Here is a 279,135-nt window from a genome sequence, read left to right on the forward strand (position 1 = left end):
TGGCTGTCGTGGACACCTGGGGAGTAAACCAGCTGATGGAAGATCTCTCTGGCTGTCTGTCTGTCTGTCTCTCTCTCTCTCTCTTTGCCTTTCAAATAAAATAAATAAATTTTATTTAAGATTTGTCCGTTTGTTTGAAAGACAGAGCTACAGAAAGGGAGAGGTAGAGGCAGAAAGAGAGAAGTCTTGCATTTGCTGGTTCACTCCCCAAATGACTGCAATGGCTGGAGTGGGGCCCATCCAAAGCCAGGAGCCAGGAGCTTCCTCCGGGTCTCCCACGTGGGTGCAGGGACCCAAGCACTTGGGGCATCCTCTACTGTTTTCCCAGGCCACAGCAAAGAGCTGGATCGGAAGTGGACTCCAACCAGTGCCCTTATGGGATGTCCGCACTGCAGACAGTGGCTTTACTTGCTATGCCACAGCCCCAGCCCTACAGCTTTTTTATAATATGCATTTTCCACAAACACTTTGAAGATTCCTCTTATAGTGTGATGGTGGACAGTGTATACTCAAGAGTCATTAACAGCCAAGCCTTGGGGACTGGCCAAGGCCTCTGGCTTGATTGGCATATGCCTAGAGAGTGCAATTCTTCCCCCCAGGTAGGGGTGGGAGCCTCTGGTTGCTGGGATGTATAAGGCCGATGAAATCACTGTGTCTGGCCCTGACAATACAGCTGCAGGTGGGCTGGAAATTCAACACATCTATAGCTGGCTAAATTGTAAGTTGATCACTTAGTATGGCCGGTGAATGATGCTACAAACTCCAGTGGCCCTTGGCAGAATATAGGTTCTCCACTCCTAGGCCTTTCTGACCCCTGGCCAGCAATGGAACCTTGGTGGGGACATGGAGGGGCATCAGAGAGTGACACCTTGTGGTGACAAAGAGCAATGGCAGAAACAGCCGCAGTCCTGTGCTGGGGACACCTGGGCTTTTCTCCTGTCGGTGAGTCCTGGGACACCTCTGTGCATCGCACAAACCCCACACTCCCGGGCAGTCCTGGAGAACGGGCAGCTCCAAGAAGGAGGTAAGTGGCGAGTTCAGGAGGGAAAGGCCAGAGCCGATACTTTCACTCATTTGGGAAACATTTTGAAATGTATTTATTTAGCGGAGAGGCAGAGAAGCAGAGATAAAGACAGAGAGAGCCCCCCATCCACTGGTTCACTACCCAGATGCCCAAGCCAGGAATGCAATCCAGGTCTCCCTCGGGAGGGGCAGGAACCAGGTCCCCTGAGCCGTCACTGCTGCCTCCCGGGGACTGCGTGAACAGGAGATGAGGCCGGCGCTGTGGCTGGGCTGGAGCCCAGGCTCCCCCACGGGGGAGGGACCTGGGCGTCCTAACTCGCACTGTAGCTGCCGGGCGAACTGCCTGCCCCTATTCTGGAAACATTTTAAAGGGGTCCTGATTATTGGGGTCCAGCTCATCCTGGCACCAAACAGGGAATGACAGGAGATGCACCACAGTGCTAACAGGGTTTCTCTCTGGGTACTGAGAGATCTATGATGTACGATCTTTTAAAACGTTCTGTAGGGGACGGTGCCGTGGTGGAGTAGGTTAATCCTCCGCCTGCGTCATCGGCATCCCATATGGGCGCCGGTTCTAATACCGGCTGCTCCTCTTCCAGTCCAGCTCTCTGCTGTGGCCCGGGAAAGCAGTGGGCCCTGCACCCACATGGGAGACCAGGAAGAAGCACCTGGCTCCTGGCTTCAGATTGGCGCAGCTCCGGCCATTGCGGCCATTTGGGGAGTAAACCAACGGAAGGAAGACCTTTCTCTCTGTCTCTCCCTCTCACTGTCTATAACTCTACCTCTCAAATAAATAAAATAAAATCTTTTTTTAAAAAGTTTCTGTAGTTTTCAAAAATTCGACAAAACATTATCACTTGGCTTTTTTTAAGACAGTTTTAAAAAAAAAAATAGATTTATTGATTTGAAAGGCAGAGTTAGAGAGATGGAGGGAGAAACAGAGAGACAGAGAGCGAGTGAGAGCGCTTCCGTCTACATGGCTCACTCCCCAGATAGCCACCGTGGCCTGAGCTGGGCTAGGCTGAGGTCAGGAGCCTGGAACTCCACCCCGGTCTCCTACATGAGTGGCGGGGACCCAAGTGCTTAGACCATCCTCTGCTGCTTTCCCAAGAGTAGCAGAGAGCTAGGCCACAATGTCAGCCACGAGACAAAAACTGTTAAGAAGACATGATGCAAAATTTCTCAGCTCTGTTGTTTTTATGGTCAAAAAACAAAATAAGTTAATGAATGTGATGAAATGAAGTAAAACAGCTCTTTCTTCTGTTTTCCAGTCTCTCTAGAAAACAATCACTATTTACACTCTTACACATGGAATATTTTATTAGCTATCTCAGAATAGATATTAAATATCTCTTAAATTTTACTTTTATTTGTTTTCATTTTCTATTTGAAAGGTAGAGACCCAGAGAGGAGACCCTCCATTTGCCAGTTCACTCCAAGTGTCCACAACAGCCAGGACCAGGAGCTCCGTCCGGTCTCCCGCGTGGGTGGCAGGGACCCGAGTGCTTGAGCCGTCACCTGCTGCCTCCCATTAGCAGGCAGCTGGACCCAGAGTGGAGTCCGAACCCACCCCCTGGGCACGCTGATGTGGAAGATGGACATCCGAAGAAACACCTTAACCAATGTACCGAATGCTCACCACCTAAATGCTTCTTTGCTTTGCTTTTTTTTCACAAAATCTATGTCGCTACACCATGGTTCGCGTCTTGCTGCTAAGCCCACCATCTGCAGATCCTTCTATAGTGGCCTATTTCTGGAAACCAGCTTCAGTTTTGTAGAATAACTGAATCGAATTCTGAGGTATAGATGTTCTGTATTTTTTAAATCTAGCCTTCTGTCTATAAACATTTAAATTATTTCTATTTCTTGTGATAAATATCCCTATGATAAATGTTCCTTTTTTTTCTAAAGATTTATTTATTAATTTGGAAGGCATAGCTGTAGAGAGACAGAGAAAAAGAGAGATCTTTCATCTGCTGGTTCACTCCCCAAATGTCTGAAACGGACAGAGCTAGGCTGATCTGAAGCCAGGAGCCAGGAGCTTCCTCCGGGTCTCCCACATGGGTACAGGGGCCCAAGCACTTGGGCCATCCTCTACTGCTTTCCCATAGCATAGCAGAGTGGGCTTGGAAGTGGAGCATCCAGGACTCAAACCGGCGCTGATATGGGATGCCAGCACTGCAGACAGTGGCTTTACCCATTACGCCACAGCACTGACCCTGATAAACATTCATGGACCTATGTCAGCATGCTTTAACGATTATATCTGTATGACATATTCCTGGTGGCAGAATTGCTGGGTTGCTCTCCAAACTGTTTGCACCGATTGGTGCCATGACCATTGTGAGAGGGAACTACCCTCCGATCAACAGGACCGGGTGAGATCACACTTTAACATTTTCGCCCACACCAGATAGTCTAGGAGAAACACAGTTTTGATTTTCATTTCAAAAAATTATTAATGAGGTTGAGCTTTCTCTCTCTCTCTCTCTCTCTCTCTGCTCAGTTTTCTATTGAGCTGTGGCTCTCTTCCAGGCTCATGTATATAAGCTCATAGGAAAAGAAGAATAGAGCCTTTGTCCCATGTACATATTTTCCCCATTTGATCATTTGACTTTTTTTAAGATTTGTTTATTAATTTTTTGAAAGGCAGAGTAACAGAGAGAGAGAAGAGAGAAGAGAGAGAGAGAGAGAGAGAGAGAGAGAGAGAGAGAGAGATCTTTAATCCTCTGGTTTACTTCCCAAATGGCCGCAACAGCCAGGGTTGGGCCAGGCTGAAGCCAGGAGCCAGAAACCCCACTGGGGCCTCCCACATGAGTGGGCCATCCTCTGCTGCCTTCTCACGTGCATCAGCAGGGAGCTGGCTTAGAAGCAGAGCAGCCAGGGCTTAAACTGGCGTTCGGATACCGGATGTCGTTATTACAGGCGGCAGCTTAACCCACTGTGCCACAGCGCCAGCTCTGGTCATTTTTTTTAGGTTCGAATTTACTTTTATTTTTCTTCCTGATTTTTCATTGCACTAGTTTTAAAGTATAAAGCAATTCAGGTTGCTAGTGTGTGTGTGTGTGTGTACAGTAGTAGAGCCATAACAGTGTTTAGCACCAAACTATTCCCTGAGGTCGCTGCAGCACCCCTGGGCCGTGTGCTCTGTGTATCTCGCAGTTCGTGGCTTCGGTATTTGAAATAGGAGTAGCTTACGCTGTCCCCATGGTTTAACAAGCTAGTTAAGGGAACTTGTCTTGAAGTCACTTTTTGTTTAAGATTTATTTTATTTATTTGAAAGACAGAGTTACAGAGAGAGGTAGAGACACAGAGAGAGAGAGGTCTTCCATCCGCTGTTCACTCCCCAGATGGTCGCAACAGCTGGAGCTGAGCCGATCTGAAGCCAGGCACCAGGAGCTTCTTCCAGGTCTCCCACGTGGGTGCAGGGGCCCAAGGACTTGGCCATCTTCTACTGCTTTCCCAAGACGCAGCAGAGAGCTGAATTGGAAGAGGAACAGCTGGGTCCCGAACCGCCGCCCAAATGGGATGCCAGCACTGCAGGCCAGGGTGTTAACCTGCTGCGCCACAGCGCCGGCCCCTTGAAGTCACTTTCACTTGCCAAGTGCTCTGCTTTTACGGAAGCCTGCAGGATCCTCCCCTGGCGCCCCTCTTGCCTTGGTGTCTTAGCCGGGCGTACCCCACCCTGGGGCCGCCTCCAAGTCTGGCTGTGCAGTCAGAGCACCCTGTGTCTTCCCACGATGCACTTGAATAGAGCCGTTCAGAGCAGAGCATGGGAACCGGCTGGTGGCTGAGAGCCAGTCTCCTCCCTCCTCTGGGCATGAAGCGCTGGAACAGGGCCTGGGGTGTCCAGTCCCGGAGAAGCCCAGGCCAGCACAGGACAAGCCAGAGAAAAGCCAGCAGCTCCCTCTCCCTGCCCTGACCTGGGGGCAGCACAAGATCCACAGCCCTCCGTCTGTCACAGCAAATACAAACTACTAATAAGAAGCAGAGAAAGACGCTAGCATGGAGAGACAAAAAAAAATTTCCTTTCATATATATATATATATATATATATTAAAAAAGCACTGCTCTAACAATTCTCCTGACAAGGTCATGGGTCACCTGAGGCTTAATTTCACAATTCTTCAGTGACTCCTCCCTCGGCTGAATTTTGCTATGCTTCCCTGCACCACCGTCCACTTACCTGCACTTTTCCCAATCAGGTTCAGTGACCCACACCTAGGGACAGCCAGAGGAGCCTCCCCCCATCCGCTCCCCTCTGGCCGCACGGATTGTGCCCAGGTACTGTAAGGAGAGCTCAGAGCCAGCTCCAGGCACCTCTCACTCTGCGCATCACGAGGTGAGCACGCGCGGCAGGCAGGGAGACAGGGGTTCCCGGGGACTCGCCCTGTCCTCTACTGCCTCCAAGTCTGATTCCCCAGCTCCTGTCTGCCCTGTGAGTGCCCTGGCCATTTGTCCATGACTGCTTTTGGCCTCAGTCAGCCAGAGAAGTTTTCTGAGAAAGGGAGGAGTGGGTGGAGCCCTGCTGGACTTGGCTGGTTCCAGCCTCGCCTCCCTGTCCGGGACCGGGGTGGCATGAATTGATCTTTAATGTGACTTGCCCTCTGTCTCACGTTGGCATTGGCCAGGACTGGTATCCCGGAGAATCAGGCACCGCGGGCAGAGGCGGCTGGCTCTGGGGAGCGCCTGTGACAGGCTAGGACCCATCCTGGTGGTCAAGGTTGACTGGGATTAGAGCAGAGGAGAGAGGACTCTTGGCTGTTGGGAAGTTTCCGCCCTGCCGTACCTCTCGGCCCTGCATTCTTCTCCTTTTTGTATAAATGTCCATTTCTGCAGAGGAAGGACCAGTGGAGAAGCAAGCATCTGAAAATACGAGGTCCTCCCCACAAATCAGCACCCTCAGTCACCCTGCACAACTCCCTGTCTTAGGTGGGGGCTTGGAGTGCTGTGTCCGGGCGCTTAGTGCACACTTCCCAGGACGGCCTGGAGGTGGCGCTGTTGAGCTAACAAATTCACACGCTATCACTTGTTAGCCAAATCTGATGTCACTTTGTCAATTTATTCTTGGATTAAAGAGGTTAATTAATGAGAAACAGGTGAATTTCAAATAATCTTTCGAGTACTAGAGAGGACTTTCTGGCACAAATTTCAGAAGCCATAACAAGATTAGCAAATTTGATCACATAAAAATGTCAAATTTAGGGGCCAGTATTATGGCACAGCGGTGTTAAGCTGTCATCAGAGTGCTGATCTGAGGCCTGGCTGCTCTGCTACCAAGCCAGCTTCCTGCTAATGAGACTGAGAGGGCAGTGGGAGATGGCCCAAGTGCTTGGGCCCCTGCCGCCTATGTGGGAGACCTGGCTTTGGCCTGGCCCAGACCCAGCTGTTGTGGTTTTTTGAGGACTGAATCGGTGGATTGAAGATCACTCAATCTCTCTCTCTCTCTCTCTCTCTCTCTCTCTCTCTCTCTCTCTCTCTCCCTGCCTTTTCCTTCTCTTTCTGTCTCTGTTCCTTTTAAGTAAATAAATAAATCTTTTTTTTTAAATGTCAAATGTCTGTGATTTAATAAGCCAGTAGATGGAAAACAACCGAGGGAAATAATAGCAAATGCTGTGACAAAGGGATAGTTCTTTCTTCATTTAAAAATTTTTTAAAAAATGTATTACTTGAAAGGCAGAGTGACAGAGGGAGAGAGAGCTCTTCCATTTGCTGGTTCCTGCTGAAATGCCTGCAACAGCTGAGGCTGGGCCAGGCTGAAGCCAGGAGTCAGGAACTTCGTCCTGGTCTCCCATGTGGGTGCAGGGGGCCAAGCACTTGGGCCATCAATGGCGGCCTTCCCAGGTGCATTAGCAGGAAGCGGGACTCGAACCGGAGCTGTGAGAGGATGCTTAACTCGCTTAGCCCCACTGTGCCACAACGCATGCCTCAGGATAGTTTTCTTAATGTTCAATGGATCCTTAAAAATAAATTTGATTTAAAAATGAAGAAAGGGGCCTGTGGCGCAAGGGCTAAGCCGCTGCCTTCGGTGCCTGCATCCCATATGGGCACCGGTTCAAGTCCCGGCTGCTCCACTTCCAATCCAGCTCCCTGCTAATGCGCCTGGGAAAGCAGTAGAAGATGGCTCAAGTGCTTGGGTCCCTGCCCCCCATGCGTGAGACCAGGACTAAATTCCTGGATCCTGGCTTTGCCCAGGCGCAGCCCTGCTGTCGTTGGGGCCCAACCAAGGGATGGTAGATCTCTGTCTCTGTCTTTCAAGTAAATCAAATAAGTATGACAACTCACAATTGTGTGTGCATCCAATCGCTGCATACAAGCACCCGGTTGCTCTGTCTCAGACCATAAAGGGCGCCTTGCTCGCTGCCTTCTTCGATTTCCTGGGCACTTGGGTTTTGTAAACCGTGTCTCAGCTGTTCCCACGCAGAGCTGGGGCCTCAAACGTGGGGACACAAGCTAGGAGCCAATCTCCAGCTCCCTGCACCTGCCACCCCAGGGCTGAGACGGACGAGGCGGCACTGCGGCGGCTAGCGCTGTTACGGGGACGTAGAACAGGTGTGCCGGGTGGGGTTTCTCAGGGAGGTAGAGAACAGGAGGAGAAGGGAGGGGCCCGCGAGCCTGGGGGTGTCCCCGGCTCCAACTCATTTCCTTTCAAGGGCCCTCGGAATAGTAGCCACGGGACCCTCAAGTCCGCCTGTCCAACTTTTACTTTTTATAGACAGATACACTGAGGGCTTAGAGACGTCAAGTGCCCTGTCTCGGCTCCGACCAAGCCCGAAGGCCTCACGCTCAGCCCCCGGATTCCCCTGTCTCTGCCCCTCGCGCGCTGTCCAGGCTACCCAGAGCGTCCACTCTGCCCCTCAGGACAGTGCGCGGGTTCGGCTCCGGGTGGACTACACTTCCCACAATGCCGCGGGCCCAGCCCCCCTCCCGCCGCCTGTTTGGCACTGTCTCCGCCAGTAGAAAGGCAGAGTTTCTAGGGGCCGTTCGCAGCAGCCAATGAGCGCGGCGGTGGGCGGGCCTCTCCCGTCCATTGTTCTCGGTGCCCCACGGGCTTGAGCTGAGGTGACTCCGGAGGGGCCGGACCGAGCCCGGAGGCGCTTTTGCGCGCGGAGCCGCGGCCGGAGCGGGACTCGGTCTCCGGAGAGGTGAGGCGCAGAGGCCGGCCTGGAGCTGCGCGGGCCCGGAGAGCCGCCCGCGGCAAGGGAGGGACGGGCCTGGAGCCAGCGCCGCTGGGGGAGGGGTCCCTGCCGCCCCCACGGAGGCGCGCGGCCGCGCGCGGCGAAGCGACCCGCACCGCGGCTTCTCCCGGCCGGGAACCCCTTGGCGGATGCCAGCGGGCGGCGCGGGGTTTGCCCTGGAGGGAACCTCCGACGACACCCGCGCAGCCGGCCGTGTTGCCGACGGAGAAACTGAGGCTGGGGGCGTGTCCTCCCCCGCTGGGACCCGCGCAGTGCTCTGCCCCCGCGTGCTCTGGGCACTGGGGTTGAACGCACTTTGAGGGCTTTGCTTCCTCACTAGGATTTTGTTTCTGCCTTGCTATTTTATCCATTGTTTTCATGTCAGGAGGATGAACTTAAATCATTGATGATTGATAACCTCTGTCAGTGTAATTTAAAAAGTATTTAAAAATACGCACAGCCGAGTGCGCTGATCTTAAATGTCACGTGGGGGGGGGGGCAAGTGTAGCCCTGGGAATCCAGACGGAGAGCCTTCCCAGCCCCCAGAAGTCTCCTCGGAGCCCCTTCCCGGTCAGTGTTCCCTCCCCCGCGGAAGGCAGCCACTGTTGTGTTTGCATGCTATTGAAATACATTTTACTGTGTGGGTGTGCTACAGCTTTATTTATTAAGATTTATTTATTTATTTGCAGAGAGAGAGAGGTCTTCCATCCACTGGTTCACTCCCCAAATGGCTGCAATGGCCAGAGCTGCATTGACCTGAAGCCAGGAGCCAGGAGCTTCTTCCTGGTCTCCCACGTGGGTGCAGGGGCCCAAGGACTTGGGCCATCTTCCACTGCTTTCCCAGGCCACAGCAGAGAGCTGGATCGGAAGTGGAGCAGCTAGGACTCGAACCGGTGCCCATATGGGTTGCCGGCCTTGCAGGCAGTGGCTTTACCCACTACAATGCCGGCCTTAAACATTTATTTATATTCATTTTATATTCATTTTGTTTGAAAGGGAGAGCTGAGAGAGATCAATCTCCTGTTTGCTGGTTTACTCCCTAAATTCCTAAAATGGCCATGGCTGGGCCAGGCCAAAGGGAGAAGCCTAGAAGTTCTAAAGATGTTGATTTACGTGGGTGTGGTAGAACACAGCCCCCCCCACCCCACCCAGGTGTCCAGGGAAGACTACTTGGAAATGTGGTGGCAATGATGCAGTGAGATAGTGGCTTCCTTCCAGTGAAGCCTGAGTGCCCTGACATGACATCCGATCCTTTGCTAATCCTTAAGATGTCCCCTGAGATAAGGAGGACGAATGTCATTATCTCTACTCATTAGGTGTCACTGAGGTTGAGTGGCTAAGTTGTGTCTTAGTCAAAGTCACTTGCCCTGCAGGAAGTCTGGAGTGACTTAGGGCAGACTGACCCTGCCTGGCCTCTTTGGAAGGCTTTGTATTTCCTCCCCTCCCTTCCCCTCGCCTCCTTTTCCTTCTTTTTTGATTGATTTATTTTTATTTGAAAGGCAGAGTGACCAAGAGAGGGAGAGACACAGAGAGAGAATCTTGCATCTGCTGGTTCACTCCCCAAATGGCTGCAACGGCCAGGGAGAGCAGACCAAAACCAGGAGCCTGGAACTCCATCCGGGTGTCCCACGTGGGTGGCAGGGGCCCAAGCACTTGGGCCGACCTTCGCTGCTTTCCCAGGTGCACTAGCAGGGAGCTGGACTGGAAGTGGAGCAGCCAGGGCACGGACTGTGTCTCAGGATGTCTTGGTGGGCGGAGCTGGGCTGCCGTGAGTCAGATCACTCGGGGACAGTCTGCTTACTGGTTCCTGTCCTGTCTTGTTTCTCAGCAGGTCTGCCTGCCTGTGGAGAGTTGGGGAGGGCCGTGTCTTCTCAGAGAGTGTGGCTGGAGAAGCCTCGAAGCCCCCAGCGCGTGGATGATGGCTGCGGAGGTGCCGAGCGTGACTGCTCCCCTGAGCCCCGTGGGCCAGGTGCCCCAAGAGGAGGACGAGCAGGAGGAGGCGGAGGTCACCACCATGATGCTGGAGGACGACGCCTGGGTGCAGGAAGCTGTGCTGCAGGAGGAGGGCCCTGAGCCTGAGCCCCTCGCGCAGGGCAAGGGCAGCCCCCAGGAGGAGGCAGCGGCCGGGGGGCCGCAGGGCGCGCTCGGCCGCCTCCGAGAGCTGTGTCGGCGCTGGCTGAGGCCAGAGGTGCACACCAAGGAGCAGATGTTGACTGTGCTGCCGCGGGAGATTCAGGCCTGGCTGCGAGAGCATCGGCCCGAGAACGGCGAGGAGGCCGTGGCCCTGGTGGAAGACTTGACCCAGACCCTGCGGGACCGAGGTGAGATGCAGAAGCTCGTTGGCAGAGGGCGGGGGAGGGGTGTGCTGTTTAGGGAGGAGGAGAAGGAGGTGGCCAGGACAGGGTGCACCCTGTCCAAAGGCAGTTGAGCACGTTCATCACCCTCTCATGCCCTATCCCGTGCAGTGGTGGCTCCAGAACTTCGGTCCAGGTAGGGCATAGGGCGCTGTTCTTGGAGCAAAGCGAGCACAGATTTTGCTTGAGTGTTTATTCGCTGTGACTGGGGAGTCGATGGAGGCTATGGGGAGGGAAGCTGAAGACCTACAGACCAGCCCTTGGCACTTCACTGGGCTCGGCAGTGAACACCAGGATGCTTCCAGCAGGGCCGGCACCGTGGCCCAGCGGGCTAGGCCACTGCTTGGGCCGCTTCGTCCCCTCCAGAGTGGTGGTTTGAGTCCCAGCTGCTCTGCTTGCAATCCAGCTCCTCAGTAACGCGCCTGGGAAGTACGGAGGACGGCCAAGTATTCGAGTCCCTGCCCCACAAGGGACTCCTGCGCGGAGTTCTGGCTCTGGCCTGGCCCCGCCCCAGCTGTTGTAGGAATTTGGTGTGTGAACCAGAGAATGAAAATCTCTCTCTTTCACTCTCGCTGTCACTCTGCCTCTCAAATAAATAAATGTTTAAAAAACAAAAAATTCCAGCAATTTAAAAAAATCTGATTTTTTTTTTCAAAGTGACTATGAAACCAATGACCAAACAAAATAGCTAATAACTAGGGACTTGCTGGGTTATAAGGCCATCCTGGGCTCTTAAAAAAATAATTCCAACTTGAGCTCTTTACCGCGGTTACCGCCTGGGTCTCCCGGGTTGCTGCTGAGTTCCTGGCTTGCCACTTAACTCCTGCCTCTCCACCGTGGTAGTCAGTTGTAAACTGGAGGTCACAGCAGGGAACGAGGAGGGGAGAGGAGGTGCATGGAGGATGCCGGGTGGAGTGGCCTTGGAAAGGCACAGGTGGGGGCTGGCACACTTCCCTAGAGGAGCTGTGTGGCTTTTCCTGGGTGACAGGGGTGGGGTGGGGTGGGGGGTCTGGCCGCTGGAGTGGCAAGTGTGCTTTGAGGAAGGATGGGTGGCAGCTGGGACCGAATGCTGTTGGTTCTTGAGCGAGGGCCCAGGGGGCATGGGAGGAAGCTGAGTCTGGCAACAGGATGTTGGTTTGATGCAGCGGGGGAGAGGCCGGAGAGTGGAGGGCAGCCAAGGAGCCGCCTGTCATGGCTGTGCAGGGATGGGGGCAGGCCGAGGCAGGGCCAGCAGGCACCGAGGAGGAACTGGACACGTGAGAAGGAGCTAACACTGTGAGTGGCTAGCGTTTCCCCAGCTCTTTCTGTGGGCCTGGCAGATCATAGGCAAGACTTTGGTCAGCGTCACTCCCTGGGGAAACAGGGGGTTATCTTTGCCAGTGAAGTTAGAGGAAGCTTGCAGGATCCGGAGCACCATTCAGACTGCGGCGTGCAAGGACACAGGCACCATGTGTGAGCATGTCACCACACGGACAGCACTGCACGGCCTTCCTGGTGTGTGTGCGAGGGAGGGGTGCAGGTGAGGACAAGGACAAAGCAGAGCGCTTTGGGCTGTGTGGTCTGGAAGGTTTAGGAGACAGGACAGGGACATATAAAGAGGAGAGGGCAGGTGACCGGGGCAGAGGCTGTGGCCACTGCCAGGAACCGGAAGTCCCAGGTGGGATGCTCATGTTACAGACAGGAAGTGGAGGTTCAGTGTGGAGCCAGGATTCCGACTCAGGCCTGTTGCCTTCCATGCGGGTTTGGTAGAGCCTAGGGTTTATTTGAAGCAAAGTGATTTTCTTTGGGCTTGAGAAATAATTTTATTCTTCCTATTAAAAAAAAAAAAAACTAGACACTTCACATCCTGTTTCATAACTTGGATGACTTGTCTCCTGATGGATGTGACAGGTTTGCCGTAAACTCCGGGATCTTCAGTCAGGAGCTGAGGGATCGCTGTCTCGCTGGGGCCATCACAGAGCAGCCGGGTCTCAGCAGGCATCGGGGCGACAGCAGCCCTGCCCCCTGCCCCGGCCCATGTGGGGGGCTCCGTGCCCTTTCTCTCCACGGAAGTGAGTGGCTTTGTCAGACCTCTGACTTCTGCCTTTTATTTCTTTTTACATTTAAAAAAATATTTGAAAAGCAGAGAGAGAGAGAGAGAGAGAGAGACTGGGGATGAGAAGCAGAAGGTTGGAAGCCCTGGCCCTTTGCGACCTGGCCCAGACCCCCCTGCAGCCTGGCCCCTCCTTAGTGCCCTTGTTCCGTTGAGGGCAGACCTTGCTGGTTCCTGAAGGTAACTGTGTTAGGAATGTTGTGCCTGAGTCTTGGGGTTGGAATGGCCTGGCCTCGTCTCTGGATAAAATCCTGGTGTCCTGTGAGTGCTCACCTCTGCCGGCCCTCGCCCTGAAGCCATCCTCAGCCCCAGTCACCGTCCTGTCCTGTCCCTGGTTGCACCATGTGGGAGCCCCTCTGTCACCTCTACTGCAGGTCCCCTCCCCCGGAAGGTCTGAGTTCTCCTTTCCTGCTGGCTTTTTGTCCTCGCCCATCCTGTTTCTATTTCTGTGATTCCGTTTCTTCTAGGAATTTGTAAGGCCCCAAAAGGCAAGAACTCTCTTTTTTCTCCTTCCTCTCCCTTCTGCCCCCCAAATCCACCCCTCACAGTGCCACACACAGAATGGGAAGCCAGTGAGTATGGTGGGGTGAGTGCAGGAATCCTTCCCACCTCTGGATGGGGAGGGGCTTGTCTGCTTGGTCCAGGAAGGAGGCACATCTACCTCGTTTGCAAAAACAAAGAGTCTGACATCAGGTTGGGCTTTGTATTTTAAAATGTTACTTGAGGCCGGTGCTGCGGCTCATTAGGCTAATCCTCTGCCTGCGGCGCCGGCACCCCAGGATCTAGTCCCAGTTGGGGTGCCAGATTCTGTCCCGGTTGCTCCTCTTCCAGGCCAGCTCTCTGCTGTGGCCCAGGAGTGCAGTGGAGGATGGCCCAAGTGCTTGGGCCCTGCACCTGCATGGGAGACCAGGAGAAGCACCTGGCTCCTGGCTTCTGATTGGCACAGTGCCTGCCATAGCAGCCATTTGGGGGGGTGAACCAATGGAAGGAAGACCTTTCTCTCTGTCTCTCTCTCACTGTCTAACTCTGCCTGTCCAAAAAAAAAAAAAAAAAAAAAAAAAAGTTACTTGAGGGGCTGGCACTGTGGTGTAGCAGGGTAAGCTGCCGCCTGCAACACCAGCGTCCTGTGTAAGAGTCCCTTGCTGCTTTGCTTCCAGTACAGCTCCCTGCTCATGTGTCTGGGATAGCAATGGAAAATGGCCCAAGTGTTCGGGCCCCTGCCACCCATGTAGGAGACCCAGAGTTCCCAATTCCTGGATTCAGCCTGGACCAGCCCCAGCCATTGCAGTAATTTGGGGAATAAACTAGCAGATGGAAGATCTCTTTCTGTTTCTCCTCTCTCTCTCACTCTGCCTTTCAAATAAATAAAATAAATCTTAAAAAAAAATTGAGAAGCAGAGAGAACGCCAGTCTGTTGGTTCACACCCCAACTGCCCACAAGGCCAGGGCTAGGCTGGGACCAGAGCCACGGGCCGAGACTCAACCTGGGTCTCCCGGGTGGGTGGCCGGAACTGTCATTTGAGCTGACCGCTGCCTCCTGTGGGCTGCATTGGCAGGAAGCTGGAGGCAGGAGTTGGAGAAAGAATAGAATCCAAGCACTCCAATATGACAAGCAGGCATGTCCAAGTGAGCGCCAACCTCAGTGTGGCAAAACATAGCTGGGGGAGGCGCCATTGTGTCGTAGCTGCTGAAGCTGCTTGCTGCCTGCGACCCCTGCATCCCACAGGGGCTCCGGTTTGCATCCCAGCTGCTCTTCTTTTTCTTCTTTGTCCTCCTCTTTTTTTTTTTTTTTTTAAGATTTATTTATGTATTTGAAGGGCAGAGTTACAGAAAGGCAGAGGGAGAGACAGACAGACAGACAGAGACAGAGAGGTCTTCCATCCTCTGGTTCACTCCCCAAATGGCCACAACAGCGAGAGCTGAGCTGATCTGAAGCCTGGAGCTTTTTCGTGGTTTCCCATGTTGGAGACAGGGGCCCAAACACATGGGCCATCCTCCACTGCTTTCCCAGGCCATAGCATAGAGCTGGATCAGAAGTGGAGCAGCCGGGACTTGAATTGGCACCCATATGGGATGCCAGCACTGCAGGCAGTGGCTTTTACCCTCTACACCACAGTGCTGGCCCCGGCTGCTCCACTTCTGATCCAGCTCCCTGCTAATGGCCTGGGAAAAGCAGCAGAAGATGTCCCACGTATTTGGGCCCTGTCACCGACATGGAGACCTGATAGAAGCTCCTGGCTTCAGCCTGGCCCAGACTAGCTGTTGAGGCCATTTGGAGGAGTGAACCAATGGATGCAAGACCTCTCTGTGTCTCTCCTTCTCTAACTCCAACTTTCAAAATAAATAAATCTTAAAAACAATAGCAAAATCCTGGCCAGGGATATTTCTGAATCGGGCAAGCCTGCAACCTAGATCTGGGGAAATTCTCAGGCTCGTGGGTGAGTCAGGCCCGTTCAGTCCCACAGAGGGCACTTATTCTTGGCCTGCCGATTTCCATTCTGAGGAGCTATCGATGAATCCTGTATCAACATTCAGCATGCCCGGTGAGTACTCTCATTTATGCTGGTACTAAAAGCAGTTTGCAGAGTAACTCATCTCTGAGTATGGAGGTGTGTGTTCCCACTCCTCGGACCACAGAGGCCCAGGGAGCCCTCCCCGCTGGCCTGAGTGTGAACCAGCAGCGGGCGACCCTTCTCCGTCATCCGTCCCAGCCGCGGGCAGAATGCCTGGACTGCCTGCATTTTCTTGAATAGGTCAAGTTTTTAATGTTCACTTAATTATTATCATCTGCTTGAAAGGCAGAGTGTCAGAGAGACAGAGAAATCTTCAAGTGCTGGTTTATGCCCCGAAATGGTCACAACAGCTGGAGCTGGGCCAGGCTGAGGCCAGGAGCCCGGAGCTCCATCCAGTCTCCCACGGTGGGGGGCGGGGGCCCAAGCACTTGGTCCATCCTCAGCTGCCTCCCTGGCTGCGCCAGCAGGAAGTCAGATGGGATCCAGAGGCGGAACTTGATCGCAGGCACTCCCATTCTCAGGCACTCCATTATGGGGTGCGGCTGTCCTGGGCAGTGGTTTAACCCGTAGTACCACAGTGCCCGTCCAGGACAGATGTCTGGTGGGCAGCACATTTGCCTGGATGTTAGCGTCTCCTGACAGACAGACAGACTGAAGCTGTCAGGGGCTGGACTCGCTAGCCTGAGGAGGTCACCACTGCTCCCGTGGAAGCCGCCCTTCCAGACTCGGCCTTTCGGTCTAGAGGGATTGACGGTCCCTTGCAGCACGCCTGGCACCTGTGTTTTCCATCTGCTCCAGGCCTGTTGAGTTATCCCAGCTGCTGCCAGACTACCTCTGACCTCTGAGCCGGGGACCGGAAGTCATTTATCAAGTTGTATGGCCCCTTTGGGCTCAGAAACTGTAGTCCCCAGGGGTGGGTGTGTGGCACAGTGTCCCATGTTGGAGTCCCTCTTCCTACTCCAGCTTCTCGATGGCATCCTGAGAGGCAGCAGTGATGGCTCAAGTAGTGGGCCCTGCCACCCACGTGGGAGACCTGGATGGAGTTCCTGGCTCCTGGCTTCAGCCTGGCCCAGCTCTGACTGTTGCTGGCATTTGGGGAGTGAACCAGTGGATGGAAGATCTCTTTCTCTCTCTTTCAAATGAATAAAAAGATGTAAATTTTAAAAACAACCACCTTCAACTTATATTAAAAAAAGAAAATGTAGCCCTTATAGAACTGGGACATGTGCCTGAACAGCTCTGAAGTTGCTTTATGTGGGTTCACCCAGGTTTCTGGGAGGTAAGCTGAAGAATACCCTTAGGGACAGGGAGACCATGAACTCGTGCCCCGGTGGAATCCCCTACATGGCCCCAGGCCCGAGTGACGGCTTCTCTCCTAACAGACACTTTGCTCTCACTTTTTGCCCATTATCCACAAAGAAACTGCTGACCCCGAGGGAGCTCAGGAAATTCCAGGGTCAAGAGTGGTGATCTGCTGCTGCAGAAATCTGCCCACCATCAGGACCAAGGGTGGGGGAGGGGCCTAGACCAGCTGTGTCAGCGCCATCTGCAGGCCTGTCGAGAATGCACACTCCTGGGCCCCACCCCAGAACTGCTGAATCAGAAACTGGAGTTTAACAAGCTCCCCGGGTGATCTTGATTCAGCCTGGAGTTTGAGAACCATTGCATCCGACTCGGCCACACGCTGGAATCTGCTGGAGACCCAGAGCCCTCACCTGGGGGTTCTTGTTTCCTGACTTTATTGGTCACTGTGGATCAGGTAACGGATTCTTGAGAGCTCCCCAGGTGGTTCTTCTGTGCAGCAGGCCAGGCTGAAGCCGGGAGCCTGGAACTCAATCCAGGTCTCCTGTGTGGGTGGCAGAGACCCACTTGAGTGTATCACCTGCCGGGCACGTACTACCTAGAAGTACTTGAGCTAACACCTTCTGCCTCCCAGTGTGCACATTAGCGAGGAGAGGAATCCAAAACCGGGGGGCCAGGACTTGAAGCAGGTAATCAAGGGGTGTCTTTAACCTCTGCACCCGACACCTGCCCCGCCATGAACATCCTGAAACAGCACCGTCATGCCACAGGGCAGGGAGAGGGGATGTTAGAACTGTAAGTGTGTGGCAGTCTCTCATTGATGCTGACCAGAGTTCATTGTCGTTTTTGTCAGTGGTCGCTCTTTTTCCAAGCCGCGGAGTTCAGGTGGACAAGACCCCCAGTCCCTCGGGCTAGCCGGGCAGCACTCCAAAGGGGAGAGCCCATGTTCAAATGGGGGAGAGCCAAGTTCGGGCAAAATTGGTACTGGATCCACTTTCGTAGCTGAGGCCCGTGGCTCCAAGCAGTGCTGCCACACAGTGTGGGCACAGGCAGGCAGGCAGGCAGGGCTTTGGAGGAACTTTGAGTCGGACACACTAACACAGCAGAGTTGGTGATCACTGTATTGTTATAAATTCAAATTCATCCCCAAATTGACAGCAGTTTCCTCACACATTCTGGTAAGCTTTCTAGCGTAGGAGAGGAGGAGGAGGAGGCCCACGGTCAGGTAAGGGCCCGGGGAGCAGCCACGGAACCTGCTGTGCCTGAGTCCCAGAGCCTGTGTCACAGGAGCCATTGGCTTCTACCCAGCTACGATTGTGGCTTTTGCCTGCTTGCCAGTAAGGGGAGAGGGTGGTTTTTGGACAGGGGTCCCTTCGTTTTGAAGGCTGAGTCTCTACAACTCAGACCCCTGCTCCACGGCTTACACAAACGGGAATTCTGGAATTCCAGATCTACGCAGGGTCTCCAGTGATGAGGGAGGCAACGTTGTCACGACCTTGGGATGGGGAAGGACTTCATAAGCCCATGAGACTAACAGGTAAGAGCTATAGATATTAGGCAATTTAGAAATCAAGAAATCCAGGGAGTCCCTGGCGCCTGGCTTCAGCCTGGCCCAGCCTGAGATGCCGTGGGCATCTAGGGAGTGAATCAGTGCACGGAGGATTTCTCTGCCACTCTGCCTGTCAAAGAAATCAGTCTTTTTTTTATTATTATTATTTTTAAAAAATTACGTTTGCTAAGTATTCATTCCCAATCCTTCTGTGCTAGTTTTCTTGGTTGACTGAAGTTGAAAGTCATTTCCTGGTTGTTTCTCCAGAAGAGCTCATGGGAACAGCAGTCTGCGCGTGTTCAAAGCTGTTCGCCTACAGACGTCACACTTGAAAGGCAGTTCTGCAGAACACAAAACCTGCGACCCACATTGTCTCGCCTCTCTGGTGTCGCTGTTGCTCCCCTGACTGCCGGCCTTGGATGTGACTGGAGAGAATTCTAGAGAATTCAAAGGGCTTTGCTCCTGTGCCTGTGGCCCGCCTGCCTGGCTATTGAAAACCGCCCTTGGCTGGGTTGGTTTTCCTTGGCGGGCAGTATTCCTTTGGAGGGAGCGGCTTTGCAGTTTCTGCTCCTTTGGTTTTTTCTTCTTTGGGAGCTCTGGTTACATAGTCGTTCTCCTTTTACCTCACTCTGTTCATGCCACCCTCTAATCCCTGAAACTCGTGTCCAGCGCGTGTAATTGCCATTCTCCCTTTCCTCCTCTGCGCCTTCCCGGGGTGGGGGGTGGGGTGCCGGGATCCCTTGTGGGCCTTCCCAGGTTGGCCGCATTTCCCCGGGGTGGGTTTCTTCCCCCCAGCTTGAGTTTCCTCTCCTCCTGTTCCTCACGTTCCGCCCCAGGTCTTGCTTCAGACAGGTGCTTTATTCTCGAACCTGTTTCTGTGGGTGGAGGACGGTGCCTTTTCTCAGTAATAGTGAAGTCCCCTGACTGTTGGGTGCGAGTCTCGGGCTCTCCTCTTCTCTGCTGTGCAGGGCTCACCTGTGCCATTCTGCCTGTCGCCTCAGCTTCCAGGAACCACAGGAGCCAGTACTGCTCACCCGCTTCCCAACACACTGTCATGCTGGAGGGTGACGCCCGCCTCCCCCGCCCCATCACTTTCCATGTTGGCCTCTCCCCTTCCGTTCTCAGCCTTTCCACCCAGTCCTGCTGTTCTGTGAAGACCTGACGTGTATTTTGGTGTCTGCAACAGCATCTTGCTTTTAATTTCACTGAAAATGAAGTTTTGGCTTTTTGTTTTATTTTTATTTACTAGGAAGGCAGAGCGATGCAGAGCTATAGGTATCTTTCATCCTCTGGTTCGCTCCCCAAATGCCCGTAACAGCCTGTGTCTGGTTCAGACCCAGGGTAGGAGCCTGGAATCCACCCAGGTCTCCCACGTGGGTGGAAGGGGCCCAGGTATTTGAGCCATCATTGCTGCTCTTGTATGTGCATTAACGGGAAGGTGGATTGAAGCAGGAGCAGAATTCAGTCCAAGGCACCCTAATATGCAAGTGTCCCAGGTGGCGACTTAAGTGGCTGCATCAGCACACCCTCCCTGAAGTGTGGACTTGTACTGCTTTCACTGTTGCTTCTGAGTTCATACCAGAACTTAACCAGATTTTTTTTTTAAGATTTATTTTATTTATTTGAAAGACTTACAGAAAGAAGTAGAGACGGGGGGGGGGGGGGGGATCTTCTGTCTGCTGGTTCACTCCGCCAAATAGCCACAACAGGCAGGCAGAGTTGAGCCAGTCCAAAGCCAGGAGTGAGGAGATTCTTCTGGGTCTCCGATGTGGGTGCAGAGGCCCAAGGCCATCCTCCGCTGCTTTCCCAGGTGCATTAGCAGGGAGAAGGATTGGAAGTGGAACAGTCGGGACTTGAACCAGCTCTCACATGGGATGCCGGTGCTTCAGGCCGGGGCTTTAACCCACTGTACCACAGTGCCAGCCCTAGAACTTAACCAGTTCTAAATGTAAAACAGTAAAAGTCCTTACTAGCTGATGTCACCTGTTCAGAAGAGAACAGTTACTAAAGTCACTCCCAAAATGCTTTTGGTCATGTTAGCTTGCTAAAAATAAATAGAATCTTCAGCCCAGAAGTCCCACAGAAGAGATACACAGAGCTCCGTGTTCAGAACTTGCAAGAAGGCCTGTCTTGGGAGCTGAGGAAACAGAATTCCAGGCTCTGGCCGGGATGGGGTTGGGGGAGGTGGGGGAGGGCATTGTGCCCTCCTGCCTGTTGGCTGTGGCGTCTGCAGGCTATCAGCGTGTGTGTGTGTGTGTGTGTGTGTGTGTGTATGTTCATTTAATAAGGTCTGTTTACAAGTCTGAGTGTGAGCTCGTGCTGAGCCCGGGTCCTGCCTGACAAGACGCATGTCAGATTTTACCATGCTGACATATGGAAATTGACGTTAATTTTCAGAAACTAGTAATTGCTGAAGTGAACACCTAACCCTGAACAGTGAGTTCACTCTAACAGTGGAGTGTTCACTAGGACTGTGTGTGATTATTTTACTAATTGCCCTCCTGCTTTCTCAGAAGCTCTGATTTTTGGGGTCTGAGGAATAATCAGGCTGTGACATAAAGTTGTTAATTCATTTCTACACACTCTACAAAAGGGGGAGAGACACAAAAATAGAGCACAAGGGAATTGCAGTAAACAGGGAAGAGTGGGAGGAAGAACCTGAAATCATAACATACGAAATGCATGCTATAAACACGTTCAGTATTCTTGGTGTAAGCTTTTGGCTCTGAGCTTCCCGGCAGGCGTGGTGAAAGGAGCAACAACCATGAGCATGAGGTGGACACAAACTGGTCACCCAGAAGAATGGCGCTTTTTGGTATAGAGCTCAAGAGGGAGACTTCTCCAGGCTCGTCAAGAGCACGTCCTGGGTATAAACAGTACTGTCAGCGGCTTCCTGGCACCATCAGTGTTGCGACAGCCATCAGTTTCTAGTGACACTTCCTGGAGCATATGTCTCTGTTAGCCAGGGCTGTTAAACCAACACACAGTCCAGGAAACACAGTTACCCGGGGCAGAGGCGTATCCAGGTGCCAGCCCTCTGCCTGTCTGGCTGCACCTAGGGCAGATTTCAGAGCCTCTCATCTATTTCTTCTGGAAATCCTACTGGGGTCTTTGTATATCCTTTTCTTTCTTTTTAAATGTTTGTTTATTTTCATCCATTTGGAAGGCAGGACAACAGAGAGAAAGAGAGATCTCCATCCACTGGTTCACTCCCTAAATGCCTGCAATCACCAAGGAAGGGCCAGGCTGAAGCCAGGATGCAGGAACCTCATTCGGTTCGTCCATGTGGGTGGCAGGGGCCCAAGCACGTGAGCCATCACCCACTTCCTCCCAGGATTGTTTTACCAGGAAGCTGGATTAGAAGCAGAGGAGCTGGGACTCGAACCAGCCATTCTAAGAGGACGTAGGCGTCACAAGCAGCAGTTTAACCAGCTCCATCACAACACCTGCCCCTGGCTTTAATTTATTTTCATTTTATTTGAAAGGCAGAGAGAAAGAAAACCAGAGGTGGGGGGGGGGGGGACCTTCCATCTGCTGGTTCACTCCCCAAATGCCTGCAACAGCCAGGGCTGGGCCAGGCTGAAGTCAGAAGCCAGGAGCTCTATCCAGGTCTCCCATGTGGGCAGCAGAGACCCACGTCCTTGAGCCATCACCTGCTCCCTCACAAGGGTGTGCATCAGCAGGAAACTGGATTGGAAGTGGAAGATCCAGGACTCGAGCCGGGCACTGCATTATGGGAAACAGGCGTCGCACATGGCAACTTAACCACGACACCGAATGCCCACCTTCCCCTCCTCCCAATAAGTTTTTTTCACCCACATGTTTGCTAAGTGTTGAGCAGGAGGGGGTTTGATGAGTTCATAGAAGCTGGATATTTTGTATTACCAATTTAAAAAGTCCATGGTGGGGGGGTGATACAGCTGGTTAAGCTGCACTTGTAATGCCCATATCCCATATCAGAGTGCTGGGTCAAGTCCTGGCTGCTCCACTTCCTATCCAGTTCCAGGTGAATGTGCCTGGGAAAGCAGCAAAAGATGGCCCAGGCGCTTGGGTCCCTATACTCACCTGGGAGACCTGGATGGAGTTTCTGACTTCTGGCTTCAGCTGGCCCAGCCCTGACTGTCGTGGACATTTGGGAGTAAACCAGGGACGGAAGATTCCATCTCTGTCCTCCTGTCATTATAACTGCGTAAGTTTTTAAAAAACAAAACGCTCGTCCGTAGGCTCAATGTGTAAGCGAGTTTGAGGGCTCCTTGAACTGCCCACTTGTTTGATTTGTGTAGACAAATGGTCCGAGGGTCCTTGCTGTCATCTTGTCCTGTGTTACATGCCAAGTAGTAAGACACTGGGCACATTGTAATGCAAGAGGTCATTGTATAAGTTCCTTTGGCAAGGAGACTGAGTTTTAGGGAAACTTCTCTGGTACCAGTTTAAAAAAAAAAAAAAAGAAACCAGTTAAGTTATTCATCAGATTTATTTATTGCTTTATTTTTTAAAAATATTTATTTATTATTTGAAAGGCAGAGTTACAGAAGCAAAGAGATAGAGGGAGAGAGGTCTTCCATCCACTGGTTCACTCCCTAAATGGCTGCAATGGCCAGAGCTGGGCCGATCCAAAGCCAGGAGCCAGGAGCCTCTTCCAGGCCTCCTATGTGGGGGCCCAAGGACTTGGGCCATCTTCTGCTGCTTTCCTAGGCCACAGCAGAGAGCTAGATCAGAAGTGGAGCAGCCAGGACTTGAACCTGTGCCCATATGGGATGCTGGTGCTGCAGGTCAGGGCTTTAACCTGCTGCACCACAGCGCCAGCCCTGTGCTTTATTTTTTTAATTATTTGTTTGAAAAACAGAGATACAGGCAGACACAGATCTCCCATGCGCTGGTTCACTCCCGAATGCCGCCGCAGCCAGGGCTGGGCCAGGCCGGAGTCAGGAGCTCAGAACATAATCCACAGGGACTCCGCTGCTCCAGCCATCACCTGCTGCCTCCCAGGGCCTCACTGCAGGATGCTGGTGTTGAGTGGAGCTGAGACCGGAAGCCAGGCACTCCACTGTGGCGCGTGGGCGTCCCAGGCCCACCGCGCCACACACCTGCCCCAACACCAGACTGGGCACCTACAGAGAACGGGCACCAGGGCGGTGTAGAGGTCATTGTGTACCCGTTGCTGCCCTCTAATTAGGATTTTCAAATTCCCACCTGACCTTGTGTCCCAGGGGAGAGACAGGTAAGCCCCGTGGGACCTTTAAGACTCTCAGCTCCAGGCCGTGGCCACAGTGTGCGCGGCCTGACACGCACGTGCGCCATTGGAAGGAAACAACCCTTCAGGGTGTCGGTTCCCTCCCAGCCTCTCCGTTTCCACTAGAAGTTTAGTTGGCAGACGTGTCCCTTTGGTTTCCTTGTCCGCTCAGGACAGGAATCGAGTCGGCACAGTGTGTTTTTCGTTGTTACAGATTTTGACACACACAGCGACAACGGGGAGAGTGACTCCGAGACAGGCCGTGCGTCCCGGGCCCGCGGGGAGGTGCCGCCCCAGGGCAGGGACGAGGGCCAGCTCATAGGCCTGCAGGGCACCTACCTGGGTGAGAAGCCCTACGAGTGCCCGCAGTGCGGGAAGACCTTCAGCCGGAAGTCCCACCTCATCACGCACGAGCGCACGCACACGGGCGAGAAGTACTACAAGTGCGACGAGTGCGGGAAGAGCTTCAGCGACGGCTCCAACTTCAGCCGGCACCAGACCACCCACACGGGGGAGAAGCCCTACAAGTGCCGGGACTGCGGGAAGAGCTTCAGCCGCAGCGCCAACCTCATCACGCACCAGCGCGTCCACACGGGCGAGAAGCCCTTCCAGTGCGCTGAGTGCGGCAAGAGCTTCAGCAGGAGCCCCAATCTCATCGCCCACCAGCGCACCCACACCGGGGAGAAGCCCTACTCGTGCCCCGAGTGCGGCAAGAGCTTCGGCAACCGCTCCAGCCTCAACACGCACCAGGGCATCCACACCGGCGAGAAGCCCTACGCGTGCAAGGAGTGCGGCGAGAGCTTCAGCTACAACTCCAACCTCATCCGGCACCAGAGGATCCACACCGGCGAGAAGCCCTACGCGTGCAGCGAGTGCGGCCAGAGGTTCAGCCAGAGCTCGGCGCTCATCACGCACCGGCGCACGCACACGGGCGAGAAGCCCTACCAGTGCGCCGAGTGCGGCAAGAGCTTCAGCCGCAGCTCCAACCTGGCCACGCACCGCCGCACGCACCTGGTGGAGAAGCCCTACAAGTGCGGGGCGTGCGGGAAGAGCTTCAGCCAGAGCTCCAGCCTGATCGCGCACCAGGGCGTGCACACCGGCGAGAAGCCCTACGAGTGCCGGGCGTGCGGCGAGAGCTTCAGCTGGAGCTCCAACCTGGTCAAGCACCAGCGCGTGCACACCGGCGAGCGGCCGCACAAGTGCGGCGAGTGCGGGAAGGGCTTCAGCCAGCGCTCGCAGCTCGTGGTGCACCAGCGCGTGCACACCGGCGAGCGGCCCTACCAGTGCCTCCTGTGCGGCAAGAGCTTCAGCCGCGGCTCCATCCTCGTCATGCACCAGCGGGCACACCTGGGCGACAAGCCCTACCGCTGCCCCGAGTGCGGCAAGGGCTTCAGCTGGAACTCGGTCCTCATCATCCACCAGCGCATCCACACCGGGGAGAAGCCCTACCGGTGCCCCGAGTGCGGCAAGGGCTTCAGCAACAGCTCCAACTTCATCACCCACCAGCGGACCCACGTGAAGGGGAAGCTGTGCTGACGCTGCGGGGGGAGGGGGACCAACTTCACCACCCACCAGCGGACCCACGTGGAGGGGAAGCTGTGCTGCCGCTGCGGGGGGGATGGGGACCAACTTCACCACCCAGCAGCGGACCCACGTGAAGGGGAAGCTGTGCTGCCGCTGCGGGGGGAGGGGGACCAACTTCACCACCCAGCAGCGGACCCACGTGGAGGAGGAGCTGTGCTGACGCTGCGGGGGGAGGGGGAGCCGGCCCCCTGGACCATCCCTGGGGTTTCCTCTGCTGCAGTCTTGCCCGGCTCTCATTCCTAGGGCACTGGGCAGAGGCCAGCCTCACCACGTTCGAGAACAGAAACTGGGTCTCATGTTTCACCGCTTGGTTGGGCTTCTCCCTGATTCTTCTGTGCCTCAGTTTCCTCCTTGGCCTGGGGGGAGGGGGAAATGTGTCTCTGTGTGAGACGGAAGACAAAGAAATACCAGACATGTGTGTGTGTGTGTGTGGTTGTTTTGCTGCCACTGTTGGGCCAAGGTGCCTTCACCCCAAGCCGCCAGCCTCCCGGGCCCCTGCCCACAGCAGAACCTGCTTCTCCCGTCTGCGCCGTCTTGGGCTTCGGTATCAGCTCAGGATGGAGGGGCCTCTGCAGCTCCGAGACACGCACGTGAAGGTCAAGCCCTTTCTATTTCCGTAAAGTGTCCAGAACCAACACGCTGCAGCCTGGAACGCAGGCCCCAGCGCCCCTTCCACTGGTCGGAGGCCAGGGCCTGTCGGGAGAGGTCTGCACAGAGGGCACCACGTGGTCTGCTCACTGCCCTGTGTTAAGTCGGCTGTCAGGGGAACACACTTGACCCTGGGCCTCGTGTTTGCAGCGTGACGTTGGACCCCAGGACACCTGCCGTCCGGGGTGCCGGTTTGTCTCATCAAGGGCCAACAGTCCTGCAACCTGCAGACTCCCACGCCCAGACTCCTGAGTTAACTCCGTCTATGCATTCGTGATCTCCCTGTTAACGTTTTCACTTTCTCTGCAGAGCTAGCACTCTGTCCGCTTTTCTGTACTGAGAACACCGTTAAGGGTTGATTGAGGACATCAGCGCTTCTGGGGAGACTGGGGCTGGGGGCCGGAGCTTGTCCTCCTCCTGTCACCGCTGACCTGGGGATGCTGGCAGTGGAGACGGGAATGCGAGCAGATGAGGGGGTTGCTAAAAGGAAGGGGGGCGGGCAGGTGTTTCCCAGAAATGGGAGGTCGCCACCTGCTGCTGCCTGTGGAATCTGCTCAGAATCAGCCTGGATTCCCAGGGGACAGACGTGGCACGCCGCCGAATAAAGTGGAGTCCCGTTCTGAGTCTGGTTTTTTTTTAAAAGATTTATTTATTCAAAAGGCAGAGTGAGAGAGCGCTTCTATCCACTGGTTCACTCACCAAAGGGCCACAACAGCCAGGGCTGGGCCAGGCGAAGGCCAGAAGCCTAGAACTGGATCTGGTCTCCCTCACGGACTGCAGGGGCCCAGGGACTTGGGCCACCTTCCTCTGCATTCCCAGGAGCATTAGCAGGGAGCTGGATGGGAACTGGGGCATCCTAGACTCGAACGTGCACTCTGACGTGGGCTGCCAGCTTCACAGGTGGCACCTCAACCCAGTCCACCACCATGCCAGTATCTGTTCTTTTTAAGGCGTGCTAAGAAGCTGAACTTGCCAGTTAGCAAGCCAGCGCTTCACTTCCCTGTCCCACCTCCCCACAGCCACTTCTCCAGGCTGAAAGGGGCCAAGATCTTCGCGAGGAGATGTCAGCTGCTTCACCGACGTTACATTAACGAACCCGGACTCTGCTGCTCTACGTCCAGGACTTGCAGCAGAAGCCTTGGCTTAGGATCCAGGCGGCTCCCGAGTCCTCGCTGGGAGTCCTGTGTACCCCGGATCAGCCGAGTGACCCAGGGAGTTTCAGGCTGTCACAGCTGCTAAACCAATCTAGCAGGCCGTGGAGTTGCCACCGCTCACTCCATCCCTGCGTCTGTCTGCCAGAGACGCTCACCAAGGACTCTGCCGTGACAGCTGGTGCCGGGCGGGGGGATGTGGACAGTCCCAGTGCCTGTCAGCAGAGGAGGCGTCTCCTCCATCTGGGAAGACAGAGAGCGGGCCTGCCAGGGAGACTCCACAGGGCGGTCTCCTGAGGAAAATGAGTTCCGGGACTCGATTACGGGACTCTAGTAGAAGAGGGCACTAGATGTGTAAGTGTCAACTTGAGAGAAGAGTTCATGGTACGCACTTGAAACCTTGAACTCCTCCCCATCTAGCAGGAAGACAGCATCTGGGGGTGGGGGTGGGGGTGGGAGCAGCGTAGCTGGAACTGCAGCCTTAGGCCGCAATAGGCGGGGGAAGGACAAATGGTGGGTCCCGAAAGGTCGCCAGGCCATCACGTCATGGCCTGCGTCCTCCAGGCAGGCCCACAGAGGCGATGAGGGGTGGGCGTGCACTGTGTCCCGTGGCTCCGTGCTGGGAGGAAAGACACGGTCCTCTTCCCCGAAGGAATTCCGGGAGCCCTGATGCCCTGGGCAGGTGCCCCTCCGCCCCAGCTCAGGTACCACCTGTGTCTGCTCTTTCCCCACACGGGTCCCTATGTTTAGGGACGGAGCTCCAGTCACCAGCTGACCTCCAGGACCACGGCATTCACCTTGGGACGATCAGAAATCTACACTAAAAGCAGCAACAACAAGACAATTGTCTCCATCTCGCTGGGAAGGGCCCCTCCGCAGGACTTCAGTGACTCTGGCCACTTCCCTCTCCCACTCCCCACACTCTTGGGGCAGTTCTCAGAGGCAGCCCCCAGGCTCAGCTCACATCCTCAGAGACCCTGGAACCCGCCAGGTGTGCGCTGCGCCTCCCCCCCCAGACCACAAACCTCAGCTGGCCTCCAGGCGCAGCCCAGAGACCTGGTTGGCTGTTTCCTCTGGGGTCCGGGCTCTCCGGCTTGCTCCTGCAGCCTGCACCCCCGCTGGCGCTGTTCCTAGAGCCGCACTCTCCGCCCGTCCAGAACTCGCCTCCCTGCCTGCCCGCCCCTGTACTTCCCTTGGGGAAGCACCCGGCCTCCCGCACCCGCAGCCCGGCACGCGGCCAAGTTTTCCTCCCTCACCTCGCTCACAGCCTCCCGAAGCCCCTGGCGTAGCTCCGATCACGGCCTGACACCTGTCCGGGCTCCCTAAGCTCCCCACCGGTGAAGCGGAGCTGCCCCGGGCCGGGCCTCGGCTCTCCCTAGCGGGTCCCCGGGGCCGGAAGCTGCCCCGTTAGTGCTCTCAGCGCTCCCCGGGGACCCCTCCCCGACCCTCGGACGTTTCACCTGTGAAGCAGGAGAGACTCGGGGATTCCGCCAAGTGAGGGCCGAGCGGAACGGCTGCCCTCCCGGGCTCTCCCAGCCGCCGCCTCTGAACGCTCGACCCATTAGCACTTACCGCACCGCGCGGGAACGCGCACCCTCTGCCACCCCGCACAGCGCGCGGCCCCGCGGTCGGCGGTGGCGTGAGCGAGCGCTCCCCCGGGAAACGAGATGTGTGTGCAGGGGCGGGGAAGTGGGGACGCACTGTCGTCGCCGGCGCAGCCCCGCCACAGCGAGGCGCTTCAACCCGCAGGACATCTGGGGTCCCAGCTGCACACTGACAGAGACTCGGGCCAAGCCGCCAGGGCAAGGGGGTAAGCAGGAGCAACGGCCGCTCTGGGCCGTCGACGAATACGTTCCCAAGCTCTGCAGCCCGGGGGTCCCCTCACCCGCCGCCCGACGCGCGCGCTGGCACTGGCCTGCCCACCCTGGGAAACTAACGGGCGCCGGAGAGGCCCTCGTTACCTCATTGGTCAGCACTGCTGTCTGTCTGCGAGCAGGGACCTCTGGGAAACGTAGTAGTTTCCGGTACCTTTCTGGAGCTCCACTTCCGCTTCCGGTGGTTAGGGTGCCCGCCACATTCCCGCGCTCGGGTCGCGGCTCCGGGTCACGGGGTTTCGTGGGAGTTTGTGCGGTCACGGAGGCGGTGCCGTGGGGCGGATAGTCGGAGGTCACAGGCACTGGGCTGACGGTCCCTTCTCTCCGGGGCCGGCCCCGGGTGGGCGCGGCCAGGCGCAGAGCCAGCATCCGGCCTCGCGGACCCCGATCGGCGCACGCCCTTGGTGTCGCCATCCGCCGGGCCCGATCGGCTTTTTTTTTTTTTTTTTTAAGTATCCTTGTTCTTTTTGTTGTCCTTGTTATTAATCCCTGTTAACGAGGGCACAGTCTCCTCATTTGAGAAGCCTGGGCAATGCAAAACAGGGCTCCCGAGGCTGAGAAACCAGCCAGAGACGAGGGAAGTGTAGCAGTTTATTTCATTTGGTAAGACTGATTTTATTTATTTGAAAAGCAGAGTTACAGAGAGGGAGACACAAAGAGATTTCCATCCACTGGTTCACTCCCCAGATGGCTGCAGCAGCCAGAACTTGGCCAGGCTGAAGTCAGGAGCTTCCTGGTCTCATCAGGGCGCAGGGGCCAAGCCCAAGATTTGGGCCATCATCCTCTGCGTTCCCAGGACAGTAGCAGGGAGCTGGGTCGGAAATGGAGCCGTATCCTGATTACTCCGCTTTTGATCCACACATACCGGCGCCTATATGGGCTGCTGCCATCACAGGTGGTGGCTTTACCCGTTACACTGCAGTGCCGGCCCAGGCAGGCCCCGCCAAGGGCACTTTAGTTTAGCGGCTGGAGCCTTAGATTCTCTGAAACTGGAGCCAGCTTTTTCGGGTGCTGCTCTCCAAGGTGCTGCTGCCTTGTGCAAGGGCTCCGCTTTGTCCTGGGCTTCGGCTTTGCACTACTGTTTCCTGGAGGCCACCAGTGCTGGGGAGGGCAAATGCCTCATTGTGTCGTAGGTGGTGTCCATCAGCCCACGCTCATTCTTCAGCCTTGTAAACCGCTGTAGTAGACACAACGTCATGCTCCCCTACTTCCAGCAGATACCAGCCTGACTCCTGTGTGTGTGTGTGTGTGTTTCTGACTCCTGTTAAACCTCTGAAACTGGGGCCAGAGCTGTGGATAGTAGTTAAGTCTCCGCCAGCATCCCTTACAGGCGTTGGTTTGAGTCCCGGCTGCACCACTTGGATCCAGCTCCTGGCTAACGGCCTGGGAAAACACTGGAGGACGGCCAACATGCTTGGGAGACCTGGAAGAAGCTCCTGACTCCTGGTTTCTGATTGGTCCAGCTCCGGCCGTTACAGCCAAATGGGGAGTGGACCAGCGGATAGAAGATCTCTCTCTCTCTCTGCCTCCCCTTCTCTGTAGCTCTGCCTCTCAAATATATATATATATATATATATATATATATATGTATTTTATTTGACAGGTAGAGTTATATTCAGTGAGAGAGAGAGACAGAGAGAAAGGTCTTCCTTCCATTGGTTCACCCCCAAAATGGCCGCTACGGCCGGCGCTGCGCCAATCCGAAGCCAGGACCCAGGTGCTTCCTTCTGGTCTCCCATGGGGTGCAGGGCCCAAGCACCTGGGCCATCCTCCACTGCACTCCCAGGCCACAGCAGAGAGCTGGACTGGAAGAGGGGCAACCGGGACTAGAACCTGGTGCCCATATGGGATGCCGGCGCCTCAGGCAGAGGATTAACAAAGTGAGCCACGGCCCCGGCCCCACAGCCTCTCAAATATTTTTTTTTAAATGAGAACTGGAGGGCCAGCGCAGTGGCATAGCGGGTAAAGCCACTGCCTAGCAGTGTCAGCATCCCATGTGGGTGCTGGTTTGAGTCTGGCTGCTCCACTTCTGATCCAGCTCTCTGCTGTGGCCTGGGAAAGCAGCGGAAGATGGCCCAGGGGCTTGGGCCCCTGCACCCGTGTGGGAGACCCGGAAGAAGCTTCTGGCTCCTGGCTTCAGATCGGTGCAGCTCCAGCCGTTGCAGCCAACTGGGGAGTGAACCAGCAGATGGGAGACCTCTCTGTCTCCCTCTACCTCTCTTTCTTTCTCTGTGTAACTCTGACTTTCAAATAAATAAATAAATAAATCTGAAAAAAAAAAAAAAAGAACTGGGTCATCTCCATTTATAAAGACACAGACCAAGATGACCTATGAGTTATGAGTTCCATCCATTCAGAAGGAAAAACAGCTCACCAAGTCAAAAAACAGACAGCCATAGAGATAATGCTGTGTTATCAATTTGCTTATTTATTTATTTATTTATGATTTTAAAATTTATTTGAAAGGCAGAGTTACAGAGAGGCAGAGGGAAAGAGAGAGGTGTTCCCTCCACTGGTTCACTCCCTAAATGGCCATAGCTGCCAGAGCTGCGCCAATCCAAAGCCAGGAGCCAGGAGCTTCTTCCAGGTCTCCCATGTGGGTGCAGGGCCCAAGGACTTGGGCCATCTTCCACTGCTCTCCAAGGCTATAGCAGAGAGCTGGATAGAAGGGGAGCAGCCGGGACTTGAACCAGCGCCCATATGGGATGCTGGCACTGTAGGTGGTGGCTTTACCTGCTTTGCCACAGCACTGGCCCCTTAAATTAATTTTATTTAAAAATTTATTTTCAAGGCCGGTGCCACGGCTCAATAGGCTAATCCTCTGCCTTGCAGCGCCGGCACACCAGGTTCTAGTCTCGGTCGGGACACTGGATTCTGTCCCGGTTGCCCCTCTTCCAGGCCAGCTCTCTGCTATGGCCCGGGAGTGCAGTGGAGGATGGCCCAAGTGCTTGGGCCCTGCACCCCATGGGAGACCAGGAGAAGCACCTGGCTCCTGCCTTCGGATCAGCGTGGTGCGCCGGCCGCAGTGCGCCGGCCGCGGCGGCCATTGGAGGGTGAACCAATGGCAAAGGAAGACCTTTCTCTCTGTCTCTCTCACTGTCCACTCTGCCTGTCAAAAAAATAAAAATAAAAAATAAAATAAAAATTTATTTTCAGGCTGATGCCGCAGCTCAGTAGGCTAATCCTCTGCCTTGCGGATCCAGCACACTGAGTTCTAGTCCTGGTCGGGGCACCAGGTTCTGTTCCAGTTGCTCCTCTTCCAGGCCAGCTCTCTGCTGTGGCCCTGGAGTGCAGTGGAGGATGGCCCAGGTCCTTGGGCTCTGCACCCATACAGGAGACGAGGAGAAGACCTTGCTCCTGGCTTCGGATCAGTGCGGTGTGCTGGCCGCTGCAGCCATTGGAGGGTGAACCAACGGCAAAGGAAGACCTTTCTCTCTGTCTCTCTCTCTCTCACTGTCCACTCTGCCTGTCAAAAAAAATTTATTTTCATCTACTTGAAAGGCACATTAACAGAGAGAGTTCTTCCACCCACTGGTTTATTCCCCAAATGGCTACAACAGCCAGGGCCAGGCTAGGCCAAAGCTGTGAGCCTGGAACTCCATCCGGGTCTTCCATGTGGGTAATGGTCCCAAGCACTTGAGGCATCTTCTGCTGCTTCCCAGGATGCATCAGTAGGAAGCTGAATCAAAAGTGGAGTAGCCGAGACTCAAACCAGCATTCCAGAGTAATGTGTGGGTATCCCAAGTGTCAGTGTAATCTGTTGTACCATGTCTGCCCCATCAAAAAGTTTTTAAGATTGATTGATTGATTGATTGATTGATTGATTTGAAAAGCAGAGTGAGAGAGGGAAAGACCTTTCATCCACTGATTCACTTCCCAAATGGCCTGAATGACCAGGGCTGATCCACACCGGAGCTGGGAGTCCAGAACTCCATTTGGGTCTCATATATGGGTGGCAGGAGCCCAAGCATTTGGGCCATCATCCGCTGCTTTCCCAGGCGCATTAGCAAGGAGCTGAATCAGCAGTGGAGCAGCCGAGACTCAAAACAGCGCTCTGACAGGGATGCCGGTGTTGCAGCAGCCACTTAACCTGCTGTGCTACAGTCCTGGTCTTCCCTCAAACTTCTGCAGGGGCTGGCATTGTGGCTTAGCCAGTGAAGTCTATGACAGTGGCATCCCACATGGTGCCAGCTCAAGTTCTGGCTGTTCTTTTTCTGATCCAGCTCCCTGTTAATGGCCTGGGAAAAGCAGCAAAGACCCAGACAAAGCTTACCCTAGCCCAGCCTGGGCTGTTGTAGCCATCTGGGGAGTGAACCAACTGATGGAAGATTTCTCTGTCCCTCCCTGTCTCTCTGGAACTTTCAAATAAATAAATCATCTTTTTTTTTTTTTAAATTGCAGCAAGCTATTTTAATTTCATTTCCCATGAACTTGATTAATTAATTAACTAATTATTTTATTTATTTATTTATTTTTGACAGGCAGAGTGGACAGTGAGAGAGACAGAGAGAAAGGTCTTCCTTTGCCGTTGGTTCACCCTCCAATGGCCGCCGCGGCCGGCGCGCTGCGGCCAGCACACCGCGCTGATCCGATGGCAGGAGCCAGGAGCCAGGTGCTTTTCCTGGTCTCCCATGGGGTGCAGGGCCCAAGCACCTGGGCCATCCTCCACTGCACTCCCTAGCCACAGCAGAAGGCTGGCCTGGAAGAGGGGCAACCGGGACAGAATCCGGCGCCCCGACTGGGACTAGAACCCGGTGTGCCGGCGCTGCAAGGCGGAGGATTAGCCTAGTGAGCCGCGGCGCCGGCCAACTAATTACTTTATTTGAGAGGCGGAGAGTTCACATCCTTTGGTTCCCTCCTGAAATGCTGGCAATAGCCAGGGCTGGTCCAAGGCTATAGCCTGGAGCAGGGAAGTCAATCCAGGTTTCCCTTATTGGTTAGTAGGATCCCAACTGTTTGAGCCATCGCCACTGCCTCTCCAGGTCTGCATTAGCAGGAAGCTGGAGTTAGGAGCAGAGCTGGGCACTGAACCCAAATACTCTGGTGTGAGACATAGACAATTTTTTTTTTTTTTTGACAGGCAGAGTTAGTGAGAGAGAGAGAGAGAGAGACAGAGAGAAAGGTCTTCCTTTTTCCATTGGTTCACCCCCCAAATGGCTGTTACGGCTGGCGCGCTGCGCCTATCCAAAGCCAGGAGCCAGGTGCCTCCTCCTGGTCTCCCATGCAGGTGCAGGACCCAAGGACTTGGGCCACCCTTCTCTGCCTTCCCGAGCCACAGCAGAGAGCTGGACTGAAAGAGGAGCAACCGGAACAGAATCTGGCACCCCAACCGGGACTAGAACCCAGGGTGCCGGTGCCACAGGTGGAGGATTAGCCAAGTGAGCCGTGGTGCCAGCCAATTTTTTTCTTTAAGATTTATTTATGCAGCCAACGCTGTGATGTAGCAGGTAAAGCCGCCGCCTGCAGTGCCAACATCCCATATGGGCGCCACTTCTCCAGCCTCCAGTATGGCTGCCAGTTTGATTCCTGGCTGCTCCACTTCCAGTCCAGCTCTCTGCTGTGGCCTGGGAAAGCCGTGGAGGATGACCCAAGCACTTGAGCCCCTGCACCCATGTGGAAGACCTGGAGGAAGAAGCTCCTGGCTCCTGGCTTCGGATTGGCGCAGCTCTGGCCCCTGCGGCCAATTGGGGAGTGAATCAACGGATGGAAGACGTCTCTCTCTCTCTCTCTCTTTCTGTTTCTCTTTCTGCCTCTCCTTCTTTGTGTAACTCTGACTTTCAAATAAATAAATATTTTTAAAAATTTATTTACTTAAAAGAGTTACAGAGAGAGAGAGAAAGAGAGGGAAAGACAGGAGAGGCCTTCCATCTGCTGGTTCATTCCCCCAAATGGCCACAACTACTGGGACTGGGCCAGCCAGGAGCCAGGCACTTCCTCCAGGTTTCCCACATGGGTGCAGGGGCCCAAACACTTGGACCATCCTCCACTGCTTTCCCAAGCCATTAGCAGGGAGCTGGATCAGAAGTGGAACAGCTGGGAATCAAACTGGTGCCCATATTGGAAGCTGGAGTTATGGGAGTCGGCTTAACCCGCTGTGCCACAGTGCCGGCCCCGTCTGTGAAGTCTTTTTTTTTTTTTTTTTTTTTTTTTTTTTTGACAGGCAGAGTGGACAGTGAGAGAGAGAGAGACAGAGAGAAAGGTCTTCCTTTTCCATTGGTTCACCCTCCAACGGCTGCAGCGGCTGGCACGCTGCAGCCAGCGCACCGCGCTGATCCGATGGCAGGAGCCAGGTACTTCTCCTGGTCTCCCATGGGGTGCAGGGCCCAAGCACTTGGGCCATCCTCCACTGCACTCCCTGGCCACAGCAGAGAGCTGGCCTGGAAGAGGGGCAACCGGGACAGAATCCAGCGCCCCGACCGGGACTAGAACCTGGTGTGCCGGCGCTGCAAGGTGGAGGATTAGCCTAGTGAGCCATGGCACCAGCCCTGTGAAGTCTTGAACAGGCCCCTCCAGAGGGAGGAGGGACATCAGGGGGAATATTTTGTCAAACAACATAGTGGGGGCCTGTGTCCCCCTTGCTCATGTGAGTGACAGATGACTGGTCCCCGTCAGCTATGGGCAGGGGCAGATTCGGCCTGGTAGGTGATCCTTAATACAAGGAGGGTCCCTGGGCCAACTCCGGTGATGCAGAAGCATCACCAAAAATGGAAAACAATCCAAACCTGGCCGGCAGTACCTCGGTAGGTGTCCAGAACCAGGAAGGGTATCTGGAACTTTCATCCGAGACCATGTTGGTTCTCACTGACCCTCCCTGGATAGGCAAAGCAGACACTGTGAGAGGGGGAGCTGAGACCCCCACCTGTGAGCTCCAACAGCTCCTGCCTCTGCGTGAAGCCCCGCAGAGCAGGGTGGTGGTGCCCGGGGGCGAGTGCAGCCCGCAAGTGAGCCACACTTCCTCCGGCGTCTCCTCCTCCTGCAGTGGGGCGCTCTGCAGCCAGCCCTCACTCCTCTCCAAAATCCCCAAAGAACTTGACCCTGCAGAGAGGCCCAAGGACTCCGATCAGGCTTCTGCATTTTATCAGCCTGAAGATAGCTGCCCAAGTCTCCTTACTTCTATCGGCAGGGCCACGGCTGGGGCAGTGAGAAGCTGTATTAAAATCGGTCTTTTGGCTGGAAGACCTTCAGCGTTGCCCCGGCGGAGCGGGGACAGCCCTTGGCTCGAAGAGACGTGTAACACACGGTGACCCAGCAAAGGCTGCCAAGGACGTCTTCCACAAAGGACGTGGGGTTGGCATGGTCAGAATAGACCTGAGAACCAAGTCTTGTGGTGGCGTGGACTTTTCTACTTCTGGTCATGCTTACGCTGATACAGGGAAAGCGGCAGGCAGCCTAGAGACCGCATGTAAGGTCTGTAACTTGGACTCCCAGGAAATACTCTGGGGACAGAAATCTCTCTGGAGAGTAAGTTGCTGAAGGTTGAAACTGGCTCTCTCTCTCTCTCTCTCAAGATTTATTTATTTGAAAGGCAGAGAGTTAGAGAGAGAGAGGTCTTCCATCTGCTGGTTCACTCCCCAAATGGCCGCAACAGCCAGAGCTGAGCTGATCCAAAGACAGGAGCCAGGAGCTTCTTCCAGGTCTCCCACGTGGGTGCAGGTACCCGAGCACTTGGGCCATCCTCCATTGCTTTCCCAGGCCATAGCGGAAGTGGAGCAGCTGGGACTCAAACCGGCACCCATAAGGGATGCTGGCACTGCAGGTGGAGGCTTTACCCGCTACGCCACAGCGCCGGCCCCCGAAATTGACCCTTGATACCGTATTTGTACTGAACACAGGAAAAAAGAGTGGGAAACTGATGGCCTCCTATAAACGGGATTGTTTCAATCTTGGAAGTAATGTTGATATAGATTTTTCTGGACCAACCATCTATGGGCCAAATTGGCTTTTGAAGGTTGGCTTGCTGGCTCTCAGATGAGTTTTGACATAACCAAATCCAAACTGTCACAGGATAATCTGGCCCTGGGTCACAAGGTTGCAGACTTCCAGCTGCACACCCACGTAAAGGATGGCCCTGAATTCGGAGCTTCCATCTACCAGAAGGCCAACGAGAAGACTGAAACCGGTGTGGACGCCTGGCAGTAACACCACGTGTTTTGGCATCGTAGTAAATCCAAGCTGGATTGTAGGACTTCTCTGTCTGCTAAAGTAAATCACACCAGCCTGGTTGGACCCTCTGACCAGGAGTCAAACTGACCCTCGCCGCTTTGATCGACGGGAAGACCTTCAACGCAGGAGGCCACGAGGCTGGGCTGAGATTTGAACTTGAAGCTTAACGTGGTTTTGAGTAAAGCATCACATTGGTCCCTGGCAGCGAAGAGAAATGAACCCCCTGTGTGAACCTTCAGAAGTGTGAACTTTTAAATTCTCCAAAGAATTGTGATGCTCCCGGCACGGAAGCCTGGCGATTCAGGTGCGCCCAGAGGCAGGCTCTGGGAGGCGTGCCTGGACGTTGTGTGTGTGTGCCGCGCTCCTGTTCAGTTCCCGGGGGGGAACCTTCACGTTAACCTGGGCAGCAGCGTGCTGTCACAGCCTGCACGTCCCCCCCCCCCCCCCCATGCCTCCATGACCTTTTAATATGATTCCTCTCCGTGCTGTAGCGCGATCTTTGGTTCTGCATCAGCGTAACTAAAATAAACCCATCACATTTGGAACACTGAAAAAAAAAAATCAGCCTCTTCCCAATCTGCTTGTGTGCCCAAAGGTGCGGCTGACTCCGTGGTTCTCTGGCTGGATCTCGCGCGTGCAGCGGTGGTGGTGTGTAGTGGGGAAAGCCGCAGGGTCAGACGGGCCCGTGTGCGGATCCCAGCTGTCCCTGCACTACACGTGCCCCTCTGAGTCGCTAGGAAAAGCGGAAGTGATAGGAGAGTTAGCTCGTTGCTTTTTTTTTTTTTTTTTTTAAATCCCCTTCTGTCCTTTTGATTGCATTTTAGGGCCAAAAAGGGCTCTCTCTCTTTAGTCTCTCCTATTTTGTTGCTTGGCCTTGGGCCCAGGTATTGGAGGCATTATGTATCCCGTTCCCCCAGGAGCTGCTGGCCTTTGGCGTTGTGACCTTGCTGTCTCCTGAGAGGCACCGAGGCAACCGGAACCCGGATGGAGAACCACCCAGAAGTAACCTGGGAGAAGGCTCCAATTCAGGGCCTCCCTACCTACAAATGCCTTTTCCTTTCAAGGTGGAGTCAGCAGTGGGGTTCCCACCTAGTGAGACCCCACTTGCAGACCTTTTTTAGGTTGAATGTTTCAAATCCATTCCTTCCTTCAATCTTTAAACGAAGCTTAGAAATCCAGTGCTGGGGCCGGCACTGTGGTATAGCGGATAAAGCCACTGCCTGCAGTGCCGCCATCCCATATGGGCGCCTGTTAAGAGTCCTGGCTGTGGCCGGCGCTGTGGCTCACTAGGCTAATCCTCTGCCTGTGGCGCTGGCACACCAGGTTCTAGTCCCGGTCGGGGTGCTGGTTCTGTCCTGGTTGCCCGTCTTCCAGGCCAGCTCTCTGCTGTGGCCAGGGAGTGCAGTGGAGGATGGCCCAGGTGCTTGGACCCTGCACCCCATGGGAGACCAGGAGAAGCTCCTGGCTTCGGATTGGCGCAGTGCGCCGGCCACTGGGGAATTAAGCAACAGAAAAAGAAGACCTTTCTCTCTGTCTCTCACACTGTCCACTCTGCCTGTCAAAAAAAAAAGAGTCCTGGCTGCTCCACTTCCGACTCAACTCCCTGCTATGGCCTGGGAAAGCAGCAGAAGATGGCCCAAGCCCCTGCACCCATGTGGGAGACCTGGAAGACGCTCCTGACTCTTGGCTTCCACCTGACCCAGCCCTGATCGCTGCCACCATTTGGGGAGTGAGCCAAGTGAGCTAGTGGATGGAAGAACCTCTGTCTCTCCTTCTCAGTAACTCATTCAAATAGATAAATAAATCAAAAAAAAATTTTCCACTGGGAGTGATTTTCTTGAGTCCAGAAAGGACACGAGATTGAGGGCCCGAGCTGTCTGTAACCACGTGGATGAACCTGGGTGTGCAGGTAGAGATTCGGCCAGGATTTGTTGTTCCCTCCTAGTCCTTGATATTATTTTCACTGGGCCTTCTCAAGAATCTGCTTTGACTTTTTTTCCTCACAAATTTTTATCTCCTTTCCCTGGCGAATCAAATGATGGGGGAGGGGGCAGCATTGTGGCACAGCAGGTTAAGCCTGCACTTGTGATACCAGCCCTATCAGTGCCGGTTCAAATCTTGGCTGCTCTGCCTCCAGTCCAGCTTCCTGCGGATGCCTCTAGGAAGGCAGTGGGAGATGGCCCCAAATGTTGGGGTCTCTGCTACCCATGCGGAGACCTGGATGGAGTTCCTGGCTCCCGGCTTTGCCTGGCCTGTACCTGGCTGCCTCTGGCAGCCATTTGGGGAGTGAACCAGTAGATGGAAGGCCTCTCTATTACTGTCTTTGTTTGTCCCTCTCTCTGTCCCTCTGCCTTTCAAATAAATAAGTACATCTTTTTTAAAAATAAGATGATCGGAGTTTAATTCACCAAACCGTAGGTCTTCTGTTTATCTCCCTGCAAACAGATGTCCCAGCTCACAGTGGGAGCTCCGACAGGGAGCAGGACCAAGACCTGCAGAGCCCAGGCCCTCAGCACTCCCAGGAGGAGCGTGTGGGAGGCTGCCCAGGCCCTGCCAGGCTTCAGGAAAGCCACGCCCCGGAAGTGTGCGGCTGGCAGGGCCTGCAGGATGAGGTGGCCGGAGTGCACTGGGGCTCCGAGGAAACCACGGATTTATTGGGAATTCCCAGTGAGTCCTGGATCCCTGAGGCGCTCCGCACCCGCCACCAGAACCGCCGGGTGTACCAGATCACGGCCGGGTGGCTGCGGGAGTGTGGCTTCCTGCGGGCCCTGAAGCAGTGTCGCTACCGCTTCAAAGCCCTGCAGACGACCCACCGCAAGGCCAGGAGCGCCCCACGCCGGGAACCTGGGCCTTCTCCGACGAGAAGGACGCCCTGATGCGCCCCGCAGGCAGCCACCCCCACTGCAGAGGGGCTGGGGCTTTGCTTGGACAGCGTGAGGAACTGCGCAGAGGGTGCTGGGGGCAGGAGGCCGTGCCGGCGGAGCCCGTGTCGGAAGGGCCGCAGGGCAGAACCCGGTGTGTACGGCAGTGCCTTGGAAAGAAGGGCATTCAGGAGCGGCGGCAGAGGATCCTGCAGGGTAGCCCCCCGACTGGTACGGCGGGAGGAGGGTCCTGGTTGCTTTTTTTATTGATTGATTGAGCTATTTGTTCATGTGAATGGCAGAGCTACAGAGAGGCAGAGACAGAGACACACACACACACACACACACACACACAGAGGTCTTCCATCTGCTGGTTCACTCCTCAAATGGCTGCAATGGCCAGAGCTGCGCTGATCCAAAGCCAGGAGCAGGGAGGCTCCTCAGGGTCTCCCACGCGGGTGCAGGTGCCCAAGGCCTTGGGCCATCTTCCACTGCTTTCCCAGGCCACAGCAGAGAGCCAGATCAGAAGTGGAGCAGCCGGGACTCGAACCAGCACCCACATGGGATGCCAGCACTGCAGGCGGGGGCCCCACCTGCTGTCACAGCACTGGCCCCTACTTATTTATTTTAAAGATTTATTTATCTATTTGAAAGGCAGAGTTATAGAGAGGGATAGGCAGAGGCAGAGAGAGGTCTTCCATCTCTGGTTCACTCCCCAAATGGCTGCAACAGCCGGGGCTGGGCCAGATCAAAGCCAGGAGCTGAGTTTCTTCCAGGTCTCCTACGTGGGTGCAGGGGCCCAAGCACTTGGACCATCTTCCACTGCTTTCCCAGGCCACAGCAGGGAGCTGGATCGAAGTGGAGCAGCCGGAACAAACCAGCAGCCACACGGATGCCGGCATTGCAGATGGCAGCTTCACCCGCTTCGTCGCAGCACTGGCCCTGGTGTTAGGATTTTATCCCCGTCATATAATGTGTTGTGAGCTTTCCAGATTTTTACAAAAGATTTGTTTGTTGAAGCTACCACACTATGAAAATTCACTGTTCTTTTGAGAAACTTATCTCCAAACTGTCATCCCCACATTTTTCTTCACATTATGCCTGAACGAGCTTGGGCCATCCCTGTCTACTCCCCGCTCTCACTGTCCCCTTTCCTCGATCTGAGCGGAGTGCCAACAGTCACTGTCCACTCGTCCTCAGGTCCATCCAAGCTGGCTCCTGCTCAGCTCACTTCCCAGAATGCTTTGCACAGAGCTCCAACAGGGCTAGGCCAGGGGCACTGGCAGGATCTCCGAGGGTGGGATAACCTGAGGGCGCTCTCCCCTCTCTGTACCTGGGGTAGTTCCAGCACTGCTGGGAGCCCCAGCTGCACAGCCCCAGTGCTAGCCAGCAGGCAGCGGCCCCATCCCCACGGGAGACCCCCTGTGGCAGCTCCTGTCCTCCCACCCCCCCACCCCACTTCCTCTTTCAGTTGCTGCCTCCTGAGCTGCCCGCCACTCATTTCCTCCCGCTGGGGCTGGGGGAGGGACAGTGGCTCAGTCTTCCGGGCCAGACACTGACTGAGACATGGTTTATCAATATTTTCCAGCAAAGCAGCTTTCAAAGTCAGGAATCAGTTGTCCTCCTTTTAAAGGCTCACTTGTGCTTCTCCTTGGGGAACCGGGAGTGTCAGCGGCAGGCTGGCCTAGCTCCAGGCTGGGGAGCCCTGCTTTGCAGCATTTGGCAATTTTTTTTTTTTAAGATTTTTATTTATTTATTTGATAGGTAGAGTTACAGACAGTGAGAGAGAGAGACAGAGAGAAAGGTCTTCCTTCTGTTGGTTCACTCCCCTAATGGCCGCCACAGCCGGCGCTGCGCTGATCCGAAGCCAGGAGCCAGGTGCTTCCTCCCGGTCTCCCATGGGGTGCAGGGCCCAAGCACTTGGGCCATCCTCCACTGCTTCCCTGGCCACAGCAGAGAGCTGGCCTGGAAGAGGAGCAACCAGGACTAGAACCTGGCGCCCATATGGGATGCCGGCGCCACAGGCAGAGGATTAACCAAGTGAGCCACAGCACCGGCCTCAATTTTTTCTATCTAAGAGTCATTTAAAATAAGCAGAGAGAGACAGAGAGACTCTTCCATCCATTGGCTCATTCCCCAGATGACTGCAATAGCCAGGGCAGGGCCAAGCTGACGCCAAGAACCAGGAACTCCATCCACGTCTCCCACGCGGGTGGCAGGCGCCCAAGCACTCGGCCCTCTATCTGCTGCCTTCCCGGGCACATTAGCAAGAAGCTGAATGGGAAGCAGAGTCGTCAGGCACTCCAGTATCGGATGTAGGGGTCCCAGGCAGCAGCTTAACCCACCATGCCACAAAGTCCACCCCTTGCCAATTTCTTTCCCACTGTGGCTGGTTTCAAGGCAGCGATGTGACACCACGACGCAGAATTGAGAAGGATCTACAGAACCTGCTGTCATCAAAGTGGAGTCAAGTGGAGCAGTGACTGAAAAGAAGACTCCCAGGGGCTGGCATGGCTCAGTGAATTAAGCCACCACCTACAATGCTGGCATCCCATATGGGCGCCAGTTCAAGTCCCGGCTGCTCCACTTCCGATCCAGCTCCCTGCTAATGCGCCTGGGAAAGTGGTGGAAGATGACCCAAGGCCCCGCACCTACATGGGAGACCAGTCTCCTGGCTTCGGCCTGGCCCAATCCTGGCCATTGCGACCATCTGGGGAGTGAACCAGCAGATGGAAGATGCCCACACCCTCCTGTAATGCTGCCTTTCAAATAAATAAATCTTAAAAAAAAAAAAAAAAAAAAAAAAAAAAAAGTGAAAGTGGTCATATCTTGAACGGCGAACTTTAAATATTTTTAAAATAAAAACATTCTATCAACCTATTGTTAAGTATTCAAAGAATTTACCTCAGTTTTTTTTTTTTTTTTTTTGACAGGCAGAGTGGACAGTGAGAGAGAGAGACAGAGAGAAAGGTCTTCCTTTGCCGTTGGTTCACCCTCCAATGGCCGCCGTGGCCGGCGTACTGAGGCTGGCGCACGCGCTGATCGGAAGCCAGGAGCCAGGTGCTTCTCCTTGTCTCCCATGGGATGCAGGGCCCAAGCACCTGGGCCATCCTCCACTGCACTCCCTGGCCACAGCAGAGAGCTGGCCTGGAAGAGGGGCAACCAGGACAGAATCTGGTGCCCGGACCGGGACTAGAACCCGGTGTGCCGGCGCCGCAAGGCGGAGGATTAGCCTATTGAGCCACGGCACCGGCTTTTTTTTTATTTTTTATTTATTTATTTTTTTTGACAGGCAGAGTGGACAGTGAGAGAGAGAGACAGAGTACCTCAGTTTCAAATGTTAGGTTTTCCTCACTTCAAAATAATTCCCAAGAGCTAAGGGCTGAATCAAATCTACACGGTGAAGCCCCCATTCCCAATGTGACTGTTTGGAGACGGCCTAGAAGGGAATTAGGTTTAAATGAGGCTGTAAGCATGAGGCCCTAATCTGATAGATCCAGTGTCCTTCCAGGAAGAAGAGGGTGGGCATCCAGCCCAGCACTGAAGGATCCAGGTCAAATGCCTGTGTCCCACCTCAGGGTAGCAGAGTCTGCTACCCGGCCCGCTCCCAGCCCCAGCTCCCTGCTAATGCACCCACTGGGAGGCCCCAGCTGAGGGTTCAAGTCGTTGGGTCCCTGCCACTCACACGGGTGACCCTGATTTTAGTCCCCAGCTCCCGACTCTGGCCTGGCCCAGTCATTCAATTTTTTAAAACATTTATGTGGGGGCTGGTGGAGTGTGTAAAGCTACCACCTGCAGTGCCGGCATCCCACATGGGCACTGGTTCAAGTCCCGGCTGCTCCACTTCTGATCCAGCTCTCTGCTATGGCCCAGGAAAGCAGTAGAAGATGGCCCAAGTGCTTGGGCCCCTGCACCCACGAGAGAGACCCGGAAGAAGCTCCTGGCTCCTGGCTTTGGATGGGCCCAGCTCCAACCATTGCTGCCATTTGGGGAGTAAACCAGCAGATGGAAGACCTCCCTCTCTCTCTTCTCTGCTTTTCAAATAAATAAATAGACCTTTCAAAAAAATTTTATTTGAAAGCCAGAATGACACAGAGGGGAAGGGCCTCCACGGCCAGGCCAAAGCCAGCAACTGTTTTTTTTTTTTTTTTTGACAGGCAGAGTGGACAGTGAGAGAGACAGAGAGAAAGGTCTTCCTTTGCCGTTGGTTCACCCTCCAATGGCCGCCGTGGCCGGCGCGCACTGTGCTGATCCGAAGACAGGAGCCAGGTGCTTCTCCTGGTTTCCCATGCGGGTGCAGGGCCCAAGCACTTGGGCCATCCTCCACTGCACTCCCGGGCCACAGCAGAGAGCTGACCTGGAAGAGGGGCAACCGGGACAGAATCTGGTGCCCCGACCAGGACTAGAACCTGGTGTGCCGGCGCCGCAAGGCGGAGGATTAGCCAAGTAAGCCGCAGCACCGGCCAGGAACTGTTTTTAAAAAATGGGATATGAATTAAATCTCAGTGGAGGTATTTTTAAACAAATCAAAGTGCAAAATGTGATAAGTAATCAAATAATTTTAAAGCAAAATCGCTAAAATCCTTCAGTAAATGCTAGTGAGAAATTCTATTTAATGGGGACACGCTTGAGACTTTCCTGCTCGCTACAGGCCCCGATAAGGGACTGTCCCAGGGCCCACGCTACTGTGGGGACAGGTGTGGGGCAGCCCCGCCCTGGGGAAGGCCGAGAGGCAGTGTCAGTGGCGGTGAGGACTGCCAAGAGAGGGTGACAGAACTCCAGGGCCGCAGGTGGTGCCGGGTCACGGGGCCGAGTTCCCCATATTGTGGCTGTTACCATTTCAGAAACGATTGTCCCCAGGCGTTAGAGTGTGCAGGGTCTCAACCTCGCAGATAAGAAGCTTCAACCTGAAGCTGTAAACGCTGACTTCACGGATCAGACCGGCCAAGGTCAAAGCGTCAGCAAACAGACTTTGTTGGAGGGGAGGCAGACGACAGCGGCCCCACCTCTGTTGGCAGGGGCCAAAAGCGGCTCCTTGACAGTACTTACACAGCCTGCAAACGCACGAGTCTATTCTATTCTTGGAATCGCCAGGCAGGCGTCCTGCTCACGGGTACGAAAGCTATTCATCGCACTATTTATAACAGCAAAAGCCGAGAAAACTTTCATTGTCATCCAACAGGGGACTGGACACACACAGGCAAACCATGGTTCAGCTGAACAACGGGCCTTACCCAGCCGGGCAGGAACCAGGCCGCCTTTGGACCTGCGGCCCCGTGGAGCCACGGCTCAAAGTGGTCCTGTTGTAGCATCGGCTGTTCACCCGGCAGGAACGGCGTGACTTGTTTCCACTGCCGTTCCCAGAATGCCCCCAGCTGCCTCTGGGCCCTGCGTCGTTTTCTTCACAGGACACGTTGCACTCGTGAGCTCTTCCCGCTATCACCATCCTCACGGCTCACGGAGGCCACCCGGCTGGCAGGGGGACCTGCAGCCACCAGTCTGCACCAGCAGCCACTGCAACAGCCCCTCCTCCCTGCTGAGAAGCCGGCGTCAGCAGGAGGCCTCCGGCGCCACCCAGTCCCACACGTGCAGAGAGGCGTCGCTGGCTGCTGACAGCAAGGTCCTCGGCTTGCAGGGGTGCCAGGTGTGGGTGGTGACCAGCGGAGCAGGCCCCGCCCCGTTTCCGTCCAGGAAGAGGTGGCCGCTGTGCGTGAAGTGCGGCTCCACTTGGTTCCCTGCTGCAGCCCAGGCGGTGATGTCATGGACCTGAACCGTCCCGTCGAAGCCTGAGCAAGGGCACAGAAGAGGTCAGACGGCGAGGCCCTGGAATGCTTTCATCCTTTGTTCCAGGCACCAGACAGGCCACTGGGTGGGGACACAGACAGCGAGGCACTCAGGCCTGGGCTGGGTTCTCTCCTGCTCTTTCTGGATCCCGACACTGCCGGTCCCCCTCTCCTGCTCCCTCGACTGTCCTTTCAAGCCCACCCCCCAACAACAGCTGCCTCCCGCTGGCTCTCTCACCAGCCCACTGCTGCAAGATTCCCCTGGGCCTGACCCAGGAGTGCTGACCCAGAAAGGCGCCCCTATGAGCCCACTACCCCTCACTGCTGCCTGCTGCGGCACCCTGGCTCTCCCAGCACCGGGCCAGCTCATCTGCAGGCCTCTTGGCTGGCCTGAGGCCTGGGTTCTGGCCAGGCTGGGAGAGCCGGCTGCCAAGCTGTGGCAGTGTGGTGGCCGGGGTCGGGGAGGGCCTGCCCTGGGGGAGCCTGGCACGTCGGCGTGCAGCTTCTCTCTGCGCGCTGCAACTTCTGGAGGGCAGCTTCCTAAGGGGCCGCAGACTCCTTCCTGAGCACCCGACCCACCAACCCCGAGACGGGGAGAGAGAGAGAACGAGCGAGCCAGAGCGAGAGCAAGGGAGAGACAGAGGGGGAGAGGGAGAGAGAGCGAGAGCGAGAAAGTCACACACACAGGGGCTGGCTCCGCAGTACCTGAAATGGCCAGGCAGTTATGGAGACCCGGGGCCCAAGTCACTCGCAGCAGCTCCGGGTCAGGACTAGGCGTGGGAACTGGGCACTGGACTGAGCTCACAGGGCGGCTCAGGTCCCGGGGGTCGAGAAGGCGGAGCTGCCCATTGGAGCCAAGACTGGCAATGCTGGGCCCAGGCGCCTGGCCTCTGCCCCCCACGTCTGCACACCAGCTCTGTCCACTGAAGCTGGGGCCAGGGCGGAGACTCTCTGACGGCGCCCACTTCTGGCGGGCGTCAACGAGCCCCAGGCGGCCCGAGGTGCAGCAGAAAGCAAAGGTGTCTCCATCCAGGACCTGCAGGCTACTCAGCTCCTCGCGGTCACTGACACCTGGGGGCCGAAGGCACAGGAGAGAAGGTGCTGGAGTCGGCTGCGGCTGGCACGCGGGCATCCACTGACCACGAGTCCCCGCCTACCAATGCGGGCAGCGCGGGTCCTGTCTCGCCACCCACTCCTCTCGCCACAGTCGACTCAGCCAGGTGGGCCGGTCCCCGGGACTGCTTCTCCCCACCCCCCAAGGAGAGCCTCTGGGGCCCGGCCTTGTCTCAGTGACCGCGCTCTCCCCGCTCTCCCGCACCTGGCCGCAGGGCTGACCAGGCGGACAGGGAGGCGGCGGCAGTACCTGAGGCGTACGTGGTCTTCTGCGACTCCAGATCCACGATCTGCAGGTCACTGAGCCTCCTGCCGTGGAGGATCCCGGGAGCCGTGGAGGCGAAGATGGCCACCCGAGGCCAGAGGCTCCCCTCTGCCTCCTGCACAGCAACGGTGCTAACAACCTGGATGACATCTGGGGGAACAGGAAGAGGCCGAAATGCAGAACATTCAGGCCACACGGTGTGGAGAGGACGCTGGGACGGAAACACTTGGGGTTACATTTACATTTCTGAATCTGCCAGAAGCACTCCGTTTCTTTAAAATGTTCTCATGAATAGTTTCTACAGATGGGGGGAATGAGTCACCACAGCCCCTGAAACCCCAGAAGCGGAGCTGGTCTAGTTTGCTAGAGAACCCCGGAGGGGAGACGCAGAGCACGCAGACCATGAACTCAACGGCTTCTCCAAACACACGTTCTGTGACCTCAAGCATTTGCCGCAGGCCAGCAAGTCAAAGGGTGTGGATTCTGTCCTCTCCCAACGGGGGACGGGGCCAGAGGGGCGGGGCAGCAGGTTGGGGGGGGGGCAGTGGGGCGGGGCAGCAGGTTGAGCCACTGCGTGGGACAAGCCCCTCCCACATCGGAGCACCAGCTTGCATCCTGGCTGCTCCACTTCCAAACCAGCTTCCTGCTAATTCACCTGGGAAACCAGCAGGGGATGGCCCAAGGGCTTAGTCCTCTGCCACCTAGATGTCACAGCCCTGGATGGAGGCCTGGCTCAGCCCTGGCTGTTGTCATTTGGGAGGGAACCAGCAGATGGAAGATCTCTTTATCTCTACCTCTATCTCTTTCTGATGCTCTGCTCTGCCTTTCAAATAAATAAAATCTTAAGTAAAAACAGAGGTACGGGTTGAGGTGGAAGCGCATAGCCCAGTGGGTTAAGCCCCCTCACCCCCCATCAGGGTGCCAGTTAGAGACCTAACTATTTCCCTCAGATCCGTTTCCCTGCTGATGCACCTGCGAAGCAGCAAATGATGGCTCAAATACTTCGGTCTCTGCCACCCACGCGGGAGACCAGACAGAGTTCCCAGCTCCTGGCTTTGGCCTGGCCCAGCCCTGTCTACTGCAGCCATTTGCCAGCAGATGAAAAGACTGATCTCTCTCTCCCCCCTCCCTCTGACACCCTGCCTTTCCAATAAAAAATACAAATGGAAATTGGACCACACTGCGTTGGCCTCAAGTAGAATCAAGTGTGAGTTGGTTTGTCTCAACCTGCTGCGCTAGCGGGCGGGTTCTCACATCCGTGCTTGACACTGGCGGCTTCTCTCAACAGTCGCAGCCCAAGTCATTCGTAAGGGGAACTCCTTTCCATCTGTCCCCTGCTCTAGGGGGCCCATTATCTGGTTCACCCGCTCTCAGATGCAGATGAAGATCTGGGTACGTTTTCAGTTCAGCAGGAGAGGAAGGTCAGCGGGAAGGAGGAGGGAGAGGTGGAGAAGGGCTCGGGGTGGGCAACAGCGGTGCCCGCCGAGGCCGGGCTGCAGCACTGCGCCAGGCCACACGGCTCTCTGGGCGCTCCGCTGGGACCTGCCGAGCTCCGCGCTCCCACCGCAGGAGCTGGAGGTCCTGAGCAGACCCAGCAGCGGGCTCCTGGGGCAGGTCTGTCTCTAGGGACGACGCAGTGAGGTGCAACCCAGGCCTGTGGGCCACCCTGGAGGGGGCCTCTTTCTTCCCTTCCCTCAGAGCCTGAGGAGCAAGGCCGGGCTCCCCCGGGACGTGCAGCTCTGAGCCAGGGGATGGCTCAGATGTGACTCGGCCCCTCCTGGGAGGAAGGAGAAAACCAGAAAACAAAGACCTGAGACCCCCTACCTGGACAGCTGCTCTCTAATCACAGCAGCAGAGATCAGCCGGTGGCAAATGTGCCCCACCCCGCCACGGGAAACCCACCATCGCACCAGCCCAGCTGCAATCTGAGATAAATGACCACAGAGCAAAGTGAAGGCACTTCCGGAACCTGGACACAAGCAAAGGTGGTCTTTGAAAACTAGACCACCACGGAATGATCAGAGCAGGCCGAGGCCCTGTGGAGCAGCCCGGCCCCGGCCCTGCCGCGCTGACACCCGCAGGGCCTCGGCTGAAGGAGGGCGGCGGCCACCGCGGGCCTGTCTGGCACAGGGCAGCCCCGGAGGGTGGGGTGCTTCAGGTCCGAGTGCCATTCGAATCGAGTCCCTCGGACCCGGCATTCACCCAGCTCGGCGGTTTCCGCAGCCTAGGGCCAGGCCACGCCCAGGGCCCGGGCAGCAGGGCCTTCCCAAGCTGCCCCCTGCCCCAAAGAGCTCCTAACAGAGCCAGCTGGAGGCCCTGGAGCCGACTGCTCTTGTGCTGGTTCCCTTTACCCTGCAGCCTTTGACCCAGCCACATCTTCCAGAGGCAAGGAACATGCTAGACGTGAGGCCCAGGAACATCCTACTGTGTTTTATTATAAACTAAAGGTTGATATAGCAGTTCTGTGAGCTGCTGAGTATGTCTGCCCCATAAACAGATGGGACTGGTTCCAGGTGTGCTGACAAAATCAGGTGCTTTAGACACCAAGGCTGGGGGTCAATACCGGGACTGTGGAAAATTCACCAAGACGATGCTATGCTTTCAGGCTTCTAGGGAAGAACTGGTAGTTCCCCTCAACCTGGAACGTTCTATATTAACAGACAGAGGAAAACAACTCCATGGTGATGGTCTACACCCGTGTGAGTACCACAACAAGCCCCCTGGGGCCACTAGCTCCCCCCAGGCCTGTTCTGTGCCAGGGACCCAGGCACCGTCAGGACAAAAGGCACCTCCTGGTGGTCTCAAGAATCTTCTCCCATCTTGAAACCGCTGCCGCCCCACCCAGTCTGTTTCTGGGTGAAAATAAAAACATCCCACATTAATGATGTAAGGACAGACATACTCTTCAAGACCAGTGGACAGGAACTGGAGTTCAGGAAGACATCTTTGTGTCTATCTGCACTTTGAACAAAGGCGCCAGGGCACAGGACACATGGATGGGGACGCCTGGACATTCATATGCAGAAAGACAAACTCCAACTCTTCCCTCCCCCCACACATCAAAATCAACTCCAGACGGATCAGAGATCCAAATGCTGGAACCAGGGGGAAAAAAAAAAAAACCAGAGATAACCTACAATGTCGCTCCCCCTCTTCGTGGAGGAACGACACAGGACCCTGCGCTGTTCTTTCGTCTGCTCGGCCCTCCCCGGGTTTGCTGCTGGTTCTTCCCGGGTTGGCTACTATCCCTTCCACCTCCGTGGAAGGGCAGTTCCCCCTGGCCGCATTCCCCACTTCCGCAGGGGAGCGGCACACCGCCGGCCGGCTTTCTCGGGGGCTGCACGGGTTCCCTTAGATGTTCCCCATAGATGTTCCCGGTGCATGCCGTCTCTCTCCTCCTTTATAGTCCTCCTCCGCCAATCCCAACTCGGCTGCCCACACGCCGAGTACGCTGCTCTCCTCCAATCAGGAGCAAGTCCTACAGTTTATTAGTTGAACTGGAGGCAGCTGTGCGGAAGCTGTTTACTTCTCTCCCAGCGCCATATTGTGGGAGAGCAGATGCATAGAATAAGTCTTAATTTCAGTAACTTAGTCCAGTCCGGATTGCTCCCCACACTACAAGTTAAAGATTTCTTAACTATGTCAACAAAAACATAATCTCTAAGAGGAAAACTGGACAAACTGGCCCTCATGAACACCTGTATGCTTCACAGGACACTGTTACGATGGAAACACAGGCGACAGACTGGGAGAAAGCATTCACAAGATGCCTGTCCTGCCTGTCCAAGAGGGACGGAGCTTCTGCAACACTGGAAAGACAAACAGCCTGATCCAAAATGTGCACAACACCTCTGTGGGCATCTCACCAGGTGTGTGGACAGCCAGTGAGCACAGGGAAAGACACGCAGGATCACTGTCATTTGGGACATGCAGAATGGGTTTCATGAAAAGACAAAAACATGTGGGGGACAACACAGAATAAGGAGACCACCCATGGGGCACAGTGGGTTAAGCCACCACTTGTTACACCAGTACCCCATACACCAATATCCATATCCCATACCAGTTCCAGTCACAACTGCTGTGCTTCCGATCCAACCGCCTGCTAATGTGCCTGGAGGCAGCAGGGGCCCAAGTACTTGGGTCCCTGCCACCACCCAGGTGGGAGACCCAGAAGGAGATCCTGGCTCCTGCCTTCAGCCTGGCCCAGCTTCGGCTGTTGTAGCCATTTGTGGTGAATGAACCAGGAGGTGGAAGATCTCTCTCTCTCTGTGTCATTCAGCCTTTCAAATAAATAAAATCTTTTTAAAAAAGATTTATTTTTATTTATTTGAAAGACAGAGTAGGGGCCGGCGCTGTGGCATAGCAGGTAAAGCCACCACCTGCAGTGCTGGCATCCCATATGGGCACTGGTTCGAGTCCTGGCTGCTCCACTTCTGATCCAGCTCTCTGCTATGGCTTAGGAAAGCAGTGGGAGATGGCCCAAGGGCTTGAGCCCCTGCACCTGCACGGGGGACCTGGAGGAAGCTCCTAGCTCCTGGCTTCGGATCGGCACAGCTCCAGCCATTGCAGCCAAGTGGGGAGTGACCCAGCAGATGGAAGACCTCTCTCTCTGCCTCTCCTTCTCTCTCTGTGTAACTCTTTCAAATAAATAAATAAATCTTAAAAAAAAAAAAGAAAGACAGAGTTACAGAGAGAGGTGGAGACGGGGGAGGGGTCTTCCATTGTTGGTTCACTCCCCAAATGGCTGCAATGGCCAGAGCTGAGCTGATCCCAAGCTAGGAGCCAGGAGCTTCTTTCAGGTCTCTCACACAGGTGCAGTAGTTCAAGGACTTGGCCCATCCTCCACTGCTTTCCGAGGTGCATTAGCAGGGAGCTGGATCAAAAGCAGAGCAGGTGGGGCCAGCACCGTGGCTCAGTGGGTTAACGGCCTGGCCTGAAGCGCTGGCATCCCATATGGGTGCCGGTTCTAGTCCCGGCTGCTCCTCTTCCAATCCAGCTCTCTGCTGTGGCCAGGGAAAGCAGTGGAAGATGGCCCAAGTCCTTGGGCCCCTGCACCTGCATGGGAAATGCAGAAGAAGCTCCTGGCTCCTGGCTTCTCCAGCCATTGCAGCCATCTGGAGTGTGAACCAGCAGATGGGAGACCTCTCTCACTCTCTCTGCCTCTGTCTCTCTGTAACTCTGTCTTTCAAATAAATAAATAAACCTAAAAAAAAAAAAAAAGAAGAAGAAGTGGAGCAGCCGGGACTCAAACCAGCGCCTATATGAGATGTTGTGCTGCAGACTGGGGCTTTAACCCGCTGCGCCACAGTGCCAGCCCCAATAAATAAAATCTTAATAAAAGAAAAATGAGAGCCATTATACATAGGTGGTAGGAATGCAAATGAAGACATTTTGGAAAAGTCTGAAAGGTCCCTTAAAAAAATCAAATTTACTATCAACCCAGCAAGAGAAATGAAAACATATCGACACGAACATTTATGCATCCATGTTCTTAGCACCACTGTTCATATTAGCAAATAACAGATTTATCAACTGGTGCTTGGCCAGACTGCGGCTTGTTCACACAGCGGAAAGCTATTTAGCCACGAAAGGAACACACCACTGACACAGGCCCTGATGCAGAGGGACCCAAGCATTATGCCGAGCGAGGGGCGCCAGGTGCAGGAGACCACACCCGGCCTGACTCCACCAATGCGGAATGGCCGAGAGGACAGGTCTACAATATGGACAGAGAGCAGACTCGCCGTTGCCTGGACAGGGGGTAGGAACGGGAATGAACAGAAAATGGCATAGTGGATGATTATTTTTGTTCTTTCTTTCTTTGAAACACAGAGTGACGAAGAGAGGGAGAGAGAGCTCCATTTGCTGGCTTACTCCCCAGATGGCCAGAACAGCAGGTCTCTCATCTGGGCGGCAGAGGCCAGGCACTTGTGCCATCGCCCACTGCCCTCCCAGGTGCACTGGCAGGGAGCTGGGTCAGAAGCAGAGCAGCCGGGACTTGAACTGCTGCTCTGACACGGGCTGCGCGTGCCCCAGGGGGCAGCTCAGCTTGCCAAGCCGTAACAGCAGCCCAGCAGAGTGGGTCTCATCGGGGTAACAAAATTGTTCTAAAACTCATTCATAGTGAGGGCTGGAAAACCTGTAAAATTTACTAAAAAAGTAACTGAAAGCACGCTTGAAATGGCTGAATTATATGCTATGTAGAACATACCTCAAACTGTTAAAAACCAAGGGACGATTAACTGTAAGTAAGGGACACAAACAGCTGGAAGCCCCAGCGGACAAGTGCCAGGGCAACACAGGGGAAGCGCACGGGGGCAGTGAGAGCCGAGGAGCACAGGAGCTGAGCGAAGCTCCCGAGTGAGGCAGGAAGGGGCTGGGGCGGAGGGCTGCACAGCCAAAGGGCAGTTTCAAGAACAGTGGCTCACGCCTCCGAGGCACTGGCGAGCGGGCCTACAAAACTCTAACCAAGGAGGATGGAAGGACTGGACCAGGCCAGAGGGCGACAGCTCTGTGCCTGCCTCACCGCATTCCTTGCGGCAAAGTGGAACAGTTCTGGAGTGGGAGACCGGCCAGCCAAACCTCGTGCTCGCTCACTGTTTCCCTCCCCAGGGACGAGCAAGCGCCCCTGCGCAGAGACCAGCCCCTCACTGCCTTCTCCTTGGCCAAAGGTGAGCTCTCCAGAGTGGCCTAGCTCTGCCCTGGCCCAGCGAACTGGCCTTACCTGGTATATACGGGCTGGGGAATGCACCTCCTGGAGCAAGTCACAGGAAGCCCTGTTTGGGAGCCATAAGCTGCGGTGTGGCTGCTAATTCACCTCGCCTACATTAAAGCAGATACTGCCTGCTCACTCCCCAGGCGCCGAGTCTACTTCTTAACGGGGGGGGAGCGGGGGGTGTGAGAGTCACCACACCTCCCTAGAACCCAACCCTCACCAAGTCAAGTTCACTCACCACTGTCCTCTGAGACTTGCCACACCTCCAGGTAACAGCCCGGAAGGCCACTGGTCACCAGCAACCTATTCAGGACAGACAGGAGATCTGGGTCCAGACAGTGGGTGCTCACCCACATCCCCTCCTTCCCTGCCCGCCCCTCAGCATGGGCTCCCTCCACCCTCCGTTTCCTAAGAAACTGCAGGCTCATCCAGACCACCCAGGCTCACGAGGGGAGGAAGACGCTTACTCCACTTGAGGGACAGGGACACAGCTCACGGGAGTCACGGGGCTAAGTCCAGCCGTCCGCATGTCCTCAAGTCACCTCGAGAGGACACTAGTGGGGAACCTGAACACCCGCCCTGGCCCAGGGCCCCTCAGCGCCCCATCAGCGCTCTCAGAGATGAAGGGCACCCTCTGGCCCGATCCCACACCCGTGCTGGGTACGTCAGTGAGAGCAGCAGGGGCGCGTGGGAAGCCACAGGCGTGGTTCTTTGTATTTTAGATCTGTGTGCACACACGTGCAGAAGGGCAGGGGTGGTGATGACAAGGCAGGATCCCCGGGACTGAATGGAAGCTCCGGACCACAGAACTGGCCTTACCTGGTATCTGGCACGTGCTTTAGAGCAAAAACACACCTGTCTGAAAACCCTCCATGGCACACTTTAAAGTCTCTTTCCGGGAATAAGCCCTGAAACGCAAAACGGGCCAATGAGAGCTGGCCACTCAGCCTCAGCCTCCCGAGGGCCCTGGTGTGCTATCTATGGGTGTCGGTCGCAGGTGCTCTCCCCCTTCTCTGCCACCCAAAGCCCTGCCCCTCGTTTCGCCAGGCCCTTCCACTCCAGCACCCACGACACTCCAGCCCTCTCAGGGGAGTCCAGGGGGTCGGCAGCTTCACCAGGGCAAGAGGGATCCAGGAGCGATGAACACACGCCCACTTCTCCCCATCCCTCCCCTGGACACCAGGGGTTCTTGCAGCTACACAGGCGTTAACACCGGCTGCGTAACACGTGCTCGCTCTGCCGGGCCCTGTGTTTGGGGCTTTATCACATTTACGTCTTACACTACCCTGTGGCGCAGCTACCAGAGCTGGCACTGTTCTGAACATGACAACCCTAAGGCACAGGGAGCTTAGGCAACTTCTCTAAGGTCACAGAGGAGTTAAATTGCAGGGGCTGGCATTGTGGCGCGATGGGTTATCCGACTGGTAGCCTCGCCCCTCCTGTCTCCTGACGATCACCAAGCCCTGGAGTCCCCTCTCTTGTCACCCTGTACCCCTGGAGGCAGAATCGTGTCCAGGGCGCTGCTCCCTCCCTCCCTCCCTCTCTCCCGCACATCCTCTCCTCCTTCAGGGCTTTCTTCCCCACGGCTTGTCACTCTGCTCGGGCCCTGCTTGGGGACACTCTCCCTGGAATCTGTGTCCCAGACAGGGGCAGGGGCTGGTTTCTTCCCTCCCGGCACTTCCCGATGGCATGGCCTCCTTCCTCTCAATATTTGCCCTCACCAAAAACACTGCAGCCGACGTCACCGCGAACTTCCCAAATGCCAGTCTCCTGAGCGAACCCAGCCACTCCCCAGCATCCGAGGGCAGTCACCAACTCTCTTCTCCTGGCCAGGGGTTCTTCTCTTGGCTCCTGAAACACTGGCCTTTTTCCGACTCCTCCTATCTCAGAGACCCTGAGCGTTCACGGTACCAGTGTGCTCTGGGAGGTTCTATCCTTAGCTGTCATCTCTGATTCCTTACCCACCACACACTAATCCTAGGCCAGTGGAACCATCCCATCCCCTGACGGTTTCCGAAACCATTTAGTTTTGATAAACTAAAATCAGCTTCTCGCTCCAGTAGCCCCACATAAACCACGTTAGCATTCAACTCTAAGCATTTACCTCCCTCTATTACACTGAAGGACTGGCACAGTGCTTCTCTCTCTCTCTCTCTCTCTCTCATCCAGGGCATTACCTGATAGACAATACAACCTCCACAAATGCTTCATAAATAAAAGTCAACACACGCATATTTCAAGTTACCTGGTTTTCCTTTACAGAAAGTCGGTGAGGCAATACGAGATGAAGAATCTCGTTTTTTTTCAGGCTTTCATAGCCAGCAACAAAGACTCCTGGAGAAAGGCAGAAGCAGCGTGAGACCGTGAGACTGCAGACCACCGCGGAGTTCACAAACTCCCGCCAAGTCTTCCCCATGCTGGCACGCAACCCCAGACGATGGGCGAGCTGAGTAAGGGGATTATACAAGGGAGCACGGACGGGCGCCCCAGTGCTGCCAGGGGCGGAGTCCCTGAGACAGTGCGACTCCACCTGCTTGGGGGACAGATCACCTTTGTTCCCAATCCATTCAAGGACTCGAGTGGCTCCCGACAGGTCGAATGCATGGAAATCCTGGTACCTGCACAATGAAGGACACACAAACCACTCGGTGCCCCAGAACTCACAGATGGGGCCCAGGCTCTGGCGTCAGCAGGCGTGGGGCCGAGTCTCGTCGGGCGTTCGCTCCGTGTCTGGCCCAGCCAGCGGCGTAACGTCCCTACGCCTCGGTCCTGAGTAACTCCCAGGCCAGCCAGATTCCCCAGGCTGATGTGGGGCATCAATGAGACATCTGGGTCCAGGACTAACCTCCGAGGCTAGAGCGAACGCGCCGGCCACACGCGCCGCTCCCACGAGCACCTCACACAAGCCACAGGCGCGCGGAGGGGCCATGTGCAGGCGTCGCGGCCGGGCGGAGTCCTCCGCATCGCCCCAGCCTCCCCCAGCCTTCGCTGCGCTCCTCCACCCGCACCCATCCGCCCATCCCTCCAGCTCCAGGCCCAGAGCCCGACCCACAGCCCCGCGCGACTCACAAACGCAAGGACTCCACCAGCCAGTCCTCCGCGGACTCCATGGCAACGGCCGCTGCCGACACCCCACTTCCGCTGCCGAGCGGAAGGACAGCCGCCGCGCTCTCGCGAGACCTGGGCGTGGCCTCCCGCCCGGGGGCGGGGCCGAAGGGATCGGACCGCGGATCCCCACGCGTCGCTTTTGGGACTGGGAGTGTCCGGGGTTCTCCGGGCGGCAGCCCCGGGGAAAGTGACGTAAAATCGGGGATTCCCCGATGCCGGAGGGCCCAAATACTCGCCGGCCGTGTGTGGCAGCCCAGCCCCCTGTACTAACACCGGAGCGCCCGTCTGAACTGGGATTCTGCAGCCTCCCTGCTGAATGCCAGCGAGGAGGGTAGGGGGGCGCCCGCCCTCTCAAAGCCTGGCGTGGGGAAGAAATGAGAGGGGCAAGCCCGGCAGTGCCGCGCAGGCAGGGACACGGGAGACCAGGCGTACCGCAGGCGTAGCTTGATTGAGCAGGAGTCAGTGCCAGGCTGGGCCATGGCGCCAAGTGCTCCAGCCCCGTCTGTCTCCCGGCCCCTCTCCCGCCCTCCCTCAAACCTAGCTGGAAGGAGAGGACCACGCATTCTGTGTGAAGAGCAGGGTTTTTATTCACAGCTTCAACAGGGGAGCAACCGATACAGCAGGGATATAACCTCGTGTGCGTCCCGCCAGCTCTGGCGACCCCGTCAGGAATCCCAGCCGTGCAGAGACGGACTGGCGCCCAGCATTTACATCCAGGCGGCACTGCCACCTCCCCCGGGCCGGCACAGTCTAAGGTGAGCTGCTGCTGGCATCACTTCTGCAGTATTTGCACCGGAAGCCTCCTGTACTGAATGAAAACACAGAAGAGTTGATCTGGCAAGGCGGGGTGGGGGCGCGGCGCCGCCCACGAATGGAGCCTCCTGCCACTCCTAAGTGCCAGGCACCTGCAGAGGTGGGCAGGGCAGGACCCCTAGCACGGCTCTCCCTGAAGGGCCCGGGAAGGAGTCACCGGCCGTGGTGTCCTGAGAGTTATAGCCCCAACCTCACAGCACAGTCGCCACACTCTAAGGGGGAATGTGAAGTCAGATCCCAGTGCTTGGCACCACCCAGTGTCAGTGTCCTGACCCTCCCGTCCCCAGCTCCGGCCCAGGCCCCACTGATGTCCCACCTGCTCCCGGCCAGGTGTGCTGCCCCTGAGATTCTCGTGCTGCAAGCCCTGCGGGTGACACGGTTCCCCTTCAGACCCTTAGCCGTCACATCTGAGGAGGGCTGGGGGCCTTCAGTGTTTCAGGAGTCAGGGGTGTTGGCTGGGGCTGAGGTTGAACCTTCCCCAGGGAATGCCATTCCCTCTTTCCATAATGTACACACCCTATGCAAGGCACAGTGAGGATGCGAAGGGGACAGCAGCAGGCACTGCCCGGAGCTCCCAGACGGCTAACAGCCCCCACTTACCCAGGGCTGTCTACATACTAGCATCGCGCTGGGCGCATGACATAAATGGTCTCACTCAGTGAGAGATGGGCCCATTACCCTCTCCACTTACGGATGAGGGGGAGGAGGCTGAGATTTCTGAGGTCACACAGCTACTAAGCAGCTGGGTCAGGAGGGCTCACCTGGCCAGAGCCCACCTTCTGCACACAGCCACGAGCCCGGGGCACCGTAGTGCACAGTGGGACAGCACCAGGAGCAGGGAGCAGAGAAGCTGCTCAACCAGACCAGACACTGTGGCTGGCTTGGCTTTAGTTTGGGACTGAACTGCATAGGTCAGTGGATTATAACCGAGAATGATTAGGGCACCTTCCTCCCTCCCCCCACCCCCGAGGACATCTGGTGACAGGCTGGGGGCCTGTCCGCCTGTCACAATCTGGGGTGGGGGGTTCTGCTAGCATGTGTCGGGTGGTGATCAGCGACGGACACTGCCGTGCACGGCCCAAGCCCTGCCGCTGGCTACAGAAGCAGGCACTCAGGGTCCCAGCTCCAGCCACAGCACATGCAGGGCGCAGTAAGGATGGATGTGGCCAAAAGAGCAGGGGCCGATGGAGTGGGACAAGGCTGTTGGGCCTGGGGGACAGGTCCTGCTGCTAGTGGCTGTCTGCTCCTTGTCTGACCTTGGACTGGGTGATGAGTGGGGGGGCTTGTGCCATGGGGTCTGCAGGGAGGGTCAGCTTCCCTTGGCCAGTGCCCTGCTCTTTGAGCCCTGGGATAGAGGGATAACCCGGCATTCCTTCTTCCCGGCTCTCCACACCCACCTCGCCCTGGCCAGGCCATGATACCCCATGGCAATGACAGCTCCTCCATGCTGGACCAAGGGGCGGGCCCTGGCTGAGCTCTCCTGGTCCTGGCTGGGGTGGGGCCTGGCTCACCTGGGTCTGGGCTGCTGGGCCGCTGAGGCTCAGGCCCAGAGCTTTCTTTAGCAGGAGGATCCGGAGCAGATCATGACTCAGCTGCAGTCTCTGGGCCCTCACGGCGGTGGGGGGAGTGGTCCCCAGTGGGAATGGGCTGGGGGGCTCCAGACTCTTCTTGCCCATGAAGTGACCTGGAAAGGAGGTGTCGAGGCCCAAGGAAGCCAGGGAGTGAGGATTCTACCCCAGCGGGGAAGTTCCCCATCACTCCCATAGTTGGCTCTCGCAGCAGGAAGACACCACCTTCCCCCTCCTCACCAAGACCCACCGAGGTGTCTGGGTGTGGCAAGGCCCAGCACCTCGGCTCTTCCAGAACCAGTGCAGAAGGGGGCCCAGCAACTGGGGAAAACTGTCCGTCCTGCCGCCTGCATGGCCGAGCACAGGGAGGGGAGGGCAGGGAAGGAGATACGCCAGAGCCTGGAGGATGCACAAATCCAAGCCCGAGGGAAGGAGCAGCACTTGGCAGGCAGATCTGGGCCCCAGGCCAGCCCTGCCCCTGCGCGCTCACCTGTGTGCGTGTCAAGTTCCCCTCTACTGAACGGGAGGAGCCCAAGGGGCCCAGCTGCTCCCTGCAGTCCCCAGGACGAGGGGCTGCAGGGGGAATCAGAGCAGGGTGAGGGGCGCCCGCTGCCCCGAAGACTCACCGGTGGCCCAGAGGTTGCCCCGCGGGTGCACTCGGATCTTGGCAGCTCTGCCGCGGGGCTCCGGGAGATCCCAGCTGAGCGGGGCCACGCCGGCAGCGAGCAGGGCGAGCAGCAGGAGGCCGCCCAGCGGCTGAGCGCCCCCCGGCCGCCGGCCCATGGCTGTGCGGCGGCGGCGGCTGGCTCCGGCGCTCCTCGCCTTCCCGGCTTTAAACCCGCGCCTCCGGAGGCGGAGCCTGCCCCCGCGGAGCCCGAGCCCGCCCCGCCGCCGCCGCCGCCGCCGCCACCGCCGCCGCCCGCAGGACCCTTCAGGCGGCGGTCCAGAGTGAACTGCCCGAGCCCACGCCCTCACGCTGAGGTCCCGGCACGCGGAGAGCAGGGGTCGGGAAGCCCAGAGGAACTCCCGGGACCCCGTGGCCGCTCCACCGGCTTTCAGAGCCGCGCCTGGGCGACTCAGGCACTTCAACAGTCCTGGTTAGCATTGCCAGGCACCAGATGAGCTCCATCACCCCTTCCCTCTCGGGGCACTGGACCTGTGTCCCCGGGTGCTTTACCAAGGTTCTGTGCTGGGATGTGGAGTTGGGCAGGAGGCAGAGCAGGTCGGAGTGGAGAGAGCACTGGATCATAAGTCCATATGAAAGGACGTTGGTAATAACTGCACTGCCCTATTTGTAATAATTCTACACTTGGCAGCACACCTATCTTGTGCCAGCCAGCAGCAGCCTCCCAGGAGCTGCCCTCCCCAGCAGCCCTGTGGTCCTCCAAGGCGCTGCCGGCCTTGCCGGGCAAAGAACTGCAGCAGTGCACGGCTTCGGGAGCGGGGGAAGGCGTGGTGCTCCAGGAGAGCGCCGCTGATTTCTGCTAAGTGCTGGCTGAGCACTGTGCTAGGCCCAGGAGGGGGAGACGAAGCTCTCTGTGGGGCACGGTGCACAGAGCGGATGATGGAGAGGCTGTGGCCCAGCCATGGGAGACCCACTGAGAGTGAATGATGCAGAGGCTGTGGCTCAGCCACGGGAGACCCGCTGAGAGCGAAGGATGCAGAGGCTGTGGCCCAGCCACAGGGACCCGTCCCTGGAACGATGCACAGGCGGCTGTGCCAGAACCTGCTCCTGGCTGGCTCAGCAACCGCACCGCTCTTACTACTTTTGCCTGTATGCAGCTCAGATCCGTCCCTGAGAGAGCCGTTTGCCCAAGGAGCTGGGCGTCGGGCTCAGCTTCCAGGAGCGTGTGACACACGGTATGGGGACACTCCATTTCCGGCCTGGCTTTCTGCCCTGTCTTCCTGCTTCTCACCCCCACTCTGGCAGTTGCACCTCTCTGCTTTCTTGTCACAGCTTAGCCATGCTGTACAGATATAGCTCTCCTCACCTTCCCATAATAACCATTCCCTCTGCGACCCCTCCCTTTCCTCTGCATCCCTCTCGCCCCCATCCTGTGGTCTCTGGTCTACAACACACAGGAGCTGGTATTTGGTGAGTGCTGCCTCACTTACATGCTCCAAGCAATCTTTGGTAAGTTTTGCTTTCTCACGTTTAGGTAGAAGCAGGCTCAGAGGGGTTGGCACTCGGCCTGGAATCAGACTTCAGGGCAGGCACCGACTTCCCTAAAGCACACCGCCTCCGCCCCACTGCAACAGCCAGTCAGGTTCAGACCTCCGTGGCGTGGGCGAGTGGGCGCCGCATTTTAGGTTTCACTCCTGCAGCTGAGCCCTGGACCTTTGGTTCTACTTCAACCGAGCCTCCCTTGACCCAGCTGAGCTCCCAGCTCCCAGCACGGCTCCACAACTGGCCACAGAAGCCCGAGAACAAGGCGGCCTGTGAGGAGCCTGCAGCCGCAGCCAGCTACAGAACGTCCATGGACAGAGCAGCTCTGGCTTGCCTGGGGGGTGGGAGGGCGGGGACTGGCAGGCAGAGCCGAGGGTGGCTTGCCCGGGGCAGTGCTGGGCAGGGTTTAGCAGGAGGCCCAGCACTGTCTGCCAAAAGCCTACTCCCTCCGTCCACTCTGATGGCAGAAGCCCAAAGGCCTGCTTCCCACAGGGAAAGAAAGGGTGACTATGAACAGGATGGATGTGGACCTGCGTGCAGAAGCTCTTCATTCTAGAACAACACAGAAAATGCGGAGAGGGCCCACAGGCCAGTCCCAAGGGTGATTAACGACACTTGGGAAATCCGATGATTACCAACACCAACAAGACATCAAGCTGCACCATGACTGTAAATCAGAAATAGTTTGAGATGAAGCACATGTGTGTTAATGTTTTGTTATATTTTCATTAAACTGGAATCGATTACAAGTAACACCTTTTCCTGACTTGGCTTTTCTCTGGTCTCCCAGATGTGTGTCCTCAGCACTGCTGGACACAGCAAGGACCAGTGCTGTACCCATTTTCTGGATGAGTATACTCAAGTAGGACAGACAAACTAAACAAAGGGAGAAAACCAGAGTGTGGACTCAGATACACGGAACAATGGAGAAAGGGAGATGGAGAAATTTAACTTAGACATAAACAAGCCCCATGAGAGGGAAGCACAGGCCAAGTGCTACTCCTGACAGACAGCAGGGGGTAAAATCTGCACCCTCGGGGGCCGGTGCCGTGGCTCACTTGGTTAATCTTCCGCCTGCGGCGCCGGCATCCCATGTGGGTGCCAGGTTCTAGTCCCGGTTGCTCCTCTTCCAGTCTAGCTCTCTCCTGTGGCCCAGGAAGGCAGTGGAAGATGGCCCAAGTCCTTGGGCCCTGCACTTGCATCAGAGACCAGGAAGAAGCACCTGGCTCCTGACTTGGATCAGCGCAGTGCCAGCCATGGCATTGACGCTATCTGTCAAAAAAAAAAAAAAAAAAAAACCTCCACCCTGCAAACTCCAGACCCGCCTCCACCCATGGGGACCAGGACGGGGACAGCAGAGGCACAGGGAGCTTGGGACAGTGCAGATCCTACTGCTGAGTTTCAGAACAGCACAATCTTGGAGGGAGGAGAAGAGAATCTGGGACGTGTGATACAATTTGCCAAAGTCAATGAGAACTCAAAGGGGCTCTCACATCAGAACACACCAGTAAGAAGGAGATCTTGCAGAAACTAAACCACCAAAAGGCAGCTTTCCGAAGAGAAACCAGCTGCACCTAGGAGAATGTGAGGGATCCCAAAGGTGGCTAAGAGGCTACTGCTGGGGCCCGTGTGGTGGCGCACTAGGTTGATCCTCTGCCTGCAGCGTCAGCATCCCATATGGGCGCCGGGTTCTAGTCCTGGTTGCTCCTCTTCCAGTCCAGCTCCCAGTGCCTGGGAAAGCAGTGAAGGATGGCCAAGGTGCTTGGGCCCTTGCACTGGCATGGGAGACCCGGAGGAAGCACCTGGCTCCGGATCAGCGCAGCTCAGGCCATTGCAGCCACCTGGGGAGTGAACCAACGGAGAGAGGACCTTTCTCTCTGTCTTTCTCTCTCACTGTCTATAATTCTTCCTGTCAAATAAATAAATAAAAAAATATGTTTTTAAAAAAGAGGCTACTGCTGAGCTAACTGGTGCAAGTGAGCAGGAAAGCTCTGGAAACCCAGGAAAGGGAGAGGCCACAGGCCCAGTGTTTGGCACAACTGGAGTGTAGTAGTCATGTATTTCAGGGCACACTCTGTAACTGAAATAACTACTCCTAGGGCTGGTGTTGTGGCACAGTGGGTTAAGCGGCCACCTGCCACGCCAGCGTCCCATATGAACGTGGGTTCAGGTCCTGGCAGCTCCACTTTCAATCCAGCTCCCTGCTAATGCCCCTGGGAAAGTAGTGGAAGATCGCCTAAGTGCTTGGGCCCCTACTCCCACGTGGGAGACCTGGATGAAGCTCCTGGATTCAGCCTGACCCAGCCCTGGGTATGGCAGCCATTTGGGGAATGAACCCGTGGATAGAAGAACTGTCTCTCCCTCTCTCTGTAACTCTGCCTTTCAAATGAATAAAAATAAATCTTTTTAAAAAATAAAAAAGGGTTAGCCGGCGCCGTGGCTCACTAGGCTAATCCTCCACCTAGCGGCGCTGGCACACCGGGTTCTAGTCCCGGTTGGGGCGCCGGATTCTGTCCTGGTTGCCCCTCTTCAAGGCCAGCTCTCTGCTGTGGCCAGGGAGTGCAGTGGAGGATGGCCCAGGTGCTTGGGCCCTGCACCCCATGGGAGACCAGGAAAAGCACCTGGCTCCTGGCTCCTGCCATCGGATCAGCGCGGTGCACCAGCCGCAGCGCGCCGGCCGCAGCGGCCATTGGAGGGTGAACCAACGGCAAAGGAAGACCTTTCTCTCTGTCTCTCTCTCTCACTGTCCACTCTGCCTGTCAAAATAAATAAATAAATAAATAAAAATAAAAATAAAAATAAAAAAGGGCGGGCCGGCGCCGTGGCTCAATAGGCTAATCCTCCACCTTGCGGCGCCGGCACACCGGGTTCTAGTCCCGGTTGGGGCGCCGGATTCTGTCCCGGTTGCCCCTCTTCCAGGCCAGCTCTCTGCTATGGCCAGGGAGTGCAGTGGAGGATGGCCCAGGTGCTTGGGCCCTGCACCCCATGGGAGACCAGGAAAAGCACCTGGCTCCTGGCTCCTGCCAGGATCAGCGCGGTGCGCCGGCTGCAGCGGCGGCCATTGGAGGGTGAACCAGCGGCAAAAGGAAGACCTTTCTCTCTCTGTCTCTCTCACTGTCCACTCTGCCTGTCAAAAAAAAAAAAATAAAAAAAAAAAAAAATAAAAATAAAAAAAATAAAAAAAATAAAAAAGGGAAATAACTATTCTTTCCACTCTAATCTGCCAGAGAATCTACTTCTAAGAGATTTACAGAACAAATCAGAGGAAGGAAAACCTAGTGCCGCTAAAGAATTCCCAAGGGGTTATAATCTCGGGGTTTACTGCAAATAAGTCCCATTCAACTTTGCAAGGATAGAAGGACTGGGTTATGGTGTCCAGCATGGCCAGACTTTCAAGTCTGGCTCTGCCGTGCGTGGGTCAAAGGACCCTGCGCAAATCCCTTCAATTTCTCCTGGGTTCTCTTGTAGAACAGAGGTCATTTTGAGGCTTTTTAAATGCGAGAAAGTCAAAGTTTGCTATAAACGATAAAGCCCCCTAGCACCTGGCATATTCTAAGTACTCATGTTATTAACTGGGTCCTGGGAAAAGCAAAGCCTGCTTAAAATCTGGAGCCCTCAATAGCAGCTAAGGCCGTGGCACTGACACCACAGTGCCCAGCCCTGGCAAAATGCCTATTACACTCCAAGCTGTTGGATAAACTTAAATACCAGCACATCCACTTCAACTCTTGACTAATTCCGAGAAAAGAACTCTATACCATATTCTCTCTTTTTTAGCTTAATGTGGGATGTCAGGCTAAGAGCTCTGATGAAAGCCTGATGCCAGCCGAGTTACTAACTTACCAGACATAAATCCTAAGCATAAAATCTTCTAACTATACTCTTTGAACTCAAGCTGGAATCCAGCTTACCAAGCTAAAAGATGAGCCATTGAAAGCAATGGCTGTAGAGAAATGACCCTTAAATCAGAGTAGGTAGCATTCCAGAAACTCTGAAGGTTGGTAAAACAAGGATATGATATATGAGTATAATGTGAAAGTCATATTTGGTATAATATAAACTGTATCTGGGAAGACAGTAACTGTTGCTTCTGTAATATAACTTAGGGAAAAGCAAGACAAAATATTCTTGGCTATAAAGGATAAGAGGTTGGTTACAGACTGGAGGGAGGAAGGCTTATAAGAAAAAAGAGCAGGAACGAAAATTCTGTTTCCTAAAAGAGGCCATAAGTTTTAAAAAAATCACCGAACACTGCTCACAGGACAGACGAAGATTCCTGGCTGGCCTTGCAGGAGACGGCTTCTCGCAGAAGTTGCCAGTCCACACTGATACTGCGGAGCATCCTCTGAAGTAGCTCTATGGGCCGGCATTGTGGCATAAAGGGTTAAGCTGCCGCCCGCACTGCCAGCATCCCATATGGTTCTCGGGTTCTGGCGGCTCCATGTTCTTTTTCTTTTTTTAAAGATTTTATTTATTTGTTTATTTGAGAGGTAGAGTTACAGACAGAGGGAGAGACAGAGAGAAAGGTCTTCTGTCTGCTGGTTCACTACCCAAATGGCTGCGACAGCTGGAGCTGGGCTGATTTGAAGCCAGGAGCTAGGAGCCTCTCTGGGTCTCCCACACGGGTGCAGGGGCCCAAGGCCTTGGGCCATCTTCTGCTGCTTTCCCAGGCCATAGCAGAGAGCAGGATCGGAAGAGGAGCAGTCAGGACTGGAACCAGTGCCCATAAGGGATGCTGGCGCCACATGTGGAAGCTTAGCTTACTATGCCACAGCGTTGGCACCTGCTCCTTTTTCGATCCAGCTCCCTGCTAACGCAACTGGGAAAGCAACAGAAAATGGCCAAGTACTTAGGCCCCTGCACCCACATGGGAGACACAGATGAAGTTCCTGGCTTCAGTCTGGCCCAGTCCTGGTGGTTGCAGCCATTTGGGGAGTGAACCACCGCATGGAAGACCTTTCTCTTTATCTCTTCCTCTTTCTGTAACAACGCTTTTCAAATAAAATTTTAAAAAAGTCTTAAAAAAAGAGAAATAGCTCTATGAAAATCATTAGGCTAGTTATGTCTTGTTTCCTAAAGACATGTCTTGCTGACTGGCGGGAGATGGACACACACAGCCACTCTGTGGCAATGCTGATAAGGAGGGTCAAGAACCAAGTACAGCCTGAGCAGGAAGTGCACACTCCAGAGCTCAGTCAAGAACAGGAAACTGGGGCCAACGCTGTGGTGAGTGGGTAAAGCCGCTGCCTGCAATGCTGGCTTCCCATATGGGCACTGGTTTGAGTCCCAGCTTTCCACTTCAGATCCAGCTCCTTGCTAATGTACCTGGGAAAGCAGCAGAAGATGGCCAAGTGCTTGGGCCCCTGCACCCATGTGTAAGACTCAGAAGAAGTTCCTGGCTCCTGGTTTTGGATCAGCGCAGCTCCAGCCATTGTGGCCATTTGGGGAGTGAGCCAGCAGACAGAGATTTCTCTCCCTCTCTGTCTCTTCTTCTAACTCTGCCTTTCAAATAAAAAAGAACAGGAAATTCCCCCTGCTGGGGCCCTCTGTGCATGTCCCGATTGCTGTAGTTGGGATGCTGGGTGGAAAAATTTGCCTAGGGAAGGCATCACAGCCTTGGCAGGGCAGGAGATCTTGCCTCACTCGTCTTTGCATCCCCCGGCCTAGCCCAACACGTGTACAGCGTAGATGCTCAAGAAAGCACACTGAGTGAATGAGAAAGCTTTCAGCAGGTGGTGTGACTGGCTCAAGAGGAGATGAAACATCTGTGCAGTAAGGCCAAGGCCAGGTGCAAGAACGTGCAGTCTGGGGAGGGCTGTGGCTGGGAAAATCCTGAGGGCCCAGAATAGCACCTGGAAGGCAAGGTTTTCAGCATTTTTTGGTAAGCCCTGCACATTCTAGTTTCTATACCACTTCTTGGTTACACAGCATTCTTTCATGTCCAGACCCACCACAGTTGTATGTGAGGGTTCATATTTGTTGCTTTAATTCTGAAAACTCACCTGGTATTGCTGATGACTCTACCAAGGGCTGGAAGTAATGAGGAAGACACACCTGGCCAGGCAACAGCCAGAACAGGCCATGGCGATGTGCAAGAGCACCAGCTAGAATCAGCGGGATCATCTCTGAGGCTGTACACTGATAAAGGTCATAAGGGGGTAGGGGCGTGAGCAGATGCTAAAATGCCTCCTACCATGTTCTGAGAGGGAAGCTGAACTTGATCAAACACTTATGCAAATACCAAGAAAATATGCAAATATACACTTATGTAAATACCAAGGAAAACACACAAGAAAGCCCAGGGCTGAGAAACCTGTGACTCCCTAGGAAAAGTGACAAATGTCAGTACTTCGTCCATCTAGAAAGAAGACACACAGAGTCCAGGAACACAGACAGAAAAGGAGAGCATGATTAACACTAAAAAGTTGGAAAGAGAACCATGAAGAGATGAAGTTTTCAGATTCAAGTCTGGTAAGACCAAGAGAATATACTTACTACACAACAGGAAAGTACAAATCACTTAAATGATTCATGTTCTCTGCCCAGAACAATAGCTCAACAACAATGTTAACCTAAGTTAGTGCTTGCAGCTCCAAAGCACGATCATGCTGAATAGTTCATCCACTTTGCTTTATGATACCAGGGAAACAAGTAGTAGAGGGTCCGTATGATGGGGCTTCTGCACTGGAGGAGCTTACGATGTAGAAGGGCAAGCACAACACTTCTGGTTTTAACAAGAGCACACCGGGCCAGCATTGTGGCACACTAGGTTAAGCCACTGCCTGCAATGTGAGATTCTGTATCAGATCTTTGGTCGAATCTCGCTGCTCTGCTTCTGACCTAGCTCCCTGCTAATGCACTTGGGAGGCGGTCCAAGTCCTTGGGTCCCTGCCACCCATGTGGAAGAACTGGATGGAATTCCAGGCTCTGGTCTTCGGCCTGGCCTGACCCTGACTACTGCAGTCATTTGGGGAGTGAACCAGGAGATGGAAGATCCTTTTCTCTGTCTCTCCCCTCTCTCTATTATTCTGCCTTTCAAATAAAGAAAAAAACACTCTTAAAAAAAAAAGTCACTTTTGAAAGTAAAATACACCTTAAAACTAATTAACAGGTGGTAATCTACTATAACAGGCAAAGAGTGACACGCTGGGGGAATGTATGTTTCTGGATTTGGGGGACAGCAATGAGGGTGAATGCCAGACTTAGGAAGAGGCTGGAACTACAGTTGGCATGCCCACGTCCCACACTGGACTGCTTTGGTTCAAGTCTCAGCTGTGCTCCCAACTCAGCTTCCTGCTAACGTGCACCTCAAGGAGTTGGGTCCCTTCTATCCATACGGGAGGCCTTCATCGAGTTCCTGGCTCCCAGCTTTGGCAGGGCACAGCCCTGGCCATTGTAGGCATCTGGGGAGTGAACTAGCAAAGGGGACAAGATCTGTCTAATAAATACATTTTAAAAATTAAAATGACTGGACATGGTAGGAAGATGAAAAGTCTATGTGAATACTCCTTCACAGAAAATGTGAAATTTGGAGAGGAAGATCAGAGGAAACATTGAGCTTGAACAAGAACAATCAAGGGCAAGTATCCAGTGGCAACAGAGACACAGGGCAGGGCTAAGGGCGGAAGCTTGGAAATGACATGAAGACATTAGCTGAAGTTATGAGAAAGGATGAGTAACAGCCAAGAGGCAATCCCATTATCAAATTCTCATGTCAAGTTTTTTCAATTCTCATAATAGGTAAGCCCTCCTAACTTCCTACTTGCCCTGTCATCTCTCTCTCTCTTTTAAAGTATTTATTTATTTGAAAGAGTGACAAAGAGAGGGAGAGACAGAGAGAGAAAGAGATCTTTCATCCACTGGTTCACTCCCCAAATAGCCACATCAGCTGGGGCAGGGGCCAGACAGAAGCTAGGCGGCAAGAACTTCATCCAGGTCTTCCTTGTGGGTCTTCCAAGTGCAGGGGCCCAAGCACCTGGACCATCTTCTGCTGCTCTTCTAGGCACACCCGCAGCGAGCTGGATCTAAAGTGGAGCAGCTGGAACTGAACTGGGGTCCAGGTGGGTCTGGCGTGGGTGGCGGAGGCCCAACCAGCTGAGCCAAAACACCAGCCTGAGATTTCCTCCCATTCCACATAGAGGCTGTTTCAGAACCCCAAATGGCTCCTAAGAAAATTTAGTACTATATAAGCCTTACAGCCAGGCTCCAAAAGCATTTGGTAGCGGTGACTTGCCAAGTGTCTTACTCTATTGAGATCATTAAGATCCCACATCCAAGGTATGAAGGCTAAAGCCTCGTTAATGGATGTAGGGTGGCACTGGTCTCTACAGAGGAGGCTTCATTCCATTAACATTATAGCATGGGCTGAACAAATAACAGAAACCGTTCACGGAGCCCAACACAGAAAGCTTGCTTACTTTGCAATTTCACAGTAACACAAGAGAACAGATAGAATCACAGGCATTTCGTGCTCACTCTACTATTTGCTCTTTCCCTGCCTGCCTGCCATGAGCTGGGCTCTGCACTGCCTACTTTCAACTCTGCCTTCTTCGAGTCTACCTTAGAGGAGAGCCATGCCAGACACTTAAAAGACAACACGGTCAGGCCAATCAAAATGTAAAGGCAACAGGAGAGGGTCAAGCCGCCGCCTGCCACACTGATATCCCACATGGGTACCGGCTGGAGACCCCGCTGCTCCACTTCTGATCCTGCTCCCTGCTAATGTGCCTGGAAAGGCAGCAGGAAGAGACCCACAGGTTTGGGCCCTGCCGCCCACATGGGAGACCTGGAAGAGGCTCCTGGCTTCAGTCTGGCCCAGCCCTGGCTGTTGCAGTGATTTGGCGAGTAAAGCAGCAGACGAAAGCCAGATCTCTCTCCCTCCTACCTGTAATTCTGCTTTCAAATAAATAAATACATCTTCAAAAACCAAAGACAACAGGAGAACGCCTGCTCTCCAGCACCCCTCCCCCAGCTCCTGCAGCCGCTAGCGCCCACTGCCATCACGGAGAGCTGAAGGTGTCTCCAGTTCAGAAAGGCTGTGAGCTTTTACAGCCAAGTCAGGTTTTCTGAACCTCTCAGCAACACTGTCTGGGCTTATAACACATCTGAGTCACGCCCTGGTGAAGAATCAATTTTATGACTAAGAGACTTCCTATGAACGTCAATAGCTACTTTTGCTTCACAAAAACAAAATCTAAACAAAGAAGAAACTCTTGTTCCTAGTAGGGCCACCTTCTTTTCTGGGGGACTGTTCACACCAAAGCCGTTACATCTCCTACAGGGTCCTAAGCACCAGCCACGGAAGGCAATTTTCAGGAGCTCTCCCGATAAACACAATTCAGGGATAAGGGGTTCAATGTGCAAAGTCTTTTATTTAAAATTCTGCAAAGTTAAGACTGACGACCTCCTGAGCACGTGCCACCCCCTGGCAGGAGGAAGGACGGCCGCGAGCTCGTGGCAGCTGCATTGCGTCTGCAGAGCTCTGTAGGCACTTCAGAAGTGAAGCCTGGCTTCAGATACAAACACTGGGGGCTTTGGCTCAACCTTTTAATATAAAAAATTCACTGATGTACAAAAATGCCAAAGTGTGACAATGACAACATAGGAAATCCTGTGATTGAAAGTCCCCTCGAGTGCACCCTGCGATGCACACGCGCCCGCCCACACATACTCTGGCGTGGAAACATGAACTAATGCAAACCAGTGCTACCAAGAAGCGCCAACACGTGTGTTCTCCACTCCACCAATCAGAGACCAGAATCTACTCCAAGCATTCGGTAACAGAAAGTACGGCATCTTCCCAGAGGCGGCAAGGCAGGCTTCTTACTCGCGATGAACCAGCACAAACAAGCCCAGCAGAAAGAGCACGGCGTACTGGAAGACAAACACGACCACGCGTCAGAGAAGCGGCTCCACACCCACAAGGCTGCAGTCAACAAGCTGGCCTTCAGGGCCAGGACACATTTCTGAATTAACTGGCTCTTTCTTCATTTTTTAAACTGCAATCCATTTAACGGTTTCAAAATTAAGTGAAAGATTATGTTTTAATGAAACATATAGCAGACATTCTTACCTTAAATTTAGGATAATCATTCATGAGAATTGTCACAATTCCAATATAAGGAACAAACCTGAAACAAACAAACCAAAACCCAATCACCACAGGACTTTTTAAGTGAAGCAGCTGTTACCATTAACCGACTGATTTTCCGCTCACAAGGCCCAGGAGTGGTGTATCCTGTTCTACGGGGGAGTTAGGAATATCACCATTTTATAGATGAGGAAACAGATGATCAGGCCCAGGACCTGCCCTGGTGACTGACGGCTGCGTGCTAATTCAGCACCAGTGTGGGTTTCTGGTCCCAACCCTTAGGGAGCTGCCAATCTAGTGGGGAGGGGGAGGGGGGCGGCCAGGCAAGGCAAACACACCAGAACATCACAAGGTATTTCACGTTAATTGGCCACAGTGTAAGTCTGAGAGCTCTCACAGCACTCAGGGTTTCACCACTCTCTCACTTTTTAATCTGTAATTTGGATTTGGCTCTCAATCCTCAAACTTTTCTCGGACCATTTTAATCACCACAGGCAGTAAACCAGCCTCATCGTCCTTCACAGCCCTCACATCTCCACGGCAACCACAACCTTGCCCTTGAAGTCTCTCCGTGGTTTCTGTAATGCACCATGAATCTGGCTGTGACACCTTTGATTTTTCCCTGGTTCCCTTCCTTCTCACTCTAAAAGTTTGTTCTCTTAAGCAAAACAGGGTCATGAGTTTTTACAGCAAAATTATCTGATAAATAATCTTACAGTGCCTGACATTTCCCTGAGGTCTGTGTCATAACTTTAATGAAGTAGTTATTCAAGCAGCTGTTTGCCAACCCTGTCCCCTCTGATCCCCCAGGCCAGCACAGTGCCCCGCACACAGTCAGGAAATACTATCTGACTGACCGTGTGGATTGTCTCCGCCTCTTACTTTTTGCTCCCCTCTGGGGAAAACTCATCTTCTCCAAGGGCTTCAACACCCTCCCTCCCTCCCGAAGCAAAAGACACCTCAGCCCCGAGCATCACAAGAATTCAGGGCAGAAGAGAAAACGCAGGCACCACGGGTACGGGAGGACACGTCCAACTCCCTTACCCTGTGTCTTCCATGACACGACTCACGAATGACACCCTCGCAGGCTAGAGCCTGCCGCAGAGAAGGGAAGCTGGGCTGCAGGGGAGGCTGACCTTGGCACGGCATTAAACAGCCCAGATACTTTTGCGTAGGGCACCTTTGCACCATGCCAAGGGCAGCACAAATACAAAGTCCCTTCTTTCCAACATCTCCACCTTCAAAGCCTCAGGCAACCTTGAACAGACATCTTTTCTTCGATACATTTCACTTCCGTTTAATAACTCCCCTCCCCTCCTATCTCCTGCCCCTCTCCCTATGGCAGCACATGGCCTGTCTCTCCCCCTCCCCCAACTCTGAAAGGCACAGGGAAGTTCAAGCAGCACAGTTCTCGTGTGAGGTCTGTGACAGATACGTCAGGGCCAGGAACACCCCTTGTAGAGCCTACACTTCAGTCTCAAACCCTGAGACCTTTAAGAGCTGAAAAATGGGCCGGCGCCGCGGCTCACTAGGCTAATCCTCCGCCTGCGGCGCCGGCACACCGGGTTCTAGTCCTGGTCGGGGTGCCAGATTCTGTCCCGGTTGCCACTCTTCCAGGCCAGCTCTCTGCTGTGGCCAGGGAGTGCAGTGGAGGATGGCCCAAGTGCTTGGGCCCTGCACCCCATGGGAGACCAGGAGAAGCACCTGGCTCCTGCCATCGGATCAGCGCGGTACACCGGCTGCAGCGCGCCAGCTGTAGCGGCCATTGGAGGGTGAACCAACGGTAAAGGAAGACCTCTCTCCCTGTCTCTCCTCTCTCTGACCACTCTGCCTGTAAAAAAAATAAAAAATAAAAAAAATAAAAAAGGCTGAAAAATGACAGTCACACGGGGCTGGCACTGTGGCATAGCGGGTAAAGTCACCGCCTGCAGTGTCGACATCCCATACGGGCAATGGTTCAACTCCTGGCTACTCCAATTCCAATCCAGTTTCCTGCTAATGTGCCTGGGAAAGCAGTGGAAGATGGCCTAAGTCCTTGTGACCCTGCACCCACGTGGGAGACCTGGAAGAAGCTCCTGACTCCTGGTTTTGGATGGGTCCAGCTCCGGCCGTTGCAGCCTTTTGGAGAGTGAATCAGTGGATGGCAGACCTCTCCCTCTCTCTCTCTGCCGCTCTGCCTTTCAAATAAATAAATAAATAAATAAATCTAGCTAGCTAGCTAGCTATCTTTAAAAGAAAAAAAATGACAATCACCACAAAATGGCCCTGCTAAGCTCCAGGAGGTAGATGGAAGTCTTCCATAGTTTGTAGAACATTTTTCCTCTTTAATGCAATACTTGTTTCTTTAAATGCAATCACTTTAGTGAAGGTGAGAAATTTAAGAACATACATAAAGGCAAATGCCTCCATAAAATGCAGAACAGGAGCTCTAAGCCTCTGTGACTCCTGGAAAACACCCAGCTGCTAATTCTCTCGCGATGGAAAAGCGGCAGCCATTCCCACACAAGATCTCCTCTGTCACCTCCACGGAGAATATCTATGCCTGAAATCCACAACTCGGTTCCCAACAACCACACATTCTGTTTACGAGTAGTCCAGGGAAGCATCCTGCTGTCTAAAGGCTAGCTTTCCTTCAGAGAAATATAAGGGAAACGTGGGCTGCCAGAATATGACAGGGCAGTCCAAAGTCAAACAAAAGGTTTAATTATCTGTACCACCGCTTCCCTCCCTGGACAGAGATGGCAAAGAGCTGATAATCAAGTTCACAATGCCATTACCATCAGTCATCTGAAATTCAAATCAGCTGCACTTTCTTCCCATTCTGTTCAGATAAACACATATGCTAAAGCAGAGTTGCTAACACAAAGACTGAGGTCTAAAATAAGCAAAACAAATGCCATCCTCAACACCTGCCTATGACAAGTTAGCATTTGGAAGGTGGAGTGCAGTCAAATCCCTTGTCCCTGGGGGTTCTTGGGATCGCAGGTGCTGCTGAGGAAGTAGCCTCTGCAGAAACAACTGTCCATTGCCAACATTTGGGGAGAAAATGAAAACCGACTGTTTTGCAAAAGGCCACGCAGACACTCAAGAAAAATGCCATAGAAAACAACAACAGGGGTTGGCGTTGCAGTCTATCAGGTTAAGCACCACCTACGACCAAGCATTCCATGTGAGCACAGGTCAGGTCCTGGCTGCTCCACTTCCAATCCAGCTCCCTGTTAATGCACCTGGGAAAGCAGCATATGACAGCCCAAGTGCTTGGGCCCTGCCACCAATATGGGAGACTCAAATGGAGTTCCAAGCTCCTGGCTTTAGCCTGGACCAGCCCTGGCCATTGTGGCCATTTGGGGAGTGAATCGGCAGTTGCAAGGTGTCTCTCTATCACTCTGCCTTTCAAATAAAAATGAATCTTGAAAAAGAAAAAATGAACACGTGACCCAGCACAATTTTGTCAGATAACAAAAGGAGTCTGTATCTGAGAAGTTTGACCCCCAAGAGCCAAGAGAATACACAATGACCAAAATAGGACCGACCACGTTGCTTCTAGAATGACATGTTTCCAGTTCATCAAAAAAGTAAACTTGAAAAGCCTTGTCCATGAAACCGATTTCAGTCAACACAGCTCTGCTTTCCTGGATTTTCCTTTTTCTTTCCGTTTTCAATGTTTCTACTCCCTGATCTCCCACCAGAAATCCATCCTATTGCTCTCTGCTCCTAATAGATCCTCTCGTGTTTTTCAATTTCCTGGATTTAGAAAGAATGACCTCCATTTAATACTTCATCAGCCAGTATGAATTTCACTTTTCTAAAACTGGTTTTCTCACATGGAAACATTAGGCTAGGTGAAAGAAGCCAGACAGAAAGGTCCACAAAGTGTAATGGAATCTCATTTGTGTGAAGGACCCGGGACAGGCAGTCGTAGACAGAGAGTGGGTTAGCGCTGTCAGGGGAAGCAGGAAGGATGGCGTGAGGAACGATGCTTATGAGAACAGTTTTATTTTAATTGTGGTCATGGTTGCACAACCTTGTGAATAGGCTAAAACTCACTCAATTGTTCACTTCAAAGTGTGAATTTTATATCCAAATATATGTGAATTCTGTCTCAATAACATTTTTTAAAAATAATTATCACTTTGGGCCCCAAGCCCATGTGTAAAACTTTCTATATGTTGTTTAAAAATAAAGCAAAACAAGCATTTTAAAACACGCATGAAGACATTTGCACCACAGGCACAGATTTCTCTGCGGAAAAGCTCTATTCTCAAGGTTTGGGTACAGCCTGACTTTGCAATATCAGCTTAGTGTTTTATAAACACAATTTCCACAAAGGAAGGTGATGTGTTCCATTATGTGTCAAGGTAAATGGTGATACAATCAACGGAAAGTGAGTTTGTGTAGGTAAGATTCTGGGCTCCTGCTGTTCATGCCTCAAGTCTTACTTCAGAGAGTTCTAGACTATTACATTATTATTATTTTTATTAAAAGCTACAAGAAGTCTATATTTTCAATGCTGGGATTTAAAAAAAAAAAGATTTATTTACTATTTGTTTGAAAGGCAGAGCAACAGAGAAAGAGGGAGAGAAAGAGAGAAAGATGGAGAGAGACTGAAATCTTCCACCCACGGGCTTACCCCCCAAAAGGCTGCATGTAACATCCAGGGCTGGGCCAGGTCAAAACCAGAAGCCAGGAACTGCACCCAAGTCTCCCACACAGGTGCCAGGGACTCAGGTACTCGGGCCATCATCTGCTGTCTTTGCAGGCACATTAGCAGGAAGCTGGATTGGAAGTTGAACAGCCACGACTCAAACTGGCACTCAGATACGGGATGCCAGCGTGTGAGTGGTAACTTAACCTGCTGAGTCACAGTGCCGGCCCCAACACTGGGTTTTAGAAACAGCAGCATATATATTTTTAGATTTGCCAAAATTTCCTCAGGAAGACAAATTACTGGAGTGAAAGCCTGGTTCCCCAACCTGTCATAGGAAGATCATCTTTTACCCAACAAACGGCCAGAGAGCAGAAACAGTGGAAACAAACACTTCAGAATCAAGACCCAGGTCAAAGGACACGGTTGCGCTGATACAGTCTAAATAAAATAGTATGGCAAAATTTGTCAAAAGCCTTAAAATATGCATGTTTCGTGACTGGTGCTGTGGCATAACAGGTAAAATCGCCGCCTGCAGTGCCGGCATGCCATATGGGCACCAGTTCGAGTCTCAGCTTCTCCACTTCTGATCCAGCTCTCTGTTATGGCTTGGGAAAGCAGTGGAAAATGGCCCAAGTCCTTGGGCCCCTGCACCCATGTGGGAAGACCTGGAAGAAGCTCCTGGCTTCGGATCAGTGCAGCTCCAGCCGTTGCGGCCAGCTGGGGAGTAAACCAGCAGATGGAAAATCTCTCTCTCTCTCTCTCTCTCTCTGCCTCTCCTTCTCTCTCTGTGTAACTCTGACTTTCAAGTAAATAAATAAATCTTTTAAAAAATGCATGTTTCATTCTGTAATTTCACTTCTGGGAATTTACTGTGAAGAATGAACGGACAGAGGCACCAGCATTTATGTAACGAGGATGTTCGTCATCACACTGTTCACAACAAAGAGCCTGAAGCCAGGCCCGCGTTTGGCTCAGCAGTTCAGCCAGCTCTTAGGATGCCCGCATCCCACCTCGGCGTGCCTACTTTGAGTCTCGGCTGCCTTTGCTTCCAATCCAGCTTCCTGCTAATGCACATCCTGGGAAACAGTGGATGACGGCTCATGTGTTTGGGTCTCTGCCATCCACATGGAAGACCCAGACTGAGTTCCGGGCTTTTGGCTTTGGCCTGGCCCAGACCTGATCTGTTGCAGCCATTTGGGGAGTGAACCGGTAGATGGAAGATTTCTGTCTACGTTTAAATTTAAAAAATTAAAATAAATCAACTAAAAAATGTGAAGCCTGGGAACAATCAAGAGCATCTAACAGGAGACTTCTAACTGAAAGTATGACCTAGCCTAGAGTGAGAGAGCACACAGCTTTGAAAGGGACGATCTGGAGATAACTTATTGCTAGGTAAATATGCTTGTAATTTTTTGGGTGAAAAAAGGGTTATAAAATGGTGCGGCTATTCTTCTCCCACATACAAAATGTATTCACGTATATATGAATGCACGTATGTTAACATCTGCACCTTGGGGGCTGGCATTATGGCACAGTGAGTGAAGCTGCTGCCTACAATGCCAGCATCCCATACTGGAGCACTGGTTCGAGTCCCAGATGCTCCACCTCTGATCCAGTTCCCTGTTAATGTACTTGAGAAAGCAGCAGAGGGTAGCAGTAGTCCAAGTACGTGCATCCCTGCCACTCATGTGAGAAACCAGGATGGAGTTCCAGGTTCTTGGCTTCAGCCCTGGTTTTGTGACCATTTACAGAGTGAAGCAGTGAATACAAGATCTCTTTCTCCCTCTATCACCCTGCCTTTCAGATAAATAAATAGATCTTTTTTAAAAATTCTGCCTCTTTTTTTTTTTTTTTTTTGACAGGCAGAGTGGATAGTGAGAGAGACAGAGAGAAAGGTCTTCCTTTGCCGTTGGTTCACCCTCCAATGGCCGCCACGGCCGGTGCGCTGCGGCCGGCGCACCGCGCTGATCCAAAGGCAGGAGCCAGGTGCTTCTCCTGGTCTCCCATGGGGTGCAGGGCCCAAGCACTTGGGCCATCCTCCACTGCACTCCCTGGCCACAGCAGAGAGCTGGCCTGGAAGAGGGGCAACCGGGAAAGAATCCGGCACCCCGACCGGGACTAGAACCCAGTGTGCCAGCGCCGCAAGACGGAAGATTAGCCTAGTGAGCCGCGGCGCCGGCCTAAATTCTGCCTCTTTACCTCTATACATAAAGGGTAAAAGAACATAAATCAGAAAGTGGACAGTGAGAGGGAGAGCAGAAAGGAGCTATCACCCACCCTTCTGACGGCTGGTATTCCCTTTTGTTTCTACATGAACCTGTGTATTCACAATGAGAGGAAAACAAAAAAATTCAAAGAAGTTTCTGGCTGAATAAACACACTGGGAACATCTTGGGAACCTGGGGAGAAGGGTACTATTATGTCTCAGAAGCACTGATAACCTGATTTGGACGCAAACGGTATTTTTAGCTCTATCATAGGAAAGAAGTTCCCCTGAAGAGAGGGCACGCACAAAAAACAACTCTGCAGGGACAAAACACAGTGGTGCTTCTTCTAAACCAATCTCTGTGGCCCCAAACTGAACACCTCTGGTGCCGAAACTGGGACAACTTTCACTCAGAAACGTGACTTCCTTCTTTGCAGGAACAGGGTTCTCAGCATGCAGGCCTGTGTCCAGCCTTGGTCAGAAGCAGCCGAGGTTCTGATATTGGCAAGAATGCCCTGGGCATCTTAAAGCGAGAGCCAGAAACCGCCCCTTTCAGAAATGCTGTGTGCACAACTGGAGGCAGGTGCTGGAGTCAGCCCACCACCACCGTCACTGTGATCCCAGCTAAATGAGCTTCTCTGTTTGTGTTTCCTCATCTGTAGAATGGGAATGTTAGAATTGTTCTGAGGTTAAAATAGGTAATAGTTGTAAAACACTTAGAATGAGTGTCTGGTACATAGTAGCCCTAATAAAGGTAAGTTATTGTTAATACTATTAATAATATCGAGGTAGTAACAATTCCATACTTCCTTACACCAGGAACTTACAAGTCCTGTCCTCCACTGATCTGTTCTCCTGATAAAATCTGAAATAAACAGGCTTTATATAATTTTTAAATTTCAAGACTAGAAATAAAACAGTATGGGATAAACTAATACAAAATAATTAACTCAGCTGAACACTTTAAATCGCTGATTCAGTACATTCTTAAGAAACGTGTTTCATGCAGCAGGATTAACACTGGTCTGCAACCCAGTGCCCAGCCCAGCCGCGACATCAGAGCACATGCAAGTGCCAATACCATTTCTTCAGTGAGCTGCATAAACAAACGGATTTTTAAATGCTTACATCCATTCACCGTCACCAGCAATGCTCTGTTCCTGGACTGCACCCGTGCCTCTCTCTGTAGCAACATGCCTCAGGTGAAAGATGCAGTTTAAGAAGCACACTTTCCAAAAAGGACACCAAGGTCATCGGATGGGTTCCATGGCGTGGGATCCAACAGCACCACTGTGAGCGCCACATTTCAGAAGACATGAAAAAGCTCTGTGCCCCCTCCCCCCACACTTACCCCCGGGCTCTGCCCACCACGTCTTTTTTCTCTAGCCAATGTTGTCCTTGTTTGTAGAGGCCTCGGTCATCAACTGCATTATTATCTCCTTTGGTCAAAAACTTAATATGCCCATTTTGCCTTAAAAGAGAAAGAGAAACCCAAGTCATCCAACAGCTTGATGGCATCTGAAAGCACAAGATTTATTCTTGTTAACCAAAAACTCCTGTGGCACTGTGGTATTTCATCACCATTCCTAGTATCAAAATAATTATTTAGCTAAAAGAATGTTTGTAGCAGTGTTGTTATCATAAGGACTAAAAACATCTAAAAATCCAACATACATTGCAAGCATTAAGAACAATGTTGTAGAAGAATATTTAATGACTCTAGGAAGGCATACAAATTTATTAGGTAAAAAAATTATAAAAAGTATAAACAATATAATCTCATTTTTGCGGTAAAATATACATAAGCTACCCATTTTTTGAAAATACAAGGAACACAGAACACATCAGACTCCCCCACAGGAGGTGATGGGCAAAACGCAGACTATGAGAAACCACAAAACAACCCTGCTTCTTCACCTACGAGGGCAAGACACAAAGAACGTTAGCAAGGGAACCCACAGACTACATAAGAGACCACAAAGCCTATCAACCAACTTCAGGCCAAGGACGTTAACTGAATCCAAATTCAGATAAAGCATTTTTTAAAAACTTAAGATACAGTAAGAATTTGAACAAGAAACCAGAATCTTAATCAGACAAAGGAATTCTTTTTAGTATAACCATGCTAATTTTCATTATGTTTTATAAAAGCCCAGTGATCATGTTTTAGAAAGAGTTATTGAAACCTTTACAGATGACATGATATGATATCCAGGATTTGATTCAAAATAACAGACGGGAAGAGCGGGAAGTGCAGAGTTGAGAGCTGGCCACGTTCTGATTGCGACTAGGACTGGACAGCAGGTACCAGGGCGTCATTACACTCTCGTATGCGTGTTGGAAACTCTTCACATTAGAAGAAGAAAAGGAGAGGAAAAAAAGGCACTAAACAAGGTCTAAAATAACACAGATGAAGGTATAAAAAATGGCCAGCGCTGTTGTGGCGCAGTGGGTTAAGCCACAGCTTGCGACACTGCTATCCATCCTGCAGCACCAGTTCCAGTCCTGGCTGCTCCATTTCCAATCCAGCTCCTTGCCAGTGCACCTGGGAAGGCAGCCGAATATGGTCCAAGTACCCTGCCGCCCACATGGGAGACCAGGACAGTGGTCCTGGCTTGCGGCTTCAGCCTGGCCCAAACCTGGTCATTGCAGCCATTTGGGGAGTGAACCAGCGGATGGAAGACACACAGCTTTGTCTGTCCCTCTCTCTCTTACCTCTCTAACTCTACCTTTCAAATAAATAATCTTAAAAAAATTAAAAATAAATAAACAGTGGCTATCTCTAGTTTTCTTTAGTGTATCTTTACTTTTCTGTAATAAATGTTACTTGTAAGCCGGCGCCGCGGCTCACTAGGCTAATCCTCCGCCTTGCGGCGCCGGCACACCGGGTTCTAGTCCTGGTCAGGGCGCCGGATTCTGTCCCGGTTGCCCCTCTTCCAGGCCAGCTCTCTGCTGTGGCCAGGGAGTGCAGTGGAGGATGGCCGAAGTCCTTGGGCCCTGCACCCCATGGGAGACCAGTATAAGTACCTGGCTCCTGCCATCGGATCAGCGCCATGCGCCGGCCGCAGCGCGCCGGCCGTGGCGGCCATTGGAGGGTGAAGCAACAGCAAAAGGAAGACCTTTCTCTCTGTCTTTCTCTCACTGTTCACTCTGCCTATCAAAAAAAATAAATAAATAAAAAAATAAATGTTACTTGTATATTATGGGAAAAGATTAGTTTTAAAAGGAAAAACCTTTCAATTCTTCAGACATACAACAGTTTATATGAACAGCATCTTGCTTACTCAAAAAAATTAGTAGTTTAAGGGTCGGCGTTGTGGTATACTTGATTAAGCCGCCACTGAAAACACTGGCATCCCATTTGGGTACCAATTTGTGTCCCAGCTGCTCTACTTCCAACCCAACTCCCTGCAAACACACCTGGGAAAGCACTGGAAGATGGCCCAAAGTACTTGGGCCCTAGCACCCACATGGAAGACCTGGAAGAAGCTCTGGCTTTGGCCTGGCCTTTGCAACCATTTGGGGAGTGAATGAACTGATTCTCTGTAACTTGCACTCTCAAATAAATATATAAATCTTCTTTAAAAAATTTAAAGTTTAAGTCTACCAAAGAACCTTGACGTTTTCAGTGATTTTAAAATTTAACTGAGGGGTGGTTGTTTCGCCTGGCAGTCAAGAAGCTGGTTAACACACTCAGGTGCTTGGCTTGTCTGTCTTCATTGGTTCCTGACTCCAGCTTACTGGTTCCTGCCACCCCATGGTAAACCTGGATTGAGTTCCTGGCTCCCAGCATGGGCCTCCCCCAGCTCTGGCTGTTGTGGGCACTTGGGGAGTGAATCAATGGTTCGTAGAAGCTCTATGCCTCTCAAATAAATAAATTTAAAATATTTTTTAATTGAACAAAAAGTGTATTTTATAGTTAATAATGATAAGCTTAAAATTACTTCAGATGATTTTGGGTTAATCATTGTACTAGAAAGAAGAAAATTACCTTCAGACTTCTAAAACCCAGTTAGATTCTGGGTCAGAAACTGGCTCACCAGACACTAAATCTGCAGATGAAACTAAATCGAGAGGTGCTGCAAACACCAAAGACAGTTAAGTGCAAACAGTCACATTACAAATGAGATTCCAGTTAGAACAAATGCAAATATATACGGAGAAAAGGAACCTGTGGCTGACACTCCAGTAAGTGAAAGAATATCTGAAAACTCCTAGAAGGTCAAAGAGGACAGGTGCTAGCGCAGGCTGGCTCCAGCGGGGAGTCAGGGGTCGCAGGTAGAGTCTGTTCCTCCAGGAAAACAACACTGACCCCAAAGAGCAGAAAAGTAAAACCAGAGATAAGAAGGGAAGACCTGGGCCAGCGATGTGGTGCAGCGGGTTAAGCCAAGGCCTGCAGTGCTGGCATCTCATAAGGGCGCCGGTGCAAGTCCCAGCTGATCCACTTCCAATCCAGCTCCTTGCTAATGTGCCTGGGAAAGCTACGGAAGATGACCCAAGTACTTGGGCCCTCCACCCACATGGGAGCCCTGGAAGAAACTCCTGTTTCTGGCTTCGTCCTGGTCCAGCCCCATCCACTGCAGCCATTTGGGGAGTGAACAAGTGGGTGGAAGATCTCTCTCTCTCCTTCTCTGTCTCTAACTTTGCCTCTCAAATAAATAAATAAATCTTAGAAGAAGAAGAAAAAAACCTAGACAGTGGGATAATCACAAGGAAACGGATGTGACACATGATCCGGGCTGCTCCCAAAGACCTGATTTCAGCAAAGCACACACACGCGCCCCTCCTGGGTACTACCAGGAGAGAACACCAGCTTTTTAAAAAGGCACAGATCCCCAACAACTTAATGGCGGAACAAATATCCTAAGGTGACAACCAGATCTATTCCAGCACTTCACAACTCATAAGTTCAAAATACTCAAGGAACATTATTACAGCAGTTCTCCCTTGCTAGCAAGGGACCAAATATTTAATATTATCTACTTCTAAAGAGCTCAGAGTGTTCAGAATGTCATCCATCCATCACAGTACTGTGACACCAGGAATGAGGAAATAATCACTTTACCGATGAGAAAAAAGAAGACCCCAAAGACCAGTGGGTATAGAGTTCACTAGCTGTATATCTGCCTGCTGGGGGAAAAGCTAAGCTATGGTCTGGGTCACGCCAAGGGTGGAATTTCTTCTTTCACATACTTGATCATGTGCCAGTGTTCATCATCATCAAATTATAATACCTCCAAGGGCTGAATTTACTAAAATACATGCAGTTTTGTCATTTGGCTCATATTTAAAAATTTAAGGAATCTGTAATTAACATATTATCTGCAATGAATCTGCCTTGAAACAAAAGGAACTGCTTCAAAGTCAAGTCTATAGAACTCACTCAATTTCAAAGGATCCTAGATAAACGTGGAGAAATTCTGCTCTAGTCAAAGCAAGGCCTGGGCTTCATCTGACTCCTGCTGGTAATTTCAGGGGAAAATTGGTTCTGTTTTACTCACAACAGCAATGCTAAGAATGATAGCATGGATCTATGGGAATCTGGAAACACTACCTGTGCTGAATAAACCTTTACAGTTTCTTCCCACTCAGTGACAAGGTATCATTTAAAATTTTCATTTATTTGAAAGGCAGAGGCAGAGGCAGACTGACAGAGAGAGAAAGAGAGAGCTCTTCCACCCACTGGTTCACTCCCCAAATGCTTACATTAGCCAAGGCTCAGCCAGGATGCCAGAACACAAGCTATGTCTCCCCTCAAGCTGCATCTCCATTGTGGGTAGGAGGCACCCGACTACTTGAGCCACCATCTGCTGTCTCCCAGAGTGCACATTAGAAGGAAGCTGGAAGCAGAAGCAGAGCTGGGACTCAAACCCACACACTCAGTAAGTGGCATCTTAACCTCTGTGCTAAACACCCCCCACCCAGAATGTCATTCTAAATTATCAGCTTCCAAAATATATACTAAATCCTGATTAAAAAAAAAAGAGAGAGAAATCACATCTTTATTTCATCAATGAAGAAAGAACTCTTCTCAACTAGAAAGATTAAGGGATTTAAATAAAAAACAATGGCTGAGAGTTCCCTTTTCTTTAACTGAAGAAGACAAAATACAGGGCAGTGAGGATAGATAATACTTATTTAGGGCTTCCTCATATTCAAGAACCCTAAATCCAGGGGCTGGTGCCGTGGCTCACTTGGTTAATCCTCTGCCTGTGGTGCCGGCATCCCATAAGGGCCATAAGGGTGCCGGGTTCTAGTCCCAGTTGCTCCTCTTCCAGTCCAGCTCTCTGCTGTGGCCTGGGAAGGCAGTGGAGGATGGCCCAGGTGCTTGGGCCCTGCACCCGCATGGGAGACCAGGAGGAAGCACCTGATTCCTGTCTTCGGATCAGCGCAGCACGCCGGCCATACCAGCCATCTGGGGGGTGAACCAATGGAAGGAAGACTTTTCTCTTTGTCTAACTCTGCCTTTTTTTTTTTTTTTTTTAAAAAAAGACTCCCATCCCCTCAACACACAGACACAGAGAATTTCTCTTCTTCTTTGTGAGTCCTCATGGCTCATGGGCATCTCCCTTTCATTTTCTTTCTTTCTTTCCTTCCCTCCTGGGAGTTTTCCTTAACTAGAAATAGTACACAATCTAAGGGAAGGTTGTGGAATATGTATCTGGACAGGGATCAGAGTCAGACTCAGAGATCTTTTAATTGATCTTCCTGAGCCTCTTTATGTTACCAGTAGGAAACTGAGACCCAGAGCGGTGAAATACTCCACTCACTGCCATACCCACATCTGCCCCAAGGAGATCCTAAAGACTGTATACACGTCCTTTCCCATTCCAAAACACAAAACTCTGTATTTAAAAGGATAACTAACATTTATTTTCCTTTGAAATTTTAAAATGTTCTTAAATTTGTTCTCCTTTGAAATGTCTGTTAAACTGCCTTAAAGGTTTTTTGAAAGGCTAGGCCTCCTTCATTCCCTTAACATCAGAAGACCGTAGTTCAGATCCATTTCGTGTCGTGGTTTTTGCAGTTATAGTCAGGGTTACTAACTGGTTGGGAAGTAACAGAGAACCAAGAAAAATCTCTGGGAAGAGCCTCAGTAAATAAGTGACTTAATAAATAAATATTTACAGCTTCCTAAATATTTACCACACATATAAATGAACTGGAAGAAGAGCCAAGGGCTTCCTCACGCTCAAAGCGATCAAAATTAAATCCTGCAAATACAAAAACAAAAATACATAGACATGAAGAAATGTATTTGCACATACTTTTCATGGATCTTCAAGACTCGATGAACTATAGGAATCTCTCTTCCTTCTATCCTAAAAACAACAATTTCTCCCACTCGTATGGGATCTTCAACCCGATTTGTTAGGAACAGAAGATCTCCTCTATGAAATGCAGGCTCCATGCTGCCACTGGGAGGGGGAGAAGAACAGCATAAAGAACATGTGAGGTTACATTTACTTTCAAAATTAGATATTCAACAAAATAACTGCAAGTATCACCTAGAGTATACCTGACACCTCAACAACTGTACTGACATAATGCATATTATTCTCAAAATATGGTTTCTCCAGACTAATGATATACAATACAGGGTTCTTTAATTAGCTTTCAGTAACTAGTTCCATTTCAGGCATTACTATTCATAAAAGCTTAAATCTTTTTTTAAAATATTTATTGTATTTATTTGAAAGGCAGAATTAGAGAGAGGCAGAGAGAGGGAGAGAAGAGAGAGAGACAGAGAAGTCTTCCATCCGATGGTTTACTCCCCAGATAGGCATAACGGCCGGAGCTGTGCTGATCCAAAGCCAGGAACCAGGAGCTTCTTCCGGGTCTCCCATGCGGGTGCAGGGGCAAGGACTTGGGCCATTTTCTACTGCTTCCCAGGCCACAGCAGAGAACTAGATTGGAAGTGGGGCAGCTGGGACTTGAACCGGCGCCCATATGGAATACTGGCACTGTAGGTGACAGCTTTACCACTATGCCACAGCGTTGGCCCCAAGAAGCTTAAATCTTGAAAAGGGCAGTGTTACCAATTCCTTAACCTTTTAAAATTTCAAATGACAAACAGAATATAAAAGAATGAACTTTCAGAAAACACTGCCCTTATTCTCACTTTATCTGAACACACTAAACATATTCAAATATTCAAATGAGAACTGGATCATCTTCTGCCATTTATAAAGATACAGACCAAGATGACCTTATGAGTTCCATCCATTCAGAAGGAAAAACAGCTCACCAAGTCAAAGAACAGACAGCCATAGAGATAATGCTTGTGTTATCAATCTGCTTATTTATTTTTAAAAGAGAAACAAGAAAGAAAACCAAGGACTCAAGCAGAGATTTCTGCCTAACAATTTCAGAAACCAGAAAAAGATTTAGTCTTATGGTAATAAGTGAGATAAAGTCCTTACAGTGTCTTCTTACCTTTCACTTACTCTATACCAGTTTTAAGAAAATTCTAACATATTTACAGTGATTAGGAATCTCTTTTTTCCTTTTTTTAAAAAGATTTATTTTATTTATTTGAAATACAGACTTGGGGGGGGGGGGAGAGAAAGAGGTCTTCCATCCACCGATTCACTCCCCAAATGGTCACAACAGCCAGAGCTGGGCCGATCCAAAGCCAGGAGCCAGAAGCTTCTTCCCAGTCTCCCACATGGGTGCAGGGGCCCAAGGATTTGAGCCATCCTCTGCTGCTTTCCCAGGCCACAGCAGAGAGCTGGATCGGAAGCAGAACAGGGGGGACTTGAGCTGGTGTTCCAATATGAAATAGAGGTGTCCTAAGCAGCAGCCTAACCTGCTGCATCACAGGGCCTGCCCTGTACTTTCATTTTTTCAAATCAGTGACACTCTCTGTTCAAATGAAACCTTACCTGACAAGTACATAAATTAAACAGATAAGAGTTGAGTTGCTTTGGTGAATGACTCATTTTTACTGAGTACTGATATATGCAAAGTGCTATTCTGAGTATTTTTTCAAATAATCTTCAAAACAAGTCTATGATAGAGGTACTATTATTACTCCAACTAAGAGACAAGGAGACTAAAGTTCAGAAAGGCCTGAAGTTTATATCAATAAATCGATAAAGATGAGATCTGGACCCAGAGTGTCCAGCAGAATCCGCTCTCGTGGTGTCAAGGTGCCTCCAGGCCGCCTTGGAATCTCAAGGAGAGAACGCCATCCTCACATCTGCACTAATGGAAGATGGCTTCCGAAGACATGGAGGACAGAGACAACACTGACACACACTGCATCCACGGGTAAACTGAGAAAGAGGAGGGGGTGGATTGGGAGACCAGCTGGCCAGGTTATAACTGATCACTTGGCAACTACTGAAAGTGTTATAGAAAAGAGACAGACAAATGATATGGAGAGAAAAAAGATACACATAAAATATTAACTCAATTATGTAAAAAAAATACATGACAAGAGACTAAAATGTTAATGGCGATTGTATCTAGTAGTACGGGTGACCCAGTTTCATCTTGTTTTCTGGGTGTGTTTTCATCATTTCATATAATGAAAACCTACCAACTTTTTTATTTAATAAAAGCATTTCTTTAAAGGTCACTACAACAGGCCAGGCAGGAAAAGGTGAGGGCTTGAAATAGAATAGCAGGGAGAGCACTATAAAGGGACTGAACAGAGAAAGGGAAAATAACAAATTTGGTGGCAACTGGAGATGACAGAAGGGGAAATCAAGGATGACTCCTAGGTTTTTAACACTGGCGACTGAGCAGATGGTGGAGGCAGCCACAGAAATGGGCAAGAGAGGTTTTCAGAACAGGAGTTGGATTGCATGGTTATTATGCTGAGGCGGAGGATTAGCCTAGTGAGCCACGGCGCTGGCGACTTCAGTTTTATAAAGGAAAAAATACCAGAATGTTGCCTGAAGTGTCAGTTAATAAAATAAATAATATGAAAGTCCCAAAAGTGGGTTCTCAATTGGCCTGCATCCTCTGAGGCATATGCAGTTCCAGGTAAAAGCTGTATTCCTTGGAGTTACACAAAACCCTGTCCATGCAAAACCTATCCAATCACCCCACCACTTAAGGGGCCTTTCTCTAATGACCGCTCCTTCTGATCCTGACTAGATTCCCCTCTAACACAACCTGGCCTCTTTTCTTTATTCCACATGGCGACCAGAGAAGCTCAGGCTATAAATCGCCTAGCCACCAAACAATTCAGGGCAAACACCTCTTTTAAGTACCACCGATAGCACAGATTTCCTAGCTACAGAGGGCAGGACACTCTCAGCACCACCAGTGTTTTCAGTAGGTCCCCTGGTCTAAGCCGCACTTTAGAGGCCGGATATTCGTAAACATCTCTACTGTAGGAACTAAATCTGAAATAATCCCAGAACAATCTCCAAAAGCAGCCTCCCTAGGCCCCTCTTCTACACCTTCCACGCAGAGTGCCAATCATTGGCTTCTCCTCCTGTTAGTGTTTGAACGTGTCACAAATCGAAGCTCTGCACCAAATTCCAGACCATCTGGGATCACAGGGCCACACACTCTTAGAACTGCATCAGTCCTCTGATGACACCTAGTCTAGCTTTCATTTTATGGATGAGGAAACTATGGTTCAGTAAATAAATGACTTGCTCAAGGCTGTAGTTGGACAATGAAAGAAATAGAGATCCAAGTCTATATTCTCACAGTAGTATTAAAGCAATGTTAAATTACACCATCAAATGCTTTCCCAGTAGTAAAATCCACACATTTCTTTAGGTTCTAGAACTATAGCTGTGTTTGTTAATAAAAATAGAATTAAGGGACAGGTGTTGCAATGCAGTGGGTTAAGCTACCACTTGTAAAGCTGGCATCCCATATATGAGTAACAGTTTAAGTCCCAGCTACTCTGCTTCTAATTCAGCTTCCTGCTAACGTGGCTAGGAAGGCAGCAGAAGGTAGCCCGAGTAGTTGGGCCCTTGCCACCCAGTTGGGAGACCAAGATGGAGGTACTGAATCCTGCTTTCAGCCTGGCCCAGACCTGGTAATTGTAGCCATTTGGGCAGTGAACCAGTAGATGGAAGATCTTGACCTTTCTTTCCTTCTTGCTCTGTTGTTCTGCCTTTCAAATAAAATAAACCAATCTTTAAACAGACAAACAAAAACAAATAGAATTAAGATACAAGCATAAGTAAGAGTATAGGTCAGGTATAAATAAGAACTAGAGGGGCCGGTGCCGTGGCTCACTTGGTTAATCCTCCACCTGTGGCGCCGGCATCCCATATGGGCGCCGGGTTCTAATCCTGGTTGCTCCTCTTCCAGTCCAACTCTGCTGTGGCCCGGGAGGGCAGGTGGAGGATGGCCCAGGTGCTTGGGCCCCTGTACCCGCATGGGAGACCAGGAGAAGCACCTGGCTCCTGGCTTCAGATTGGCGCAGTGCCTACCATTGCGGCCATTTGGGGAGTGAACCAACGGAAGGAAAACCTTTCTCTCTGTCTCTCTCTCACTGTCTAACTCTATCTGTCAAATAAATAAATAAATAAATAAAACTAGAGCCCCAATACCTCTGACCACTTGCCCAAAGTACATCAGAATGTGACAATGAAAGAATCAAATTCTTTTTTTCTTTTTCTTTTTTTTTTTTTTTACAGGCAGAGTGGACAGTGAGAGAGAGAGACAGAGAGAAAGGTCTTCCTTTTTGCCATTGGTCCACCCTCCAATGGCCGCCACGGCTGGCCCGCTGCGGCCGGCGCACCGCGCTGATCCGAAGGAAGAGGGGCAACTGGGAAAGAATCCGGTGCCCCGACCGGGACTAGAACCCAGTGTGCCGGCGCCACTAGGTGGAGGATTAGCCTATTGAGCCGCGATGCTGGCAGAAAGAATCAAATTCATCTTGTTAAGACAAATATTAAGTGTTACCACCAAACTAAGTACATGAAGAGGGAGGGAGGAAACTTTGGAAGGCACCAATTGTGTCACAGGTGTATATTCATCTCCAAACTCATCAAGTTGCCTACATTAGTTTTTTGTGTTAATGACACCTCAATAAAGTAGTTAAGAAACACACATAATATACTACTATCTGGATCTAGATAACATTAATGATTCAATTCATACTATCTTTGTACTTTATTATCTCCACAAAGAATTTGAGATGGTTACAAAAATAAGCCTAAAATAAGACAGAACAATTTCAATTAAAACAGCAAGTGGTAACTCTCAAAAAAGGAGTTTCAAAATGAGATTCTAAAACCACTGAAAGGTATGAATGCAAAGACAGAGAAGGAATGTAGAAAAAAAAAATCAGTACTATTTGTCACATTAAGAGATGGCACTGGGGGCTGGTGCTGTTGTGCAGCAGGTTAAAGCCCTGGCCTAGCAATGCTGGCATCCCGTATGGGCACTGGTTCAAGTCCCAGCTGCTCCACTTCTGATCCAGCTCTGTTATGGCCTGGGAAAACAGTGGAGGTTGGCTCAAGTCCTTGGGCCCCTGCACCCACATGGGAGACCCAGAAGAAGGTCCTGGCCCCTGGCTTTGGATCAGCTCAGCTCCAGCTGTTGCGGCCATTCGGGAAGTAAACCAAGGGATGGAAGACCTCTCTCTGTCTCTACCTCTCTAACTCTTTCAAATAAATAAGATAAATCTTAAAAAAAAAAAAAAAAAGAGAGAGAGAGAGAGAGAGAGAGAGAGAGAGAGATGGCATTAAGGGGCCGGCACGGCCAGTGCTATGGCATACTGGGCTAAGCCACTGCCTGCAGTGCCAGCACCCAATATGGACACTGGTTCAAGTCCCAGCTGCTCCTCTTCCAACCATGCTCCCTGCTGTGGCCTGGGAAAGCAGTAGAAGGTGGCTCAAGTCCTTGGGCCCCTGCACCTGCGTGGGAGATCTAGAAGAAGCTCCTGGCTCCTGGCTTCAGATCAGCCCAGCTCCGGCCACTGTGGCTATTTGGGGAATGAACCAGGGGATAAAAGACCTCGCTCTCTCTGCCTCTGCCTCTCTGCCTGTAACTCTACTTCTCAAATAAATGAATAAATCCTAAAAAAAAAAAAAAAAAAAGAGAGAGAGAGAGAGAGAGAGAGAGAGAGAGAGAGAGATGGCATTAGCAACTTCAAAATTCCTGAGGCCTAGTTTAGAAGTGATGTTTGAGGGTCAGCGGAAAACATGGACGTAATCAGTGATGCTCTGCACTGACACTGAGAACACGGAAGTTCTATAAAAATCTAAGGAACAAATGGCAAAACATCAGGCCTGACCCACTGAGCGAAGAAGCTAAGAGGACAAAAGAATTTCAGGGAACTAACGCCCACTGAGTAGTAGCCAGTTCACGGAAAGGTCCCAGGCGCTTCGTGGTTCTGAGTGGTAATCATGACAAGTGAGAATTTCTTACAGCTGAGATACAGTCACTAATTTTCTTCCAGGCTCTTCAGGGGAAGGGTAGTTTCTAAGAGACTGATAACCAGTTTTCAATATCTCAATTCTTCTCCCAGATAATGCCATGCAATTCCATGCCTTGAAAAGAAAAATTAACTGTTACCTGAGCACCACTACAATCGGACTTTCACTTCCAGTTATTACCATCAACCCCTTCCAGATCATTAGTGCCGAGGAGACAATCATTCCAAAATTTAGGACTTGGTAATAGAGCTGTAAGAACAAGAGAGAAGAGATCAGACCCACCGTGCTCTCCACTGAGGGAAGCAACGGAGTAAACCCAGAAGCTTCAAGCAGTCCTACCAGGGCAGCTGAAGTTCTGGGCACTCTCTAAAATCCCGCAATAACTACACCGCCGGTGACCCCAAACAGGCCCCCACTCCTGTTTGTTAAAACACCAGTTACATTTGCCTACTAACATCATATTGCCAGAATCTTTGCACAATTTATTTCATTTCATAGCTATTCAGTTTAGGTTCAATCACATTCCAGTCACATACCAGCCAAGGCTAATATCCCTCTGCTTCTTATTTCCTAGGCATTTATCCCTTGACAACCACGGCAGAGTCAAGAACACTTAACTCTCTCCCCTCATTTTACAGTGTGAGGGAACCAAGAAGAGACTTTGCCAAACTGTCACAGCCTGTCAGTCACACAGTCAGGACCTGAAGGTCAGCCTTCTGTCTTACTAAATTTCCACTAGTCCACAAACTCTAACATCCCATGACTCGAATTAAGCAGATACAACACTATGAAGGCGTTTCAAGCAAGGGAAATAATGTGAGCTAACTGTGCTGGGCCGTGGCTTTTTGGAAACTGGGTAAAACAGAGGATGACCAGACACCAAGACAAACAGTTCAAAGAATGAACTGGCCAGTGCCGCGGCTCAATAGGCTAATCCTCCGCCTTGCGGCGCCAGCATACTGGGTTCAAGTCCTGGTCGGGGCGCTGGATTCTGTCCCGGTTGCTCCTCTTCCAGGCCAGCTCTCTGCTGTGGCCCGGGAGTGCAGTGGAGGATGGCCCAAGTGCTTAGGCCCTGCACCCACATGGGAGATGAGGAGAAGCACCTGGCTCCTGCCTTTGGCCACAGCGGCCATTGGAGGGTGAACCAACGGCAAAGGAAGACCTTTTTCTCTATCTCTCTCTCTCACTGTCCACTCTGCCTGTCAAAAACAAACAAACAAACAAGAAAGAGAATAAAGAGACAATGCTGCACAGTACTGGGAAAAATCTGAATAAGCATTTTAGGTCAAATTATCAATAATTCTAAATGTAGGACTGAAAATACGAGCTTGAAAAATTCATAATACACATTAAAGTACAAAAACAAAAGTTTCAAAAATATGCATAAACAGCTGGCGTTGTAGTATGGCAGGTAAAGCCACTGCTTGCAACACCAGCATCCCATTAGGGCGCTGGGTGAGTCCTAGCTACCTCCACTTCCAATTCAGCTCCTCGCTAATGGCCTGGAAAAGCAGAGGAAGACGGCCCAAGTGGTTGAGCTCCTGCACCCGCATGTTAGACCCAGATGAAGCTCCTAGCTCCTGGCTTTGGCCTGGACCAGCCCAGGCTCTTGTGGCCATCTGGACAGTGAACCAGCAGATGGGAAGATTCTCTTTGACTCTCCCTCCCTCTCTTTAACTCTTTCAAATAAATAAATAAATCCTTTTTTTTAAATGCACAACTTAAGTTCATATTTATTTTAATTTTTCATTTTGTTTGAAAGGTGGTGACAGTGTGAGCGAGAGAAACAGAGAAACAGATCTTCCATCTGCTGGTTCACTCCCCAAATGCCTGCAGCAAGCTGGGGCTGGGCCAGAAAAAAGCTAGGAGCCTCTCGGAACTTCATCTGGGTCACCCACACCAGTGGCAAGGACCTGAATACTTGAGCCGTCACCTGCTGCCTCCCGGCCGTGCATTAGCACAAAGCTGGATCAGACACAGAGGGACCAAGATTCAAAGCAGGCACTCCAATATGGGATGTGGGAGTCCCAAGCAGAGATTTAACTACTGTACCAAAAATCCATGTCCCACTTTTGTTACTTTAAAAAAAATAAACATGCAGAGGACATTCTACAAGACAACTGTTTTAGTCTTCAAAAATTCAATGTCATGGAAGACTGTACTAGGTTAAAAAGAACTAAAGACACATACAGGAATCAAATGTAATACATACACTCAATTGAATATTTGTTAAAAAAAACATATTGAAAAATACCAACCAAAAGACATTTTGAGGTCAACTGGGGAGTTCCAAATATGACTTGAATATAAATGATACTAGAAAATCAATGCAAATTTTCTTAGGTGTGATAAAGGTATGTACAGCGGTAATGTAGGCACCATACTCTATTTCAATAGTTAGCTAGAGTTGTAGTCAGGAGTGAATTGTTGTATTTCAGATTTCAGAGTATTTCAGAATACAGGTTTTTGGATTTTTTTTTTTAAAGATTTATTTATTTATTTGAAAGTCAGAGTTACAGAGAGAGAGGAGAGGCAGAGAGAGAGAGAGAGAAAGAGAGAGATCTTCCATCCAATGGCCCACTCCCCAATTGACCACAAAGACTGGAGCTGCGGTGATTCGAAGCCAGGAGCCAACAGCCTCCTCCTGGTCTCCCATGCGGGTGCAGGGGCCCAAGCACTTGGGCCATCTTCCACTGGTTTCCCAGGCCATAGCAGAGAGCTGGATCACAAGAGGAGCAGCCGGGACTCGAACCGGCGCCCACATGGGATGCCAGCACTTCAGGCCAGGGCGCCAACCCACTTCGCCACAGCGCAGGCCCCTAGGTTTTTGGATTTGAGATATTTAACTTCTGCTATCCATTTTCAAATGATTAAAAAATTATACATATATATGCATATACAAAAAATCTACAGAACAAATATGGCAACATGTTAATTAACAGTTTAAATCTGTGTAGCAGTTGATAGGTGTGCTCATTGTACTACTTTTACAATTTTTTTTAAAGATTAATTTATTTGAAAAGCAGAGATACAGAGAGAGAAGGAAAGAGAGAGAATGAGAGACTGAGACCTTCCATCTGTTGGTTCACTTCCTAAATGGCCACAACAGCCAGGGCTGGCTAGGCTGATGCCAGGAGGCAGGGGCTTCATCCAGGTCTCCCATGTGCGGGCAACAGCCCATGGACTTTGGCCATCTTTCACTGCTTTCCCAGGAGCATTAGCAGGGAGCTGGGTCATTAGTGGAGCAGCCAGGACTCCAACTGGTACCCATATAGGATGCTGGCACTGCAGGTAGAGGCTTAACCTCCGCCACAGTGCTGGCCCCTCAATTTTTCTTAAATATTGAAAAAATGTACAGTAAAATGGAAGGAACTAAATATGTTGGTAGTTACATCTTGGGATATAATATTAAGAAATTTTATTAACTTTTTATCCTTATTTTTAACATTTTTCCTCTTTAAATCAATGTTTATTTCTATCAAGATATTATACTCATATATATACAAGAGATATATAATAAAAAACAGCAATATTCTAGCCATAGCATACCATCTACAGCAAATGTCTTTATATATTTTATGGCTTCTGGTATCTACATTCCTCCTTCTAATTGTGGGGTGGGTGTTTAAGCTTAATGGTTAATATGCCAATGGGGACTCCTGCATCCCATAAAGTGCCTGGGTTCGAGTCCCAGCTACACTCCTGACTCCAGCTTCCTGCTAAGGCATACCTTGGCTCAGCCCTAGCCACTGCAAGAATTTGGGGAGTGAACCGCTGGATGGGAGCCCTCTTGTCTCTCTACCTCGCCAACAACTTTTTGAAAACCAATTGTTTCTCGTTTTATAGTAGGTAGTTAACAGACGATGTTTAGCATTTATGAGGAATTCAGCTCTCTTATGCCATTTTCTGTTTTTTCTCTAGAACTATCTATTTTTCCTGCCTAGTGGAAAATTTCAAGATTTATCTTCTTACAAACTCATGGTTAATTTCTGGCAGGGTACATAACAAACTGGAGACAGCCTCTTGAGGAGGAAAGAGATGGTGGGGGAGAAGGAAAATACTTTACAATATATACACGCTTTCTATTTTTTAAGCTTTTGCTATACACAAGCAACATCTTTTTTTTTTTTTTTTTTTTTCAAACTGTCTCAGCTTATTTTCCAAAGTCTATGCTAGCGGCCAGAAAACTATTTTTCTGGCATTCCAGTGAAACATCATGTACTGTACCAAGGTTAAGTGTCCTCTACAAGGGGAAAACTTTCTAGGAGGCACTTGGAAACATCTGCTGTCCTTTGGAGTAACAGTAACATGAGGACATGGGTAATCTGAAACATTCCCATTTACAGGTGAGGAAAGGGAGGCTAAAATATGTGTTTATGTTTATTTCCTTATTGTCATTTGATTTCAGAGAGACAGGAAGACAGAAATCTTCCATCTGCTGGTTCATTTCTCTGAGTTTGTGCAAAAGCCTGCGCTGGGCCAGGATGAAGCCAGGAGCCCAGAATGCCATCTGGGTCTCCCATGTGCATGGCAAGGACCCAAGCACTGGAGTCACTCATTACTTGCTGCCTCCCAAGGTATGCATTAGCAGGAAGTTGGATTGGAAAGAGATGCTGGCACTCAGAATACATGATGTGAGCGTCCCAAGCAGCAACTTACACTTGCTGTAACTTAAGCCGCTGTGCCAAATGCTTGCCCCAAGATGACCGCTTAAAAAACAAAACAAAAAACTTTATTCAATGTAAAGGCAGGATTACAGAGAATCACTCATACATACACACACACACACACACACAGAGGTATCTTCAGTCTGCTGATTAACTCCCCAAATGTCCACAATGCCAAAGTTGGGCCAAGCCAAAGCCAGGGGCCCAGAACTCCATCCGGGTCTCCCACGAGGGTGGCAGGGGCCCAAGTATTTGGATCATCTTTCGCTGTTTTCCCGGGAGCCATCAGCAGGGAGCTGGATTGGAAGTGAAGAAACCAGTGCTCACTCATGGAATTCTAGCGTTGCAAGAGGCTGCCTAACTCAATACTGGCCCCAGTGGTAGCTTTTTTTTTTTTTTTTTTTTTTTTTACTTTTATTCAAGATTTTATTTATTTGAGAGATAAAGTTACAGACAGAGAGAGGGAGAGAGAGAGAAAGGTTTTCCATCCATTGGTTTACTCCTCAAATGGCTGCAATGGCCAGAGCTGAGCCACTCTGAAGCCAGGAGCTTCTTCAGGGTCTCCCATGCAACTGCAAAGGACCAAGCACTTGGGCCATCTTCCATTGCTTTCTCAGGCCAACAGAGAGCTGGATCAGAAGAGAAGCATCCAGGACAAGAACCGGTGCCCATATGGGATGCTGCTGCTGCAGGCGGAAGCTTAGCCTGCTAGCCACAGCGCTGGCACCCAATGGTAGCTTTTTAAAAGACAAAAATGGGGGGAAGGGCCGGAATATGGTGTAGCAGGTTAAGTCACCATCTGCAACATAGGCATCCCGTATGAGTGCCAGTTCAAGTCCAGGCTGCTTCACTTCAGATCCAGCCCCCTAGTCATGTGCCTGGGAAAGCAGTGGAAAACGGCCCAAGAGCTTGGGCCCCTACACCCCTGTGAGACCCAGATGAAGCTCCCAGTTCTGGCCCAGCCCTGGCCATTGCAGCCATGTGGGGAGTCAATCAGAGAAAGTCAGATCACTCTCTGTGTAATTCTGATGTTCAAATAAAAAAATTAATCTTCAAAACAAAAAGACAAACATGGTCATTTTATTCAGACGACTAAGTTGAGGAAGTAAACCAGGGGATGACAAAGCAGGACAACTAGCTTTAAAGAAGTGATCAGGGTCAGTGTTGTGGCACACGAGGTGAAGCAGCCCCTGTAACACTGGCATCCCAGATCACAGTGTCAGTTCCAGTCCTGGCTGCCCTGCTTCCAGTTTAGCTTCCTGCTAATGCCAAGTGGGAGGGCAGCAGATGACAGCCCAAGTACTTGGGCTCCTGTCACCCATGTGGGAGGTCTGGAGGGAGTCTTGGGATCCTGGCTTTGGCCTGGCACAGACCTAGCTGTTGTGTTCATCTGGGGAATGAACTAGCAGACGAAAGATGTCTTTGTCTTTCCCTCTCTCTGTGCTACTTTGCCTTTCAAATAAATAAATAACTCTTTTAAAAAATAACAACAACAACAAAAAAAGACAAAACAAAACAAAAACACCTACAGTACTGGTTAGGTCAATGGACTATAGGCCTCAATCCAGAATCTGAGGGAGAGGCTGCTGGATTCCACAAAAATTAGTTTCACCATCTCTTCTCTAAAACCCCTGGGGAGGGAGTCGGATGTGTTTCAGAACTCAGAACTGGCCAGATTTTGAAAAGGTAGTATCTGCACGTACCATCTGCACAAAATGCAGAGTCTACAACAAGATTTCACAAATGTATCAAGATTTACACAGTAAAATGTAAAAATTCACACTGAAACAAATAACTAAAAGTAGCAACATACCAATCAGTTCAAGCTTGTTTTTGCTAAGGAAAAATCCTCCATTTTCAGAAGGGCTAAGACTGTCAGAACAAGCACCTAACATGATATCTAATAAGATAATTTCCCTTTGAAAGAAAAATAAGCAACTTGGAACCTGATCTCCTCCACCTCTGCAAGGCCACTCCTCTCCCTCACACAACAGCACCTTCACCTCAGAGCCACACTGTGAAAGCTGCCTCACCATCAAGATCCTGCTCTTTGTTTTTATGAGAAAGAGGGTCAAAGTCCCTGAGAGTGTGTGTGCCTGGTATGTGCCCCCTGCACGGGAGCGCCAAGTCAGTGTGCAGGCCAAAACTCAGACAGAGGCAAACGATTTGCTGAAGGAAACACCCGACCCAGGTAAGTTTCCAAGCTGTCGCTCTCCTCCCTTTGTTCTCTCCCCTCTTTTTGCTGCCACCAACCTTTACTCAAAAGTCAAACACGTGGCTCCACAGGCCCTGCTTTCCTCACCACTGCACTTGAACGCGCTCCCTTCCTAGTACCGGCAGAAACCAAGTGGCAGTGACCTAACCTTCTCATGCCACTTGGAAACATCAAGCTAATTATTAATAAGACATTGTGACATATGTAGAATAATAACCACAGAACTGAATGCCCTATTATTTTTTTCTAATAAGTGACCAGAACAGCTTATTGCTCAATGCTCTAGGTGAAACTAGAAAAGAATGCTATTAAAATCAACAAAAGTGCTATATAATACCTCTAAATAGGTATTGTGTGGAGATCTGAATACTAGCTGTGCGGTTTTCATTTTTAGGAAATAATGTGTGGAACCCTCCCGCAAAAGTCCTGTGACTAGAACAGTCTACAGGACAGCTGATAGTTCACTCTAATATATACATACACTCTTTTTTTTTTTTTTTTTTTTTTTTGATAGGCAGAGTTACAGACAGTGAGACACAGAGAGAGAGACAGAGAGAAAGGTCTTCCTTCCATTGGTTCACTCCCCACATGGCTGCCATGGCCAGCGCTGCACCGATCCGAAGCCAGGAGGCAAGCGCTTCCTCCTGGTCTCCCATGGGTTGCAGGGCCCAAGCACTTGGGGCCATCCTCCACTGCACTCCCGGGCCACAGCAGAGAGCTGGCCTGGAAGAGGGGCAACCGGGACAGAATCCGGCGCCCATATAGGATGCCGGCACCACAGGCGGAGGATTAACCAAGTGAGCCATGGCGCCGGCCCACATACACTCTAATATATACATACACAAAGACGTGCGTGTGTGTATATGTGTATAAAAGAAATTCATACAAATATATAAAAGAAATTAAGAAAAAGGCTGGGACATAAAATTCACCAAAGTAAAAGCTGATACTTCAGTAACTTTAAATACAGTAATTTAACATGCTACAATCTAGAGGCTATACCCTGGCAATACCTATTACAGTTGTCAACTATTGTTTCTTACTCTTGTTTGTTTCCAGTTTTTACAAGACATATTCAATGGTCTACACATGATATTTCATAGCAATCAGACTGCCACCAATTTTAAGCAAAGACGGTAGTGACCACGGAAGAGAAACTGTGTTATAAAGCCACAAAACAGCAGCTGGCCTAAATCTTAAATTCCATTTATCTGAAGACTTATCAGCCCATAACCACAGTTCCCTCCCTTTCTAACTCCGGGGAGGAGGAGGGGCAGTGAGAGGCTGGTATCAGACCAGCTAGAAGTAAAGCTGGGCTGGATGTCTGGCACTGAGGCAGGCGTCTGGTGCGGCAGTCAGGGCCCCTGCATACCACACCAGATCGCCTGCGCTCAATCCTGGCTCTGCCTCTGCCTGCAGCTTCCTGCTGGTGGGTACCCTGGGAGGCAGCGGTACAAGTACTTGGGTCCCTGCCACCCACATGGGAGGCGCAGAATGAGTTCTGAGCTCCTGGCTTCGGCGTTGCTGAGCCCCGGCTGTTGCAGGCATTTGCAGGGCGAACAGCAGGGAGAAGACCTTTTTGGTGTATCAATCTATGTCTCTCTCTTTTCCAAATAGCTAATAGATAAAAAAAAAAAAAAACCTGATGACACTGGAAAAACTGAACTACATTCAGAATAGATACTTTTACTGTGGCCCAATAAAGTCAGTGAAGGCTCCAGTATGAATCTTAAATGGTAAGACAAAATTCTTAACAGTCTAAATGGGCATAATATCAGTAATAAACAAATTTCATTTTAAAACATCTGTTCAACCTTTTAAAAGTCTGACTAATGGGACCAGTGTTGTGGAGCAGGGGGTTAGGCCACGGCCTGCAATGCCAGCATCCTAAATGGGCACCAGTTCAAGCCCTGGATGGTCCTCTTCCGATTCCGCTCTCTACTAACACACCTGGGAAAACAGCAGCAGATGGCCCAGGTCCTTCGGCCCCATTCCCATGTGGGAGACCCAGATGAAGCTCCTGGCTCCTGGCTCCAGCTTGGCCCAGCCACAGTTGTTGTGGCCATTTGGGGAGTGAACCAGCAGATGAAAAGATCCCCAAACCTCTGTAAATCTGCCTTTCAAAAAATAAATCTTTAAAAACATATATATATATATATTTTTTTTAAAGGACCAAATTGCTTCCAAGTAACTTGTCTGCATCCCGGAATATTCCTACAAATACAAAAATAACCAGCACCCAGAAAGGTAAAACTTACCAAGTCTGGTAGTCAATAAAAATTTACCATACATGAAAAGAGGCAAAACAGTATGACATAATGAGAAAAATCAATAAACAGAAACAGATTCAGAAATGTTAGAGATGACAAGATTAGCAGACAAAGAAACAGAATAATACATTAAAGAAGAGACATGTTCAGCCTAGAGACTGATATCTGTGTTCCATAAATGGAGTACCTGGGTTCAATTCCCAGTTTTGGCTCTGGCTCCTGACTTCAGCTTCTTGCTAATGCAAAAAATGGTGATGGCTCAAGTAACTGGGACCCTGCCATCCACGCAGGAGGCTTGCTGAGTAAAGCAGCAGATAGAAGTGCATGCTCGCTTGTTCACTCTGTATGTGTGTGTGTGTATGCCTCTCAAATAATTTTTTAATCAGAAAAAATAAATAAGGGGCCAGTGTTGTGGCATAGAGTTAAGATGACAATATTGGCATTCTGTATGGGTACCCATTCAAATCCTGGCTGCTTCATTTCCAATCCAGTTCCCTGCTAATGTAACTGGGAAAGCAGTGGAAGATGGCCCGAGTATTTGGGCCCCTACACCCACATGGGAAACTGGATGGAGTTCTTTCTAGGCTCCTGGCTTGAGCCTGGTCCAGTCCCAGTCTTTTGTGGCCATCTGGGGAGTGAACCAGTAGATGCAAGATCTCTCTCTCTGTTTCTTCCTCTCTCTTTGTAACTCTGCCTCTCAAACAAATAAATCTTTGGTTTTTTTTTTCCAGGAGAAAAAAGTGAACAATAAAAAAAAAATCAAATCAATGAAACCAAAATTGGTTAAGAAGATCAACAGCCAGACTAACCAGGTGGAAAAAAAGAGAAAAAATATGAATTATCAGTATCAACAAAGGACTGGGAGAACTGACATCACTAAATAGTCTACAAAGATTATGAGTAATAAACAAGTATCATAAATACCTTTAAATCTAATGTTACAGAAATGAAGAGATACAAACTACCAAAATTCATTCAAAAAGAAAGACAACTTGAACAGATCTACAACTATTAAATACATTTCTTTTTGAAGTGTGTGTTTATTTGAAATGCAGAGCAGAGAGAGAGAAATCCTTCCATTCACTGGTTTACCACCCAAATGCCCACACTGGCTGGGTTAGGTCAAAGTCAGGAACTACATTCAGGTCTCTCAGGTGGGCCACATGACCAGCTGCCTTCAAAAGTGCACATTAACAGGAACCAGACTGGAAGTGGAGACAGGACTCTGTCTCAGGCCCTCTGATACGGGATGTGGGCACCCCAAGTGGAAGCCTTACCTTCTGCATCACAACACTTGCCCCATATTACATAAATTGAATTTATGGTTTAAAAATCTTTCTACAGGGGCCAGCACTGTGGCACAGCGGGTTAACGCCCTGGCCTGAAGCACCAGCATCCCATATGGGTGCCGGTTCTAGTCCCGGCTGCTCCTCTTCTGATTCAGCTCTCTGCTATGGCTTAGGAAAGCAGCAGAAGATGGCCCAAGTCCTTGGGCCCCTGCACCCAGGTGGCAGACCCAGAAGAAGCTCCTGGCTCCTGGCTTCAGATCGGTGCAGCTCTGGCCATTGCAGCCATCTGGGGAGTGAACCAGCAGATGGAAGACCTCTCTCTCTGTCTCTACCTTTCTCTGTAACTCTTTCAAATAAATATAATAAATCTTAAAAAAAAAATCTTTCTACAAGGAAAACTCCAGGTTCCGATGGCATTCACTGATAACTTCTACCAGGCATTTAAGAAAAAAGTCATAATAATTCTATACTAATTCTTCCAGAAAACTGCATAAAAGGAAATAGTTGCCAACTTATTCTATTTATGTAAACCAATTTTCAGCCAGTTTTGATTAGGCCTCCACACCTAGTGAAAACTGTTTATCACTGGGCCACATGATCCACAAGTTTTCATGGTGGCTGACTTGTCTGACAGACAGGAATGTCCCCAGTACCTGTCGTTGTTCCCTAAAGGTGAATGCCAGCAGAGACTTCTGGGATCTGGGGCAAAGCTGTGCTGTCCTTTGGAGAAGTGTTCCCCTCTTGAGTAACAGCATCTAGCTTGCTTCTGAGTTCTAACAGAGATCAATCACTTGACCCCGGGCCCCCAAGCTACCATGCGATCTCAACTTCCCGGAATGAAGTGGACACTGTTAGATCCATGGATTCATGACCTCGGCACGCACAGTAAGTCCTCCACCCACAGGGAGAGGTGGTACGTGCGAGACTGAGCTCGAGCACATCCTGCAGACGAGTGTGAGCAAGTGACTCACAGCTCCTCATCCTGCAGTCACGGCCTCATGAGGAGCTCCCTACGAACCAGCTCACCAACAAAGGCTTTGGGCCTGGTTTTTAAAGGGTCCTCCATCAACCATCAAGCTAAGCAGTCTGGATGCCAGAGACTTGGATGCAGCTCTCCAAACAGGTATACAGAACGTGACGACGACTGTGCCCAACGCAAATGCTCACCAAGGGTAGATAAAATGACCTCTTCTGTGGATGCCTGTCAGCCTCCTTCCGGAGCCTCCTGTCTTGCCCCACAGACACATGAGCACAGGGGTTGGTAGCAGCCAAGGTGAGGTTAGCAACATGGACTTCCCCTCACCCAGATCAATTAGGTTCCAGCCGACGCTAATCCTAACCTGCCAACAGGAGAAAACCGACACTGTGTCATGCCCCACAGCAGGCCGATGATGCTGGATCACTTCCAACACGGAAGCAGTACTAACTCCTTCCTGCCAGACTAGACCCTGGATGCGGAGCAATCTTCCTCAGCCTTCCCATGGCCTTACAGATGCCTTATTGAGTATCACAGTATCCCACACAAATTGCTTCTGTCTAGAGAATGTATTTTATGGCAACCAAAATATAACAAAATTCCCTGCTCTTACTGCATCCCCCATCACTCAGAAGTAGCTGGCCTGAGAGAACGTGGAATGTTAGAGCAGTTATCAATTTGTCTCAACTCTAAATCCACCCTCTTTTGTGTTACTGAGGCCTATAAATACTTCTCCTTGGCCGGCAGGCTTAATGACGTTAGGTTTTCTTAAAGAAGGGTGCTGAAGGGACACTGCCAAGAGACAACAGGAGGGGCTTCTGATTCCAACATGCTGTGTTCCACACAGGAGTCGGCATGCAGCAGGCCGCGCAGTGCTCACCTCCATAACCATCGCAGACTGGCTCCAGCCTACACCCTCCCTCTGGCCAAGTCCTCAGCCTTCCAATGGGCCATTACTACTCTGGCAAACAACACCGTATCAACAGGCGCCAACCACGTGGCAGTCACTCCCTCTCCACGGTGACTCTCAGGCAGTGTTGTGCAGTTGGCAGGAGGTGCAGTCCTTGTCACACTCATCTGGGAAGTGGCAGTTATCTTCTGGACCCTCTTCAGGGTGCTCTTTTACCTCTCTTAGTAGTTAAGTGTCTTTTGCTTATTCACTCTCCAAAGGTCCACAATGGCCCATGGCCGGGACTAAACCTGGGAGGCAGGTAATCAAGCCAGGTCTCCCACATGAGTACCAGGAACCCAATCTCTTGGGCTTCCAAAGATCTGCACTAGCAAGAAGTTGGAGCCAGAGCCAGAACTATGAATTAAATCCAAGCACCATAATGGTGGGATGTGAGTGTTTTAACCACTAGTCCAAAAACCTGCCCATTAACGATTCTTTAAATTTTTCCTATACAATTATTGATGTAGTTTCTGTCTTCTGAGTGACATAAATCACCTTTTGATGACACAGTATAGCATCATCTGATGGAAACCCTGTGGGGCTCTGAATCAGCTGCTTTTTCTACAGCTAGGATTCACTAGCCCGGGACTTAAAGTGTAGAATGAGATTGACTCTCTTACTATGACCTATGACCCCTAATGATCTGCAGTGAAATGTATGCTTCCCATGCTCCCAACTTTGGATTCTGCTGTTTAGAGATTTTAATTCCCAAAGGAGATATCCACCCACCAGGAACACAACGGTTCCATTAAACTTGAAGTTGACTGCTACCTGGGCACTTTGTGTTCCTCATGCCAGTGAACCAAACTAATCCTGATCAGACAAAAACCAGACTGTTACTACACAACAAGGACAGTGAGTAGAACTGGAATACGGGCCGGCGCCGCGGCTCACTAGGCTAATCCTCCGCCTAGCGGTGCCAGCACACCGGGTTCTAGTCCCGGTCGGGGCGCCGGATTCTGTCCCGGTTGCCCCTCTTCCAGGCCAGCCCTCTGCTGTGGCCAGGGAGTGCAGTGGAGGATGGCCCAGGTGCTTGGGCCCTGCACCCCATGGGAGACCAGGAAAAGCACCTGGCTCCTGGCTCCTGCCATCGGATCAGCGCGGTGCGCCGGCCACAGCGCGCCGGCCGCGGTGGCCATTGCAGGGTGAACCAACGGCAAAGGAAGACCTTTCTCTCTGTCTCTCTCTCTCACTGTCCACTCCGCCTGTCAAAAAAAAAAAAAAAAAAAAAAAAAGAACTGGAATACGGAAGATCCTCCAAGCCCTCTCTCAGCACTCCATGTAAAAGTTAGGGAAAACAATCCAACTGAACCAGGACTATGTTCATTACTCAAATTTTTATTTTTAAAATTTTATTTATTTATTTATTTGAAAGGTGGAATTACAGAGAGGGAGGGAAAGATAGAGATTTTCCATCTGCTGGTTCACTCCCTAAATGGCACAATGACTGGGGCTGGGTGGGCTGAAGCCAGGAACCTGGAACTCCATCTGGGTCTCCCATGTGGGTGGCAGGGGCCCGAACACGTGGGTCATCTTCCTCTGCCTTCCCAGGCACATTAGCAGAAACTGGAACAGAAGTGGAGCAGCCAGAACTCAAACCAGCACTTGTACTACTAAGCTTTTTGTTACCACGAGAAAATATCTGAGGCAACCAACTTTAGAAAGAGAAAGTTTATTCAGCTTACAGTTCTGGAGTTCAAGTGCAAGAATGTGAAGCACACTGGCTGGCCTCTGATGAGGAACAGTGGCACACGCGTGGAGGTTCACGTGGTGAGCCAGGTAGCTCAGAGAGACAGAACTCGGGGCCCCACTCACACTTTAGAGCCAACCTTCTCTGGAGAACTACCTTCCAGGGCACAACGGACGACAAGGATTTCCCTTGCATGCTCCTCCTCAACACTGTAACTGGATTCCTTCCCACCCCGCAGTAACACATGACTCCGGGCTGAAACATCCACGTGAGTTTGGGAGCCACATCATATTCAAACCACAGCAGACGTGAGTCCTTCGGTAATGCCCCACCAGGCAAGAGGTTGTGATGAATTTAGGTTTTTGCTGGGGGCAGAGACAAAGAAAACTGCTGTAGCCACAGGACCAGCTACAGAAATAAAGGTGATGGCGTATTAGATAGAAACATAACCTTGCTTTTATGTTTATTTGAAAGCTAAGTATGACTAAAACAGGTCTGTACAGATGTCACGCTGACAAAGACTACAGCAGCTTCTGACTTTGTCACCTTGCATAAGCTAGAACTAGATTTCCCCCAATCCCCTTCCCTATATAGATCTGGATTAAAGTCGGCCAAAAAAGAGAAATTTGCCCAAGTTTTGGAAGGTGAAAGTGAAGCAGCTATGACTGCGCTGAAGGTCGCTGGTTAGAGGTGGTGAGACAGACACTGAAGGGCTGGCAGAACCTATTCTGTCCTCCTTCCAACGCTCCACAGCCAGCTCAGACTGGATATAGAAGCAGCTGCTTTTCCCAGGCTTGCCAAATGCTCTTTGTGGTCCAATCCGGTAGCAGGACATGGAGTTCTGCCCCGTATGTCACGGCAAGATGTCCACCCACACCAGTGCTTCAGAAGAGCTGGTTGGGGGCCAGCCCTGCGGTCCAGCAGATTAAGACACCAGCACCCCATTCTAGAGGGCAGTTCAAGTGCCAGCTCCTCCACTTCTGACCCACTTTGCTGCTAATGCACCAGGGAGAGCAGCGAATGATGGCTCAAGTAGCTGTGTCCCTGCCACCCACGTGGGAGACCCAGCTGGGAGTTCCTGGCTTGTGGCTTCAGACTTATCTGTTGCAGGCATTTAGGGAGTGAAGCAGCACACAGAAGATCTCTTTCTCTGTCTCTCTCTGTCACTCTGCCTTTCAAATAAATAGTCGTTTTTTTAAAAAAGAGCTCCTTAGTGACATTTATGATTCTTTTTTTTTTTTTTTTTTTTTTTTTTTTTTTTTTTTTTTTTTTTTTTTTTTTTTTTTTTTTTTTTTTTGACAGGCAGAGTGGACAGTGAGAGAGAGAGACAGAGAGAAAGGTCTTCCTTTGCCGTTGGTTCACCCTCCAATGGCCGCCGCGGCCGGCGCGCTGCGGCCGGCGCACCGCGCTGATCCGATGGCAGGAGCCAGGAGCCAGGTGCTTTTCCTGGTCTCCCATGGGGTGCAGGGCCCAAGCACCTGGGCCATCCTCCACTGCACTCCCTGGCCACAGCAGAGGGCTGGCCTGGAAGAGGGGCAACCGGGACAGAATCCGGCGCCCCGACCGGGACTAGAACCCGGTGTGCCGGCGCCGCAAGGCGGAGGATTAGCCTAGTGAGCCGCGGCGCCGGCCGACATTTATGATTCTTTAACTTCTGCTTTTATTCATTTTATTTGAAAGGCAGAGAGACAAAGACAGAGATCTCCCATTCACTGGTTCACTCCCCAAACACCTAAAAGCCAGACCTGGGTCAGGCTAAAGTCAGAAACTCAATCTAGGTCTCCCATGTGGGTGGCAGTGGCAGGGACCCAACTACATAGGCTATCACCCACTGCCACCCAGAATGTGCATTAGCAGAAGGCTGAAATGGAGAACAGAGCCAGGACTGGAACCCAGGCACGTATCCCAAGCAGCTATTTATCTACTGTGCCAACTACCTGTCCTTAACTCCTTAAGTATTTGCTTGCTCTACAACTGCGTAAAGTCATTCCTACAACAAATTCCTTATTCCCTAATATTCACAGTTCTTCCCAGACTAAACCCTGAGTGATCAACTGTGATTTTCAGCAAAGCGTCCTGCCCTGTGGATAATGTGTTGGGATTTTTTATTTTTTATTTTTTTTTTTTGGACAGGCAGAGTGGATAGTGAGAGAAGACAGAGAGAAAGGTCTTCCTTTTGCCGTTGGTTCACCCTCCAATGGCCGCCATGGCCGGCACACTGCGGCCGGCGCACTGCGCTGATCCGAAGGCAGGAGCCAGGTGCTTCTCCTGGTCTCCCATGGGGTGCAGGCCCCAAGCACTTGGGCCATCCTCCACTGCACTCCCTGGCCACAGCAGAGAGCTGGCCTGGAAGAGGGGCAACCGGGACAGAATCCGGCGACCCGACCGGGACTAGAACCTGGTGTGCCGGCGCCGCAAGGCGGAGGATTAGCTTACTGAGCTGCGGCGCCGGCCCAAAGTTTTGGGATTCTACTCTGCATCTCTTTCCTTGAAGTCAGAAGACAACCCTCTGGAGAAGAGGGACACTGTAATCACCATTTCTGCTTACAGGAAACCCATGTTTATTGTCGTGGGCTTGTGCCAAACGGTTGTGGGAATGAATATCCATGCTTCTCTTCATGCCTGCAGAGAGAACGGTGTGACAAAACGGAAAGATGGGAAGCAGCAAGGGGCAGCAGCAAGAAAGCACCTTCAGACCTTACGAGGTGTTGTAATCTGGACTTCACCCAACCACGTAAGATAGAAAATAACTTTTAGATGCTCAAGGAGAACATACACATGAATGCTATGGGAAGTATGGTTAAAACACATTTGTGACTTCCCTGTACATGTAATGGAGACTGATGTTAGTATTACCATATCGAAACTTTGCAATAAACAAATGAATGCTGAAACCCTGCAGATGATAAAAATTTTTCTGATCCTAAAGAGTAGATTTTTTTCAAGATTTTATTTATTTATTTGACAGAGTTACAGACAGTGAGACACAGAGAGAGAGAGAGAGAAAGAGAGAAAGGTCTTCCTTCCGTTGGTTCACTCTCCAAATGGCACCAACAGCCGGAGCTGTGCCGATCTGAAGCCAGGAGCCAAGTGATTCCTCCTCATCTTCCGCGTGGGTGCAGGGGCCCAAGCACTTGGGCCATCCTCCACTGCCCTGCCGGGCCACAGCACAGAGCTGGACTGGAAGAGGGGCAACTGGGACTAGACCCCGGCGCCCATATGGGATGCTGGCACCGCAGGCAGAGGATTAACCTAGTGCACCACGGCGCTAGCCCCAGATTTGGTTTTGTTTTGTTTTGTTTTGTTTTTTTACAGGCAGAGTGGACAGTGTGAGAGACAGACAGAGAAAAAGGTCTTCCTTTGCCATTGGTTTACCCTCTAATGGCCACCGAGGCTGGCGCGCTGCAGCCGGCGCACCACGCTGATCCGAAGGCAGGAGCCAGGTGCTTCCCCTGGTCTCCCATGGGGTGCAGGGCCCAGCGGCTTGAGCCATCCTCCTCTGCACTCCCGGGCCACAGCAGAGAGCTGGCCTGGAAGAGGGGCAACCGGGACAGAATCCGGCACCCCGACCGGGACTAGAACCTGGTGTGCCGGCGCCGCAGGCGGAGGATTAGCCTAGTGAGTCGCGGCACCGGCCCCCAGATTTGTTTTTAATAATCAAAAACATAATGCATTTTCTGTGCTAGATGCATTTCCAACTTGCTGCACGTTTAACTCACATTAAATCTCTGTCTGTGGACCAGCACTGTGGCGCAGTGGATTAAGCTGCTGTCTGAGACACTGGCATCCCATGTCAGAGTGCAGTTTGAGTCTTGGCTGCCCTGCTTCCAAGTAAGCTTCCTGCTAATGCATCTGGCCCAAGTTCTTGACACCCACTGCAATGCACACGGGAGACCCAGACTGAGCTCTCGGCATCAACCAGCCATGGCTACTGTGGCCATTTGGGGAATGAGCCAGCAGATGGAAGATCTCTCCATCTCTCTCTCTCTCTCTCGTCACTTTGTCTTCCAAATAAATAAATAAATAAATAAATCTTTTAAAAATGCACAGTGTTAATACTTTTTTTTATATATATATATTTTTTTTAACAGGCAGAGTGGACAGTGAGAGAGAGAGACAGAGAGAAAGGTCTTCCTTTTCCGTTGGTTCACCTCCCAGTGGCCGCTGTGGCCGGCGCACCGCGCTGATCCGAAGCCAGGCGCCAGGTGCTTCTCCTGGTCTCCCATGCAGGTGCAGGGCCCAAGCACTTGGGCCATCCTCCACTGCACTCCCGGCCCATAGCAGAGAGCTGGCCTGGAAGAGGGGCAACCGGGACAGAATCCGGCGCCCCGACCGGGACTAGAACCCGGTGTGCCAGCACTGCAGGCGGAGGATTAGCCTTTTGAGCCGTGGTGCCAGCAATACTTTTTTAAAGATTTTAAAAAATTTTTTATTTGAAAGGCAGAGTTATAGAGAGAGAAGGAGAGACAGAGAGAGATCTTCCATCTGCTGGTTCTTCCCCAAATGGCAGTGACAGCCAGGGCAGGGCCAAGCCCAAGCCAGGAGCCCAGAGCTTTTTCTGGCTCTCCTACTCAGGTACAGGGCCCAGGTACTGGGAAATCTGCTGCTGCCTTCCCAGGCGCATTAGCAGGAAGCTAGATTGAAACTGGGGCATCTGAGTCTCAAACTGATGCCCATATGGGATGCCAGCATCTCAGGCAGAGGCTTAACCTGTTATGCCACAGTGCCAGCCCCCAACAGTGTTAACATTTGTGTTAAGGGGCTGGCGCTGTGGCACAGTGGGTAAAACTGCTGCCTGTACTACTGGCATACCATATGGGCGCTGGTTCAAGTCCCAGCGGCTCCACTTCCAATCTGGCTCCCTGCCAAAGCACCTGAGAAAGCAGGAGAAAATCGCACAAGTGCTTGGGCCCCTGCTCGCACATGGGAGACCCAGAAGAAACTCCAGGCTGCAGGCTTCGGATCAGCTTAGCTCTGGATGTTGTGGCCATTTGTGGAGTAAACTAGTGGATGGAAGACCTTTCTTTGTCACTCTGCCTTTCAAATAAATCTTTTTTAAAAATTGTGTTAAGAACTCTTGCACATTTGCTGTTTTAGCTATTTGCAAATTTAAGAAAACTTGCTCTATTAAAGTAATAAATCAGCCTTAGAATTCCAGCTTAAAATGTGTAATCAATTGTTTTAGGTTTATGATTTGATCAGAAAGTTTACCATTTATTCAAACTGTTAAAACATTGTAAGAGAATTTAAGAAGTCTCAGATTTATAAAAATTATATAAATGCTCTGATTGTTGAATAACTTAAGTTCTTAAAAAGGAATTTTTAAAAATTTATAATTTAATTTCATTGTTTTTAAGATGTTTATATTTATACATTAAATCAAATATTAAAAGGCTCTTAAAAGTGATTCTTAAAACTTGCTATATTTGGGGCCGGCACCATGGCATAGCGGGTAAAGCTGCAACCTGCATATGGGCGCCAGTTCAAGTCTAGGCTGCTCCTCTTCCGATCCAGCTCTCTGCTATGTCCTGGGAAAGCATAGAAGATGGCCCAAATGCTTGGGCCCCTGCACCCGCATGGGAGACCCGGAAGCAGCTCCTGGCTCCTGGCTTCATATCGGTGCAGCTTGGGCCGTTGCAGCCATCTGGGGAGAGAACCAGTGGATGAAAGACCTCTTTCTCCTTCCCTCCTTCCCTCCCTCCTTCCCTCTCCCTCTCTCTCTCTCTGCCTCTTCTTCTTGCTCTGTGTAACTCTGCCTTTCAAATAAATAAATAAATCTTAAAAAAAAAAAAACTTGCTATATTTTAAACAGATTTATAAACTGATTCTAAAAGCTAAAGAAAGAACATGTTTTTAAGATTTTAGTTTTTGGGAGCTGGTGCTATGGTGCAGAGGGTTAAGCTGCCAGCATCTCATATGGGCACGAGTTCCTTGTTCCCAGCTTCACTTCAGCCCAGCCCAGCCCAGCCCAGCCTGGGCCACCATGAGCATCTGAGGAGTGAACCAGTAGATGGGAGTTTGCTTTCTCTATGTCTTTCTTTCCTGTGTCTGTCAATTTTTTTTTTTTAATTTAAAGTAAAAATGTCACTTTAATATGCATCAAAATTCTTGCAATTTGGGGCAGGCATATGGTGCACTAGTTAAGATACTGCTTGGGATGCCTGTATTCCATATAAGAGTATCTGGATTTAAGTCCTGGCTCTGGTCCTGATTCCGCATTCCCACTAAGGCACACCCTTGAAGGCACCAGGCAATGGCTCAAATAGTTGTGTCCCTGCCACCCACATAGGAGACCCAGATTGAGTTCTGGGCTCCCAGCTTTGTCCTGCACTGACCACAGCTGTTGTTGACATTTAGGAAGTTAATCAAGACATGAAAGATCTCTCTCTGCCTTTCAAATAAATAAAACTTAAATTCCAAAAAAAAAGTCACATTAACCACTGCTGTATTAAAGCCAATCCACTAAACTTTTTGGAATTTTGCAAGCCAGTTGTTAAATACAGTGCTACTAAAAACTAGTAAAATTACATTAAAAATGAAGGTAAAAGATACTCTAAATTCATCAGTTCCTAATTATTTTACAATTTACTATCATCTATGTTTTTTTTTAAATAAACTTTACTTATTTATTTATTTGAAAGTCAAGAGTTATAGAAACAGAGAGAGGGAGAGACAGAAAGAGATTGTCCATCACTGGTTCACTCCCCAAATGGCCACAACAGCCAGGGCTAAGCCAGGCAGAAGCCAGGAGCTTCATCCAGGTCTCCCACATGGGTGGCAGGGGCGCAAGCACTTGAGTCACCTTCTGCTGCCTTTCCCAGGCTATCAGCAGGGAGCTCGATTGGAAGTGGAACATCCTGGACATGAACCAGGGCCCTCATGGGATGCCATCGTCAGAGGTGGCAGCTTAACTGGCCGTGCCACACGCTGTGCCTCATCTGTGTTCTTGAGGTTATTCTTTTCATCTGTAAGGCATCCGGTTGTTGTGCTATTACCTGTCTCTTCCTAATTTCGCACTCAGTGATGTCACACTGGTACCAGGAAATTTGACATTTTGGAATTATTTACACAACAGAAACTGGCAAATCCTACAAAGCAGGGCTTCACAGATTAAGACAAGCCCCAGTAAAAGGTGATTTGATACTACAGTAAAGGAGCTACAACCAAGAAAAGGGAAGAGGACTAATAAAGTAGTACAGAACAGAGGGCAGGACACAGAGGCCATGCAGTCCTCCAGGGCAGTCCCCAAAGACACAGAAAGAACACAGATGTTAAAAATCAATGAACAGGCCGGCGCCGTGGCTCACTAGGCTAATCCTCCGCCTAGCGGCGCCGGCACACCGGGTTCTAGTCCCGGTTGGGGCGCCAGTTTCTGTCCCGGTTGCCCCTCTTCCAGGCCAGCCCTCTGCTGTGGCCAGGGAGTGCAGTGGAGGATGGCCCAAGTGCTTGGGCCCTGCACCCCATGGGAGACCAGGAAAAGCACCTGGCTCCTGGCTCCTGCCATCGGATCAGCGCGGTGCGCCGGCCGCAGCGCGCCGGCCGCGGCGGCCATTGGAGGGTGAACCAACGGCAAAGGAAGACCTTTCTCTCTGTCTCTCTCTCTCACTGTCCACTCTGCCTGTCAAAAAAAAAAAAAAATCAATGAACAAAAATGAGATACTGCTACACACCTATTGCAATGGCAAAATCTAGAACAATGACAGCACCAACGCTGGAGAGGATATGGAAAAAAGAAATTCACAGTCATTGCTAACGCGAATGCAAGGTGGGATAGCCACACCAGAAGACAATTTGCTGATTTGTAAAACTAAACATATTCTTACCATATGATCTGGCCATCCTCTTCCTTGGTATTTATCCAGAGAAGCTAAAAGCCTATGCCCACACAAAAACCTGAACACAGATATTTACAGCAGCTTTATTAAAAATTATCAAAACTTAAAAGCAATCAAGGGGCTGGTGCTGTGGCATAGTGAGCTAAGCCTCCCCCAGTAGTGCCGGCATCCCATATATGTGCCATTTCTCATCCTGGCTGCTCTCTGCTTACGGCCTGGGAAAGCAGTGGAAGATGACCCAAGTCCTTGGGCCCCTGCACCCACGTAGGAGACCTAGAGGAAACTCCTGGCTCCTGGCTTTGGACTGGTTCAGCTCCAGCCATTGCTGCCATTTGGGGAGTAAACCAGCCAATGGAAGATCTTTCTTTATGTCTCTCCCTCTCTCTGTCTGTAAATCTACCTCTCAAATAAATAAATAAATAATTAAAAAAAAATAAAAAAAAATTGAAAAAGAAATGAGCTACCAGGTCATGAAAAGGCATAGAGGAAACTTAAATGCTTACTACTAAGTGAAAGAAGCAATTTGAAAAGGCTATGTACTGCCTAAGTCCAGCTACCCATGTATGACATTCTAGAAAAGGCAAAACTATGGAAACAGTAAAAGGATTAGTAGTGGCCAAGGGTGGGAGTAAAGGGATAAAGAAGTGAAACAAAGAGGATTTTTATGGCAGGGAAATACACGGCACCACACATCTGTCCAAATGCACAGAACACACAACACCAAGAGTGAATGCTAAGGGAAACTTTGGACTCTACAAGATTATGACGTGTCAGTGAAGGCACCTCAGTTATAGCAAACACACCATTCTGGTGAGAGATGCTGGTACTGGGGGAGCTTAGGCCTGTGTGGGGGCTGAGGGTTTGCGTGAAATTTCTGTATCTCTCCTCAATTTTGCTGTGAAACTAAACCTGCCCTAAGAAAAGGGCATCTTTTAAAAATTAAAGACAAAATAGTTAAAATTTAAAGAATACATACTCTATGATTCCATTTATATAAAATGAAAACCCCTATATACCAACAAAAAGAAATCAGGTTGGGCCAGGTCAAAGTCAAGAGCCAGGAACTCAATCTGGGTGTGTGAGTGATAGGGACCCACATACCTTCACCATCACCTACTGCCTCCCAGGGTGCACATTAGCAGGAAGCTGGAATGCACAGTAGAGCTGGGACACAAATCCAGGCACTCTTGATACGGGGTGCAGGTGCCCAGGCTGCAGCTTAACCTGCTACACCTAAAAGCCCACTCTTCAAACATTTTAAATGACCAGAATTTAGGGAGCAGCACCCTGGTGTAAATGAAAGGAGTTTATTTACAAAAGTATTCCTCCTGAACCTCATAAGGGGGAAAAAAGAACAATAACCCAAGAGCAGGTGTTGTGACACAGCAGACGAAGCTACCACTTGGGACACCCGCATTCCATATGAAACGCAGGTTGGAGGGCTGGAGATCCAGCTTCCTGCTATTGCACCTGGGAAGGCGCAGAACCCATGTAGTTGGGTCCCTCGCACTCACACGGGGGCCCAGATGGAGTTCCCTAACTTCTGGTTTTAGCCTGGCACAATTCTGACTGTTGTCACCATTTGAGAAATGAACCAGAGAGTGAAAGACTGATCTCCCTGTGTCACTCTGCCTTTCAAATAAACAACAAATCTTTATAAAAAAGTAAAAGAGGGGCCAGCACTGTGGTGTAGCAGGTAAAGCCGCCGCCTGCAATGCCGGCATCCCATATGGACACCAGTTCTAGTCCCAGCTGCTCCACTTCTGATCCAGCTCTCTGCTATGGCCTGGGAATGCGGCAGAAGATGGCTAAGTCCTTGGGCCCATGACCCATGTGGGAAACCTGGAAGACGCTCCTGGTTCCTGGCTTCGGATCAGCACAGCTCGGCCATTGTGGCCAACTGGGGAGTGAACCAGCGGATGGAAGACCTCTCTCTCTGCCTCTCCTTCTCTGTGTTACTCTGACTTTCAAATAAATAAATAAACCTTTAAAAAAATCGAAAGAAAACCTAAAGAATAAAATAACAGAAACATTTGATGATATATGCATAATATAAAATTAGCCATAAATAGAAAAGCTATGCAAATGAGTTTTTACAAGAATAGAACAAAAATTCTAGATTCTCTCCTCATTTGATTAGCTGTCAATACCTACAACTACTATATTTCAATTACCCTGAAGGTACGGAAGCAATGAATTCTGAACCACAATCATTCCATGCAGTGGAAAGAGAAGGGCAGGATAGCTTCTACTTCCTAACTTCACATTTCTGTTCCCTCAGCTTGTAATTCTGTTATAGTATGCATCGTACTGCTTATGTAATAATCAGCATTTTCTTTCTTTCACTATTAGAATGAGAAACTCTTCGAGGGCAGGAAGTGTGCCTTGTGTAACTCGGAAGCCTCAAATCCAGTGTTCAATGAATGCTCTTACTTCCTCTTCATCCTGAATTATCTAAATGATAACCAACCCACAAAGGTGACTGCTAAGGTCTTTCAAGACTCTCCTTGAAGCTGACTGAAATGTCTCTCAGTCTTCCTACCACCGCTAGAAACTGTCTTATCCTTTCTGGTCCCAGTGTTGAGGCTTTGAAATCAGAGCTGAGATCAAATCCAGGTCCTGCCATTCACCTTGGATCTTAGGCAAACTTTTAAAATCTCTCTAGCAGCAAAACACTGCCAACAACAATGCAGCTAATATCTATCATGTGCCGAGCACATCTAAGAACTTGCTATGAATTAACTCAGTTAATCTTCATATCAGCTCATATACAATACAGACGGTAAATGCAAATATTGCATCTGAAGGATACACTTAAAAATGGTGAGAACAGGGCCTGGCGTTGTGGTACAACAGGTTAAGCCACTGCCTGCAATGCCGGCATCCCATAGGAGTGCCAGTTCCAGTCCCAGGTGCTCCACTTCCAAGTTCTCCGCTAATGTGCCTGGGAAAGCACTTGGGCCCCTGCCACCCATGTGGGAGGCCCAGATGGAGTTCCAGGCTTCTGGCTTCAGCCTGGCCCAGCCCTGGCTGTTGCAGCTAGCTGGGGAGTGAATCAGCTGATGGAAGATCTTTCTCTCCCTCTCTCTCTGTAACTCTTTCTTCCTTCCATCTGATGGCTCACTCCCCAAATAGCTGCAATGGCCAGGACTGGGCTAGGCCAAAGCCGGGAGACAGGTGCTTCATCCGGATCTCCCACATGGACGCAGGGGCCCAAGCACTTGGGCTATCTTCTGCTGCTTTCCAGGAAAATTAGCAGGGAGCTGGATGGGAAGTGGGGCAGCCGGGACTCAAATGGGCACCTATATGGGATGCTGACCCCGCAGACGGCAGCTTAACATACTACGCCACAGTGCCAGCCCCGGTAACTTTGCCTTTCAAATAAATAAATAAATAAATAATTTAAAAATGGTTAAAATGGCAAATGTTATATTTTATATACTTCTACCACAATGAGAAGATAAAGATAGGCACAGAGAGGTTAACTAGCCCAAAGCACACAGCCAGTAAGGAACAGTTACCTCAAGCCTCTGAAGTCTAGCTTCTGAGTCCACACTCTCAACTTCTAGTCAGAACTGCTTCTCACAAAGCCTATTTTCTTCACATGTATAACAAGCACATTACCCACCTCCTCTGCACTTCAAAATATTCACAGAAAAATAGAATTAAAAGATAAGTTTATTTTGGGGCAAAAACCCATGCATAGTTTTTACATAATACGCATTTCCCACAAATTTTTGGAAGACCCTCAGATGAAGCACTTCACACACAGCAAGAGCTCAAAAAAGTTCACACTTTGCCTTGGTCACTCTGTACCCACTGATGCTCCTTGAAAGCAGTCTGTCTGGTCTTTGTGTCACTGTGCCTAGCACAGCGTCCAATGGACAGCAGACCCAAAATAAACATTTTCTTCAGAGAAATATCTGTGATATCTAGAAACCCAAACATGGATAAGGGGCTGGCGCTGTGGCGTAGTGGGTAAAACAAACACCTGCAATGCCGCCATCCCATTGGGCGCAGTTCAAGTCCTGGCTGCTCCACTTCTGATCCAGCTCCCTGCTAACAGCCAAGGAAAGCAGCAAGTGCTTGGGTCCCTGCACCTCCCCACGTGGGAGTCCCGGAAGAAGCTCCCAACTCTGGTCGTTGTGGTCATCTGGGAAGTGAACCAGCAGATGCAAGACCTTTCTATCTCTCCCTCTGTCTGTAATTCTGCCTCTCAAATAAACAGATAAAATTTTTAAAAAAGCATTATACAACACGTAAAACATCTGGAGCGCTATCATAACGATGAAACGACACCGGGACAGGTCTCGACAGCAATACTGGGAAGAGGTCCGACGCAAGCAAACCAGGTTCCACGCACACACCCGGTGTAGAACCAGGTTCTACACACACACCCAAAAGAAGGAACCTTTTCCAACGACGGAGTAATTACAACGCTATTCCCAGTCCCTTCTAACATATAATCTGGCAGACCAAGGCAGGGGAGGGTCTACAGACTAAACCAGGAGACCTAAATTTCAAGATCCCAGGGCTGCCAACGTGAGACGGGGAGCGGCCACCTTACTGCTAAGGGCAAGCAGAGTAACTCTTCCAACTTCAAAGAATGGTCCAAGGCAAAGTCCGGGCAGCCTCGCAGGACCCAAAAAGGGTTGCGACCGACCGAAAGCAGCAAAATGGCTTTTGTGGGGCCTACAACCGCCCTCCCGAGCGGCCCCGGCAGCCGGATTAGCGGTGAACTGCTAACCCTCGTCTCCGGAACCCATCAGGAGTCGCTGGGCTGCGAGGCACCACGGGTCTGCCGCCGTACAACGTCTCCATCAGTAGGAAGCCCCAGCTCCCGCTCACAACGCGCCCCACGGTTTCCATCTGCTCCGCCGGCTCAAGGGCAGGAATGGAAGGTGCACACACCGCTGCCCCAGGCAGGCCCCGCGGTGGCAGGGGGCTAAACCCCGGGGCAGACAAAGCAGCCTCCGAAGGCCGACCCCACAGCCAGTGAAGGCTCCCGGCTTCAGACCCTCTCGGGCCCGCGGCTCGGGGCCCTGGGGTCCGTCGGGGTCCCGCAGTGGCGGCGTCCATGGGGACAAGGGGAAGTTGAGGAAACAGAGGGCGGCCAACCTCACCTGCCTCTTGTTCATTCGCCGCACATCGTCCAAAAAGTCTAGAGACAGCATGGTGGGGACAGCTAGCGGGACACGGGCAGGAGAGAGGGCGCGCAGCGACCAGAGAGGGCGGAACGGCTGGAGCTCGGGCCGGGCTCACACTGGACAAGACCCCGCGGCGCTTGCACTTCCGCTTCCGGGGCGGGTGCCGCCGTCGCCGCGGCCCCGCCTCTTCGCTTCGAGAGCGGACAAAGGGACGCGCGAGCCGGCTGGTCCGGTCCCGGGCCTGGCCTCGCCGTTGTGGGCCTCCCTGCTCCGTGCCGGGCCTGCGGAGCTGCGACCCGAGCGCGCGTCCAGCGCCCGGTCCCCGAGTCCCCTCGCTCAGGCGGCGACCCGGGGTTAGATAGGCCCGCCGCCTCCGGAGGGCGGGCCCTCGGCACGGCCAGCCAGTGGGGAGCCGCCTGTCGGGTCTGGGCGGGCAGAAGTGGCCCCTGAGTGGCCGGCGCGTGCCCGAGCGCCCCGCGGTGAGGGCTGGGTGTGGCACGGGACGTGTCGGCTGCCGGTTTGTTCTCGGGTCCGGCGCGCATCGGAGCCGAGGATGGAGATGGTTCGCGTCAGGAGATGGGCGCGAGAGGCTTTGGAAGCACTGGACCAACCCGGAGCTTGCTGTCCGGCTGGGGACAACCTGAGGACGCGTGTCGCCAGGAAGTGCCTTCCTTCCCGGGCTTTGCCTCCTTGAACTCCGGTGTCACCTCGGGCACCAGGATGTGCCCCGCTTCTGGCCGCCTCCTGTCTCCTTTACGGAGAAACAGCGCCGGCCTTGGGGGTGCCAAGCTCTTAATACCCACCTCAGCCGACAAGAACTAAAGCTGAATCTCTTGATGTAATTTAGAGTAGTGGGACTCTGCCAGTACCGGGAAGCCGAGTGAAAGGGAGACCGCAACGCTTTGTGCTATCTTTGCAATTTTTAAAGTTGTAAATTATTTTATATATGTATGTATATATATATATATGTTGGAGGATGGTTAGGATTAAAAAAAATTAACTTTGAGAAAAGAAATGGGGGAGCTGGAACTCTTCATACACTGCTGGTGGAAATGGAAAATGGTGCGGCCACTTTGGAAAACAGCCTGGTAGTTCCTCAAAAGGTTCAACACAGTTACTGTATTAAATAGTTCTCCAGGCATATATCCAAGGGAATTGGGAACTTTGGTCCAACAAAACCTGTGCCCAATGTTCTTAGCCACACTGCTCATAATTGCCAGAAGCACAAATAAACGTTCACCAACTGATGAAGGCACAAACAGCGACAGAAAAGTGTTTGTACAATGGAATATGATTTGGCAATAAAAAGAAATACTGCAGCAGGAGTTAACAGTAAGTTAATTAGGGCTGCTGTTGTGACATAGTGGGGTAGGCCACCACCTGCAATGCTGGCATCCCGTATGAGTGCTGGTTCAAGTACCACTTCTCCACTTCTGATCCAGCTCTCTGCTAATGCTCCTGGGAAAACAGCGCAAGATGGACCAAGTGCTTGGACCCCTGCCACCCATGTAAGAGACCCAAATGAAGCTCTTGGCTCCTGGCTTCAGCCTGACCCAGCCCACTGTGGCTATTTGGTTAGTAAACCAACATATGAAAGATTCCTCTGTACCCCCCTCCCTCCCTTCCTCCCTCCCTTTCTCCCTTCATCTCTCTCTAACTCTGCCTTTCAAATAAATAGAAGAAGAAGAAGAAGAAGAGAATAGTGAAAGAAGCCAGTCACAAAAGACCAAATTATTACATGATTCCATTTTGTAAAATGTCCAAAATAGGCAAATCCATAGAGAGAAAGCAGTTTGTTCAGGACTGAGAGAACTGGAGGAAATGCAGAGTAACTGCTAATGGGTATGGAGTTTCACTGGGGAGGAGAGGATGGTAGTACTTGTACAACTCCATGAACATACTAAAAACCATTGAATTATATACTTTAACTTAGTCAGTTGTATGGCATACAAATTATTCCCAATAAAACTGTTAGGAGAATGAATAGGAGAATAGGTATGCAGTAAATACTTAATGAACTTAAAATGTGTGTGTGGGGCTATGATCTCCAATTGCTATCCCTAAGTGCCCAATGCTTAATGAGTTCAAAAATGAATTCTTGGGGCAGGCATTGTGGCTTAACAGATTAAGCCACTGCTTGTGACATCCTCATCCCATATCAGAGTGCCAGTTGGAGTCCTGGACACTTCACTTACCAAACAACTTCCTGGGAAAGGCTTCCTGCACCCAGGAAGCTGCAAATGATGGCTCAAGTACTTGAGCTCCTGTTACCCATATGGGAAACCCAGTTGGAGTCCCTGGGTCCTGGCTTCTGCCTGGCCCAACTCTAGCTGTTTACAGCCATTTGAGGCGTGAACCAGCAGATGGAAGAGCTCTCCCCACACCACACCAGTTGCTTTGCCTTTCAAATAAATCTTTCAGAAAAATAGGTTCTTGATTTCTCCAAAGTGGGAAGAAAATACATGCAAACTATGAAGAGTACATTCGCAGGGGCAGGGCCCTTATCCTCCTTTCTACTTCAGTTTCCATAACAGTGCCACACATGTGGCAGATACTCGCTAAGTCATTATTAATAAATGCTGAGTGTGGGTTCTAATCTAAATTGTGACTAGAGCCCTTGACTCATGCTTGTTAATGTTGAACTCAAATCTGAAGATGAGTGTCAACAACCACTTATATGAGTACGAGTCTCAATCCACCCCTTATAGTATGAAGAAAGAGCCCTGTGGGTCCTCAGATGTGGGAAAAGTCAACTTTCTTGGACAGCTTGATAGGAAGCTTAAAAGGGGCCTCAGAGAGGAGAGAACATTTGAGATATGTATGCAGTCCACTTGACATGTGGGTCAAGTTGGCAGGCAAAAGGATATACCAAAGTCAGAGAACTTTCAGGAATAAACATACAAATGTAGGAAACTGGAAAATGTATTTGAATCATTCAGTTTGATTTTTCAACCTTATCCTACCTCATTAGCCTGACCTGCAGATTATCTTGCTTCCAAGGAAACTTGAGCAAGCCTGCAAAATTACTTTTAGGATCCACACATTTCCTACCCATGTCTGTATAGGTTCTGCTGAAATCCACATTCTTTTTTTTTTAAGATTTATTTATTTATTTTAAAGACAGAGTTACACAGAGCAAGAAGGAGGGGCAGAGGGAAAAAGGTCTTCCATCCACTGGTTTGCTCCCCAGTTGGCCACAACAGCCAGAGCTGCACTGATCTGAAGCCAGGAGCCAGGAGTCAGGAGTCAGGAGCTTTCTCTGGGTCTCCCACATGGGTACAGGGGCCCAAGGACTTGGGCCATCTTCTACTGCTTTCCCAGGCCATAGCAGAGAGCTGGATTGGAAGTGGAGCAGCCAGGACTTGAACCGGCACCCATATGGGATGCCAGCACTGCAGGTGGTGGCTTTACCTGCTACGTCACAGCGCCAGCCCCAAAATCCACATTCTGAGGTTACTTATTTTTTTGTTTCTCTGTAAATTTTATTCATTTTTAAAGACTTGCTTATTCATTTATTTTTTTGACAGGCAGAGTGGACAGTGAGAGAGAGAGACAGAGAGAAAGGTCTTCCTTTGCCGTTGGTTCACCCTCCAATGGCTGCCACGGCCGGCACGCTGCGGCCGGCGCACCGCGCTGATCCGATGGCAAGAGCCAGGTACTCATCCTGGTCTCCCATGGGGTGCAGGGCCCAAGTACTCGGGCCATCCTCCACTGCACTCCCTGGCCACAGCAGAGAGCTGGCCTGGAAGAGGGGTGACCGGGACAGAATTTGGCGCCCCGACCGGGACTAGAACCCGGTGTGCCGGCGCCGCAAGGCGGAGGATTAGCCTATTGAGCCACGGTGCCGGCTGCTTATTCATTTTGAAAAGCAGAATGACTCAGAGAGAGGGAGAGACAGAGAGAAAGATCCTCCATCTGTTGGTTCACTCCTCAAATGCCCACAGTGGTCGACGTTAGCCCAGACCAAAGCCAGAGGCCTACAGTTCCGTCCAGATCTCCCGTGTGGGTGGGAGGGACCCAAGCATTTGGGGCATCATCTGCTGCTTCCTGCTTTCCCAGGCACATTAACAGGGAGCTAGATCAGAAGCAGAGCAGTCCGGACTCAAACTGGCACTTTGATATGGGATGCTGGCCTTGCAAGCAGCAGCTTAACCCCTGGTACCATCATGCCAGCCTGTGTACATTTAAATCATAAAAGACAAAGACAAGCAGTTGAGCAGTTTCCACTTCTGGATACATATCTCAGAGAATTAAAAGCAAGGTCTCAAAGAGATATTTATATGTCTGTATTAGTTTTGACTTACTACTACAATGACCAAGGGCAGGCTACTTATAAGGAAAAAGGCTTATTTCACTCAGAGTTTTCTAGGTTCAAGGGCATGACACTGGCATTGGCTCAGCTTTGGTGAGGGTCCTCTTGACTGTGACACATCATGGCAGGTTCAGTGACAGGAGCACCTGTGGAATAAGGGCTCACAATTCAGACAGGAAGTCAGAAAGTGATTGAGTGGGACCAGGGTCTGGCTTTAAAAAACAAAAGATTTGCTTTATTTATTTAAATGGCAGTTACAGAGAGACAGGGAGAGATCTTCCACCTACTAGTTCACTCCTGAAATGGTCACAGCTGCCAGGGCTGGGCCAGGTCAAAGCCAGGAGCCTGGAACTCCTGTTTTCCCAGGCACATCAACAGGTGACTGGAACAGAAGTGGAACAGCTAGGCCTTGGACCAGTGCACATGTGAGACTCGCTGTGCCACATGCTGGTTCAGGCTCAGGCTTTTATAGCAATTCTCTCAAGAGAACCAGAGTCCCACAAGAAATACCTTAACCCCTTTCTAGGGTACACACTTATGGACTGAGGACCTCCTACTAGTCACCACTTCCCAAAGGCTCGCACTGTCTCCCAGCACTGCCACCCTGGGAACCACGCTTCCAATGTATGAACCTTTGGGGGCCACTCACACCATAACTAAAACCTAGCCACACCCACATTCATAGCTGCACAACTCACAATGCCTAAAGGTGGAAGCAACCCAAGTGTCCAGCGTCAAATGAATGGATTGACAAAATGTGGCTTAATATTAACATGTGGAATATTAGTCAGTCATAAAAAGGATGGAGGAGCTGGAGCTGAGGTTAAACTGCTGGCTTGCGATGCCACATCCCATATCATAACACTAGTTTCAGTCCCAGCTACTCTGCTTCCAATCCAGCTTCCTGCTAATGCACCTGGAAAAGAAGCAGAGGATGGCTCAAGTACTTGGCCCCTGCCACATGTGGGAGACCAGGATGGAATTCCTAGCTCCTGGCTTCAGCCTGGTCCAGCCCTGGCCACTGCAGGCATTTGGGGAGTCAACCAGCAGATGGAAGATCTCTCTCTGTCTCTCCTTCTCTTTCTCTCTCTGTCACTCTTCAAATAAATAGATCTCTTTAAAATTTTTTTGAAGCTAATGCTTTTGTTTTATTTTATTTTATTTTATTTGACAGATGGAGCTAGACAGTGAGAGAGAGAGAGACAGAGAAAGGTCTTCCTTCCATTGGCTCACTCCCCAAAATGGCTGCCATGGCCAGAGCTACGCCGATCCGAAGCCAGGAGCCAGGTGCTTCCTCCTGGTCTCCGATGCAGGTGCAGGGGCCCAAGCACTTGGGCCATCCCCCACTGCACTCCCAGGCCACAGCAGAGAGCTGGACTGGAAGAGGAGCAACTGGGACTAGAACCTGGTGCCCATATGGGATACTGGCGTTGTAGGCAGAGGATTAACCAAGTGAGCCATGGCGCCAGCCCCTCTTTCAAAAGCTTTTCAAAAAAGAAAGCAAATCCTGACATGTGCTATAGACAAGCATGGATAAACCCTGAAGACTTTTATGTCATATGAAATAAGCCAGTTACAAAAAGACAAATGAGGTCGAATTCCACCTACCTAATATATATGTAATGTAGTCAAACTCAAAGAAACTGAAAGTGGACTGGTGGTTGCCAGAGGCTAGGATTTGATTTGTTGCTGATTTGTAGGTATAGTTCTGAACAATGGCTGCAGATGGGCTGTACAACAATGCAACGATGTTTAACAGTACTGAACTAAACACTTAAGAAGGTAAATTTTAAGTAACAATGTGTTTGGGTACAACCAAAGAAAATAGAAAGATAGACATACACAGAGTAGAAGTGCATGTTCTCTTAGCTCTCCAGCTCTGTCTCTCCCCTCTCACACTGATCTCTGCTGTTGTCCCTACTGGTGCTTTTTTCTATGCACTGAAACATTATACTTTTTTTTTTTTTCGCATTTTCATGAATGGGACCACACTGTGCCTTTCCCTTCAGCTTTTGCACTCACTCCACTTACACTATTGCACGTCTACGAGTCCTCCAGTCCCCTGACTGGGCAACCATCTCTCCCATGAATCAGCATCCCTCTAACATGTGGCCCCGGGACCAATAATCTCTCAAGTTGTCTGCAGGCTATTTTATTGAACTAAAAAACCTTTGCTTCTATTTCCCAAAGATTCATTCATTTAATCATTTTTATCGAAAAGCAGAGCAACAGAGAGAAAAAGGGACACAGAAAGAGAGAAAATCTTCTACTCCCCAAAGAGCTGCAACAGCCCAGGCTGATCCAGGTCGGATCTAGAAGCCTGGAACTCCGTCCGGTCTCCCATGTGGGCAGCAGGAGCCCAGGTACTTACGTCATCCTCTGCTACCTTTGAAGGCACTTTAGAAGGAATCAGAAATGGATCTGCGGGGCCAGCGCTGTGGCATAGCAGGCTAATCCTCTGCCTGCAGCGCTGGCATCCATATGGGCACTGATTCATGTCCTGGCTGCTCCTCTTCTGATCCAGCTCTCTGCTAATTGCCTGGGAAAAGAAGTGGAAGATGGCCCAAGTGTTCTGACCCCTGCACCCATGTGAGATCTGAATGAAGCTCTTGGCTTCTGGCTCCTGGACTGGCCAAATGCTGGCCACTGTGACTATCTGGGTGGTAATTCAGCAGATGGGTGGAAGCTATTCTCTCTCTCTCTTTCTTTGTATCTCTGACTTTCAAAATAAATAAATCAATCTTTAAAAAAACTGCAGAGCAGCCATAACTGGAACTGACACTCTGATATGGATGCGAGAATCACAAGCGGCATTTAACCTGCTGAACCACAACACTAACCCCTATATTATGACTTTCTCAGAAATCCTGTTACACTCATTTTTCTCTTAAAGTTTATACTGCCATGGCTCTATGAGTATGCCAGCTAACGGTCTATTAAGAAGACATAGGTAATCTACACTAATGTGTTCTCTCTGTGTTATTGTTTATGGGCTAAATTTGAAACTTTTTAAAAAAATATTTATTTCTTTGAAAGTCATAGTTATTGAGAGAAAGAGGAGAGACAGAGAGAATCTTCCATCTGCTGGTTCACTCCCCAGATGGCCACACCAGCCAGGCCAATGTACCAGGCCAAAGCCAGGAGCTTAATCCGGGTCTCCGACATAGGTGGCAATGACCCAAGCACTTTGGCCATCCTTTGATGCTTTTCCAGGCACATTAGCAGGGAGCTGGATCAGAATTGGAGCAGCCAGGACTTGAACTTGCTCCCATATGGGATGCCAACACTGCAGACAGTGGCTTTACCTGCTATGCCACAGCACCAGCCCCCAAACTTGTTTTGTTACATTTCATTCTCTGTTCTCATAAATGGACCAGTAACTCAAACTAGCTGGTTAAAGGTTAATTAAATTAGGATGTTGAATGCTGTACTTTTAAACTTAGAAAAAAGTTGTGAGTGAAACATTGACCAAGAATCCAGTGCAAACAAACATGGAGTGAATCTGTGTGTGAGTGTGGCATTTGCTGGTGAACAGCTATGAAGGAAAGTGCTGATCGGAAGTGTGGAAACCTCCAAGAGGCAAGTCTTTTTTTTTTTTTTTTTTTTTTAATTTTTTGACAGGCAGAGTGGACAGTGAGAGAGAGAGACAGAGAGAAAGGTCTTCCTTTGCCGTTGGTTCACCCTCCAATGGCTGCCACGGCCGGCACGCTGCGGCCGGCGCACCGCGCTGATCCGATGGCAGGAGCCAGGAGCCAGGTGCTTTTCCTGGTCTCCCATGGGGTGCAGGGCCCAAGCACCTGGGCCATCCTCCACTGCACTCCCTGGCCACAGCAGAGAGCTGGCCTGGAAGAGGGGCAACCGGGACAGAATCCGGCGCCCCAACCGGGACTAGAACCCGGTGTGCCGGCGCCGCTAGGCAGAGGATTAGCCATTAAAAAAATGATTTATTATTTGAAGGCAGAATTACAGATAGGGAGAAAGAGAGATCTTCCATCCAGTGGTTCACTTCCGAAATGGCTATAACAGCTAGGGCTGTGCCAAGCCAAAGCCAGGAGCCCGGAACTCCATCTGTCTCCCATTTGGGTGATGGGGGTCCAAGCACTTGGGTCATCTTCTGATTTCTTCCCAGGTGCATTAGCAGGGAGTTGGATCAGAAATGGAGCACCTGGGACTCTCTCTCTCTCTCTCTCTCTCTCTCTCTACCTCCCTCCTTCCCTCCCTCCCTCCCTCCCTCTGACACTGCCTTTCAAGCAGATGAGAATAAGTAAATAAACATTTTCAAAAAACCAAAAATCAGGGCCGGTGCTGTGGCACAGAAGGTTAATCCTCTTCCTGCAGCGCCGGCATCCCATATGGGTGCCAGTTCTAGTCCTGGCTGCTCTTCTTTTGGTCCAGCTCTCTGCTATGGCCTGGGAAAGCAGTAGAAGATGGCCCAGGCACTTGGGTCCCTGCACCCATGTGGGAGACCCAGAGGAAGCTCCTCGCTCCTGGCTTTGGATCCACAGAGCCCCAGCGGATGCAGCCATTTGGGTAGTGAACCAGCGGATAGAAGACCTTTCTCTCTGTCTCTCCCTCTCGCTTTCTGTAACTCTACCTCTCAAATAAATAAATAAAATCTTAAAAAAAAAAAAAAAAACTCAGTGGCTCCTCTTAGAGTCAAAACAAACTTTCTAGAGTAGGGAAGAGGCAGAAAATAATGCTTACTAATACAACATTGATGAAATTTCTCCCTAAAGAAAAGAACAATGTTCAAAGCTATAAAGGCATGCTTTCAAATTGTACGTCTCCTGGTCAAAATAATAACAGGTTACTTTTTTACCAAGCAGCTATGGCCTGGGAAGGCAGTGGAGGATGGCCCAAGTACTTGGGCCCTGCACCCCATGGGAGACCAGGAGAAGCACCTGGCTCCTGGCTTCGGATCAGCGTGGTGCGCCGGCCGTGGAGGCCATTGGAGGGTGAACCAACGGCAAAAAGGAAGACCTTTCTCTCTGTCTCTCTCTCTCTCTCACTGTCCACTCTATCAAAAAAAAAAAAAAAAAGATAAAATCGGGGTCAGCAATATGGCACAGAGGGTTAAGCTGCCCTCTGCAGCACTGGCAACCCACATGGGCACCGGTTCAAGTCTTGACTGCTCCACTTCTGATCCCTGATAATGTACCTGGGAGAGCAGTGGAGAATGGTGCAAGTATGTAGGTCCCTGTTCTCATGTGGAGACCCAGAAGAAGCTTCTGGCTCCTGGTTTTGGCTTGGTCCAGCCCCTGGCCCAACCCTGGCCATTGTGACCATTTGGGGATGGAAGATTTTCTCTCTCTCTCTCTCTCTCTCTCTCTCTCTCTCTCTGTGTGTCTCTGCCTCTCTGTAACTCTGCCTTTCAAATAGATAAATAAATCTTTTTTAAGAAAAGATAAATTCATTTGGATGCAAAATAAATTTGAAATCTATGCATAGTTTTCCATAATACACATTTTCATCAGCTTTTTAAATACTCATCCAACATAGGCATGGATTTCAATTTTTTGCACTAAAATAAAAACTTATGTTTTATTTTCCATGAACTTTTTTTTTAAGTAAACATGTATTTATTTGAAAGGCAGAGATGGAGGGGGGAGAGAGAGAGAGAGAGAGAGAGCGAGCTTCCATCCACTGGTGTATTCCCTAAATGGGCTCAACAGCTGGGGCTGGACCAGGCTGACACCAGACGCCCTGCACCCCACCCAGGTCTCCCAAATGGGTGGCAGGGACCCAAGCACTTGGGCCATCTTCCACTGCTTTCCTGGCACATCAGCAGGGAGCTGGATGGGAAGCGGAGCAGCCGAGACTCCAGCTGGTGCTCTAACATGGGATTTCAGCAGCCCAGGAAGAAGCTTGGCCCTCTACACCACAGTGCTGGCCCTTCCCTGAATTTTTGAAATACCCTCACGTCATCATTTCTTCTGCATTCTTTTTGTTAGACATGAGTCCAAAACAGACTCAAAAGGAGGGAGATTCAATTCCATCTTTTGAAGAGGAGAGTAGCAAGGAATTTATGGACATATTTTATAACCACCACATCTGGAGTCCAGCTACATAGAGAAAGGAAAGTCTTAAATAAAAACTTTGCATTTCCTACCTTACCCCTACCCAACATAGCTACCCCCACCAACCTCCCTGCCTCCTCCCTCATTCCTCTGTTGGTGAAAGACACATCTCCTTCCTGTCCAAACCTAGCCCTTCCACTGCCCGAAGCTTCTCCCATCTACCTCTGGAACCCGCTCCCTGTAATCCTTCTCTCCTGTGACTTTCTCTTTTCCCAGCATATGATTGTGTTCAAATATTTCTTATAGAATCTGTGTCCAGTGCTTTGCTGAGGTATAATTTGCTTATGGTCAAATGCTGAAAGAAGTGTACAGCTCAATGAATCTCAGTAAATATATGCACCCATCTAGGCACCGTCTGCATCCTCCTGACTTTGCTGAAAGCTGACTTCTGCACCCATTCTGCCACCGAGAGTCCTAAAGCAGCTGCTGGAACCCCGGGTGCTGCCTCAGCTCCCCTTTCCCAGCCTGCCTCTGGCGGCTCTGCACGACGGTTCCAGTCTCCACCACGGACTCTCTCATCCACTCCTCGAGCGGGCGAATCCTGCACCATCCTCACTGCCTCCGTGTGGCCTCATCTCTTCTCCTGGCTCCAGCTCCCTTCTCCACACAGCTCTATATCCTAAACACCAAGAGCCCTCCCCTTCCCCTGGGTGTCAGATCTTCTCGTCAACTGCCTTTGGACATCTCAACTTGAGTGTCCAGCAGACACCTCAAACTCACTCTGTCCCAATATCCTAGCTCCCCACGCTCAGAGACCTGCCAAATCTCCACGAATGCCTCCACCCAATCACAAACAAAAGAAATCCTATTGTCATCCTGGTTCTTCTCTCCCCCACCTCCCAAATTCCATTAGTCACCAATGTCTTTCCTTTAAAAAAAAAAAAAAAGATTGTTTATTTACTTGAAATCAGAGCTACAGAGAGAGAGGGAGAGGCAGAGAGAGAGAGAGAGAGAGAGAGAGAGAGGTCTTCTATCCACTAGTTCACTCCCCAGATGGTTGCAATGGCCAGGCTGGGCCGGGCAAAGTCAGGAGCCAGGAGCTTCATCTGGGTCTCTACGTGAGTGGCAGGGGCCCATGTACTTAGAACATCTTCTACTGCTTTTCCCAGGCCATTAGCAGGGAGCTGGATCAGAAGTGGAGGAACTGGGATGTGAACCAGTGCCCATATGGGATACCAGCATAACTTCACCTGCTATGCCACAAGACCAGCCCTGTGGTGGAATGAGAAGGTGAGAAGGTCATGCCAAGATGGCCACTGACAACAGAAACTGCCTGGCAACAAGCCATGATTGGATGGCTTCGGAAACCACATGACAACAGAGCCTGACTGACAACAGGCTGTGATTGGATGGTTTCAGAAACTGCCTGGCAACAGAGCCTGACTGGCAACAGGCTGTGATTGGATGGCTTTGGAAACTGCCTGGCAACAGGCTGTAATTGGTTAGGGCATAGACCGCCCCTTGACCAGATTGGCTGCCTTGCTATATAAGCAGCTGTAGCAACTGAAATAAATGAGTCTGCAGGCTGCTCGCCTCTGGCCTGCTTATACCCGACTCCCAGGGTCTGTGTGGTGACTCCACACCTCTTGCCCCCACCACACTCTTCCTCTCAGAAGAAATCAACCGCAACAGAGCCCCAATTTTATTTATGTATTAAAAATTAATATAAAGAGAACAGAGTTCATGTAGCTACGAGTGTCTTTTTTTTTTTTTTTTTTTTTTTTTTTTTTTTTTTTTTTGACAGGCAGGGTGGATAGTGAGAGAGAGAGAGAGAAAGGTCTTCCTTTTTGCCGTTGGTTCACCCTCCAATGGCTGCCACGGCTGCGGCCATCACACTGCGCTGATCCAAAGCCAGGAGCCAGGTGCTTCTCCTGGTCTCCCATGGGGTGCAGGGCCCAAGGACTTGGGCCATCCTCCACTGCCTTCCCAGGCCACAGCAGAGAGCTGGCCTGGAAGAGGGGCAACCGGGACAGAATCCGGCGCCCCGACCGGGACTAGAACCTGGTGTGCCGGCGCCGCTAGGTGGAGGATTAGCCTATTGAGCCGCGGCGCCAGCCCACGAGTGTCTTTCTTAACGTTCACTTTTCCTCATCCCCACAATCACTGCTTTGGTCTATGCCACTGTCACTCATCCCAGCTACAGCAATGAACTCCTAACTCATCTACTGGGCTGCAGCCTGGTTCCCATATCTCACCTCACTCCCACCATTCTCCACAGCCAGAATGATGTATACAAGCCATAAATTTGATTGTGTTCCCGCCTTGCACAAAACCTTTCAGTAGATCGGGTGACTCTCAGGACAAGGTCAAACTCCTTAGCATGAGCTTCCGGATCTGGCCCCGTCCGGCCTCTCTGGCTGCACTCACTGCTCTCATGCTTGAGCGTGAGTGCCTGCCTGAATGCAGCACATCCCCCACCTCTGCTGTCTGGTGTTCCTCTCTCCCTGCCTGAAAAGCTCTCCAACCCACCCCAGCCTTGGCTACTCCTCTCGCACCACCTCCTCCAGGAAGCCCTCACCACACTTCTATCAGCACACTCTATCTCGGTCTGGATCTGTTGCTCTCACCAGACTTGAGTTTTCTGGGGGCAAGAGCCTTGTCACTTATCTTTTGATCCCAGTGTTTTCCCTCTAGAAAACACTGAAAGAAGTGTTGAATGATTGCATGGAATCCCTAAAGCCCTGGAGGCCCAGCCTTGCCACAGACAGATGAGATAAGCAAGCTTGTAAAGCTAGCATTTCCTCACTCACTGCGGCTGACCAGGACAGTACCCAGAGCTCTGGGCTGGAAGAGGGCTTGGTGAAGAAAGAAGCAGAAGAGACAGCCCTATGCTGGAAGAGCGTTCTTTCTCTTATTTGAGAAACAAGCACACAATGCCCACAAGAGGCAGGGCCGGGCCAGGCCAAAGCCAGGAGCTGGGGACTCAATCCAGGTCTCCCACGTGGGTGGCCGGGGCCCAATTATCTGAGCCATCGCTGCTGCTTCCCACGGTTTGCATTGGAGCCAGGAGTGAGAAATGGGAGTGGAGCCCAGGTAGTCCCCTTTGGGATGAAGCCATCTTTTTTTTTTTTTTTTTTAAGATTTATTTATTTTATTTGAAAGAGTTACAGCAAGGAATATGGAAAGACACAGAGAAAGAGATTTTCCATTTGCTGGTTCACTTCCCAAATGGCCACAATGGCTAGAGCTGGGCCGGACTGAAGCCAGGAGCCAGGAACCAGGAGCGTCATCCAGGTCTCCTATGTGGGTACAGGGGCCCAAGCACTTGGGTCATCTTCCACTGCTTTCCTAGGAGCATTAGCAGGGAGCTGGATCGGAAGTGGAGCAGCCAGGACTCGAACCAGTGCCCATATGGGGTGCTGGCATTGCAGGTGGCGGCTTAACCAACTGTGCCACAGTGCCAGCCCCCGAAGCCTTCTCTGATGTTCTTGGATGGGGTAAATTATTCTCCTAGGCAGCCATTTGGCCCCCTCGTTCTTTCTCTATCACAGTATGTATCACAGCACCGACCCTGGGATGCAGACATCTAATCAGTGTTTAACCACTACGCTAACCAGCCACTCCCTACAAGAGCTTTGAGTCTCTGTTACAAGAAGGAACAACTTAAGGTTTAACTACTAGCTTGCACATGCTATAAAAACTGCAGGGAGCTGAAAGAAGATTTTAGTCATGGCCTTAGAGGAGGCTTCTGAGGGAGACTGGGCTGCAGTGGGGTCAGCTTTGAACTGTCAAAGAGGCACACAATGGGAGCCAGCGCCATGGCTCACTTGGTTAATCCTCCACCTGCAGAGCCAGCATCCCATATGGGTGCCAGGTTCTAGTCCTGGTTGCTCCTCTTCCAGTCCAGCTCTCTGCTGAGGCCCAGGAGGGCAGTGGAGGATGGCTCAAGTGCTTGGGCCCTGCCACCCACATGGGAGACCAGGAGGAAGCACCTGGCTCCTGGCTTCAGATCAGCACAGTGCTGGCCGTAGTAGCCATTTGGGGGGTGAACCAACGGAAGGAAGACCTATCTCTCTGTCTCTTCCTCTCACTGTCTGTAACTCTACCTCTCAAATAAATAAATAAAATCTCAAGAAAAAAAGAGGCACACAATGCCAAATACAGACCGGCAGGGAGCTTGCTGTGGGGAGATGGCTAACACCCCAGTAGTCTGCAGTGTTGAGGGGACAGGCTGAGCAAGAAATCATTGGGATGCAAAGAATGCATTAAGAAGGCACAGGACTGGGAGAGAGTAATATAAGCTAGGAGGAGTCCAAAGGCTTAATGAGGCTTCCTGTAGGGCTGGGGTAGAAATAGAGTCTTTGTTGAACATAACTCAGATGTTTAAGACAGGTGACCCCCGGCCTGGATGAAGATGTAATGCCCCAGGAATTAAACTTGCCAAATGTGGGACTCTGATACGCTATTTTCTCCACTGACTGGGATGCCAGTCTTCCCAACACATAAGTCAATCCCAACAGCACGCCTGGAATCTTCCTGAAGGCTGCAGACCTGCTTGGCTTTGAACCACAGATCAGCTGCTTCTAAGCTGTGAGATCTTAGTCTGACAGTCGGTTAAGTCTTTTTAACCCTCAATTTTCTGGTATGAGAAGTGGGTGTATGAAAGAATGTTGGAACCAGCACTGTGGCGCAGCAGGGGTAAGCTGCCATCTACAGAACTGGCCATCCCATGTGGGTGCCGATTCAAGTCCCAGATGCTCCACTTCTGATCCAACTCCCTGCTAATGCGCCTGAGAAGGCAGCAGACCATGGCCCAAGTACTTCTGTCCCTGCCACCCACATGGGAGGCCCAGATTGAGTTCCAGGCTCCTGGCCTAATCCTTGCTGTTGCATCTTTCTTGGGAAGTAAACCAGCAGATGCAAGAGCTCTCTCTGTCTCTCCCTCTCTAACTCTGCCTTTCAAATTAAAAAACCACTCTTCTTGTCCAGGTGAGTGGAATCCTGTGGCCTCATCACCTCTTAGATTCCCCACTTCTTAAAACTGTGACATCGAACTTGCAATTTGGAGGCACATGGACATTTGTCACCATTAGACCTGCCCTGCATGGAGGGAGTCTTTCAGGTGGAACTACAGGACAGTAGGTAGGAGTACAAAGCTGTAAAGAAGTAAGATCTCTGGGGAGGTTAATTGTTTGTCATGATCAGGACATGCCGGGTATATGTGTTGAAATATTGTACTGTAGCCTATAAAACTACTGGTATTACATGCTAATCCCAAATTTTAAAATACTCTTCAATTTCTTTCATTGATGATTTATAGTTTTCATTGTAGAGCTCTTTTACCTCTTGGGTTAAATTTATTCCCAGGTATTCTCTTTCTCTTTAGTGTAGCTACTGGACATGCGATTGCCGTCTTGGTTTCTTTTCCAGATGATTCCAAATGATTCACTGTCAGTATATAACAATGCTACTGGTTTTTGTACTTTGACTTGATAGCCTGCATCTTTGCTGAATTCTATCAGCAAAAAGTGGAGTCTTTGGGGACTTTTCTGTATATAAGACGATGTCATTTGCAAACAGTAACAATTTGGCTTCCTCCTTTCCAATTTGGATGCCCTCTATTTCTTTCTTTTGCCTAATCACTCTAGCTGGAACTTCCAGCACTATGTTGAATACAATTTGAATGGTCTCTAGAAACATAGATTTATTTATTTGAAAGGAGAGAGAGAGGAGAGACAGAAAGATCTTTCATCCACTGGTTCACTCCCCAGATGCTGGGCGAGGTTGAAGCCAGGGTCCTGGAGCTCTACCCACGTCTCACACTTGGGCCATCGTCCACTGCTTTCCCAGGGGCATTGGGACTGGATGGGAAGTGGAGGAGCCGGGACTCACATTGCTGCTCTGATATGGGATGCTGCACCACATTGCTGGACCCTGTCCTGATCTTTCAGGGGAGGAAGCGGTGGGTAGGAAGAAAGGTCCCCCTGTGATGGTGCCAGGAAAGGAAGTGGCCCAGGCATGTCCCAGGAAAGGCAGTGCATAAGCCAAGCTGTGGATCTGCCTCCTCCTTGACGCTGTCTCCCAGGAGGATCTGCCTGGGTTTGCTGTGCGAGGTCAGGCCTGGGGGCTGCAGAGACAGGACTTTCTGCCTACAAGTCCTTGGCTGGGGACAACAGGGAGCACAACTTTAAAAGGTGTGGCAGCAGCTGGTGCTGTGGCTCAGCAGGTTAATGCCCTGGCCTGAAGCGCAGGCATCTCACATGGGCACTGGTTCTGTTAGAGTCGACCGCCCGAAAAACGTCACCAAGAGACACGTTTCTTATGCAAACAGCAAGGGGAAGCTTTATTGATTATCCAGCATGCTGGGGCTGTCTGATCATACAAGAGCAGAGCAGCCCCGAATAACCAAAGGTTAGGGTTTATAAAGGCAAAAACCGCAAAACCGGGGAGGGGGGAATACACGGTTGCTATGCACGGTTGCTATACACAGTTGCTAAGATCAAAAGAGAGTACATAAAATCAAAAGAGAGTATATGGTTACTGGGGTCAACATAACCTAAAACCTAAGTGAAATTAATATTCATCATAATCTTGACAATACCAGTTACAATCTTACAATTAGCAATTAGGACTTGACATTAATGTAAGACACAGACAAATCACATCTTCATTATTAGCCCAAGTAACCCAGGTGCAACCTTTCTACTTTTAAGCTTGAGCAATCATGCTAGGGGGTTTTTGTGCTCTGCCAAGGGTGATGTAGTGCACTGCTATTGTCCGACTATTTGAGATCATAGTTTCAGACCAGAGTCTCACAGTGGGGGGGGGGGTGCTTTCCCAGAATGGAGTCTCAAGTGCTCCAAAATGGAGTCCCTACTGTCAAGGTGCTACTTTACTCTGTCTTATTTTCACAGCTGCACCAGGAAGGTTTAAACCTGTAAGCTTAAGCTTAACTTTTTACACCCGCACATATACAATTTTAACTCTTCAGTTTGAGACCTGGCTGCTCCACTTCCAATCCAGCTCTCTGCTATGGCCTGGGAAAGCAGTAGAAAATGGCCCAAGTCCTTGGGCCCCTGCACCCATGTGGGAGACCTGGAAAAAGCTCCTGGCTCCTGGCTTCAGATCGGCGCAGCTCCGGCTGTTGTGGCCAAGAGGGGAGTGAACCATAGGATGAAAACCTCTCGCTCTCTCTCTCTACCTCTCCTCTCTCTGTGTAACTCTAACTTTCAAATAAATAAACAAACCTTTAAAAAATAAAATAAAATAAAAAGGTGTAAAGCTGTAAAGCTTGGGATGTCAGGAAGCCCTCTCCTATCTCAAAATCAAAGCCCCTACCCCCAACCCCCTGTGCAGCAGGATTACTGGAGTCGCTCCTGTCTCTGTGGAAGATTTTTGGAGAGCTCTCTTCAAAAAGTCCTGAACAGCTGCAGGGGCAGCTGGGAGAAGAAAGCCCCAGGCTCCCGGGTGTGGGGGTAGGGGGTTGGTATGTGTGAATATAGGAGGATGGAGGGGTGGGGCAGGGACCCACCAGTTCCCTGCTGGGCCACACTGCTTTGGCTAAAAGAGGAAAGACACCTTGCTGTGTATTTCACAGGTTCTTAGAGAAGAGACAGCCCTGGTGGACAGTGCGCCAGGAGAGGACCCAGCCTTGGCCTATCCCTCTGAATGGGGCTTATTCCTCCTCGCTCTCTGATGAGCTGTCTCTCCAGCTCTTACATTTTACAGCTAACAACAGAGGGCTGGCTCCTGACACCTCTTGACAGCTTAAGGGATCCTACAGGAATAGGTTGAGGCAGTGCACCGCTGCAGGAAGTAAAATCTGGATATGAATATAATGTTCTCTTAATGCAACCACATTTGAAGATAGGATCATTAGTGATCAATTATATATGCATTCAGGAATAAAGCCTATTTGCCTAATGGCTACCTTGAGCCTGTCTTTGAGGCACTCGTGCCAAGACTGCATTATTTGGCCACTGCCTCCTTGGTTAGTTTGGTCTCTGACACTCCTTGCTAACATTCAGCCCCAGGGTATGGCATAGGCACAGGGGTGGGGAACCAACCAAGGGCCGTTCGGATATCTATAACATCATTCAAGGGCCACACAAAATTATAAGCTACACATGAGCCCCTGATAGATGTATTGGATTCTGGGTCCACCTGCAGTTGCCTTGGCAGGGCCAGACCAGATGATTTCCTGGGCCTCCATTGGCCTTGCGGGCTGGATGTTCCCCACCCCTGGCGTGGGGGTTAGTGAAGTGAGTGCTGGCGTTAAACTGCTCTAACCCTTACTGCGTGACTCTAGACGAGTTACTTTCCCTCTCTGTGCCTTGATTTCTTTATGAATAGTGATGATAGTGTCTAGGGTTCTGATGAAGATTAAGTGATCCAAAGAAGAAGACTGTGGGGCCGGCCCTGTGACATAGTGGGTTAAAGCCCCAGCCTGCAGCACCGGCATCCTATATGGGTGCCGGTTTGAGTCCCAGCTGTTCCTCTTCCAATCTAGCTCTCTGCTATGGCCTGGGAAAGCAGTAGGAGATGGCCCAAGTCCTTGGGCCCCTGCACCCATGTGGGAGACCTGAAAGAAGCTTCTGGCTCCTGGCTTCGGATCAGTGCAGCTCTGGCCGTTTCCAGTCATCTGGGGAGTGAACCAGCAGATGGAAAACCTCTCTCTCTGTCTCCACCTCTCTCTGTAACTCTGTCTTTCAAATAAATAAAATAAGTCTTTAAAAAAAGAATAAGAGGCCGGTGCTGCAGCTCAATAGGCTAATCCTCCGCCTTGCGGCGCCGGCACACCAGGTTCTAGTCCCGGTCGGGGCGCTGGATTCTGTCCTGGTTGCCCCTCTTCCAGGCCAGCTCTCTGCTGTGGCCAGGGAGTATAGTGGAGGATGGCCCAAGTGCTTTGGCCCTGCACCCCATGGGAGACCAGGAGAAGTACCTGGCTCCTGCCATCGGATCAGCGCGGTGTGCCGGCCGCAGCGCACCGGCCGCGGTGGCCATTGGAGGGTGAACCAACGGCAAAGGAAGACCTTTCTCTCTGTCTGTCTCTCATTGTCCACTCTGCCTGTCAAAAAAAAAAAAAAAAAAATGAAAGAAGATTGTTACCCCAGTGCCTGACACTTCATAGTGGTCCCTGTCAGCAGAAGGGCCCCTCACTCCGAGGCGTGAACCATCTCTGCTCTTCTTGCAGACCCTCAGTGTCCCACCCTCTGTGAAGCCTGCACAGACCGGCCCCACCCCGTGCAGGGTGAAGTCGCTCTCCGATTAGTTGTACGCTGGTATTTTACCCGTCTCTCCTCACGCGGAGCTTCAATCATTTGCACTTTTCTAAATCCACACGGAACATCTAGGCCCGACGTGATCTGGGAAGACAATACGGTAATCACTACGGCAGCCAGTCCTGGTTTCCTTTAGAAGAGTTTGTGGAAGCGCTGAAGTCTCTGCCTGGAGAACTTGAGCTGAAAGGGTGAAGGAATGTTTTGGACGTGGAGTTCCTTCCTGTGCTGGGTGTGCCTATTCAAGGTCTATCGACAGCCTGCCTCTCAGCCCCCAGTGCTCACGAGGCTGCCCAGAGAATCAAGCCTGGTGCCAACCTCACTTGCCCCCTGGAGGTCAGTTCCCCACAAGGCTGCTGACCCTCCCCAGCCCTGCCTTCTCCGTTTGCTTCCCCGTTCTTTACTCACTCTGTAGTTTGCAGCTTAGACATCACTTCTTCCCACCCCCTAAGCCTTCTCTTATCTTCCTGGATGGGGTAAATTACTCTCCTAGGTAGCCATTTAGCCCCTCGGTCTTTCTCTATTACAATAGGTATCACTTTTAAAAAAAGAGAGATTTATTTATTTATTTGAAAGGAAGATTTACAGAGAGGCAGAGGCAGAAAGAGAGAGGTCTTTGATCTGCTGGTTCACTCCCCAGATAACTTCAATGGCCAGAGCAGGGCCGATCCAAAGCCAGGAGTTGGGAGCTTCTTCCTGGTCTCCCACGTGGATGCAGGGGCCCAAGGACTTGGGCCATCTTCTACTGCTTTCCCAGGCCATAGCAGAGAGCTGGATCAGAAGAAGACCAGCCAGGATCCGAACCGGCGTCCATATGGGATGCCAGCATTGCAGGAGGTGGCTTTTCCCACTACGCCACAGCACTGGCCCCCACATATCACTTTTTATAGGGGATATTTGTTTGGCTTTTCTGCTTACTGGTAGGCTCCCCAAGCCAGGCAAGAAGTCTGTGAGCCAGCCGTGGGCATGGTCTCCACCCCATAGTGCTGTGGTTATGAGAAAGCACCAATGCAACATCCCTCTGCCTTATTAGCTTCTCAAACGAGCCTGTGCACCAGTGGGCTTTGAACACAACAGAAACAGGGCGGGCATCTGGCACAGCGCTCCCCACATCAGAGTGCCTGGCCTTGAGTCCCGGCTCTGCTGCTGATTCCAGTTTCCTGCTAATGTACACCCTGGGAGGAGCAGTGATGGCTCAAGCAGGGTCCAGCACAATCACTCTTAGCCTCACGTGGCTCCTAAGACTGAGAATGGAGCTAGCTGCGAGTTAGACATGCCGCAAGTGATAAATGCTGACCCTGAAGGCTTAGTATGAAAAAAAGATGGGGGCCGGCACTGTGGGCACTGTGGCGTAGCAGGTAAAACTGCTGCCTGTGGTGCCAGCATCCCATATGGGCTCCAGTTCAAGTCCCGGCTGCTCCAGTTCTGATCCAGCTCTCTGCTATGGCCTGGGAAAGCAGTAGAAGATGGCAAAGTCCTTGGGCCCCTGCACCCGCGTGGGAAACCTGGAAGAGGCTCCTGGCCTCCTGGCTTCAGATCAGTCCAGCTCCAGCCATGTGGCCATTTGGGGAGTGAAACAGCTGATGGAAGATATTCTCTTTATCTCCCTCCCTCCCTCCCTCCTTCCCTCCCTCCCTCCCTCTGCCTCTGCATCTCTGTAACTCTGCCTTTGAAATAAATAAATAAATCTTAAAAAAAGATAATTACAAGTAGGGATGATAGGCCGGCGCCGCAGCTCACTAGGCTAATCCTCCACCTGCGGCGCTGGCACACCAGGTTCTAGTCCCTGTCGGAGCGCCAGATTCTGTCCCGGTTGCTCCTCTCCCAGTCCAGCTCTCTGCCTCTCCGGGAGGGCAGTGGAGGATGGCCCAAGTGCTTGGGCCCTGCACCAGCATGGGACACCAGGAGGAAGCACCTAGCTCATGGCTTCGGATTGCTGCAGCGCCGGCCATAGCAGCCTTTTGAGGGGTGAACCAATGGAAGGCAGACCTGTCTCTCTCTCTCTCTCAGTGTCTAACTCTGCCTGTCAAAAAAAAAAAAAAAAAAAAAAAAAAAGGGGATGATAATCCGTTTGCTGTACATAATGTATATGAGAGGTTTTCTATAAGCTCACCAAAGGGGCAGGGATGCTGTGAAGCAGCAGGTTAAGCTGCTGCTTGCAATGTCTGCAGCCTGTACTGGATGAAATTAAAAAAAAAATCAGATCTGCATTTTTCAGTCCTTTCTCGGTCTATTAGCTGCCCTGAACCCTGGCATTTCCCGTGCTGCCTTTGGTGTGACATCGGGGGTAGGGAAATTTGTTGGCGACAGGGTTGCCCCTTGGCGTCCTGGGTCTTGGGTGCTGTTTACCCAGTTCACTCACCATAGCTCTAGGTTTTTGCCTCTGGCTCTAGCCCATGACCTGATCGTGACACTGCACAGTTCCCTTTGCCCTGTGGTTTGGTTGGGTTTTCTCCACATTTGCAGCATGTGGGAGTTTTGGCCAGAAAAGTGAGGTCAGTTCTTTAGGCCGATATTTTAAAGTCATCCATCAGCAAACACTGACAGATGAGAAATACATTACAGGAGTCTTCTTTTTTTCATTTCCTTCCTCCCCCCCTCTTTCTCTCTCTCTCTCTCTTTCTCTGAAAGCCAGCATCATAGAGTGGGGAAGAGACAGAGAGAGATCTTTCACCCACTAGTTCACTCCCATGACAGCCAGAGCTGAGCTGAACTGAAGCCAGGAGCCAGGAGCTTCTTCTGGGTCTCCCACATGGGTGCAGGGGCCCAGGGACTCGAGCCATCTTCCTCCGCTCTCCCAGGTGCATTAGCAGAGAAGTGGAACCGCCAGGACTTGAACTGGCACCCATATGGATTGCCAGCACCACAGGTGGCAGCTTAACCCACTATGCCACAGGGCCAGTCCCCACAGGATCCTTCTAACTGCAATAAACAGCTCACCAGCACGTGCAAACTCTTTCTCCCCTCCAGCCTCTTCTTCTTCTTCTTCTTCTCTCTCTTTTTTTTTTTTTTTTTTTTTTTTTTTTTTTTGTGACAGTTTTTTGCCGTTGGTTTCACCCTCCAATGGCCACCGCAGTCGGCGCATCGCGCTGATCCGAAGCCAGGAGCCAGGTGCTTTTCCTGGTCTTCCATGGGGTGCAGGGCCCAAGCACTTGGGCCATCCTCCACTGCACTCCCTGGCCACAGCAGAGGGCTGGCCTGGAAGAGGGGCAACCGGGACAGAATCCGGCACCCTGACCGGGACTAGAACCCGGTGTGCCGGCGCCGCAAGGTGGAGGATTAGCCTATTGAGCCGCGGCACCGGCCTCCCTCCAGCCTCTTGAATGAAGGGAGGCCCAGTCCTCCCGCGATGCAAGCATGTGGGTAGCAGACCGGGCAAATCGATTGGCCACACGATTGTCCTGAAGCTCCAGCTGCAACTTCCTTCCGTGGCCGTGTCCAATTATGCTCTGACCACGGATAGGTCAGCTCCGTCCTTTGGCCTGAATTGTTTTCTCTAAAGCGAGCCTTTCTCGGTTGTGCCCATGTATGTAAGTGGGAAAGAGAACAACTCTAAACAATGAACGCAAATCTCAGCTCTTTCTCCTCTTCCTTCCTCGGTGTTGACATCAGCCTCCCTCCTGCCCTACAGCAGCAACTTTTCTGCTTGCCTTTTAGCAAAGGGGTAGGCGGCAAGCATTGGTTCTTTGGAGCCAAATGACCTGGGTGCACATCCTGGGTCTGTCATCTACTAGCAGGGTGATATTGGGCAAGTGACTCAGCTTCTCTGAGCCCAGTCCTCTCTTGTGTAAACCAGGGATAGCACAGTCTTATGGGAAACCCTGGCCCAGAGGAGCTATCTCCTACTATATCATGCTGCCTTATACCCCACCCAAACTTTTCAGGTCCCGTCCTTCCCTTTCCTGCCTTTGCCTAAAAGCAAACAAGCCAACAACATCTTTCTCCTCCTTTAGCAAGAAAACTCAGCCTCACTTCACTCCGTCACTCTCTCCGGCGGATGCCTTGCTTTGCCCTTTCCAGTTCTTGGATTGCATGAGGTTTACTGCCTCGCTGTTCTCTCCTTCTTCTGAGCCATGCATCATCTGCTCTGGCACCAAAGGGCCTTGAGACACTGCTTCGGGGAGGGCAGTCGGCTGGCAAGCCCAGCAACCCTTACTGTCCCCATTCTGCATGGCTCCATCCCCATGATGTCCCCTCTTGGGGTTGCTTTTCTGCTCCTAAAGCTGCCATGGCCAGCAGAGCACGTTACCCACCATGCAGCTGGATGTCCCTGTCCGTTCACTGGCCCCACATGGTCCCTGGCACTCTCATCCTCTCTCTTGGAAACGGTGCTTCCCACCCTCCCCATCCTCTTCCCCCATCCCTATTGGCGACATTCCTTCTTGCAAGCCTGGGTTAGTCCAGAATCAGTAAGGCCACCCCCACTCCCTCCTCCCCTCAGCTCTCAAGGGAGGTGACTTCCTAGGAAAACCAGGCCCTCCACCTTTGGCCCAGATCCCTCCCTGCCTGCCATTTGGGCCTCTCTGGGGAGAGGACAGGTCACCAGTGATGTATGAATGTGCTCCTGAAAGCACATAGAGGGGTGGGCATTTGACCCAGGGGTTAAGATGTGTGTATCCCATGTCAGAGTGCCTGGGTTCAATTCCTGGCTCCTGACTCCAGCTTCCTGCTAGTAACACACACCCTGTCAGGCAGAGGTGATGGTTTAAGAAGTTGGGTTCCTGCCACCCATATGGTGACCTTGATTGGGCTCCTGGCTCTTGGCTTTGGCCTCACCTGGTTATTGTGGGCATTTGGGGAATGAACCAGCAGATGAGAGCTTCCTGTATCTGTCTCTCTCTCAAACTAAAAGGAAAAATTCACAGGAAAACTGAATTTAAAAAAATAAGTTTGAGCTGGCATTGTAGCACAGTGTGTTAAGCTGCTGCTTGTCTGCCAGCAACCTATATGGAAATGTGGGTTTCAGAGTCAGCTGCCCTGCTTCCAATCTAGCTCCCTGCTAATGTGTCTGGGAAGGCAGAAGATGACGGCTCAAGTTTTTGGACCCTGTCACCCATGTTGAAGACCCAGATGGAGTTCTAGGCTCCTGGTTTCCGCCTTGTCATACCAGGCTGTTGTAGCCAACTGCGGAGTGAACCAGTGGATGGGAGATCTCTCAGTTGTTCAGCCTTTCAAAAAAGGTACATTCTGGTGTAGAAAAGTTTTGAAATTCATGTTTAGCTTTTTTTTTTTAAAGATTTATTTATTTATGTGAGGGGTAGAGTTACAAACAGAGAGAGGCAGAGACCAAGAGAGGTCTTCCATTCACTAGTTCACTCCCCAAATGGCCACAACAGCCAGAGCTGAGCTGATCCAAAGCCAGGAACCAGGAGATTCCTCTGGTTCTCCCACATGGGTGCAGGGCCCCAAGTGCTTGGGTCATCTTCTGTTTTCCCAGGATGTCAGCAGGGATCAGAAGTGGAGCAGCCTGGGCCGGCACCGCGGCTCACTTGGCTAATCCTCCACCTGTGGCTCTGGCACACCGGGTTCTAGTCCCAGTCAGGGTGCTGGATTCTGTCCCGGTTGCTCCTCTTTCAGTCCAGCTCTCTGCTTAGGCCTGGGAGGGCAGTAGAGGATGGCCCAAGTGCTTGGGCCCTGCACCCGCATGGGAGACCAGGAGGAAGCACCTGGCTCCTGGCTTCAGATTGGCGCAGCGTCGGCCGTGGCAGCCATTTGTGGAAGAGAGAGAGAGAGAGAGAGAGAGAGAGAGGTCTTCCATCTGCTGGTTCACTCTCCAAATGGCTGCCATGGCCAGGGTTGGGCTAGGCTGAAGCCAGGAGCCAGGAGCTTCTTCTGGATCTCCCACGTAGGTGCAGGGACAAAAGCAGTCAAACCATCCTCCACTGCTTTCCCAGGCACATTAGCAGAGACCTGGATCAGAAGTGGAGCAGCTGAGACTCCAACCTGTGTCCATATGGGATGCTGGCATTGCTGGAGGCAGCTTAACCCACTGCATCACAAGTCTGGCCCCTTCTGTGAACTTTTTAGAGACCCAATTATAGACTGATAATAGAAACACAGGAGCCGGAGGAAACTCTCCTTTTTGGGAAGGTCTGGGCAGCTTGACCAAGCAGGTGAGTGACAGGTTTGGAGAATAAGTAGAGGGCTGCCAAACTTGAGAGGAAGCAGAGAATGTGAAAGACCTTCCGAGTAGAAAGAGCAGCCTGGGCAAAGGCACAGACGCTAGAGGCAGTGTGGCATGGCCAATGAGATACGAGCGATTGGTTTTGGTGAGGGGGAGAATGGAAGAGGAAGAGGCCTTGGAGGGCACCAGAAGAGGAAGGAGGTGCGATAAGCAGGTGTGAGGTTAGAGCATCAGCAGCCTTCACAACTGTGCAGGGCTGACTGGAGGCTGCTTGAGGCGGCCTCAGTGAGGGCAGTTTATTCCCAGAGCTGGTGAGAGTCACCCAGGGCCCAACCGACGCTGGAGCTGCGGTGCTGCAGGTGGGTGTGGTTTAGAGGTGGGGTGGGCTCTTCTGTGCTCCTCTCCATGGCACTTATCACCACTTGCCACTCTCCCTTATCTGTTGTCTGTCCACCCCCACCAACTTGTAAGCACCCACAGAGCAAGCAGGTTCATTTTATTCCCTCCTAAATTCTAAGGCCTCACATTTTCTGGCACATCATAGGTTACAAGTATATAATTGTTTGTGGAATACCAAAGTTTAGCCAGGAAGAAACAAAGACAGGCTAATAGCCAATGGGTGAAGGATTTCTACTGTATTAAAATTTTTTCTCTCTATTTATTTGAAAGGTATATACGCACACAATCTTTCATCTGTTGGTTCACTCCCACAGCAGCCAGGCTGAAGCCACCATCTTGGATCTCAATCTGGTTTCCCATGTGGGTGGCAGGGACCCAAGTGCCTGAGCCATCAGCTGCTGCCTCCAGGGTGCACACTGCCAGGAAATTGGAATTGGAAGTGGAGCTGGACTCGAACCCTGCTACTCCAATATCGGATGCAGGTGTTCCAAGTGGTGTCTTAACCCCTGTGCCAGCTGCCCAGCCCGGGAAGAATTTGTAACACTCCAGGTAAATGTAACTGAGACATATCTCCTGTTAATTCCTTTCCTAGCTCAGACACCAGTGCAATATTTAATCAGACAATAGGGCTGGCGCCGCGGCTCACTAGGCTAATCCTCCACCTTGCGGCGCCGGCACACCGGGTTCTAGTCCCGGTCAGGGCGCCGGAATCTGTCCCGGTTGCCCCTCTTCCAAGCCAGCTCTCTGCTATGGCCAGGGAGTGCAGTGGAGGATGGCCCAAGTACTTGGGCCCTGCACCCCATGGGAGACCAGGATAAGTACCTGGCTCCTGCCATCGGATCAGCGTGGTGTGCTGGCCGCAGCGCGCCAGCTGTGGTGGCCATTGGAGGGTGAACCAACGGCACAGGAAGACCTTTCTCTCTGTCTCTCTCTCTTTCACTGTCCACTCCGCCTGTCCAAAAAAAAAAAAAAAAAAAATCAGACAATAAAAGGGTCCCACTTCTGACCTCATCCTTGTCTCAGCGTGAGTGACTCTTTCCTGCTCCATCCTGCTGTCTTCCCTGCTCTTTGGCTATCATTGCATTTTATATCTAGAAATCTTGTCTTCTTCCAGGTACCCCTAAGATCTCGGCCCCGAGCGTCCATAGTCATCACATGGATGATCACATACTCCCTGGCTTCCTGATCCATTTCCTACTCTGCTCCCCTCTGCTCTGGGGGTCAGCCTCCAGGGGCTGACCCTGAGGGACACCCACACCTGGGCTCCCTCATCCTTAGGCTTCCTGTTGGGGCCAGCCAGTAGCAGGTAGCACAGGAGATCGGAGAGGAAGAGAAGGAGGGCTTAGATCTTCTTTCTCGCACTTCTGGACTGGTGGCTGCTCCACCTCTCTGCCCCTCACCTTGACACATTGTCTGATCATGGCTTCCCAGCAGATGCCAGCCTCTGGGGCTTGGCTCTCCACCCTGGGTTTCCTTCAACCCTGCCCACATCTCTGTAAGCAGTCCCTTCCCTGACCCTCTTCGGCTTCCCATTTCCAGTGGACCATCTGTTCCCTGCCAGATGGTGGCTACAGCAAAAGCAAAAATATAAAATTGTATCTTTTTAGCAAAATTGAGATGAAGTTCACAAAACACACCCATTTAGAGTGGTCAGGGGTTCTTAATACACTGAAGCAAATTGTTTCTTTTTTCATTTACTAGATAATCAAATGTTGTCCAAGTTACCCCGGTGTCTTTGGACTGCACTTTAAAGTTACACAGTGTTGCGCACCTTCCCTTACTTAACCATTTATTACACTTCTGAATTTCCATGACCACAAACAAGACTAAACACTGTAGCACATGTGGCCTTTCCCTTTTGGGGAGGATTATTTCTCAAGGAAAAGTTTCCAGGGGTGGTACTGATGAGTCAAAAGCGAGTCACTTGTCTCCTAAGGCTCTTCAGAGTATTGTCAAATTACCTTTTAAAAGGATTATTCCAATTAAACTGCTACGGCTTTTCTGAATGTACCAGTTGCATCATCTCATTAGCACTGGAAAATTACATATAGGGTGAGGGCACTTTAAAAGTGGAAAGTGGAATTTAAAAAATAAGTTGGAGCTGGCGCTGTGGTGCAGTAGGTTAATCTTCCGCCTGCAGCAACGGCGTCCCATATGGGCATTGGTTCCAGTCCCGACTGCTCCTCTTCTGATCCAGCTCTCTGCTATGGCCTGGGAAAGCAGTAGAAGATGGCCCAAGTCCTTGGGAGACTTGGAAGAAGCTTCAGATCAGCTCAGCTCTGGCTGTTGTAGCCATTTGGGGCGTGAACCAGCAGATGGAAGACCTCTCTTTCTCTCTCTCTCTGCCTCTACCTCTCTGTAGCTCTGCCTTTCAAATAAATAAATAAATCTTTTTTAAAAAGTTAATTAATATACATTATGAAAAAATTATGCATGGATTTTTTGGCACCAAAAAACCCCTCATTTTTCCATGACATTTTTTAAAAAGATTTTTATTTATTTATTTGAGAGGCAGAGCCACAGAGAGAGAGGCACAGACAAAGAGAGGTCTTCTATCTGCTGGTTCACTCCCCAAATGGCTGCAATGGTCGAAACTGAGCTGATTCGAAGCCAGGAGCCAGGAGCTTCTTCCCCATCTCCCACATGTGTGCAGGGACCCAAGCACTTGGGCCACCTCCCACTGCTTTCCCAGGCCATAAGTAGAGAGCTGGGTCAGAAGAGGAACAGCTGGATAGGAAGCAGTGCCCACAGGGGATGCCAGTGCCACATGTGCCTGCACCTTCTGTGAACTTTTTGAAGTGATCACATTTTGTATTTTGTTAATGGAGTAGATTGTCTTAGCGTTTGAACTTCTTCGCAGCCAGATCAATCCCAAGTCACTGACAGCTGTTCTTTCGTGTCCACATTTTTAGTGATTTTTAAAGCTAATCAGGACAGAAGGGACAGAGATTTTGCAGGGGTGCTCTCCAGCAGGCCGCCTTCTCCCAGCCTCTTTACTTAATCACCTGTCAGGCTCCTCACCTCAGTGAGCTTTGCTTCTTCAGCACCTACAGCGTGCCTGGCCACGTCCTGAACGTCAGCAAACATTTCTAAGATGGACAAAGGATGGAGGAAGATGCATCCAGCGTCGGTCATACTCGTCCCTGAGGAGGAACTGGAATCAACACTTTCTAATCCCTCCAAATTAAAGCCTCGCCACTACCACGGCCTGCTGCTGGCTTTGATCAGTGAGTTGCTCTCTGGAATCCCTGAGCACTTCTTCCTGTCCATGCAGTTAGATTTCCTAACTTGGTCCTAAACTCGTTCATGGCAACAATATGCCAGAGTGTAATTAATTTAATTAAAACGACATAAACTGATGAATCACAAGCATGAGAAGAAAGCTGTTTCCATGACCTGTCTGATGAATGCCTTGGAAAGATTAAAGACCAGTTGAAAATTAATGTTGAACCAGATGTGAGACAATTATAAAAGACATTTTTTCTTTTTAAGAAGGAGCATCTACTTATATCGCTTTGCAAGAGGTTGTGAGTCCTCAGTCATCTTTAAATTTTCACTTATTTGAAAGGCAGAGACACAAAGACTTCTTTTTTTTTGACAGGCAGAGTGGACAGTGAGAGAGAGAGACAGAGAGAAAGGTCTTCCTTTGCCATTGGTCACCCGCCGCCAATGGCCGCCACGGCTGGTGCGCTGCTGCCGGCGCACCGCGCTGATCTGAAGGCAGGAGCCAGGTGCTTTTCCTGGTCTCCCATGGGGTGCAGGGCCCAAGCACCTGGGCCATCCTCCACTGCACTCCCGGGCCACAGCAGAGGGCTGGCCTGGAAGAGGGGCAACCGGGACAGAATCCGGCGCCCCGACCGGGACTAGAACCCGGTGTGCCGGCGCTGCAGGCGGAGGATTAGCCTAGTGAGCCACGGCGCTGGCCCTCCTTCTCTCTTTGTAACTCTAGCTTACTAATAAATAATTAAGTAAATAAATAAATAAATAATTCTTTAAGGGGCCGGCACTGTGGCATAGCAGGTAAGGCTGCCGCCTGCAGTGCTGGCATCCCATATGGGCGCCGGTTCGAGTTCCAGCTGCTCCACTTCCAATCCAGCTCTCTGCTGTGGCCTGGGAAAGCAGTAGAAGATGGCCCAAGTCCTTGGGCCCCTGCACCCATGTGGGAGAACCGGAGGAAGCTCCTGGCTTTGGATCAGTGCAGCCCGGCCATTGCGGCCAATTGTGGGAGATGTAATACCTCTCTCTCTCTCCTCTGTGTAACTCTGAAATAAATCTTTAAAAAATAAAACTTCTAAAAAAATGTATGAGGGGCCGGCACTGTGGCATAATGGGTAAAGCCACCGCCTGCAGTGCTGGCATCCTACATGGGTGCTGGTTCAAGTCCCGGCTGCTCCACTCCCAATCCAGCTCTCTGACATGGCCTGGGAAAGCAATGGAGGATGGCTCAAGTGCTTGGGTGCCTGTACCCACGTGGGAGACCTGGAAGAAGCTTTTGGCTCCTGGCTTTGGCATGGTCCAGCCCTGGCCATTGTGGCCATCTGGGGAACAAACCAGCAGAAAGAAGATCTCTTTCTCTGTCTCTCCCTCTCTCTCTGTAACTCTGATTTTTCAAAGAAATAAACCTTTCTTTTTTTAAAGAACCATCTTGAGAGGTTTGGGCCCCCCCATCTGAAGACTGGAACATGGCTGTTCCTTATTGTTTTTAAGTTAAAATTAAATATTAGGATGTACATTTGCTATTTTAAAAATAATTATTTGCTTTAATCTACTTATCCAAATAACTGACAATTTATTGGGCAAGATCCAATTTGTTTGGGTAGCAGGGGTGAGGAAGATTAAAATTCTATTGGTCACAATCTAAGAGGTGTTCTTTAATTCAGTTTTATTGGTAATAAGGTTGATATTTTCACCTTTTTATTGGTTCCAAACTTACAAGGGACGATATTTACTGCCTCTCTAACAGTGCTGGATAAGACAACATCTATGTATTGCCACAACTACAATAACAAGATATGACTTTTCCTTTTATTGTACTTCACAATTCTGTGCACTCAAAGGAAACGCTGCCTCTGCTTTGCAGGCAGTAGTCTGCCATGTTTGAAGTCCAATCATTACCTCAAGCTGAACAAAATATTTATAGCCCCTGAGGAATAATGATATTAGGAAATATTTACTGAGAAGGGAACAGAACCCAAACAAGGTTTGTGCCAACCTCCTTTCCCCCAAAGCATCCTGGGAAGGTCATCTGTCCTGTTGGTTTCTGGGACCTATAAACATGGGAAGGTTACAGCAGGGTGATATGGTTGTTCAAAACACGAGGCCTGCTAAGATAGCAGTGTTCTGAGGCACACTGATTTCATCATGGTCATCATGGTCACATGATGATGGATTCGGCGTGGGAGATCCCAGCCAGTATTTAAAAAGGAATAAAAATATGAAGGTTCAAAAATATCAGCATGTGTTGTACAAAACGAGGGTAACAGCTCACAGGCCCTTCTTAGAAGTGTGTGTGCACAGGTGTATGTGCTGGCCTGAGACACAGAATCTACTTCTCACAGAGGACCACAGCCAAAAAAATGTTCCAAGTACTGGCTGAAGGTGATTTGTTTTTTTCATTTTCACTTCTCTCTAATTTGTTCTCTCTGTGAAACTGTTGCACGGTGAGTAACAATGATAGTAACTAATAACCAGAAAAGCTAGACTCAATCTCCCTCTGTCAGTGGGAGACTATTGCCCCCTACTTCATGGCTCTGAATCTTACAATGTCCAAATGTTAGCACAGAGGGGCTGAGACCTACAACCTCAACACCTGCCCAGGTCACGCTCCAGTGGATCTTCCTGACTGCAAGGCACAGAAGGCTCAGGGCTGGTTTTGATATAACCCTACCTCACCTCTGCAGACAGAGTACTCCAGCCCAGCTCTTCTCCTACATGGATCCGGAGCTCCATCCAAATGGACTTCTTGGCATTTCCTGAACATTCTATCCACTTCTTTCTCTGGGTCTTGATCGAACCCTTCCGTGTGCTTGGGACAGTGCCCTCAGCCAGCCTATCTCTGCTTGCCTAAGTCCCATGAATACTTTGAACACCATTTCTAATTTCCTTTCTCAAATTCTGGTATCTTTTTCTTTTGAACGCCATAAATATCTTTTTTAGAAATGCCTTTCTTGGGCCGGCTCTGTTTTCCGCCCAGCTCCCTGCAAATAAGTCTCGGTAAGTAGCAGAAGATGGCCCAATACTTGGACTCCTGTACCCACATGGGAGACCCAGATTGAGTTCCTGGCTCCTGGCTTCCACCTGGGCTAGTCCCAACCATATCAGACATTTGGGGTGTGAACCAATGATGGAAACTGTCTCTCTCTGCCACTCTGCTTTCCAAATAAATCTTTAAAAAAAGTCTTTAAAATATATTTTTTAAAATTTATTTCAAAGTTGGAGTTACAGAGAGATAAGGAGAGAAACACAGAGGTCTTACATCCGCAGGTTCACTCCTTAGATGGCCACGGTAGCCAGGGCTGGTCCAGGTGGAAGCAGGAGCCAGGAGCTTCCTCCAGGTCTCCCACGTGGGTGCAAGGGCCCAAGCACTTGGGCCATCCTCTGGTACTTTTCCCCAACCATTAGCAGAGGGCTTGATGGGAAGTGGAACAGCTGGGACAAGAATTGGCACCCACATGGGATGCTGGCATTGCAAGCAGTAGCTTAACCTGCTAAGCCACAACGCCAGCCCGTAAAATATTTCTGAATCCTATTTAGAAATTTCATTTTTCCTGCTCCCAAGGAAAATAGAAATGGATTGTAAAAATAAGAAAATATATAGAATTCACAGAAGAAAAATATCATTTAAAAAATCTATAATGCATGATCCATATTTATGTACATTTACATATTACAACCTGCTGGTATATCATCTTACGACATGCTTTCCAATGACTATATTTCCCATGTCATTAAATCTTTTCCTTCAACCTGATTTTTAATGGCTACAAATGAACCCTAATTGATTCAGCAGTCATGTTAACACTGGGCACTTTGTGCACGTGTACTGTGCAGTATTTTGGAGGCGTGCGGAATGGCATCCATGGTAGCGATACACTTCTTGAAAGGGCACGCAGTAGTCTCCGTGGAAGCAAGAAGCCGAGGCCACAGACAGTCAGGAGAGAAGTGACGTTCTCCAGGAGTCTCTGGAAATACTGCCAGGCACCTGCGCTTTCCATCTGAAGTGGTCAGGGGCTTCAATCACCCAGACCTAAGTTTTAATGGACAACCCACAGCTAGCCTGCAGCGGGCCTATAGACCCCTGTGTGCCTCCCCATCTCGAATTTTCCTAGTTTTAAGCAGCCTCCTCTGACTCCTCCCTCCCCTTCCCCCCTCTCTCCTTCTCCCTTTAAGGATCTTGCACCATCGACTATCTCTTCATCTCCCACCCCCCTCCCAGCTATTTTATTAGAGGTCGTCTCAAGTTGCAAAACATAAAACATGGCCTGTCTCTTTTGGCCTGTGTTTCCCTCCCACTGCCACTCTTCTGGAAAGCGCGGCCACCCTCTGCCCCCCTCACTGCTGCAGCACCCGCATCCTCCTCACCCCAGAGCCTGCTGCACCGCAGGCCCTCCTGCAAACAGCACCTCTCTCCTGCCTCTTCAAGGCTCTCCCTCGCGGGTGGCAGTGGGCGCTCCCCGCCGCCACCAGGGAGGCCGCGCGGCCGCCTCGGCGCTGCACACCCCGGGCTTCTCGGAAAGCGCGGGGCCCCGAGCGCCTCGCCCAGCGACGCCCAGACGCCCCCCGGGCCGCCCCCGCCAGTCCTCCGTCTGCCACGCGTCCCCAGGTTACCCCGGAGGCCGCGCGCACCTCCAGCCTCTACCGACGTCCGCGCCGCGCCGCCCCGGCCGGCTTCCACCTCGCAGCCTTCCCCGGGCCCCACCGGAGCCGGTCCTCAGGGAGGAGGCCGCCGTCCAGGCTCGCACCCGCTCGCCGTCTGCGCAGGCAGATCGCACCCCGCTAGCGGGCGGCCTCAGCCCTACCCGAGGCCTCGGCCCCGAGGCGCGCCGGGGGACGCCCGGAGCGGCCGTGCGGCCTGCCGCGCTGGGTCTCTGGCACCGGCCGCGGGGGTCGGGGGTCCAGCCCCGCGCCGCGCCGTCCCCGCCCAGCCCCGCCCCGCCCGCCCGCTGTCAGGCCCGCGCCGCGCAACCCACTCCGGGCGGCCGGCTGGGAGGCGGGAGGCCCGGCAGGCCCGGCAGGCCCGGCGCAGGCCCGGCAGCCCCTCCGCCGCACCGCCCTGGGCCGGTGCCCAGGTCCGAGTCGCCTTCCGCCTGCCACCTCCCTCCCCACCCCCCACACCGCCCGCCCGCCCGCGGCCCCAGCCGGGTCCCGCCGCCAGGCCGGCTCCCGCCCCCGCTCCGCCCCCGGAGCCGCAGCCCCGCCCGCCACCGCCGTCGCCATGTTGTGGCTCCCGCAGCCGGCGCCGGGGACGCGCGCGGCCGAGCCCGGGGCCTGCAGCCGCCGCCGCCGCCGCCGTCGCCGCCGCCAGGTAAGCGCCCCCCGCGGCCGGGCCGGGCGGGGCGGCGGGCCGAGGCCGTCGCCGGGGCAGCCCTCGCCTGGCCGGGACCGAAGCTGGCCGTGGCCGAGCCCACGCCCGCGCCGCGGCCCGGCCCTGCAAGCCTGGCGGACCTGCCCGCCGCCCCGGGCGGCAGCCACTTCCCCCGACCGCCGCCTGGCGGGCCGCCGCCGCCACCCCACTCCGCCCCCGGCCGCCGGGCCGCCGGTCTCTTCCGCCGCCGCGACCCGCCTCCCCCGGTCGGCCGGGCGCGCCGCTGTCCTCCCGCGCGGGACGGGCGGCCGCCCCGGCGCCAGCCGCGGCCCCCCGCCCCGGCACGGATAACGGTGCCGCCGTGCCCCGCTGGGACGCCCTGTCAGCGCGAGCGCCCCGGGCGCCCCGAGAGGTCGCGCCGTCAGGGGGCGGACGCCGCGGGGAGCGACCCTCGCGGGCGTGCCTGCGCCGACCGCTCTCCTGCGCCCAAGTTCTGACCCTGGGGACGCTTCCTCCCCGGAGCACCCAGCGTCCCTGCTCCGGAGTTGGGGCGCCCTGGGGTGGCCGGGCCTGTTGATCAGGGCGGAGAGCGCGTGTCTGCCGGGGCCGGGGGCGCGCGGGGCGGCCCGAGGGCGGGCCGGGGGAGCGCCTTGCCGGACAGATGGCCTCCTGGCCTGGGACCAGCGCCGTGAGGGGGAGGGGTCCGCGTGACCCGAGGTGTGCCTGCGCCTGGGAGCCCCGGGCTTGCTGGAGCTGTTAAGATTTTAGCTTTTTTTTTTTTTTTTTTTTTTTTTTTTTTTTTTTAGTAGGCCAGAGGTGGCATTGAAAGTCTTGGCTTGCGATAAGCCCACAGGCCCACCCGGGGCAGCATGCTTGGCATCCGGGACTAGGCTAGAAAGGACTGGCAGTGGGAGGACAGGACTTTGGAGGTGGTGGTAAAAGGTGTTTGGCCTGGGCTTTGCGCGCTTGCTGAATTCAGTCCTGTGTTGGGGTAGGGCCCGTTGGGATGACAGGCGCCTGCTGGGTGGGATTCCAGGGGTCTGTTTCCTAGTCCCACTGGTGCACTTCACGGTAAAGAGAGAGGAGGAAGCAGAGTGCTGGTGCACGCATTTTGACCACTTTCCAATTTTCCCACTAGTTGTGGCTTTGAGTCATTGGGTGATTTTTTTTTTTTTTTTTTTTTTTTTTTTTTTTTTTTGTGCACGTATCATGGTGCGGTGCAAGGGAGTTAGATGTTGGCAAGCACACTGGTCAACCAGGACACCGTGTGTTTTGTTTGTGGCCTGGTGGGAAAGTCCAGGAATAAGGAATGATGAGCACCAAATATTTGTTAACAAATATGTACCAGGCATTGTTCTGCTTGCAGCAAACACAGCCAGCAAAAAAAAAAAAAAAAAAAAAAAAATTAAAAAAACTGCCCTCCTGCAGCTTTCATTCTAGTGTGTGGTGGAGGGAAGGCAATAAGCAGAATATGTAATAAAGAAATATAGTCTGTTGCAAAGTGCTCAGTGCTCAGGATAAAAAGGAAAACAGGGAAGGGGAACCTGAGTTGTCAGGCGGGGGTTGACTTGACCAAGGTGTCTTTGGTAATAAAACTTAGAAGGAAGTGGTAAATAACTGCACAAGGAAAGAGGTGGAGGGAGGGATGAGAGATTGATTGGAGTTGGGGGCTCAGGGCAGGCTTCCCTGAGGAAGTGACGTTTAGGCCTTGACCCTGAGCGGGGTTGAGAGTTAACCATGTGTGGAGCGGAGCAGAGTTTGGCAGGTTGGAGGAAGTGAAAGGAGACCCGCCCCGCTGGAGGGGAAAGGGAGTGGGGAGAGACTGTGGAGAGCTGCGGCCCAGGGCACCTACTCCTGTGCTCCTAGCTTTAGGTTGTATCTCCATGGTAATTAGAAGCCTTAAAAGGTTTACCGGGAGTGACATATTTGCATTTTAAAAGGTCTCTGGCCCTTGTGTTGGGAATGGATTTTGAGATTAGCTGGTGAGTTGAGGGTTTCTGTATGGAGTGGCCTTAGCTGCCTGATGGGTTTGAGAAAGCCTCTAGTGGTTTAGGGGAGAATCTTTTCCTCTGCTTCACTTGGCTTTTAGGAAGGGACTGGACAATGAGTTCATATTTATGAAGTACCTGCCAGGTGAGAAAACCAATTTTAAGCACTTTTGCCTGCATCTGTTTAATTTAATCCTCACATCCTAAGAGAAACTGCTTATCAAACCTATTTTACAAGGAAATAGGCCCAGAGGGGATGGGTGACTTATCCAAAGTTTGTCACATGGTCTGGATTCAGTTTGTCACATGGTCTGGATTCAAACCCAGGTCAGCCTGATTCCACTTCTGCCACTTGTTAGCTCAGTGATCTTAAGTTACCCAACCTCTCTGGTGCATGGGTCTCCTCATCTTAAATGCAGATAAAGGGACCTACTTCATAGGGTGGTACAGATCAAATTAAGTCATGTAAACAGCCTAACAGTTGAACAGTTAGTTGCTATTATTATTTAATTAAAAATTTTGTTGCCCCTCAGCCATATTGTGGTCATTTTGGATGCAATTGAGTATATTTTGTAATTCTTGAATTTTGTGTGATTTTTCTTTTCATTTAATGGCCTGTTCCATATGATCTGTCCTTGGGCTGCGATTTCCCTTTTCATGCCTGACACTGTGCAAAAACTTGTGGCTACAAAGTGAGTTCCTTCCCTCCAGGAGCTCAGAGTATCCACTAGAGTATTTTAAAGAATGAGCTACAATGTATACTTAAATTCTCAGTGTGTTTATAGCTAAAGAGCTGCTGGGAGCATTAGGAACTAAATGGGGATGTGGAGAAGGCTTCCGTGAGGAGGTGATTTGGAGCAGGGCTTTGGAGGAAGAGTAGGAGTTTTGCAGGTAGGTAAGATTGGGCAAAGGACAGCCTGGGTAGAGAGCCGTAATGTGAACACACAGAACTTGAGAGGTCTTGCTGTCTGGGGGAAACTGGAAAGCTGGGTTGTGGCTGTGAAACATAGGCCGAGGAGTTTAAATTTTGTTCTGTAAGCCATAGGAGCTACCCAAGAGTGTTCCATCAGTTAGATGCATCCCCCCGTGAGTGTTGCGGCTAGAGTGGGCGGGGCGGCGGAGACGAGAAATTCAGTTTTGCAGGGTACTGCGACCTGATTGGCTCCAGGGAGGCTGACTCACTAACCAGACTTGGAAGAGACTGATGAATAAACTTAAGGTATTAACTGACCATGAGAAATGAAACTACAGAATGACAGATGTTTCAGTCCTCTGGCCATTGCTGCCGCCCCCTTAGCCAAGGGTTGAGACTCACTGACTCTGGCCTCAACTCCTGTTTGTTTTTCTCAGGCTCCCTGAAAACCAACCCTTTCTGTTAACATCATCTTTCCTCAAACACTGCTCGGTGTAGTCAACAATGATTACTAATTGATGGAATGAGTAATTCTATATCATTCGGATGGGATCCCGTGTTTATTAAACTTAAGAAAGAGTATCTTTTTTGAGAAATAAAATATCAGAAAAGGGGTTTCCCTAGAATTGGGTTAATGGAGAAGGTATGCAGATTCTGAGAGGTGTGGGTGGTTCTGTGGCTAAGCAGTGGTCTCTGAACTCTGGGAGCTCCTAGGGAGCTTTCGTGTTGCACTCGAAGGAGAGATTGGTTTAGAAGCTTTGCATTCCCTACACATTGGAGACAGAAGTTGTGGCCTGTGTTGTGCTACAGTGGATTAAGCCACTACTCACGATGCCAGCATCACCTATCAGAGTGCCAGTAGAAGTCTGGGCTGCTCCTCCTCCCTGCTAACGCACCTGGGAAGGTATCAGAAGATGGCCCAAGTGCTTAGGTCTCTGCCACCCACGTGGGAGACCTGGATGCAGTTCCTGGCTCCTGGTTTTGGCCTGGCCCACGTATGGCTTTTGTGGCCATTTGGGGAGTGAACCAGCAGATAGAAAATCTCTCTCTGTCTCTTCCTCTCTCTCTTTCTGATCCTATGCCTTTCAAATAAGTAAATCAGTAAGTCTTAAAAGAATATAATGGGGCTGGCCCTGTGGCGTGGCAGGTTAAAACCAGGATCTACATCCCATATGGGCACTGAGTCAAGTCCTGCCTGCTCCAGTTCCAATCCAGCTCCCTGCTGATGTGCCTGGGAAAGCAGCAGAAGATGGTCCAAATGTTTGGACCCCTGCACCTATGTGGGAGACCTAGAAGAATCTCCAGGCTCCTGACATCAGATTGTCCCAGTTCTGGCCATTGGGGCCATTTGTGGAGTGGAGCAGTGGATGGAAGATTCTATCTCTACCTCTCTCTGTAACTCTTTCAAATAGATAAAAATAAATATTTTTTTTTAAAAAAAGGAATATAATAATGATCCCTTCTCTAGACTCAGTAGGTAATGACAAGCTTTCTTTATCTTTTAAAAAAGATTTATTATTTATTTGAAAGGCAGAGTCTCACACACACACACCATCTACTGGTTCACTCCCCAAATAGTTGCAATGACCAGGGTTGGGCTAGACAGAAGCTGGAGCCAGAGACTCCATACCGGTCTCCAAGATGGGAGGCAGGGACCTGAGCATCATCTTCTATGTCTTAGGCAAATTATCAGGGAGCCGAATCAGAAGTGGAGTAACATGGACTTGGATTGACACTCTGATAAGGGATGTCCATGCTGACATCGCACGGGGCGGGTGTGTGTGTGTGTGCTCACACGTGCGTGCGTGCGTACTTAACACGGTGCCAGAACACTTGCCTGCGTGGTGAGCTTTCTTATTGGATTGGGATCCCCATGAGATTGGAGCTTCATCCTGTATTTCTTTCTTTTCTCTCTTTTTAAATGTAAGGGGTGTGTGTGTGTGAGAGAGACAGAGACAGAGACAGAGAGAGACAGAGAAAGCTGTAAGTTATCAGCTGGTTCAATCCCTGAATGTTCATAACAACCAGGTTGGGCCAGGCTGAAACCAGGAGCCAGGAACTCCATCCAGCATGTGGGCCATCTTCTGCCACTTTCTCAGGCACAGAAGCAGGAAGCTGAACTGGGAAGCAGAGTAGCTGAGACTTGAACTGGGCCCCTGACACGGGTGTGGGCGCCCCAGGTGCTGGCACACACCCTGCTGTGCCACAGCACTGCCTCCTGTGCTTCTTGTGCTTCTGTAGCCTTGGAATAATGGTGGACCCCTGGAGTTTTGAATCTGTGTTTATCTACAGTGAAAAATAACTGCAAACAGACTAACCTAGATTGTGGGTTAATTGTCTTTCTGTAAAAACTACAGTTTTTATTCTATTATTTTTCTTTTAAAAAAAGATGTATTTATTCATTTGAAAGTCAGAGTTACACAGAGAGAAGGGGAGTGATCTTGTGTCCACTGGTTCACTCCCCAGATGGTTGCAATGGCTAGGGCTGGGCCAGGAACCAGGAGTTTATCCAGGTCTCCCACGTGTGTGGCAGGAGCCCAAGCACTTGGGCCATCTTCTGCTGCTTTTCCCAGACTGTCAGCAGGGAGCTGGATCAGAAAGGAAGCAGCCAGGACATGAACCAGTGCCTATATGGGATGCTGGCATTGCAGGTGGTAGCTTTATTGCTATGCCACAATACCAGCCCCAGAACTCTAGGGTTCTTAAATTATGGCACAGTGGGTTAATTTGACACCCACTTCCTGTATTGGAGTGCCAGTTGGGATCCCAGCTTCTCCGCTTCTCAGTTCAGCTTCCTGCTGCTGTGCCAGAGAAGGTAACAAAGATAGCCCAAATGCTTGGTTTCCTGCTATCCTTGTGGGAGCCAGGATGCGGTTCGTGGCTCCTGGCTTTAGTCTGGCCTGTTCTCTGCTGTTGAAGTCATTTGGGGCATGAACGAGCAAGTGGAAGAGCTTCCTTTTTCTGGCACTCTGCTGTTCAAATCAATAAATCTTTAAAAATTAAAATTCTAGGAGTAATTTCACAAGAAATACATACAGAGGTAGAAAACTTAGGGTCGGGGCTGGCGCTGTGGCACAGCAGGCTAAAGCCCCGGCCTGCAGCACCAGCATCCCGTATGGGCACCTGTTCAAGTCCTGGCTGCTCCACTTCTGATCCAGCTCCCTGCTAATGCACCTGGGAAAACAGCAGAAGATGGCTCAAGTCCTTGGGCCCCTGGACCCACATGGGAGACCTGGAAGAAGCTCCTGGCTTCCGGCTTCTGGCTTTAGATTGGTGCAGCTCCAGCTGTTGGAGCCATTTGGGGAGTGAACCAGCAGATGGAAGACCTTTCTCTCTATGTCTCTACCTCTTTCTGTAACTCTGTTCCAAATAAGTAAAAATAAATCTGAAAAAAAAGCAAAACAGAAAAAACTTAGAGTCTACACATAGGCATACCCAGGAAGTACAACTCACCAGTAAATCTTATAACCTAGAACTACTGTTTTGGTGTTTGTATTAGGTCGTTTCTATATGTAAGATTTTTTTACTTCTCTGTTCTTAAAAAAATAGGAGCATTCTGGGTAGGAGAGTTGTGGATGGCTGAGTTGAAGCAATCAGATGCACCCGTGTGGTCTGTGTTCCCATCTGTCCCGAGCTTGCCTTCACTTCCTCCAGGGGTGTAGGATGAGATATCCATTAGCTAAACATTTTGAGGCTTTTCAGAGGACCAAAGCGCTGTTCCAGCCAGGCATTTGCAGTGAGTACGTGTGTGCATAGAAATGACACAGCCGGCCCCTTCCAGGAGAGAAGTTAAGGATCACCCTTCACATTCGGTGTCGCCAGAGCCATTCCTCCTGACCGCACTTACAGGCTGACGTCTGCTCCCTGTGTGAGTTTCCTTAGTCCCTGCCTTGTCATTGTAGGCAGGTTCTGAAGGTGATGCGCTGAGAGGTGTGAGTAAACCCTTTCTCTCTGTGCCTGGGGATGTGCTGCTGCAGGTGTGGCTGGCAGCAGACAGACTGCTGCAGGATTGAGCGAGGGAGAGGAGTGTCTGCTGGCCACGTTAACGCCTGGTCTCTGATCAGTGTGTGCTGGGCTGGGGTCTGTGGAGCTTCAGTTTATATCTGTCTGGAGGGCGCCAGGTTATTGGGACCACTGGGAGATCCTGAAATCTACAACTTTTTTTGAACAATTGAAACATTTTTAACAGAAACTTTTGAAGTGGCCCAGAGGGGGTTTTGAGGTTCTTCTGCAAACAGCTGCACAGTTTGTCCAGAGAACTTGAGACCTACCTGCAGCAGGGTCCAACTCAGAAGGGCCTAATGCAAGGTTTTTGCTGTTGCGTGGTGAAAGGGGCTGGTACATACTTTATATTTTCTTCCTACCACTTGAATTTTTATACAGGGTTACATTCCTTCTTTACAAACCAACCAGTGAATCAGTTTCCATTTTGGAGACAAGCAGTAAACTGCCTTTCTAGCTTGGCTTGTGTATTTTCTTCCTTAGTTAGTCAGGTGCCTCTGTAGAAGTCGCTTGCTCTCTGGTGTGGCCCACATGCTGACACGGGGTGCTGGAGGCCTGGGTCTGAGGCACAGGAAGGGCCTGTAGAGTTCCCATGTGGGCCTCACGTGCCCTGCGGAGGACTGCTCCTTGCTCTCATCCAGTACTGGGTATTGGAACACTTTACCCACACTGGCCTTGGCAGGCTGGAGCTGAGTGTAAACCAGCGGCATGGACTCTGGCTCCACTCTTATTCCCTTGATTTGCTGTGGTTTACAACATTCCACGCCTTCTGCCAATTCGGTTCGAAAGTTGGAGTTGTCTCTTTGGCAAGGCGAAGGGCAGAGTGGGGCTGTAGGGATAGGTTCTGGGGGCAGGTGTCCAGCATGACCGCGAGCTAGCACGGGGCCAGTGGAGACTGAAGACATGTCTGTGGCCATTTTTGCGTTTTTCAGAGAAGGGAGCCCAGGGCTGGGCACTGACTGAGCAGCTCTGCAGACTCTCTTGGGCTTGGCCCGGCTGTACTCTGTTCTGGGTGGGGAAGGGCTGCTCTCATCTTTCCAGACCAGAGCTGAACTGGTCAAGGTTGTAAAGGCTGCTTCACTGTCTAGCACTTCATTAGGCCTTAAAAATAGTGGAGGTGTGGTCAGTACCACCGTTACCCTTAATGAGTGTTTTCTCGTCTTTACAGTCCCACAGGGCCTTCCTGCCGCGGAGCCCTGCTTGCTCCATCATCCGCAGGTGCAGGTGCAGGTGCAGGTGCAGGTGCAGGTGAAAGGGCTGCAGGGCTGCAGGGCTGGGCCCAGAGCTCTGGAGCACGAGAGAAGCACGTGAGATGACTTTTGCCCTGTAGGAGTCTTTCGCTGCAAGCAGCTGGAGAGCAATTGCTGCCAGACAAGAAGTCCTCAGGAGCCTTCCTTTTAGGGGTGGTGGTTACTGGTGTTCAGGTCACCCTGTAAGGTGGCTGGCTTACCATGGGGAGCATTCTCTAGCTCCCAGAATGGGTGGCATGGGCATGTAGGGGAGGGGTGGTGGTGTCTTCTCACCTTTGGATGTTTTGCTTGTCTCCTGAGGCACCTGCCCCCTTTAGGAGCAGAGAGCCCTGTTCATGCAGTATGAACCCTAGTGCCTGTCATTCCACCGTCTGAAGGCGTCTGCACTTGGATCTTTGAGTCCTCTTTTAAAATATTTACACCCCTGGGAGAGGTCATACTCTTAGTAGTTCATCACCAAACAGTGGCTTTAATTACCGGGAATTAATTAAGCCAACTGAGAGAAAGACTAGGACCTACACAGGCCCTGCGGGGAAGGCACCCGAAGGGACATGCTAAGCAACAGGCCCTCAAGGAGTGAGGGCGGCGAGCGGGCTCCATGAGTGTCTGTTGCTGCCGTCCGGGGCAGCTGAGCCACTTCTTGCTGGCTTTATCCATCCTGGTGGCCTGCTGGCTGGGTTGTGAGGTGCAGCCCTGGCAAATGTGAGGGGAGGGGCTTTGGGGCTGCGGTAGAATTTTTTTTTTTAGATTTATTTATTTATTTGAAAGGCAGAGTTAGAGAAAGAGACAGACAGAGAAAGAGAGCTTTTGCGCCTATTGGTTCACTTTCCAAATGGCCACAATGGCCGGAGCTGCGTCGATCCAAAACGAGGAGCCAGGAGCTTCTTCCAGGTCTCCCACACAGGTTCAGGGGTCCAAGGACTTGGGCCATCTTCTACTGCTTTCCTAGGCCATAGCAGAGAGCTGGACCGGAAGTGGAGCAGCCGGGTCTTGAACAGAGAGACACATGTGGGATACTGACACTGCAGGTGGCGGCGTGACCCACTACACCAAAGTGCCAGCCCGCTAAGGTGGGGTTTGAGCTTTAAGAGTTGGACAGATCATTTTCCCCCTCATTTAAGAAATAACATATTCTCAGTTTAGAAAATTTGGGGATGTTCACAAGAGGAGGAGATCCCTCAATTGTTCTTTTTTTTTTTTTTTTTGGACAGGCAGAGTGGACAGTGAGAGAGACAGAGAGAAAGGTCTTCCTTTTGCTGTTGGTTCACCCTCCAATGGCCGCCGCAGCTGGTGCGCTGCGGCCGGCACACCGCGCTGATCCGAAGGCAGGAGCCAGGTGCTTCTCCTGGTCTCCCATGGGGTGCAGGGTCCAAGCACTTGGACCATCCTCCACTGCACTCCCTGGCCACAACAGAGAGCTGGCCTGGAAGAGGGGCAACCGGGACAGAATCCGGCGCTCCAACCGGGACTAGAACCCGGTGTGCCGGCGCCGCTAGGTGGAGGATTAGCCTATTGAGCCGCGGCGCCGGCCCCCTCAATTGTTCTTAATCATAAATGGCAGAGATGTATAGTCAAGAGGGGAAAGATCATTTTAATAATATTTTAATTATTTATTTGAAGGGCGGAGAGAGAATCAGAGAGAGTGAAAGAGCCCCTATCTGTTTGTTCATTCTTCAAATGCCCACAACAGCCAGGGCTGGAGCAGGTCAAAGCTGGGAGTCTGGAACTTAATGCAGGTCTCCTCTGTGGGTAACCAGAACCCAGTGACTTGAGCCATCTGTGTTGCCTCCTAGGGTCTGCATTAGCAGGAAGCTGGAATCAGGAGCCGGAGCTGGGCATTGAAGCAATATGGGAAGTGGGTGTCTTAACTCCTATGCCAAATGCTTACCCAGGGAAGCATCATTTTAAAATATAAGTTGGGCGGGTGTTGTGGCACAGCAGTTAAGATACCACTTGAGATGTCCATGTGCCATATTGGTGCGCCTGGCATTGAGTCCTGCTTTGCCTCTGCTCCTGCTTCTTCTTCCTGCTAATGTGCACCCTGAGAGACAGCAGGTAATGGCCCACGTACTGAGTCCCTGCCACCCACATGGGAGTCCCAGGTGGAGTTCCTGGCTCCTGGCTGTTGTGGGTATTTGAGGGAGTGAACTGGTGGGTGAAAGAGCTCTCTCTCTGCCTATGTTTCTTCCTGTGTCTCCTTCTCTGTCTGTCTCTCTGCCTTTCAAGTAAATAAAAAACTTTAAACTCTCAGAGATCATCACCTCCTGTCGCCTTCCACCCCAGAGTGAGAGCCACAGCCCTGCAGTGGCCTCGCTCACCTCCTCACCCACCCCTTCCCCTGCTGCTTCAGGCCAACCCACCTGCTCTTCCCTTTGCCCAAACCTCTTTCCCGTATTCGTGTGGCTGCTGTCTCCCTTGCTTCAGAATTGAGAATATCTTCATTCCCGATCCTTTCAGGTGAGGAAGCCCAGTTGAGACAGGCTCTGTGACTAGCTGACTCCCTCCAGTGGGCTGTCGGTGCCACCCGGGCAGGAACCCAGTCTGTTCTGTTCACCCTGGAACCCACAGAGTGTCACTGAGTGAATGGATGTACATGCTCACGTGTGTGCACCTTCCAGAGAGGGGGAGGGAAAGGGCAGTGTGGAAACTGGGGTTGGAGAGAGTGAGTGTGGACGGTGTGGAGGAGAATGAAGTGCTCATGACGGGATTGGAGATGCGAGACGTGGTCCAGTCTGTTCCAGCCTCCACAATCTCATCTCTTACAGTGACTTCATACTGTGAGGCACATGAAGGAGCAGCTGCTGGAATACACGATCAGTAGCCCTGGGCTAGGTCCAGAGTGGACGTTCATGGAAGCTAGCCCTGAGGGTAGGGTCTGGTGAGTAGGCTGTTGGTTTTAGGTTTCAGAGCAGAGATAGTGACCTGATGAGAAGGGTGTTTCAGGGAAGATCAGACAGACTTGGACATGCGGGATGACTGAGGGTGGTGTGGGGAGAGGCCAAGGTGGCGAAGGAGAGAGTATAGCCAAGGGCTTGGCAGGCATGGGATGGAGCAGGTGGCATCAGTGGGACTTGGTGGTGGCAGGACACTCCCCAGCTGCTGAGTGACTGCCTTGACAAAGGGTTTCAGTGCACCCCACTTTGGAAAAGCTTCAAGTCTTTCCAGTGGTTTCATTGAGTTGTGGAAGTGGGATCTGAAACGGAGCTGAAGAAAGGGTGTCCTCTTCGACATGTGGCCAGTGTGTGTCAGGTCAGTGGGGTGGCGGTAGGCAGGCAGTGACACAGACTGTTACCCAGGAAAGGCGTCCGTCTGCTCTGGGCTGCTGCAAACCGTTTCCTGTCTGAGTGCAGCCACGCCTGCTCTTGGCTTTCTTGTGAGCCTGCACAAACCAGGATGGTATCTGAAATCTATTTGTCCCATCACTTTCTTTCAACTTTATTTTCTGTCTCCACAGTCTCCATTGTCTTCGACTTACAAACCCATTTGGATTGGATTCATTGACTGGAAAAACTTATTTTTCTATGGTTTCTATTTCATTAGGCTTCTAGCCTGTTTTGAAAAAGGCTTTGGCTGAGATGAAATCGATGTAGAAAGTGGTTTTGGTGTAATCGGCTTTTCTGTGATCTTCCAGTGCAAGTCATGTTTGACATCCGTGTTTCTGGTGTGTTCATTAATTCCTAGAATAAATCCTCAAGGGCCAGCTAGGTGCTAGGCACTGTTCTAGGCACTGGGAATAGAGCTGGGAACAAAACGAAATCCTTCCCTCCTGAGCTCATACTCTAGTACGTGTTGGTTCATGGACGATAAACAAGGAAAACGCAAAGTATGAGAGATACAGAAAGTGATATGGAGAAAAATGAAGGGATGGCAGGTGAGGAAGCAAATTTTCTATTTTAAGTGGGGAAGTCAGAGAAGCATTTGAGCAGAGAGAGGAGAGAGTGCGCCGTGTGGGTACCACAGGGAAGAGCAGTGAGGATGGAGAGAAGCCCTTGAGGCAGAAGATGCAGGAGGAGTACAGGGAGCAGTGTGGGGCTGGGGGGCTGCTTGGGAAGGTGGGAGGGACGCACCCAGGATGTGATTTCGCTGGTCTGGGCTGAGGCCGAGGTTAGGATTGCTCCGCAGGTGTTTATAGTGTGCACCCAGGACTGAAGTCACTGATCTGAGGCTTGGGTAGACCTGTCTTTTGCATCTGACGGAGAAGTGCCTGGGAAGACTGAGGTTGGAATTGCAGGAATGTGCATCTTCCTCATTTAAGCACCTCACTCCCCGAGCCTCAGTTGCCTTGCCTGAAGAGTAAGCAGCTTATGTTTAGTGGTTTCCTACCGTTTGTCTGGCTCTGAGAGCCCTTCATCTTTCTGGTGCTGGAGGAATCTCTAATCTAGAATAATCTAGAACAGTGTTTTCTAATCCCGTTCTTGCAACACCCTAAGGTGTGTCATAATTGTGCCAAGGGCTGTAGTAAATGGCTCAATACCAAATTGAAGGAAAATTTGTGCCATACACAGCAGCTCCTTGGGAAGATGAGGGTGTTGGGAAATGGCAATGTGAAAGCTGACCGCCCAGGTCGGAGTCTGAATCAGGGCCAGCCTGGTCCTTGGGAGCGGGGGGATGCTGAGCATTAGTCCTGTCTCACTCATGAGTCGGAAACTGTCCGGCTCCTGTACAGCCGTGAGATGTGCCTGTGAGCACGTGATGAGAGTGACCTGGCCGGGGTCAGTGAAGCCTAATGCTCAGGTGTGTTTGCCCCCTCTGCAACCAACCCATGTTACTGCAACCCATAGGGTCCCACGGCTGGAGGAACCAAGGTCAATGGGAGAAATAACCAGGTACACTCACCAGAGCACCCTGGAGCTTATTCTTACTGGATGACAGGCCTCAGGCACCCCCTGACCCCGACTCTGATTTTTGTCCTCATTTATACGGTACAGGGCCTGCCTGCTGGTTTATGTTTGAAACAGCGAGGTCCAAGTAAGAGAAGGAGGAGCCCCAGGGAAGGCTTCCTTGTTCGCTCTCTGAGGAGTTGGGATCATTGGTTTCCTTTGTTCGCTTCTAGTTTTCCATTAATGCTGTCTCTGTGCCTGTTTGGAATCCCCGCTAATGGTCCGTCAGAGTTCAGACAAAAATCAAGTCAGGTGAAGGAATGCGGGACTAGCAGGAGTGTGTGCAGAAGTAAGAACTTGTCAGTTGTGGGGCAAGCACCGCCCGGACCTACCAGTCTCCCCGAGCAGTAGCAGTGAAACCTGAGTCTGGGGCAGCTGCAGCTCTGCCGGCTCTCCCCAGTTCCTCTCGTCCTTGTCGCTGCTTCCGCTTGCCCCTCCCCTCCTCTTCCCACTCGCAAGCCCCCTGCTCCCCAGCGGCACCCTGAGCCCTGGAGGAGGAGCTGTGTGAAGGGTGGGCCGGGCTGCAGCCCGTCTCTCGCCAAGCTGCCCTCAGCAGTCGGCGGGCGCCCTGAGACTGGCTGGTCCCTGAGATGGATGGGCAGAGGACTCCACAACACGTGATCGCATTGTGAAAGGCGGCGTTGGGAGAGCTTTGCAGATATTAACTCACTTAATCTCTGTAATAGCCACATTTTACGTCTGAAGAAACAGGCCCTGAGGTGAAGAATCCTGCCCCGGTCATGAGCCAGGAAGTGGCAGGGCTCTGAGACAGGAAGGGAACGGGGCTGGAGCTGGGGCTGGGGAGGGTTTGTCTGGGGCTTCATTTGGGATCTGCTTTGACTTATGCCTAGAGGTTTCTCTCGGGGCTGCACCTACACTGTGTTATGCTTTAGTTTTTAAGACTGTCTTTCCTTATTTTCATGTTGACCTTCAAGCTCATTAAAAAAGCGTTTTGTTTTTCTTCTTTCCTTAGGTGGTGTGTGGACACTAGACCATGTGCCTAGGTAGTTTTTGCTTTCTCCGCAGCTCTGCTTCCCCAGCAACGCTCACCACACCCTTGTTTTGAGAACCTCACTAAGGTATGATGTCCCGGCTGACCTGAGCTGGCCTCGAAGAGTTGAGAGTTTGGATACAGAGATCTTTTTCTGTTCCTTGGGTTGGGTTGGGTTGGGTTTGGTTGGTTGGTGGTGAAATACACTTCACAAAACTTAGCATTTTCAGCATACATCCCGTTCAGTGGCATGGAGTCCATACCACCGTCTCCACACCCTGCACACCTGGTACTAAAACTCTACCCACTGAACAGTAGCTGCCTCTCCCTGCCCCCAGGCCCTGCAGCCACCCTTCTTCTTTCTGTCTGTTATGAATTTGCCTACTCTAGTGATGCCGTGCAGGTGGAATCATTCACATTTGCCCCTTTGTATACAGTTTATTTCACTTGGCATAATGTCTTCAGTGTTCATCCATGTGTAGTGTGTGTCAGAATTTCCTTCGTTATTAAGGCTGAAAAATATTCTACTGTATGTATACATTTTATTTATCTACTCATCCACTGATGGACACTTGGGTTTCTTCCTCCTTTTGGGTGTTGTGGGTATTGCTGCACATACATGGGTGTGCACATATCTCTATATTCTAGTCTTAATTCTTATGATTATATTCCCAGCATTGGAATTATTGGACATAATGGGTACTCTTGTGTTTAATTTTTTTTTTTTTTGACAGGCAGAGTTAGAGAGAGAGACAGAGAGAAAGGTCTTCCTTTTTTCCATTGGTTCACCCCCAAATGGCCACTATGGTCGGCGTACTGTGCCGATCTGAAGCCAGGAGCCAGGTGCTTCCTCCTGGTCTCCCATGGAGGTGCAGGGCCCAAGGACCTGAGCCATCCTCCACTGCACTCCCGGGCCACAGCAGAGAGCTGGACTGGAAGAGGAGCAACCAGGACAGAACTGGCACCCCAACTGGGACTAGAACCCAGGGTGCTGGTGCCTCAGGCAGAGGATTAGCCAAGTGAGCTGTGGCACCGGCCTGTGTTTAATTTTTTAAGAAAGATTTATTTTACTTAATTGAAAGGCAGAGTGACAGAGAGGGGGAGACAGAGGAAGAGATATTCCGTCTGTTGGTTCACTCCTCAAGTGGCCACAACAGCCAGGGCTGGGCCAGACTGAAATCAGGAGCCTGGACTTCCATCCAGGTCTTCCATGTGGGTAGCGGTGGCCCAAGAACTTAGCAGGGAACTGGCTTAGAAGCAGAGCAGTGAGGACTCCAGTCAGCGCTCTGATATAGAATGCTGATGTCACAGGTGGTGCCTTAGCCCACTGTCTGCAACATCTGCCCCTCTGTTTTTAATTTTTTGAGGAGCTGCCATACTGTTTTTCAATTTTTATTTGAAAGGCAGAGATACAGAAAGGAGAGAGAAAGAGAGAGAGAGATCATCCATCCACTGGTACAAGGGCTGGGGCTGGGCTAGGCCAAAGCCAGAAGAAGCCAGGAGCTTCCTCTGGGCCTCTCATGTGGGTGCAGGGGCCCAAGCACTTGGACCATCCTCTGCTGCTTTTCCAGGCACATTAGCAGGGAGCTAGATTGAAAGTGGAACAGATGGGACTTGACTCAGTGCCCATATGGGATGTCGGCACTGCAGGTAGAGGCTTAACCTCTACACCACTGCACAGGCCCCTGCCATGCTATTTTCCAAAGTAGCTGCACCGTTTTGTATTGCCACCAGCAGTACACAGTTACTCCAGTTTCTTCCCATTTTGATAATGCTTTTTTCTTCCTCCTTTCCTTTTTAAAGACAGTAGTTGTCCTAACGGGTATCACTTTGGTGACTGTTCTCTGTAGGAACCTATGAAATCCACTAGAGAAGTTCTGGTTCCTGTTACAGCAGAAGAAATACCGTGATGAACCTCCACTTGCTCCTCATGGGTGTTGAGCAGTTACCAATTCTTGACCAGTCTCCTTTCATTTACATACCCCCTTCCTGCTCTTTTTCGCCTGTGTTTTGAATCAATCCTCAAACACACATGCCATTTCATCTGTAGACATTTTAGAGTGCATCTTAAAGGGTCAGGGCTCTTAATAGCCCTTCTTGTCTGATGGTGGAGAAGCACATAGGGATTTCTCCTTGGACACATCTCCATCATCCCGTCGGAACACCAGGGACACGTGCAGAGGCGCCCATGGTAACCCCACGATGCCAGGCTGGGTTGCCAGGGAGGGTGCCTTGGCTGACCCCTGCTTTCCTGCAGAGGGCCGACTGCCCTGGCAGCCGAGCTCACCCAGATCTCTGAGAGGGAAGGAGAGACAAGGGAGCCAGGTGGGGATAAGGAAGAGCACTAGGAGCAAGTGAGAGAAAAATGCACCCTGAGGGAGTAGACTCAGGGCGAGAAGATAAGGATAAGAGTAGACTAGCTGATGAGGTCTGCGCTTTGAAGATTTCTGCCTTCCAGTGGTGTGAAAGCGATGGGCACTCAGTAGAAACGATCCTTGGGTTTGCATTTGGATCCGTTGTCTGGGGTGCAGCTCTCTTGAGGCTGGGCAGCAGCAGGGGCCTGCAGCTCCTGGGCCGCCCCAGGTGTGCAGTGTCACTGCGGCGCAGTGGTCGGTGCGGGCCAGGTGGTCCACTTTGTGCTGTTGTCCCGCAGTACGACAGACCGGGGGGGGGGGGGTGGTGGTCTCAACGATGGAGGTTTGTTTGGCTCACAGTCTGGAAGCTGGCTAGTCCAGCATCGAGGAGCTGCATCTGCTGAGGCCTTCCTGCTGCGTGGAAGCGGCAGAGGCCAGGTGAGCCTGCAGGGGGAGATGGAGCCAGACTCATTCTTTGTCAGGAATCACTCATGCAGTTGTGAGTGTGTGCATGGGGCGTGGCCTCATGGTCCGCTTGCCCCTCAGAGGCCCCACCTTGCAGTGGTGGTGGTGAAGTTTCACTGGGGGTCCTGGAATGGGCTGTCAGCTGTGGCAGTAGGCTAAGTGTATTCAGTGCGTTTTCTACTTTTAGGATGTTTGCAATTTGCATTGGGCTTAAGGGGATATAACCCAGGGGTAAGCTGGGGTGTGTCTGCATGTGGATGGGGTGGGGTGGGCAAGAGAGGGGCAACGAGAGCAGGGCACTGGGGGGAGACTGTTGACAAACCCCTTGGCCCCTCAGCTCCTGCACTGACCTAGACAACCATGGGGATACCCCAAGACTAACAGTGTGCTCCTCTCAGTTTTGGAATCTTTGGGACTGAGCTTGCCTTGTTGGATGAGATTGGTAGAACCCTCAGATCCATGCCACGTGGGCTGCAGGGTTGGAGAGAGAGTGGGAGCTTTCCTGGTGCCCTTTGCTCAGGGAGTGGAGGCTTGAGGGCCTGCACACGTGAGGTGATGCTTTTACACAATTCAGTGGGAAGGACTCAGCCAGACTGGTATGAGCAGGAGGGCTCCTGCCCTTCTTCTCTCAGGTCTCTGGATTGCTCCCCTCTAACATGCAGTGGTCTGTCTCAGGCAAGGGAGGGAGGGGGTCCAATTCTCAGCTCTGTGTCACTTTGCCTCTGTGCCTGCAAAATCGCAGCTCCCTCCAGTTACAGCCCCTTTTCTGTTTATCTTTTTAGGAAACATAATGGTTACAGTGAGGTGTAATTCACATGTCATACAATTTGCCCATTTAAAGAACATTCAGGGGCTGGCACTGTGGCACAGCGGTGCAGTGCCGGCATCCCACATGGGCACCAGTTTGAGTCCCAGCTGCTCCACTTCCAATCCAGCTCCTTGCTAATAGCCTGGGAAAGCAGTGGAGGATGGCCCAAGTACATGGGGCCCTGTGCCCACATGGGAGACCTGGAGGAGGCTCCCGGCTCCTGGCTCCTGGCTATGGATCAGCCCAGCTCCGGCTGTTGTGGCCATTTGGGGAGTGAGCCAGAGGATGGAAGACCTCTCTCTCCCTCTCTCTCCCTCTCTCTCCCTCTCTCTCCCTCTCTCCCCCCTCTCCTTTCCTCCCTCCCTCCCTCTCTGTAACTCTGCCTCTCAAATAAATAAATAAATCTTAAAAATAAGTGTAATACACTGATTTCAGTTCATTTGCAGGGTTGTACCTCCTTTCTAAGACTCGAGAGCACCTGTGGCCTCCTCTGCCTGTGGGTCTCAGGGCTGGCGTCCTGTTTCCATCAGTGTGACACTGATGCCATCAAGACAGACGACCTTGTAGTGGGGACATTGGCTAGCAGGCACTCCCTGCTGATAAAACATTTAATTTAGTCATGCTGATAGGGGTCCAGGATTCATCGACAAGGGCTGTAGACAAGTAGGTCCTTCCTGCTGACGAGCTCCCATCCCTGCCGAAGGGCTCGTTAAAGTTCTAAATGCTAGGCACAAAAGACATTGCATGTTTGCCAAATGCTTGACTGGTAATAAACCTGCTTGGGAATCTCTGACTGTCTTTGGACAGTCTCAGTCTAGACAGCTGAATTATCAAACTGTTCCCCTTTCTCGCGGTGGATCACCTTCCAGCAGGCACATCGAAGCGCATAACCAGACAATCAGGAAATGAGCCACTCTGATCTGTGTGTCAGGTGCTGGGGAGTTCTGTGAAGACAAAGCAGGGGAGGGGGGCTTCCCATGGGCTGGTCACAGAAGGGTCCTGCCAAGTGACATGGGCCAGAGACCCTAAGGATGCAGGGCAGTGAGCGCGCAGGTAGGCTGCAGGCAGAGGTGGGCGCCAGACCAGCGCACTTGTTGACGGTACACAGGCCTGTGGGGCAGGATGCACCGGGTGAGAGCAGGGACTCAGGAGACGAGGCAAGCTCTTTGGGCTGTGCAGGCTATGGGAAAGCCTTGACTTGACCTTGGGTTTTGAGGAGAGAAGGGCTGTGGTATGACTTCTGCTTTTACCACTGCACTGGGGAGGAGGGGAGCAAAGGGAGCCGGCAGAGGTTTTTGTGGGAATCCAGGAGACAGAGGATGACGGTTGGACTTGGATATGTTTTGAATGGGAAGTTGGAAAGGTCTGAAGGAAAGGGATGTTTTAGCATAGGTGGCTGGAAGGAAGGAGTTGTTGTCTAGTGAAATGGGGAAGACTGTTGGAGGAAGTTGAGTTAGACACAGGGTGCTTAGGGGTTAGATGACAATTAGACTTCCAGGTTGAGCTCCAACCCTAGAAATACCAGTTAATAACTTAGTGACTGCCTGTTGGGGAGGGGCTTAAAAATAGCAGGAGGGGTAGTTGGCTAAGCCTTCGCCTATGGTGCTGACATCCCATTTGGGCACTGGTTTGTGTCCCAGCTGCTCCTTTTCCTAAGTAGCTCTCTGCTATGACCTAGGAAAGCAGTAGAAGATGGCCCAAGTGCTTGGTTGGGCCCCTGCATCTGCATGGGAGACCAGGAAGAAGCTTCTGGCTCCTGGCTTTGGATCAACCCAGCTCCAGTCATTGTAGCCATTTGGGGAGTGAACCACTGGAGGAAGGAAGACCTTTCTCTCTGTCTCTCCCTCTCTCTGTTTGTAACTCTCTCTCTTTCTCTCTCTCTCTTTCTTTCTTAATATTTATTTGTTTATTTGAAAGTCAGAGTTGCACAGAGAGAGAGAGAAAGAAAGTCTTCCATCTGATGGTTCACACCCCAATTGGCCACAATGGCTGGAGCTGTGCCGATCTGAAGCCAGGAGCCAGGAGCTTCCTCTGAGTCTCCCATGTGGGTGCAGGGGCCCAAGGACTTGGGCCATCTACCACTGCTTTCCCAGGCCATAGCAGAGAGCTGGATCAGAAATGGAGCATCCAGGTCTCGAACCGGCGCCCATATGGGATGCCTGTGCTTCAGGCCAAAGCATTAACCCACTGCGCCACAATGCTGGCCCCAACTCTACTTTTCAAATAAATGAATAAAATAGCAAGAGGGAATAACCATGGTAAAAGCAGATTATGTGGTGGGGAAGAAGTGGTGGAACAAAGGGGAATATGAGGTTGGCTGTGCGGACCCTAAAGGGATCCTGTGCCCTCAGCAAACTTTCAGTGGCTTGCATGGGTTCAGGGGCAGCGCTCAAGAGCTGAGTCTGGGCCTCCAGCGTTGGGTCCTCCCTGTCAGCTGTGTTGTGGCCTTTGGTGACTATCGGGTGATCTTTACCTCTCTGAGCCTCTGTTCTCCAGGAAGGAAAGGAAGAGGCTGGACAGGATCGGTACACTGGAGTCAACTGGGAAGCAACAAAAAGCTGAGGCCCATCCCAGCCCTGCTGAGTTGGGGTTTCCACGACTGGAGCCTGGACATCTGTTATTTTATTTTATTATTAAGTATTTATTTATTTGAAAGGCAGTTATGGGTGTGTTGGGGGGAGATCTTCCATCTACTGGTTCATTTCCCAAATGGCCGTAATGGTCAGAACTGATCCAAAGCCAGGAGCAAGGAGCTTCCTCTGCGTCTTCCACGTGGGTAGCAGAGGCCCAAGCACTTGGGCCATCTTCTGCTTCTGTCCCAGGTGCATTAGCAGGGAGCTGGATTGGAAGTGGTGCAGCTGGGACTGGAACTGGTGCCCATATGGGATGCTGGCACTTCAGGCAGTGGCTTTACTCTCTATGCCACAGTGTAGGCCTCTGATTTTTATTTTTAATTTTTTAGTGGTTTTTATTTCAGAAACAGAAAGCAAGCCGCCATCTGCTGTTTCACTCCCCAAATGCCCACAGCACCTGGGGCTGTGAAGCCGAGAGCTAGGAATTCAATCCAAGTCTCCCACATAGGTGGCAAGAATCTAAGAACATGAGCCATCAGCTCTTTCCCAGGGTGCACATTAGCAGTGACTTGGAGTCAAGAGCTGGAACTGGGACTCAGACCCAACTGCGTGGACATGGGAGAGAGGCATTTTTTTTCTTCTTTAAAGTTATTTATTTGGAAGGGAGTATTAATGGAGAGGGGAAGGGGGGAGGGAGGGCGGGCGGGCGGGAGGGAGGGAGAAATTGAGAGAGAGAGAAAGCTTTCATCTGCCGGCTCACTCTACAGGTGGCTATAATGACTGGCTGGGGCTAAGCCAGGCTGAAGCCAGAAGCCAGGAGCTTCTTCCGAGGCTCCCTTGTGGGTGCAGGGGCCCAAGCACTTGGACAATCCTCTACTGCTTTTCCCAGGCCATTAGCAGGGAGCTGGGTTGGAAGTGGAGCAGCTGGGACTCGAAACACTGACCATATAGAATACTGGCACTGCAGGCAGCAGCTTAACCCAGTGCTGGCCCCAGCGGTGTTCTGAACACAGTCCTACGTGCCTTGTGCCAGGCATCTGTATTTTAGTCACCCTCTGGGTTTCTTTTTGCATCAGTACAGTAAGCAGTAGCAGTCAGCTATTTGGAAGCCATTGCATCAGATCATTTCTGAGATTCCCCAAAGTGCAACCGTCTACGAATCTCGTCACAGTGTTTGCAATGGAATTCTGTTCTTGATCGATAGCATCTTTGGTTGTGGCAGACAAGGCGTGGAGCAGAGAAGCTGCAGCTCCGTGAAGGCCGTCTTGGGCGGGGTGGGCAGGGACATCAGCCAGGGGTTTGAGAGGCATGAAGGAAATGAAGGAATGGTTCTGGGAGTGTGGAGCAGTGACAGCCTCTCTGTCCCCCCAGTCACAGGGCCCAGGTGTGTTGGTTCCTGGAGGTGGGGGAGGATCTCAGCTTTGGACGGCCCACAGTGTGCTGCAAGAGCTGAGGGAAAAGCTCACCATTCGAGAAAGAGAAAGGGAGCCCCTGGGAGAACGTGGGGAGCAGGCAGGGCATTGGTTCCCGGCACTCAGGGAAGCATCCGCAGGAGGGCCCTGGAGCAGGAGCTTTGGCAGGTTTGTCTGGGGCTGAGGTCGGATATTGGGTGTCCTTTTCTAGTCAGGAGAGGCAGCCCGGAGGCATGTGAGGGTCCCAGAGAGGCACAGTAAAGTTTAGAAGGAAAGAGCCTTGGCAGCGGCTGCCGAGAACAGCCCTGCCTGTCTGTCCTGATGGGAACCGAGCAGGGCGTCTCTGTGCTGCGCGGCGGCGTCCCCGTGGAGTGTGGAGTGTGCCTTCGAGGGCTGATCTGGTGATGTTTCCTGGGTGCACTGGGCAGCTGTTTTCTTCTGCATTGCTGAGAAGCACTGTGAGACTTTTTTTTTTCTTTTTTCTTTTGCTAATGGTTTGAATGTCAGGTGACGCATGGAATGAAACAGTGGCCACTGACCAACTCAGAGCATCTGTGACTTGGAGTCGCTTAGATCTATAAGCAGGCCTTGGGCTGGCACACTGGAGGGCATGGATACATACAGTCATATGGTAGGGAGTTAATTTTATGTAGAAATATGTTCTATTAATTTACTCAGCTTTTACAGCCTGGCCTAGCCTAGCCAATCCTTAAAGTTGTTTGTTTTAAAATTTTTATTTATTTTATTTATTTGAAAGGCAAAGATTGACAGAAGGTTCACTCCCTGAATGCCTGTAATGGAAGGACCAAAGCTCGGGTGGGTGGCAGGGACCTCACTCGAGTAGTTAATCATCGCTGCCTCTCAGGGTGCGCATTAGCAGGAGCTTGGAGATAGGGGTAGAGCACTGCAATGTGACTGTCCAAGTGACAGCTTAACCGCAAGGCCAAATGCATCCCCCTATAGTTGTTTTTTAAGGCCTGCTTGGGGTCTTCCCCCAGGTAATTAGTGACAGCACAGGAGTGAAAGCCAGTTCCCTGTGGTTTACAATTCCTTGTTATTTTAGCTCTACCATTCCTAGTTTGAGGCTTTGTTCTGTGTCCAGGAATGTGGACCTCTTTTTTCCATGTTGTTGATCCTACTGGAGTTTGGTTGAGCTGCCTTCGGTGCCACCGCTGGGAACCACAGCTGTCTTGGTCGGTGCTTGCTAGTGCCCAGGCTGGCACCCTGCAGCCTTTGGGAGCAGCACCTTGTGCTCAGCCTGGTTACTTTTCCCTTCTCCTCTGGTGCAGCTCCCCTTCCTGGTGGAGAAGTTCTACCTGGCAGCCAAGGCAGCACCACCCTTGGCATCCCAGCTTGTTATGCTTTGCCCTGCTGTCTCCTGAGATGCTCCTTTTCCTAAAACAGACAGCTGAGGGTAACTGACATTTGCCTATTTAAAATTTTGTGACCATTACAGGGTGGGCATTTTACCCAAAGATTAAGTCAGTTGTTGGAATGCCCTCCTATCAGCATGCCTGAGTTCATGTTCCAGCTCTCCTCCCAATTCCGGCTTCCTGCTAATGTGCAGCCTGGGAAGCAGCAGGTCATGGCTCGAGTGCTTGGGTTGGTGACTCCCAGGTGGGAGAACTGGGTGGAGTCCCCAGCTCCCTTTCACTTCATTTGGAGAGGAAACAGGTGGATGGGAGCTGTCCTTGTGTCTGTCTCTCTAATAAATAAATAAAAACAAACAAGTTCTTAGCCATCATTAACTATGATCGGACTCAGAGGATATCAGTTGTGGGGGGTGAAGAGTTCACCCACTGCTTGTGAAGCTCCCTCCCTCCCTCCTTTTCCCTCTCTGCCTCCCTTCCTTCCATCCTTCCTTCCATAAACAACAGCAGACGTATCATCTCACAGTCCAGTGTTTCTTCAGTCATGTTGCCTTTCACTTTCACTTTGTAAATCTGCAGCGTGTTATTTGTGTCCTTGTCTTATAAGAATGTCTCCACCAACTTACTGGCCTGTTACTGAACTTTTATTGTTCTACCATTACTGCACTTGGCATTACCAAGAAAAACTGCCTATGGAGTTTAATGCTGTTGGCCGTTTGAAAGTTTTGATGTTGAGGGGAAAAGCCTGCGAGCTTCGTGACCAGTCCTTGGTCCTACTTCTGCACCATTTTTTATTTAACTTCTAGATTTGAATGTGTGGACATTTGTACATTTATAGATATTTATTACCTATAACAGCCTCAGTATATTTTCTGCCTAATGAATAGTGCCATCTTTTATTTGTCTACATCATCAAGCTTCAGAATTCTACCTTATGCTTAGTGTTGAGGTTTGATGAACACACATACACACCTCAGCTGTGCTGCTCCCGCCTCCTAGAAGAGAACAGAGTTCTAGTTTTCAGGCTCTCCTTAGAAAGCCCTCCCTTCTCCTGCACAACTTCAGTCTCATTTCTCAAGCCTCTCCCTCTGCTTTTTCCCAAGGTTAGGGAACCAAACTGCGCAGCACGAGTAGCTGTGGATACAGGGTGGTCTGAGTGAGGGCAGGATCACAAGCTGTAATTTGCTTCCAGTGTCCTTTCTGATAAGGTCCAGTATTTTGGGGGCCTCCTTTGCTGAAACAAGCGACTGTATGTGTTAGGGATTCCTCTCAGCTGGTGCCCAGGCCCCTTTATTGAGTGGTTTACCTTGGAACCCGCTGTTCTAACAGTGTAATTGGGGCCGCTTTCCCAGACCGTCTCTTCATGTTTGCCCTCACGGATGCTCCTTTGCCGGGCTTTTCTTACACAGCCTTGGGAGGACTTGTCATTCAATTTTACTTTTTGATTTGGAACAACTTTAAGGCCATTTGCAAGCATGAAGTTTTCACTTTATTGCTTCAACAAATATGCTTGAGTACCTAGTGGGGATGCAGTGGTCAATACAGAGAAGCTCTTCCTTCGCGAAGCATGCGGCCTAACTTTCTTCAGCCGGATCACTGGGTCCTGAAGTGTTCTCAGTAGGAGACTTCCTTTCAGAAATAATCGTTCACGAGTCCTTACTCAGCGGTGGCGTTCCTATTGGCTGATCACTGGGAGCACACCCATGACTGTGGGTGTGCCTTTTACGACTTGGGAACCCCGTGCTAGGGAGGTCGTGGAAGTGCTAAGCCTCCATGCAGAAGTGGTCACAGTTCCCGTAAGTGGCAGTCACAAAGATCCATACACACAGGCGACATAAGTTCTGTTGGTTTGTTTTTGTTTATGGTGGGATTTTGGCGTTTGAAGTCTGTAGACCTAGTGGTTTCGCCATAATCATGCATTCATACTGGTTCTGTCTAATGGGCTGATTGGGCCTGTTGAGCCCTTCTAAATTGAGGATGCTCCTTCCCCTACCCAAACAATAGGTTTACTTAAATGTTTGGTAACATTCCCTAGGCAAACCAGTAGACAGTAATAAACCGTGGGATTTAGTCCCCCGCCCTTTTGTTCCAGACAGCCATGGAGGAGGAAATCGCCCCGAGAGGGTGCAGTGTCAGGCTGTGGGCCTCGCCTGCTTTTTTGCTTTGGGGGCTTGCACATGTTGTTGCAGAATTCCACCATCTGACCTTCAAGTGAAATTTGCTCTGGGCTTAGCCTTTCCTGTGGACCAGGACTTACTTCTGGGTCAGGCCTGGATCCAGACCCATCAGACCGGAGTGAGCCTCTGCCAAAGGCTCTGCGGAGTGGGCTGTCGTGCCTAGGCTGGTGTTTCTGAACTCAGCTCTGGTCCCCGAGCGGCTGTCCCAGGCAGGACGGGCAACTGCCTGCCTGTGGTTTGCTCTTCCCAACTTCGGCTTGCCGCTTTCAACAGGCTGCACACGCTGGTGAATGCCGAAGCTTTTTGTTTTGACTGCATCTTGTATTTTAATTAAGTTATACCATTGATTTTCTAGCCAGCATTCCCCTGCTGAGTCATGCCACATGGGCTTTAAGAAATTGATATTGGGGCCGGCACTGTGGCGCAGCAGGTTAACGCTCTGGCCTGAAGTGCCAGCATCCCATCTGGGTGCCGGTTTGAATCCCGGCTGCTCCACTTCTGATCCAGCTCTCTGCTATGGCCTGGGAAAGCAGTAGAAGATGGCCCAAATCCTTGGGCCCCTGCACCCGTGTGGGAGACCCGGAGGATTGGCACAGCTCCAGCCGTTGCGACCATTTGGGGAGTGAACCATCGAATGGAAGACCTCTCTCTCTCTGCCTCTCCTCTCTCTGTGTAACTCTTTTAAATAAATAAATAAATCTTGGGGAAAAAAAGAAGTTGATATTAATGATGTTTAGACTCCTGTATGAGGAGCACCTCAATTTTTTTCTTTTTGTATATTAAAAATATAATTTAGGGGCCAGCATTGTGGCGTAATGGGTAAAGCCACAGCCTGTGATGCCAGCAACCCATGCGGGCACTGGTCTGTGTCCCTGCTGCTCCACTTCTGATCCAGCTCCCTGCTAATGGCCTGGAAAAAGCAGCAGAGGATCACCCAAAGTGCTTGGGCCCCTGCCACCCAAATGGGAGGCCCAGAAGGTCCTGGCTGCTGCCTCAGCTGTGGCCATTGTGGCTATCTGCGAAGTGAACCAGAGGATAGAAGATCTCTGTCTCTCCTACTCTATCTGTAACTCTGACTTTCAAATAAATAATTATTTTTAAAATGTATATATAATTTAATAAAATTACATGAGTAATAATGATTTTAATAAATTAGAATCTGAAAATAAGTAAGATCATTTCATCATCTGTGGATACTTTTAAGATTTTGGTGTATTCTAGCCTTTTTCAATAACAATATGCATTTTTACTTGAAATAGAGTTTGTTCTTTTTTTTTAATTTTTATTTTATTTTTTTGACAGGCAGAGTGGACAGTGAGAGAGAGAGACAGAGAGAAAGGTCTTCCTTTGTTGTTGGTTCACCCTCCAATGGCCGCCGCAGCCGGCGCACTGCGGCCGGCGCACCGCGCTGATCCGATGGCAGGAGCCAGGTGCTTCTCCTGGTTTCCCATGGGGTGCAGGGCCCAAGCACTTGGGCCATCCTCCACTGCACTCCCGGGCCACAGCAGAGAGCTGGCCTGGAAGAGGGGCAACCGGGACAGAATCTGGCGCCCCGACCGGGACTAGAACCCGGAGGATTAGCCTAGTGAGCCGCGGCGCCGGCCTTAGAGTTTGTTCTGTGTATACACTTCAGACTCCTCTCATCCAATATCAGGAGCATTCCTAATTGCCTTAAGTATTGATCTAGTGTATGATTTATGATGATGACTAGTGTTGTACGACAATTATTTACATTTTTTAAGATTTATTTATTTATTTGAAAGAGTTACACAGAGAGAAAGAGAGAGGTCTTCCATTCAATGGTTCACTCCCCAGTTGGCCACAGAGAGAGAGAGAGAGAGAGAGAGAGAGAGGTCTGCACCGATCTGAAGCCAGGAGCCAGGAACTTCTTCTGGGTCTCCCACACAGGTACAGGGGCCCAAGGACTTGGGCCATCTTCTACTGCTTTCCCAGGCCACAGCAGAGAGCTAGATTGGAAGTGGAGCAACTGGGATTCAAACCGGTGCCCATATGGGATGCCAGTGCTTCAGGCTAGGGTGTTAACCCGCTGTGCCACAGTGCTGGCCCCTTACATATTTGATTGTGTGTGATATTGTAGCTTATTGAAGCAGTTTCTTTTTTTTTTCTGTATTAGTTAAATGTCAGATTATTAAGTTCACATTGTCTGCCTTGTATCATGCTAGCCAGCTGAGAAAATGAAACACATGCATGTAAAACAATTGTCAAACAAAACATAATTTTACAGCTTAGATTTCTGAATTGGATGTAGTCATAAAGAAAGATATCAATATACACTTTTTTGTAAATATGTTTTAGCTATATCACAGAATACTGCTGATCTTTTTTTTTTTTTTTTTAAGATTTGTTTTATTTATTTGAAAGAGTTACAGAGAAAGGTAGAGACACAGAGAGAGGTTTTTCCATCCGCTGGTTCACTCCCCAGATGGCCACAACGACCAGAGCTGTGCCGATCCGAAGACAGGAGCCAGGAGCTTCTTCCAGATCTCCCACGTGGGTGCAGGGGCCCAAGGGCTTGGACCATCTTCTACTACTATCCCAGGCCATAGCAGAGAGCTGGATTGGAAGAGGAGCAGCTGGCACTAGAACCGGCGTCCATATAGGATGCCAGCACTTCATGCCAGAGCATTAACCCGCTGCGCCACAGTGCCGGCCCCAGTACTGCTGATCTTAAAGATTTATTTGCCTTTTATGACTAAGGACATATACTTATTAGTATTGTATTTCAGGCACTTCGATTACTATACAGTTACTCAACCAATTTTACTATCTCTCTGATAGAGATTGAAAGGTCAAATATCAAAGGTTATTGAGGTAGAAAACCATAAAGTCAAATTTTTGGCCTTTCAACATTTTTTAAAGATTTATTTATTTATTTGAAAGGCAGAGTTATAGAGAGGCAGAGACAGAAAGAGTGGGAGAGTGAGTGAGTGAGAGATCTTTCGTCTGCTGGTTCACTCCCTAAATGGTTGCAGTGGCCAGAGCTGGGCCAATCCAAAGCCAGGAGCTTCTTCTAGGCCATAGCAGAGAGCTAGATCGGAAGTGGAGCAGCCTGGACTCGAACTGGCACCCATAAGGGCTGCTGGCACTGCAGGTGGTGGCTTTACCCGCTACTCCAGTCCCGGCCCCTGTCTTTCAGCAATCTTGAACCAGTTTCTTATTGTTGAGCGATTAGGTTGTACCCCCCTTTCCATTACCAGTGATCCTGTCACACTTGTTCTTGTCCTTTGCCTCTGCATTCCTCAGGGTGAATGTCAGGCTTTCGGCAGGCATTGCTCAGTCACCCCTGCGACAGGTCAGATCAGCCACACTGCTGTTAGTGCGCTGCTGGGTGGAGATGATTATTACTTTTGGAAACCCTTGTTCAGATTTTTTTTTTTTTTTAAAGATTTCTTTGTTTATTTGAATGGCAGAGTTACGGTGGGGGGTGGGGGGTAGGGGGAAGGCGGAGATAGAGAGGGAGGGAGAAGAAGAGGTCTTCCATCCACTGCTTCACTCCCCAGATGTCCACAATGGCCAGGGTTGGACCAGGCTGAAGCCAGAAGCCTAGAACTCCACCTGGGCCTCTCACGTGGATGTGGGTTCCAGGGATTTGGGGCATCTTCCACTGGTTTCCCAAGTGATTAGCAGGGAGCAGGATTAGAAGCAGAGCAGCCTGGACTTCAGCCAGTGCCCATATAGGATGCTGGCACTGCATACAGTGGCTTAGCCAGTTGAGCCCATGATTTATTTATGTATTTGAAAAGGCAGAGCTGCAAAGAGAGAGAGAGAGAGAAAATCTTTCATCTGCTGCTTCACTCCCCAGATGGCTACAGTGGCCAGAGCTGTGCCAATCCGAAGTCAGGAGCCTGGAGCTTCTTCCAGGACTTCCACATGGGTGCAGGGGCCCAAGGAGTTGGGCCATCTTCTGCTGCTTTTCCAGGCTGTAGCAGAGAGTTGGATCAGAAGTGGAGCAGCTGGGACTCGAACAGGTGCACATATGGGATGCTGGCATTGTAGGTGGTAGCTTTATCTGCTGTGCCACAACACTGGATCCTCATTTTTTAAAATTAATTAATTTTTCAAAATTACACTTACTTGACAGAGAGTGAGAAAGACAGACTAGTTCACTTCCCAAATGCCTGCAACAGCGGGGGCTGGACGAGGCTGAGGTTGGGTGGGTGCTGGGAATTTCATCCAGGTCTCCCATGTGGGTGGGAGGGACCCAACTACCTCCAAGGGTGTGCATTAGCAAGAAGCTAGAATTGGGAGCAGAGCCCAAGCTCTTGAACCCAAGCCGTCAGATTCCATATGGGATGTGGGCTTCTCAAGCAGTGCAGTTGAAACCTGCCCATTTGAAGTACCTTTCTATTAACATGTTAATGACAGTAACTGTGGGTTCCAGTTACTCCTTATGGTTTGTTATTTGCCGCCCTCCCTCTACTCACCCTTGTTTCTAAACTTTAGAAATTTTATTTATTTGAAAAGTAGAGAGACAGAGACAGAGATCTGTATTCAGGTACACTACCTATATACCTGCAACAGCATGAACTGGGCCAGGCTGAAGCCAGGAGTCTGGGACCCAGGTGCTCGGGCCACCACCTGCTGCCTCTCAGGGTGCACTTGTAGGAAGCCAGATTCCGAAACAGAGCCAGGACTCGGACTCCTTTCCAGATAGCCCAGTGTGGGATGTGGTTGGCCCAAGTGGTGACTTCACTCTGCTGTGCCAAACTTTCTTGGTTCCCTTTTAACCTTATGCTGGCAAGGGTTTTGATGAAAACAACTTTTAATTGCTTATCTTTTCTTTCTTCTTTTTCTTTTTTTGAATATTTTCTTTTGTTTTTATAAAAGGGTATTTTCATTAATTCCTGTCATCTCCTTGTAAACTGTGATACTTTAGAGCAAGGTTCAAAGGAATACAATAACATACATGGTACATGCCTTGTCCACTGTTACGGATGGCTGTTGTCTTTTATTTTCCTCACCAGGACTAAATAGAAACAGGTCCTGATCTTTGGCTTTCAAAAGCTTCAGCTTTGGTGTTTACAGTTGTTAAGAAAGGTTATTCCTGCTGCTGGCTTTGGTGTTGCAATCGTAAGAAAGGTTATTCCTGCTGCGGCTGTTGAACTGCCACACCATTCACAGTGTACTCACTTCACCTGTGACCGTGCTCAGCCATCCCAGAGATTTCTCCATGAGGACAGCATTACTTTCATCTAACATCATATCTCTGCTGCAAGCTCCGACCACTTTGTGAGGCAGCAGCAGGCTCCCAGCTCCTCCTCGCACACACTACCTCCATCTCCCCTCTCTTACACAATTTTCCTACCTCCTCAAGGGACCAATCTCCTCTGTCCTTCTCTCTAGGTGGAAAGAGGGGAGGGAGGGAAGGGGATAAGTGTACAAAGTGAGCATCATGCAGGTGTTTCCTTACAGCGATCTATTGGCATCAGGCTGCCCAGCGCTTGCGCTGATCTCAGGAGACTCCTCCTGTTTGTGGGTTTCAACACTTCTCAATGCAGGAGACAATCATTTGTTCAGTTGGAGTACCAGCTGCTCCGCTTCTGATCCAGCTCCCTTCTAACACATCCTGGGAGGCAACAGAGGATGGCCCAGATGCTTGGGCCCCTGCCACCCATGTGGGAGATCAGCATGGGGTTCCAGGCTCCTAGCTTTGGCCTGGCACAGACCTGCTGTTGTAGACATTTGGAGAGTAAACCAGCAGGTAGAAGATGACTCTTTCCTTTTTTCCTGCCTTTCAAATGGATGAAAATAGATAAATATGCATTTTGAGAAAACTATAACGTCAATCTGTCAGCCCAAAAACTTTGGAAAAAAGATAACTACCAGTCATCCCATCACCATGCACAATTGTTTTTCCTTTTCCTTGGCTCAAATGCATATATTAGATTTTTTTGTTTTGTTTTGTTTTTGACAGGCAGAGTGGACAGTGAGAGAGAGAGACAGAGAGAAAGGTCTTCCTTTTGCCGTTGGTTCACCCTCCAATGGCCGCCGCGGCCGGCGCGCTGCGGCCGGCGCACCGCGCTGATCCGGTGGCAGGAGCCAGGAGCCAGGTGCTTCTCCTGGTCTCCCATGGGGTGCAGGGCCCAAGCACCTGGGCCATCCTCCACTGCACTCCCTGGCCACAGCAGAGGGCTGGCCTGGAAGAGGGGCAACCGGGACAGAATCCGGCGCCCCAACCGGGACTAGAACCCGGTGTGCCGGCGCCGCTAGGCAGAGGATTAGCCTAGTGAGCCGCGGCGCCGGCCAGATTTTTTAAACTCAACTTTTAAGCAGAGCTCCATGTTCCATGTGCCCAATGAGTATATTTCACAATTACAGTTTTTATTGACAGCATAATAGCTCATTAGGTATTTAACCATTCCCTGTTCTTGGCCATTTAGATTCTTTCCGTGTGTATGCTCCTCTTTATTTATTTGAAAGAGGTACAGAGAGAGAGCAAGCTAGCATGAGATCTTCCATCTGCTGGGTCACTCCCCAGGTGGCTGCAATGGCTGGAGCTGGGCTGATCTGAAGCCAGGAGCCAGGAGCCAGGAGCTTCTTCTGGGCCTCCCACATGGGTGCAGGGGCCCAAGGACCTGGGCCATCCTCTGCTGCCCCCCCCCCCCCCCCCCCCCCGGCACGTTAGCAGGGAGCTGGATTGGAAATGGAGCAGCTGGGACCCAAAATGGCAGCCATATGGGATTCCGGCGCTGCAGACAGCGGCTCTGCCTGCTACACCGCAGTGCTGGCCCATGTTTCTCTTTAGTGATGCTTTAATGATGCTGTAGCATTACAGTTTTGCATATAACTTTTGAGAAGTTCTGTTCTTGGATGAATTTGTGAAATGGGTGCCTGGACCCAGGGGTTTGCCACTTACCTGACCTTGTGCAGCTGCCCTTTGGCCTTAGGTTTCCTCTGTCACAATAGCTCTGTAACTCTGCTTCCCCAGATCATAAGGGAACCGGGAGTATTAAGTTAAAGTAGAATGCAGGCTTCTGTGTGTGTGTATAGAGTGCAGGTTTCTGTTTGTGTGTATAGAATGTAGGTTTCTGTTTGTATGTTAAGTTAAAACAGCTCAGGCTTCCCTGGAACTGTCCCCTGACTGCTTTGGTACCTGTACAGTACCTTGCGAATCACCCTGTTCCTTAGGTTTAATTCACCAATCAGTAACAATTTTAGGGTGAGAAATAAGGAATGAAGTACATCTGTTGCATAGAGGGCAAAACTACCTAGGGAATGATATGATTTTCTAGAGTTTATTCATGAGGTGGACAGATTCTGGCAGTAGCAAATTGTTTTGGTTTTGATTGAATTTCTGTGACTCCCAACACTCCCCCCCCCCCAAAAAAAAAAAAAAAAAGAAAATGTTATAAAGATGGTGATTACTTACTGGGAGTAAATTGGCAAAGGAAGTTGTAGTCATGTATCACATATGAATCAGAAGTTTTCTAAAGGAAAGAAGAGCTGAACAATTCTTAAAAATAAATAGGCCGGCGCCGTGGCTCACTAGGCTAATCCTCTGCCTAGCGGCGCAGGCACACCGGGTTCTAGTCCCGGTCGGGGCGCCGGATTCTGTCCCGGTTGCCCCTCTTCCAGGCCAGCTCTCTGCTGTGGCCAGGGAGTGCAGTGGAGGATGGCCCAGGTGCTTGGGCCCTGCACCCCATGGGAGACCAGGAAAAGCACCTGGCTCCTGGCTCCTGCCATCGGATCAGCGCGGTGATTAGAAAAAAAAAAAATAAATAAATAAAAAGACGGAGTGATGGGCGGTTCTCCAGTGTACAGGATCAAGGGTGAGTGATGTTCCCTGAGAGATCAGGAGAGCATACTGGGAGTACACTCTCTTTCTGACTGTGCAGCAGCCTGGGGTTTCCAGGTATTGAGGTTTAAGACCTGCTACTCATGCTTGTCACTACATATGCATTTTCATTTATTTATTTATTTATTGACAGGCAGAATAGACAGAGAGAGAGACAGAGAGAAAGGTCTTCCTTTTGCCGTTGGTTCACCCTACAATGGCCGCCACGGCTGGCGTGCTGCGGCCGGCGCACCACACTGATCCGATGGCAGGAGCCAGGTGCTTCTCCTGGTCTCCCATGGGGTGCAGGGCCCAAGCACTTGGGCCATCCTCCACTGCACTTCCGGGCCACAGCAGAGAGCTGGCCTGGAAGAGGGGCAACCGGGACAGAATCTGGCGCCCTGACCGGGACTAGAACCCGGTGTGCCGGCGCCGCAAGGCGGAAGATTAGCCTAGTGAGCCGCGACGTCGGCTTACATATGCATTTTCCTCCCATGTTTCCCCCTACCTATATATACAGCATTTAAAAAAATTTTAAAGACTTACTTATTTCTTTGAGAGGCAGAGTTGCAGACAGAGAGAGAGGTCTTCCATCCGCTGGTTCACTCCCCAAATGGCCGCAATGGCTGGGGCTGGGCCAATTCAAAGCCAGGAACAGGAACTTCTTCTGGGTCTTCCATGTGGGTGCAAGGGCCCAAGCACCTGGGCCATCTTCCACTGCTTTCCCAGGTGCATTAGAGAGCTGAATCGGAAGAGGAGCAGCCAGGACTTGAACTGGCACCCATAGAGGATGCTGGCGCTCCAGGCAGAGGCTTAGCATACTATGGCACAGTGCTGGCCCTGTATATTTAAAGTTTTAAAATTTATTTTCATTTTTTATGCCAGAGAGGGATATTTTTCACCTACTAGTTCACTCTCTAAATGCCTGCAATAGCCAGGGCTGGGCCAGGGTGAATCCAGGAGCCAGGAACTGCATCTGGTTCTCCCATGTGGGTGGCAGAACCCAAGTACTTGGGCCTCCTCCGCTGCCTCCCAGGCACATTAGCAGGAAGATGATTGGAAGTGCAGATAGCCAGGACTTGACCAGACACTCCAACATGGGATGTGGGCATCCCAATCCCTGACTTAAACCGCTGCGTCAGGTGTATCCATCTATGTTTTAGAAATCTGCTGGGGTAAAACTCAGGTATGGGACTTCCTGTCATAGTGTGTGGGGCCCTGCATGGGGGTGTCTGACGTATATGGTGCTGTAATGGTGTGAGATGAGCATGGTTAAAGACGGAGCCCAGAGTGTCCCAGTGGTCACAGGTCTGTTCTCTGTTTCTGTTACAGCCCTTGCCACTGTGCAGCCATGGGGGATATGAAAACCCCAGATTTTGATGATCTTCTGGCTGCCTTTGACATCCCAGACCCCACCAGCCTTGATGCCAAGGAGGCCATCCACACACCCAGCGAGGAGAATGAGAGTCCTCTTAAAGCCCCAGGCATGTGTATGGATGAGAGTCTGTCCTTGTCTCACTCGGGATCAGCCCCAGACGTGCCGGCCGTGAGTGTCATTGTCAAGAACACCAGCCGCCAGGAGTCGTTTGAAGCGGAGAAAGACCCCATTGCCCCCAGCCTCCTGCACAATGGGTTCCGGGGCTCAGACCTGCCTCCCGACTCCCACAACTGCGGGAAGTTTGAGTCCACTTTCATGAATGGAGGCAGTGCCAGGAGTTTTCCTGGCAAGCTGGAGCCCTCCAAGTCAGAGCCATTGCCCACCTTCAACCAGTTTAGTCCAATCTCCAGCCCAGAGCCTGAGGACCCCATCAAAGATAACGGGTTTGGGACAAAGCCCAAGCACTCTGACAGTTACTTCTCACCACCTCCTGGGTGCGGGGCTGTGGGGGGCCCAGTCCTGGAGGCTCTGGCCAAGTTTCCAGTCCCGGAGTTGCATATGTTCGATCACTTTTGTAAGAAAGAACCCAAGCCAGAACCCCTGTCCTTGGGATCCCAGCAGGAGCAGGATAGAGGTGAGCAGAAGGCAGTGGATCCTCACAAAGAGCTGGATGCCCGGCGATTCTTCGGGGAAGCTTTGGAGTTCACCAGCCACCCTAGCAACAGCATTACAGAGCCTAAGCGGCTTGCCCCAGAGCTTGGGTCATGCTCCTCAGTGCCCCCCAGGCAGCGTCTCAAGCCGGCTCATTCCAAGCTGTCCTCTTGTGTTGCAGCCTTGGTGGCCCTGCAGGCCAAAAGAGTGGCCAGTGTCACCAAGGAGGATTCGCCTGGCCACACAAAGGATTCCTCAGGGCCTACTAAAGAGGGTCCCAAAGGCAGCCCCAAAATGCCCAAGTCACCAAAGAGTCCCCGAAGCCCTCTGGAGGCCACTAGGAAAAGCGTCAAGCCATCAGACAGCCCTCGGAGCATTTGCAGTGACAGCAGCAGCAAAGGCTCCCCCTCCGTGGCTGCCAGCTCCCCACCAGCAATTCCCAAAGTCAGGATCAAAACCATTAAGACATCCTCGGGGGAAATCAAACGGACCGTCACGAGGATCCTGCCAGACCCCGATGATCCAAGTAAGTCCCCCGTTGGGTCACCTCTAGGAAGCACTGTTGCTGAGGCCCCAAGCGAGGTGCCAGGGGATGAAGTCACGGCCCTGCCTGTGGAGGAGCACTTTCCTGAGCCTGGCACAAATTCAGGGAGCCCCCAGGGTGACAAGAAAGGGGACGAGAGCATGACAAAGGCCAGTGACTCTTCATCTCCCTGCTCTGGGCCCCGGGTCCCTAAGGGGGCTGCCGTGGGCTCACAGCTGGGCAAGAAGCAACAGAGCACAGCGCTGCAGGCATCTGCCCTGGGCCCAGCCAACCTCCTGCCCAAAGCCGTGCACCTGGCCAACCTGAACCTGGTCCCCCACAGCGTTGCCGCATCCGTGACAGCCAAATCCTCGGCACAGAGACGGAACCAGACGCAGCTCACGCAGATGTCGGTGCCCCTGGTCCACCAGGTGAAAAAGGCTGCCCCACTCGTGGTGGAGGTCTTCAACAGGGTCCTCCACAGCTCCAACCCCGTGCCCCTCTACGCGCCAAATCTCAGCCCCCCTGCAGACAGCAGGATCCACGTGCCGGCCAGTGGGTACTGCTGCCTGGAGTGTGGGGATGCGTTTGCCTTAGAGAAGAGCCTGAGCCAGCACTACGGCCGGCGGAGCGTCCACATCGAGGTGCTGTGCACGCTGTGCTCCAAGACGCTGCTCTTCTTCAACAAGTGCAGCCTGCTGCGGCACGCCCGCGACCACAAGAGCAAGGGCTTGGTCATGCAGTGCTCTCAGCTGCTCGTGAAGCCCATCTCCGCCGACCAGATGTTCGTGTCGCCCCCTGCAAACGCCACAGCACCAGCAGCCCCGGCCCCCGCTCCCTCCCCTAAGCCTGGCCTCCCTGCTGGCGGTGCCAGCCCCCCTCCTCCAGCCTTGCCACTCTACCCAGACCCCGTGAGGCTCATCCGGTACGGAATCAAGTGTCCTGAATGTCACAAGCAGATGCGAGACTACATGGTCTTGGCTGCACATTTCCAGAGGACAGAAGAAGCCGAGGGGCTGGTAAGCAGACCCTCCCCGCGATGGGAAGGGGCCCTGCCATGCTTGGGCACAGAGAGAAGTGGTCATTGACGTGGGGGCAGTGGAAGAGTCTGAGGAGAGGATGTCTGGCTCCGCGGTTAGTGACCTGCCTGAATCAGGAATGCTTGGTGTGTGCTGGAAAGGGCGTCCTGCCCGCAGCTGAGGCAGACCCTGGGCCAAGCGTGTTTACAGACATACCCACAGTCGCTCAGCTCCTCCTCCAGGGGCTGTCAGGGTGCAGTGTGGGGCTTGGGTAGGCCTCTAGGGGACAGTCCTCGGGTCTCTGGCAGCCCAGATGGGTGAGCCCCTGCCCCTGTGCCTGTCTGTTCTCTAGGAATCGTGCCCTTGGTGAGATCCTGTCTTCCCTGCTGTGGATGCAGCTGTTTTTGCAGAGTCCCTCTGGGGAAGGTGCAGCAGGGCCAGCAGCAGGACCTGGGGGTCCCAGTGGAGGCCTTGCAGGCCTCCTTCCCTCTGTGTTCTCGCTGCCCCAGGCAAGCAGGTGGATCATGCTGCTTGTCTGACACTTGGTTAAGCTTGAGGGGGGCTTTTATTATTATTATTATTATTATTATTAAAGGTTTATTTTATTTATTTGAAAGAGAGTTACACACAGAGAGAGGGAGAGACAGAGAGAGTGATCTTCCATCTGCTGGTTCACTCTCCAAGTGGTTGCAACAGCCAGAGCTGGGCCAGGCCAGAGCCAGGAGATTCATCTGGGTCTTCCACATGGGTGCAGTGGCCCAAGCACTTGGGCCATCTTCCACTGCTTTTCCCAAGCTCATTAGCAGGGAGCTGGATGTGAAGTAGAACAGCTGGGACTCGAACTGTTGCCCATATGGGATGTGGGTGCTGTAGGTTGAGGCTTTACCCGCTATGTCACAGCGCCAGCGGAGGGGGAGGAGGATCTGTTTTCTGGGCAGGGGTCTTTGGTTTTCCTCACCATGCAGCCAAGCCCACCCCTCTCTGTAGCCAGGGCCACAGAGCCCTGTGGGGAAAGCAAGACAGCAGTTTTTACTCTGGTCCAGCCACGGGCCTAGGCGCATACTGGTGGCCATTGGGCTTTGCACACATTTTCCCAGTGCCCAGTGTGTGTGGGGCTCTGTGCTCTGCTGAGTGGGGGTGCCAACACCAGGGAGTCTCGCCTTCCTCCAGGAGTGCATGGTGGCTTAGCAAGGGTAGGGCCACTGCCCAAAAGGCTGTGAACCTCGTCACAGTACCACAGAGGAGCTAATTCACACTGACTCCAGGCAGAGGTAACATGTAAGCTGGGCCTGCAAGGGTGAGTTTGGAGAAGGGCAAAGGGGCAGAGGCCTGTGGGGTGCAGAGTGGGTTTGAGGAGCAGGGAGTCGCTGGTGTGAGGCTGGCCTTGGGGGAGTTGTGGAGGAGGCAGGAGGGAGAGCCTGACAGGCCTGCGGAGCCCCTCTGTGGCCGCTCAGTTCACCTTCTTTCCCTTTCAGTTTGTGTTTTCCTTTGGATGCCTCAGAGTGATTGTGGCCCAGCCCATTCCCCTGGGGCCTCCGTGTTCCTGCTTGACCAGCATGCTTGGCTTGGGCCAGGAGCACTTTTTCTCAGTCACGTGACCAGGACCCTTGGCAGTGGAAGGCCTGGGCTCGTGTGTCTTTGGCACAGTGTTCCATCTTCTAAAATCTGAGTGGGCAGAGGGCAGGGTATGGGGTCCCAGGCTGATGCCCTTTCTTTCCATCCTTTGTTCTCGCCTAAGTGGAGCCGGACAAGCGCGCCCCAGCCAGGGAGGGAGAGTGCCCGAGAAAGCCGCCAGGCTCCTCGCTGAGCCAGGCCCTCACAGAACCCTGCACCGAGTGTAGCTCTGAGTGTCAGGGGACTGTGGGGCTCGAGCTGTGGCGTCAGAAGCCAGTCTGGATGGCAGTTGGCCTGGGTTTCGCCGTGACAGTGCCCAGACTTCAGGCCACGCGTCCATGGCAGGGGCTGGGTTCCTTTCCAGAGCAGTGATGGTGGGACGGCGGGCGTGGGCCTTCTGTCTGCGTCCCAGGACCCTGCCCTGAAGTGAGTGCGGTCCTCCTGTGGCAACTGAAGCCTTTCTTCTCTCCTTTGCATTTCCCCCACTTTGCTGGGGCAGGATGTCAGCACAGATGGATTGTATTTTTCTTGTTGTTAAAGTTTTTATTTGACTATATGGTCATTATCACAGCTAACAAGATTAAAGTTAAGAGAGGCCGACGCTGCGGCTCACTAGGCTAATCCTCCGCCTTGCGGCGCCGGCACACCGGGTTCTAGTCCCGGTCGGGGCCGGATTCTGTCCCGGTTGCCCCTCTTCCAGGCCAGCTCTCTGCTGTGGCCCGGGAGTGCAGTGGAGGATGGCCCAAGTCCTTGGGCCCTGCACCCACATGGGAGACCAGGAGGGGCACCTGACTCCTGGCTTCGGATCAGCGTGGTGCGCTGGCCGCAGTGCACCAGCCACAGTGGCCACTGTAGGGTGAACCAACGGCAAAGGAAGACCTTTCTCTCTGTCTCTCTCTCTCTCACTGTCCACTCTGCCTGTCAAAAAAAAAAAAAAAAAAAAAGTTAAGAAGAATTCCTTAATATCACCTAATACAAGTCTATGTTCGCATTATCCCAGTTATGTCAAAATGTCTTTTTACAGTGGAGTTCAATTTGAGTCTGTATCCACACTTAGGGCACACATTCCATTTGTTTCTTATGTCTCTTAAGTTGCTGTCCAGAACAGTACCTCTTCCCACTGGACCCCTCCAGACCATCCCTTTAAAATGTTTATTGTTTGAAAGGCAGAGTTAGAGAGCGTGGAAGAGAGATCTCCATCTGCTGGTTCACTCCCTAAGTGGCCACAACAGCCAGGGCTGGGTTAGATTGAAGCCAAGAGCCAAGAGCTTCATCCAGGTCTCCCCCTGGGGCGGCAGGGGCCCACACACTTGGGTCATCTGCTGCTCTCTCAGGCACATTAGCAGGGAGCTGGATCAGACGTAGAAAAACTGGGACTCAAACTGGTACCCCACAAGCAGCAACCTAACCACTGCCCCACAACGCTGGCTCCCAGACCCCCTTTTCCACATTGCTGTTGACTTGTTGAAGAAACTGGATACACTGGAGTATTGGGGACAGTTCCGGGTTTCACTGATTGATTCCTCACACAAGTCGTTTCCCTTCTATCCTATGGTTTTTCTGATAAGGATTTGGCTGGACTCAGGTTCAGTTTGGCTGGGGGTGCAGGGTGTGGTGGTCTTTCTTTGAGGTTATATCAGGAGGCTAGAGTCCCTGGCTGTCTTACTTGCAGTGTTCTGAACTTGACCAGTGAGTATGTGTGGTGATGCTTTGTCTCTTCCTTTACCTCGTGATTCTAGCCATCAGTCAGTAGTCACTGCTCGGGTCTAATTTCACTAAGAGTTGCAAAAAGGTGTGTTTCTTTTCTTTAATTTTCTTTTCTTTTCTTCTTTTTTTTTTTTTTTTTTTAAAGATTTATTTATTTGAAAGGCAGAGTTACAGAGAGGCAGAGAGAGATCTTCCATCTGCTAGTTCACTCCCCAAATGGCCACAGTAGCTGCAGCTGGGTGATTTTGAGCCAGGAGCTTCTTCTGGGTCTCCTATGTGGGTGCAGGGACCCAATACCTGAGCCATCTTCCTCTGCTTTCCCAGGCACATTAGTAGGGAGCTGGATTGCAAGTGGAGCAGCTGGGACTGGAACCAGCACCCACATGGGATGCTGGTGCCGTAGGTGACGGCTTTACCCGCTGTGACACAGCACCAGCCCCGAAAGGGTGTGTTTCTAATTTGATTATTTCTCATTTATTAGGTAGAATTGTATATAAAATACCTTACTCTGAAATATAGTTTATGTTGGAAAATGGGGCAAATAGTCATTTGTTTCCTTTACTTAACAGTTTTCAGAGAAGTGAGCTGATGCTCTGACAATTTGAAAAGATGTTCTCAGATGTGAAATACACATGACCTGAGGTTTCCCTTTGTAGCCCTTTCTCGGTACACACTTGAGCAGTGTCCTGTGCATTCGCACCGTGGTGCAGCCATCTTCAGAGCACTTCTCATCTTGTACCGCTGGCACCCTGTGCCCGCTCAACACTGACCGCCCCGTTCTCCTCCCCGCAGCCCATGGCAGCCACGTTCTGCCTTCTGTCTCTCTGAATCTGACCACTGCAGGTACTATGCAAACATAATCCTACAGCATCTCTGGTGTTGTGACTGCCTTATCTCATGCCACAAGCTCCCATCCACGTTGTAGCAGGTGTCAGGACTTCCTTCCTTGTTCAGACTAGAGAAGATTCCATAATGTGTATGTACAACGTTTGCACATTTTGTTTCTCGGTTCATCATCTGTGGGTGGATACTTGGCTTGCTTCTCTGTTTAGCTATTGTGGATGATGCTAAGAACACAGGTGTACAGATATCTTTGGTCTCTTGCTTTCAGTTGTTTTGGGTATATATTGAGAAGTGGCTGAGTCACTTTTTTTTTTTAAACTTAATTTGAAAGGCAGAGCAAGATTGGAGGGTAAGGTATCTCATCTACTTACTTCCCAAGTGCCTGTGACAGCCAAGGGGTGGGGGTCAGGCCAAAGCAAAGAGCTGGGAACTCCATCCAGGCCTCCCTCCCACAGGGGTTGCAGGCACCCAAACACTTGAACCATCACCTATTTCCCAGAGTCTGCTATATCAGGAATCTTGAATCAGGAGTGGAACTCAGACTGAAGCCCATGTGCTCTGATAAGGAACGTGGGCATCCCAAGTGGCAACTTAACTGCCTGCTCTCACGTGGTAATTCTGTCATTAATTTTCTGAGCCAACGCCATACGGTTTTTCATAGAAATTATTTTATTTTCCATCAGCAGTGCACAAGAATTCGTTTCTTTTCCTCCTCACTAGCACTTACTATTTATTTATTTATTTAATAGTAGCCATCCTAGGGGCCAGCGCTGTGGCATAGCAGGTAGAGCTGCCGCCTGCAGTGCCAGTATCCCACACGGGCACCGGTTCAAGTCCTGGCTGCTCCACTTCTGATCCAGCTCTCTGCTGTGGCCTGGGAAAGCAGTAGAAGATGGCTCTGCCCTTGCGTGGGATGACCCGGAGGAAGCTCCTGGCTCCTGGCTTCAGATTGGTGCAGCTCCAGCCATTGTGGCCAATTGGGGAGTGAACCAGTGGATGGAAGACCTCTCTCTCTCTCTGCCTTTCTTTCTCTCTCTGTAACTCTGACTAATGGTATGAAGACACCTTTGCTATTTTTAGTGTTGGTATTATGATGAGCACACTGAGCGTACCATATCATGAACGCACTGTGTTTTTGTTATTTGTCATTCTTTTTGATGCCCAGCTTATCACATCTTTGTTCAGTGGGAGCCCCTTCAAGCTGGTGCCCATGTCTTTTTGACAAAACTCAGTAATTCTCAGGAAGAGAGGTACTGGGCCTGTTTCTTTGCTAAGCCTACAATCAGTCACTTTTGCAGGGAGCCAGCTCTTTTGTTGAGGAAAAGTGTTTGGAGGCCACAGTCTGGACACTAGGTGTGCTCCTTGCTCTTGGGCTTATCTTTGTTTCTGGGTCTTTTCAGTGGTCAGAGCTGGGAAATGCTTGAGTTGTTCTGATGCTCAAGTTTAAGATGGTAGAATTTTTATGTAACTGATTTTATACTGAAAATCTTGGCTCCTAAGATTTTCCTACTATGTACATGTATTTCAAAGTTATATTTACACACACACACAAGCATACATATACACATACATTTCAAATCCAACATTGTTCCTAACATTAGGATAACTGTGTGATGTTTAGCGTGTTCCCAGTTCTTTTTGCCCTTACAATATATCACACTGAGGGGTGAGCAATTTTGGTGCACAGATAAGCATCAGGGTGCTTGGGTTTGAGTCCCAGTTTGTATCTGATTCTGACTTTCTGCTAATGGACACCTTGGGAGGCAGCAGGTGGTGGCTCAAGTACCTGAGTCCTTGCCACCCACCTGGGAGACTCAGATGGAGTTCCTGGCTCCTGGTTTCAGCTTGGCCCACTAAGGGTGTGTGTGTGTGTGTGTGTGTGTGTGTGTGTAAGTCCCTGGGGATCATTTTTTTTTCTTCTATATAGTTATGTCACCAACTTGATATATATTTAGATGACCTGTTTTTAAATTTGTTTTTATTTATTTGAAAGGCAGTTAAAGAAAGGGAGAGACAGAGATACCTTCCACCCGCTGGTTCATTCTCCAGATGGCCACAATGGCCAGGACTGGGTCAGGCCAAAACCAGGAGCCAGAAGCTCCATCTGGGTCTCCCACTTGTGCTACAGGGGCCCAAGCACTTGGGCCATCTTCAGCTGCTTTCCCGGGCGCATTAGCAGGGAGCTGGATCAGAAGTGGAGCAAATGGGACTCAGACTGGCACTCATGGGGATCCTGGCTTTGCAGGTGCTGGCTTAACCCACTGAGCCATGATGCTGGCCCTCTGTTTTCAAATTCTAGGTGATCTTTTGTTCGTAGTATTTACTTTCATAGCTACAAGTATGACAGGTGCATTCAGTGAATCTTCCTTCCTCCGTAGGTAACCATTGTTACTCATTTTTAATTTTTTTCACATTTAAATACAATAATTTACTTAAGTGAAAGAGAAGCAAATCCCACTTGAGTTCGTTGTTTTGACCCCCTCCACCTCCAGCATCCCCCTTTGGAGAACTGCTAGAAGATAGTAAAGACAGACTTGTGCTACAGAACCCGTGATTGCCCAGATCAGGCAGTGGGGTGGGTTAGAATCATGCTAATAATCAGTGGCAGGAAATCAAAGGAACAAAAGAAAAAACTGATAAAATAACACGCTCTGCCAGTAATCCACAAATGACTACAAATTAGTTATGCATGAGTGAATTTTTCTTTCTTCAGTTATCAAGTAGAAGGATGGCTTTACAAAATAATGTGAGATATGATTGAATGGAGTTGCTCTCAAAACTTTTTTAGGCCTGTGCCACCATAGCTCAATAGACTAATCCTCCGCCTGTGGCACCGGCACACCAGGTTCTAGTCCCGGTCGGGGCGCCGGAATCTGTCCGGTTGCCCCTCTTCCAGGCCAGCTCTCTGCTGTGGCCCAGGAGTGCAGTGGAGGATGGCCCAAGTGCTTGGGCCCTGCACCCCATGGGAGACCAGGAGAAGTACCTGGCTCCTGGCTTTGGATCAGTGGATCAGCGCGGTGCGCCGGCCGTAGCGGCCATTGGGGGGTGAACCAACAGAAAAAAGGAAGACCTTTCTCTCTCTCTCTCACTGTCCACTCTGCCTGTCAAAAAAATAAAAAATAAAAAAACATTTTTTTAACTTAAACCTTTTATTTAATGTATACAAACTTCATACTTTCATATTATACAAATTTAGAAACACAGTGATTCTTCCCACCCTACCCCTCCTCCTGCCCGCACTCATTTTTTATTTATCCCAATGTGTGTGTGTGCGTGCATGCATGCGTGCGTGTGTGTCTCTTACACAAGACATAACATGCTGCAACTAAAATAGACACTTAAAAGAAAAACCAGAATTTTTTATTGTGCAGTGTCCCAGGCGTATGTGAAAGTGGAAAGGTCAGTACAGTGAACCCCCTGTGCTAGCGAGCCATCCGTGGGCCGTCTGGCTTCAAGTGTTTCTGTTCTGTTCTTCTCTGGTGGGCGGATTATTTTTGAACAAGTCCCGGCAGCCCCATGTGTGAGTATTTCAGTCTGTATCTCTAAAACAGGGGTGCAGAGCCTTTTTTTCTGTCAAGGTCCATTTATTTGGATATTTATAACCTCATTCACAGGCCATACAAATTATTGATGTAAAAATTAACTGGCTTTGGATTTATTGAATTTCAAGTCCTGCCCGCAGTTGCCTTGGCAGGGCCAGATTTAGCGGGCCTCACACGGCCCTCAGGTGGACGCTCCCCACCCCTGCTCTACAAGATGAAGGGGTTGGGCTGGTGCTGTGGTCTGTGTAGTAGGCTAAGCCTCTGTCTGCCACGCTGGCATCCGACATGGGTACCAGTTCGTGTCCTGGCTGCCCCTCTTCTGATCCAGCTCTCTGCTTATGGCCCAGGAAAGCAGTAGAAGATGGGGCCCAAGTACGTGGGCCCCTGTACCCATATGGGGGACCTGGAAGAAGCTCCTGGCTCCTGGTTTCAGATTGACCCAGCTTTGGCTGTTATAGCCATTTAGAGAGTGATGGAAGACCTTTCTCTGTCTCTCCCTCTCTCTGTATCTCTGCCTCTTAAATAAAGAAATAAAATCTTAAAAAAAAAAAAAAAAGATGAACAGATTTTCTTCAAAACATGTAAACATTGTATTACATCTAAACATTAATTATAATTTCTTATGATCAGATTTTGATGTCAATTTTCCTAATATTGTCCTTAATTTAATGGTCAGTTTTCTCTGGATCATCTCATTTCTTTTTACTCGTGGCTTGTTTGAATCAGGATCTGAATACGGGCTGCATATTGCAACTGGTTGAAAATATCTCTTAAAACTCTTTTCATCTGTAAGTTCCCTTTTTCTTTGTGCCCTTTTTCCCCCCTGCTACTTAACTGAAAAAATTGGATTGTTTGGCCCCACATTCTGGAATTTGCTGATTCAGGCAGAAATCTTTGCCTGTCCTCCCCTAACAGTCTGTCCCTCTGAGCAACTCATATGACCCCAGCTCAGGGCGGGTATGCAGGTGTCCCCCTTTACTGAGAACTTGGAAGGGGCCTATCCAGGCCCAGTCTGTTGCTGTCCCACTGTGGGCTCTCTGGGCTCTGCCTATTTGTGCATCAGTGCTGTGTAACCTGCCCTGGCCTGAGGTCGGTGGTATACTTAGCTATGGCTCACTGTGCCCCACAGAGGGGGCCCAACATGTTGGGGGAATGGAAACTGGCAAGCCACTTGGTCTGAGCCAGGGCTTTCTGAGTGCCCCCCAGGGAGGCTCAGGTCCATTCTGGAAGTTTTGAGTCCCCATATGAGAGGCACCGGGCAGGTCCCCCTCACTAGGTCACTGCTGAGGCCCAGGGGTGTCTGGCAGTGCAGTGAGGTCCTAGAGTTGGAAGTGCTGTGGCCCTTGAGAGGCAGGGCTGGGCTTCTGCTAAGCCAGAGGAAGGGGAAGTGTGCAGCCCTGGAGGTAAAGAGGGGAAGTAGAGTCTGGCAGGCACCACCTGCCTGCGCGCCAGTGCCACTCTTGAGTGAGGGTTGGGGCGGGGGGGAAATCATAGAGTCACTGGAGAGTTGGAGGAGACAGTGGTTGGGAGGGGCCGTCCTGACAGTGTCCTGGAACAGGAGCCAGGGCCTGCAGCACCTGTGTGATCTGCTTTCTTGGTGTTCTTTCCTAGACTTGCCAGGTGTGCCAGATGCTGCTGCCCAACCAGTGCAGTTTCTGTGCCCATCAGCGGATTCATGCACACAAGTCCCCCTACTGCTGCCCGGAGTGTGGGGTCCTCTGTCGCTCTGCCTACTTCCAGACCCACGTAAAGGAGAATTGCCTGCACTATGCCCGCAAGGTGGGCTACAGGTGGGTGCTGTCTGGCTCACTGTCCTGGTGTTGCCCAAGGGGCTGGTCCTTGTCCTAGGCCAGAGCTCATCTCAGACTGAGGTTTGGTCTTCAGAGGCCAGGGCGCCAGCCTGATAGGTTGGGGACAGACACTACTCACTTTGTAGAGGACAGGAAGAGCAGGAAAGAATTAGATATTTAAAGAGGACCTTCTAAGGGAAAGGTTTTGAGATTAGCATATTAACACTTTGTTAATTTCTTAAGGTGCATAAATTTGAATTGCTCACAGAGTCATCGTGTTTGGCTTACTAAAGTACTATTCAAGAATCAATTTACTAATTACAGGACCTTTGCAGTGCTCTCGGTTTTGTTGATAAATGGGGCTGTCTAAGGTGCAACTCAAAAGAGCTCCCCTGTCTTCATTGTGGTTGCTTTTTGTCAGTTTGTGAGAAACAGGAAAAAACCCAAGAATGGAAAAAGCGATCAGCCTCGTAGCAAACCCAACAAGACTCTGATGTGACCCTGTGTCTTCTCCATTGCGTCAAATATGCACAAGAAGTGGTTGATTTCAGGAAAAAGATCAAAGTGGCGGAGAAAACTCTGCAAAGCTCATTGATCTGTAACTTCTACCTTGACCCAGTTAGGTCTCCTGGAACTGATTTACTACACCTGGGAGTTCCTGCTTTATCATTTTCACTTCTGACAATTATTTCTGACCAAATTTTGGCATCGAGATGTTTTTGGTTGACTTCCTCTGGCTTTTGTGTGCACCACTGTCTTTCGCATCCCCCTGGATGCCCAGAGTGCCAAGATGAGCTTGCCCTCGAGGGGACTTCAGTATGGTGGTCATGGCAACTCAGGTGAAGGCCTAGGGGGCGTCATCAGGGACTGCAGGAGGTTTCTGGGCGGAGGAAAAGGGAGAGCGCATCTGGCAGTGGCACGGGCAGGGACCCCAGGAAGCACCGAGGGGTTGGAGGAGTGGTGTGCCAGCCTGAACTGGGGGAGCTGACGGAGGGCAGGCCACGCGAGACCTTGCACACCTTGGCGGATGTCTTGGCTCTGTCCAGACAGCAGAAAGGTGTGCACTGGGAGCTTCAGCAGGATCATCCTGGGCTGACGTGTGCATTAGTGAAGGGCAAGACCGGGGGCTGCCCCACAGGCGGGCGATGGTCCAGGAGAGATGCGGAGGACTTCCGCAAGGCGAGGCCTTGGACATGGAGGAAAGGTAGATATAAGAGGGGTCTAGGAAGTGAGGGTGTGAGGAATAGCGGAAGGTTAGAAAAAGAAAAGAAAAACAAACCTGACCAATCCAGGTTTCTGTCTTGCTGTAAGAGAAATCTCGTGTCTACCACGACTCTCATCCTCCCAGCCCCCAACAACTACTTCCTGTCCCATAGATTTGCCTCTTCCGTACATCCCACCTGAATGGAATAACAGTTTGCAGCCCTAGCGTGATGTTTTCAGGGCTTCTCCGTGTTGTCGCCTCTCTTGGTATTTCATTCCCTTTCACGGCTGAGGTTTCCCTGTGGGTGTGGTTTCTAGTTCTTGGGCTGTACACCTAGGAGCGGAGTCTGTGTCAGGTGTGACTGTGAGTGTGACATTTTGAAGAACTGCAGGACTGGGCTCCAGCACAGCTGTCCCGTTTCTATGCTCCCATGGCAGTGTGTGAAGGCCTGGGATTCTTCTCCACATCTTTGCCAGTAGTCTGTTGTCTGGCTTTCGGGTTGTCACCATCCTTGGAGATGACAAGTGCTGTCCTTCTGTGGCTTTGATTTCCATTTCCCCGCCAGGTAACAGTGTCGAGCGTCTTCATGTGCTTATTGCCCAGTTGCCTCTCTTTGGAGAAATATCTGTTCACATCCTCTGTACATTGCTCTAATTGGAGTATTAGTTGTCTTATTTTTTGAGTGTAAGAGTTCTTTATATGTTATAGGTATACACCTCTGTCTCTTAGTAAATTCTCAGAAGATACCCTTGTTCCATTTCATTGTGCTGTACTGCAGAGTTTTACAATCACTACTTTAGGTTTTGTATTGTTTTTGCTTTTTCTTGAAGACTGTTATAAACAGTCTGTACAATGTATATGTACATAATTTATATGTATTTTATGTAAAAGGTACGTGTATACTTTTTATATATTTTAGAATTTTTGTAAGTTATCTTACTCTTTGTCGATGATTTGGGAAGTAGCCAGTGATATCAAAAGGAAATGAGTTTAAACTGTTTTAATAAATATGAGGGTACTTCAAAAAGTTCATGAAAAGTGGAATTCAAAGACTAGTTCATTTTGGTGCATAGATTTTCATGCATAGCTTTTTCATAACATGTATTTCCATTAACTTTTGGAAGACTGTTCATGTTATTTTCTTATTTGTGATTAATTGGCAAATATTAAATATTTTACATCTCTTCACACTTTTTCATTAGTTTCCTGCACTGAGGCTATTTTGTATGTCCTCAAATGGCTGCAACAGCCGGAGCTGGGCCGATCTGAAGCCAGGGGCGTGAATTTTCTTCTGGTTCTCCCACGCGGGTGCAGGGACCCAAGGACTCGGGCTATCCTCTACTGCTTTCCCAGGCCACAGCAGAGAGCTGGATTGGAAGTGGAGCAGCCGGGACTTGAACTGCTGCCCGTATGGGATGCCGGCAGTCCAGGAGGCAGCTTTACCCACTAGGCCACAGCGCCTGCTCCATATGTTCTTACTTTTAATTAAGCTTCTCAGAGAAAATCTGCTGGATAAATGGAATGGATTTTCAATGACATTGAGAAAAGTGTATTTACGTGGTTTCGGCAGGAGTTTGGTCAGATACCCACTTAAGGGATTTTTCTTTCAGACACCCACTTAAGGGATGTAATTTATCTATTTGAAAGGCAGAGTAACAGAGGGGGGAGAAAGAGAGAAATATTCCATCCCCTGACTCACTCCCCAAATGCCACAACACCCAGGGAATTCAAGTCCACGGGCCGTCTGCCGCCTTCCAGGCATGTTAGCAGGAAGCTGCTTTGGAAGCACAGAGTATCTGGAACTCAATATGGGATGCAGGCATGACAGCAGCAGCTTAACTTGCTGTACCACAACACATGCCCCCAAACCAAGTTGTTTTTTCTTAGATGTATTAGTATGAAAGGTGTGCAAAGAGAGAGAGATACCGTGTACTGGGTAGACACCCTAAATGCCCACAACAGCCAGGGCCGGGCTAGGCTGAAGCCAGGAGCCAGGAACTCCAGCCTGGTCTCCCATGGGGGTGGCAGGAACCCAGCACTTGTTCCGTCATCTGCTGCCTCCCAGGTGTGTTAGCAGAAAGTTGGGTTGGAAGCACAAAACAGTTGAAATTCGAACCTGCACTCTCATGTGGGATGTGGGTGTCCTAAGTGGTGGCTTATCCCGCTGTGCCACAGTGCCCAAGCCTCAAGGAATTCTTAAGGGAGCCACGTCCTTTCAGTAAAGCAGCAACCTTCTAGTGCCTACTGGGATGTCAAGGTCACAAGCACTGGCGATACTGCAGCAGAAGGAAGAAAAAGGGGCTAGTAGGGAGTCTTGCAAGGGATTATGGGCAGGAAGAAACACTGAACAGGAGGGACTAGGGACTTGAAGGATTTAAGTTGGCATGGAAGACAGTTGTATGTTTCTCTGATATTGGAAAAAAGGAAAGGCAGTATTTATTGAGATATTTTGAAGTTGAAAGAAGAGTTCCAGGCCAGCGCCACGGCTCACTAGGCTAATTCTCGCCGGCACCCCGGGTTCTAGTCCCGGTTGGAGCGCCAGTTCTGTCTTGGTTGCTCCTCTTCCAGTCCAGCTCTTTGCTGTGGCCAGGGAGTGCAGTGGACGATGGCCCAAGTGCTTGGGCCCTGCACCTGCATGGGAGACCAGGAGGAAGCACCTGGCTCCTGGCTTCGGATCAGCGCAGTGTGCCGGCCGTAGCAGCCATTTGTGGGTTGAACCAACAGAAGGAAGACCTTTCTCTGTCTCTCTCTCTCTCACTCACTGTCTAACTCTGCCTGTCCAAAAAAAAAAAAAAAAGAAAAGAAAAAGAAAGAAAAGAAAAGAAAGAAGAGTTCCAGATAGCCTCAATTTAAAAAAATCTTCAAAGACAATTTTTTACTTCATTTACTCATACGTGATAAAAATATATATCTATGAAGCCAAAGAAAATACAGATTGGTAGGGATAAAAAGAAAAAATGATCCCTCATTCACTCAGGAGACCTGGCGCTGAGTTGCACAGCCAGAGCGGTGCCAGGTGTGTGTGGGTTTGGAGCACTGGGAGTATGGCCAGTGCAGCTAAGGAACTGAACCTCTTCTGTTGGTCTGACTGAGTTACCTTTAGGTAGCCCCACGGACAGCACAGCAGTAGAGCGCAGCCCTCGTCAGCCGAGTTCTGGTGGACAGCGCTGCCCTGGAGCGTCTCTTCCTGGGCTTGAGGGGCTGCTTGTTTCCGTGGGATTTTCGTTAGAGGGAGCGTAGCGCTTCCTGGCTGAATGTTTTGTTAGGGACTGTCCCTGCTTGTTCAGTGCCCGTCTGTGGGAAGGCACAGGCTCTTGCAGCCTCCCTCTGAACTGGCTTTTGGACTTGTGCAGCCGCTTGGCTTGAATGGAGGCTGTTAAACCACTTTCCTCGCTCTCAGCTCCCGCCGACTTCTCTTACGTGGGCTTTGAGCTTGTGTCTTGCAGGAAAATATCCTCTAGCCAGTGGACCAGGGTGGACGGGGGTGTGTGTGTCTGTCCCCTTCTCTAGCAGGCTCTGGTGGCCAGGTCGGGCCGTGTCGCAGCAAGGAGGCTCTCAATGTATATGCAGGAGAGGGGATACTGAATGCTTGGGAGTGGAGAGGATCCCTGGGGTGGCTCTGTCCTGCCTTCCATCCCCCTCTGGCTCTTCACACCACCACACCCCGCCGACCTCCCCCCACATCTACCTGTCTGTTGTATAGGTGCATCCACTGTGGTGTCGTCCACCTGACCTTGGCCTTGCTCAAAAGCCACATCCAGGAGCGACACTGCCAGATCTTCCACAAGTGTGCATTTTGCCCCATGGCCTTCAAGACTGCCGGCAGCACTGCGGACCACACCGCCTCCCAGCACCCCAGCCAGCCCCACAAGCCCTCCCAGTGAGTGCACTCCAGGAGCAGTAGGCTCGGGGCTGGACCAGGGAGCCAGGGCTAGCGGTAGAGGTGCTGGAGCCTGCTAAGGACATCCTGAGGCGGGGGGCAGTAGAGCTTTCCCAGAACCGGCCCGGGTTCAGAGTGGGGTGGAGGCTGGGTGGCTCTGCCGGCAGAGCCCAGGCCACCTTGTGTCCTGGGGCTTGTCTCGTCAGGCTCATTTATAAGTGCTCCTGTGAAACGGTCTTCAACAAGAAGAGGCACATTCAGCAGCATTTTTACCAGGACGTCAGGGAGGCACAGGCGAACGTCTTCAAGTGCCCTGAGTGCCCACTTCTGTTCCTGCAGAAGCCGGAGTTAATGCAGCACGTCAAGGTGGGAGGCCTGGCGAGGAGGCTGGGGCGGGCACCCGCTTCAGGCCGAGGGTCTGACTCTGTGCATCTTTCCCCTGCCCAGTCAGTAATCGCTCTCCCCATCCCCAGAGCACCCACGGTGTTCCCCGGAATGTGGACGAGCTGTCGAGCCTCCAGTCTTCAGCGGACACGTCCTCGGGCCGCTCCAGCTCCCGCGTCCCCACCACCGAGTCCCCAGCTGCTAGTGTGGCTGCCAGGGGCAGCTCCCTGCCCTCGGGCCGCTGGGGCAGGCCGGACGCCTATCGCAGGGCTGAGGCCAGACCCCGGCTAAGGAGCACCGGCTGGACCTGCCAGGAGTGCCAGGAGTGGGTTCCCGATCGGGAGAGCTACGTTTCCCACATGAAAAAGAGCCATGGTCGGGTAAGCGCAGTCCCCTGGTCACACACAGCAGGCTTCCGGGCGACCTGGACGGGGTGGACACTGTGGCTGAGAAAGACGCACCCCGGACTCTCCGGTTCTGATGCGCCGTTTCCTCCTCCCCGCAGACGATGAAGCGGTACCCGTGTCGGCAATGTGAGCAGTCCTTCCACACCCCCAACAGCCTGCGCAAACACATCCGCCACAGCCACGACACTGTGAAGAAGGTCTACACGTGTGGGTGAGTCCCGGGGTGCTGCTGGGCCCCGGACGCCAGAGGGCCCCTCTGCTGTGAGATGAGTTTCTAACTGGACAGACAGGGCGGCTTCCGTCAGTTCCTGAGCCGCCTCCGCCTCACTCTCTGGGCCTGGGCTGCATGATGGGGAAGGGCCCTGAGGCTCAAGAGGGGCAGCAGTGATGTGGCCGTGCACCTCTCTGGTGACGTCTGCCTGCGCCTAGGATGTGCCCTGGCCTTTTCACACTGACCACTCGCCCCGTACTGGGGCTTCTGGGCCGAGATCATGCTGTGGGCCAGGTTCTAGCAGATGTGTGTTCTGATTGGTGGTTGGCAGCCACCTTGGTGGAACAGCAAGCCTTGGCCAGCCCGAGGGCGCACTTTTTGCCCGTGCCAGACTCCCGCTGCTGCGTGTGGAGAGCCCTGTAGGGGCCTGGGGTCCAGGCCTGGCTGACCTGGGCGACTGCTTTTGCAGGTACTGCGCAGAGGATAGTCCCAGCTTTCCCCGACCCTCGCTCCTGGAGAGCCACATCAGCCTTATGCACGGTATCCGAAACCCTGATTTGAGCCAGACATCCCAAGTCAGACCCCCGGGTGGACATTCCCCTCAGGTGAGTGGGGGCGGCCTGGGGCTGGAAGAGTGTCAGCGGGGGCTCCAGGGAGTGCATACGTAGCTGTGGCCACAGGGCAGCAAGAGCCACGCTGTCCCGCCATGTGGGTCAGTCTTGTAGAGGGCGGGGACAGAGACCCGCGAGGCAACACGTCGGCCTTCATGGCTAGTTCCCCGGCACCTGTGTGCACGCTCTGCCGAGTGGGCACGTGCTCACCACCATCCTCTTTCTGCCCCGCAGTGAGAGAGGCAGGGGTGGCAGGATTGTGTGGCTGGGGGAATCATGGCCTAGTCATCCCCTGTCCCCCAGGCTAGTTACGGGACAAGCCAGTCCCATGTCCTCATCCGCATTCCATGCCCATTCCCATTCTGATGAACTGGAGCAGCCTTGTTTCCCCTCACTGTGGCTCCCCATGCGTGTCCGGCAGGTCTGGCAGAGCAGTCCAGCAGGTCTGGGAAGCCCTGAGATTTGCCTGGCCGTGCAGCGTTGCGCTGTCAGCGAAAGCCCGTTCACATGTGGGTGGGGGTATCAGCTGACCTCTGGTGACCTCTGTTCACAGTGAAGTGTGCATCGTCCCCTCTGCCTGAAGCGTGCACACCCTTCGATGCAGTAGTCTTGCCCCTAGGGTTACATGTCAGACAGCTTTGGCCTGGGGCACGAAGAAGTGTGCCCGAGGGCATTTGCCGCAGTGTGGTGTGCAGGGACGAGGACAGAACTTAGCAAATGCCCGCCAGTGGGCACTGCCATGCCCACAGTGGGTTTGTGTGCCGCTGGCTGCCCGTGGTGCTGGTGGGGATGAGCTCCGGGAAATGGGCAGGAAGACAGCTGAAGAAGTGTGCATGGGACGCTGTTCTCAGAAGACAGTGGATTCGGTTTTGTGTGCATATAGGATCTCTCAGAAGCCACGGGCTAGTATGTCCTCTCTGGATGTCAGGGATGGGGAGGAGGGGCCTAGTCTTCTCTGTACCTTCCCGTGCCTTTGGAATATTGCACCACATGCATGTATCCCATTAGAGAGCAAAGAACGGAGGCAGCTGAAACCGAAGCCAGTGTTCTGGGCTGGGGCGCATCTGGCCTGGGTGACACCAGCCTTGATCCCTCAGCTACCCCGGCTGTGTCCAGGGCGTGGCCTGGCCTCTGCCTACACTGTCTTTCCTTTCAGGTGAACCATCTGAAAAGACCGCTCAGTGGAGCCGGGGACGCTCCAGGCACCAGCAATGGCGTTACTGTCTCTTCTACCAAAAGGCACAAGTCCCTTTTCCAGTGTGCAAAATGTAGCTTTGCCACAGACTCGGGGCTCGAGTTCCAGAGCCACATACCTCAGCACCAGGTGGACAGCTCCACAGCCCAGTGTCTCCTCTGCGGCTTGTGCTACACCTCCGCCACCTCCCTCAGCCGCCACCTCTTCATTGTCCACAAGGTGAGAGACCAGGAGGAAGAAGAGGAGGAGGAGGAGGCAGCCGCGGTGGAGGTGAAGGTGGAGGCCGCAGAGCCAGAAGAGGGCTCCGGAGAGGAAATGTCTGTGGAGACGAGAGAGAATGGACTGGCGGAGGGTGCTGGCGAGCCTTTGTTGGTGGGTGCAGAGGCAAGGAGACCCCTGGGCCCGGCCCCAGAAGAGGACGCTACCCGAGATGCTCAGAGCCAACCCCAGGCCTCTCAGGACCGCGACAGCCCTGCGCTCTCCCCTCAGGTGTGACCGGAGGCCCTGCAGTGTGTGCGCCTCCACCTGCCGTGTAGACCATGGGGAGTAAAAGGCTCTGGCCCAGTGTGAGTGTGGCCGGCTGTGCCCTGAGCTGCAGGTGCTGGGTGTCTCCAGCCCCACAAAATGTGGGGTTGCTGGGGACCCTCTCGGCTCTGAATTTGCTTCGGTTATTTATGGCTTTGTGCTGCTTCTTGGAATCCCGACTCTTGTCTGTGTCCTTCCAGCCCCAGGCCGCTTGCGTGGCCCCACCCCAGTGCTGTCAACTTGGCTCGGAAACCCCTCAGCCGCTGTGCTCTCTTGGGAGGTTCCCTGCTTGCTGCCTTCAGCCGGGGGACTCCTCGGAGCTCTGTGCCTGCAGACTCCAGCCCTCCTTCCTCCTACCCTGAGCAGGGGAACGAGGGCTGCTGCTCCAGTCTCTCTGGGAAAGCTCTGCCCAGCCTGGCTTGGCGAGGGTCCTTAGTCGCCCTGTCCTTCCTTCTTGTCCTCTCCGATTCTTCTCTCCACAAGTAGTCCTGAGAACGGATTGTCACCTTGGCGCATCCTGTCTCGGTGGGGGAGAACTTGGGTAGTACACCTGTCTGGAATGGGGAGAGCAGGAGGTGTGGCCACGGCAGGCCCTGGGAGGCAGAACCGCCAGCAGGAGCTGTGGGTGGACCTCGTTCTGCTGCTGTTCGGCCTTTTCCTGCCAAGTGGGGTTTGGGGCACGCAGACCGTGGGATATTTGTATTCTTGCTCCTGTGCCATTAGAGGGGCTGCCACCCCAGGCAGGTCAGCCCCTCGTCCTCTTGGCTACACTCATGTTGCTCAGACTATATTTCAAATAAAAACATCTTCTTACCGTGCAGGTAGGCTCTTGTATTCCTCTCCCAGTGAGCCTGGCCCTCCCCAGACTTAGTTGTGCCGCCTTGGAGGAGGACAGTGCCTCCTCCTGTCCGTGGAAGGTCCTCTCCACCTCCTGAGCTTGTGGGTAACAGACCAGGAGCCCCATGCTGCTTGGTTCTCCAGAGGCCTGGTGAAGGGCTTAGGGAGCGTCTCAGTGCTAATTAAGCCACCCGCGAGGTCCCCGGGCGAGCAGCTTTAGGGCCTATTGAAGTGTTCTTGGCACCTGCATCTTCCTTACAAATGGATTTTCAGACTGGAAGAGCCTTTACTGGTGAGGGAGGGAGAGGAAGGATTCTATAATTTTCTCACAACTTTCATGAGGCTTTGGTATTGCCACTGCCATGGGGACCTCAGAACTGGGGTTAGACTCGGGAAGCCGGGTGTCTTGTCACTGATGGCAGAGTTAGGGCCTGTCCAGGCTCGAGGAGCAGGCTGGGGCTGTCCTGTGCTCTGACCTCAGACCCAGGTGCATGGTGCTGGGCCCAGCAGGATCCAGCGCTGGGGAGAGGACTGGGTGCTGGCTGGGGTCTTAGAGGTGCTCTTTCAAGGGAAGCACTGAATGTCAATTAAAAATTAAGCCAGGTAAATATGCATGACCTTTTCCCAATTGGAAAAAAATTGCATTTTTCCCTCTATCAAATGCCAGATTTTTAATGGAAATGCTAATGGAAATGCTAGTGGAGAAAGGTTAGTGCTTGCCTTGGTTGCAGAGCGATGCTGGCTGGCTGGCTGCACCATGTTAGTGGCAAGGCTGCCGCCGCCTTGCTTCCCATGTAGTGAGGGCATGCTGGGACGACTTGCAGCTGCCTGGAAAGCCAGAGCGAGCCCCGACTTAGCTGTGGTCCCTTCCCCAATTCCAGTTGCGGGGGTCAGCCCTGTACCCTGGATCTCTTCACAGGAACAGGTTCTAGTGACGCTGATAGGAGGGTTTGAAACAGACAGCTGAACTCCTTCTTGCTCAGAACAGTGGTAGCTGGAGCCGGGCTGTGGTGGGCAACACCGCGGGTCTGACCACATCTCTCCTTCCCGGAGCGGTGCGGGGTGAAGGAGACTGAGCTACTTCTGGGGAAACCTGGCTCACGGCCTGGGGTCTGCCCTGGACCAGCTCTGAGCGAACCCACTGACCTTACCAGCCCTTCCCTTCAAAATGGAACTAGTCTTTGCAACCCGCCTGAGATGGGGAACGTGGGGGTTCTTTATTGGGCCGTAGGGCATGCATGGAGCGCGGTGCCCAATGCCTGCTGGGTTGGCCTGGCACCCCTGCCCGTTACTTTGTACTAGCGATGGTTACAGCATTTGAAGCCCTGCTCATGTGCCCAGCATCTTGCTGAACGCTTCCTTACTGATTCTTTCATTCGGTCCTCAAAAGTTCACAGTTGCCCTCTGTCTTACAGAGAAGAAAACCAAGGGACCTCACTGCGCCAAGCCCGCCCCCTACTATGCTGCCTTAGTGAGCAAGGCTGGCCACCGGCCTGGCTACTCTTCCTCCCACACCGGGTACCGCACAAGGGCCAGATTCTCTCTGGGGTCCATCCGCGCCTCATCACCCCAAGGGAGGCCCCTGAAGTGTAGGACAGCATCTTTGCACCCTTTCTTTCTCATTGGGGTTCATCTTGCCACGGGAAGACCGTCCGGCCAAGGCTGCCTAAACCTGCGCAGGAGCACACGGCTCCCTCAGAGCCCAGTGTGTTCAGGTTTCTTTTTCGAGCTGTTGTTTAATGGTTGTGTTATCATGTGTCGTCATCAGACAGTGCTTGCTGGAACAAGCACTTACCCGCACGTCATGCTGCCGTGAAGGCTCTGCTGATGAAGTTAACCAGATAAGATCCTGCCCTTGTAGAAACTACAGTTTAATATGCTCGAAGGCTTCACAAATGACTAGTATTTATTTTCTGACTGCTTTATCTTTGTAAACTGATATGCTGAATTACTATATGCTAATTGTTGTAGGGAGAACTTTCCCCTTCTGTAAACAGTCTAATTTTTCTTTTAAAAAAAAAAAAAAACCTCACAGTTGTGGCTCAGCAGGTTCCACACTTGGCCCTCCCCGAGCCTGAGGAACCTGTGCCCTGTTCAGCACCGTGTCTTCAGCACCAGGCAGTTTCTTTTACTTTTTGTTTGTTTGTTTTTGGAAAACTCACAGCATATACCTGGTAAGACACTCAGCAGTACAAAAGTCATCTCCAGTCCCCTTGTCAGAATTAATCACTGTTATCCCTATCTTGTGTATCCTTCCAGAGCGATTCTATGCATTTACAAGTTTATAAATATGTATATTTATATATCTATTTTTAATACAAATGGTAGCATTCTCTACACAGTGTTCTGAAGCTTGCTTTTTTTTTTTCCCACTTACATAGTATTTTGGAGATTATCTCACACTGATGCCCTGGGTCAGGGTAGTTCCTTCAAAGCTCTTAGCATAGGTTCCTTGTAAAAATAATGGTTTGGAAACATGTACAGATGAGTGAGCGAATGTGTGCGTGAATGAATGACCCTATCGCAGCTGTGGCTACAGAGTTCTCGCAGGGTCTGACCTGGTCCAGATGGGCCCTTCTGGGGTCTTCTTCATCCCCCATCTTTTCTGGGGGTCCAGGTTCACTCTCTCCACTGACAGATGCCTCGGCAGCGTTAGGAGCTGGCCACAGGAAGCCCTGGGCCCCTGGAGGGAAGACAGTGGGGATGAAGAGCCAGGGACTTTTTCTTATTGGAAAATGACTGAACGTCATCAGAGGAGACTAAAGCACACATTGACGACCTCCACCCAGCGTGTTGCTGCGGTTCTCATTTCTGCACGTCGCTTTCCAGTCCCCGTGCAGCATCTTCAGAATTCACCATACGGCCACGGCAGGGTCAGTGGCTGCCACTGACATCTCTGCACGGCCACATGCAGGCGTCGTCACACTCATTCTCTTAGCCTCCCAACAGCCCTCTACAAGATAGGAACCTTATTCCTTTGGAGACAGTGAAGTTGGGGTCAGCGTGGTTGAGTGACCTAACCTAAGGCCACAGAACTGCTGTTTACACTCAGGTGTAACCACCACGGTAACCTCTCTGATTTTGTGCCCTGTTTGGTCCAACTTAACATTATGTAATGGGCATATGCCATGTTGCTACATAGCCTTTAAGTCATCATTTTCAATAACCGTGGGGCAGGCATTTGGCACAGCAGTTTATCGGAGTGCCTGGGATTTCAGCTTCCTACTCATGTGCGCCCTGGGAGGCAGCAGGTGATGGCTCGAGTGCTTGGGTCCCTGCCACGCACAAGGGAGACACAGATGGAGTTCCTGGTCCCCCGCCTTGTGTTGTGGGGGGGTGCATTCGGGGAGTGTACCAGCATATGGGAGACTCTGTCTCTCTGACTCAAACATTTTTGAGAGACTGTAATCACTTTCATCCGCCAGATTGACCTAATTAATTATTTCCTGCTTAAAACGTATAAATCCCTCAGTTCATCAGTGCAATGCAGAATTATTTCCTCGGGAATTTACCCCTCTTTTTTCTTGGGTGGACTCCCCGGCAGTGTGCTCCAGTGGAGAAAGCTAACCCCCGGAGATGGAAGCCCTCCGTTCCAGTCTGTAACAAAGCATCCTGGTCGCTCTTGGCCTTGGTGCTGTCAGCTGGGGGGTGTGCTTTGTTTTTTGGGGGAATCCTGAACCTGGCTAAATTTGATCTTCTCATTGCTGGGTATGTTCATGTCAAAATAGTGGAGACCTACCCAGGGCAAGAACTCTTCCTGTATTTCCTCTTTTGCTTAACTGCTTTATTTCCTTTCAGCCTAGACATACACGAACATGGGAAGGAGCCCTCCCACTCAGCCTTGTGTTTTAACTTCCATTGTACTTACAAATATAATTTACAGATATAAATGTATTTCTACATTCGCAGAGAGAGTGAGTTCTGGCTTTCTTAGGAGTACCTATTCTGACTTTGGTCAGGCAGGCCTTATCAAGTTTTGAACTATCTGCCTACATGATAATTCCCAGCCATCTTCACATCCTTCTGTCACCCAGGCATTTTTTCATAAAGGACCTAGGTCCCAGTGAATTCTTAACCCATTATGTCCCATCGTCCATATAGAGGACACCTATGAAAACGTAAATGGAGCAATAAAGATACCACTTACGGTCACTTTGCATCTGTGTCAATTTCGTTGCACTATTTGCAGAGTTGAAGAGTTGGGACTTAGTGGGTAAAGTGAGTTCATTAAAACTCATATTTTACCGTTTGCAGTTTTAAATTGTTTTTTGTGTATGACAACTAAAAATCAAAAACCCACAAAGATATAATTGATTCTTTGAAAAACAGAGCACAAAAGGATGTGATACGGGCACGTAAGTTGATGCCACAGTGAGTGCTCAAGTGACAGTCTGGCACCTGCTTCCTGGGCAGACATGGGGTTGTGTAGACCATGACTCACATAATCCCATAGCCTCTGCCTCTATTCTCCATGAAAATGGGGACAGCTGGTATGCTTTTGGTGTTTGAAGAGTGAGTAGGTGGCTCTTCAATATGGCATTCTTTTAAATGGGAAGCCCCGCACTGTCTCCAGGCTTTCCTTTTCAACTGTAGCTTAGTCCACACAATTCCTGTTTAGCCTTGGGGTTTTCTAGGCCACAGACTGATTTGAGTGCAATCCCTCCCTCTGCCCCTGCCCCCCCCACACACACACCAAGATCCACTGTGCACAGAAGGCTGCAGGCTTGGGGCATCTGGGGGGGTGGTGGTGGTGGGAGGGGCTGCCTCTGGAGAAGCTCTTTGCCTTCTTCCCCAGACTGGTCTTGGCTATGATTTGAAAATGAGGAAAAGAAGACGATGGGGAGGGGAGAGAAGAGGAGGAAGTGATGGCAGGGAAAGGGAGAGTGACCCAATGGAGGGCTTGGAACCTGAGACCAACATAACTGACTCAGGACGGTGACAGGGGTGGCGCTAGTGAGCTCAGGAGGGGAGGCAGTGGCACAGTTCGTCAGCCCATGGGTGAGCAGTAATGGCGGCAGCTATCTCATTTTTTTAAAAAAATAATGAGAAAATAGAGATGTTGAAGAAAGAGAAGGCTGAGACACAGAGTTCCTGAGAAAAAGTCTGGAGAGGGAGGGAAGAGACTGGCTCACCTGCAGGAAGACCACGAGAGTCCTGGACAGCTAGGGCCTTTCCCAGACAAATGCTGCTATGGGATTTGTGTCCTGGGATTTGCTGCCGCCTGACCACAGAGTCACCCTCTCATCTAAGGATGGTGTCTGCATGTCTGGTGGTCAGGTGTAGACTCAGACACCTGAGGCAGCTCAACCTTTGGGCTCCAAATTCCCCTTCCAGTCCAACCAGACTCAGGAGTGGCTTCCGGTTACCAGGAACCCCTTAGTTGGAGTCTGCTTAACTCAGGCACAGCGGCAGCCCTATCTCCAGTCCCTGGATGGGAGGTGCCAGAGCGACAGGGCCCAGAGTCTCCACCCTCCTGGACGGGAGAGCAGACACGCCGCCAGGGGGCTGCAGTGCCACCGGCAGGGGCAGCTTGCAGCACAAGACAGGGTTTCTATTTTTGGGTTTTGTTGGGTTCAGAGCTAAGACCTTACTAGAATGAGTAGAATCAAGAGGAAAACAAAGGAAGCTGGAGACAGTGGACAGGTATGGAGTTAATTTGTCATGCCGGTGACAACCCACACTGAGATGGGCCAAGGTCTGCAGAGCTCTGAGGACTGGTTGTGGGAGCTGATGAGTCCCCTCTGTCCGACCCCTGCCCCAGGTCTCTGCCACTGCTTGTGGGAAAGGCCACCTCAGTGTGAGTCCACACGGATGCTGAGAAAAGCAAAACCGGATCAGGCAGGTCTGCTGGCCACAAGGAGGGTCAGAGCTAGACTCCACTCTGCCCTAGAAAGCTCACTCGCGGAGCCCGGCTGTCACCGGCCCAGCAGCTCCAGGGCCTCTAGAGAGGCTCATCCTGCACAGAATGAGGCTCTCGGGGTCGTGTCACACAAAGGGCTACTCGGGGACTGTGACGTGTCATCAAGAAAAGAGACGCCTCAGGATCTCTCTCCGCACCTGTGGAGGCTGCTGCATGGAAAAGGAGTTCAGACTCATGGGATTTGACTCAGGACAGGAGGCAAACCCAGGTGAAAGGGGCTTCCTGGAGGAGGAGGCTGGCATCCCTGTACAGGCTGGGCCCCAGCAGGGCCTGCCACGGCAGGGTGGAGAAACAGGTGGACAGGATACTTAGTGACGGCCGGGTTCCCATTCTGCCTGTGTTTTTTTTTTTTTTTTTTTTTTTTTTTTTGACAGGCAGAGTGGACAGTGAGAGAGAGACAGAGAGAAAGGTCTTCCTTTGCCGTTGGTTTACCCTCCAATGGCCGCCGCGGCCGGCGCACTGCGGCCGGCGCACCGCGCTGATCCGATGGCAGGAGCCAGGAGCCAGGTGCTTTTCCTGGTCTCCCATGGGGTGCAGGGCCCAAGCACCTGGGCCATCCTCCACTGCACTCCCGGGCCACAGCAGAGAGCTGGCCTGGAAGAGGGGCAACCGGGACAGAATCCGGCGCCCCAACCGGGACTAGAACCCGGTATGCCGGCGCCGCTAGGCGGAGGATTAGCCTAGTGAGCCGCGGCGCCGGCCTTCCATTCTGCCTGTTTTTCATAGTTACAGCCATATGTACTTCTCACCTTGCCCTGCTCCAGGTCAGGGGACCAACTCTGGCCTCCCGTACCCCACATGAACCCCCAGGAAGCGGCATCTGGCTGTGCTTGTTGGTGGGCTGGCTTGGGCCCTGGGCTTCAGCTCTAGCTGTCGAGCTGTGGTCAGGAGGCCAGAGTCCGCACTTTATAACCCAAAGCTGGTAACCCGTTACTGCTCGACCATTTGCCCTGTCCCCCTTGGGTTCCTCTGAGGAGTCTGGTAGCGAAGGGGAGGGTAAACGTCTCAGGGAAGAGCAAACACCTGATCCTCCTTGGGCTGTGGGGAAGAAGGCCGGCAGGCGAGGTCAGAGCGGTCGGAGCAGGGCTGCCCAGAAAGCCCTGAGTTTGGGAGTCCCAGAAAAGAATGGTGATTCATTTTGAAGCAGAAGTTAGAACAGAGATTATATGGACAGCCTGTCTTTCAGAGGTGATGTTCTTGCCTGATGGTCTCACTTTTACCAGTTTTTTTTTTTATTATATTTTAATTATTTGAAAGTCAGAGAGACAGAGACAGTGCCCATCATTGCTTCATTCCCCAAATGCCCACAGTAGCCAGTGCTGAACTGGGGCCAAGGCCAGGAGCCAGGGGCTCAATCCATGTCTCCCACTTGGGTAGCAGGGACTCAATTACTTTTGCCATCACTGCTGCTTGCCAGGATGTACGTTAGCAGGAAACAGCTGGAGCTGGGACTGAAACCCAGGCACTCCAGTACACGACATGGGCGCTTTAACTCTCAGGCCAAACACCCACCCCTACTTTTCCCTGTATAATGAAGGAACAGTTGACCATGGCAAGTGAAGAGGCAATGGAGGTAGAGGCTGGGATCCAGTTTGGAGCAGTTGCCATAGTGGAAGGAAGGGGTCAGCTTGGGAGAATGTAAAAGGATTGCCGAGTTGCCTGGACTGGACTCAGGTGAGAAACCAGAAATGTTGGCTCTCCCTGGAGCAAGAAGCAGCCACAGCCAGACTGCAGCTTGGGAACCAGCAAGGCAAACCAAGTACAAGGTCAAGGGGCAAGTGAAATGAGATCCCCGGGGGAAAGTGAAGTTGATGTTATTGTCCATTCCACACTGTGCCTGTGTGCATGCGGAGATGGGGGAGTGGAGGATAGACAAGAGAAACCAGGGAGGAACGAGAGAGAGAGAGAGAGAGAGAGAGAGAGAGAGAGAGAGAGAGAGAGAAGGGGGAAGGCAGGCATTTGGCTTTGCCATTAAGATGCCTGCACCGAACATCGGAGTGCCTGATGCTCCTGACTCCACCTTCCTGCTAATGTGCATGCTGGGAGGCGGCAGTAATGGCTCAAGTAGTTGGGTTCCTGCCACTGATGAGGGAGACTGGGATTGGGTTCCCAGCCTAGGGCTGTTGCAGTCATTTGGGGGAGTGAATCAACAGATGGGAGTTTACTCTCTGTGTCTGTCTCTGTGTACCTCAAAGCAAAAGACATACTCTAAAGTTTGGGGGGAAATGTGGAGGGGAAGGAGTGTAGAGGTTGGGGTGGAGAAGAGCCTGAAGTTTGGGGGTCGCCCTAAAGTCGAGGGCAGGCTTGGGAGGTGGAAGGATAGCAAGGTGGAGGAATTCATGGTGACATGGTTCGAGTGGTGGACATTTGATTGGGCTGCTTAAGGGGAGTCTTGGGGAGGATGAGGTCAACAGCCCTGCTGTCAGAATGCCGGCTGAGTCATCAGGATGACCTGGGGCACAGCGACACTCGATGTGGGTCGGCCATTCCATTGTTTTTAATAAATTCAGGTGGCAGATGGCAAGAAGCGTGGATGATGCCCCGATAGCTGATAGATGCTGGGGTTAAAGGTTGAAAATGTACACTATGAAGGAGGATGGGTTTTCCCCTTTGAATTTTGTTTGCATTGGAAGAGCAAGAGCCGAGTCAGAAGGGGGAGAGGTGGGACCTAGTCAGTCATGTTCAGTGACAGCAGGCTGGGTGGCTGGGCTGCGGTGTGCCCCAGCACCAAGCAGCTTCCCCTGTTGCGCTGAGTCCCTACACAGCAGCCCAACATTTTCCTACCGCAAGGACTCTGTTTACTCTGGGGTCCTGGGAAGTTCAAAACAACCAGAAGATGGGATCCTGGCACCAATAACAAATTCCTACAGTGCTTCATCGGTCCTTGTATTTCACAGCAAACACTGGTGCCTTGTGCAGCGTTCTTTCCCAGTGCAGAACCACAGCATGTGTTCCCCTGGGTGCTTTCAGCGCCCTGCACAAACCCCCCAGCAGAGGATTTATGGCGACGCTGTTTCCAGCTTGCCTTCAGACTTGGGAGGTTCCTTAGGCAAAGATTATGACTCAGTCACTCTGTGCCCTCAGCACCTGGCATAACGCCTGGCATGGAGTGGTTAGTAGTCACTGAATAAACACTTGTGGAATGAACGGCTGTGAGCTTTAGGAACATAAATGGCATGCCACACTCCCCTTCACAAAGGAGGAGGCTAAAGTTCAGGGTGGTATCCACTTGCCCCTGAACTTTAGCCTCCTCTCCCAACATTTATTTATTAATTAATTAATTTATTTATTTATTTATTTGAAAGGCAGAGCAAGAGAGAGAGAGAGAGAGAGAGAGAGAGAGAGAGAGAGAGATCTTCCATTTATTGGTTTACTACCCAAATGGCTACTATAGTTGGGGCTGGGCCAGGATCCTGGAACTCTCTCTGGGTCTCCCACGCGGGTGGCAAGGATCCAAGTACTTGGGCCACCTTCCACTGCTTTCCCAGGCACATTTTCAGGGAGCTGGGTAGCTGGGACGTGAACTGGTGCTCCAACATAAGATTCCACTGTCTCAGGCAGGGGCTTAACCCACTGTGTCACAGTCATTGACCATGTAATTTTCAAAATTCTCCTTGAGCTTTAGTTCTTCCTAATAAAACTGTCCGAACCAGATCCTCAGGTAGAATGAACGAACCACTCTGTACTTTACTTTTATGCTCCTCTGTACATAGTTTTATTAGTGTATGCTTCCGCCTACATTGTATTTTGCCTCTATGTTTGTCTCCCAGTTATACGATAAGTATCACGCAGGCACAGATCATGGAATTCTGGCCTCTAGCTCATACACCCTAGCCTGCCATATGGGTGTTCACATGAATTAAACAAAGGAACCAACACTTCGGTGAGTTTGCAAATCTCTGAAGAATATTTGCGCTGTAGATGACTGAAGAAATGTTTAAACTGATGCACCTCCAGAGAGCCAAGAACAAAGAGAAATGGAGTTGTGTGATCAGGAGATGGACTGGTGCTCACTGGAGGACCTCACTCAAGACTCAGGACTCTTGGAAACCTAAGCTCAAGGGGCGTAGGCAGAACTTCCCTGGCACACAGATTCCAGGGCAAGTGGGAGCGGCCAGCTTGCGGGAAGGCTGCACTACAACTCAAATACCCAAGAGGAGCTACTGAGGAAGGAAGCAGGTTGACTTCAGCTCACAGTTTCGGAGGTTCACAGTCCAAGATCTAGCAGCCCCAATGGTCCCAGTGTCTGATGAGGGCGAGGCTCGTAATGGCAGAGCGTGTGTGGAGGAGGGACCCCATGGTGAGCCTGGAAGTCGAGACACAGGGAGAGAGACGATTATCTTCTGTCCTTAAAAAGCCACCATTCTTTGATTTTTAGAGGCTCCTCTCTAACAACTTAATCCTAATCCAGTCATTTTCCAAGGCCACACCTTCAGACACTATTATTGGATTAAGTGCCACCCTTAATCCTTTAACATAATTCTGAAGATCAAGTCTCCAACACATGGCCGTTTGGGGGACACCTACACTTACGCAAGCTATAACACCAGCTCTCAGGAACGTGTGCAGCAAGGCACCAACCATCAGGACTCTGGGCCCCTCCTCCCTGTAGACCAACCACCTCCACCCAGCAAGAGCCGTGGCTACTGAGAGCTTGAGCTCACTACAAGGGGACTGGTTTTCATTCTCAATTCCAGACGTAAAACGTTGGTGAAGAATGTGAATTGGCACAGCTTGGGGCTGAGTCAGGTGCCAGTCAACGCCTGCCACAGTGGAATCTGCAGGAACCTGGGAGTTGCCACTGGAGCCACCCAGTGGAGTGCGGGAAGCCATTTCGAGGAGCAGGGATGTGGGTGGTTGCTCCCACTCTCCAACAGTTCAGCCTGCGGCTCCAGGGGCTATCCACATGTGTTCATGTGCAGGCAATGCATAGCATCTTGCTGTGGGAAACTGTGGAATGATTTAAATTATATTTTTTCCGGGTGTCAGGGCTAAGCCCATGACCTCCCTCTGGCACTGGAACATGAAGACTGGAGGGGCTGAGCCCCAGCCCCCCCCCAAGGCCACAAACTGAGGTGGCTGGGGCTATGTAAGTGCTGGACCCCCAAGCACTGGGGCCAGGAGGAGGCCGGTCCTCCGGAGGCAGCCTCATCTCCACTGGGTCGGCCCAAGCTCCCAAGCTGCTTCTAGAAGCTTCCTCTTCTGCAAAGCCTGAGGGAGCGGGAAGCCGGGGTCCCAGGAACTCCACGGAGGGGCACATCTGCAGCTCGTCCCAAGAGCCCCCACTCCGGGAGACTCCAGCCGCCTCTGGCTGCGCCTGAGGGAAACAGGGACCCGGGCCAGGGCCGGCAGCGAGGCCCCGCGGCCCGGCGCCCCCACCCCCGGCGTCCTGGAGCTGCGTCGGCCGGCCGCGCGGGGGAGGGACAGCAGCAGGTGACGGCGGGGCCGCGGGGCTATAAATAGGGGCGCGCGTCAGCCGCGGGCGACAGCGGCGGCCGGCGGGCAGAGGCCTAGAGGCCTGGCCGGAGGGGAGGCCTGAGGGACGGCAGGCGGAAAGGCGGGCGCCATGGGGTCGCGGAGGCTCCCCAGCCGTGGCTGGGGTTCCGGGGGACGGTCGGGGGCTGGGGGCGATGGCGAGGACGATGGGCCCGTGTGGACCCCCAGCCCCGCCAGCCGCAGCTACCTGCTCAGCGTGCGGCCCGAGACCAGGTGAGTGGCGCTGCGGGGGCCGGGCGGGCCGGGTGGCCGCGTGGGGCCTCCGGGAGGCCTGGTCAGCCCCTGGCGGCCGCGCCCTCGAACACTGACCTGAAGGCCCAAGGCCCGGGCCTTGAGCTCCCTCTGTCCTCTTGCGGCTCGTGGGCCCCAGGCCCCAGGCCACAGGGAGTCAAGACAGGATTGAGGCCCTCTCCTTTGGGACTGATTTCCCAGGGCGGAAGGCCTTCCTTATCTCTCCCGTGCCTGGGCCCTGGCTGCCTGGCCTCGGATTCCACAGGCAGCGATAAGCAGGGCCGAGTGGCAGACATTCCTTCCGGACTGACAGGAGGGCACTGTGGGGGCTGCTCTGCTGAGGTGGGAGAGATAAGAAGTGGAGGTGGGGAGAGAAGGCCTTGGGGGGGGGGGTCCAGCATCTTCGTGGGGGCTGGTGAGATGGGGGATGCCTTGAGGCATGGGTTGGCCCTACTGGGGATGTGGCGATTGAGGGTGTGGAACTCTGGGGGTACCCCCTTTGCCCTGCCCAGTTACGGGGAGGGGCGGTGAGGAGCCCTTCAGGGGGCTTCCAAGAGCTAAGGAGGGGAGGTTGAGTTGTTTTAGGAGCGAGGTTGGCGTAGACAGTTAAGACAGGTGGACACTGAGAAGCTGGGGGCCCTCAGATAGGACATGGCAGGTGCATTGCCATGGAGGCACACTTCCTGTCGCTCAGCTCCCTCACCCCGGAGCCTCCTTCCTAAAGGGAAATGTGAGGGTTTGGCTGTTGGGATAGGGGTTCCTGGTGCCCTGAATCTGGGTGGTTGTCAATCCTGCAGACAACAGCCACTCCTCTCAGACACTGTCCACAGACCTCCTGTTTTCTGTTCATAAAAGAACACAAAAACAGGCGCCAAGGACATTCAGGAAAAGTCCTGGGCACTTCCTCGGGATTGGCTGAGCCCTGTTGACCTTGGAGTTGGAAAAGTTCAACTGTAACCGGAACCGGTTTCTGCATAAAACTTGTCAAATGGTGTCACATGTCTAGGGCAGGGCCCAGAACTGGTCTTAGTGACTGAGTCAGATTCAGTAGGTTTCCTGGCTGCCAGGAAAGAATGCCCCCTTCTCCTGAGTACTGGCTCTACGGAAAACCCAGAAGGAAATGGGAACGTTTATTCCAGTGCTTCGCAAAGCTGGCTTCCTGTCGGAGCCCCACTCAACACAGCACCTTGTCTGGGATTGGCCTCCTGGGTCTGGGCTTTATCAATACAAGGAGACAAGTGGATGGGCAGGAAGTAGGATCCTTACTGGAGACAGCAGACTGGAGAGAGGACAAGGATGGAGAACCAGAGAACCAGGCAGAACAGAGGGCCTGGGCTTTGAGGAGAAGGCTGGAGAGTGAACAGGTGCTGCTGTGGTATGGTGCCCATGTTTTACTGCACACCTGATGACCATGTGCCAGCCTGAGAGCTGGGGGCTGTCTGCTTAAGTCCCCTTGGACCTACATGGGAGTGCTCAGAAAACGTATCTAAGAATTTGGGGGGAGTAGATTGGACTGTTGGGAGAGAGGGTTTTCCAGCCGTGGACCAGGTTCTGTTCTGTCCTTGCAGTTTTTCACTGCTCCTGCCAGTAGGTCACAGGTTTTGAGGGATAAAGGAGCCAGATTTTTCTGGAAAAGGCTTTGGTCAAAGAGGGGCGAATGTGAGTGGGGCTGCATTGGAAAGTAGAAGAGGGGTGGTTTGCAGTTCTCTAGCAAAGCCATGCATTCTGCTGTCCCTCAGAACAGCCTGGCTGCCCTGGGGATGCAGGGAGGGCCCAGGCCAGGAGGAAGAAAGAAGGAGGACCCGTTTGGGGCCTGCCGTGTCTGGCTCCAGCTCTGCCCAGCCCTGAGTGAGACCCTCAGTCTCGTGTCCGGCGTTTTCTGAGTCTACCTGTCTGTGCGTCTCTGGAACCCCGGAGGCATTGTCACAGCCATCAGGAGGCTGGGCTGCTCCTGGGAGCGGCTGGCTGGCTGGACTGGTGGCCGGGACCCCAGGAGCCTTGGTTTAGGATCCCGAACTGCTCTTCTCCACATACATCAGCACTCCCTGGCCCATAGCCAAAGGGTTTCCAGTCCAAGGCCAGCTGAAGGATATTTCCAGGGCCCACCGGGGTCTGAGGCCCAGCACACAGGTAGCCCATCCAGCCTTTCGGCCCAGCCTCCTCGGCCACCCAGCCCCAGGGCCTGCACCCCTGCAGGAAGGTAATGTGGGGATGCTAGAGGAGGTTAAGGTTGTGCAGTCGGTTGGAAGCAGTGGTGACTAATTGGCTTTTGCAGGACACTGAGAAGTTCGGGAAATCCCTGGCTCCCTTGTTTCTTGGTTCTTGGACTTAGAGACACAGCATATCCTGTGACGTTTCTCCAGACAGCTTTGAAACGACCTCTGCTGTTCTGCCTAGCTCAGGTTTTTAGAGAAACTGAGGAGTCAAGCCAGCCAGGACTTTGCAAGGGCCTTTTATGTCTCAGGGCAGATGAGAGCCAGGAAGGATGGGTGGCCCTGGCTTCCACAGCCAGTCCTGGCTCCCCTCTAATCCCTGGGCCCACTTTACTCTTAAAGGAGTAACCTTTTCCTTCCAGGCCCCTGGGTTCCCATTTCACATGGAGATCTCTTTAAAGCTTTTCTGCCCCAACATTTGAGACTTCTGCTCCTGTCTTGCTTGGAAGCCGTAGATGGGGAGGCTCCCCTGTGTCACTGAGAGCCCTGGCCTGGTCTTGGCCTAGTCAGCAGGACGCTGGTGGGACTTCTGCCTCCTATAGTCCCCCATAGGCCCAGGCTGTAAGGGTGAGGCCCAGAGGGAGCAGGACAGTGAGGCCAGGGACCAGAGCCTCACAGACAGCCCCCGAGAGAGCCGGGGAGAGATCACAGTCCAGCTCAGTCCCTGCCCCTGGCATTGTCCCTTCTGAGTTAGAAAGCTAACTGCCCCCTGTCCTCCCCAAACCCAAAGGAGAGATCTCCACTCTGAGGAGAGGGACAAAGGAAGTGAACCTGCAGGAAGGGATGCCTTGGGACCATGGAGGCTCTGCCCACGCAGCCTCCAGAGGCTTTCTAAAGCTCGGAGCTCACTGTTCCTTTCCGACTTTTCTGGGGCGGCAGCTCCCTTGGCGGTTGAGGGTAGGGTGCAGGCCAGAACCCTTCTTGTTTGAAAACGCATCCCCCTGTCTTCCCTGCCTCTCCTCTCTTCCTTCCACACCACAGTGGTTGAATACCCATTGTATGCCCAGCATTGTGCGGAGAACCACAGAGCTACAAAACTGGCCAGCTTTGAAGGCTGAGAACACAGGACTTCGTTAAGAGCAGAAGTGAAGGCCATGGCCGCACCCATGCCCGCTGAATACTGGGAAGAAGAGAGCCGTGGTGATGGTGAGGGTGTGAGCAGATCAGCAAGGGTCTGAAAAGCTCAGCCAAGGAGCTGCGGCACAATGTAGCGTCCAGTGGCGGTACTGCAGCGTTTTGTTCAGACGAGTGGTGCTGATGTGAGAGGTTAAGGAGAAGCGGGTAGAAGTGGTCATGAAATATGGAGTTGGGAGTCTAAGTCAGAACACAGGAGTAGAGGGAAGGGGAGAAAGAAGGGCCCAGAACTGTCTTACTGGATCTGGGGGAATGGGGCAGGGGGGTCCAATATGGTGGTTTGTTTTCTGTTTTAAGATTGATTTATTTAGTTGAAAGGCAGAGTTACAGAGAGAAGGAGAGACAGACAGATCCTCCATCTGTTCACTCCCTAAATGGCCACAAAGGCCAGGGCTGGGACAGGGGAAAGCCAGGAGCCAGGAGCTTCATCCAGTCTCCCACATGGGTGGCAGGGGCCCAAGCACTTGGGCCATCTTATGCTGCTTTCCCAGGCACATTAGCAGGGAGCTGGCTCAAAAGTGGAGCAAGAGCGGTGCTGTAGGGTAGCGGGTAAAGCCGCCACCTGCAGTGCCGGCATCCCATATGGGTGCTGGTTTGTGTCCTGGCTGCTCCACTTCTGACCCAGCCCTCTGCTATGGCCTGGGAAAGCAGTAGAGAATGGCCTAGATCGTTGGGCCCCCGCACCTGCATGAGAGGCCCGGAGGAGGCTTCTGGCTCCTGGCTTCAGATCTGTTCAGCTCCGGCCAGTGGATGGAAGACTGCTCTCTTTCTCTCTCTCTGCCTCTGCCTCTCTGTAACTCTACCTTTCAAATAAAATAAATAAATCTAAAAAACAAACAAAAAAATAGTGGAGCAGTGAGACTTAAACCAGCATCCATATGGGAGGCTCGCGTCACAGGCGGCAGCTTTAATCGGCTGTGCCACAGTGCCAGCCCCGACATGGCAGGTTTTGAGCTCAGGAGTTTGGAGAATGCCAGTGGAACCCACAGACCAAGAGCCCTGGAGGAAAGCCAGGTTTTGGGGAAGACACTGAGTTTGGTTTTGTGATTACAGAGATGGGATCTTCGGAGAGCTTCAGACGTGCGGGTGAAGCAGGGAGCTTTTTCACTGCAGGGAGTGAGTGTGATGGGCGGGCCCAGAGGACCCCAGGGAGCCGGGCGAGGGCTGCAGATGTTTGTGTTGGGAAAGGCGGAGGGGAGTAGCAGTTGACTCACACCGAGTGGGCCCAGCTGTGCTCAGGGCAGCCCTGTGTGGGTCCCCACCCGGTCTGTTCCCAGCTGCCCCAGGTGGGAGGGGTGATCCAGCCTCCGGGCAGGGGGTGGGCCTGGCGCTGGACTGACTGAGGAGCTGGACGCCTGGCTCCTGCTGAATTAACTGCTTTGTTTCTCTCCTCTTCCCTCTCCGGGCTGGTTTGCCTTGCGACTCTTTAACTGTACTTTAACATATTAATGGTGGGTGTTGTATAAGCCACCTGTCTCCTTCCCGGCCTGTCAGGGGGGTTTCCAGGAACTGGACTCTTCTCTCCCAGAAGGCCTGGAGAGCTTCGGGGCTGGGCAAGGTGCCAGGGAGCGCTAAGCTCCCGTCCTGGGGGCAGTGACCCGAGTGCTGGGACACACCTTTCTCAGAGCACAGCCCCGGGGGGCCCCCCTCCTGCCTAACCACGTTCTTGGACTCTGCTGCCTTTAACGAGCTCTTGGTTTCAGATGCGTTGGTGTCCGGTGGTGAGGCCGCTTGCTAACTGGAGCAGGCCAACTAAGACAGCTGGGCCCTTTTAATAGAAAGGCCTGCGGGCCCCAGATGGTGGCCGATTAATACTTTGCGACTGTTGTTGATTTCGCCTCCTCCTCCCCTTGCTTTTGGGCCTAATGATTCCATTTGCTGTTTTTGCTTAGCTTATCCAGCAACCGGCTGCCTCACCCAAGCTCTGGAAGGTAAATGCACATTGCATTCCACTCCTTGGATTGCTCTTTTCTTGGGTCTGGGCACTCAGGGGCCACTGGGGGGCTGCTTGTGCACTAATGAGGCTGCATGGGGAGAGGGGTGGGTGGAGGAGTGGGGAGGTGAGGAGGTCTCACGTGAGCATGGCCCTCACAGGGACCAGGACTGAAGTTTGCATGGGTCATTTGAAAGGAGCACAGGGACTCAAGAATAGAAATGTGGGCAGTGGTCCCTAGGGGCCTGCGATAACATCTCTTTGCCCCTGGAGAGATGCCCTGGGACTAGCACAGGGAGCTGCCAGTCACGTGACCCGTCCTCTTCCTGGATTTCATGGTTTCCGTAGCCCCATATGGAGGTTTGACACCTTTCTTTGTCTCCCCTGACTTTGGCTGCTGCCTTTTCATTTCATTCTGCAGTCCCTTAAGTTCTCCTTTTACCTCCTTGTTCTCTGAATTGCCTTCCTCCAGCTGCCCTGTGCCCCCAAAGACAGTGTACCGTGTGAGAACGTGTTCCTGCATGAGCGTATTTTATGACGTGCTGCAGAGCCAGGGCGAGGCCTGAGCGAGCCCATGGTCGAGATTTGCTGCCTGAATGATGGCCCTTTTGCCTCCTGAGCAGGGGACCACTGTCCTGGCTGAACTGACTTTTATGATCAGGGTGGGAGCACATCCTTGCTACTCCCCACCACTTGGACCTCATCCTAGACTCTGGTGGATTTGGGGAGATTGGCTGCAGTTCCTGTTCCCAAAGATGACTGAGTGGCAGGTATCTGAAGAGCTGCTCTTATCTATGGCCATGCTGAGCACCGCCAGGCACGTGACCTGGATGGGGGTGAACATTGAGGAGCCTGTTCTGAGTGGCTCACGGGTGAGAGAAGGAGAAGCCATCACAGCTCATTCAAAGTAGAGGGTAGTGTGTTCAGTCAAAGCAAGGCAAGGCCAACGTCAGGTTCCTCTGAACGTTGTGAAGCCCAGGGATTCCGGGGTTCCTTACGGACCCCTGGTTGGTCTGTGCTGTCCTCCTGAAGTCATGGAGCTGGAAGGGCTTGGTGGCATCAGGGTTGGACGAGACCGTCTCCAGATGTGGAGGTGGACTGCCAGGCTTTCTTTTTAAAAAGGATTTATTCATTTATTTGAAAGAATTACTGAGAAGAGGAACATCTGCTGGTCCCCTTCTCAGATGGCTGTGACAGCCAGAGCTGGGCCAGGCTGAAACCAGGAGCCAGGAGCCACATCTGGGTCTCCCACGTGGGTGGCAGGGACCCAGGTAATTGGGCCATCCTCTGCTTTTCCCAGACGATGCACGGGAGCAGTCAGAAGTGGAGCAGCAGAGACTGTGGGGTGCTGGCATTGCAGGTGGCGGCTTTACACCACAATGACAGCCCCGACTTCCTGGCTTCCCACGGGACTGGGTGCCGCCCCCTCAGTCCCATCCCAAGTCTGAGTAGTTTGGCAGAAAGCTCTAGGGGCCAGAAAGTTCATGGCAATGAAAAGCTGTGTGACATTCATTGGAGGAAGACAGCGTCCACAGGGACTCTCCCTGCCCCAAAATGTAGCCCACACCCACTTCCCTGGAGGGAGGGCTGTTGTGTCGCCACACCTTACAGCAGTCACTTAGGGTTTTCCCATGTCGACATGTTGAATACAATGTAGCTTGGGGACTAATGTGGAAAGTTTGAGGAGTTAAGTGCTCTTGTCTAAAAGGGTAGCAGATTCCATCACTGCCCGCATTGAGCGCTTGCCTTTGCAAGTTTGCTTGAGTCATAGCTTCCTTGTCTCATGCCTGTGGATCTGAAGTGGTTTTCCTAGGTTGGCACAAGCACCTTCCCGCCCATAAGCCTATGCAGAAGCCTGGGTCCAGGCTCAGTTCATGGACAAGGTAGTGTTCCCATTACGTAGGAGGACTGTGGCTGTTGGTGTGAATTACTGAATTGTAGAACTAGAATTGCATTTGGCCTGACAGTTTCTAGGAACTGTTGAGTGAGATTTGGTAATTCCCAAAGTCAGACATTGCTTAGTGTGGGAACAGCAAGAACCGTTTTCAAATGTTCCATTTCCTGAGCGTTGAGGGAGCTGGTGGCCGAAGTCCCAGGGACCTTCTGAGTGGCTCACGAGGGACAGGACAAGCAGCTCACACAGCAGGTCGTGAATGAGAGAGCCCTGCAGGGAGGGGAAGGGGATAGTGTCTGGGAGCGTGAGAGCTGGGACCCTCTTTCTGAGTAGTCTTCTTGTGGAGGGCTCGCTCCTATGAACCGCAGCCACCCAGGCATCTGCCTTCCTGCGGAGAAACCACAGGTGGCCCTGTTGGGCCAAAGGTCTCAGTTGATTCCAGACATTCTCCTGGGGTGCAGCCTTTCTCCTCAAATTCAAGTCCAGAGTGATAGTTACAAAACCAAACAAACCTCCACTGACCATGGAGCTCCTCCCCCAGGCATGGAAGGTTACAGATCTGTCTGCCTGTGCACCACACTCACCCTGCCCTGGAGGAGAGGCTGCCCACAAACACCACCCTGGGTGACCACCCCACCTTTGGATGATTGTCTACCCCCCCCTCCTGTTCCCTTCCACCCCACATCCCTGCTGCTCACAGAGGGTATGTGCGTGCCTAGGGCAGGGGAGGAGGGCGGGCACGGCTTGTGCACCGCACAGCCTGGCTGCGTGGTTGTGCTTCACGCCTGGGAACGATGCACCGATGCACCGTGTCTGTCGGCCCGGGGGAGGGCTTGGGGCAGTGGTCGGCTTCCTGTGCCCAGGAGGGAGAGGACGGTGAGTTTGTGCTGGACTCAGTAAGCCACGATAGCCCTGAGTCCTGGGAGATGGACTGCCCCAAGAGAACTGAAGGTTATGGCTGTGCGGGGGTGGATCTGTTTGTGGTTTGGCAGTCCTGCTGGTTGGCCTGAGCTGCCAGCGCTGTGTGCACTTCAGCATGTGGTCTCCAGGGATGGCTCAGGGCAGCCGTGGCTGGTTTTGCACTGTGGCTCCCGAGCTCTGTTTGGGATCAGAATTCATTTGGGTCTCTTTTCTGATAATCCTAGGAATGAGAGCCCACTTTTGGAACTGGGCCTCTGGCATCGCCAGCTCGTTCTTGGTCCACTGTGGGTCTGAGCTCACACACAGGAGCTTTCCTTCTGATCCCAAGCTTCTGGGCTCCTGGGCCCTATGAGTTCCCCCTCTTTGGGGCCTCACGGCTCTGAAAAGGTTGGCTGGCTCTTCCCTCTCTGGCATGAATGGAAGCTCTCTCTGCTGGGGGCTCCATTCTGAGCTTGACCTTTGTTGTCTCTCCCACCATGTACCTGCTTCCCTGGAGGGGAAAAGGAGAAGCCAGCCCCCACCTGCCCCCACCCCATACCCGAAGGGGTACCTGATTTGGTAGTTGGGCATGCTCAAGAGGCTGGCCCCAGGGCCAAGAGACCTCTGTTGTAATGGGACTGGATCAGAATTATATCTGACCCCTAGTAGCGTCCCTGCCCACAGTCTGGCCAAGAGGCCCGGCCTCCCTTGAAGAAAGGCTTGCCCAGGTGCTGGAGCCGCGGCCCCAGGACGGCTCCTGGGCAGACACGGTAAGATTTAGCTGCCTGGGACAAGGCCAGGCTGCTCTGTCCTGCAAGGGAGGGCTGCTCTGAATAGCTCTTTGCCTCTCCTAGGAGCACCTTCTGCTCCATCATTGCTCAGCTAACAGAGGAGACCCAGCCCCTATTCGAGACCACGCTCAAGTCCAAGGCTGTGTCCGAGGACAGCGACGTCAGGTTCACCTGCATTGTCACAGGTAATGCGGCTGTCTGTGTGTTCCACAGCAGGGTCCCAGGGGGCTATGGGGACAAGCATGGTGGGGAGGTGGGCTGTGTGCGCAGCACTGTGCCGGTTGATGTTTGCTTTCTTAGCTTCCTCTCTAGCTTAAGCTCCCTGTGTGGGCTGGTGTCCATGCCTCCTCCCGTTCTGGAGCCACGATAAACCTGCACTTCTCCTCCCTGCTCTTCATACATCCACGAGGGATGAATCTTCATTCTAAGACAAGAAGTTCTCTAGTTGAAACAGATCTTTGCTGCAATCTCTCCAAATATCCCCATTTTCCAGTTGGGTAGTTTGAGGTTTGGGAGTCTCAGGCCTGAGAGTCAGGGACATGTAATGACTCCGACTCAGGCTCTGGAACGGACGGCCTGGCTTGGAGTCCTGCAGTTCCATGGTGTTGAGCAGGCTACGTAGCCCCTCAGCCACTCATCTGTAGAATGGGATCATAATGGCATGAGCTTCCTAGGGCTGATGCAAGACTGAGTGAGTTAATCCTTGCGAAACATTTGGGAGAGTACGTAGCATACAGTAAGAACTGTGTGAGGGTTGGAAACGAAGGCTTCTTGGCTTTTGCTGAGCTCCTTGTGGGGACTGAAGCAATAACTGCCCCACAGAGCCCTCCCACCCCCACTATGCAGCAGTTCCAGGGTCCCAGGTCCAGAACCCACTGTTGTGGAAAAGCAGGGGCAGTGATGGTCTCCAGCTCTGACATGTCCTGACCCCGGGGAACTCGTCCACCACAGGCAGCTGCTCTGGGGCCGAGTTCTCAGGGGTGGCTCTCACTCTCACCCAAGGCCCTGTGAGCTCCAGGCTGAGGACGCTGCGCCTGCCTGTGTCCCTTACCTTAGAACAGCAGCGTGATGTATTTCGCAATTTTCCGTTTCCATTGTTGTTGCAACCTCACAGAACCCTGTGAAGTAAGTGCTATTATTAGTCGAATTTACAGAGGAGAGAGCTGGGAGGGGATAGAGACTTGCCAGCGTCCACCAGGCTGGGCGCAGGACATGGGCTTTCGCTGTCTGTAGGGTCTGCACCCTGGTCTCCTCTGTGACAGTTTCTGAGAGCAAACTGGTTCTTTCACTGTGCCATGTTTTTTGTTTTATTTACTTACATTTACTTTCCATTCATTTACTTCCTGGAAAGGCAGAGGGACGGAGAGAGAAGGGGAGGGACAGAGAGACAGAGAAAGAGAGAGGGAGGTCTTCCATCTGCTGGGTCTGATGGGAAGCTCCATCCAGGTCTCCCACGTGGTGGCAGGAGCCCAGGACTTGGGCCATTTTCTGCTTTTCTGTAGGGACATCAGCAGGAAGGGGAGCAGCCAGGACACGGACCCGCATTCAGATACAGGGTGCCAGTGTTTCGGCATCACAATGCTGCCTTGGCACCATGCTTCTCATATGCTGTTTTCTCTATTTAGGAAGTTCTTAATCCTTAATTTTAAAGGAAATTTAAATTTTATTTGATCAAATTAGTAAGTGCACACAGTTTAATAAGATTCAAGTTCTACTAAAAGACACATCAAAACACAGTATCCTACTTATTTGTCTTTGCAGAAGCAACTGGTCCTTGCTTTAGCTGTTTCTTCCGACAGGTAAACATTGCCACAGTGCTGAGTAATACAGGAATACTTGTAACTTTTAAGCCTATAATATTTTATTATTGTTACATATTTATTTGAAAAGAAGAAGGGAGAGATATCTTCACTCAACTAGTTTGTTCCCTAAGTGCCTTCAACAGCCAGGACTGGGCCAGACCCGAGTCCAGATCTGGGGATTCATTCTTGGGTCCCCCATGAGGGTGGCAAGGACCCAGCTACTTGAACTGTCACTGCTGGCCTCTCGCGATGCACAGTAACAGGAAACTGGAATCAGAGGTGGAGACAGAACTTGAACCCAGGCACCTGATATGGGATGCAGGTGTCCCAAACTGTGTGTGTGTGTGTGTGTGTGTGTGTTTTAAGGAATTTATTAAATAGATTCTCAGGGTCACTGCAAATGCACAAAAATTACCACAACACAATTCTCGTGTTAGTGTGATGTTAAAGAGAAGAGATTCGATGTAGTCCACAGATACAGTTTTAAGAATAAAGTGGTATTACCTTGCCTCCCTCTGCACGCAGCCTTGTAACCACTGTGCCAGGTGCCTGCCCCAAATCTTCAGTCCCGGGTGCTCTTGGTTGTCTTCCTGTTCGTGTGGCTGAGGTGTTAGTGCTTCACCATCATTTTCTCTGTTTCCCGACACTTATCTTTTCCATGTAGCTGTGTCATAATTTTTGCTTAAATCAGCATTTACTGTTTGCCTTCTTATTTCTCCATATTACTGCTTATATAACTGAATATGTGATTATATTTCTTTTTTCTGTTTTCCCTAAGGTTAGTACTTTCCTTACTGCTTCTTTCTTTATTTTGGGGAATCTATTGCCTGTGTTTCTTACACCTTCTAATAGCCCCTTGACATAATGCTCCCCGAGGTCAGGGCCATCCCATTACCTCCTTTGAGACCTCCCCCTTGGACATGTGCATTTTCTTTTGTCTGAACTGGTGGCCTTTCAGGGCTGAGACACAGCTGTCTTTGCCTTTTTCCTGGGTTTGCCTCGACTTTCTGGATCTATGTCTTCCTTTCTTGGTTTATTCCCTGGCTTTGTTGAAGTCCTGCCCCAGGAGCTTTGCAAGGTCCTGAAGATGGCACAGCAGCAGAGGGTGTTGTGCCGGCAGGTTCTGGAGCTGTCTTCCTTTGGGCCCTCTGCTCCGGTGTGACTCAGCTGTTTGTGCCATGCACTGTTGTCACCCTGGAGTCTCCCTTTGCCCTGCCCTATAGTTGTCCCTTCACCTCTCTCTGGTGATGATTTCCTGCTTTTGTATTCCACAGTTTTCCCTTTGTTGACTTGCATTCCTGTTTTGCTGGTTTCTAGAAAGACTACACATGAAGTAAATGTTGGATGACTTGTGTCTGAAAATGCCTTTTTTTTTTTTTTTTATAAAACTTTTGATGGAGAGTTTGGCTGGGTATAGAATTCTAAGTTGAAAATAATTTCCATTCAGAATTTTATTTTTTTAATTAATTAATTTATTTGAAAGGCAGAGTTACAGAGAGAAAGGGAGAAGCAGAGAGAGAGGGAGAAGGAGAGGGAGAGGAAGAGAGAGAGTGCTTCCATCCACTGGTTCATTCCCCAAATAGCGGCAATGGCCAGGGCTGGGCCAGACCAAAGCCACGAGCCAGGTCCTTCTTCCAGGTCTCCCATGTGGGTGCAGGGGCCCAAGCGCTTCAGCCACCTTCTGCTGCTTTCCCAGGTGCATTATCAGGGAACGGGATCAGAAGTGGAGCAGCCAGGACTTGACTGGTGCTCACACGGGATGCCGATGTCGCAGGCAGTGCTTTACCTGCTAAGCCACAATGCCGGCTCCTCCATTCAGAATTTTAAAAGACATTGCTCTACCACCTTCTTCTTGCTTCCCATGCTGCTGTCGGGAGCCGTAACACACTTGTATCCTCATTCTTTGCACGTGACTGGCCTTTCTCCCTGGAAGCTTGTGAGTGTCCTAATGTTTCATAGCGTGTGTTTTGATGTGGGTCTCCCCGTCCCAGGGCACGCTCTGATGCCTTCAGTTGGAAACTGAGAGCGGCTGGTCCTGGGAAACTCGATACTCTGCTCTGACATTGACTTCTTCCTCCTGTTTGCTCTGCTCTTGCTGGATTTCTGTTCTGGGCTTGTTCCCTTGTTTTCTCGTCCTTTCGTCTATTTGTCTTTTTGCTCTACACTCTGGGAGACTTCCTCAGTTTTGTCTTTCAGCTCTTCCATTGAGGTTTAATTTCCCAGGAGCTGCTTCTGTCCCTCTCTCCTAGTCTTTGCTCTTCTCATGAGTGCAGCTTCTTCCCTTCGCTCTCAGAGACTGTTAGTGGTAGTTTTATTCTAAAAGTTTCCTCCTCCACGCGTCGTTCTGTGTTTCTTCCAACTTGCTGTCTTTCTGTTTTGTTTGGTCTTTAATTAGCATGACAGGCTTCCCTCAGCTGTGTTAGAATCTGGCCGGCAGGTAGTGATCGTGAGTGAGGCACCACAAAGCTGACGAGACGTTCTGAGCAGGTAGGAGAGCCTGGAGATGGGGGTCTCCCTGTGGGTGGCCTGGTCACCGCTGTTGGGACTGCCGAGTAGGTCTCTGTAGTTCTTTTCCTCTCCGGCTGGCTGGATCCCCGGGGAAAAGTTTCCTGGAAGTCTTGCAGATAAGAGGGCCAGGTGGGCTCTCAGCATAAAGCACTTATTTTTGTACAGATGGCTGTTATCTTGTTTTTCATAGAATAGCCATGCCCCCATCTATGCTGCTTCCCCTCAAGGCAAACTTACACCTGCAGAGACCAAACCTCACTGGCTGTGGAGGGGCGAGCCGTTTCCCGTGGTAGGAGGTGGGTGAAGGAGCCCAGAGAGCCACTGCTTCTCAAGCACCTCTGAACCTCCCCGCCCCCCCCCCCCGTTTCCGGTTCTAGAGGTGCTGCTTGCCAGGTCCTCTGCTGTTTGGGGATTTCTTTGGTATAAAAGGAAAAGTTCCGGGGTGGACATTTAGCCTCGCAGTAGAAACACCCACATCCCACACTGGAGTGCCTGGGTTTGATAGCCAAGCTCTGGCTTCTGACTCCAGCTTCCTGCTGCCATGCACTGTGGAAGGTAATGGTGATGGCTTAAGTAGCTGGGTCCTGCACCCACAGGGCAGGTCCAGATTGAGTTTCTAGCCCCTGTCTTTGGCCCCAGACCAGTCCCGGCCACTGTGGGAAGCGGACCAGTGGATAGGAGCTCTTTATCTTTCCTCTCTTTCTCTGTGTCTCTGCCTCTCATATAAATATATTTTTAAAGATTTATTTATTTATTTGAAAGGCAGAGTTACAGAGAAAGAGAGACAGACAGAGAGCGAGCTCTTCCATCTGCTACTTCAGTCCCCATATGGCCACAACAGCCAGAGCTGGGCTGATCTGAAGCCAGGAGCCAGGAGCTTCTTCAGGGTCTCCCACGTAGGTACAGGGGCCCAAGCACTTGGACCATCATCCACTGCCTTCTCAGGTGGATCAGCAGGGAACTGGATTGGAAGTGGAGCAGCCAGGACTCCAGCCAGCATCCACGTGGGACACCAGCATCGCAGGCAGCAGCCTTACCCACTGTGTCACAATGCGGGCCCCAGTAAACTTTGTTTTAAAGGGGGAGTTTTGTTCCTCTTACCGCCAGCTTGGAGTTCAGCTGCCTGGGCTTGACTGAGTTGGTTTCCGCTTTTCCACGTGCTTCCCAACTTTGAAATCCTGTTGCTCCTCTTGCTCTCCTTGCCTTTCTCTTCAACCTTGTGGTTTTACACACAGAGCACTTCAAAAAGTTCATGAAAAATGGAATTAAAAGGTAAATTCATTTTGTTGCAAAAAAAGTGTTGAAATCTATGTACAAGGATCATGGAAAATGTGTGTTATGAAAACACTGTGCATGGATTTCAAAATTTTTGCACCAAAGTAAACTTACCTTTTAATTCCATTTTTCCACAGACTTTTTGAAGTCCCCTCCTATTTCGATGAAGGAACCTCTCCCATGTGATTTGAGTGGGTGTTGGGAGGATGGGAGAGAAGATGGCATGACCATTCTCCTTTTGCACCTAGAAGCTGGCTCCTTCTTAGCCTGGAAAATTCCTTGTCATTTCTCAAAGTGTCCCCTCTCTGGGAGGTCACCCCCGCTCTTCCAGGACAGCTCTGGCTCCAGTCTCCCGGCACAGTGTCTGTCCGTGTGCGTCTCTGTCCAGTAAGATCATGAGATCTGTGAGGAAAGGGCACACCCCCAGAGGCCGTGCCTCCCTGGGCTGGAGCAGACAGAACGCTCAGTCCATATTTACAGGATGACCACAGTGAACCCTGGCTGTGCTCATGACGAAATCGCTGGCTTTTCCTCTTTGCACAACACCTTTGGTGCCCGGGAAACAGCAGCTGCCGAGGGACGTGGGCCCACTCAAGAAGTACAGATGTCAGAGATGGCTCATGGGCGGCTCCCTTCTCTCCTTCCACTCTGTCCTTTGTAGCTGTGGGCTCTGAGTGCAGTGTGGAGACCCCACACGAGTCTGGCCTGTAGAATCTTGGAGCCTTTTCCTGAACATTCCTCATGTCATCAATGCAGTAGAAACAGGTTTTTCCCTTTTTCGTGCCTAACTCAAAAGAGCAAACTTCCATGCTCATCTCATGCAGCCAGCCAGAGCCGTGGTCTCCTGCTCAGGACCCCTCACTGGGCTGCCAGCAGAGGCCGTGAGGTGCGCAGGGCTCCGGCTAGCTCTGATGGTCATGCTGAAGTTCACTGCTGTACCTGTACCTCCCCACATCCATCCAAAATCTCAGGTTACCTGCATTTTCTGTAGCGAACTAGGGAAGAAGGCTCTGATCACTTAGTACACCATCCACAAGCTTTTCCAGTCAGACCAGGGAGCGGGTGATAGTGAAGGTGCCCAGACCTAAGAGGTCGGGGCTGGAAACTGGATCTCCCGGCCTGGAGAGGCGGGCACTGGCGATGCCTGGCCTCTGGGGAGACTCCTGTGCTGGAGACAGTGACCCCTCGTACCTCCCCCCTAAGCAGGCTGGGACTCGTCAGCTCCACTGGGTGATGCTTTCCTGGCTCCTGCTGTCCTTCGGTCTGCCTGCCTGCCTCTGTCCGCTGTGGTGCCTCCCTCCCGACCCCCTGGAACTCTGGTGTGGATTGTGGGTGTGCGTACGCGTGTTGGGGTGGAAGGAGGAAGCGGCAGCAGGCGGGTTGTACAAAGGGACTGAGCCTTTAGACAGAACCAAGCCCCTGAAGAAACATTTGTCTGAAGAAATAAGTCTGATGTCATTGCTAGGAGCAACCGCGTGCTGGTCCCAGACCTCCCAGTGGAAAGAGCACTGGAAGAAGGGAAAGGAAACCGGGGGCTTTGCACGTGCCAGCTGTGTGGCGGTGGGTGCTACTCAGCCCCTCTGAGCTTCATTTCCCTCTTGTATAGAATAGGAATGAGAGCACCTGCCTATTTTATAGAGGAGAAGGGTTTGGATTCTGCTGCTTCTGCTTGCTGACCAGGAGACTTCGGGCAAGAGCTTTAATTAGCCTTGATTTCCTCTTCCTTAAATTGGGATTAGTAACAGAACAATCCACAGGGGACTTTTGTGAGGAGTAGAGGAGCTACAGAGGAAGGGTATCCAGCTCAGCCTCTGCACGCAGCGGGTCTTCAGGCTGCCCAGGCTGGACTTGAGGGTAGCAGGTATCTGTGTCTGGACTTTGTTTGAAAGAAATCCCCATTCGTTCTTCTGTCCCTGAGCCTCTCCAATCAGGGAATAGTCGGGGATGAGCTGGGGCCTCGAACTGGGGGAATGGTCGGGAATGGGCTGACATCCCTAGGTGGGCCTGCTGGCTGGAAGCAGGGGTCACAGGGAGGGAAGGGGCAGAGGGAAGGCCACAGGCCCGGGCCTATGTGGGGCTGTCTGTGGGCATCACAGTGGGTGGGCTGTGAGTGGGCATGCACAGTGGGGGGCTGTGAGGGGCATGCACAGTGGGCGGGCTGTGAGGGGCATCACAGTGGGCGGGCTGTGAGGGGCATCACAGTGGGCGGGCTGTGAGGGGCGTCACAGTGGGCGGGCTGCGAGTGGGCACGCACAGTGGGGGGCTGTGAGTGGGCATGCACAGTGGGTGGGCTGTGAGGGGCATCACAGTGGGCGGGCTGTGAGGGGCATCACAGTGGGCGGGCTGTGAGTGGGCACGCACAGTGGGCGGGCTGTGAGGGGCATCACAGTGGGCGGGCTGTGAGGGGCATCACAGTGGGCGGGCTGTGAGGGACATCACAGTGGGCGGGCTGTGAGGGGCATCACAGTGGGCGGGCTGTGAGTGGGCCTGCACAGTGGGCGGGCTGTGAGGGGCATCACAGTGGGTGGGCTGTGAGGGGCATGCACAGTGGGCGGGCTGTGAGGGGCATCACAGTGGGCGGGCTGCGAGTGGGCATCACAGTGGGCGGGCTGTGAGTGGGCCTGCACAGTGGGCGGGCTGTGAGGGGCATGCACAGTGGGCGGGCTGTGAGGGGCATCACAGTGGGCGGGCTGTGAGTGGGCACGCACAGTGGGCGGGCTGTGAGGGGCATCACAGTGGGCGGGCTGTGAGGGGCATCACAGTGGGCGGGCTGTGAGTGGGCACGCACAGTGGGCGGGCTGTGAGGGGCATCACAGTGGGCGGGCTGCGAGTGGGCACGCACAGTGGGGGGCTGTGAGTGGGCATCACAGTGGGGGGCTGTGAGTGGGCATCACAGTGGGTGGGCTGTGAGGGGCCTGCCCCCTGCTCCAGGATGCACTTCGCATTACCCAGGGGACCAAGCAACGCCCCCTCCCAGATTACTTTACTCCAAGGCCCTTTGTCGCCAGGAAGCCCTAAGGTGTTACGTCAGCCCCCACTGTGTGGGGAGGCACCGTAGGTGGCGTGGCAGCATGAGACCCCAGCCTTGGAGATCCGTTAGACATCCCCTTGCTCCACTCCTCCCCCCTCCCCCTAGGCCGACTGGACTCGGGTGCCCTGGAGGCTGTGCTGGGGTGAGATCATCCTACAGGATGGTGAGGCCACCTGTGCTGGCCCTGGCCACACACAGAGTGATGTAACCAGCAGCCTTAGCTCACAGTGGAAACATGGGGCTCCCTTTACAGCCGCGGCTGCCGAGCTAGTCCCTGGCTGAGCCAGCTGCAGCTTCACCTCCCTTGCTCCTGGCCTGCGCACGGCTCCCCCCTGCCCTTTGCTCACACACTGCTGATGCAGGTCCTTTGTCGGGCACACCCTTCCACCCACTGCATTTGCCCCTTGTCTCCTGACTCGGCCAGAAGATTTGTTTTTAGTAACTGCTATGAGCAGTTACTGTGTTAGGTGGTGGAGATAAAACAGCACAAGAGAGGATTCCTGGCCACACGGGACCCAAGTCTAGCAGGAGGGACAGGAAACAGTCCACGGTAGCATTGTGATTGGCGCCGAGGAGGGGAGGTACTGCTGAAGTTAGAGCTCTGGGAGGAGAGCGGGGGCACTGAGCCCACGTTGTCTGGATTCCGCCTGCCCTTCAGGTCTAACTCCAGGGCCACTCACCCAGAAGCCTTTTCTGCCTCTGCGGCCAGAGGTGATGGCTCCCTTCCCTGTGTGTATTCCTCTATAAATCTGTGTTGATTCCACACCAGGCACTGTTCTAGGGACTGGGTTCACAGCAGCGATCACCAGGAGAGTCCCTGTGTCCCAGAGTTGGTCCTTCCACCGCTGTCGGAGAAGGAGGGCGTCTGCTGTTCCGCCCAGTGAGAGGGCAGGTGCTGGGGGAGGGGTGGTGCTCCACCCGGTAGAGGGGAGGCCTTTCGGAGGCTGCAGCTGTGGCCAGAGGCCTGGCAGAGCTGAAATGTCTCCCTCCCGCAGTGAGGCCGGCAGCACCGAGTGGCTAGGGAGCAGTCGGTCAGGGGCCAGCAGTGGGAGATGAGGCCAGCCCAGTAAGGGACCTGGATCACGAGGGCCTGGGTGCCATGGGGGCTTTCTGAGCGTTTGGGGCCGTGGAGCACCGTGACCTGTTTCCAAAGGCTTGCTCTGGCCACTGGGCTAAGAGTGGCCTGAAGAGAGGGCAGGACAGGAGCAGTGAGATCCCCGAGGAGGTTGTTAGAGAGCTCAGGTGAGGTGGTGGGGATGTGGGCCAGGCTGGCGGTGGAGAATGAGAAGGGACCAGATTCCTTCCCGTAGGAGTGCCTGAGGGAGTGGATGCTCGAGGCAAAAGGAGTAAAGGGGTTGCCTCCAGGTCAGATTAGGTGGTTGGAGTTGCCCTGTCCTGAGCTACTTGGGAGCTGGCTTGGAGAGAGAGGATGTGGACTTAGGGTACGGTCACTCTGATGCCTCTTAGACCTGCAAGTGCAGATGCCGGGGGTGTAGCTTGGAGAGAGGTCTGAGCCCCGACGGAGATCTGGAGCTGTGAGTGCACTGGATAGGATTGGCTCCCGCGGGCTGTGAGTGGAGAAGAGAAGGGAGAATGGCCCCGCCCCTGAGGCCTGGGGTGGGGGGTGGGGGGACATCGGGGGAAGTGCCTGTGAGGCAGGAGGAATGGCCAGCGTGAATGTGGTCCCAGCAGCAGGTGAGGACGAGGTTTCAGGAAGTGGAGTCCACACCACTGATCCACTGGCCAGATGGGACGTAGGAGTCGGCCGCTGGATTTGGCAGAACCGTAGGTGACCCTGGCAAGGGCGTTCTGGTGCAGTGGTGGGCGCAGAGGTCTGACTGCAGGAGGGAAGTGCAGGTAGAGTAGAAAGGTCTTTCAGAGACTTCTCTGGGGCTGGCGCTGTGGTGTAGTGGGTAAAGCTGCTGCCTGCGGTGCTGGCATCCCATATGGCGCCAGTTCGAATCCCAGCTGTTCCACTGCTGATCCAGCTCCCTGCTATGGCCTGGGAAAGCAGTAGACAATGACCCAAATGACCCAAGTCCTTGGGCCCCTGCACCTGCTTGGAAGATCCAGAAGAAGCTCCTGGCTCCTGGCTTTTGATCAGCCGAGCTCCAACCATTACGGCCATCTGGGGAATGAACCAGTGGATGGAAGATTCTCTCTCTCTCTCTTTCTCTCTCTCTCTCTCTGCCTCTGCCTCTCTGTAACTCTGCCTTTCAAATAAATAATTTTTTTTTTTTTTAAAAAGACTTTTTCTAGGCCGGCACCGCGGCTCACTAGGCTAATCCTCCGCCTAGCGGCGCCGGCACACCGGGTTCTAGTCCCGGTTGGGGCGCCGGATTCTGTCCCGGTTGCCCCTTTTCCAGGCCAGCTCTCTGCTGTGGCCAGGGAGTGCAGTGGAGGATGGCCCAGGTGCTTGGGCCCTGCACCCCATGGGAGACCAGGAAAAGCACCTGGCTCCTGGCTCCTGCCATCGGATCAGCACGGTGCGCTGGCCGCAGCGCGCCGGCCGCGGCGGCCATTGGAGGGTGAACCAACAGCAAAAGGAAGACCTTTCTCTCTGTCTCTCTCTCTCACTGTCCACTCTGCCTGTCAAAAAAAAAAAAAAAAAAAAAAAGACTTTTTCTATAAAGGAGAGAGCAGGGCCGACACTGTGGCACAGTAGGTTAACACCCTAGCCTGAAGCGCCGCATCCCATATGAGCGGTGGTTTGAGACCTGGCTGCTCCACTTCCAATCCAGCTCTCTGCTGTGGCCTGGGAAAGCAGTAGAAGATGGCCCAAGTCCTTGGGCCCCTGCATCATGTGGGAGACCAGGAAGAAACTCCTGACTCCTGGCTTTGGATCAGCACAGCTCCGGCTGTTGCAGCCAGTTGGGGAGTGAACCATCAGATGGAAGACCTCGCTCTCTCTATCTCTGCCTATCCTCTCTCTGTATAACTCTTTCAAATAAATAAATAAATCTTTTAAAAAAGGAGAGAGCAGAGCAGTTGGGGCAGGAGCTACACATATAGGAGGATATAGAATCAAAAGAGTTTGTGTTTTTTTTTTTTTTTAAACCATTTTATTTTAAAGACATTTATTTGAAAGGCAGAGCTACAGAGAGAAAGATCTCCCATCTACAGGTTCACTTCCAAAATGACCACAATGGCTGGGACTGGGCCAGGCCAAAGCAAGGAGCTTGGAACTCTATCCAGGTCTCCCACTGGCCTTTGGACCATCTCTGCTGCCTTCCCAGGCGAATTAACAGGGAGTTGAAGTGGAAATGGAGCAGCTGGGACTTGAATCAGTGCTCACGTGGGATGCTGGCACTCCAGGCAGCATCGTGCCACAACGCTGGCCCCAAAGAGGACTTTTTAAAGAAGGGAAACAGCGCAGCAGGCCCAGGTGGTGGCAGGAACAAGGGGGAAGAGAGGAAGAATTCAGTGGTACAGAGAAGAACAGTAATAACTGCGGGAAAGATACCCTTGGCTGGACACGAGGAGACTGGATCGGCGAAGGCTGCTTTCCATAGGGGCGCATTTAACCGTGGATGTGGGCACGGCCAGGCCTGCGCGCTTGCTGTTGCATTGCTGCCTTCTCTTTTCCACTACGCAGAGTTTCCTGAGAACAGAGTGCCTGTCTGGCTTGCTTCCATGTATTTGAATGGATGCATGTTACGAGTCTTTGATTTCTAACAGTTAGTAATGCAACTTGTTGGAGTCAGCTTAAGCAGTGAGGCAGAATCCATTGGTAAGTTGGGGGTTTGTTACGGAGTTGGGTACGGGAGGGCAGCTGTGCTCAGAAAGGAGTGGACCTGGGACTTGGAAGCGTGTTGGGATTCTGTGCTTCCTGTCTCTTCTTCCAACGTGAACATCGGCTTCACTTTTCCGGGTCTCACTGCAGACTGGCCCTGTCTGCTTCCTGGTCTGTGTGGCGGAATGCAGCAGTTCCACCCTCGAAGTGTTGTTTTCAGACTGTCTCTGGGTCCTGATTCTCAAGTCCTGGGTCAAAGAATTGGACTAGCTTGGCTAATTGTGTGCCCACTGCTGGACAGTTGGAAGCTCTTCCTTGGGAGTGGGCTGGAAGTCCCCAGAGAAGAGGGACTGGGCAGATAATGCAGGTGGTCTCACTACAGTGATGGGCTGGGTAGTTAGGCATGGGTGAATTGATAGATGGATGATGGATGAGTGAATGAATTGGTGGACAGATGGATTGTCCAGCTGATGAACAGATGGATAGCACCAACACTTTAGGAACCTGGAATGAAAGCAGAGGGCTGTTGGCATTGATGGTGGTGGTGGGGTGCTAGGGAAGAGGCGGCATCTGAGGACAGAGTCCCTGCTGCAGAGGGAGATGTAGGATGGGCCACTGCAGAAAGGAAGCGTTACTGCCGGGGGAGATTTCCGGAACTCTTTGCTTCTCTTCTCAATAGGAAGCCACGAGGTTTCTCCTCCACATTCCCCTTGCAGTTGCTGAGAGGGAATGTTCTCAGCTGTGACAGGGCCTAGCTTCTGGAAACGAGCCAGGTGTCAGTGGCACCGTGCTTCCGGCAAGCCTGGGGCAGGTGGTCCTGCCCAGTCCTGTTGGGCGGTGTGGGGAAGCTGTGGCTGCCTGTTGTCTCCTCCCGCTATTTCAGAACTCACCTTCTTACATCCTGATCTCTTGCCTCCTTCTCAGGATACCCAGAGCCAGAGGTGACCTGGTACAAAGATGACACAGAGCTGGACCGATACTGTGGCTTGCCAAAGTACGAGATCACTCACCAGGGCAACCGCCACACACTGCAGCTATACAGGTGAGGGCAGCAGGGCCTGTCCCGCCCTCTCTGCCTGGCCCACAGCCCACCCTCAGTAGCGGTGTTGGCTGGATGGAGAGGCCCAGGCAGTATCTGGAGGTAGAGGGCGGGGTTCTGTGGCTGAGTTGAGCCACCAGGGACCCACATCTGCCTGCCGGTGTCTGGGATCCCCTAAGGCCAGGGTGGGGGCAGTCAGAGCCGAGTGCAACTAGAGGAGGTCCTGATCCACAGAAACATTTTCCGTGAGGTCAGCTGCCGAGAAAAGCAAGTGTGTCACCACTACCTCAGGACGGCTGTGCTGGTCACCCGCTTCCTAGGGAGCTCTCCTGGGCCCCACGCTAATCCCCCCGGGCCAGCACGACCTTGGTCAGTGGCTGCCCTCCTGTGGGCCTCAGTTTCCTCAGCTGTACCCAAGGTGCTGTGCATGGTGATGTCTGAGATGGGTGTGGCACTCGGGGCGGGACTTCCGCGTTGAGGGGAGCATGCTCAACTCTGGAAGACTCTGGCTGTGGGGAGCAGGGCTCTCGCCTCCTGGGAGAGCCCAGGTAGCACCTCACGCTCCTACCTCTAGGTGTCGAGAAGAGGACGCGGCCATCTACCAGGCCTCTGCCCGGAACACCAAGGGCATTGTGTCCTGCTCAGGGGTCCTGGAGGTGGGCACCATGACTGAGTACAAGATCCACCAGCGCTGGTTTGCCAAGTTGAAGCGCAAGGCTGCAGCAAAGATGCGTGAGATCGAGCAGAGCTGGAAGCACGGAAAGGAGGCCGTAGGGGAAGCTGACGTCCTGCGCAAGCTCAGCCCTGACCGCTTCCAGCGAAAGCGGCGGCTGAGCGGGGGACAGGCGCCTGGCCCCCCAGCCCCAGCCAGGGAGGCAGAAGAAGGGTCCCGGACTTGGCAGGAGGGAGACACTGAATCTGCTCAGCACCCGGACTTGGGCCTGATCACCAGCTTTGCTCCTGAAGAGATGCCCACCAACGGGGAGGCAGCCCCCGAGAACGGGGAGGATGGGGAACATGGCCTGCTGACCTACATCTGTGAGGCCATGGAGCTGCGGCCCCACAGAGCCCCCAGGAAGGAGTCTCGGGCCAAGAAGAAAAAGAAAGAGGAGGAATCTAAGCAAAGTGTGCGGAAGCCAGAGTTAGAGAAGGCAGTCGGAAGCCACCGCTCTTCAGAAAGCAACACCCCGAGTTCTAACAGGCCTGATGCCCGGGCCACACAGGGGCCCACGGACGTGGAGCAGGGCCACAGCCAGCCCAGAGGCAGGGCCTCACGCGGCCCTGGGCCCTCCAGGGTGGATAACACCGGAAAACCAGCCTCTGCCATGGGGACTAATGACAAGGCCCAGGATACCTCTACCCCAGGCCCTACCCAGGAAGTATATTTCTCCCTGAAGGACATGTACATGGAAAGCACCCGGGCAGCCAGGCCTCAGGGCGAGGAGGGGTCGCAGACCCCAAGTGTCAGGGTGTCTGGAGAGAACCTCTCAGGGCAGCTGTCCATTGAGGCTGGAGGGGAGAGGGTGCCTGCTGCTCCTGGCCAGTCCCTGCCCTCCTTGGCCCCACAGCCAACTAGGCCCGTTAACAGGAAGAGATTTGCCCCTCCAAAGCCCAGAGCGGAGCCCACTGCTGACAGCAAGCCTGTTTCTCCCTTGAGTCAAACTCCAGAGCATGGGGCCCAGAGCTTAGGGAAGGCCCCTGCCCAGGGCTCTGCTCAGGTGCCTACACCCCCTGCCCGGCGGAGACACAGCACCCGCGACAGCCCCTTGCAGGGGCGAGCCGTCCACAGGACTCCGGGAGAGGTGAGTGGGGGTGTTGGGTGCCTGGAGGCTGCCCTGGGAAGCTGACCTCATGGAAACTCTTGCTCCAACTGCTCGGCAGCCAGGGAGCAGTGGGCTATTTATAGAAGGGGTGGGGAGGGCACACAGTTCCCGCCAGGAGCAGGGGACCACAGGCATGGCCCTCACCCAGCCAGTCTCCAGATGCCAGGCGTGTGGGCAGCGCGGCCTGACTGAGCCTGTCTCTGAGAGCCTAGGGGTCCACGGCAGAGGGGGCTGTGCCCTGGAGGGGAGTGGAGGAGGGACCAGTGTTCTGGAACTGTGCCGAGGCCACAGCATATGAAAGGGGCACTGAGGAGCAGCGTGGGCTGCAGCGTGCAGAGAGTCAGCCTGGACACTCGTTAGAAGACTTTTGGGGGCCAGCACCATGGTGTAGTGGGTAAAACTGCCTGTGACGCCGGCATCTCATGTGGGCACTGGTTTGTATCCCAGCTGCTCCACTTCCAATCCAGCTCCCTGCCGCTGGCCTGGGAAAAGCAGCAAAAAATGGCCCAGGAGTTGGGACCCCTGCACCCATGTGGGAGACCGGGATATGCAGCTTCTGGTTCCTGGCATCAGCCTGGCTCAGTTCCGGCTGTTGCAGCCACCTGGGGAGTGAACCAGTGGATGGCAGACATCTGTCTTTGTCTCTATCTGTTTCTCCCTCTCTCTGTGACTCTAACTTTCAAATAATTCAGTTTGTCTTTAGAAAAAGAGAATTTTGAAAACTACTAAGTGTCCAGCAAGTGCCAGTTTACCCTGGGTTTATCCAGGTTTTGGAGTCAGCTGTATCTATGCACAAGTCTGACGACCCTTGACATGGTGTGATCTTGGACAGGTAGTAAAGTTGCCAATGTCTGTCTGCAAGGGCTGTTGTGAGATACAGGGTGCTTAGCCCAGGCCTGGAAGCCAGTGTAGATCTCACCGTAGCAGGAGAGAGAGGCACACGTTTCACTTGGGGACAGGGGGTCCACAGAGAAGATGATGTCCCGTGTAGAGACGGGTCATGGGGTGTCCACTCATCCAGGAAAGAGGAGATGGGGGCCAGCATTGTGAACCAGGGGTAAGAGTAGTTGACGGCCGGCGCCGCGGCTCAGTAGGCTAATCCTTAGCCTTGCAGCGCCGGCACCCCGGGTTCTAGCGGTCGGGGCATCAGATTCTGTCCCGGTTGCCCCTCTTCCAGGCCAGCTCTCTGCTGTGGCCAGGGAGTGCAGTGGAGGATGGCCCAAGTGCTTGGGCCCTGCACCCCATGGGAGACCAAGAGAAGCACCTGGCTCCTGCCATCGGATCAGCGCGGTGCGCCGGCCGCAGTGTGCCGGCCGTGGCGGCCATCGGAGGGTGAACCAACGGCAAAGGAAGACCTTTCTCTCTGTCTCTCTCTCTCACTGTCCACTCTGCCTGTCAAAAAAAAAAAAAAAAAAAGAGTAATTGACAGGAGGAAATAATGTGTCCTGTGGCCGCGTTCCATGTGCCAGGGCTGAGGGAGGACAGTGCTTCATGGGGGGTTTTAGGAGGATGGTGTTTTGTAGTAGACAGTATTTGTTACATTAATCTTCATTTTCTATTTAAAAGACATAAGGACATAGAGACAGACTGAGATCTCCCGGGCCAGGGCTGCAGCCAGGTGCCTGGAACTTCACCTGCGTCTCCCATATGGGTGGCAGGGACCCGACCACTTGAGCCATCACCTGCCCCCCAGGGTGCGTATTAGCAGGAAGCTGGAATCTGGAGCACTCTGATCAAACGCCAGCCCCCTATAGCAGATGGTGTTTCTGATGAGTGACAGAAGCAAAAAGTGTTTCAAGGGTGGGGTGGGGTGGGATGGATCAAATAGGAGATGTTTACACTGAGAAATGATTGGTTATATATCTTCAATTCCAACTTGTTCATTCCAATTCCAGCTTAACTTCAATTCCAACTTAACTTGAGTGTCCTGTGTTTCTTTTTATGAAATATGTGGAGACAGCCTCTGGTTTGATGGGGCACTAAGGACTATTTCTGGGGGTGGAGGTGCAGGAGTCTTGGTCCTGGAAGTACAGACTCCGTGGGGAGGAGGGGGATGGTTGGAAATCCCTGTTTCTCGTGGGTGTTCCCTTGGCACAGTGGTGGAAACAGGAAAGGCGGGGGAGAGGGAGCTTGGTGGAGAACCGGGAGGGGCTCTCACGGAGACAGTTTTATATCAGTGCGTGCTTAGGTAGTCGAATGGGCTTTGGAGTGGCGCATACCCCAAGGACTCAAACCAGCCCCTGTCATCTGCGCCTGCCCTTGCTGCTCCCACTTGGACGTTGGTCAGAGGTGTGGGGAGTTCACAGTGGCCCAGGGGAAGCTCAGTGGGGCTGCCCTGCGTGCCCGACAGCACACTGGCTGGGCAGAGGGCCTCTCCCAGGAGACGCCCTAGGGAGGCCCCTAGGGAGCTCATCTAGGAAGTGACTGGGCTGGCAGCCAAGTTTGTTGGGAATGCGGCTTCTCCGTCTGCCTGCCTGCCTGCCTGCCGGGGTGGGAACCCACACCAGGACGGCTGCCCTGCCGGGCTGCTGGCTCCTGGCTGGCCTGGGAGGAAGCGCCAGCCCCTCCCCTTAGGCCTCCCAGCATGGTGCATGGTTCCCAGGCTCCTGCAAAATCTTGTGTGGTTTCTACTTTATTAAGCTTTAAACTGTGAAGCGACCTCCACGTGAAATGTGAATTCAGCACCTATCTACATTTTAAGCTTTTTTGCAGTCAATGAATTTGATTGCTTTTTGTATTCTTATCCTGCCAAATCTTTTTTTTAAACAGCAGCCTTATTTTTCTTATTATAAAAGAAACATGTAGCCATACTAGAAAATATGAGGGGGAGGGGACTGTAAAATTCAAAGGAGAAAGTAAAAATTTGCCTGTAGCCCACCATCTGGAGATAATTATCACCTGAGAGGTGATGGGATGGCTTGGGGCACCCACCATTCTTTTTTATGGGTGTGTGTAGTTTTATCATTTTAGTATTTTTAAAATTTAATTTACACTGTCACTCTGATTCAGCTTTATGTCCTGCTTTTCATTATTGTGAGAGTGTCTCCCCATGATTCCTAAAAGCCCTGTGAAAAACTTCATTTTAATGGCCACGAAAGGTGCCATAATATTATGAATATTTTAACCATTTCTTCCACAGGGTTTATGCTTTCCTATTAGAAGACTAAATATTCATCGATATTTTTTCTAATCTTTGTTGTTTGATTCTTTGGCTTGACTGTTAAATTGATCTGGAATTTAAGTGTTTAGTATAGCATCAGTTTTTAGCTTGATTTTTTTAAAAAAAGATTTATTTCAGTTATTTGAAAATCAGAGTTACAGTGAGAGAGATAGGGAGATACAGAAAGTGAGAGAGACAGAGAGGCGCCAGCGCTGTGGCATAGCTGGTAAAGCGGCCATCTGTAGTGCTGGCATCCCATATGGGTGCCAGTTCAAGGCTTCTCTACTTTCGATCCAGTTCCCTGCTGATCCAGTTCCCTACTGGGAAAGCAGTATAGGATGGCCCAAGTCCTTGGGTCCTTGCACCCACGTGGAGGACCCAGGAGAGGCTCCTAGATCCTGGCTTCAGATCAGCCCAGCTCCAGCCCATTGCTGACACTTGGGGAGTGAACCAGCAGATAGAAGATCTCTTTGTCTCTCTGTCTATCTCTGTAGCTCTACATTTCAAATAAACAAATCTTAAAAAATGAGAGAGAGAGAGAGAGAGAGAGAGAGAGAGAGATCTGCTGGTTCACTCCCCAAATGCCATGGCTGGGCCAGACAGAAGCCAAGGGCTGAAGACTCTTCTGGGTCTTCTACGTGGGTACAGAGGCCCAAGCACTTGAGCCATCTCCCACTGCTTTTCCAGGCTCATTGGCAGGGAGCTGGATTGGAAACGGAGCAGCTGGGACTTGAACCCATATAGCAGCAAGCAGCAGCTTTACGTGCTGCACCACAATGCTGGCCCCTTAGCCTGACTTTTTTTTTTTTTTTTTAATTTTTTTGACAGGCAGAGTGGACAGTGAGAGAGAGGGACAGAGAGAAAGGTCTTCCTTTTGCCGTTGGTTCACCCTCCAATGGCCGCCGCGGCTGGCGCGCTGTGGCCAGCGCACCGCGCTGATCCGATGGCAGGAGCCAGGAGCCAGGTGCTTTTCCTGGTCTCCCATGGGGTGCAGGGCCCAAGCACCTGGGCCATCCTCCACTGCACTCCCTGGCCACAGCAGAGAGCTGGCCTGGAAGAGGGGCAACCGGGACAGAATCCGGCACCCCGACCGGGACTAGAACCCGGTGTGCCAGCGCCGCTAGGCGGAGGATTAGCCTAGTGAGCCGCGGTGCCAGCCTTTTTTTTTTTTTTTTTTAATTTTTTGACAGGCAGAGTGGACAGTGAGAGAGAGAGACAGAGAGAAAGGTCTTCCTTTTGCCGTTGGTTCACCCTCCAATGGCTGCCACGGCCGGCGCACTGTGGCCGGCGCACCATGCTGATCCGATGGCAGGAGCCAGGTGCTTCTCCTGGTCTCCCATGGGGTGCAGGGCCCAAGTACTTGGGCCATCCTCCACTGCACTCCCTGGCCACAGCAGAGAGCTGGCCTGGAAGAAGGGCAACTGGGACAGAATCCGACGCCCCGACCGGGACTAGAACCTGGTGTGCCGGCGCCGCAAGGTGGAGGATTAGCCTATTGAGCCGCGGTGCTGGCCTAAGAATTAGTTTTGAAAAACCAATAGCTTCATGTTTAGCTTTCTCATCTGGAGGCATGGTATTTATTTCCATTACTTCAAGTCTACTTTTTCATCTCTTTTTATGTTCTGCCCTTTGCTTCCTGTGGGCCCAGCATCTCTCTCTCTCTCTCTTTCTCTATTTCTCTCTCTCTCTCTCTTTTTAAAGACTTACATATTTGAAAGGCAGAGTTACAGAGAGGCAGAGGCAGAGAGAGTGAGGTCTTCCATCCACTGGTTCACTCCCCAGATGGCCGCAATGGCCGGAGCTGCGCCGATCTGAAGCCAGGAGCCAGGAGCTTCTTCTGGGTCTCCCATGTGAGTACAGGGGCCCAAGGACTTGGGCCAACTTCCACTGCTTTCCCAGGCCAGAGCAGAGAGCTGGATCAGAAGTGGAGCAGCCAGGACTTGAACTGGTGCCCATATGGGATGCTGGCACTGCAGGCAGCTGCTTTACCTGCCACACCACAGCGCCAGCCCTCCAGCATATCCTATGAGGGTCTCTGTTCCTGGGCATTGATGCCAGAACTCCCTCACTCTGCCCACTTTGCATTCCTTCCCTGGGAGTAAGGGGTAATGCTGGGAGCTTGAGTTATACTTCCTGCTTGGTTATTAATGAGGAACAGATGCTAGAACTGAGGCCTCTTGGGTTTTCCGAATGTTGTGAGATCTTCCTGTCCAGTCCAGCCATGCTGTCCCCACTGTAGAAGCAGTCTTGGTGAAGGTACTTGGTGGATGGAAACTGGCCTTCTGTGTCCTCAGTGGCTGTTTTCCTGTGCCCTCACCTAAGATCTCTTCTGAGACTGCCTCATGGGAGTTGAGATATTGATGAGCTCTGAGTTAATCAGGGTGACTAAGAGATATTTCAGTTGCTGAAATTAGATTAAGGTAATTCAAGACAGACACCTACTTCTCCCAGGCACTTGGTAGGTGCAAACCAAAATCACATCTAGAGGATGACAGCATTACCTTAAGCCTCAAATTACTTTTGAAAAGCTGTTCAAATCTAATATTCAGTACCAAATGAAGATAAGTAGGCATAAAAGACAAGAAAACATAAAAAAGAAATAGCAAGAGCATTAAACAGTAGAGATGGGCCCACAGTTTTCCAACTTTTGGAATTATCAGATAGGAAATTTATAATTATACTTACATATTTAAGAAGTTAAAAAGTGGGCGAGTGTTTGGCCTAGTGGTTGCAACATCAGTTAAAAACCCACACCCCATATCATGGTGCCTACGTTTAAGCCTCAGCTCTGCTCCTGATTCCAGCTGGTATGCATCCTGAGAGGTAGCAGATGATGGCTTGATTAGTTGGGTCTCTGCTACCTGTGTGGGAGGCCTGGATTCCGTTCCTGACTCCTTGCTTCAGCCTGGCCCAGCCCCAGCTATTGTGGGTGTTTGGGGAGTGAACCAACATTTGGGGAGTGAACCAGTTCTGTCTATATTTATCTGTCTCTCTGCTTTTCAAATAAATAGGAAATTAAAAAAACAGGGTTAGGGATTTCAGCAGAGAACTAGAAGCTATAGAAAGTACCAAAGACTTAAAAATGAACGATCTAGAGTTTCAGGACTGAAAAATATAACAACTAATACTAAGTTAGTTGTGATGACTATGGCAAATCCAGTTTTTCTACCTCCACTTGTGTCTCCTATTGAATGCAGTGAAAACATAGGCAAAATGCATGGTGTTTTTGACAACTTTGAAGAGCAAATCATAGCAGACAGTTTGGGAAAGAAGACTAGAATTCAAATTACCACCGAAACAGCAGTGTTACCTCTTTTTAAAAAAACAACAAAAAAACCACTTCTGGTCTTTTCATGGCCTTGTCTTAATGCAATTTGAAACCCAGAAGTAAGCATCCGCATGAACAGAGAGCTCTGAAAGACCTCTGGATCAGGTTTGAGGAGTGGGAAAGGGATCTCCTGGTAGTGACCGTGACAAGAGCAGATGCTACAGGTGCCTGAAATTTGGATGGAGGAGGATCTTCCCTTTCACTCATAGGAGCTCTGGTCTTACATGAGTAGGATGAACCCCTATTGCTTTTTTTCTCTCCTGGATATCTTCCTTGGTCCAGGGCACAGGCTTGTGTCTGAAAGTAAGTGGCAAAGAGAGGTAAATGAAGTCCCAGTTATCTGGCCAGAGGAGTGACAAAGGGAGCCCTGGGGACTAAGAAAGTACTAGGGAGATTAAGGAGAGGGAGGACTTCTCAGAGGGAAAATGACCTTTGAGAGTTATTTGTGATCTCTGAGTTTTTAAACCCCTTATAACTTTCTGGGCTCTTCCCCATACTGCTCATACATGGGTCTAATTCTAAAAGAATTGAGAACGGAGCTCTCAGACCTCATCTAAGTCCTGGACTGGGCACTGGATGGCACATACGGAGTACAGACCCAGGTAATACTGGAAGGCTTTTGAAAAAGGAACTGGTATTGAAATGACCCTCAGAGAGCTAAAGGGAACTTATAATCTGAACCCAACCAAGTAGATTGCCTGCTAAGACAAAATGTTATTCTCCATAGGACTTAAATAAGAACCACAGTCTCATTATGTTAAAAATGTCCAGGATATAGCAAAAAAAAAAAAAAAAAGGAAAAAGATTTTTTAAAAAACATGACACATGAAAAGTCAGGAAAATCTCAACTTAGAAGGGAAGACAAAGAATTCCAATGCCAAGATGATATAGATGTTGGAATTATCTTACTTAAAGCAGCTACTGTAAAATTTGACAAGTAAGGATGAACATTCTGAAAATGAATGCAAACTTAGAAAATCTCAGTCAAGAAATAAAGGATTCAAAGAAGACCAGATGTTAAGCTTAGAACTGAAAAATACAGTGACTGAAATGGAAACATTGATTGAGCATAACAGCAGAATGATAGATAACAGAAAGACATCAGTGAGCTTAAAGTTAGATCATTAGAAATTATTCAGTCTGAACAAGAGAGGGTGAAAAAATAAAGAAAAAAAATTAACAGATGGGGCTGGTACTGTGGCACAGTAGGTTAATCCTCTGCCTGCAGTGCTGGCATCCCATATGGGCACCAATTTGAGTCCCAGCAGCTCCTCTTCCAATCCAGCTCTCTTTCCAGGGTTTGGCCTGGAGAAGCAGTGGAAGATGGCCCAAGTCCTTGGGTCCCTGCACTCTGTGGGAGACCCAGAAGAAGCTTCTGGCTCCTGGCTTTGGATCGGCACAGCTCTGGCCATTGAGGCCATTTGGGGAGTGAACCAGCAGATGAAACACCTTTCTCTCTGTCTCTCCCTCTCACTGTTTGTAACTCTGCCTCTCATATAAATAAATAAAATATTTTAAAAAATGAAATTAACAGATCTTCAGGTACCTGGAGTACAATATCAAAAGATTTAATGTTCATGTTATTGGGTAACCAGGAGAGGAGAAATAGTGTGGTACAGGAAGAAATATCTGAAGAAATAATGGCTGAAAACATCTGCAATTTGGCAAAAGATGTAAACCTGCAGATCAAAAAGTTCTTCAATCCAAACAGAGGAATCCTACAGAGTTCCACATTGCAAAAAAATCATAATCAAACTGCTGAAAAGTCAAGACAGGGGCCAGCAGTGTGGCGCAGCAGGTTAAAGCCCTGGCCTGAAGTGCTGGCATCCCATATGGGTGCCTCTTCTAGTCCCGGCTGCTCCTCTTCTGATCCAGCTCTCTCTTTCAGTAGAAGATGGCCCAAGTCCTTGGGCCCCTATACCCACGTAGGAGACCCAGAAGAAACTCCTGGCTCCTGGCTTCAGATTGGCACAGCTCCGGCTGTTGTGGTCGTTTGGGGAGTTAACCATATAGGGATGGAAGACTCTCTGTCTCTACCTCTCTCTGTAACTTTGTCTTTCAGATAAATAAATCTTTAAAAAAAAATAAAAAAAGTCTAGACAATAAAAAGACTCTTAAAAGAAGGGCTGGCATTGTGATGTATCAGGTAAAGCTGCCGCCTGTAGTGCCGGCATCCTATATAGGTGCCGGTTCTAGTCCTGGCTGCTTCACTTGCAGTCCAACTCTCTGTTGTGGCCTGGGAAAGCAGTGGAGGATGGCCCAAGTCCTTGGGTCCCTGCGCTGCATGGGAGAACTGGAAGAAGGTCCTGGCTTCGGATCAGCCCGGCTCTGGCTGATGTGGCTATTTGCAGAGTGAACCAGCAGAGGGAAGACCTCTCTTTCTGCCCCTGCCTCTCTGTAACTCTGCCTTTCAAGTAAATAAATAAACCTTTTCTTAAAAAAAGCCAGAGAAAAATAATGCATCATTTAATTGAACAATGATTTGAATGACAGGATTTCTCATTAGAAATAAGGGAGTCCAAAAGGAAATGGAACATTTTTTAAATGCTGGAGAAAAAAAAATCTTTCAACCGATAATTCTACATTTAGCAAAAATTATAGGTATTAAAAGTGAAATAAGGGACTGGCATTGTGGCACAGGAGGTTAAGCTGCCACTGTGATGCCGGCCTCCCATATCAGAGTGCAGTTCAAGTCCCAGCTCCTTTGCTTCCAATCCAGTTCCTTGCTAATGGCCTGGGAAAGCAGCAGCAGATGTTTGGGCCCCTGACACCACATGGGAAACTTGGATGGTGTTCCTGGCTTCTGGCTTTGGCATGGCCCAGCCCCAGCTGTTGTGGGCATTTGGAGAGTAAACCAGCAGATGGAAGATCTCTCTGTTTCTCCCTCTTTCTCTGTAATGGACTTTCAAATAAATGAATCTTTTTTTATTTTTAAAAGAGAAAGGTGAAACAAAAACATTCTCAAGTAAAGGAAAAGCCGAGACTGCATCATGAGTAGATCTCTTCTAAAAGAATTGCTAGAGTGAACATTTCAGACATAAAGAAGTGGCACCAGAAGGAAACTAGCAACATCAAGGAGGAAATGGTAAATAATAAAAAAATGCATACATGTGTAATAGACTACTCTTTTCCTCTTAAACTCTGTAGAATATGTTTGAGGCCAAAAAGGAAAAAAAAATCTTACCTTGTTGGAGTTTTCAGTTTGTAAATATAATACCTAAGAAGACTGCAGTGTAAAGGGGAGAGGGTAAAGGGACCTCTGGTACTGAGATTACTACATGTCACTTGAAGTTGTAAAATTAACCTCAGGGTACTGTAGAAAGTTAGGTGTGTACAGGGTCTTCAGAAAGTTTAAGGCCAATTCTCATCTCTTAATTTGAAGCCCACCTGTGTGTTGTAAGCCTTAGAGAAACAAGTGAAATACTGTAAAAAGAGATAGAAGAATACTAAAAGATATTCATATAATCTGAAAGAAGGCAGGAAAGAGGAAGCAGAGGAAGGAAAAATAGAGAGGCCAAAAGAAAACAAATAATAAAATGTTTGCTCTAAGTCCAAACATATAACTAATTATATTAAATATAAATAGTCTAAACTCATAAATTAAATGACAGAGATTATGAGACTGAATCAAAAAACATCCTCAACTCTGCTGCCTATAATAAATTCATTTTAAATATGATAATATATATGTTAAAAGTATATACTATGCACACATTAATCAAATGAAAGCTGGATTGGCTGTATTAGTGTCAGACAAAATAGACCTCAGAACAAACAAAATTACTGGGGAAAAATAGTGAGCTACCTAATAATAAAAGGACTAATTCAATAAAATGTAATAATTGAAAAAATGTGGATGGATCTAACAAGGTAGCTTTCAAATACACAAAACAAAAACTGGTGGTCCAAAATGGCTAAGCCAACAATTAAAATTGGAAGCTTTAACGTTCCTCTCTTAGTAGTTGATAGAATTAATAGACTTAAAATTAGTAAGGATATAAAGGAAATGAACAGGACTATCCTCCATCTGTCTCTAATAGATACTTAAAGAATATTCATTCTTTTCAAGTATATCACTCATCAAAATAGATTGTATTTGGGGCCAGCACTGTGGCGCAGCAGGTTAACGCTCTGGCCTCAAGCGCAGGCATCCCATATGGGTGCCGGTTCGAGTCCTGGCTGCTCCACTTCTGATCCAGCTCTCTGCTATGGCCTGGGAAAGCAGTAGAAGATGGCCCAAGTCCTTGGGCCCCTGCACCGTGTGGGAGTCCTGGAAGAAACTCCTGGCTCCTGGCTTCGGATTGGCCCAGCTCTGGCTGTTGCAGCCATCTGGGGAGTGAACCATTGGATGGAAGACCTCTCTCTCTCTCTCTCTGCCTCTCCTCTTTCTGTGTAACTCTGACTTTCAAATAAATAAATAAATCTTTTTTAAAAATAGACTGTATTCTATTCTGATCATGGGACAAAAATGAACAAAACTAAAATAAATTTAAATCATATAAAATATGTGCTCTGGCTAAAATGGAATTAAACTAAAAATTGATGACAGAAATACAATAGGAAACTCTCTAAGCACTTCTAGATTAAAAAACATAGTTTTATGGGTCACAAAGGAAATCTTAAGGGCAATTAGAAAACATTTTTAAAAGATTTTTTTACTTATTTGAGAGGTGGAGTTACAGACAGAGGGAGAGACAGAAAGAATGGTCTTCCATCCATGGGTTCACTCCCCAAATGGCCACAATGACAGGAGCTGGGCTGATGTGAAGCCAGGGAGCCAGGAGCTTCTTCCAGGTCTCTCTCCCACATGGGTACAGGGGCCCAAGTACTTGGGCCGTCTTCCACTGCTTTCCCAGGTGCATTAGCAGGGAGCTGGATCAGAAGTGGAGCATCCAGGACTTGAACCAGCACCCATAAGGGATGTTGGCGCCACTGGTGGTGGCTTAACTTGCTATGCCACAACACCGGCCCCTGTGTGTGGTTCTTATGTTTAGAATTATCTATAGATAGTAATTTATCTTATCATTTGAACTTTCTTATACTTTATCATTTTTTATTATATTTTATCATTTGAATTTTCTCCATACGTTCATCTGTTTTGTCATCGTCTCTCAGTTCTTTACAGTGAGAAAGGGTCGTGTTTCTATTTCCTCCCTGTGTGTCCCCTGCTGTCCTCCACCTCCCATTAGCCAAGTCTCACTTCTGGGGGATTATATTTGTGTAATTGGATGTCCTAGGTCTCTGTGCCTTGATTGCTCAGCTTTGGGTAACGTCTTTGGTTCCTGGCTCTTACACATGACACAATCAAGGAATGTTCTCTGCTTGACGTCGTTCTTTCTACGTTGGTGCTAGTTATCTTGTTTTTGTGTTATAAAGGCACATGGAATTGGCACCCTGACCTCCACTCCAAGCTCCATTTGCGTTCAGCCATAGCTCCACAGGTGCATGTTAATATGTGTTAATATGTCATATAGAGTCATATGTATTAATATGTAATGTGTGTAATATGTATTAATGTATGATGCATATATAATGTGTGTGTAATGTGTACATAGAAACTGAATGTACTTATAGTTAGTCTTGCCATTTGTTCTTTTGCTATGGTTTCCTTAATCATCTTTTCTTTGACTGAAGTTTGTTCTCTGGGTTCGTGGGAACACTGTTCCTTAAGTCCTTGTGTGTTCAGCGCCAGTCTTCTTGGTGCAGCGGTGCTGGGGAGGTTTCTCACGGAGGCTTTGTTGGTGTCCATTCTCCTCTCCCTGTCTCTGCTGGGTCGACCCCTGTGTCTTCTGCTTCTACCCGGTCCTCCAGGGGAGGCCTTTCCCCACACTGACTGTTTTTGCTGGCATGCTCGGGCACCTGCCTCCAGCCCAACCCCACAACAGCTTGGGTTCCTCTGCCCCACAGGGTCTGCGTCTGTCTGTTTTTGGTAGCATTTGTCCTTTGTGGCTTGTTTTTTGGGATTGTTTTATTTACCTCTAGTTTCACGAACAATGAAGTTTGCTTTGTTGTGTGCTTGTTCTGATGCTATTGAATAGAAGAGGCAAAGAAAGTAGTGTCTTGATTAGACAGAAAGTCCTTTGACTTGGTGACATGACAGTATAATAGCAAAGAATATGGGCTTTGAAGCGGATGCACCAGCTTCTGTTCTTTTTTTTTTTTTTTTTAAGAATTATTGTATTTATTTGAAAGACAGAGCTACAGAGAGAGGCAGAGACAGAGAGAGGTCTTTCATTCTGCTGGTCCACTCCCCAAATGACGGCAACAGCCAGAGCTGAGCCGATCCAAAGCCAGGAGCCAGGAGCTTCCTCTGGGTCTCCCATGCAGGTGCAGGGGCCCAAGGAGTTGGACCATCTTCTTCTGCCTTCCCAGGCCATAGCAGAGAGATGGATCAGAAGAGGAGCAGCTGGGACTTGAACCAGTGCCCATGTGGGATGTTGGTGTTGCAGGCTGGGACCTTTAACCCACTGCACCACAGCGCCCTCCAGCTTCTGTTCTGAACTCTGCCACATACTGCCTGATAAGAGATCCCTCCCCTTGTTTGATCTCTCATGAGTGTGTCACGCGTGTGAGCAGTGAGGTATGCCGTGTGATAGCTGGGGGTCCAGCCTGGGCGTGGCCTGTAGGAGGTCTTCACAAGGGTGCCGGGAGAATGCTCTTGTACTTCTGTTCCGGTTACTTTACCCTCTCTGGTTGCAGGCATCCTGTTACTGCCCTCCCCCACGTAACCAGTGGGTGCTCCCTGAGGCTGGGCTCTGGCACTCCCCACGTTGCCTGCAGTTCTGTCCAGGGCTGTTGGTGCCACAGGAAAAGGACAAGGACAAAGTCACTGCTCTGGGAGTCCTGGGGAGAGGCCCCTGAGGGCTGGAGGCTGGGAGAGCCCATGAGTGGGGCCTTTCGGGAAAGGCTGGAAGGGCCAGAGTGGGGCCTGGGTGCTGGGTGGTCCCTAGTCTAGACTCTGGGGTGAGGAACTGGGGTTTCATCATGTGCCTGTGCCCTAACCCCAGTAGGCCCGAGAGGCCTCTAGCAGGACGGTTCTGGTGCCACACTGGGCGAGATCCTAGCATGCGAGTTGTTCAGCTCTTGCTTTTGTCCCTGTGTCTGCAGGTCCCGGAGTCCCAGGCAACCACAACTGCAGCCACCCTGGTCGGCGGCAGCTCTGGTGTCACCTCCATTGGTGGTGGTGGCACCTCCAGAAGCCATGACGTCATCGAGCCCATGGACACAGACACCCAGGCTGGGGGGCCGTCATCTGCTGACCAGAGAGCCGGAGGCGAGCAGGATCAGCAGTTGAGGGGAGAGACGCAGGTGGAGGGGAGGCCTTGGGCCGACGGGGCACAGAGAAGCCAGAGGACACAGGCAGAGGGGGAGATGCAGGTGGAAGTTGTAACCCAAGAAAGTGCGAGGCCACAGTCAGTCGAGAGCTCCCAGAGGGGTGTGGTGACACAGGCAGAAAGGACACAGGCTGGTGAGAAGACTCAGGAAGGCACACAGATGCGGGAAGCAAAGGGGACACAGTCAGGGGGGAGCGCAGCCGCAGCCACGACGGGGCAGCTGGAGCCGCCGTCCGTGACCAGCCTCAGCCCACCGGCCGCAGCCCCTCAGCTCCCATCTCCGGAAGGGCCGAGGCCTCCTCAGATCACCGGAGGCTTTGCACAGACCCCAGCAGGGTCTCGTGTCCCAGAGGAACCTGGTTTCCTGCTCAGACCCGAGGAGGCAGCAGTACCGGCCCCAGAGACCCATAAAGAAACACTTACTCTCCCCGCCCAGCCGCCTCCCGGGGGGAGCTTGGAGCAGAAGGGAGGAGAACGAGGGTTCCCCTGCCCCACGGAGGCGCAGCCAGGCGGCATGCTGTGTGTGGACCTGGGAGGCTGCCCTGCAGCTGGCCCGAGCCAGGAGGGGCCCAGTGTGCCTTCTCCTCCGGGGATGGGCCCCACCAGCAGCCCACGGGAGGGGCTGCCCAGCACCCTGACAGCTCAGCACAGGGGCACAGCTGCCATCCAGCCCTCTGCAGACCAGGCCTTGCCGAGTTCTGCCCCCACTCTGCATCTGGGGCCAGGGCCCCCTTCCCAGGGTCACCCATCAGAAACCCTGGGCGCCAGCAGTGAGGGGGCCTGCGCCAAGACACCGCCCGGGGAAGGAGGGACCTCAGGGCCCCGCAGCTGTGACCCTGGCCTCATCGACTCCCTGAAGAACTACTTGCTTCTGCTGCTGAAGCTGTCCAGCGCCCAGACGAGCGAGGCCGGGGCAGAGGCTCAGGAGGGCACCGCGGCGGGCGGTCTGGCCGCCCCGTCCACTCTGGCCCCCACCGTGGAAGTGGCTGGGCTGAGCCCGCGGACATCGAGGCGCATCCTGGAGCGCGTGGAGAACGACCACCTGGTGCAGAGCGCGCAGACCCTGCTGCTGAGCCCCTGCACCTCCCGCCGCCTCACCGGCCTCCTGGACCGCGAGGTGCAGGCTGGCCAGCGGGCCCTGGCTGCGGCCCAGGGCTCCCGCGGCCCAGGCCCCAGCCCGCTCACTGTCCCCGCCATCGTGGTAGGTGAGGAGGAGGGCACCCGGCTGGCCTCCGAAGGACCCAGCGAGGGGGAGGGAGAGCTGTCCCCTGAGGGGCCTGGTGGGCCCCTGGGGCAGGCAGCCTCTGGGCAGGGACTGCTCTCGGCAGGGGGCGGGGCCCAGGAGCCCTTCCAAGAGGACGAGGTCCCAGGGGAGGCTCTGACAGACCTGCCTGCAGCTACCCCTGAGGAGCTGGCGCTGGGGGCCCGGAGGAAGAGGTTTCTCCCGAAGGTCAGAGCAGCAGGAGACGGGGAGGCAGCCAAGCCTGAAGAGAGAGAGAGCCCCACAGTTTCCCCACGGGGATCCCGGAAGAGCCTGGCACCTGGGTCCCCGGGGACTCCGGGGCGGGAGAGGCGCTCTCCTACCCAGGGCAGAAGGGCGGCCATGCTGGAGGTGCCACGGGCAGAGGAGGAGCCGGCCCTGGGCTCCGGCCCCAAGGCCAGTGGTGCGGACACAGAGCTGGGCCCGGATGAAGGCCGGCAGGAATCTCTGGCCAAGCCCAGGAAAGCCCAAGACCAGCTCAAAGGTGAGCCACAGAGAGGGCAGGGCACGCTTCGGGGTGGGGGCTGCCAAGAAGCAGTGTCTGGACGCCTACCTTGTGAAGACGTTCTTCACTGTCATCTGCGAGCTCTGCAATCAGAGGCGCCTGGGCCTGCGTCTCGCCTTGGCCCCGCCACCCTGTGAAAGGGGGCAGTGAGGCATCAACTGCGTGAAATGGGTTGGGTTGCATGAGAGGGAAGGGGCCAACAACTTGGGGCAAGCCTGGCTTCAGTAGCATCCGGGTCGTGGCCACAGCCCCTCATTGGACTCCTCCCACGGCTACAGGGCCGTGGGGCAACTGGAGCTCCTGGTTCACTACCCTGCTTCTGTGGGCCGGCCAGGAGCACGCACTCGCTGTGAGCGAGGACCAACTAAAACGTGCTCGACATGGGAGGGCCGTGGCGTGATTGGGGTGAGACTTGGCCTGGCCCACCAAGGCCCCCCGGGGAAGCAGGGCTATGGCAGGGCGCACCCAAGGAGGAGCGCGGTGGCTTCTCCCTCTCACCTCCGCTCTGGCTCCTGCCAGCCCCCCAGGTGATCCGGAAGATCCGGGTGGAGCAGTTTCCGGATGCCTCCGGCAGCCTGAAGCTCTGGTGCCAGTTTTTCAACATCCTCAGTGACTCGGTCTTGACATGGGCCAAGGACCAGCGCCCAGTGGGTGAGGTGGGCAGGAGGTAAGCCGCGTGGGTACAATGGCTGGCTGACCGGGCTCCCTATTAGGGTGATCGTGTGGGTTACTGCCCTAGCACTTGGAGGCCATCACCTTTAATCCTCACAATAGCCCCAGGAGGGAGACTCCCTCATTCCCATGGGAGAGATGAGGACGCTGAAGCCCAGAGCTCTTAGGTCACGTACCGGAAGTCTCACAGCCAACAAGTGTCAGGGCTACAGACCAGATCAGCATAATTCAGGACCAGCTCCTACCGCTCCCCAGAGCCCCCAAGCGCCTGAGTTCAGAGCAGCCCCTGAGTAGGGTGGAAGGACTGTTGGGCCCGAGGTGTGGCCCGTGCCGCCCGCAGGCTCTCACAGACGGATCTCACTCTCTGCAGTGCCGGGGATGAGGGGCCGGCGGCCCTGGCCATCGTGCAGGCGTCCCCTGTGGACTGCGGTGTGTACCGATGCACCATCCAGAACGAGCACGGCTCGGCCTCCACTGACTTCTGCCTCAGCCCCGAGGGTGAGTGTGCACAGCCGCCCGCCTGGCCCCCAGGGCGGGCAGCAGCCACGGGCCGGGGGGGGGGGGTCACTCCCAGGGCAGGGCAGCCTGGGGCAGCTGCCCTCTTTCCTCTTCTCTCGCAGTGCTGTCTGGATTCATCTCCCGAGAAGAAGGTGAAGGTACGGTGGTGCCCCCTGGGGAGGCGGGGTGGTGCTTCTTCCCTTCATCCCTGCCGAGCCTGCCCAGGGCCCCCGGGCTCCCTGGACTCACACAGGAACTGCTGAACGTGCGCTTTCTTAACGCCTGCTGCAGACGGCTGCGACGTCCAGGTCGGGCCTAGGACTGCTGCGTTTTAGCAGGCTCCCTGGTGATGGTGAGGTGCCTGGCATTTTGTTTTAAACTTTGAGCGATTTTTAAAAAAGGTTTGTTTCTTTTCATTTACTTGAAAGGTCAAGTGCCAGAGAGAGAGCGAGCGAGAGAAAGAGCTTTTATTTGCTGGTTCCCTCCCCAGCTACAACGTCAGGACTGGGCCAGGTCAAAGCCAGGAGCCAGGACCCATGTGGGCTGCAGGCCCGAGTCCTGAGCTCTCGCCCGCTGCCTGCCAGGGAAGAGGAGGAAGCTGAACTGCGATCAGAGCGGCCAGGACTTCAACCAGGCACCCGGCTTGGGGCGTGGGCATCCCGCACGGCTCAGCCCGCCGTTAGCGGCAGTCTGTCATGGGCCTGCAAGGCTCCCACTGAGGCCCGGGCCCGGGGAGGCAGCCAGCAGTAGACATATTCTTAGTTTCATTGCTAACAAATGCATCAATGCCCTCATTCACTCACTCATTCATTCATCCAACTAGTACCTTTTGTTCAGTTACCAAATAAAAACTTAAATCTCTATCAAATATAACCTCACCCCTAAAAACTTAGTAACAGTTCTGTAATATCATCGAATATCCAGTCAAAGCCTCCCCAGTTGTCCCAGGTGCGTTGGCTTATTTGAATCAGCAGCCGCTCACTGCTTTGGCCTCATGTGTGTCCGAAGTCTCTCGTAGTTGTAACAGTCCCTCCTCCCTCGCCAGTTTTCTCTTCGCTGTTTATTTGTTGCAGTCACTTGATGTGTAGAATTTCTATGTTGTGGGTTTTCTTGGCTATATCCCCATCTACCGTTGGTAACCGGATGCAGAGGTTTGGTCAGCCTCAGCTGCCCTTCCTCGTTGGCCAGGATAGTTCACAGGTGTGCTGGGATGTCATTTGCTCCTGTCTGGAGGCACATGCTGTTCCTCTGGTTGATGCTAAGATTGCGCGCTGTGTTTACTTCAGGTGTTCTGCACGATCCACCCTTCCCAAGGTTAGAAACCCCTAAATCAACTTGCGTTGTAATCCATTACTTCACGAAGGGTGACATCCATTTTAATTCCTTCCTTTCTTTTACTAAAATTCTATCATTATTAATTTATTCTATCCTCCTTCCGTAAATGACTGCTTATTTGGTTCTCTGGTGTGTACGGTTCCGACAGAGAAGGCAGGGTGAATACTTCCTTACTTGTTCTTTCTCGCTTACTTTCTGGAGTTCAGAATAGGGATTGGAGGCCCTGGCGCTGTCCAGAGGTGACCAGTGGGATTTGAGGTTTGCTTGAGGGAGGACTGGGTTTTCTGCAGATGCCTGTATGGACACGTGGATCTGGTGCGTGCACTCCATCAGTACTGCCTCTTTGTTGCTGAGATTGTCTCATTGTTGCCTCCTGTTGGCTCCTGTGTCTTTTGTCTCCATGCTTTCTGGTCTCACACGATGTCTCAGCCCCATGCTGTGCACCTCCTGCCGAGATCTGGAGTCAGCCCTTTCTTTAGGGATCCTTTTAGTGGGAAATGGTACTTAGCGATCAGAGGGGTGCTCACTGCTGGATTTGTCCTGCAAACTGTGTTTCTGTCAAATGTGTTGGTTCGGATGGAATCAGCTATTCATTTTGTCAAAACACCCAAATCTGAAACAGAATCGTCCTGGCGTCCTGTATTGATTGCCGCTGCCAGAGAAAACCCTTGTCTTGCCAGAAGCTCGCCGAGCACTGATGGTGTGGTGGGTCCCACGCAGTGCTGTGGCAGGAGGAGCAGGTGCGGTTTCTGCTCCAAGGGGCCCCAGGAGACAGGGTGCTCGGAGTGCACACCCGGCGAGCAGCCACGGCCGGCAGGGCAGGGGGCCGCCACGCTCTTCCTTCCCTGCGACCCCAGGGCGGCCAGCAGGGCAGGGGGCCGCCACGCTCCTCCTTCCCTGCGACCCCAGGGCGGCCAGGCAGCAGTTTCTGGTTTCCCACCTTTCCCTGTTCCCCTTCAGTTGGCGAGGAGATTGAGATGACGCCCATGGTGTTTGCTAAGGGTCTGGCTGACTCCGGCTGCTGGGGGGACAAGCTCTTTGGAAGACTGGTGAGCGAGGAGCTCCGAGGGCATGGACGTGGGTGTGGCCTTCGGAAGGCCTCCCAGGCCAAGGTCATCTATGGGCTGGACCCCCTCTTCGAGTCGGGCCGCACGTGCATCATCAAGGTGTCCAGCCTGCTTGTGTTTGGGCCCAGCAGTGAGACTTCTCTCCTGGGAAGAAACTACGACGTCACCATCCAGGTATTCTCTCCCTGTCCTCTCTCGAGTCCTCTCCTTTCCCAGCCTGGATCCCTTTGGGATACCCACTAAGGAGGCAGAAGCCACGTCAGTCTCAGGCCTGTCTGGCTCCCAGGACGGTCCTAGAGGGGAGCCAGGCACGTGCCCAGGGTCCAGGCACTTGGCCTCCGAGAGCTTGCGCGTTTCCAAGCCTTTGGGCCATGGTTTTCCAACCTTCCCCATCGCAAATCCGCTTTCTCTTGGAAGTGTCCTCTTCCCTGCTCTCCCCAGAGCCATCCGAGGCACTGCCCCTACTAACAGAGCTCTAGAAAATGCAGTTCGGAAGCCGCTCTGCCAGCCTCTGCCTGAAAAGGCGCTCATAGCCCTCTGTTATACGAGAGAGAAAAGCAAGGCAGAGCAGGGCATGGGGGAGTCAGCCCTACGTCCTCCGCTGGCAGCCGCCATCAGTCCCCTGGCAGGTGACCTCCCCCTTAGAGCTCCTGCGCCAATCAGCTTTGATGCCCTCTAACCCACAGGGGTGCAAGATCCAGAACATGAGCCGGGAGTACTGCAAGATCTTTGCAGCTGAAGCCCGGGCCGCGCCTGGCTTCGGAGAGGTGCCTGAGTAAGTACACAGGGAGGTGACACACGGTGTAGAAGCAGTGACCCCACGGCTCCCGGGGCCTCCTGCATGGAGGCCGTGTGCAAGGAGGCTTGGCAGCCCCACACAATCGAGGGACAGAGGCCGCACGGTTCACTCCTCACTTCAAAGAAGTCCCCGGTGGGTTTGATCTCACACCCACCCCACACCCCACACCCCACACCTGTAAGCTCAGCTTTTGCTGACTGCCGCAGCCTCTGGGCTCCGTGGAGGCAGGGGCCTGGGCTGAGCCAGGCGGACCGCTCGGGTGCTTCTGTGCGCAGGCAGGGTCAGCGTGGGTCTGCAGGAGTGGGCTCTGCGCCGTGTGCTCCTTTCCCTCTGCCGTTCCCCGGTCTGCCAGGCCCTGAGCCATGGTCGGGTTCTGTAGAGGCATCGCTCCTGTGACACACACTGGCCTCCGCCCTCACCCAAGCTCGGAGTGTGCCTGGGCCACCACGGTGTTTGCTCCCCAGCCCACTGACCGCAGAGAACGGACAGGACTTGAAGCTGGCGGCCTCCGTTTCCCACCCTGACTGTGGGGGTGGGGAGTGTGGAGCTGCCTTCCTTCCTTGCTGTCTTTTGGGTTCAGAGCTGAGAAGCCCTTCTTGGAAGGGCTCTTGTTTTAGGGGCAAGAATACAGACTTGGGCTGGAGGGAAGCACCCTCTCGGCCGCCCTTGGTGCTCATGCAGGGTGAAACTGTGTTTAGGATCATCCCCCTGTATCTGATCTACCGGCCTGCAAACAGCATCCCGTACGCCACCCTGGAGGAGGACTTGGGCAAGCCCCTGGAGTCCTACTGCTCCCGGGAATGGGGCTGCGCGGGGCCTCCCGCGGCCTCCGGCGTCTCTGAGGCCGTGCAGAAGTGCCAGACCTTCCAGCACTGGCTGTATCAGTGGACGAATGGCAGCTTCCTGGTCACAGACCTGGCAGGTACGAGGGCCGCGGGCGGGAGGGGCTCGGCGACGGGAGGTGTCGGTGGTCTGCAAGGCTTCACCTTGTGCAGTCGCCCTGTGCAGTGCACTGGACAGGGACCATCCCGCCTGTGGTCCTGACGCAGCCCAGGGTCTGGGCAGCCCAGTCCGCTGCAGCGCATTTAGAGGAGCCCGCTGCAGGCAGCTGAAAATTCAGAAGGCATTCATGTCAAACATCACATGGGATCGACTCCATAACACACAACCCCCCTTTCAGTCTGCCCTGGACTTTCTCACACTCGCAGCCTCCCAGCCCTCTCCTCCCTCCTGGCTGGGGAGCTGTGTGGTCGCCCCTCCCCCTCCACCTGGGCTAGCTTTTTTAGGTTAACAACTTCATCTGACTTCTCTTTATTTTACTGAAATGTTCCCGTCACCCAGAAAGTCCTGCAAAGGAAGCCAGCAAGACTGAGTCCTCCCTGAACTAGTCCTCCCCAGGCTTTCTCTCTCTCTCTCTTTTTAATATTTATTTATCTATTTGAAAGGCAGAGTTACAGAGAAACAGAGAGAGAGAGAGAGAGATCTTCCATCCACTGGTCCCGGCCAGAGCTGGGCCAATCCGAAACTAGGAGCCAGGAGCTTCTTCAGGTCTTCCCACACAGATGCAGGGGCCCAAGCGCTTGGGCCATCTTCTACTGCTTTCCCAGGCCACAACAGAGATCTGGATCAGAAGTGGAGCAGCCAGGACTCAAACCGGAGCCCATGTGGGATGCCGGCACCTGCAGTGCCGGCATCGGCTTCACCCGCTATGCCACAGTGCCAGCCCCACGCCTACTTTGTTTAACCATCACTCAGGAATGGAAACATGAAATGATGTCTACAGTGGGAGGAGAGGTTACTGGGTTATTTCATGTTATTCCATCTTGTTCCTGTGCCAAAGAATTGGGAAAACCAAGGGCTTAGAGATGCAAAACTGACTCCAGTAGGCCTTTTATGGGAGCTAGGTTCTGCAGTAATTATTGTGTCTACGGCTCCATATTTTGGGAGGCAGGGAAGCTGGTGACACACTAAGCCACTGTCATTCATGTATTAACTTATGAATTCATCCTTCTGCAGTCTAACCTGTACCAAATGTTGGCAAGAGAAAAAGGTGACAGGAAAAGTCGGGCTCAGGCATCTGGTCAGGCGGGTGGCAGGGGGCCTTTGGGGGCAGAGGATTCCACTTCCGACCACACACCCCGACCCGCCAATGCTGAGGCACCTGGGTGGGCCGGCCCAATACCTGGGCAGCCTCCCTCCCACTCCCTCACTGTTTAGCCTGGCTGTTCTTCCAAGGCTAAAGGCCGTCCTGGCTCCTTGGCATGCTTGCGCGCTGCCTGCGTGGTCAGCGTGGAAGCCAGTCTCATCAGCGTCACGTTTCCGCAGTCAGCCTGATTTATCCTCGCATTCCTGTCTTCCTCCGTGTGTCTCTTGCCCAGACAGACTGTTAATCTGCTAAGAGGAAGGGGAGATTTTATCCCAAAGCCTGCGGCCATCCAGTGTGTGACCTGGTCTGCCCCAGTGGAGGCAGCCTTGCACGACTGGAGGAGATTGGCTCCAGGAGTCAGGAAAACTCAGCTGTGACTTGGATTCACAATGGCTCTGCCAGGCACCTGGCTCTGAACCCCCTCCTCGCCTGTAAAGCTGGGAGTATTCTTACTACTAAGAGGACAGAGGCCGGTGCACTGCCTGTGAGACCGGCGGTGGTGTGAGATGTGCCTTCACTGGGTCCTGGGGAGTTCTGGTCCAAGCTGATGTCTTTCTGAGACAGCGGAACCTGGAACCAGCCCAGGCTGATGTCACCCCCACCCCTCTGTCTTTCCAGGCGTGGACTGGAAGATGACTGACGTGCAGATCGCCACGAAGCTGCGAGGGTGAGTGAGCGCGTCTTCTGTCCTTGAAGGGTCTCTGGGTGTCAGACGTCCTGACTCGTGGTTCTGCAGCCCGGAGGGGCTAGCCTGGGGCCTGGTCACACCCGTGGTCCTGGGCTCACGTGCTGGAGGCCCGTGATTGCCCCCACCACGCCCTTGACCCCAGGTCAGGACTGGAAGCTGCGCTGATGCCCGCACACAGGGTGCTCTGAGGTTTGGCGCCTCCGCGTGCTGCCGAGCATCCTTCCCACTGGGGAGTGCTCATCACGGTGCAGACGAGCAAGGCCCGGGCCTGGGCTGCTGATCCGAGCCTCCTCCGGCGGCCGTTTGACATAAACCACGCTTACACCGGCAGGTGTCCTCACGAGGAGTCCCACGTGTCAGGGTGTAGTGAGACCTCCGTTGTAAAACTGAGGTTGGCGGTGCTGCCACCTGCAGTAGCACCTGGGAGAGACTCCACCCCCCTCTGGTGGGGTGGGAGGGACCCTGGGCACGACTCCCCAGTCAGCCCCCAAGGGTGGGACCCCACAGCGCTCTTCTTGTTCGGCTGCAGATACCAAGGCCTCAAGGAGAGCTGCTGCCCGGCCCTGCTGGACCAGTTTGCCTCCTCCCACCAGTGCAACACCTACTGCGAGACGCTCGGCCTCAAACCCCTCAAGGGCCCCGAGGCCCACCCTCAAGCCAAGGCCAAAGGCTCCAAGAGTCCATCTGCTGGCAGGAAGGGCCCCCAGCTGAGTCCTCAGCCCCAGAGGAAAGGCCCCCCTAGTCCCCAGGGCGCCCGCAAGGGTGCCCCAAGCTCCAAGGCCACCCTGCAGGCCTCAGAGGCAGCTGCCGCCCAGTTATTGGGAGAGCCTCCCGCTCAAGAGGGGGGCTCCAAGGCCCAGGGCATGCGGTAGCCCCACCAGGAGGCTGGGGGCCTCCACCCAGCAGCACACCAACCAGGAAGCAGCTTGAACCGGATGGAAACTTTCTCAGTACGGAACTAACCAGAGCAGGAGCACCGCGAGGCCCCGCTCAGGGCCTCCCTGGGCAGCCTCTCCTCACTCAGCTCCTCGTCAGACGACTTCGGTGCATGGCACACAGCCCCCTGGCCTCTGCCAGTGCCATCGTCACTCAGGGCTCCCAGGCCTCAAGCGCCACCCCTCCCCCCGCCAAGTGCCTGGTGGCCGGGGCCCTCCTTGAAGTTTAAGTTTACAGTCACCACTGCTGGAGGCTCCCGAGTCCTCTGCATGAGTGCTCAGCCCACCCTCGCCCCAGCCCAGCCCTGCAGCCGGCACGGCCCCTCGGGCCCCGCGCCGCCCTGACCGCTCCCTGTCCTCAGGGCCCAGGCCTCCTCTGCTGGGTCTGGCCTGCTGACTCTCAGGGTGTCTCCTCATGGCTACTTGGTCTAATTCATTCTGGCTTCTCCTGCACTAACCTGCCCCTCAGCCCAGGTGGGCCTCAGGACCCTGGCGCACGCGTGATCTTGGATGATGTGTGTTCCTGCCCCTCCCTCCCCGTCACTCGGCACGTGCTCGCCTGCTCCCCATGCTCCCCCCAACACACACACACACACACACACAGCTCGGACCCCAGCTGCAGCCTGCCACCTGCCCTCACCAGCTCTTTGCTTGTCTTTTTGCCCAAGGCCTCCCCTGACCCTGACCCTGACCCCAGCCCCACCCACCACCACCCAGGTGAGGAACAGAGCCCCGGCCTCTCCTCGTATCTGAGCATGCTCTTGCCCGCTTCTTCTGGGCCCTCTGCTCGGCAGCTGAGAGCTGGCCTGAAGCTCACGTCGGCAGCTGTGGCCGGGAGGTAGCTGTGCCCATAGTGGAGGTGGTGGGGTCCCAGGACATTCATATCCCTCTCAACCAGGGCTGAAGGCCTGGGGCTCTCCCCATGGGCAGGGTGTATGGGTGCTCGGAGGGAACAACCCATCCGTGCACTAGGGTGCCAGGCCCCCTCTGTGCCCGCCCCAGCTGTCAGCTCTCAATCTTGGGGGCCCAGCTCTGACCGTCACGGATAGGGGCTCCCAAGGAATTCTGCTCTGGGTCCCGAGCACACTCCTGGGGTCCTGGGGCGGGGTCGATCCTGAGCTAGCCTGCAATAAAGCAGCGACTGCGCATCTGCTTCCTCCTCCAGTGTGGTTTAGGTGTGTGGAGTCGAGGTCCCCTCCCCCTGCCCAGGCAGGCTCCCAGTGGGTGTCCTGCCGTCCCCGGGCCCCCCAGGAAGTCCCTTGGCTCTTGGGCTGAAGTTCAGCCTCAGCCTTCTCCGTCCACAGCTACACTCCACGCTGTGCACACACTGGGCGGGTGTCAGGTCTCTGGGCCTCGCGCCCTTGGCATTGCTCTTTCCCTGAGAGACGGACATTAAGGAAGGAGCCCAGGCAGGGAGAGCGAAGCCAGGGGCTCTGTGCGGACTCCCTGTGGCTCTGGCTGCCTCCACACCGGCCTCCCCTGCTTCTCCCCAGCCCCATGCCCCAGGGCCTTCCCTGGCCTGATGCTCCCTTCTCTACCTCCTCCTGTGCTCAGGTGACTCCCCCACCCCGCCCCAGCATGCCCCCGACTTCCCCAGCCCACACATCCAGACCCTGAACTGAGAGCTGAATGCCACTCATTCATCCTCCCATCAGCCCCGCAGACCGACACTGGACGCCCTGGCCGGCGGCCACTGAGAAGCCACAGTGTGTGAGGCAGTCTCGGGAGGGAGTTACCTGCCTGCTGGTTTCTTGAGTCTTAAGCAGTAGAAATGTACCTGGACCAACTTAAGCGCGGAGAAGGGTCCGTGGGAGAGCTCACAGAAGTGGAAGCAGAGCTGAGCAGTCAGCCCTCGGAAGTGGGGCTGCCCTGGGGCCCCCCTCCGTGGAAGGTTCGCCTTCCAGGTGCGAATCTGGCCTGAAGCTCGAGACCTTGCGGAGGAGGCCAGAAGCCATTTTCCAAAGGCTGGAGATCCTGGCCAGAGAAGCGGTGGCCAGTGGAGGGGCAGAAAGGGTTTGGTGGACAAATGCCAAAGCCGCTGCCTCACATAGCAGCAAACACACACGCACCCTGCTCCCCACGTCTCAGGTGTTACTACTCCACGTGCAGCCCAAAACACACTCCTCTCCCAGGCAGCTCAGGGTCTTGTTCAGCGAAGCCCAGTGGTGATGATGGCCACTCTTCTCCAGAGTCCACCATCCCTGATGATAACCGTCCTCTTTTGTGAGGTTCTACAACCTGTGCGTTACTGGGGAAAGTGGACTGTAGTCAACCAAAACGATGGAGTGAGCCGGGGAGGAAGCGCTGGTCCCGGGCCCTCACATGTGACCAGAGATCTGGGGCTTGTGGGAGGTGTCCAGCCCCAGAGTGCGCCCGGGTGCCAGGCACTCAGTCCCGGACATGGACATTCCAGGAGCCACTCCCGGAATGCCCGCCTGCCCGTCTCTGGTCCCGCCCCCTTCACACAGCAACAGGCATTCCTCTGGGCAGATTCTTCACCCCAGCTGCTCCCCGTCCTGTTCTCCGTCGCTCAGGGGTACGAGGTGGCCGCCTGGGCTGCCAAGTCAGGTGAACCGTCACTGTGTCTTCATGAGGACTCTTCCTTGGGGCCTAAAACCTCACCACCCCCCTGGCCCCAGACCTCCGGTGTGAGAAAGGCAGTGAGGCACGGTGACGGGACATCGGTCTCCGCACTGCCTCCCAGCCCTGCAGGACGAAGGTGCCATGGGTCGGCTGCCAGTTCCGAGCTTGCTCCGCCTTCTGCAGCTCGGCGCCAGCCTCTTAATGGTGTTTCAGGGCTGCCTCTGGGACTCCAGACCAGGGGAGGGCATGCCCTACACATCGGCCCGCTGCCGCCCTCCCTCGCTGTCTGCAGGAGCTTGGTCCCAGGACCCCCCACCCCCGAGGATGTCAAACCCGCAGATGCTGTGCTGCGTAGGAACCGCACACAGCCCCCTGCAGACGTTCAGCCGTCTCTGGCTGACTGACGGTTCCCGACACAGCCTAAGTACCATAGGGATGGCCGCTCTGTCGTGTTAGGGCACGGCAAGGCAAGTCTGCACATGTTCGGTGCGCATGCAAGCTTTTTCTGAATAGTTATTCCAGTTGGTTGAGTCCATGGATACAGCGGGACAGCACCATGCTGCCCCGGGCATCTGACGAGCCCGCAGGGCCTGATGGCGGGAGAGACGAGAAGGTCAAGGCCAACGGAGACGAATGTCTGACAAAATGCACAAGGGAAATCCCCGGCTGCTCCCAGAGCCAAGGGTGTGGACCGTACGGCAGGAGGAGGCACCCAGGGCTTGTCCTCCATGAGGACAAGGCCCTTGATGAGAGCGTGCCTCTGGCCACACCAGCCACGAGTGCGGCGCGGCCTCTGGGTGTGCTGCGGTCAGATCCTTCGGCTCCCCCAACCCGGTGACAAGCAGGGGGCATTTCCCAGAGGATTGCCGCTGCTCATTGGCCAGAGCCTCACCTGGCTCCAAAGCCTGGGTGTCCCCACCACGTTTTTCCTGCAGGATCCACGTGGGCCTCCTCCCCGGTGCACCCTGGGAAGGCAGGGACCTCCGTGTCCTGCAGCCAGTAGCCGACTGGTTACAGTAAAGCCGGAGAGACTTCACAGGCTCTGGGCCCAACCCGAAGCTGGCAGCCTTTTGTCAGTGCGCAAATGGGTTGGCGCAGCATTAGTGCTGGAACCAGGCCTTGGTGGTGAGGGTTCCCATGCAGCCGCTTGTCCCACGTTTTGAAGGAAATATGCCTGGAGGAGTAGGCCTTTGCACGTTCAAGTGACTTCTCCCCCCCGCCTAAGCCTTGCACAACTTCCTCGGGCACGTGGGGGAGCGGCAGGTCTCCCAGCCTTCTGTCGTCCCCAGAGAAACATACGGGTCGGGTCCCTCCCCGGAAGGCTGCACGGAAGGTTCCCCATAGGCATCTGAGGGTCAACCAGGATTCTCCAGTTGCGGTCGCTCCCAGGTGCTCCCCGGGGAGCCATCTGGCCTTTTGCATTGCCGGGCCCCCGTGAGCGGTTGACCACAGCTCGGTCTGGTCCATGCCGTGTCCAGGAGGGCAGGTGACCACCCTGGCGTCCCCTTCGCTCCACCTCAGCTGCTGGCATCAGAGCGGGGCTCGTTCTCACAGCAGCCCTTCCAGGCTGAGCCTCCCCACGTCTCTGCACAGCCAGGGGGAGCCCGCCTGGGTCCCCCCGCGGCACAGACAGGATGCATGCTGGGACCCAATAAAGCATCTCTCCCCTGAAACCTTTGCACGCCTGCCTTTCTTGGGGTTTTGGTCTTCGGCTGGAACTTAGCATGAGCCGATATTGGGTCCCGACTTGTGCTATCCCAGCGCACCCACAGTGGGAGGAAGACTGTCGTGGTCCTGTGGTGAGAATCCCACGCTGGCCAGGGCTCTGATGTGAGCAGGGACAAAGGTGTTGTGAGGGGGACACAAGCCTGGGGTGAGGGGTAAGCAGGGCCACGGCCTCCAGAGCTCGCTGACCGCTGCCCTGAGGGCATCTTTCTCCCGCTAGGAGCCCAGCTGGGAGTCTCCAATCAAGACAGGGGACCCGAGGGGCCTGGCCAGGGGCAGCAGAGGGATGGGGGGAGGAGGAGCTGCGATTTCTGCCCACCTGTCACCAAAGAGGGTGGAGCCTACTAGACAGAGTTGAGACAGAGAGAAAGAGAGAGAGAGGGGCCCCCTGGAAACGGGAGAGGTGGTTCTTACCACAAGTGTCCTCCCAGGGGAGGTCTTGCAGCTGGACCCCATGTGGCCTGGATGAGTGGAGCTAACTTGGTGACGCCATCCCAGGGCAGGAGCAGGGCCACCATCTCCTGAGTGGAGCTGGTCAGACTTGGGGTGGGGCCGGTGGGGGAGAGGTGCGGCTTAAAATAATGGGCCAAATAGGTGAATCAATGAAAGAATCTGCACACACAGGCCGGCGCTGTGGCACAGCGGGTAAAGCCACCACTTGTGACGCCGGCATCCCTTATGGGTGCCAGTTCGAGTCCCGGCTGCTCCACTTCTGATCCAGCTCCCTGCTAATGGCCTGCAAAAGCCGCAGAAGATGGCCCAAGTGCTTGGGCCCCTGTACTCACGTTGGGGGTCCCAGAGGGAGCTCTTGGCCCCTGGCTTTAGCCTGGCCCAGCCCTGGTTGTTGTGGCCAGTCCGGAGTGAACCAGCGGCTGGAAGTTTCTCTCTCTTTCTCATTCTCTTTTCAAAATAAATAAATTGGGTGGCGCCGCGGCTCACTAGGCTAATCCTCCGCCTTGCGGCGCTGGCACACCAGGTTCTAGTCCCGGTCGGGGCGCCGGATTCTGTCCCGGTTGCCCCTCTTCCAGGCCAGCTCTCTGCTGTGGCCAGGGAGTGCAGTGGAGGATGGCCCAAGTGCTTGGGCCCTGCACCCCATGGGAGACCAGGAGAAGCACCTGGCTCCTGCCATCGGATCAGCACGGTGCGCCTGCCGCAGTGCGCTGGCCGCAGTGGCCATTGGAGGGTGAACCAACGGCAAAGGAAGACCTTTCTGTCTGTCTCTCTCTCTCACTGTCCACTCTGCCTGTCAAAAAAAAAAAAAAAAAAAAAAAAAAAAGAAAGAAAAAAAAAGAAAAAAAAGAAATCTTTTTTAAAAAAAGAACATGCACACAACAAACGGTGGTGCTGATTTTCGAGTCCAGCTGCCGGGACCCCCATGCTCCCCTCCCTCCCTCCTCCACCCATTCTTGTTCTCAGAAGGCTTGCTGGGCCTCCGTTCAAGCCCCGCCTCCCCAGCCGGTGGACGTGAGCGTGTGTCGCCTCTCCGCTCCTACTGAGATGCCTCATCTAGTGTTTTTCACCTTTCGCTCATATTTCTAGGTTGCCTGTGATGTTGACAATTCTAATAGTGAACAGGACACAGGCTCATCCTCCCCTCTCCCCCCACGGAGGAGACAGACACTAACTCAGGCACATTGATAACCGTTGATAACAGTTGCTGATAACCACCACCACCACCCCCAACACACACCCATGGCTAACACCTAAGTGTGAAATTCTGGGAAGGAGGAGGCAGGGAGAAGACCTGGTCTGGGTGGGGTGGGGCTCGTTCAGACTCAGGGTCTCCTCTGAGGCTTGGTGTTTGAGCAGAGATCAGAAAGGTATTGGTTAGAGGCAGCGCGGGGGGACGAGCGAGGCAGGCAGGGCAGCACAGTGCCTGAGCCCCAGGCCTGGACACAGCTCCGTGCTGGCTTCACTGCGGGTCCTGAGCTGAGAAACACGGCCCCGGGCCGTGTTGCTGTAGTCTGAACATCACAGCACACTTGAACTTGGAGCAGGTGGGGCCGTCGCTCACTGGGGCGTGACTGCACACAGCGGTCTAGTCGGTTTCTGTTTTTATGAGTAGGAGGGCAGTCTGAAATAGCAATAAAAATACAGTACGGGGCAGGCTTTGGGCTTAGCTGTCAGGATGTCTGTGTCCCATAGCGGAGTGCCTGAGTTCAGTTCCTGGCTCCGGCTCCTGGCTCCAGCTTCCTGCTAGGCAGCTCCTGGGGGGCAGCAGGGATGGCTCTGGCTTTTGGGTCCCTGCCACCTACATGAGAGACCTGGGTGGAGTTCCTGGCTCTTGGCTTCAGCCTGGCCCAGCCCCAGCTGGGAACCTGAGCCAGCAGATGTGATCATTCCGTACCTCTCTGTACCTCTGAAATAAATTGATTTTTTTTAATCCAAGAGCTACATCTTTCATTGTATACAGCACAAAGTCAATGTCTAAAATTGAAAATAAATGGTTATACCTGAGCGAGTGCAAACAGAGGTCCTTTATTGCCTGCGGTGGAGAGGGGGCTCATGCCCTAAAGAACTCTTGACCCCGAAGCTCAAAGCATCAGGGTTTATAAAGGCAAAAAAAACCAAACCAAAACAAAACAAAAAAAAAAAAAAAAAAAACCACAAGGAGGGGGAGGGGGGAATCCAAGCTTACCAGGGTCAAGCTGACCTAAGACCTATGGGGAACTAATATTAAGTACAATCTTGACATTACCAATTAGTCTTGACATTAGCCCAGGTATTGACCTGAATCCAGGTGTTGACCCAACTCACATGTGGGCCGTAGACAAATTACAGTCAGAAAGCGAAGGCAGGTGCAGCCCATGTTTTAAGCTTGAGCGATCATGCTGGGGCGTTCCGGTGCCCTGCCAGGTAGCACCCAGTGGACTGTTACAGCCTGAGTAACACAGTTTCAACCAGCGTCTCACGGCAGGGGTGCTTTCTCAAGATGGAGTCTCGGGTGCTCTAAAATGGAGCCCCAACTTGGGTCGAGGTGTCACTTCAAAATCTTCGGCCAGCAGCTTCTCTCTGACATCCGCTTTATTTACAGAGCTTACTAACGGACGTGAAGCCAGCTCTGCCCCGGTTGCTTGGGGCGGGGATGGGGACGATGGGGCTGGTCTCTGCTCTTCCAGGTCTGCTCTCCCGAGGCGGCCCGCCGGTGAGCTCCCTGACAGGTCTTTACTGGTCACTCCTTTGGACCTTGCTTGAAACAGAAGGTTTCTAGAATTTGAAAGGCAGAGAGACAGAGAGAAGGAAATCTTATCTCCCCTGACTCACTCCCCAAATGGCTGCAACAGTCTGGGTCTCCCGCATGGGTGTCAGGGACCCAAGTTCTCAGGCCATCCTCTGCTGCTCTCCCAGGTGCCTCAGCAGGGAGCCGGACGACGGGACTGGAACCAGCGCTCTGATATGGGATGCCCATGTCACAGGTGGCGGCTTAACCTGCTGTGCCACACTGCCAGCCCCTGCCATCTCCCTCTGTTCCCAAACCATCTGAAAAGATCATATCCCACTCCGCCAGAGCAAATGTGGGCTTCCTTGTCAAGGGCAGACGTGTGTCTGTGATCAGGAGGTCCGGCATGACTTCCGGAGCTACCTCTGGGCAGGGGCGCCCCCTGCTGGCAGCCAGAGGTCCTGGTGCAGCACACCCTCCAGGGCGGAATGGACAGAGTTGTGTCCCAGGAGCAGCCTCGGGGGACACACCGCACCCCAGGATGGAGGCGCCTCACCCTGGATCTCCAAGGCTGATACCGGCAGGATCCCGTTACACGAGAACACAATTCCATTGACTTCTGGGCACAGGCAATGTCTCTGGCCTTTTAATTTTTTAAAAATAGAAATTTATTGAAGAGGCGGAGAGAGAGAGAGCTCTGGTTCACTCCCCAAAGACCCACAATAGCCAGTGCTAGACTGAGCTGAAATCAGGAGCCTAGAACTCAATCCAGGTCTCCCCTGTGGGTGGCAGGGACCCAAGGACTTGAGCCATCTGCTGCCTCCCAGGCTCCGCTTTAGCAGGAAGCTGGAGTCAGGTGGAGAGTCGGGTGTCAAACCAAGGCACCCCGAAGTGGGACACGGGCACCTTAACAGTGAGCGTCTTAAGCGTCAGGCTCACTGTCTGTGCCCCTGGCCACTGGCTTTCCTATGTTTAGAGTGGTGGTGCGTCCAAGCCCAGGATGGCACACATCCCCACGGGTTCAGCCAGCTGACAGCTCTGATACCTGATGAAAGATTCTCATCAGCTCCAGTCAGTGGGCAGAGCAGGGTCCTGCCCGAGGGGCTGCAGAGCAGACTCTGCCTTGTCCCGGGCCCACCCCTGGTCCCGGGCCCACCCTGCTGCTGGCAGCTCAGAGCCTGGGTGCCCACGGAAGGATCCATTCCTACCTGTAGGTGCCGCTGCTGCCGCCCTGCATGGAGCGCCCCGGGAACAGCTCACAGCCCTGAGCCCACTGAATACCACCTCACTGGGAGACGCACCCCCCTATCACTCCTCGTGGGGCCCTGAGGTTCTTCCAGCCCCTAGAAGTGGGCATCTGACCGCGATCTCTGCACTAAGCCCCTGTCTGGCCACTTGCACCTGTGGGCTCTGGCCGGTTGTCACTGTCCTGGGAATGGAGCACTGGCAGGAACCAACAGCCAAAGCCATGTCCAAGGGTCCTGACCCCCACAGCGCTGGCCTGCATTTAGCTCCCAGGGTGGAGCTGCGTTCTCCTACAAACTCGCGTGGACTTGGACCTGAGGGAGTCAGAGACAACGTTGGGGGTGCCGGGTGTTGCTTCTGCAGACACGACAGAGTGACTCACCGTGAGCCGTGGTGTGCGAGGGGCAGGTCCGTGCAGGTGGAACTGCTGGTACTAGTGACAGCACCACGGAACGAGGTGCAGCTGGGCCTCTGAGTCCACGGCCCAGCTCCCACCTGCACACAGGGAGACGCAACAAGCCCGGGAAGCTTTGGAGTCCGAGTGCCCGAGGTGACGCCCACAGGTGTCCGCCTTTGTCCTCTCGCCTGTGATGCCCGAGTCTCAGCGCCTCCCCAGGGACCCCGCTGGGCTTTGGCGGACTCACTTCACCTGCTGCTCCCACGGCGGCTTCCACAGAGAAGTCTGGCTTTGCTCTGTGGTCCCAGCAGGCCATGCCTCTGATGGGGGATGGCGGGGAGGGGAGACAGAGCAATCCAGGAGTTATTTCTGCCTGCAGGATTGATCAGCGCCCCACTGGGACTCAAGGCGATGAGGAACTGTCGTAGGCAGGCATGTAGGATAAGTTGATAAAATTGATCAGGTTTGTGAGCTGGAAGGCCACGCCTTCACCACGCCCCCTGTGTGACCTCATGCCCTATCTGGCCACACCTGTGCACCCACCTGCCAATCAGGCTAATTAAACACTTCCCTTTGGAAGTGGATTAAAGGCCTGGGACATGGTGGGCCCAGCCCCTTTTTTCCTTTTGCCCTGGACCCGCTTGCTACCTCCAGGTCCAAAGGAGTGACCAGTAAAGGTACCCTGTGCCTTCGGGTGCGTGGCCTTCGGGCGCTAAGGGGTAGGTCTCCAATAACATAACCACACTAAGAGCCCCACAGCCCTGCCAGCGGCGCCCCTCAGAGTGCTGGCTGTTTAGTTCAGCCCCTCCGGATGCCCACATCCTGCATCAGCACCCCCTGGTTCAATCCCAGCCTCTCGACTTCCTATCCAGCTCCGTGTTAATGGGCGCTCTTGGGAGGCAGCAAAGGATGGCTCAAGCGCTTGGGCCCCTGCCACCCATGTGGGAGACCTGGATGGAGCTCCTGACTTCAGCCTGGCCCAGCCCTGGCTGTTCCATGGCGTTTGGGGAGTGCCCCAGCAGATGGAAGACTTTTCTCTCTGCCTGTCTCGTTGCCTTTCAAATAAAATGAAAAACAAACAAACAAAACCCCTTTATTTTTGAAAAAGAAGGGGGATATAGCCTTTGGTACAAATTCCACAGAAGCCAGGACCCCATGCTGGAGCCCATCGGGATGCTGGGAAGTTCAGTCCTGCCTTGGTTTGCAGCCGTCTTCACCAGGCAGGGTCAGGCTGCAAAAGAAGCACCTGGGTGTCTCACGGAAAAAAGTGAGACCACGACGGGGAGCAGGACGGGCCAAGGGAGCCCTGCTTGGCAAAGCTCCGAGCAGTCGCGTATCTGGAATCCGGTCTGTCTGAACCGCTCAGTAAAATCCCCCGGGGCACAGCGGCCTTGAACCCTCAGGGCTGTGCCTGTGTTGCTGCTGCAAGGGGCTGGGCCCTGGGCTCCTCCTCTCGCTGGGGTGTGCCCAGTGTGCGAAGGTTCCGGGGACCGACTGGAGCAGGGACCCGCGGTGGTCACGCCTTGCTCGTGGTCCGGGAGCTTTCAGCCCTGGGCTGGTGGGAGCCCCTGGCTTCGCCACCCAGCTGCACCCCAAGACCCAGGCTGATCTGTCCCCACGGGAAAGCTTATAGGTGTTTCAACGCGGAGGGCCTCAAAGCAAAGCTGTTCCTTCGGTCTCTGGATCGACAGGGAAATTCTGTTTGGTCCTGTCTTCACGCAGTCCTGGCCCGTCCCAAGCCTTGCTCAGCTGGCCCTGGGGTGGACCAGCCCCAGAGGGGAGGCCCCCAGGGAGGGGACAAGATCAGGACAAGACCTGTTTTCCAAGGAGCCAGCCTCCCCTCCACCTAGCCCATCTAGAAAGAGAGGAAGTTCGGCTGCTCGGGGCTGGGGTCCCTGCTGGGCTCCCCACTCCTTGCTGGGACGGGGCAGGGGTCGCCTGGCTCGGAGGAGGGGAGCAGTGTGGGAGAACAGCCCAGCACTGGAGCCTGGGGCAGTGGGGACCCTTGCCAGCCTCTGCTTCTCTAACCCTCACCACAGCCCCGGGAGAGGTGCCGCCCAGCCTAACGTTGAGAGTCGAAGGTGAAGGCCCACCCCCGTGACACCCAGCCCATCACAGCCTGGCTTTAGAAATCGGGGTTCCCGGATTTCTTCCACCAGGAAGTCCTCAGGGGACTTGAAGGGCTTTGTCCTGAGTGTGAGTCGTTAATGATTAA

The 279,135-nt window shown here is 52.1% G+C and overlaps 8 protein-coding genes and 2 long non-coding RNA genes across 22 annotated transcripts in view; 6 read left to right on the plus strand and 4 right to left on the minus strand.

Annotated features, from left to right (window-relative positions):
- The first annotated feature begins 8,027 nt into the window (after positions 1-8,027).
- On the plus strand, positions 8,028-26,099 carry ZSCAN2 (zinc finger and SCAN domain containing 2). 4 transcript variants are annotated; one of them, XM_051828036.2, is made up of 4 exons: positions 8,036-8,168; positions 10,030-10,522; positions 17,912-17,999; positions 23,459-23,591. In XM_051828036.2, the coding sequence occupies exons 2-3, from the start codon at positions 10,117-10,119 to the stop codon at positions 17,980-17,982; spliced, it is 477 nt and encodes a 158-aa protein (XP_051683996.1). In that variant the 5' UTR covers positions 8,036-8,168; positions 10,030-10,116; the 3' UTR covers positions 17,983-17,999; positions 23,459-23,591. The 4 variants fall into 4 exon arrangements, with proteins under 4 accessions (XP_008273534.1, XP_051683996.1, XP_008273535.1 ...); XM_008275312.4 differs by lacking the exon at positions 17,912-17,999 and having other exon boundaries at positions 8,028-8,168; positions 23,459-26,099; XM_008275313.4 differs by lacking the exon at positions 17,912-17,999 and having other exon boundaries at positions 10,033-10,522; positions 23,459-24,902.
- Positions 26,100-28,305: 2,206 nt separating this feature from the next.
- LOC108175490 (uncharacterized) lies at positions 28,306-37,228 on the plus strand. Its single transcript, XR_011381055.1, has 2 exons — positions 28,306-28,437; positions 36,506-37,228. It is a non-coding gene; the product is annotated as an uncharacterized lncRNA (long non-coding RNA).
- A 6,881-nt stretch (positions 37,229-44,109) lies between these two features.
- Positions 44,110-56,605, minus strand: WDR73 (WD repeat domain 73). 2 transcript variants are annotated; one of them, XM_070054561.1, is made up of 8 exons: positions 56,474-56,605; positions 55,955-56,022; positions 55,650-55,738; positions 54,224-54,312; positions 53,643-53,707; positions 46,672-46,836; positions 46,014-46,379; positions 44,110-45,390 (listed from the first exon to the last, which is right to left on the minus strand). In XM_070054561.1, exons 1-8 carry the CDS (start codon positions 56,512-56,514, stop codon positions 45,284-45,286), a joined length of 990 nt encoding a protein of 329 aa, XP_069910662.1. In that variant the 5' UTR covers positions 56,515-56,605; the 3' UTR covers positions 44,110-45,283. The 2 variants fall into 2 exon arrangements, with proteins under 2 accessions (XP_069910662.1, XP_002721544.2); XM_002721498.5 differs by having other exon boundaries at positions 44,110-45,311; positions 56,474-56,603.
- A 469-nt stretch (positions 56,606-57,074) lies between these two features.
- NMB (neuromedin B) lies at positions 57,075-59,747 on the minus strand. Its single transcript, XM_002721480.5, has 3 exons — positions 59,520-59,747; positions 58,837-59,009; positions 57,075-57,320 (listed from the first exon to the last, which is right to left on the minus strand). The coding sequence occupies exons 1-3, from the start codon at positions 59,674-59,676 to the stop codon at positions 57,285-57,287; spliced, it is 366 nt and encodes a 121-aa protein (XP_002721526.2). The 5' UTR covers positions 59,677-59,747; the 3' UTR covers positions 57,075-57,284.
- A 10,664-nt stretch (positions 59,748-70,411) lies between these two features.
- On the minus strand, positions 70,412-152,523 carry SEC11A (SEC11 homolog A, signal peptidase complex subunit). Of its 4 annotated transcripts, XM_008275309.4 has the most exons (7): positions 118,383-118,801; positions 91,505-91,614; positions 85,273-85,422; positions 79,356-79,475; positions 78,832-78,869; positions 71,133-71,190; positions 70,412-70,933 (listed from the first exon to the last, which is right to left on the minus strand). In XM_008275309.4, the coding sequence occupies exons 1-6, from the start codon at positions 118,431-118,433 to the stop codon at positions 71,165-71,167; spliced, it is 495 nt and encodes a 164-aa protein (XP_008273531.1). In that variant the 5' UTR covers positions 118,434-118,801; the 3' UTR covers positions 70,412-70,933; positions 71,133-71,164. The 4 variants fall into 4 exon arrangements, with proteins under 4 accessions (XP_008273531.1, XP_051690228.1, XP_017193037.1 ...); XM_051834268.2 differs by lacking the exons at positions 78,832-78,869; positions 118,383-118,801 and adding an exon at positions 152,382-152,523; XM_017337548.3 differs by lacking the exon at positions 78,832-78,869 and having other exon boundaries at positions 118,383-118,805.
- LOC138844807 (basic salivary proline-rich protein 4-like) lies at positions 151,548-153,557 on the plus strand. The gene is made up of 3 exons (XM_070054856.1): positions 151,548-151,617; positions 151,926-151,985; positions 152,179-153,557. The coding sequence occupies exons 1-3, from the start codon at positions 151,548-151,550 to the stop codon at positions 153,555-153,557; spliced, it is 1,509 nt and encodes a 502-aa protein (XP_069910957.1).
- On the plus strand, positions 152,934-208,340 carry ZNF592 (zinc finger protein 592). 3 transcript variants are annotated; one of them, XM_070054558.1, is made up of 11 exons: positions 158,455-162,283; positions 163,979-164,091; positions 167,067-167,172; positions 187,371-189,609; positions 198,927-199,105; positions 204,013-204,189; positions 204,396-204,555; positions 204,663-204,953; positions 205,079-205,191; positions 205,661-205,796; positions 206,959-208,340. In XM_070054558.1, exons 4-11 carry the CDS (start codon positions 187,390-187,392, stop codon positions 207,490-207,492), a joined length of 3,810 nt encoding a protein of 1,269 aa, XP_069910659.1. In that variant the 5' UTR covers positions 158,455-162,283; positions 163,979-164,091; positions 167,067-167,172; positions 187,371-187,389; the 3' UTR covers positions 207,493-208,340. The 3 variants fall into 3 exon arrangements, with proteins under 3 accessions (XP_051690194.2, XP_069910660.1, XP_069910659.1); XM_051834234.2 differs by lacking the exons at positions 158,455-162,283; positions 163,979-164,091 and adding an exon at positions 152,934-153,060; XM_070054559.1 differs by lacking the exons at positions 158,455-162,283; positions 163,979-164,091 and adding an exon at positions 153,831-156,267.
- An 11,412-nt stretch (positions 208,341-219,752) lies between these two features.
- On the plus strand, positions 219,753-268,969 carry ALPK3 (alpha kinase 3). 3 transcript variants are annotated; one of them, XM_051834231.2, is made up of 14 exons: positions 219,753-219,988; positions 225,246-225,284; positions 228,935-229,056; positions 242,145-242,262; positions 242,834-244,061; positions 257,678-259,649; positions 260,190-260,337; positions 260,713-260,840; positions 260,963-260,998; positions 263,136-263,416; positions 263,929-264,017; positions 264,740-264,963; positions 266,806-266,854; positions 267,405-268,969. In XM_051834231.2, exons 1-14 carry the CDS (start codon positions 219,846-219,848, stop codon positions 267,745-267,747), a joined length of 4,920 nt encoding a protein of 1,639 aa, XP_051690191.2. In that variant the 5' UTR covers positions 219,753-219,845; the 3' UTR covers positions 267,748-268,969. The 3 variants fall into 3 exon arrangements, with proteins under 3 accessions (XP_051690191.2, XP_051690192.2, XP_051690193.2); XM_051834232.2 differs by lacking the exon at positions 225,246-225,284; XM_051834233.2 differs by lacking the exons at positions 225,246-225,284; positions 228,935-229,056 and having other exon boundaries at positions 219,766-219,988.
- Positions 232,123-234,904, minus strand: LOC103352496 (uncharacterized). The gene is made up of 3 exons (XR_519940.4): positions 234,571-234,904; positions 234,283-234,420; positions 232,123-233,290 (listed from the first exon to the last, which is right to left on the minus strand). It is a non-coding gene; the product is annotated as an uncharacterized lncRNA (long non-coding RNA).
- Positions 268,970-278,721: 9,752 nt separating the features above from the next.
- The window catches only part of SLC28A1 (solute carrier family 28 member 1), a 50,881-nt gene continuing 50,467 nt past the window's right edge, over positions 278,722-279,135 (plus strand). For both annotated transcript variants that reach the window (XM_051834250.2, XM_017337565.3), the window contains exon 1: positions 278,722-279,135. This exon is cut by the window's right edge and continues 678 nt beyond it. The gene's annotated coding sequence lies outside the window, so the exon portion shown is untranslated.

This window comes from Oryctolagus cuniculus, chromosome 12 (genome assembly GCF_964237555.1).
Source record: "Oryctolagus cuniculus chromosome 12, mOryCun1.1, whole genome shotgun sequence".
NCBI lineage: Eukaryota > Metazoa > Chordata > Mammalia > Lagomorpha > Leporidae > Oryctolagus > Oryctolagus cuniculus.

Coding starts and splice junctions, on each gene's coding strand:
- LOC138844807 (XM_070054856.1), top strand. CDS start 151,548: ATGTTAACACTGGGCACTTTGTGCACGTGTACTGTGCAGTATTTTGGA. Junction 151,618..151,925: donor CGTGCGGAATGGCATCCATG/GTAGCGATACAC, acceptor TCTCCCTTTAAG/GATCTTGCACCATCGACTAT. Junction 151,986..152,178: donor TCCCAGCTATTTTATTAGAG/GTCGTCTCAAGT, acceptor TGCCTCTTCAAG/GCTCTCCCTCGCGGGTGGCA.
- WDR73 (XM_002721498.5), bottom strand. CDS start 56,514: ATGGAGTCCGCGGAGGACTGGCTGGTGGAGTCCTTGCGTTT. Junction 55,739..55,954: donor TGAATGGATTGGGAACAAAG/GTGATCTGTCCC, acceptor GCCTTTCTCCAG/GAGTCTTTGTTGCTGGCTAT. Junction 46,380..46,671: donor GAAGACCACGTACGCCTCAG/GTACTGCCGCCG, acceptor TTCGGCCCCCAG/GTGTCAGTGACCGCGAGGAG.
- ZNF592 (XM_051834234.2), top strand. CDS start 187,390: ATGGGGGATATGAAAACCCCAGATTTTGATGATCTTCTGGCTGCCTTT. Junction 189,610..198,926: donor CAGAAGAAGCCGAGGGGCTG/GTAAGCAGACCC, acceptor GTTCTTTCCTAG/ACTTGCCAGGTGTGCCAGAT. Junction 199,106..204,012: donor GCCCGCAAGGTGGGCTACAG/GTGGGTGCTGTC, acceptor TCTGTTGTATAG/GTGCATCCACTGTGGTGTCG.
- NMB (XM_002721480.5), bottom strand. CDS start 59,676: ATGGGCCGGCGGCCGGGGGGCGCTCAGCCGCTGGGCGGCCTCCTGCTG. Junction 59,010..59,519: donor GGGCAACCTCTGGGCCACCG/GTGAGTCTTCGG, acceptor CCTCCTTTCCAG/GTCACTTCATGGGCAAGAAG. Junction 57,321..58,836: donor GCCCAGCAGCCCAGACCCAG/GTGAGCCAGGCC, acceptor GTTTTCATTCAG/TACAGGAGGCTTCCGGTGCA.
- ALPK3 (XM_051834231.2), top strand. CDS start 219,846: ATGGGGTCGCGGAGGCTCCCCAGCCGTGGCTGGGGTTCCGGGGGACGG. Junction 259,650..260,189: donor AGCCCAAGACCAGCTCAAAG/GTGAGCCACAGA, acceptor GGCTCCTGCCAG/CCCCCCAGGTGATCCGGAAG. Junction 260,841..260,962: donor CTTCTGCCTCAGCCCCGAGG/GTGAGTGTGCAC, acceptor CTTCTCTCGCAG/TGCTGTCTGGATTCATCTCC.
- ZSCAN2 (XM_008275312.4), top strand. CDS start 10,117: ATGATGGCTGCGGAGGTGCCGAGCGTGACTGCTCCCCTGAGCCCCGTG. Junction 10,523..23,458: donor CCAGACCCTGCGGGACCGAG/GTGAGATGCAGA, acceptor TCGTTGTTACAG/ATTTTGACACACACAGCGAC.
- SEC11A (XM_017337548.3), bottom strand. CDS start 118,433: ATGCTGTCTCTAGACTTTTTGGACGATGTGCGGCGAATGAACAAGAGG. Junction 91,615..118,382: donor GGCGAATGAACAAGAGGCAG/GTGAGGTTGGCC, acceptor TTGTTCTTACAG/CTCTATTACCAAGTCCTAAA. Junction 79,476..85,272: donor GTCTTGAAGATCCATGAAAA/GTATGTGCAAAT, acceptor TTCTCTTTTAAG/GCAAAATGGGCATATTAAGT.